The 288,358-nt window shown below is 35.1% G+C and overlaps 1 long non-coding RNA gene across 2 annotated transcripts; it reads right to left on the reverse strand.

Moving 5' to 3' along the window:
* Positions 1-26,074: 26,074 nt before the first annotated feature.
* LOC123394363 lies at positions 26,075-189,869 on the reverse strand. Of its 2 annotated transcripts, none has more exons than XR_006609050.1 (5): positions 187,350-189,869; positions 133,651-133,696; positions 81,572-81,632; positions 29,086-32,910; positions 26,075-27,926 (listed from the first exon to the last, which is right to left on the reverse strand). It is a non-coding gene; the product is annotated as an uncharacterized LOC123394363 (long non-coding RNA). The 2 variants fall into 2 exon arrangements; XR_006609049.1 differs by having other exon boundaries at positions 26,075-26,440; positions 27,812-32,910.
* Positions 189,870-288,358: the final 98,489 nt, after the last annotated feature.

Raw genomic sequence — 288,358 nt, forward strand, 5'->3', positions numbered from 1 at the left:
ATCAAAATAGCTGTGTGGAGCAGATGTATAGTAGAGAAAAAGCTAACAGAATCCAAACATGGACTTGTAATATGTAAATGAATGGTCAAATAGCGATCTTTAAGAATTTAGTGTTTTTAGTTAGAAATCATAATCCATTTAATAGTGTTATTCCAGATGATAGTTATAAGTAGCTCTATGTGAATAAGGTAGGACGAGTGACTGTAGGAAAATATGGGGTCGCACTTTCATATCTGTAGCACTGGCATTACCTGATCATGAAAATTAAATACTGTTGGCATACAGATATTTATGAGGAAACTCAAATGCCTTGGGTTGCGATAAGAACATGAAGAAAGGAGCTAGAATTTTCACTCACTTTGGGCAATGGTGTGTTATAGTTATGGTTTGTTTTATTTATAAAGGCCAAAAGAACACAACACATGTAAAGGCATAAGAAAGAAAGAACAGGATTTTATTTTATCAGACTGTATGTGAATGAATGATACTAAAAATATAAGGCACATGAAAACAAAGGGAACATCACTTTCTCCCTGATTAACCCAAATGGCCAACTTATTATTGAAATAAGAGGCAACATGCATCACTGGTAAAGGGTTGAACTCGTACGTTACAAAGAATCATATCCTGGCTTTAATAATTACTGGTACTCTGACCTTGAGCCACTAATTTAATCTCTCTTAGCCTGTTCCTTCAAGTGTAAAATAGAGATGATTATAGTAGCTACCTGTGTTGTTATATTAACAATACTGCATTATATACTTCTAAGTTGCTAAGAAACCAGATTAAATGTTCTCACCACCAAAAAGAAATGATCATTATGGAACATGACGGTGGTGGTAACTAATGCTATTGTGGTAATCATACTGCCGTATACAAATGCATCAAATCAACATGTTGTGTTGTAAACTTACACAATATTGTATGTCAATTATATCACAAAATATTTCTGATAAATTAATATGGTTCTCAGCACAAAGGAAAAACTCAATAAACAGTAGCAAATTTCATGGTACTTAGTATTATTTTAATCTACTCGATATTACTCTGATTAGTTTGGACCCCAGAGTTGTAATTTTATAGAAAAGTCTTATCACATAACTGTGTGGAGTTAAACAATGTGCATTTCTAGGATTTGGAATGCTAAGGTATAATACAGGTCTAATGACACCTGCCTTTGAGGGTAGATGGTAAATTTGGAGAAAATATGTGTATATGTCCATGAAACTCAGGACATAGCCTGACACCACCCAAAAATGGAGGTATTTTTTTTTTTTAGGATCTATAGATGGACACTTGCATTTAGTTGTTATTGCAATTCCACTTAGAATTCATTTTCATCCCCATTTCTTAGGAAATGTAATGAAGGATGAAATGTAAATTGTCTGTTCAAGACCACAGAAATAACAAGAGCTTCGACTCACTTTAGGTCAAAGTGAGCATAAGTAAGTGTTCTTTCTGCTACAGTCACCTCCTTTTGTAGGTAAGAAGATAAATGTGGATCTCTGACAGAATATGTTTGTGTGTGTCTTTGAATGTATGAAACAGTCATGTTCTCCTGATAACTGGTATAGAGTTTGGGTTTTTAAAGAGAGTAGTTAGATGAAAATCGTCTATGTGAGGCCATGGTTTTCTCTGACTTTCCTAACAATGTCATGGAGCTTATGTATTAAGGATCTTACATAATTGGTATCCCAAAGTAAAATTATCTACAGAAGTAGAAAAAATTACTTCTACCCCAATGTGACCTACTAACTGGGGATCAGTCTTCAAAAAGCCAATAGTCCAAAGGAAGCAGTTAAGTGACATGATTTCCATAATAATAAAATGATTACCTAGACTGAAAATTTTAACTAAAACTGCCAAAGAACATTTTTTCTCTCTCTATATATATATATATACACCTTAATATTTTTACTATTGAATTCAATCACCTCTTTAGAACAATTTTTGTTTCACAATAATTTGGGTCCACATATAAAAGCTATTCATAGAACTTACAGATAGAAACCTAGTCTTCTGAATCAAAGAAACATGAATAACATTGATTTGAAAAATTAAGGAAAAAGAAATTAAGTCAAATAGTACTTTAAGGAAATCCTGTGTAAATGCTTATATTGAATGAAATTCATCACTGATGAATGGATAAATAAGTTGTGGTAAACACACACACACACACACACAGGAATATTACTCAGCCCTAAAAAATGAAATTTTGCTATTTGCAAAGTAATAGGAGGAGCTATTTATGGAGTATTATGCTAAGCAAAATCAGTCAGAGAAAGACAAATATATATTATTTCACTGATATGTGGAATTTAAGAAAAAGAAACAATCGATCATAGGGGAGAAAAAAGAGAGGTGAACCAAGAAACAGATTCTTAATTATAGAGAACAAACCGATGGTTACCAGCCAGGAGAGGGGTTGGGGGGTGGGTGAGATAGGTGATGGGGATTAAGGAGGGCACTTGTTTTGATGAGCACAAAGTGATGTATGGAAGTGATGAGTCACTATATTGTCCATGTGAAACAAATATTACACTGTGTGGCAACTAACAGGAATTTAAATAAAAACTAAAAAAAAGAACAAAAGATTTAAAAAAATCATCCATTCACTCATGCTTTCAACAATGGTACACTAGCTGCCTCCTTTTTGCGAGGTCTATGCTAGTACTGAGGACATGGGACTCAATCAGCTAGACAAGGCCACCGCCCATACAGTAGTGAAGAAAGATACAAAACAATCATATAATTGCAATTCTAATGAGGATGTTGACTACAGTGGGAGCCTATATAAGGATTTCAGTCTGCTCTTGGAGAGGGGTCAGAAAGATCTCATTAGGAAATAACTTCACCTGTGCAAACTTGATCCTCACACCAACCCAAAAAGACCAGCCAAACTATCATCACCCCATTCACAGAATTTAAAAAAAAAAAAAAAAAAAGGAAGGGGAAAAAAGGCATTCAATATCCTAACAAACCAGACGGTTGGTAAGGGGTAGATCCAAGATCCAAACCCAGGCCGTCTGGTTTTAGACTCTGCTTTTCACCCCGTGCTATGGACGTTCATGTGCCTTTGTGAGGGGCAGCAAACACACTCCAGAAAGAAAGGTGTGAGAGAAGAACCTGAGGTGGGCCAGAACCAGTGCTCTACGTAAGAGCCACTGTTCAACAGAAATATGAGCCAAATATGTAATTTTAAATTTTCTAGTAGCCATGTTACAAAAAGTAAAAAGAAACAGGTGGTTACAATACTCGGGAAAGGTGATTTGGCATTTTCTCATGAAACTAAACACGCAGATACCATATGAACTGGCAGTTGTACTCAAGCATTTATTCCCGATAAATGAAAATGTATATCCACACGAAAATCTGTACCGGAATGTTTATGGCAGTTGAATTCATAATTGCAAAAACTATAAGCAACCCAGGTGTCCTTCAGTGGGTGAGTAAACAGAGTGTGCTACATCCTGCTCATGGAACGCTCTTTGGTTAAAAAAAAAAGGGACTACTGATGCAGGGAACGACTTGGGTCAATCTCGAGGGGATTGTGCTATGCAAACAAAGCCAATTCCCAAAGAATACACCCTGTATGATTCCATCTACATCACCTTTTGACATGACAAAATTATATAAATGGAGAACAGACTGATGGTTGCTAAAAGCTGGGGCCAGGGGAGGGATGGAGCACAGATATGCTGTGGACGTGGTTATAGAAATGCAACATAAGCGATCTTTGTGGTGAAGGAACGGCTCTGAATCCTGACATGGTGTTACTTACATATGTGATTAAACAGAACAAAGCACACGTAGACCCAGACACGTGTACGATTAAAACTAGGGAAAGCGGAGTAGGATTTATCATTGTCAATATCCTGGTAGTCACACTGTAAGGATGGAGATTACCACTGGGCAAAACCTTAGGGAAAGGAAACCTTGGGTTTCTCTCTATTATGTCTTACAGTCACATGGGAATCTAGAATTACTTCAAGATAAAAAATGTTAATTAAAAGAAAGAGATTAAGTTTATTCTGTTCTACTTAATCAATACATCTGAAATACTTCCATTTCAACATATTAAACAATATAAAAATTATGGACATATTTCACTTTATTTCATACTGTCCAGTGAGATCAGCCACATTTCAAGCTCCTGTTAGTCAGTGACTAGTGGCTACTACACGGGTAGCACAAGTAGTGTGAATACAAAGATAAGAAGTGAAGACAGGCGTTTAAGAGGTAGGCATGGGTCAAGCTCTACAAATGGCAGAGTCATTGCAGTGGCCTATGGAACCTGGTAATGTAGTAACCTCCTGTCTTCTTTCTTCTTCATTCTTCTCAGGGACACCAGAGTCCATGTTCTTCCTAGAAAATGAGAAGCATGCTCCAACCTCAGAAACCTTGCTCTTGCTGTTTTCTCTGCCTAGAATCCTCATTTCAGAATATCTCTCTGACTTATTCCCACACCAAGAGTTGTCTCTGCTCAGATGTCTCTCAGAAGGTGTTTTCTGACCAACTTACATAAAAGAGCCAATTCTACCATTCTCCAACACTCTCTATCCACCCATTATACTACTTTAATTTTCTTGATAGTACTTACACTCCTGGACCTTCCATATATTTACCTGTTTATTGTCAGTTTCCCACAGAGCCTGGAACAGTGCCTGGTGCACAGAATACATCCAGTGAGTATTTGCTGAATGAATTGTTTGATGAACAAATTAATTATGTTTAACTCTTTCACTAGTCTCAAATGAACTGCCTGCCTCAAATAAAATCTACATTTTTCTGGGATTCAAAATATGACATAATAAATATCAGAAATTGAGTTAAATCTCCTGGATTTTTATTTATTTTGTTTATTATTTTTATTTTTTAATTTTCTGAATTCTTAAAATATAATTCACAGAAATAATTTCTTTATATTCCAATAAAATCAACTATATATATATTTAATTTTATTTATTTATTACATATTTTAGAGAGAGAAAGGGGGAGGGAGTAACCACAGTTAGGGGAGGGACAAAAAAAGAGACAGAGAATCTCAAGCAAATTCCACTCTGAGCTTGGAGCTCAGTGAGATGTTCAGTCTCATGATCCTGAGATCATGACCTGAGCTGAAATCAAGAGTTGGATGTTTAATCAACTAAGCCACCCAGGCACCCCAATCAACAAGATATTTCTAATATATAAATTAAGCTTTTGGCTAAAAGTTGTTGTTGTTTTTTTTTTTTTTAACACTGCCTCTTATTTTTAGAGAACCTGTTTCTGATATAAGACCATTTAATTTATATTTTTTTCTACAGTCATGATAAATTTCTGTACATCTCATTGTAAAATTTTTTCACCAAGTAAATACATTTAGAAATTCTGAAAAATGGTATTCATTATTCCTAAAGGTGTTATTAAAGTCCTCCTAGTACATTGGTCCTTTCTTGACATACTGCCTTCTGATGGAAGCATTCTCCAATAACCCCAATCAGAATTTCTTTCGCTCCTGCACTTCCATCATTGCATCTAATATCTATCTTAACCCAATGCCGATTCCAGTCTACTTCTATCAAAAATATTAATGAAAATATTCTCACTCCAGGAAGGCAGAAATTGTCTTTTTCTAAGTTATTAATATAATGATTTACACGTCTCAGTTGGACTGAGATAAATATTTGATGAATCGAATGAATTCTGTTTTGTTTTAATAATGTATGCTTTTATCTAGTCTAGAAGACTTGATAGGCAAGTGTTGCATAAGATAACCTCTCAAGCACAAATTCATATCATCCAGTATTTTTCCCAGAAAAGAACTAATATTTATTAAGCTCCTAAGATACATTAAAGATTTCACATATGATCTCATTTAGTCCCCATAATATATGTACTATTATTATCTCCATCTATGAAGAAATGAAAGCTCAGAAAAAAATATGTAGCTTTCAAGTGAGGAAATCAACCCTCACATTTGCTAATTCACTAGAAAGACCCACAGAACTAACTGAAACCAACTATACTTACAGTTGCTGCAGGGAAAGGATGCCAAACATCAGCCAAAAAAAGAGACATAGTGCAGAGTTTGGGAGGGATCCAAATATGAAACCTTCATTGTTCTCAGGACCTGTTTCTCTGCTGTATTGGTCTGTGACAATATGCATGTAGTAGTGCCAACAGGGGAGCTTACATGAGCTTCAGCATCCAGAGTATGTATGGGGGCTTTATTACATAAGCAGGATTGATTGATTTACCAGGTTTTCCAGAGGGTCCCATGAAAAACAGAGACTCCTATCACTAGGGAAATTTCCGAGGGTTTATAGGAACCTCCCAGGCACTAAGTACAAGGGCCAGACCTCTCTTGGGTGAGGCCAAATTCCTCACTATGCAGTATCATTTACTATTTTCTTGGATAAAATTCTCCAGTTCCTTAATCTGACATGAAATATAGTTCTAGAAGCTCAGCATATCTCAGTGGCGTTTCTGTAGGTTAAGCCCTGATTTATCAATATTCTCTTCTGAGGCTCAGAAACTCTGGGTAACTTTGGTAACAAAATAAATAACTGTGTCACTTGTTCTAGAAGCTATCTCTACATTGAAGCATTACTACTGTAAAGTATGAACTAATACTTTGGATTTGGGGTTATAGACAGAATCCTGACATCCAACAGCCAATAAACCTTGAAAAGGGGCAAAGGCAGCAGGAAGAATAGAATAGGAAGAAGTGGGTCATAGACTCCCACATTTCATTTTGTAGACTTATGTAACTTCCTGGAAAAACCTTTCCAACTCCTGATATGATATTAAAATAGATCCAGGGAACCTTAGAAATTGAAGAGAACTCATTAAAGTAACATAGTTATTATTGAAGCCTAAGTTAGATATTCTCAAACAGTTTTATGATAGCATATGGGTCTAATATTAGTGATGCATTATTGGATCACTGGAGTATTTTATACATGATACCATAGCTTTGAATTAAAAGCACCCACACAAACAGAAAGCTAACTATAACTTATTTATCCTCAATAAATATATAGTGGAAAGATATATCTTCTTCATATCTGACAAGAGAAATGATATTAGAGTTCTGTCATAATGAGATAACTATAAATTAAAAGTCCCTAACTTTCCATTTTTTTTTAAATAAGAGGAATAAAAAAGGCAACTGGAAAACATTCCTGAAAGCCCATAAACAATAACATTCTTTTATTTCCATTCCTAAGAATGCACGTGCACTTATGTTTTAAAAACAAAAAACAGTTGAGAGGTGCCTGGGTGACTCAGTCAGTTAGGGGTCTGCCTTTGGCTCATGTCATGATCCCAGCATCCTGGGGGCAAACCCTATTCTAGGCTTTCCTGCTCAGCAAGGAGTCTGCTTCTCCCTTTCCCTCTGCCTCTCCCCCAACTCGTGTGCTCTCACTCTCTCTCAAATAAACAAAAAAAATCTTTATAAAAAAATAAAAGTTGAGATTTCATACCAGGTCTTCATATTTTTATCTCAATAGTTCCAGGATGTACCATCTTCTTGAAGTAGGCTGAAATACTTCACATGCTCCACCAGAAGATAATTCTGATGCTTGGAATTACCCCTAAAATTTAGTCCACATTAGTCGTCTCTGAAGTTCTTAGAAAGCTAAGAGTCACCACAACAGTCTGGTTCTAATACAATCCTACTCATTCTTTTCTAAGAATGACTAAAGATTTTTTAGATTAGAGAAGTTCTACATACATGCTTTATAGTTGTTTAAGGATACTTCTACTAGAATTTATCCTAAAATTTCTCCATAATTTAATCCAATTTCAGATATATAAGTGGAATAATCCATAGTTTGATGATCAGTAGGGTAATGGTGCTCAAACTCGTTCAGTTGGTAGAATAACTGAAAATTAAGGCACTCTATTCGAAATATCACAAAATAATGTTGTATTAGGGCACCTGCATGTAAGTATCTACCTTCAGCTCAGGTCATGAGACCGAGCCACACATCAGGCTCCCTACTCAGTGTGGAGTCTGCTTCTCCCTCCTTCTGCCTCTCCCTCACTTGTGCACACTCTCTGTCAAATAAATAAATAAAACCTTAAAAAAGTAATGGTGTATTAAATTATGATATGAGTTTGTAATAGTTTATTCCTAGATGATGCAACCATAATGTATACTTGCAAAATCACAAATATCCTCCCACTTAGCCACAAGAAAGACAAACTTTCTATATGCTTCCTGATAGTATGTACACAATATCATTTATGAATAAATCGTGCTACATAAAAACAAAAACAAACAAACAAAAATAACTTGAATGAAAGATTTCAGTCTACCTCTCAGTTTACAGAAATTACCAGTAGAGAAGAACATGGTCAGCGACACTACAGGGAGGCAATCAGCAAAACCCAGAATGAGAAAGACACTGAAGGACAATTGATTCCATTTTACAACAAATACATTGCAAAGAACTAAAAGAAGAGGAAACTTAGAGATTGAGAGGGACTTTAGAAAGATATCAAGCAGGGACACCTGCGTGGCTCAGTTGGTTAAGGATCTGACTTTTGATTTTGGCTCAGGTCATGATCTCAAGGTGGTGAGAAAGAGAACCACATTGGACTCCATGCTCAGCAGGAAGGCTGCTTAAGATTTCTTCCTCTCCCTCTACGTTCCCCCTCCCCCTGCTCTCATGTGTTCCGTCTCTCTCTTTCTCTCTAAATAACCAAAATCTTAAAAAAGAAAGAAATGTGTTAACCAAACACTATGTGTGACTCATGTTTGAATCCTCATTCAAACAAATTAAGTGTAAAAAAAAAAAAGAGAGAGAGATAATCAGGAAAATGTATAGACTTATGGAATATTTGGTGATATTAGGGAACTACTATAAATGTTTGTGGGTATAATTGTGTCATCATAGTTTAAAAAATAGTGCTCTATTTTTAGAGATATATACTGAGCTATTTATCAATGCATGCATATTATATATGGGCTTGTTTCTAAGTAATCCAGAAAGTTAGGAATGAGTGAATGGTAGGTATAGATGAAACCAGTTTGGTCATAAATTAAAGTTGAATAGTTGGGAATATATCTGAAGGAAATGAAATCACTATCTTAAAGGTATATCTACACAAGTATGCACATTACAACATCATTTAAAATAGCCAAGAAATGGAAATAACCCAAGTATCTCTTGACTAATGAAAATGTCATATATACATACATATATATATTCAGCCATAAAAAAGAGGGAAATCCTTTCATTTAGAACAACATGGATGAACCTTGACATCATTATGCTAAGTGAAATAAAGCAGAGAAAGATAAATACTATATGATCTTACAGATGGAGTCTAAAACAACCAAACTCACAAAAATAGATTGTAGGTGAGTGGCTGCTAGGGGCTGAATAGTGGGGATTAATGAATGATGGTGGTCAAAGAGTATAAAATACCAGTTATAAAATGAATAAGTCTTGGGGATTTAACATACAGCATGGAGACTGTAATTAACGATACTGTATCATATACACAAAAGTTGCTGAAAGAGTAGATCTTAACTCTTCTGACCAGCAAAAATAAATAAATAAATAAAAAGTAACTACATAAATATCTAACATGATGGATATGTGTTGACTAGCCTTATTGTGGCAAACATTTTGCAATATATTACATAATGTTATATGTCAAATATATATCAACATAGCTGGAGTAAGAAGATATCAATTCTACCCTTGCCCCTCAAAAAAAAAGTTGAATAGTTAAACCTCTATGTATAATGGGCATGTAGAAGTTCATTATGCTATTCTAATTTGTGTATATTTAGAATTTTCCATAATAGAAAATTTTCAAAAAAGAAAGCTGATTATCTATAATGTTTCCATTAATACTTATATAAGTGGGAAACCAAAAGAAAATACTGCAAAAAAATGGAAGCACTCATTAGAACAGAAAATTCAGCTCATTTAGTAATTTTGGGGGTTGGGAGGAATTCTGAACAGGGTTTGGTATGAGGTATTTCATTGTTAAAATGAATCTTCTAGAACAGAGGGCACTGAAGAAGCAGTGCAGGAAAACCACAACAAAACCAATATATTTGAATTATGTGCTAATAGAAGCAAAGAGAGAAAGATGAAGATCAGCTAGAAGGTTGAAAGGAATGCTCTCCTTACCTTATTTCACAGACCAAACTCTAAATCATACCTTTTACAGAAGTATTAAAAACTTTATAGATTGAAGAGAATGAGTAGAGACTAGAGACTAGCGGGTAAATAATTCAAAAAGCACTTTTATAGTATTCAAAACAGCATCTATTAGTCTTTTCTCTGAAATTTTGAGTGTTTAGACCTAGGCTGTGTGTTAATCACTTTAAGGGTCCATATATATTTTTTCACCGCTTTCAGATTGATGTCTGTTTTGGTGTCTGGTTATCCAAATCATTTGTCAATATTTTGTCTGCTATTTCACTTGTTTTCTCCAACTGGGACTGAACGCTGTTGTTCATGGTCAAATAATGTAAGACATCCACGTTCCTAAGTCAGTCTGAGTGTTTGCATCAAAACTTGAGTGAAACCATTACCCTTTTGTTGGCCCATCCCTGGTCTTGAACTAATTGGAGTGTATTTGTTTGGATTATCATCAAATTGAATCCACCATTCAATCGATAATTGAACTATGCTCCTAAGATGCATTCTGCTTAAAATTGAAGGAAAATAACACAACTTGACCCTTGTGAAGTGTTATGAAGAGCTGGAGTCAAGTGGAGACTTCTTTTATTCTGGTTGGAGTATTTTGTTGCTATCTTAACCTTATGCTGGGCAGAGTCATGAATAGCTACATAAAAATTCCTTTATCTTTGTTGTTTCAATGTCAAGAGGTCTTATTAACACAAAGGCATTAAAACTGGATTGAGTCTGTAGCTAAACATTTAATTTTAATGCTTAAACTAACCTAAACTAAGAAAACAATAGCTGTCATTTACTGAGTAGGTATTTTAATCAAACATCAGGCAAAGGGCTTTACATACAATGTTAAATTGATAGAATTTTTCATTATTTATTGATTGGCATTCCAAGAGATCATCCACCCGGTTGTTTCCATCAAACTCACCACTCTTTGCTCCAGACTTTGCAATGGCAGTGAGGAAAATTATTGCAGCTTTTATCTTTAAATTTTTTAAAAAGATTTCATTTATTTCTTTGACAGACAGAGGTCACAAGTAAGCAGAGAGGCAGGCAGAGAGAGAGGGGGAAGCAGACTTTCTGCTGAGCAGAGAGCCAGATGCAGGGCTTGATCCCAGGACCCTGAGACCATGACCTGAGCCAAAGGCAAAGGCTTAACTCACTGAGCCACCCAGGCACACCATTATTGCAGCTTTTTAAATATGCATCCTGCTGTGGGCTGGAGCCAGCTCATACTGATTCGGGTGACTATTCTGTACATCTTTCCCCAACTCCACATTAAGTGACATCATATGGTAGTTTAAATGGCCATGGTAGGAGCATTTGCACTACAGAAATGAGACAATGTCATTATTTTCCCCCAGCGGGCCAGTTGTTAGACATTTACTAATACACCACTGTATGTATTCTTCTTTCATCTTCACGTAAATGGAAATGTCATTGGGAGGATCTAAGAGTCCAGTTACTGTTACTGCAGTAACAGTTAAAGTTAGGACTAACTTTGAACAAATAAGGGGAGAAGGGAAGAAAACAAGCATCAACAGAGTTCCACAACCAGGCATCCCCCAATTTGTTTGATTTCTTGAAAAGACCACATAAGAGATCCATGATCCTTTGTGTATTCTTTCAGTAACTTCGTTGGGGGGAGGACTGGGGGAACACTCTCCACATGGGGGTCCTAACTAGAGCCCGTGGACTAAATGTAGCAGACTTCCTGTTTTCCTGAGTTTTACTGGAGCGCAGACACAGCCACTTGTTTCTGTGTTGTCTATGGCTGCCTTTGCACCTTAACAGAAGTGCCGAGTAGTTACCACATGGCCTGTAAGGCCTGTAAAGCCAAAAATATTTACTATCTGGCCCTTATAGAAGAAGTCTTCCAGGATGACTGGGGTTGTGATATGTTTGGCAAATGGAAGATATCTTAGTTGGAATTTAATTCTTGTAAGGATGAGGTAGAAAAAAGCTATTTCTTGGTTTTCCTTGTTTTATCTTCATCTAATGAAGGCAGCCACAGGAATGTAAGATATGTCCCTAAATTTTATTGTATCTACTCATTCAATTTCATCATGTAGGGGAAAGTTTCATTTATGATGTCAGGAACACTCATTATTGTTCTCATGATGATTGGGATACCCAGACCTTCTACCTGGATCTCTTTATTCAATTATTTATTCATTCAACAACTATTTATTAAAGTTTCTAGGATCCAGCCTACTAGGTTCTAGGTACTAGAGGTATACTCATGAATAATCAAATTTCCTGTCCATATGGAGCTTATATTTTAGTAGGAAAGGCATATAATGGTTTGCATACTGTCTAATATCATAACAAGATGTGATAATCATTATGAAGAAAATTGAAATCAGAAAAGTTGCTGGGGAACGAATGAGGTGCTTTTTAAAATGTTTAGGGGGAAGAAAGCATCTCTCAGGAGATGAGAAGATGAACAGGGAGACCAGAATAAAGTGGAGGGGTCAGCTGTGTATTTTTGGCAGAGGGAACAACAGAGGCTAAGGCTCTCCAGTGGGTGTGTGATTGGCTGTGAGAAAAAGAAAGAGAATGAAAAGAGGGGTTGATGATGTCAGAAAGGTAGGCAGGGGCAAGGCCATATAGACCTTGTGACACAGTAAAAGTTTTGTATTATATTTAATTATATGGAAAACCATTGGGAAGCTGTGAGGAGGGTGCTGACTTCAGGTGGTTTGCCTTGTAGGTTATCATCCTCGCTCTCATGCAGAGTAGAGATGACAGTGGGCAACAAGAGGGAAGAAGACAGTTTACAAGGCTATTGCAATAATGCAGGCAAGAGATGACCTACATGTGTAGGGTCTAGGGGGTCCCGGGAACCACAAGGAGGTAGTTAAAATGATTTTGGATTGAAAATGTTTGTAGACTTCTTAAGTCTTCTTTATAACGGAGTGTTAGTTTAGTTCTCACTACACAAAATAGAGGCTAGGTGAGAATTCACGCATTTATTCAACAAACACATTGACCATTAATAAGGGAATGATAGGTGCTATGCACCTGAGATCAGAGGTCAAAAGAAGTTCAGTTGAATGGACATTCATTGGCAACAGCTGGGCTCCTCATCTGTCAACTCTCTCATTTAGTTCCTACAAGTGAACCCGTCGGACTCTGACCCCGACACCCCCCACAATGGATTCACAGGATACTCTAGGCCCATGGCTGCTTGGACTCATGAGGCTCCCCCAATTCAAGATACTCTTTTCATCTAGAGTTTGAGAATGGAAGAAATTGGTTTAAACAGAATGTAGTTTACGCAGTGCACACGCACATGTACACAGACATACATACACGTCCCAGTTCCGATGGACAACAGTTGAATCTTCTAAGTCTTGCCTTTTATAAATTTTACTTATCTCTACTGACACATTTATGTCATTCTTCAGACAATTAATGGAATTTCTTTAATTAATGTTTTAATTTCGGTGGCCTCGCCTGTCCGTAGCTCCTTCCTTCCCCTTTCACTGTTAAGCTTTTAGGTAAAATGCACCAAAAGTTTTGAACAGCTTTTCTTGAAGGTCTTTCCTATTTGTTTGACATACAGAGGCGTATGTTCTCGTATTAGCCCTACAGCTCTCCATGTTGCAATGGGTACTGTGAATTCAGTATCTGTTGTGAAAGTTACGCTTCTTTCTTTGTCCTAGAAGAAGGGCAGATCTTTGCTGGTTTCCCAAAGCGGCAAGACTCAAGCCCTGAGTGAACATTTGGGCACTTTAGTAGAGTGGTGGCGTTTCTCTCTGTAACACAGACCTGCCTGTGACTCCAAAGGAACCTTGCAGTGTCAGCTAAAATTTAGGGTTTACAAAAAGGAGGAGGGACGTGAATCAATTGGCAGACAGTTCTTGAAGCCGCGAATCAGTGTACCAAGCTAATATTCCGGAGAATACTGTTTTTGAAATCTAAAAACTGTGGAATCCAAATTGCAATGCAAGGCACTCTGATGGGACTGAAAAATTATTTTAAAAGCAAGGAAATGGTAATGGCTATGGGAAGTTTTATGTAATTGAGGTTATATATAAGTGCATAAGTATATATGTCATATTGCTGATATATTTTTAATTCTGAAAATGCCCTAAGTGTACAACCTTGGCCATATTTTCTTTAGTATTATCATGAAGAAAAATAAAATGGAGACATGGTAATCCTCCCCCAGGTGTCACTGAGCTGCTCTGGACTTTCTCCACCTCACAAGCCAGGCTTCGGAGAATGCCTCAGGAGCCCGGGAAGGGTTAAAGTTTTGTCTGTGACACTGAAATTGAGGCCAGCTGTAGGTCATATTCACGTCCCAGTCACAGGAAAATGAACCTGTGAGACAGAACCTAATTATCTGCTAAACCAAAAGCCAGTCTCAGTTCAATAACTTACGACAGAGCTAGCAGCCAGATATAGTGTTACCATGGCAACGCTGGAAAAAGCTCCACTGCGGTTGAGAATAAGGAGGAAAAGAAGGAGACTGTAACCCTAAAAGTGCTGTAGCTGTTTGATCTCAGACAAGTGGTCTGTCTGGAAAACCGGGTTATTCTATACATGTCTACCATTGTCTATTCGCTTTAATATCTGCTACAATTACTGAAAAGGAAAACGCAATCACAGTGTCCTCTGGGCTTAAAAATAACCCATCAGCAAATGGCTAACTGAGAATTAATTTTAAAGAGAAATACATAAGCTTCCTCTTTCTATTCCTCTGTGCCATCCCTAAGTATAGAGAAAGCAGGACACAAAGGGTGGGGATTCTTGAATACCTCATCATTGTAATGAATGAGTTCTGTGTCCACAAAATGCACTGTCATCCTATTTTCTTCTTCCCAAATGCTGAGATAGTTTTGACAGAAAACTTTGGGGAATTAAGCAATAATAGTTGCTTTTTGAAGGGGTGGCAGTAGAATTGGAGAGTAAGGGAGAACTAATTTTTCCTTGTGAACTCCACCTAAACTTCCAAGTGAAATGATTTCCTAGAATATCGAGTTAGAAAAAATCAAACATTAGAGGGAGATAAGCCCTGGCAGGTTGGTCATTTTTCTTCTTGCCAGTTCGTCTTTGCAGTTTCTGGAACAGCACTGGATTTCTGAATTTAAGAGATGATATAGCTTCTAAACATAAAAACTTCAGAAGCCCAGTTATCATGAATACTGTGCAAACAACATCTCCCTAAAAATATTTGCAGAAGAAGAAGCAATAGCTTATCATACAGTCATACCTGGAGGAGAAATTCAGAAGTGCCTTTTTTTCCTTCACTCCTTTCAATCTTTCCCAATGGAGACAAATCATGTTAAAGCTTGTCAGTTACAATTATTGGATTTCACCATATTTGACAATTTTGATATGCCATTAATGATGTAATAAGACACATCTAGCACATTATCACTTGGGCTTGCTATCCAGTTGTAATGCCAACTTTGAATCACATGTATGTATAAATATACAGATACAGCAGTGTTTCTTTATGTATAACTCATAAACATATTGGATTTGGAATATGGACAGGAAGGAATATGGAGATGAATAATATCCTCTTCATATGCATGAATAACTTTGCAGTAATGCAAATGAAAAAACACAAAATGGAAAGTAGGTTTCTTCCAGCAGAAATAAGACTGAGAAATTAGCCTGAAATTTGCCAATATATTAGAGTCACTTATAATGTCAGTGAATTTTCTTTGGGATGGCACTTCTTTTAAAAACATTTTACCCTACGCTATTCCGTTTTCACTATATAATTACACAAGTCCACAATTTCAGATTTATTAAAACTACCATGATGTGTGAAAAGGAACTTTAGGATTTAAAGAAGATAAAAAGGTTGGGGGGGGGCAGAAAATCAACATCAAAGGGCAAAATGAATTTTCTGATTAATTTCCAGGTAGAAGTAACCTAACCTCTGCTCCTGACCCTAACTTAATTCCCTTTCAAGTAAATGGAAACCAGAAAGTATATACCCCTTTCTAAGACAGATGTTTCTGAGATCTGATTATTAAAAGGGTTTATTAGTTGCAAAGATGCCAACAATACAGTCCAATACACTGTTTGGATCCTATTACTCCTAATATAAATAAGTTTTTCTTTTAATCTTTCTACTTAGATGAATTAATTACTTAGAAAAGAAAATGAAGCAATTTTATCAAAAAAGCATCTGAAAGAGCTATTGATTTAAATGCTTTTACATTTTAGCCTTATCACACATGATTAGCTTGCAGATATGAGCTTAATAATGATGCAAAGCACCAGATTTCACTGGATTCTCTGTTCCACTTGAATTCCCAGAAAAGATACTGGAAGCACTAACAAAGAAATAATACTATTTTCCTCACGATGGTCTTTTGGATAGTCTTTTTAAACTATTCCATTGCACATTTTCCTTAAAAGCATCAATCTTTTTTATATCTTTGTGAATAAGTGTCTTGTGTTTTTATTTCTAAGTGTAATCCTAAAATTCATCCATAAGTAAGAATTGTGTGAAGCATACACTCCATCCAGTATAAAGGCATTGATATGTTCAATTAACATTAAACAAATACAATAAAATAAATTGTAGCTGAAAGTAAGTTTACAAATTAAAACTGAGTTTATAGATGATTAAAATAATCTGCTTGCCATATGGAAAATACTCTGCGTTTGTTGATTGAGTGAATAAAATAAATAAACTAGACTATCTTCTAAGGACTAAAATAGAAGGAGAAAATGCAAAGTCTTTAAAGAAACTAGAAAAAAAAAAAAACACACACAACAGACTAACTCATATGCTACCCTTGGATAAAGAACTGTGAATGAAAAAGAGTCCAATTCTTAGATGTTCTAAATTCATTCGCTAGGAAGGAAAAAGAAAAGACAAACCAGAAATACAATAATCAGTATTGGTTCTACCATTTTCAAATGGACTAGAACATTCTGGAATACGTAAGAATTGAGTATAAAATAAAGGTGACATTTCACATCTCTGATTTCTACTTTCTCCCCATTAAGGCTACCTACTGTTTTCTAGTAATCACTAACTTCTTCCAATATGTTTCCTTGGGTGCTGGTCTTACGCCCTTGCAAAATTCATGAAATCCTTCCCTCAGGAGTAAAACCATATAATGCTGCTCTGAAAAAGTCCAGCCTGAGGATTAAACCTCTCCACATTGGTCTAGCTGGTGTTTTGGATCCTCTGAAATTCCACAACATCTTCCTCCTCTTCTCAGCTATCTCCTTGATGGCCCTCGCAAAAAAGGGAGCTTTTCCAGATTTCGTCCACCACTCTTAGAAGATGGTGATGGCTAGAGGTTTAGAGGGGAACCGGGCAGGTTCAGACTTCCTCTAGTTCCCCGCTGATGTCATTCCTACCAGCATGTACAAAGATACCTCCCTAGAATTCCAAGTGGGCAGTGACCATAAACCCTCTGGTCTTTATGTCTTTAGATTTACCTAGTGGGAATCTATTACCCACTTCCTTCCTATAGAACCTCCAACACCAGGAGCCAAATACGTGATGTTCTTCATCTACACCCATTTCTGTCCTTTTCTCTTGTACTCTAGGCTGGCTCCTCACTGCCCACAGCCTAGAAAGTTTCATGAGGTCCTAGGTGATGGGAAACTACCTCTAGCTCATACCCTGAACCCTTTTCTCCTTTATCGTTAGCTTTTAAAAGTTCTATGATCCAGGTTCTAGCATCAGAATAATATTTATGGCCATGTTTTTTGGGTAATTAAAAATGAAGCCATTTCCCTCTCAAGAACTTAGTTCTTCCAAAAGTAGAGCAATTTGTTTTGAACTTACTGTATTTGCTGAGAAAGTTTTTTGAAAACATAATCTATTAGGCGCTTTAGATCTTCTGTTGACTATGTTTCTTTTCTTTTTTTTAAGATTTTATTTATTTATTTGACTGACAGAGATCACACGTAGGCAGAGAGACAGGCAGAGAGAGACGGGGAAGCAGGCTTTGTGCTGAAAAGAGAGCCTGATGCTAGGCTCGATTCCAGGACCCTGAGATCATGACCTGAGCCAAAGGCAGAGGCTTAACCCACTGAGCCACCCAGGTTCCCTTGACTGTGTTCCTTGATTGTGTCATATGCCCTCCATGGATAGAGAATATAAAGCAAAAAGCATGATCTGGGGAAGAAATCTCCCTGGTTGAAATTTTCTAGATACCATTCCCACATACAATTAATAATGGGTCCATCAATTCTATCTTCTACAAATTCCTTTGATCCCTTCTTATCTCTCCATTTCCACTGCCACCATTTTTGTTCAGGACATTATCGCCTATCCCAATTAATATCCTAAGGGTATCATTATATATAAATACATAAATGTGTATTTATCATCAGAATACTACTTATATTAGAGAAAAAAGGATGGAAGAAAACCCAATTTATACTTTCAAATGGATTAGTTAAATAAATTATACTGAAGTAATAACATAATTAGCGTATGCTAAAATGACAATATGTGGGAAAGTATTCATTTGGTGTTTAATAATTAAAAAGTAAGTTAGAAATTATTATGAAAATATTGAGTGTATATATGTGTATATGAGAGAGAGACAAAGAGAGGGAAGGTATGAGTATATACTACATGATGAGATTAATATGTTTTTTGCTTTTTTGTCTAGAATTTCAAATTTTATAATATGAACACTTGTTATCACTGTGCAGGTAGAATTTAATTTATTTTGTAAGCAAAGTAGCTGCATTTAAAATAATATGAAAATATTTTGTATTGGCTCTAGACGGATTGAGCCTACTAGGCTTAATAAATTTGAACTAACAAGTTTAACTCCATTCACAACCAGTAACACTATTTTCCCAGTTGCACATAGAAGAATTCATTATTTTCAGGAAATGAATCACTTGAGGAGGACAGAAATTTGAAATAAGATATTTTTTCATAAAATAATGTTATAAAGAAATTTCTACCTTTTTCTAATCAAAATATATTATTTAGGCTGAAGGCTGAGCTATTCTGATTTTATTTCATTAATTACTGAAAGTTGCAAGATTGCTTATGTTCACTATGACAGAGATTGCTAGTCTTCCTGCAATATCTGTTCTCATTTTCCTCCAGTTTTTAGCTGGGTGAATGACTGCCCAGAATAAAGTCTACCTTTCTATGCAAGCACTCTCCAAAACCTTTAGTACCTGGTGCCTAAGCTCTAAGGGTATAGTGGACCATGTGTATTAAAAAAAAATCCAGAAATTATCTTTAAAAGAAAGTATAGTGCCCTTTTCTCTTCTTTTTCCTACTGACTAAAAGTAAACAACTTGGTGGAGGTCCAGTGGTCATCCTGAGACTACCTGGGAAATGGAAGTCACTTAAAAAGAGCACCAAAATAGAAGCAGCATAGGTTCTTGACTTCAAAGTGCTGAACTAGGTTTCTAGGAGAATGACTCTTGAAGATAGGTAATCACCTCCAAATTTTCCATGATTTGTTTTACATCTACCTCTGGATGTCACAATCACACTACAAATCCAACATGTCTGATATCAAAGCTCTATTAACTGAAATGGGAACCAAGGAGGGGTCTGATGCTGGTTCACAAAAGGATTATCATGATTCTCATTCTTCTAGTGTCAAAAGGTATAGAAATTTAGTGTCATCTTCTACTCCTTTCTTCCTTGCCACAATCTGTATCCCCATGCAATCTACTCAGTCATTAAATCCTTGTATAGTCAAAAGATTTCTCACATTTACCTCCTACTTTTCACACTAACTAAGGGTAGTGGTTCTTCATTTTGGGATGGTTTAGTCTCCATAGGAAATCTTATAAACACTACTCAATCATTTCCTCCAGAAAAATGTATATCCACTTGAAAAATCTTCATGCAATCTCATGGGAAAATAAAACCTTAAAAGGCCAGGGATCTGTGGACCCCAGGTTAGGAACCTCTGATTTTGATATTTTTGTTTTGTTTTGTTTCTTCTTGTGTCTAATGATCCCTAACATCTTCTCATTTCAACATTCTCTATCCAACTCTGTCTCAGTTGGAGTGTTAGTCAATCATCCAGGATATTTTACAGAATGCATCTGCATAGACTCTATTCCAAACTTAATGAATTGGAATTTATAGGATAGCAAGAGCAGTGTATCTTCATAAGTAGTTCTGATATGTCCTTTGGGCTGAGGTCTTAAGTGACACTGACCTCAGATTAATCTTGTGTCTTTCATCCTTGCTTCTCTCCCCCAAATTGTTAAAGGATTCCCTGTGCCTACCACAATTACCAGAAGACCTCCCCGTGAGCACTGTGGGGCCTCCTTCAGAATCCATCAAAATCCTTGAGAACACGGGGCAAGCCAAAAAATCCTCCTTCCGACCATTCGTAAAATGTCAGGATCAAGGGAAGCAAGGCAGCAAACATCCCTCCTAGAAACAAGTTAACAAAACAACGACCTACTGACAGAATGGGAGAAGATATTTGCCAAGACATATGAGTGGGAAGAAATTAAAAACTACTCCTGGTTTGTGAGAATAAACAAATCCTAGCCAACCTTTTAATAGTCATTTTGTAAAAATAAACCCAATATTAAAAAAAAAAAACTGAATGTCAAAGATAGCCTATCATTTCTGTTCCTCCTCTTTTGTACATACTGCATATTCCTCCTGAAATTTGGCCCCTCCATTATTTCTTCTAGAAACTCTTCCTATCTGCCACAGAGCAGCTAAATACAGCCTCTACTAGGGATTTTTTTCTTGATTCTTAATAACTAAAGTAAATATTTCCCCCAAACATTTCAAATCCCAAAGCATTGTGTTTTCGTATTCTTTCAGGATCCATCACATTATGACTTGATAACTTTTTTTTTTTAGTTTTCCTTATTTTCTCATAATAACATAATATCCTGTGAAGAAAGAATTCAAACTTCATTTTGTGTTTCCCACATACCTGGGAGAGATTCTTATTCTGTATAGATAATGAAAGAAAGTATGGATGAGTGGAAAGATGGATAAAAAGATTGAAGGGTTAGAAGTCTCCTGTTTATAATAACCTATAACTCTACTTGTCTGTGGGGCATTGCCAAATAATGAATTTAGCAATCAAAGAGTATTCCTGCTTAGAGGTAAGATTTGTGGTGCACCTGGGTGGCTCAGTGGGTTAAAGCCTCTGCCTCGGCTCAGGTCATGATCCCAGAGTCCGGGGATCAAGCCCCGCATCGGGGTCTCTGCTCGGCAGGGAGCCTGCTTCCTCCTCTCTCTCTGCCTGTCTCTCTGCCTACTTGTGATCTCTGTCTGTCAAAAAAATAAATAAAATCTTAAAAAAAAAAAGAAGTAAGATTTGGGATGAAGTCAAAGATTAATGATGAAGATGATAAAGAGAAATCATTACCAGGCATTCTGGTAATCTCTCTGTACCGGACAAGACCCAGAGAGGCGATGTCCAAATTTTCTATTAATAATTGTGTTTAGCAGATCTAAGGTTTCACTGAGTTTAGATCACTCTTGTGGAGGGAGCAAGCAAAAGCATAAGGAAGCATAAGTTTCTTTCCCTATATGGTTTTAAAGACACTGGAATGTTCTTCTAAAGGTGGGAGACTTCACACAGTCGGTTAATTTTTTTAAATCATTCCCTTCCAATCTCCTAAAATATCTAAAAATAACTTCTTTTCATACTAGTCGAGTGTGGAGTTATCTCTGTGTCACCTGGATTGAATGCTCAAAATCCCTGAGGCAGGGCTGAATGCTTTATCCACCTAACACAGTTAAAAGCATGTTGTTACTCCTTATTGACTCTAAAATATGTAAGCCTAGTGTTTCTGTGCAATAATGTAAAAGTACAAATACTGGGCTTTGAAATCTGCTTGATTGAAGTTCAAAAATCACTGCATAAGTGACATTATATATTGTGAAATAATCAAAGGTTAATCTGTATATGCGTGTACACAGCTTGTATTTTTAAATCATAGAACATTCTATAAGATTTTGCAAAACGAAATAGTGTCTATTGTTACTGCTGATACTGCCATTTTTTTAAAACTACCAGTATAGCATGGTTAAAATAAACTCTGGCTTATTGGTGACTTTTTTTTTTCTTATATAAAATTTTTAAAAGCAACTTTTCCATTTTGAGATTGAAAAAGGAAATAAGGCTGGGCCTTTATAGCTAAAAGGAGCAATAGTATGACTGAAATAATCCTCTGGTGATCATGAAAGTCCCAAATAAGTCTACAGAAGACATAAGAAAAGGCTTGGAGTAGGAACCCAAGATTTGTGCAATGAAATTGATTTCCATTCAAATCAGGTCTTTTACTCTTCTTGAAAATGTCAAGGTGTCAGCCCTGGCCATTACAAGACTGTGATTTATAGTTGCGACAAAGCGATAGTACCAGCTGACTGTCTGGAGCCCCACTGCAGAGTCTGGAAAGGCCGCCGATGACAGCCTTCGCTTTTCTTAACCAATCAGCAAGCCTTAATGAAAACCCAGGTCTTTCCCCTCCATCTTGATAAGAAAATGCTACAATACAATCTGGAAAATTTACGTGGTGGGAAATAAGCATCGTAGGAGGAAGTAGGTATGGTACTTCCAGAGAATAAATAACCAACATTATTTATGGTAATCTATATTTCAGACATTTAGAAACACATATTCATAACAGGAGCGTAAACAGATGTTCCCAATATGACAACTTATTTTAATATACTGGAAACCACAGCATAATTTTGTAATTTGATTAATTAAGAAGAAGAATTGTGAGTGTTAAAATCAATTTCCAAACTCTCTAAATTATATTTATAGCATAGCTCATCTGCATCACACAAAAAAAATTCCAAAATGTTTTGCATTAGAAACATTATTCATAGCAAATTAATCTTTTTCTCATTGAGAAAGATCCCTAAATAGCACTTCTTGATACTAAAATGTTTAAAACTGTCCAGGTCATATCATGATAAACAACCAAGCTGAGATGAGCTAGCATTTAACATCCTAATCATATAAAACCATATAATGGCTACAATTGTATACCGACATAATGATATATATAATTATATATACATATATAATACATATATATAATCATGTAGTAGACACAGTTATATACAGTATAATTATATATCTCTATATAAATACAACCAAATAAGTTGTCCTATCTGTATATAATTACAACCATTATATAATTTTATATGATTAGGATGTCAGCAACATAAAACTCCCTAATATCAGTGTTGGAAGTGGAAGGGATATAAAATTCTCTGTAACAGAACAGCATAAACATATGGTGGCCAAGGATAAACATTGGACTACAGAATATAATCACTATGGCTTCTTTACCAAACTCCCCTTTCTAATGACCCTACATAATTTTTAAAATGTCAAATTCCCCAATGAGTCCAAATACTGACTTTCCTGATGTATACCATGTATTAAATGATCAAGGAAAATGTTAGTAAAATCTAATTAATCTCCAGGATACTCAAGGTCGCAATGTGTTGGTGCAGATGTTGTATAGTTACAATCCTGTACAGAGCACATTTGGACTAAATAAGCTACTACTACCTGTATGTTCATAGGCTCCACTAAATTTACCAAGACCAATATACATTAAAGAAGCCTATATCATATCACTGTGCTAAGCAATTTAGAAATCTGTAGTGGTTGTTGGGAGCCCTGCTATATTTTGCCTGTTGGAACTTCCTTCAACTTCTGCCCTAGACATTAACCTTGCTATGTTAGTCTTACTCTGCCTCCCTACACAGCCTGTCTAAGCTGAGTAACTCTCATCTGGACAGAAAAGTGGCTCCAAGACAGAACCCATCAGAGACTTTCTGAGAAATAAGGTTGATGTTGGGGTAGAGAGAACATTTCATTTTTTCTTTCTGGAACCCCCGGCTCTAGGAAGGATGCGTGATGCGGTAGCCATCTTTGCTACCACAGAGAGAAAATGTGAGAACAAAGTCAACTGCCTGAGAGTGAGGTTAATACCACACTGGAGAAAGAAAGAGAGAGAGAGAGATGGAGTGGGAGAGGGCGTGGAGGGGAGGACCTGGGTAGAACAGGAGTAGAGGAGCTTCCTAATTTGAGCTCGGTTGTTTTTGTTGTTGTTCTTGTTTTTTTACATTCAGCTTTATGTATTTTTAAAAAAATTTTTAATTTTTTTATGAACATATAATTTATTTTTAGCCCCAGGGGTACAGGTCTGTGAATCGCCAGGTTTACACACTTCACAGTTGAGCTCCCTTTTGAGCCTTAGCTACTGAAAGAGTCTGATTAATGCCGTGATTTATGCTAAGGCTAGTCTTCCTACCCTTTGACTCAAAAAGTCCCTTGTGGAATGGAATAGTACCCAACAGCTTAATCACAAACTAATTTTTTTTTTTTACCCAAAATTCACTTTAAAAGTATTTTCCTTTACATCTTTATTTGATAAATCAGGTGTTAATGAGGAAAGTGAAAAGAAGAGAGTTTCAGTTCCATAAGAGAACTAGTGGTTGCACCAGTGCTAGAATTCTTGTCTTCTAGCTTCTACTCCACTATTCAAATTTAATGGTGGCATTTATGATGCAGATATCAAAAGCTCCAAGTTTATTTTGCATATTCTGTTAACTCCCAGAGAACAGCCCAAATAGAATGCATTGGCCCTTTGACTAAGTAATGTAATTGCTACTTCAAGAAACTGCATGATCAGGGGTGCCTGGGTGGCTCAGAGGGTTAAAGCTTCTGTCTTCGGTTCAGGTCATGATCCCAGGGTCCTGGGATTGAGCCCCACATCAGGCTCTCTGCTCAGTGGGGAGCCTGCCCCCCCTCCTGCCTGCCTCTCTGCCTACTTGAGATCTCTGTCAAATAAATAAATAAAATCTTTTAAAAAATTAAAAGAAAAAAGAAACTGCAAGATCAATATTATTAACTTACTTCTTTTTTTTTTAAAGAAATTAAATGATGGCTTTTTTAGAGGGATTGAAATCATATATAAATACTACATTTTAGTCCAATTATTCTGGAAATACCATGTTTATAAACGTGATTATTAACATTTTCATAGTCTATGGTTTTAGATCACCAGACCTTTGCCTAATATAGGAAATCATAAAACCAACAAGTAGACACTGCAAAATTCTAACAACAATCCATATCTTGCCCAAAGCAACTCAAAGTAGATAGGTAGGTTGCTTTATCTGCAACTAGAAAATAGGACAAACCACATAGAAGACTCATCCATAAAATAAAAAAAGAATAAAACTGCCAAATTACAAGATTCATAAAATGCTAAGTTACACAAAAAGGACAAAAAGTGTTAGATGAGTGAGAGCTATCTTTTGTAGATCATAAGCTATTTGACAGCAGAATTTCTCTTTGTCTTTCCTCTAGTGGGCACTCAGGAAACATCTGATAAAGACACTGATAGCACACAATTTTTGAGTGTTCCTGGATCTGAAATAATTTCCCAATGGTGTCTGCCTCTCACCCTTGGGGACAATGTACACCCAATAAATTTTGGTGATGAAAACAATAGTGTGTTTAGCTAAAGCAAATACTGAGACCCAACTAAGAAGAAACAAACTAATATTCTTTGAATGTTTTCTTGGTGCTAGAAACTAGGCTAAGAAGTCTACTTGGATTATTTCATTGATCAATCATTAAGTCTACTTAAATCCTTGATATTAAAACATCATTAAAAAAATTTAAAAAAAATCAAAGAGAGTCATTAAAACTTCAATGGAAATCAGTTTGGCTGTTTGGTAAATTATGACTCAGGCTATATCTCAATGCATCGATGGCAACAATTACTTTTTATCATTAATATCTCAAATCCGTAACTAATATTCATACATCTGACATTTCACATTTTTTTTTTTTAATAGACGATTTTGTTTATTTACTTCACAGAGATCACACATAGGCAGAGAGGCAGGCAGACAGAGAGAGGGGGAAGCAGCTCCTTGCTGAGCAGAGAGCCTAATGCAGGGCTGGATCCCAGGACCCTGAGACCATGACCCAAGCCACAGGCAGAGGCTTAACCCACTGAGCCACCCAGGTACCCTGACATTACACTTTAAAGCCAATCACATTTTACTAAATAATTAAGTCTTAACTGGCCACAGTGGTCCCATGTGTTGATGTAACCTTAATACACTGAGGTTTTTGTTTTTTTTTAAGCTAGATAATACATTTACAAATAAATGGATACATTAATGAATCAACAACTTATTTTAAGTTGACAAATTATATTTATGAACTGGTTTTCATTCTCAAGCAGGATCTTTCCACAGCAGTAACAAAGATGCATCACTAGTGAGTCAAAGTTTCTGTCCTCTTTACAACTTATAATCCATGAGACAAAGAATGACAATCTTTTTCCAGAACCTATATTAATTCTAAAGGAAGATGTTAGGAAAGAAGTTGCTAGAAATTTCATCCCTGAGTGGGCCATACTGGCCTTTATATGGATTTTATAAGCAGTTCTTTCGCTCAACACTAGGAGTAATAAGTTATAAATTCTTACAGATGTAAGTAATAAGTAATAAGTTATAAATTCTTACTCCTTATAGATGCATGTCTTATAGATAAATAAAGGGTAAAGAGCATTCTCTAGAGTCAATAACAGATACGGTAGGGATCATTATTTTATCTTTCAAATTTGGCATCATACAGAGCTATTATTTATCAGCAATTTGCTCTTTCAGGATTATTTTATTACATTTATTTATAATATTATAAATCATAGAAATGGATGGGAGGAAATGAGCTAGAAAGAACATGTAAGTTGTGTTATCGTTCTCCCAAAGTAGCCAGCGCATTCCCTGTTGTGATACGTCTAATTGTCGAAAAATACATTATCTCTTTGTTTCATGTATATATGTAAGTGATTTAGACAGTGCACTAGGTGGCCCTCACTAGAGCACATTCTATGGAAAGAAAACACATTTTCTTTAAACATAAGATACAACTCCTTTGAGATCCATTAATCAATTTTCCTTCTAATTGAAAAAGTCACCACAGAAATTAGAATACGAATTTCATTATTCTAGAAAGAACCTTAAAAGTTGACATGTCTTTGAACAATTGTATCAGAAATCCTTTTTTAAGTACATTTTCATTTTCTGGCATGGCTTGAATTGAATTCTAAACTTTCTGCTGCTTGTCCTCTAAGCCCCTCTGGTGAATTTAAATAGGCTTCCCTATATATTTAGTACATTCAAGAATTCTTTGTCGCAGTGCCTACTCTGCTTTATTATTAGAAGGCTGTCTCGGAAGTCCAGCAGCCAGTTTGTTTTCTGCCATTAATAAAGAGTCTACTTTTTTTCTCACTTCTTTGAAGAAGTTGAAAAGACTCCATGTTGGGTGGGGGGTGGGGGCAGGAAGAGAGACAGAAGTGAAGTGAACCAACTGTGGTGTAATCCCCCAACAAAAAATGTTGTCTAATGTAGAAACCTCCCCAAGGTTTACAAATGCACAGGCTGGGCTTCTAGTGTGGTATATAAGAGAGTGATAACCTAGCCACAGCCCGGTTTCCCTCTCCCCACTAAGAATATGAAGTCTACTATGAGAAAGATGTTACACTTTTTAAATCCTACAGAACCAAATCCTTCCACTGGCTAGTGTTTCACCACCACCCAAATGTCTTACTGAAGATGTCCGGAAACTGGAAAAATAATCACAAAGCAAATCTATAATCTCTCACAATTCCCTTGTATGTCTAGGAAAATAAATAGAAGGGTTTCAAGAAAGACCTACCAATTTGGATGTACAAAAGATTGAGGTTGACTCATGGCCTAGGGAAAGCTAATTCAAAGGCAAGGAAAGATGATTCCACAGAATAGTCCCTTGGTGCTCACAAATCGTCAGACACCTACCAACAGAGAGGGAGAAACTTCTTAGAAAAAAAGGAATGGTTAAATCCACCTACACAAAAGACACCAAAATGCCTTACAAGGCTAGGACGAAACCTGGAAGTTATTATTTTTATGCGGTTGACCTAACAGAGAGATACAGACCATGATTATTAACACGCTTGTTTAGGAATTAACTTTTAAGGTAACAAACTTAAAATCACATTACTTACATGAACAATGAAAGATTTAGTTCACCATATGATAATTTTTCACTTCTAATTTCCCTGTACAACATGCATGAAATTAGTTGATTATATAAAACTATTTAAATCTTAAATTCACTTAATATCATTACCTTTCAAGTTCCTCTTACTTTTAAACCTTCACAAGTAAAACATTACATATGAGTTAATGTTGTTGGCTAGTTAATGTATTTCATGTGCTAAAACTACATTGAACATAGAGAGAGTTGGGGAAAAAAGGAATGAAAGTTGAAGCTTGAAGCTAGCTCATTGAAAAAATGCTGTGGATGATTTTATGAAGATGTCTTCATTTTTACACTGATTTTACTGATGTTTTTTAAAAACTGAAGATACATATACATATATATGCATATATAATATATGTGTATATATGCTTCTGTGTATTTGGTTACTGATTATCGGAAAACTAAGTATGCAGATGACAAATAATAATAACATCTAAATTTCTGCGTACTAAATGTACTTTTGCAGAGCTACACTAAAAAGTCTTATTTTTGAAATGTTTACAAATGCCCAGGATTTTTAAAAACTTCTCTGTATGAGAAACTTCGTTTTCCTTTTCCAAATACAGTCACTAAGAGATCAGTGGAATTTGAGTACCGAGTTAAAGGTCTAGTAAGAAATTAAACAAAAGAATCCAAGTAATCAAAACGATGCCTGTATTTGCTCCTACTGAAATGTAGGCTGCACTGTGTGTGTAAATGGCAAGAAAATTTGGGCGTTAGCTAACCCTTTATGTACTGTTTTCTCCAAACTCATCCAAACATGACAGCTTGTAAAACCATTTACATATTTATCAGGTGAGTTCGACCAAGCCTAGGCACGTCCATTCGAAGAAGAACATAAAGTAGTATACACCTTTTCTCATTTTATTAGTAATTAACTTGTACTATAATTCCCCTGTGATACTTACATCTCTTCTAGGTATTATTAATATAGCCTAATGCTTAAGAATATCTGTATATAGCTCTCCTTCAGCTTCACTGGAACACTAAAGTGTTACAGACTTTTATACTAAGAAAATATTGATCCCATGAACCCTGAAATGAAAAATAATCATATTTAGATATGGCAAAATTCCAGAAGTGGCTTCCTTGATGGGTCCTAAAAGATTTTAAAGACAAACAAACAAACAAACAAAAACACCATTTTGGAAAACTGATGTGTTCCTTACAAAGATTAAAAGTTAAATGCACGAATATCACAATATTCACAGAGCAGTACAAAAGAGAGAGAAACAACTAATACTTCATTGGTCTTTGATCGATTTTAGCTGGTAAGTTTAAAGTGAGTGAGGATTGTAAAAAAAAAAAAAAAAAAAAGGAACTTGAAGTTCATAGTAAATTAACAAGCAAAGGAGAAAGAACCGAGCGGGAGTTAGTGTGTTTATGTAAAACAGTGATTTGCTATTTCCAAATTAAAATGTGAAAATAAGCTGGTGTCAGAGAGGAGGTGATTCCTCATTTCCACCGCATTGAGCAAGCTCACATCGGCAGCAGACAGCTCTTAATATATGCGTCTGGCTCAGGCTGGTCTCCCAACCAGGAAGCCATCGAATTGTTAATATCACTGCTTTTTTTGTATGCAACACACATCATTTTCTCGCTCTTTGTCATAGACCTCTCCTTTTATTTTAAGCTTAGTATGATCTGATTTTCCAAATCATATTTTATAGCTCCAAATAATATTATTCTGTGACAGCTTAGACAGAAATGCAGAAAAAAGTGGCATCCATCTATCCATATACAGCATAAAGTAGTTTATATAAACAAAGTCACCCACTTAAATCTCTACTCACCTTTAAGGAGTAAGAGAAAAGCTTTATCAATGATAGTCTTAGAAAAGATAGTTAATATGCAGGAAGGTTACACAGGGAGGGTTCAAAGAATGCACGATGATTAGTAAAAAATAAACATCACTGCATTCTAAATTCAGCTTTGGTACCTTTCCTCTACGAAAAAGAAGTTAACATATAGTCTAATTCATAGATATAATAACACAAAAAATACTGCATTTGAAATAGATTATATCTGATATCACTATAAACAATAAACAACCATCCCTTACATGATTTTAGAACGAAATTTATGAAACATCATTTACATATTATTTATGATTATGATAAATCAGGTGTCTGTAGCTATATACCTGTGTGTGATATTGTTTTATATACGAGATAGTTTCTGATCTGTTGGATAAACATTGCTATTAAATATAATCAAGTTTCTTGCACTTGTAGATACACACACATATAGAGTTCTTTGTATTGAGAAACTTGGGCTTTTAGAAGTGTTTAAAGATAATGAAAATGTGGTTCAAAGAAGTAAAAGATAAACACTATCAAAAGTCTACTGTTTATATTACCTCCTTTCAGCTGGAGTTTTAAGACGAATGTTCATACACACACATACATGCACTTAAAATTTCAGAGATTCTCCATAAATAAAATAGGTGATATAAGGAATCTGAATAGGCACAATGTGGATACATGCTTTAACATATTTTACGTGGCTTGTATAGAGGAAGAACATGTTTACGATATGGCAGTATCAAATTTTTTAGGAAATATAACTCATGGGTGATTTGTAGCGTATGATAGTTCAAACATGAGTAATTGTAACAAATCCAATGAAAAGGTGAACAAAGACTCCATACAGTGTTCTAAAGTACATTCATAAATTTATTTTAACAATGCAGAAGGTACATAGAATTTATAGCACCCATGTAAAGCATTAGAGTTAAAAGAATGAAATCATTTTGGTTCTTCTATTATGAGCAGTCTCTCATCTCCATTGTGTATCTTGGTATCTGCAATATTATTGTAAAATTTGTAAATAGATTTAATATATTGATTCTACTTATAAGAAATCAATATTTGATGTGGCAATGTCTAACAGTGTTCAAATATGACACATTACTTATAGTTGGAGTAGTTTATAAAACTAAAATTCTCATCAAACTCAAACTATGCAGCTCAGGGTCCGTTGACAGATGAACCAGAGCAGTCTGACTTTAGAGGTGGTGTTTACTGATTTATCTCCCATAGGTCCATGATACATACAAAGTAAAATATAAAGACTAAAAGGCACCATATTTTTGCTAATTATTGATAACTCTTATGACAAGAGAATGTCTTGTTATAATAGGACATACAGAGTATTTTGTCTGGTTAAAAGACTAAGGAAAACTCTGGCAATAAATACCAAGTATAAAGTAACATTCTTCTTAAATCAGTAGTAAAATCTAATAGGGTCAGTAAAGAAGATTGTAAATGATTTATTTCTAGGCCTCGAGCACGATTATAGCTACACATTACATATTCTGAGCCACAGTTACATGGAGACATATAGGACTTATTTAAGAAGCTAATGTATATATATCTATGCAAATGACCAAAGTTATAAATATAAGCCACTCTCTTCAGTATTAACTGAAGAGGTATATTCTCTTAGACTAGCCACCTTAAAATACATCCAAAGAAGCATTTTAAAAACACCTGTCTTTTAACTTTGCTTCTTACACAGTTATCTTACACTGTTTTTATAGGGTTGTTTTAATATCATACAAATGCTATTCAGTGCAACTCAGTAATCACTTTTGAGTACAGTTTCTGAAAATAGTATTTTTGGGGGTGGGTCATGATGAAGACATTGCTGATTTATAAAGAAGAGCATTGTTCTTTTCTCCTAGGCAGAATCTATGTATGTTCTTTTGTTCTGGTGGTAACTGCAGACAATCAATAAGGTCCAAAGCTGCTGGTTCCCCTCCGCCTAGGTCCCAAGAGCCTGACTTGTGATGTTCCTAAAATACCTCACAAGTTAGGGTCTCAGGGACTAGGAAAAGTCTGGTTTGATGCGGTAGAATTCTTCTTCCAGTAATAAGGCTAGCTTAGAAATCACAGTTGGGTTCAGTTAAACTTTTTCCTCTAAATACTAATTAAAATACATATGTAGAAATAGATATGATATATACAAGTTAGGATTAGCTGAATATTCACAACGACCACTTATAGACTAATTCCAGACCTTAAAATAATGAAGAAAATGAGAAACAATGCAGACAATGAACAGTTAAGAGTCATTCCATCAGCTCCAAAGAAAGAGACTAAAAATGGGTTAAAATCGGTTTCCAGCAGATTTGTACAGCAACACCATAGCCTCTATTACATTAAAGAAGGATTATATGCCAGTTAATGGGACCCTAATTGAAATTTTGCTTCCCATTACACTTCTATACAGTACAACTGTTAAGGTGGGCCAAGGACACATAACACTTTAAATCTGATTTCAATATATACTGCTGCAGTTAAGAATAAAACAAAAACTTTTTTGCATGTCATAATTTAATACCTCCAAAGCTTGATTTTTCTCTCTGAATCTCCAAACTATTCAGACACCAAATATTTCCATGCATACTCTGTAGCTATTTGAGCAATGCCACTCAATAAACATGTAACTTAAAATGCTGGCAACATGAGAAAAAAAAAAAAAAAAGACTCTATTTCTTAAATAATTGCATTATAAAGCTCAATACTTTTGACAATACACAATCCCAATCCTGTATATTCACTGAATTTCCTCCGCTCTTTTAGCCTTGTTTGTGGTTCAAGAACAGAATTGGTACTTTAGGAATGATCCAAGGTTTAGTAGCATAGAACGCAGGGTATAACAATCGGACCAGCCATAACATAACAGTCCTGGCCACAGAAGTAGATTCTGGTTCTTCTGAAGTGGTTGATCTTAAAAGGGAAAAGAGGAGGAAAAAAAAATGGAAAGAATTAGAATGTTTTCCTGCAGAACAGGTGAATCATCCATTTCCAAGTAAGCTGCAAGGAAAGCTATGCTGAACAAAATATTTGCTAACTGGCCCCCCTCCTCCACCCTAGTACCACACCCCTTTCCAACCACCACCCCCCACCCCCTGTCCAGATCTTTACTTTGCCTTGTAAGACTTTAAATATTCTGCTCCATGATGTAATGCATCATTATATAAGATCTCTTTCTGTTTATCATTTGATTTTCCATACTGAATCCGTTATGGCTTAAAATAGTAAATAGTTAAAAAAAAATAAAATAAAAAAGCAGCACTCACAAAAAGCAAAAAAGAAAACAGTCCTTAGATATAAGTCCATGCTTTTCCTTAAAACTGAATATGGCTTTACAATTTTTGACCATAGCATTCAACCAATTATTAGAATGAAAAATCTCACCCCTCCATAAATATGACATTAACATAATTATACCACCCCCATCACGGAGACCCATCCTCCTTAGGGAATACATCTGATGCTCCAAAGATGGAAATCAGTCAGATTTTAGTTGCTCTCCAACGTACCTTTGCTTCTCACTGACTGACTGGCTTTTACCCTCCACGCACTCACACGCCACCCCCTCCCCTCGGCTAGACACGGATGCCCGAGCGAGCACGCGCGCGCACAGGCACACAGACACCCAGCGAGTGGCGAGGCACAGCATCTGATGCTGACTCAGAGCGCTTCTGTGTGCAGGGGGTGGCCGCGGCTGGTATTTTCACTGCGTTCATCATTAACATTAACTCACAGTCTAGCATCCACCCTCTCCCAGACCTGCGGGACTGCAGCATTTGCATGACGCTGTCACTCTAGCCTTTGCAGGTCAGATGATGGGGGTGGGGGGGGGGGTGAAAGGAAAGAAAGAAAAGGACTGGAAAAAAAAAAAAGCCCCAAGACTCTTGTAAGAAATGCATTCGTTTCTTCCAGGGTCTCCTGATTTTTCTACCTTTCTACTTCCTCTGTGGCTAGGTCTCAGTTGTTTGACATTTTTCCGGAAGAAAATGTCTTGTGTTTCAATGAGCCAGTAGTCAGTTGGCCCTCCCCTCCCCTCACACTCCGATCCCCACCCCTTTCTCCCCCTAATCAATAAGACGGATCTCCAAATGCAGCTGTGGAAACAGGCTCTGACACAGTCGCACCCCGGATCCACTACCTCAGAGAGCAGGCAGCCAGGCTCACATGTGTGAGAGAGAGGGGGACACAAAATGCCAGCAATTTTTTAACAGTCCCAGACTTCATTCTACGCCTTCTTTTTTTTGCACCCCCCCACCGGCTAAAGAAAGAGCAAAAGGAGTGTTTCCACTTCTATATGGAGATCCAAACATCCCAAGGGACACACGAGTGAGACCAATCTGTATAGATCCATCATTTCTATTTAATGAGCAAAACTACAATTTTAATAAAATAATTGCTTAATATTTTTATTAGCTGTGCTCTCAGTTCACAGGAATTATAAGGTCTGCCAGGATCTGAATCATCAACATGATTTAAACTGTGTTGAAATCCTAATTTGCTGGAAGGAAATCAACCAACAGGATATTAATATAGTTTTTATTTTTATTTTTTGATTGAAGAACTTATAAAAATAAGAGCAAATAGCGGCGTGTTGGTGAATAGGTAAAGGCTTTTGAGATTAAGACATGCTTGCGGGCGATAACTATTAAGGACTGAATATAGGCTCACATAAAATATGGATTTGTGTACATATATGAAAACAATCTACTATGTGCCTTGTTACAAAAGGAGCTAAAATGTTGGGCTGAACACAGTCGTGTTTGTACTACAGTATTTCACAACAGAAAAGACAGCATATAGGTGGTTAGCCACTTCATTTGTTCTTCAATTGTTCTTTTTAATAACTGAATGTGGTAAGCTGCCTACCTTTCCTTTCTACGTGAGCGATATTTCTGAACTGCTTGCCAGCCAGATCTAGCCATCGGTGACTCTGCAGCATGCAGGAAATACATACAAAGGAAAGAAAAGTACGACAATTCTCAAGCCCACTGTAATGCTGTCTGGTGCTGTAGAAATTTCAGTTTACTCACACAGACAGATCCCAGCATGCATTGCAGCGCCGCAGCCCCCACCAAGGCAGCAGTTTGGCCACAGATGAGCGGCAACAAACGTGAAGGACAACCATTTGCAGAGGTTCCAAAGAAAACATCACCCAACCCTTACAGAGAAAGACACATCTGCAGGAGGAGAGGTATCTCTCAAAATCAGCTCCTACAGGCTCCTGATTTAAAAGAAAAAAGCACAGAAGAAAAGGAAACCTTAAGCACAAAAACAAACAAACAAAAAAACTCCCCCACAAATAATAAAAGAAGTGGGCACCCAAAGAAAACATGGAGTTAAGTACACACTGTCTCACGTGAGAGAAAGGCAGGAAAGAGAAGCTTGAGAGAGGGAGAAAGAAGAGGAAATGGAGAAATGGGAAGAGGGAGGAGGAATGAAAGAGGGGGAGAAAGAAACAGGAAGTAAAAGAGCACAGAACGCCTGGGCCATGAAGCAACAACTAACACGAAATTAGACTTCAGAAACTCGAGACTCCGGAATCGTGCTCAAGCTTAGAACTTAATGAAAAACGACAACAGAAATGAACACATGTCCAGCATAGCTTAAGATTCTTATTTTCGGGTAACAGATGCCTGCTGACTTCTTCCTTCCTGTTCTACGTGTAGAGAACTGGTCATCTCTCAAAGTCTCTTTGCTCTTTGCTCAAACCATCTTTTTTTTTTTTTTTTTTTTTTTTTTTTTTTTTTTTTTTTTGTTTTTTTGTTTTCTTAAGCTCTCTAGCATCTGTCTCCTTTATGCTATTTCTTTTCTAGACAGTGCCCACAATACTCTGGATAAATTAATGTCATGACCTTGCTATGGCTATCAGACATAAAATGTCGACTATTTTAATAATTGAACATGCGCTTACAGCAAACTGCCTATTGATATCTTAGCTCTGTGCACTATCTGCACAAGCACCTCACTCTTGGCTCTGCGAATCAGAAACAACAGATGCAAATACAACTTTCCCCCACCCCGGCCGAATCCACGACATCTCTTTTTCTTACATTCCGAGACAGACACACACATCACTCAACTTTACAGGAGGCATAAAAATATTAACGAAGGAGGTTAAAAAATCAAGGGGGAATAAATGTTTGGAGACAAATAATGATTATAACTGAGTGGCCATGCATTTAAAATATTTATATCCGAACAGGAGTTAGGCAGTTTCGAGTGTCCAGGCTTCTGTCAAGACCACCATTAGGACCAATGGGAATGCAGACTTGATTAAATCAATATTTATTTGAAAGAAGATGTTGTAATCAATCAGTTCAATTGCCGCTGTCATAGATATGGGTTTAAGGTCTCTTCTGATTCTAATTTCTAATCATCAATACTAAGATATCCCTGAGTGAGGCTTTGACTATGGCTGAAGTGTTTATAAAGGAAAAATTTCACCCTGCTTTATATTTCATTTAAGCAACACTAATGCAAGTATGGTCTTGCTAGAGCAATTATTTTTATATGTTATTTTCTATGTTTCCTTTCTTAAAAATATAACCAAGATAGATATGACTGTATATCAAATGACATATTAAACTAGAGGAAGCAATAACTATTCTGCAATACTTTAATACAACCTGTCCTCCACCTTACTGCTAAGGCAGTGAGGGATCTTTTATTTCTTATAAAGGTCATTTGAAATCAGTGTAATTATGGGAATCATATTTAAAAACACTGGTGGGGTCTGGGGTAAGAGAAAGGACAAGAAAAAGATTTACAGTTCAAACTTGCATTCAAAATTCATGGCTATGTAGGAAAAAAATATGTGTGTGTGTGTGTGTGTGTGTGTATAATTTTACTAGCTGCATAGTATTTTCTTTGTTTTACTTAACCTACACTCTCTAAGAAGGTACATGTAGGTATTAAAGATAAGTAAAAGTAAAAATTTATTTCCTCGGTTGCCTTAGCCATATTTCAGTGTATAACAGCACACATGGCTGGTGGTTACCGTTTTGGACAATGCAGCTATAGAACATTTCCACCCTTGAAGAAAGTTTTATTGGACATTGCTGACTTAAACTGTCCTTGTGAAAAGTTTGTAGCATAACTGATCATTGGGTCCTGATGCTTTCATTCCAGTCTATTCTGGAAGAATCAATTTATATTGATTTTTTTGAACATCAAAAAGAAGACAACTTCTTCTAACTGAAGAGCATCAAGTGCTTTAGTTTACTAATAGTTTTGACATATGCAAGATTACTTAAAGGGAGGGGTTATAAAGAAAATAACTTTAAGGTAGTTGGTAACAAAACCATCAGAAGACATACGCAAAAAGAAACACTCCTGCAGTACCTGGGTGGCTCAGTGGGTTAAGCCTCTGCCTTCAGCTCAGATCATAATCTCAGGGTCCTAGGATCGAGCCCCACATGGAGCCCCGCATTGGGCTCTCTGCTCAGCAGGAAGCCTGCTTTCCTCTCTGTCTCTGCCTGCCTCTCTGCCAGCTTGTGATCTCTCTCTGTGTCAAATAAATAAATAAAACCTTAAAAAAAATAGTTCCAAAAAGAAACACTCCTGCTAAAGTCTCTGAATAAATCTGACAGATGCTTATTCGTCTAAGTTTTCCAGAAATGAGAGCCATGTTCTTTCTCGTGTCCAACAACATATATTACATCTTTCATTTTCAATATTTCAAAATATTTTCATTTTCAATAAAGAAGGGATGTAATAGGGGCTCCTGGGTGTCTCACTGAGTTAAGCATCTGATTTGGGCTCCGGTCATGATCTCAGGGTCCTGAGATGGAGCTCAGCAGGGAGTCTGCTTGTCTCTCTCCCTCTCCCCCTGTCCCTCTTGTAACACATGCTCTGTCTCTCTTTCAAATAAATGAATAAAATCTTTTAAAAAAGGGGGGGGATATAATAGTAGTGAGAAGCAAAAATCCAGGGAAAAAAGCAATCTTTAAAAATCCTACCCATATAAGGAAAGAGTAGCAGTTAAAGAGCATCAACAACTACGGTCAGACATTTTTTAAAAAGAAAATAGTAATTAAAGGGTAAGGGAGATAAGAATCAGGTGCCAACAAACAAGGTTGATCTGGTTGGGAATTTTCTTTTGAATAAAACATTGGCAAAAAAAAAAAAAAAAAAGCAAAACAGGCGTGCGCGTGTGTGTGTGTACCTTAAGGTAATTTTGAGTTACTAATGAGATTCTGGAACCAATTATCTTAAACAAAATAAAAATAAAGTATAATACAGATTTGAGTTACTATTCTAGAAATTTTATGGTGAAGGAGACAGTTTTTAACCAGGGAAAAACCTGACCTACATTTTCCTCTCAAAGTTTAGTATTTGGACTAGAGGGTGATTCAGTGTTTAGCTCAGACACTTTTTGACTGGGATGCAAAAGGCTTATTTGTCAACCTGGATTTTTTTTTTTTTTTTAATCTCTCTCTTGATCAGTACAGAGCATCGCAACTGGGATGGAAAAATAATCACATAGGTTTCTCTTCCTTTCAGGGATTATCCTTTAGACCCTGGTACATGAAATCGAATGTTCATTCCTCTCTCAAGAAAATGCATATGATAGTAACTCTCAATGGGAATCTCTCTTCCTATCTTTTTTTTTTTTTCCCTCTTCCCCTCCCTGCCTCTGCTTTCCCCAAGTGTGCAACCCCTTGTCCGTCCAGCCTGTCATCAATATCCACCAAGGGACCCCATTCAACGCCACACCAGTGAGATGAGCCATGAGGAGAGCTTGTCTGAGGCAGGGTAATTAGAGCAAGAACATGAACTTGAGGGAGGTCTTGAGGGGAAAGTGATAGTAACAGCCACACATCGGAACAAACAGGTCTTGAGGATGCTGGTGGAATATTCCAGGAAATCAAGAAAAAAAGAAAAGGAAAAAAAAAAAGAAAAAGGCAGGGTATGATAATGAGAGGCAATTTAGAGACCATGAAAAATTATGCCATATCAAATTATATGTAAATCTGGAAGAGTATTTTCTGATAGTTAGCAGGATTATGCACACCAATAATAAGAGGGCATTTCTGCTTGTTGATGTGCAAGTGAATGAGAAAATAATCATTCTTGACTTTTTAAGATGGGACATAAATAGAAAGGATTTAAATGATATCAACTGACTTCAGAATTATTGAATATTTAGAGCTTGAATATTATGACAAAGGGGCAATAATAATGTCTATTTTAGCTACTATGATTCTAGAAAAATACCATTTTTTTTTTACGTTCTGTATACAACACTTCTAAATGAAGTTGGAAGTGGGAAAGAAGCTAATCTATGAGTCAAAAAACTGGGTTTAGTGCCAATTCAGTAAATAATAGTTTACGGGCTTGGATAAGTCACTAAACTCTCAGAACTGTGGTTCCTGTCCCTTTAAAATTGGGAGGGATGACTAGGTTAATCATTAAGGCCTAATTCAGCTCTAAAGAATTATGCAATGGAAGAGGAGTAAAATTAGAAACACATGTTGGTCATTACTACTTACTAGTTAGATATTTGTATACATGATTGTCTCATTTGGTCATCATAGTACTGTTAGTAACATCTATCTCCAGAAAGATCAATGATAGCCTTTCCTATGTCCCAGTGATGTCTCATGTAATAACTAAATCTCAAAACTTTCATTTCATATTATTTTCAGAATACGGTAATATTAAAATTTCTATTAGATATTTTATGTGGTTTACCCTATTTACATTTAAATTTTCACTAACATGAAATAATATATAAAATATTTTTCATTTTAGAACTAAGGACATAGGAACTTTTTAAGATTTAGAAAAATGTATATATACTGTTATGGTACATGCACTAAGGGGAGGAAGTCATTGTTTCCTTAGATAACTCACTTGTGAAAATTAGCCTATATGGGTAAAAAAAATTTAGAATTGGTTGAATAGACCTATTTCAGCTTTAATAATGCATTCAAAATGTCAAGCTAAAATATGTCAGGTTATAAAACCTCCTTAAGTAGCTCTTTGAAATTTTAAATGAAAAAAATCAGAAAATCAGGTGAATCATAGGTTTGAAAATTTCTGTCAACTACCAAAAACTTTTAAAACATCTTTTTTTTGCCTTTTAAAAATACTCATTTTGAATGCTGCTTAATTTGGGTGGAATAAAGTTATTAATGGATAGTTATTATTCTGATTGCTCATAATCATTCCTATTCTAGATTTTTTAGTTTCCTTCAATATGAAAAATATGCTAATTTCATAGGGGTTTATCCCTCATAAAGAAAAAAAGTATTTTATATTTTTATATATTAATATTTTTATATTTTATCCACTGATCATGATAGGTAAGAAGGGAGCACAAATGATTAAGTAAGTTATCTTAAAAGTATTCTCTCTATAGATACTTACATTTCCTTCTTGATTTTTTTCTATTAAAAATGCTTAGTTTTGAAACCTCACATCATTCAATCATATGTGTCCAAGGCTGAATTTTCACTTTGTTATCTCTATGCTCAGTGATAGAAACTGTTTCCTGATTAATATTTTTTTAGATGTATAAACACTGGGAGACAGATGTAACTCTTCAAAACATATTTTCATTAGAAAAGAATGCATATAACGTAACAGTATATACATATTTTTCTAAATCTTAAAAAATTGCTACCTCTCTTAGTTCTAAAATGAAAATATTTTATATATTATCTCAAAACATATCCTGCCACTATACTGTACTCTCCACCATTATTACATAGGTTTCCCATCCGATTTCATGGATGAAGAAGATTCCATCACATGGGAGTACAGGGGAATGCTTTAAGCATAAAAATCTCATTTAAATATATCTGAACACTAAAGGTTCAAGTGTATCCTGCACTCTCATGCTTTGTTCCCATCCTTTCCAATCAATTGTATTGATTTGTTAAGGGTTAGAGGGTATACTTTCATTGATCAAGGAAACAGCCTGACACAGCTAACTTTCTGAGAAGTCAAGGCAGATCAATCCCACCTTTGCTTCCTTTAGGATACATTTATGGTTATTCATTCTGCATCCCTTAAATTTCATAGTACATATCTTAGTTTAAGAAAGGAAATGGATAAAGAATCACTCATTTTCTCAGAAAAAAAAAAAATGATACATATCTGGATCTTCCTCACCCTGAATGCTTTTGAACTTGATGGATATTATATCACCTGATCAAGAGATTGGATTGGCCTCCTTTTCTAGTTCACTCGAGAATCCTGTCCCTTTTCAGGATTTTACAAAGTCTTGCGGGGGGGAGGGGAGCTTAAAAAATGTTGAATCCATTTAGAAAATGAGTGTCTGTTTGAGAAAATAAAAATGAAAACACATCATTGTAGCCTTCTTTTCCAGGGCCGCCTACCCATTCATTTGTTTAATGCCTTGGTGGAAAGGGCCCAACTGCTCCCCATCCACAGGTCCTGATAGCTTCATCACTTCAAGAAACTCAAGGATCCCAATTACCTTGGAAAATAATTCTTTAAAAACCTTCACACAGTGTTATATTAGTATATTAATTCTCTTATGAGGGTATTTTGTAAGGCCCTGTACTTGAAACCTCCAGGAGTTACTAGTATTTTGATTTTCATTGTCTTGAAAAGTTACATGCTGTTTAACACCCTTCTTACCCTGTAAATTTTACTTTGGTAACAAAGTAAATATTCATAAAAATTCAAACACCTCATAACTCAAATGGCCCAGGGGCCCATCAGGGGTTTTTTTTTTTTTCCTTATATTATTATTTTTTAATTTTTTTTTTGCACTCATGCTTGATTATATTTCTTTATTTAACAATTTAATTAATTTATTTTCTCTTACATGCCACAAGCCATAACTCATTTGAGAAGGTTCAAGTTTATGTTCAGACACTCTGCCATTATAAAGCTTTGAATTTAGGAGAAACATATTTCCATTCCTGTGCCTGACAAAGACATGTTTTAAAGTACACATTAAACAAAAGAGAACAGCTTTTCCATTACTAAATGCAGTGCTCAGAAAGACAGAAAACTTACTGGTACTCTTAAATGCTAAACCTTTAAAACATTTGCTGGATGACAGCATTATAGAAAAAAAATAGTTTCCTTAGCAAAGAATTAAAGCTGAATATGCAACATTTCTTAGGAGCATTGAATAAGTCTATTTGTCCAGCTTACTTTGCAAAGACTGCGTAGAAAACAGCACCATAAACACTTTCAGTCCCCACACAAGGGCTAAACAAAGAGTCCTCTTTCTAGCCATCTAATCCGGTAATTTATTTTTTCAACCATCACATAAATCGAAACACAGCTGTAACCAATGACTTGCAGATCCAGTTCCCAGCCAGCTGGAATCAGTTCTGCTGAAACAGCAAGATTTTTACATTGTTCACTTCTGTACATCTGGAGAAATCATTGAGGTTCAAAGGTGACCAGAAAAGCTCTTTAAATAAATTCAACCAACAGTGAAGATTTGCCTAAGGATCTATAAACTCCGCATTCACTTTTGCAAAATGTTCATTTCATGAAATTAATTCTTATAAAGGCTATTTGCAACCTCCTCTGTATAGACTTTATGAGTTGCTAATTGAATTAAGCACTTAAATGCCTGTTTCTTTCAAACAACTTGCTTAGGGTTCTTCCCAACTTTTCATAGGAGTTGTAGCTATTTAAAGATGGTTACATTAAAACATTATGTTACAAGCAGAAAGGGACTATAAGGACCTGTAACAAAAGCAGATACGAGAAATGTACCCACTCATATCTCAAGTTTAATCTTGTTGAACTAATATAATCCTCTATTTAGATAAAATAAAGGAGAAACACTATCCGAAAGAAGGCAGAGCTGGAACACCTCCATCAAGCCAGGAGGCAAATCCCTAAGGAGCCAGAGTCCTGGAGAGACAAACCCTGATTAGGAATGTTCCACATGCAGTATTACAGGGAGGTGATTCTGGCATTGGAAAAGAATCCTTCCCACCCCCAATAAGAAACAAAACCCAAGATCAACAGCTTTTTTTGCTTTACCCTAGAAGCATATACGTGCACACAGAGCAGAAGTTAAGAATCCACCCCCCCCAACCACCACCACAACAAAAACTGACACAGGCCATCCTCGAAGTAGAAAGCTTTCTGCAAAAGTTGGATCAACTTAGAGCAAACAAACCCAGAAGAAGCAATGTAGCTTGGCATTTAAATCACACACCATAGGGGCACCTGGGTGGCTCAGTGGGTTAAAGCCTCTGCCTTTGGCTCAGGTCATGTCTCAGGGTCCTGGGATCAAGCCCCACATCGGGCTCTCTGCTCAGCAGGGAGCCTGCTTCCCCCTCTCTCTCTGCCTACTTGTGATCTCTCTCTGTCAAATAAATAAATAAAATCTTAAATAAATAAATAAATAAATAAATCACACATCATATATCAGTTGAAAGACATCATCTTCTTTACTAAAGCCATCACAGAGATATTCATCTACGGAAGAATGAATGTATGTGTCTGGCCAACTTCTCAATACAGTTTTTATTGTGTCAAAAAAACCATTCACAAACTAATCCCATGTGTTTTATTTTTTCCTCCTTTGGTTAAGTCAATACACAAGTAAACAAATTATCTTCAATAGTTAGCCATCTTACTCAAATATGTGGCTATTTCAATCAGGACTTCCTTATGAATTATACCTCTTGTTTAAAAAAAAAAAAGTGAAAAAACAAGTGGAAATAAAATATACTTTTAGTGTTTACTGAACGACAGGCAGGGATCAATTCCCCGTTAGATATTAAATTCAAATGCAAGTGTGTAAATTCATTCACTTGGTGAACAAACATGTGGCTGATTTTTATGTCAGTCACTGGGTACAAAGGCTGTAGAAAAATACTCTGGAGCAGAGAGAAATCTAATTTAATAAATAATAAAATATTGAGTGTCATGAGAATGAAGTTTAAGAATTTCAGGATCCAAAAATAAGAGACACATAAAAAAAAATAAAAAAAATAAAAAAATAAAGAATTTCAGGATCCTAGAAAATTGAATCTAACCAAAAGCCAGGAGGTCTGCCCTCTTGTCCGCTACTGGTATCAACTGGCTGGGGAATTTAGAGGAAGGCAGCCCAGTGGATCCCCTGTGTGTGAAAGAGGAATCTAATATCCTTCCCAGCTCCATTGTCTACATTCTTTGAAATCCCAATATATGTCTGCTTCTCCTGTTGTTCTTCTTGAAAGGTAAAATCCCAGATTTTCTTTTTGAATGTCATCACTTTGGGAATGAACACCATTTTAAAAAACAGCAGACAATCTGTCTTTTTTTAAAGAAATGAACCAACTGACCCAGAGATAACCAGAATCCACTATATCCTGTTCTTGATGAGTCGAGGGAAAGTTAACTTTCTGGGAAAAATTCTTGAACAGACGTGGCTTAAATTTTATGAATATGTCATTAAATATTAAGCAACCAGTTAAACCTCTCATTGTCTTAAAACAGGACTAAAATTGGGCAGCTCCCACACTCTGCTCTCTACTGCAGTATTAAAGGTGCTTTATGAAGAAAGTCACAGGACTGGAGCTTCCTGTGCTATTCATAAACATTTTAGTTCTTTGGATTCACATGTGTCCCAGAATCCTGTGATCCCTAATGTCTAAATATTCATTTAAATGTGTAATATTTCTAAAACATTTGTAACATATGACATATATACCACATATCTACACATATATACTAGTAAACATTATGTTTATAAAAATAAAAATATCCCCAAATCTTCATAATCCATGATAGAAAATTACCTGTACCAGCAGCATAAAAAATTGTTATGTTCCACAGACACTTGTTAAGACCAAGACAAAGAAAATAGACTTCCCATAATAATTTCAGCTGGAAGGAAAACAGGAGGGTAGGTTCTTATTAGAAAGTAATTTGACTTCAGTATTTCCTAACTGATAATATGTTGTAATATCCACAGCTTAGAAGTCAATTTAATAAATAATGAATTGCTCAGTCATGAGGATTACCTTTAAGAATTTCAGAGTAATAGAAATATGCTTAAGAAAGGATTTGGAATACATATTTAATATGGGATCCATGTAACATAGGCTAGGAAAACCTCAGAAAAATGGCCTGTGTCATTATGAGTCGTTAGAATCTAAAAATGCTGTCAGTCCTCACTTGTCTTCAAGAAACTAAGAATGGGTTTCTCATTAAATTTTGAGCTGGTAGACTAAAGGTCTAAAATAGGCAAATGTTCTATGTCCATTTGTGAACTTTGCTCTTATCGTGCTAAGAGATTATTTTGTCCATTAATATTAGCCTGACTTTTTTTAAGTCCTGGTAAGACATTGTATTTCATCAATATTCCAAATCCTTTGGTAGGCATGTTACATATCATCTTGTGTGATAATAATAGTTTCAATTTCTTTGCGTTAGCTCTGCAGAGATAAATTTTAAAAGTATGTATTTAAATATAATTACCATTAAACTAGCTTAAAGAATTATAGTTGTTATTTAACAAAGGCCTTTAAATCCTACTAATTGATTTTTTTAACCATCAAGGTAACTTTTATTTATATGAGTCATTTGCTTAGATGTATACTTCATTAGTAATGGTACTCAAATATCACTCTCTATGGGAAAATGGTAGAATTTTACATATTTAAAGTGGTTTGAAATGTGGCAAGGTTGAAAGTACTAAAAATCCATATTCAGGGAGGGGTGAGAAATCCTGTTTTGTTACATAAAGATGGGCATGAGGAGAATGCAGGGAGGTGGGGCTGGAGAGGCACCATGTGGTGAAACAGAGAAAGAACTCATTAAACAAGATGGTTCTTCACATATATTCTAGAACCTTCTTGAATTAAATAATACTTCCAAGTTAGATGATTATCAATGAAATAATTTGTCTCTTTTCTATTTGAAGAAAAATGTGTAATATTTAAACAATTTCTTCTCTATGTCTGATAAAAGAGAACCAGATCTTACACTGACTTGCAAAATCCTGACGGATTTATCTTTAAAATTTTAGCTCACCACTGCATATAATCAGGAATAAAGATTTTCGAAAGTCTACTCTGGCCTTGGAATTTTAAATGTTGATGGTTTTTCTCTGTTAAACTCTGGCAGGTCCAGTCACATCTCTACCCAGGATTGGATCTTGGTAAACTCGTTCCATTGGAAATAACAAGAGAAAGTAATCAGGAATTAAAGATCATAAGATTATGATCAAACTTTGATACCTTGACTGAATTATCAAATATACTGAGTCCTTGTCACAAAGTTGGATATCATGAACCATTTTAGAATGTTTTTACACAAGGGCTTAGTCAAAATCTAGAGGTCAGGAAGGAAGAGACCATTAATTCCTATATAAATTCTTTGGGAAAGATAAAGACTGTAGGTATATATAATATATACATATAAACATACTTTTAAAAATAAAATACATATATATTTACATACACATGTATGTGTATACTTATGTATATATATAATTTTATATGTGTGTGTATACACACACACACACACACACATATATATATATGTATATATATAATTTTGTAGTTTAATCCCTTCACTCAGAGATTTAGTTCCTGTAAAAGTGGCTTATAGATTTGTGGAGATATGAAGAAGTAAAAAATCTACAAGGGGAGTTTTTATCTTTGGAGGATTGATTGATCTGTCAATGGGTGGTTACACAACAGGCTGCTAAAAAAAATTTATTTATTTATTTATTTAGAGAGCATGTGCAAGTTGTAGGGGAGGAATAGAGGGATAGGGAGAAAGAGATTCTCAAACTAACTCCATGCTCAGCGCAGAGCCCGATTCATGCTCCGTCTCAGGACCCCAAGATCGTGACCTGAGCCAAAATTAAGAGTTGGACACTTAACTGACTGAGCTACCCAGGTGCCCCTAAAAAAACTCTTTTAATTAAGTTAAAACTAGGAACTCTTTCAAAATCTGCTGATATTCATGATAGGGTGAGATTTCATTTTTTTCCCTTCTTTCCCCTGATTTTACCACCCTTGTATTAATCAATTTTAAGGAATAAAAATTTTTTCCTTTCCAGAAAAAGAACTGTAAAACATTAGATTTGAAATCTTGAGTTTATTTTCTTTCAAGAGGATCTGTAAATCTTGCAAATACACCATGCTAATAAATGCATTTAGTTGTCATTTCTTTAAGTAGTAAACATTTCCCAAAATATCGTAGGCACTGTAATAAGCAAGCCAGGGATAGAGCTCAGGATTTACATAAAGGCTATATCCATGAGCAAGCCTAGACAGAAAGAACACTATGCCTATAAGCCTTATATCTGTGCCATAAATGAAAATGAGTTAGGGAGAAGAGTAATTTGGGGTCAAGTATCTCAAATTTTTTGTCTTTTTTAGAACCAATCTCATATAAATGAAAAGTTGATATGTAAAAAATTGGAAAAATAACATTCAGTTGGACCCTTCGAATAGTACATACCTGTCAAGAGGAGTTACATGTGGTTCTTTCTAAGCTTTCACTCACTCTTGAATTTTTTTTTTAATTTTTTTTAAAGATTTTATTTATTTATTTGACAGAGAGAGATCACAAGTAGGCAGAGAGGCAAGCAGAGAGAGAAAGAGAGGGAAGCAGGCTCTCTGCTGAGCAGAGAGCTCGATACAGGACTCGATCTCAGGACCCTGAGATCATGACCTGAGCTGAAGGCAGCGGCTTACCCCACTGAGCCACCCAGGTGCCCCTCACTCTTGAATTTAACCTGACATATATTTTGTGAGCGTCCACTATCCCTGAGTGACTAAGTTGCTAATAGCATTAATAAAATAAGGGGAGAAAGGGCACCTGTCCGCAAATACCTTAATATGAAGGGGAAGTGTCAGACACAAACAAAATGGTAAGGTATGGACTCTTGAATCATGCTATTTTATACAAAGTGACATGAAAACAAAGGGGAGAGAGACAATAAATACTGAGAGCTGCTGAGAAGACACCAACCAGGATACTCCACTTGAGTGGAGTCTTGAAGGAGAAGGACTGCCAGAAGAGGTAAAGTTAGAGAAAAAAAAAAAAAAAAAAGAAAATGATATCTAGTCTGTGAAAGAGGAAAGCCTCAAAGGTGGGGATTCATGCAGTGTTTGGGAAATGGCCAGGCAAGGGTGACAGAACATGGGCTTCTGCAAGGAATGGTATTAGGGAAAATGGCGAAGTAGGTGGACAGGGTCACAGTTAGAGTGCATCTTTAGTGTTATGGTGAGGATTACTTAGGCAAAAATAAACAACTAAAATCATCTTGAGGAGGTTTTTTTGTTTTTGTTTTCAGTTAGTACAATGACTCCACAACAAGAATACCAATAATTCCCATGTATTCCAACACTAAATCCCTAGCTAGCCCTGTGCTGATATACGTCATGCTGTTTTATCATACAAGTGACTCCATGAAATAAGTGGTATTCCTTATTGGCAATCTCTTGACTGAGCTTTAAAGAAAGATAAGCAGTGTGCTCAATGTCGTATCACCAGTAAATGGCTAGAATTTGATCCTGGCCTAAAGTCTGTCATACCGCCTCTCAAAATTAAAATTGGTCCATCTGAGAAAATACTTTTGAATCTGGTTCTCACTACCCAAGAATACGGGCAGTCCATCTTGCTAGGAAGATCCTACAAAGAACTTCTAAGATGCTACAGAGAATCCAGGAACCCCTTTGAATATTCTGAACATTTTGGAAGTGACAAGGATTCAAACATGGGTCCATCCAGTCCCAAAGCTCGTATTCTTTCCTTCATAGCATGCTTCTCTTTGTCTAATTGATAATTAAGCAGCTGTATAAAATTTCATCTTGGGAATGTACCATAATTTGCTTAACTGCTTCCCGACTGTTGAAAATCTCCAGGGGTTCCAATTTGGGTGTATTGTAAATAGTGCTGAAATCAATGCTTTTCTCCACATCTTGTGTTCTCTATCCAAATCTCCTCCTTTGTGTAATATTGCAGAAGTGGGAAGGTTATGATTTAAAACAGCGGAGGAACTTTGGCATAACTGAGTAACAGGTGGCCTAGAGAGGTGTTCCATTTTTATTTGAAACTTACAATATCTCAAACAGAACCACAACATCTAATATGATTTCTTTAAAGCCTTTGCTTATAAATTTCATTCATGCAATTTTTTATTGGTTCATTACTCAATCACTTTGTTGTTCATCTATTTCTAATCTGACCACACATTATATGACTGAAAGATCAGGTAAAGATAAGAACTTTTCTTTATCTGGTAGACTTTAAGAGTAGCCACTGAATATTTCAATGTTCAAAGAACATACCAACAAAATATTCTATTTTCTCTCATGTGACAAAATCTCAAGTGACACAATAAAAGAACATTGAGCAATACACCATTATGTCTATTCCAAGGAATAAGATCGGTCAGTAGAACATCAAAGTTTATACCAAATTTCTCACGAGGATTTTATCAAAACAAGAAATCTACCAGAATTTGGAAGGTTTTAATGGCATTCTATTTCATTCACATTTCAAATATTTTTTAACCTTTTGAAAATAAGCACTTGAAATCACAGAGAAGTAAACATAAGTGTATCAAAGGACAAGTGTTTTTTGAGAGGTCTTAATTAATTTTGAAAGCACGCAGCACTTCTAATTTGAGAATTAAATACATAAAAGAAAGGCAGATAAAACTGCGCTAAAACTTAGAAACTCTGAGTTCTAATTTTGTCTCTGCCATGTTCATTGTGCAATGACAGACAAGCTAGTTAGCACTGCAAGGTTCTGGTTTCACCATTTGAAAAAGCATTAAGCTACCACAGTGGATTGGAATGTCAATTTTGCAACTCTCAGCCCAATGAAAACAAAAAGTGCCATATAAATGCAAAATAACATTTCCATGTAACAGATTGATACGGGGTTATTTTAGCTGCTGCATTAAAATCAAGTTTGGCTAAATGAAGAAAGAAAAAAAAAATCCCAATTCATCTGTTTCTTAAACCAGACTTTATCCACCTGGATGTGATAAGAGTTACTGGGTTTTGAAAATGTGAAGCAGAGCAGAGAGTCAAGGAAAAAGCCTGAACTTTTTCCTTTGATTGAGGTACATCTGGTGTAGTAAGGTAAAAAGAAACAGAGCCAACTAGTGGAATTTTCAGGATCTGAGGGCACTGTTATTCTGAGATGAAAAATCAAATAAAATTTCCAAACTGTAACAATGCCATCCCAATTCACATATCCCCTCCCCAAAACTTTTACACTTACAAACCAAAGAAAGATATGAAAGATATTCTAGACTCCTTTAAAAAACGATGAACCTATGGGGTGCCTGGGTGGCTCAGTGGGTTAAACCTCTGCCTTCGGCTCAGGTCATAATCTCAGGGTCCTGGGATCAAGTCCCACATCGGGCTCTCTGCTCAGCAGGGAGCCTGCTTCCCTTCCTCTCTCTCTGCCTGCCTCTCTGCCTACTTGTGATCTCTCTCTCTCTGTCAAATAAATAAGTAAATAAATCTTAAAAAAAAAAAAAAAGATGACCCTATGATAATTTTCAAAATAACAACTTGCGGGGGTGCCTGGATGGCTCAGTCAGTTAAGCATTTGCCTTCCGCTCAGGTCATGATCCCAGGGTCCTGCTCCCTGAGTTCCCTGCTCAGCAGGGAGTCTGCTTCTTCCTCTCCCTGTGCCCCTCTCCCCCACTCATGTTCTCTCACGCTTGCTCTGCTCTCTCAAAAAAATAAATAAAAAATCTTTTATTTTTAAATTTTATATTTTAAAGATTTTATTTATTTATTTGACAGAAAGAAAGAGAGAGAGAGAGAGCATGCGCAGACAGGGGAGCTGCAGAAGGAAAGGGAGAAGCAGGCTCTCTGCTGAGCAGGGAGCCTGCTGTGGGACTCAATCCCAGGATTCTGGGCTCGTGACCTGAGCCCAAGGCAGACACTTAACCCACTGAGCCATCCAGGTGCCCAATAAAAAATTGTTAAAAAAATAAGTAAATAAAATGACAACTTGCACACAGATCCTAAAAAACACATCTACTGATTGTGGGAAGGAAGAAGTGGTGAGTGAACAAATCAGGGACACATGATATATAGGAATCCTTTCACTGGTTTCTTCTATGCACCCTGCTGTTTCTGTCTAGGGTAGGAGGGGGTCTGTTGGGTGGATTCTCAAATAACCCCAACCAGCTTTAAAGGACACTGACTTGAGACTGCGATAATTTATCCAAACCTCAGACATCCAACTTTAAAATTATAAAGAGAGTCGTACATGCCCATGGAGCTTGGATAATTTGTATAGTTTCCTCTTGCCTTTATTCATTATTAGAAAAAAAAATCAATAAAATAGAGTGGGGAAATAGAAGGTATATTTTCACTCTGACTACTCATCTCTTGTTTGGGTAGGAAAGGTTTTTACCAGTAGTCTAGACAACATCTCCACACAGATCGCTGTTGACTAAAAGAATATCTGTGTATCTATATATCACATTGTTTAGAAGTTTAAGTATTTCACTAAAGGTTACTTCTTAAAGAGAAGGAAAACATGTTGGGTAGGGCATGAATTGGAAGCATACAGTACAACAACAAAAGAACAGCAGCAATAGAACAAAGTCGGGCTTGTTTAACAAAAAATGCTTATTCACTTATTCAATTCTTATAGTCAAAACTCTTTTCACAAAGAGGATATGTTGAACAAATTACAGAAGTAGAATTTCTAAACAAAGAGGCAACATTTGACTTCCCCAGCTTTCAGCACAGCTACCTAAACTATGCCTCAATTTCTTTAGGTGCCAGGGATTTCAGAATTTTGTGTACCTACACACGCTTGGAATTTTCTGTTCCTTGCTTCAGAACGGTTTGCCCTATCTTGAAAAACACTGAGTTGAGAATTTAAAGAAGCCTTGTCAACTTTCCTTGAGATTAAGTACAAAATGTGTTAGATACTATTTTTGAAAAATAGGAAGACAGGAAAGAAAAATCACAGAATAGCCTGTTCTTGAAGAGAAATAACAATGGCACATAATAATAATAACAATAATAATAATAACAGATGAAATTACTAAGGACTTTGAAATTTAATAACACGTGAGGTTCAAACATGTTTCTCTCACATCCTCAGTCTCCCATTTTACCGGCTTTTATCCTTTTCCACTTGGGATTTATCAGACAACCTCCCCATCACCCGCTACTCATCCACTGAGCAGATGCGTTGACACAATGTGAAAACCATGCCTTCTGGTGCACATTTGATCACTAAAATGCAACCACAGGACAACAGAAATCCTACTACACTTGACCAGGTGAGCATCCTTCCATTTCTACCTATATTCAGGATGCTTTTTGCTGCCTTTCATGTATTTTCCATCAGATTTTAAATAACTATAAAATGGTTCATTCACCAGGCCTAGTGAATTTTGTGATTGCCTCTTTTTTCTTCGAGGTTGTTATGATAACTTCAGAAGACACTCTACTAATTTTACTCAATTGTCTCCATTTAAAGTTTAGATGTAGTTTAGCATGTTTTGTTAACAAATGTCAATCCTATTCATTGACCTTGACCTTGTTTTCAAACAATAATATACCGCCCACTTCTCCCTCTTCTTACATGCAAAACTTACTACATGAATTCTTATTTTACATTCTTACATGGGACTGGAGCAAAGAAAATCTTTTAAGTCTTCCCCGAAGTGCAACAGTAACACAGCTCTAAGGGAATATAACTTGAATAAGAAAGAGTATCCAGGGAATTAAATGTCATAAATGTAATAACAACTTGGAGCTTTAGGTTACTCTAACCACGTTGCTGGTAATGAAAGAAAAATTTTATACCTTGAGGCCTGGTGATCAGAGAACTTTGTTTAGTTCTAGGTTAAGAGTCTACGCCAAGGGGATCATTACCTATTAGCCTTACCTGATAGTAAAACTAATTTATTTTTAGAAAAATTATTAAGAAAGCACATACTGCTTTTAAAGTTTTCATTGAAGAATGGATCTAACTCATGTATGATTAAAGTAAAATGTACAAACATATTACATGTAAAGAATACAACAAGGCTTGTATCACAAGGCCTCTCTCCTTTGGTCAAAATAATATATGGAAAAGAAAATGCTGGCAACAATGAAAGAGGTAATATATACATCAAGAGGAATTCCAGCTGCCCATATTTCAAAAAGAATAACCTTCGCTATGTTGGAACAACCTGTGAACTCAACAAGGGTCTAAGACCAACCACCTGATATAGACTTGTTGACCAGACTACTGCCAAGTCCATCATTATTTTTCCTGTGTGAGCCTGGACTGACTTTTGCTTCTACCACCTAACAGGCAGCTCAGCGGGGGTGGGATAATGTTTAACTGAAATAAATCGTGTAGGCAGCACTGGACACGGCTTAAAAACTTCAAAGAACTATTTAACTGTTTGAACATCAGCATTCTAAGCAGGCGTATGAAACTGAATTTAACATAAAGAAAAATATAATTCAAGATAAGACTCTTAATCTCACAAAACAAACTGAGGGTTGCCGGGGGGAGGGGGTTTGGGAGAAGGGGGTGGGATTATGGACATTGGGGAGGGTATGTGATTTGGTGAGTGCTGTGAAGTGTGTAAACCTGGTGATTCACAGACCTGTACCCCTGGGGATAAAAATATATGTTTATAAAAAATAAAAAATTAAAAAAAAATAAAAATAAAAAAAAAATAAAAAACTAAAAAAAAAAAAAAAAAATATCAGAAAAGAAGACTTCATGAAATAGATTCACTAATAAAATATACCAAAAATAACCCCTTCCATGAAAGCCTGGTTATCTGGTGTTTGGGGTTTGTATACTGCTAATGTGCTGTGAATTTTGGCTGCCCTAAGAACTATGAATATTCCTGAAAAAAATGGGGGCCACATTTAAGCCATCCCTTGGGTAAGCATCTTTTTTCTTCAGAATATGTGTAAATATACAATAAATATAAAGAATAGAACCATTATAATTACTTAAGCATAAACCTTTTAGAAGAATTACATGTAATAATTAATATGTATATTTAAGTTAAGTAGAACTAATCGGAAGGAACATGTATTTGTTTTTTCTCATGAAGATGAGTAGTACAGACAAAGTGATGCAAGAGTAAATCTTTCAGTAGCAAAAGGAACAAGTGGGTAACACACAATCTTCATTTTGAATATCCATCATTCCCCTGCAAATAGATAATGGGGATCAAAATGCCAATTCAAAAACCTCACAATAAAAAAAAAAAAACTTTTTCCTCCCCCAAAACTATGACTAAAAACATCCTGACAGGGAACTTTTCACAAATGAGTATCCTAATTATGGAATTCAAAATCAGGACTGTATTTTCCAATACAAAGCCTTTGTTACAACGCTCTTTTCTGTGAAGCCTTCTCCAACACCTGTTTCTAGGACATAGCTCAGTTCATCAAGAAAGGCCTTCCATCTTAGATTCACTGGGTTTCAGTTTAACTTATTAGACAGATTCAAGGCAGAAAATGTGCCTATAATCAGACCTTCACCCCTAGATCCACCAGAAGGAGAATCTACACAGGCAACAGTTTTTGAGGCATTAAAAGTAGCAGCCTCAGGATGGTAAACACAGACTACGAACATTCACACTACATATTGTAAAGCGTTAATTGAAGAATGTTTATTTGGCACAGGAGCCTTTCCTTTTTTTTGTACATTCCATAAGATGCTGGTGTCATGTTTACATGGCTATGCCACCTTCCAGCACTGCATTCTTCAAAACAGTTGCTAAATGCTTATAATTACCTTTCTTTCAATACCCGATTCATACCCTTAATTTGATCTATGATTTGGAATCCTCCAGGCAGACAACGTATTATCAAGTAGATTACATGTCTTTTATGATGTTGTAAGACAGGAGTCGTATAGAAACTGGTACCACTGTGGAAGGTTGTTATGGGGCACAGGGGTGAGTCCACAGTTTAGAGGAAGTAAGTAGGGTACCTTCGACATTTTCTCATGTGGGATACTCACTTCTTCTTCGTTTTCAAGAAATACAAAGCTTGAAGTCATTCTTTCCTCTGACTGAACAAGATAATTAACAGAGAGATTGATCTCAGCCAAATATGGAATCAAAAAATGTACATAAACACAGAGGGGAGGCTTTCTTTATAGGAAAAATATTAGTGAGCATGTTGAAGATATAATAATTACTCAATGTAAAGCAGACCTTCTGGTATAGATGGGTGATGTGGTGGTGTTAATAGGCAGTGAGAAAATAAGAACACCAAAAATGTTAAGGTTTGATGAAATGGTCTCAGAGTAAACCCTAAGGACTCTCAAAGACCAGGCAAACATGAAAAATGCAGGAGTCTTAATTTCAAGAATTCAAAGTAAAGCTTTATTTTTGAGTTTAGATCAAATTTGATTTAAACTTAGTATACATTAAACTAATGTATGAAAGTCACTAGGTTAAAAAAAAAAAGCCCTTGTAATTGGCTGCTTTACCATAGGAATCTACAATTTTTCATTTCTTTCAATATCAAAGGTAGTTCTTACAAAGAAATCTGTTACTAAGGGAAGGAGGAAGGCACGGTGGGCCCACTTGAGGCTGGTCCACTTAAGGTTGTAAAAATCTGAATTCTCTCTTTAAAGCTTTTTTTAACAAAAAGAAAGATCAGAAGAAGCTCCTGGGTGACTTATGTCAGTGATACCTCCTACTCTTGATTTCAGCCCATGTCATGATCTCAGAATCCTGGGATCCAGCTTGACACTAGGCTCTGTGCTCAGCCCAGAGTTTGCTTGGGATTTTGTCTCTCCCTCTGCCCCTCCCCCTGCTTGTGATCTCTCCAGCTCTCTAAAATAAATAAATAAATCTTAAAAGAAAAAAAAGAAAAACAACAAGCCTGCATTTTGGGACATATGATATTATAGTGTTATAAAGTTATAGACTTAAAAGTATCTAACAGGAGCAAAAGCTCAGAATCATCACAAAAATCCTAAACACCTGTTCATCTGTATCTTTGTAAGAATTTCCAAATAAAAAAATTTACTGATAAGGATGAAAAAATAACTGTGGGATCCATACTCAAATTAAGGGCAACCACTTCTATTTGATGGAAGTTACCAATATTTTTTTTTAATTTATTTTATTTTATTTTTTTTTATTTTTATAATACACATCTCATGAATTTAGATTACCAAACATTTAGCCAGAGACATCAGAGTCTGAACATGCAGAATGCAGTCCACCACTCGATGTAACTTTTTTCTGACCAATTATATTTAATATATTGTGCATTTTTGTCAGTAGGCATAGCTTTAAGATAAAGTAGCTACTACTTAAAATTTTATATTTACTTTTAAATTTTCAATTTTGAGCATACACAATAACTGTTTTGAATTTGAAATTATGGTGTTTAGAACATTCAAAGTATGGTTATCATTCTACTTACTCTCCAACTTACCTCTTCTATCTACACTATTTTTCAACAAGGCTTCATGTTACACACACATAGACACACACACACGCACGAGGGATTTGAGGGCAGACTATCAAGCGAAGATGGGAAAACGAGATTGTAGGAATGAAGTGTAGTAAGGACAAAGTCCTACCTAGAGTGTCATATATGAGACATTAGACTAATAGTTCACACTGGTTTCAACTCCAAAATGTTATTAGGAATTTTACAGATAGATTCTCTCCTGATTCTTGATGCCTCTCAACTAACCAACAGGAAGTAGATAAATTCTCATTGGAGGACTTGAACTATAACTTATATTTTCGGTAGATAATTAGTAAAGGTAAGACATTGAAGAACTGATTTATTCTATGTGAGGATGATAAAAGCACATATGCCAAGAGTTTGAAATATATACACAAAAATTTGGAAAGATGTAGCTGGAGTGTTAGGAAAATACCAGGCAGGTAGACCCTTAGGACATAGTTTGTCTACTTGGCAGAAAGGCATGAAGAAATACAGCTGTTTTAGGAAAAGCTTATTTTTAGCTTTTAGTCCCATAAAAAGAACCTATCATATTAACTATTCTTCATATGAAGGAAGAACTGGAAAGTATTACCTTAAAAATCAGAGTCAACTAGAATTAGTATAAAATTTGCTTTCCATAGCCAATAGCATGACAAGCAGTGATAAATGTCATTTATTTTAGAATACTTTATAATGTTTACATAAAAGTGAGACTGAAATATGTCCAGGATTTGTTCAGAGGCAAACACATACTCCATCCTCCCCCGTGTATAATTTAGAAAAGAGAGGAATTTTTTTTTGAAAAGAGAGGAATTAATCAAAAGCAGATTATAACCTCAAGTTAATATATGGTCATAATGAAAATTAAATGTTAAATTAGGTTTCCCCCAAGAAACTATAAACTAGACTATAAAGATTTTTCTTAAAAAAAGATCCAAGGGGCGCCTGGATGGCTCAGTGGGTTAAGCCTCTGCCTTCGGCTCGGGTCATGGTCCCAGGGTCCTGGGATTGAGCTCCGCATCGGGCTCTCTGCTGAGCAGGGAGCCTGCTTCCCCCTCTCTCTCTGCCTGCCTCTATGCCTACTTGTGATCTCTGTCTGTTAAATAAATTAAAAAAAAAATTAAAAAAAAAAGATCCAAGCATGATGTCTCTCTGGTAAAAAAGTGATAAAATGTATTTTATGACAAGTGTTACTATATAAGGACAAGGTAAAAAAAAGGTATGATTTACAGTGAAGTCATACTAAATACAGATAATTACTAGACCTCACTAAAGTTATCTTGCTTTATTACAGTAGAAATTTTAGTTGTGTGCAACTCATTTTTTAATTTTAGAATCTTGCTAAAGTTTTATGAGTTTATTAAGAAAAGAATAGATGGTATTGATAGAAAGCAAAGGAATTGGGAGTAAGTCACATAGATGCATATGAAGTTCCAGGGTCTCTTGAGGGTTATCTGAAAGTCATCTGCACAGCAGTAAACACTAGTGAAGTAGCACAACAAATGTGTTGTGCTGAATTACTTCTTCTGGTTATCAAGGATGTAACGAGTTTCCTGATATTCTTACTTTGCATATAGTAGCGTGTTTCTGAACACTGGTAAGAGCAGGAATTTTTGACTACGGGAAGTCATTCGTAGGACTCAACCACAGGTGACATGGTCCTAAGACAGTTCAACAACCCCCTCTTCCATTCCTTCACTGGGAAAATGAGCGCATCACTTGAGGGTGGTCAGATGGGGATTTAACCAAAGAATTATAAAGAGGAAAAAGAAATATCTAGCAAATTCTGTGTGGGCTACTGTGTTTATCCCTGTAGACCTTGTCACTTCTTTCACCAGAAACTTTTGGGTCCACACTTTCCCCCTCCACTTTCCCCCTTCTCACAATGGAATTGTGACTTTTGTAATTGTTAATTACAAGGGAGCAGGTTACCAATATGGACAATTCCAGAAAAGCGTCTCTCTTCTTTCCCCTGTATTAATTTTTGCACAAGGCAGTTTGAGGTGGATAACCACTGGGCTGAGCAAAGTCACCAGCGGGGGAGGTGCTCTTGGAATGTGTAGAATGTGCATTCTTTTGATGCTTGGGAGGGGTGGCTGCTCTCTTCTTGGCTTCTACCCATTTTCACTGGTTTGGCTGATTCAGTAGGAAATTGCTTTCAGTAGGTATTACTTTCAAACACTCAGTGGGTTCCCTAACTCTTAATGACTGACAACTGATAGTCTCAGGGTTCTGGAATCAGGCTTTAAAGCAGAGCTAAAGATTATCCACATATAGTTTGGGTCTTCTCAATTTTTGTTGCATTTATTCTATTTCAAAATTAAAGAATGAAGTTGAGAGAGTTATCTGGTCTTGGTTGAAGTCTTCTCTGCGATGAACAAGGCCGTGTACTTAGCACTGGAAACAGATTAATAAGGCAAGACCCCTTTCAAGGAACTGATATGTTCACAGCTTGTCCTTCATGAGCTTTTCATTTTGGGGGGCTTGGTGATTAATAAATATTGCATATAGACTCAAGCTATAATTGGCATTTTCCTGTAGTTTTCATCTATTCAGTAAAATATTTTAATTGCCATTATAAAATACCACTCTTTCCCATGGCTACTTCCTCTTTTCAGAAGAATAATTTAAAAACCCTGAAAACTGAAGTAAATCTTTTTATCCAGTCAACTGGTTTTGCTTTAAGAGAGTTTTAAAAACAGCAGATGAACTTCCGATCAACTCATGCGCACAGCTGTTTTCTAGAACATTCTCATGAGTCCCTGACTCACCCTAAGCCATCTTCATGCCATATTGCACTCCTACCCTCGTCCTTCCACTCATCCATTCCTCTTAATGTGCTCAGGATAATTCTCTTCAGAATTATCTTAGGTTTCCAACTTGTGTAAATGATAATGACGACAATTTGGCCTAAGCAAGTCATCTGAAAATGACAGATTAGGCTCTATGCAGACTGCTGTTTGATACTCAAATTAATTTATAATATGAGAAATAATGAAAACTAGTTGGTCTAGCAATACTATTGCAACACTTAAAATTTCATGAGTTTGCATAAGCCTTTGCCTACCTTTGAATCAGAGTGGTTGTATACTACACGTTCAGACGTAAAAGACTATTAAAAGAATATCAAAAATTACGGGGCACCTGGGTGGCTCAGTGGGTTAAAGCCTCTGCCTTCGGCTCAGGTCATGATCCCAGGGTCCTGGGATCTAGCCGAGCCTGGGGCTCTCTGCTCAGCAGGGAGCCTGTTTCTCCCTCTCCCCTCTCTCTGCCTGCCTCTCTGCCTACTTGTGATCTCTGTCAAATAAATAAATGCAATCTTTAAAAAATATATATTAAAAATTAAAATAGTGCCAATGAATATGCACAATTTTTATTCCTTCTTTGGAAATCCCATGGCACAAGAATCCATTGTTCTGTCAAGGCCCTTATCACAGTGTATTATAATTACTGTTTATCGTCTATTTTTCTGACTAGGCAGGGAGCTTCAGGAGGTCTTAACCTATTTATCTTTGGATCTCCAGCTCTGACATAATGTCTGGCATGTAGAGGAAGCTCAGCACAAATCTGTTGAATGAAAGAATAAGTGAGGAAAGACAATGCACTGGATTTCCCTACTCTGCCCATTTACGGTGCCTGACCTCCTCTAGTTCTTCGTCTGCTGGAGTCTCAGCTTCCTCATCTGTCATATGGGTGAAATCAGGGGATGTAAAGAGTTTCCCAAGATACCCGGTATATGTAAGCTATAAAGAATTATACAGGGCTTGGTTAACTTTTTTTTTTTTCAAGATTTTATTTATTTATGTGAGAGAGAATTGAGGGTGAGAGTGTACATGAGTGGAGGAGGGGCAGAGGGAAAAGTAGACTCCCCACTGAGCAGGGAGCCAGATGTAGGGCTCAATCCTAGGACACTACCCTGGGAGCCAAATGCAGACCCTTAACCAACTGAGCCACCCAGGCACCCCAGGGCTTGCTTCACTTTAGTGTATTTTAGTTCCATCAGAACTGATCAACTTACTGTGTATGAAACTCTGAGCCAGGTACTGGGACACCTGGCTCTTTTCCTGGGGGAGTGGAGAGTCTAGTAGGACATAATGCCACATGAATGAGCAACTGCTGGGCAAATTACATGACACTAGGTAGCATATTGGAGGTCTCTACCACAGACTCCGGAGTCTGGGAAGGATTCTTGGAGAATGTGGTATTTAAGACTACGTAGGCCAGGTAAATATTTCAGACAATAGAGGAGAATGTATAGAGACCTGGAAGGAAGAGAGAGTATGATGTCACATGCATAATTAATCCTCAGATACCAATGTTTAAAACGGACTGCAACAACATCAATAAAGGAAGACATTTAAAAAATAATTTGATGGATCCTGAAATCCAACACAGTCGGTAGAAATAAGATAGAAAGGATTTTGATGTTTTGACAAGTTGAGAACCTTAGGTATCCTTCTCTAGAAATTTTTGCAAGGAGGGCTTTTTTTTTTTTTAATTTTTTTTTAAATAAACATATAATATATTTTTAACCCCAGGGGTACAGGTTTGTGAATCACCAGGTTTACACACTTCACAGCACTCACCAAAGCACATACCCTCCCCAATGTCCATAACCCCACCCTCTCTTCTCCCAACCCCCCTCCCCTCCAGCAACCCTCAGTTTGTTTTGTGAGATTAAGAGTCACTTATGGTTTGTCTCCCTCGCAAGGAGGGCTTCTTAAACTCCTCGTGTCCTAGTGTTCTTCCAAAGATCATGTGACAATGCTTTCATAGTCTTTTACGGCCCATCTGTTTTCAAATTATACAGAAAAACATCTAAGTTAAATTACATTTTTTCTTCCATCACATAGGAAGTTTTCTCTTTGGAACTACATTTCAAAAGTCTCTTAACTCATATAACCTTATTTATCACTTTGGTGATTTAGCAAATGTTTCTGTGGAAAAAAAAAAAAAATCAGAATCCCATCTCCATGAGGGAAAAAAAACATCTTGTTAATAATGTTCCTGAATAATTGCATATGACTAAATTAGTTGAAAAAATCTGAAAGCTTTTCATCATTGGGTGGTTTCACTTCTCATTAATTACTGGTATTATTTGGCTTCCTTAAGGTAAAAAGAATACTCTTCACAGAAATATTTATATTGACAGAATTAGCAATTTAATGAATGTTTGTCATATTATATTGCTACTTATGATTAATTATCACATATCAGATGTCATATTAACATTTATATTTTGTATGTTTCATGCCAATATAATAGTGTGAAATCTATTTTACACTAACAAGTAAAGATTAACCCATGTATTAAGGTCAGTCATCTTAAAACTGACTAAAGAAGGAGTGAAAAGAATGCCAGCAAATCAAAAAATCTAGGTTTGATTCTTTATGTAGCCATAAACTAGTTCTGTGGCTTCCAGTGGGTCACTTAACTTCTATTTTATTTAATAATTGTTTTCTTATCCTTCTCATTTATGTTTTAAACAATGTGGAGACAACATTTGAGAGGTCTTTGCATAGAGACTAGTTATTAAATAGATACTTAAAGTTTATTTTAAAAGTATGGCTAAATCCTAGAAATTCCAGTTAAAACAAAACAACACAGAAAGCCTTCTAACACATTATCACCATCTATTTCAGTACATGAATTCTAGACTCACAGCCATATCCTTGTGTACTATTTTAAGTACAAATGTAAATGATACATTTTACTGAATCATTGTTTATATTATAATTAATCCTCAGATATCAATGTTTGAAATGGAAGGTAGCAATATCAATAAAGGAAGATATTTAAAAAATAATTTGATGAATCCAGATAGCCAACATAGTCAGTAAAAATAAGACAGAAGGAATGATGATGCGATGACAAGATGAGAACCTTAGATATCTCCCTAGAAGTTTTGACTATAAATATGTTTAAAAGAACAATTTTATGGGCTGAGGGAAAGAAATATGCTACAGAATGATTCCCATAGTATTCACCCCATACATGAAATAATTCACTTTGATCAGTTTGACCTTCCTGAAATTACACATACTACTCTCCCTGAAAAGAGCACATAGTAGAAAAATCTGGTGCCTTCATCATTGCTGAAAGAATTGAATGCTAATTACCTTGGAGGATAAACGTGGCTTCAAATTATATATTTATTATATGAGTTCTTAATTTTTCCATATCCAAATTTCCTAATGATAAGAAACAGCCTATTTTAATCAAATTGGCTTCCATGATGCTCCTTAAGTGCAAGAGACACCCATATGGGCCTGGACATAATGATGCCATGAGATGACAACCGAAGTTTTAGGCCACTGTTGTCAGGACAGTCTTCTAAAAATAAGTAGCCATTTAAATGCTACCATATCTTGTTTTGCAAAATCTATCCTCACACAGCAAATCATCGTTTTTGGTGCAAAAGTTAGTCATAAAATTCTCCATTAGTGGTTGGTAATGGACCATAATATTACATGTTTGTAAAAAGTGCATTTGGAAAATGAAATGCTGGAAGTAATGGCCATGTAAGGAATATTAATATTTATATGAGATAACTTCGTAGGAAGAGATTTCCTTTTTACTGTCAACTGCCCTCACAGACTATTTTCCATTTTCTGGAGGAGAAAGCTTTGAAATTCTATCATTTGTCAAGCTGTATTAGTCTTCTGCTTTATTGTGTCTTAGCTGCTTTAATAGAAAAATGGGAGTGATTATAATTGTTAGCTTTCCGATGGATGTGATAAAATAAATCAGAAAGGAGTTCTTGGAATGTTAAATATATTACAGGCAAACAATATTAACCTGTGTCTAAATCAAACTGAATGCTTACAGCAGATTTCCACCCTTCATTATTAACACACAAACCCTAAAGGGATGAATTTCAGGCAAGGTCTCAAGAGAAGATCTGGCACGTGTAACCGCACCTTCAACTTCAACATGAGGTTATTTACTTTCCCAATGTGGTGCCAGTCACGCGAGAGATGGGTGCCATTTCCACCACGGTCAAAAACGACAAAGATGTTTCCATTGAAAATGAAGTGAACTAAAAATCACCTAATTGTACACAAAGAAATTCATCCCAAACCGTTTTTGCTTTTGTTTTAAAAGCAGTTTGTCTACGTAAAGAAAAATGTGATCATACTTTTGAAGACCAGCTCGGATCTGATAAATGATGCTTTTAGACTTCACGGAGTCATGAATAATAATAATAACAATAATAATGACCAAGAGTAGCGTTGATTGAGCACTCACTACGAGCCAAGCCCCATTCCACTATCTCGGTTACTTCATTTGCCCTTTTCCACAACATTGCGGTTGGCATCGCTTTACAACATAAAGCATCTGAGAGGCACAGAGAAGTTAAAGAACCTGTTTAGGGCCATACATCTCACGAGTGTCTCCAGCTCTGACAAATGGATACTGGAGCACACTCTGTCTCTGTTTGTTGATCCCCCTCTCCCTGAGAAGGGAAATGAAAGACTCATTGAAGGTTATTGCTCAGTTCAAGTGCTAATTACCAGACGCTGCCTCGCATTCCTAAACCACAGTCTGAAGCGGCCAGCTGTTTATTTTCAGGAACTGAAGGGGCCTTGAACATGACCATTCAATGGGTGGATAGCCCGTGGCTGTTCTTGGAACTTTGCTAGAACTTACACAGAAGAATACGAGGTTTCTCCCACTCGTGTGGAATAAGTATAGAATATGGTCTTAAGGTGCACCAAACCCAGCTGTGAGAAGCAAAATTACGCAATGTAAACTCTAAGATTGGAAAAAGGAAATCTTCATTCTTAACCTTAGTTTCCTCATCTATAAGATAATGGACCCTTATAACTTCCCTACTTCCCCTTCGGTTATTACAGAATAGAAACAAGGTTAACAAACAGGAAAGTTGGGTGCAGACAGCCATGAACAACGCAAAATAGTTATTATTATGAAGTAAATTTGAAACTATCAGTTATTAGACAAACGAAAGGACCAGTGGGTTTGATGTCAAGGGTAGAAGAGCCACATGTCGGGGAACTTGGCCAGGAAAAAACCAAACCGTTTCAGCTTCAATTCTCTCTGGGCCTACCTCTCAAGAGTAGACCTCATTACAACTCCAAAGCAAGTTACATGACTGCATTGTGGAACCAGAGAGCTCCTGACTCTTACAAGGATCAAAACTTTGATCAGGATGATCAAAAACTTTCAAGAAAGACTTTCAGTACGTGAGTCTATAGAAAAAGATGAAGTTTGAATGAGAGTAAGTAGAAAAGAGCACAAAAGCACTAACCTAGAATTCAGAACTCTTCCCAGAAGTAGTTCCATGACTTTTAGTTATTCCAGAAATATCCATCCTGTAGGTCTTCCCTGAGCCAATCACTGTGGATAAGAACTAAACTGATCAGACAGACATCGCTTTTCAGCTTGGGAATTCACAGGCCACTGGGGAGGCATATACTATACAATTGATTGTAAAAATTATGTCATTAAGGGATTTGACTTCAGTTTTCTTAGTTTTTAAATGAGGATATTGGAGCAAATGATTGTCAAAGCCCCCTTCACTCTTACTACCTATGACTAATTGTTTTAAAAAGTGACAAACTCAACAGAAAATGAGAAATGCCAATGAAGACATGAGAGTAGAAATGCAAAATGGTGTGCAACTTAAATGTTATCAATGACATATCCATGTGAACAGAAGGGATAAGCAGATCTTGAAGAATAAATGCAATTTTACCACACATATAAGTAACTTAAGTGCTTTTAAACAGAAGGAACAAAATAAGCAAAGACTTCTGAGTTCATCTTTACCACATCACAATAGCTGCCACATATTGCCTTCTATGTGACAAGGAATTTATAACATAATTTAAATCGTGCTATTTTTTTTTTTAATCCTATAGGAGCCCTACTACCCTAGCTTTAGATAAAGCTAGTGAGGCTTAAAGAGACAGCCCCCACAACTACAAAACGAGACTGTACATTTTTCTCTGCTTATATATCTTACTGCCTTCTAGTCTACAATACTGTTCATGAGCGACTTTTGGGCATGAAGCCCCAGTGTGGATGGATACAGAATAGTAGTGTATAGGTATGACCTGGAAAGACATGTAGCCAGGACACTGGTGGGGTGCCGGGACATGGTTTATGCTGGTTCAGTGAAAACACACTGTTAAGTTCCTTAATGTACTGTAGAGAAATTCAAGTGTATACAAGGCAATAATGTTTTACAAAATATGCACTAGTCTTTGAGTAGGGACTTAGAGAGAAGGAAAGGAGCTTTGGGAAATGAAAGAAAGCCAGAGACCTCAGTGAGGGTCAATGTGAAATACTATGAAGCTGAGTAAAAGATCACACTCGAATTTGGGGGACAGTTTTCAAAAGAATCCAATTACCTTAAAATATCCCATAGTCTACTTTAAAATATCCACAAAAACCACATAATACCTCTATTAGTTTCAAATGTGTCATTAAACAGTCAGAAAATAATAACAATATTGGACAGTACGCTATTTACTCATGTGTTTATTAATTTGAAGAAACTTACTGAGTTACCACTATGTGCTAACGAATCAAACTCTGAAACGGAGAAATTACAGAATCGTATATGCCCATAACATTATTATATGGCTAAGAACTATGTCCAAGAATAGGAAGATTAAGCAAATTTGTCAGGGTCAAAAAACAGGTTGCAGAGAGAGCAGGGAATTAATGCAATTCTTAGCAACCAAAGCCCAGTCTCTTAATACATTTTATTAATAAATTCTAACAAGTTGTTTCTTAGTTTGGTGAAAATGGGGAAAGGAAACAAACATTTTCTGAAAGCCCCCAAAAAGCAGTTCAGTGAGATACTTTAAGTTATCATTAACTTTTCACAAAAACACCATTCTGTGGCCATATGATCCCGTAAGACAGAGGGAAAATCTTAAGTCTCTGAAAAGACTGATTTAATGAAGGTATCAGGGTTCCAGCCTTGACTCCTAAGTGACTATGTGACTTTGAAAACAATCTCCTGATCTTTACGTGCTCATGTCCTTCTGTATAAAATAAAGGAAATGGGGCCAAGTTGACAGAACAAATTGCCTCATTAAGTGAAAAGATTCATTGTGTGTGAACACGTGGACGAGCATATGTGTGCCTGGTGAGACTTGATGGGTGACACTGAAAGTCTCCAGGTCTGTGATTCTCAGCCCAAAGCTGCAAGAATAGGAAGGAACTTGGCGCTGATGAGCGTGGGGAGAAGACCCAGCTGGGAAACTTGGCTCCCGCGGGGGTCTGAGCAAAACTGGAAACTGTGGGGGCAGTTGGGATGCTTGGGAAGGAACAGGTCCGGCCGTGAGAAACGGTGAGGTGACACATGGGAACACAGTGAGGGAGTTGCTGTCACCGATTGCTAGGCGCCACGTAAAATTTTCACCGAGTCTAAGGTAAACACAGATCCAGTGTAGGTTTTGCATGAGAGATTTATCTGGTGATAACAACTGTGCTAGAAAAGCTAACAAAGATGAAAGGAACTGACATGACAGATCATGTACAAAGCAAGGGATGATTTTCATTAACTCACAAGTGAAACTGCTAGAACCAGGGTATTCATCTTTGGGGGAAACTTTCCCTCTAGAACTCTCCGAAAACCCTCAAACTTTTGTCATTATTAATGCGAAGAATCCTTAGAACATCAGAGAATGCCCCCGGTAATGTGACTTTGATATTTTAGCACATTTTTTTAGTCCACCGAGTTTTATGTTGATCTTATCAACTGGCTTCTACTTATTAACTGTCATTTGTTAAACTGCTTTGTTTAATCATGTGAGGTAATACAGCCTCGTACTTATCTTACTTGATCCTAACATTTAGGGGAATAAATTTATTTCCAACTTTCTATTACTCTAGTAGAATTGTTAAAATAATTTTGCATGCTTTTCCCTGTTATTTTGTATCATAAATCTTACTCTGGTTTCTTTATTAGCCTGCACTACTCCCTTATTTAATAAGAGTGCAGTATACATGAAGAAGTGGGATAAGACATTTTATTATAGGAAAATGCCACCACAAAAGAGTTGCCAAATAAAAATAGAACGTTTTGTCAGAAGACCAATGAAAATAATTAACTATCAGATGTAGGGATATTAAAAAAAAAATTATTCCTTGTGAACTTAAAATTAAAATTTAATTGAGCACCTCAAATTTTTGTTTGCTCTCTATCTCTAAAACCCATGCTTTATAATGAAGCTAAGCAAAGGAGGTCTACCTTCCTTAATCCCAAAAATCATACACCAAATCTGTGAAGATCTACTCTGAAGGCTACCGTACTTTCAAAGCTAGCACAAAATAATCAGTATTTGAAAATGGGCAAGTTCACTTTCTCAGCTCTCGAAATGTCTGACACCACCGTGAAAGGAATAATAGGTGCTTAGGGCCAAGCAGGTAAAGATGCTCTTTTCTGGAGGGTGTTTAGGTTCTCATCCAGGCCCCAGGCATGTGGTGTGGCCTTTCCATAGATTTGTCGGACAGGGTCAGAGCCCTGGTTAATGGGTATGAGGCCCTAGATGCATTATACCATTGAACTTTAAATGCTTATGCTGCTTCATCTCTGGAAGTTGCCCTGCTTTAAGAAACTATCTAATACCCTGACAAAGAACCGTGTCCAGCCTGCAGAAAAGAGGGAAAGAGAATCAAGTTCAAAACCTCACCAACTTTTGAACCCAGTTGAGATACCTCTATCTAGAAGATTTAAAAAAAAAAATTATTTATTTATTTGACAGAGAGAGAGAGATCACAAGCAGGCAGAGAGGCAGGCAGAGAGGGGGAGGCAGGCTCCCTGCTGAGCAGAGAGCCCAATGTGGGGCTTGATACAGGACCCTGAGATCATGACCTGAGCCGAAGACAGAGGTCTTAACCCACTGAGCCACCCAGGCACCCCTAGAAGACGGTTTTGGGGTACCATCTTCCCAGGTTGCCGGCTTCCTGAATAAAACAACTTTCCCTTCCCCACCAAAAAATTAAAAAATAAAAAAATAAACTCCTTCTATTCCTTAGAATGAAAATAAATTACAATAAAATTACTGAATATGCTTTCACCAGACTTGAGTGGCAGACTGAATTTAGTTTCTACAGATTAAAAAATAAAAATAACTTAAGCATGAAACAGAGACCCACCCAATTTTCTGTGAGAAACAAATGTAATGTCATCAATCTAATCCCTCAGGCATGGTGTGTACGCACTCACTCAGACTGAAATGAGTAGCTTTATAAGAAAGGAATGTGTTAGGAAGAAATTACAGGACTGACCTAGCTTCTAGCGGCATCACCTGACCAAGATGATGACCAAGATAGGCCAACAATGAGTATTTTAATTACACTGTAGCTAATACCTTCCAGTTTCACACGAAAGCTAAAGTCTGCATTTCTCTAACTGCTCTTACCGATCTAATTAATTCAATAATTCATTTATCTAGTAAATATAATGTTCTTGCTTTTGGCATTTGGCTAGATATTAAAAAAGTGATTTATGTGCAGTAGTGGAGACAGATATTACGCAGAGAATTAAGCAATAAAAATATAAGCAGGATCTACCTACACAAAAGGGAGAAGGGCAGAGAGAGGAGAGAGGGAGAAAGTCCCAGCAAGAGAGACAGAGGTACTAAAGAGAAATGCCACAAGAAGGGATTGTTACCCCCACTTTACAGATGGGAAAACCAATAAGAGTCTTAAGCATTCTCATTTCATTTTTATATACACAGTAGTGATACATTGCTTATGTTTACAAACCATGAAAATAACTAATTTCAGACATATGTAGAGGGACTATAATGCCAGAAGGAAAAGGTGAGACCCTGTCCACCATGACTTGGCAAGGAGAATATTTGAAATGTGACATATTCAGAAGAAACGCAGGCAGCAAAGCCACCATGATCAGGAATCCAGGGAGAGGTCTCAGAGAAAATGACACCTCCCAGTGTTTCCTCTGCCCATGTAAATTCCACAGCTCTGGACATGTGGACATTCAATAAGTGAACAGTACACTGGACCATTTCATATAGCAATGATGGTCATAATAATCATGTTCTTTCAACTCCTATTATCTGCTAGGTATCATGCTGGCTAAATGTTATATGCATATAATCTTTTCATCTTCACAAAAATTTTGCAATGCTGGTATCATAGTTTTTACCTTAAAGATGGAGATCAGAGAGCCCTGGTGAAAAGGTCAGTTTTTGTAGTAGTCGTTGACTCAAGACTTGCTATAAATTCAGGTGTGTCTCACTCCAGGGCTGGAGTTCAACTCCTTTATTACTGGGGAGGGGCAACAGTCCATCTGTGTTGCAGGTTTAATGCATAGTGAAAGACCAAGCTATTTCGGGCACAGGTGACCTTTCTGAGGCCTCTGAAATCTTACCAGATAATGGATGCCTTTGGAAATGGGTGCCTATACAGATGGAAAATCTGAATAACACTGAGAACTTTTTCAAACTACATCCACCTTCTATCCCATCTTTCCCACCATCCCCCCCAACGCCCCCCCCCCACACACTCTGCAGGTCCCGGAGTGATGAGTTTGAGAACCACTGTTCTAAGAGGTCTTAAAACTAAAGGTAGGGAATAATAAGAAGTGTCAAGCTAATATTTTTGGAGGAGGGTGAAGGAAAAATGAGGTCTTCCCTGAGTCCCTAGATTATGTAAGGAATGATAGATCCTTTCCAAATATTAATCAGTTAATCTCAAGTAGTCTGCATTGTTTATCATACTTCCATTTTTGAAATACTTTAAAAACAGAAGTAATCTTTTACGTAATAAAGAGATGTTGCTCAGTGTTTCTCTTAATCATTAAATGAACAATTTACCACACTGAGCTGACAAATTCCCATTAGAAGTAAATATATTTGCTGTTTTTATGGCAACCTTACAGTAATCAATGTTTTAAAAAATCAAACAGAAAAGAACCCACTGAACTTTTGTCATGTGAATCTCTAAACTAAAGGAACACTGGTCTAGGAAACTTCTGGAAGAAACCTAAAGGACTTGCCAGTTCAACAAGTGGGGCTGAAGTTTCATTCTAGATGGAGAGGAGCAAGTCTTACTCTCCAATTTTGAAATGTGGGTACCTACAGCTTGCAGATTGCCAAGCCCCTGTCATGGAAAGCATTACAACAAAGTAGCTGAAATCAGCTCCTTTGATATAAGACACATTTAAGTCCTAGGATTTACTATTTAATGTGGTTGTAGAAAATAACAGAAACCTCTGATGCATTCTCTCACTTTAAAATAAGGACTAAGACGATTACTGTAGAGTCCATCCTACCTGATATGTTTGGACCAGTGGTTGATGCATTAAACAAAAATACTGGTCAGAAAGGGAAACGCATTAAAACACATTAAAGCATATTAAAACATAAATGCCTTAATTTTTCTTAAAACATATAAAAGTTCAATTTTCTAATTTTCCCCATATTTTCATGTCCTTTTATTGAATATGGGACTGGTGACAGTCTTTTTGTGTTTCATAAGTTGTACCATAATGCATCACTTTAATGGACCTGGTCATTCATAAGCAAGAACATTTGCAAATGCACTGATATAATAAACTGAGAGATGGTTTAATCTATGTTTTTATGATTTTTTCCTATAATTTAGAGCAGAATGTTCACAGTTAATATGGCAGTGATTTTAGCCATCTAATTTTATTGAATCCCTCCAAGAAATTACACTATTCTCTCTCTTTTCTCAAATATATTCCCCAGGTTTAACCAATTAATTAAATTATACATATAATCTTGATTAAAATGCATATGATTACATATTATGCGATGTTCATTTAAAATTGTACATATTTAATTACACATGTGAACTATATGATTTGAAATACATATGCGGAGGGATGGATAGAAAGATTTACAATGTTTGTAAGAAAAAGTTTCAATTCTATGAGGTTACTACTTAATTAACTTCTGCATTAATTAAAAAATAAGGCCTTTTTAATGCTTAAAAAGCATTAAGCAGTAACCCAATGAAGTTATTCTTAACTTTTTCAGAAAATGATGGCCTACTATGATAAGCTGAGAAGAGCTGGGACTTCTTCCTCAGAAAACTAAGCACAACCAGATACCGTTAGAGTATAGACATTTTTTTCAAAGGGCCCAGAGACTCAGCAGGTTCCTCCTATGCCTGCTATGGATCCATGATTTTTGTTTCTGTTTCGCCACTGCGACAAGGAATGTTGTTTACTTTCCAATTAGGTTTATGTTGATTGAGCGCTCCAGAAAGACTTGCAGGTCGCTGTAGTTTCTAATGTTTTGGTTTCCTTCTATATAAATTTTTTAAGATCCCCTCAAATTAAATCTATACTCAAATAGGAGCAAAATAAGCAAACAAATAAGAAACAATAAAATAAAACAAAAATGAATTCCAAATCAATTTCAGCTTCCCAGCCATTCTTCCCTTAAATCTTAATTTGGCTACAGAGGAAGTACTCTTAATCATTTACCACTTCCTAGATTATCTGGCATTTTCCACAGATGCTCCAGCATGCTAAATGCAAGTGTGTTATTTTCCAGAGCTGCACTGTCCCATACACTAGCTACTAACACATGTAGTTATTTACATCTTAATTAACTAAAATTAACTAACCCTAAAATCCTTCAGGGGCACCTGGGTGGCTCAGTGGGTTAAGCCTCTGCCTTCAGCTCAGGTCATGATCTCAGGGTGCTGGGGTCAAGGCTCACATCAGGCTCTCCGCTCAGCAGGGAGCCTGCTTCCTCTGCCCCTCTCTGCCTGCCTCCCTACCTACTTGTGATCTCTCTCTCTCTCTGTGTCAATTAAATAAAATCTTAAAAAAAAAAAAAATTCTTCAGTCACACTAGCCACATTTCATATGCTCAATGGCTACATATGGCTAGTGGTTATCGTTTTGGACTTTGTAAAGAATATTTCCATCACCTCAGAAAGTTCTAGCACACTCAAATATTTCTACTTCCATCAAGTGATTTGTATGCTTGCAGGAAGTCCATTATGTTTGTTCCCAAATCAGTTTATGTCATTAGGTTAATATGCAATTGTACAATTTAGTTAAATATTAATATAAAGCAATTTAAATATGAGTATAAAAAGAATGAGAGGTGTCTTAAGCCTTAACATTTTGGAAAGACTTTATAAAATTCAGTCACTTCAAAAGTTGCTGAGAGTTGGGGGCACCTGGGTGGCTCAGTGGGTTAAAGCCTCTGCCTTCGGCTCAGGTCATAATTCCAGGGTCCTGGAATTGAGTTCCACATCAGGCTGTCTGCTCAGTAGGGAGCCTGCTTCCTCCTCTCTGTCTGCCTCTCTGCCTACTTGTGGGCAAATAGATACTGTCAAATAAATAAATAAAATCTTTAAAAAAAATGCTGAGAGTTGGACAAAAGTAAGACAACTTTAAAAGATTAGAAACAATCATAAAAAAAGTAGGATTCTGCTCTCAGATTTCTTTGTAATAGATTTGCACTCTAAGTAAGACATTTGTGAAACAACTGAAATTAAAAATCAGGGTGATGCATTTTGGGATTTAGAAAAAAAGAAAAATACTAAGATCTAATCAGCAATCCAAACTCAAAAGTAGTTCTTGGCTTACATAAAAATACTGGCAAATATATAATCAAGTTTTAAAATTTAAACAAAACGTGTTTGTATCCATATGTAAATTTTTAAGATCCAGTTCTTTAAAAAACCTGTGTAGTATCAACTGCTGATCTCAACTGTATTAAATAGGAAGGTTTCTACTATGTACAGCAACATTGCAAACATGAGTCTTTTCACTACTCTAAGCTCAGTGTTTTCATAATTGGTCATGTCATTTCTATTTGCCACATTTAAGTTCATTGGATTAAATTATATTGAAAAATTTATGGACAGGAACCTGATCTAATTCCAGATATATGCATAACTGCTCTTTTAATTATCACATAATAAAATATAATTAACAGCAATACTAGTTACTTTATTCTTGAGCTCTACCCAGTGGCCCAAGTCTAAGACATTATATAGAGATGAGAACCCTTGAACTTTTATTGCGTTCATTCTATTTAACCTTTTGATTTTCTCTGACTTCAAAATGCTATCTATCCATCTATTTATAGCATCAATTACTTGAGAAATAAGAAGTATGAGGATTTGTTTCGCACATTGAGATTCAAATACAAATGGAAACCTAAAACTACATAGTACTGTTGGACTACTACAGTAGTACTATTGGACTACTAAGTAGTACTTCTACTACTCTTTTCTTTTCTTAAGATTTGAGAGAGAGAGAGAATGCATAAGCAGGGGGAGAGGCAGACCCCAATGTAGGGGCTGGATCCCATGACCCCTGAGATCATGACCTCAGCCAAAATCAAGAGTCAGATGCTTAACCAACTAAGCCACGGGGTGCCCCAGTGCTACTACACTTCTTTTGTTAAAATAATGTCAAACTAACATTGCAATTAGTAGTTATTGCTTGATCAGTACATATTTTTCATTACTCGACTAAATTCAAGGGAATATTTAGACTGTCATGGATCATGTGTGTCTATCTGAATAACAGCATCAACATAGAAGTGTGTAAGAATCTATCTTTTTCACACACCTTAGAATTACTTAGAAGTATCATACTACCAATTATCCAGGTCAACTATAAGAAAAGATGCTATTAGGTTCATTAAAAGAGCAGATTTATTGTAATTTGCTTTGATATGTGATGCCTTCATATCAAAGATGGAAAACTGGTTGCCCTTGGGAGCCAAATTTAGGTTGACTGGTGAAGTCATTTAAAAATATCTTGAAAGTGAATACATCTTCTTTGGTCTACCACAGTCCCTACTACTTCCTCTTGTCTTCAGTCTGGCTCACTATATTGCTGAGACCCTGACACTATTTAAGTTCGAGGCCCCTGGGAACAGTATTTTACATAATGATATCTTGCATATCTTATGGGGGATAAGGGCAGTTGACCTCTGAAGTTGGACTTAGTTATGGTTACTATTTCATATTAACTTTTATTCTTCCAGGCAACATAATGCTAACAGGTTAACCAATTCACAGTTCTTTCCTTTTTACTTGAGAAAAAGCACTATCAGCGAAGCTATGGTCTTCTCCCCTGGAGAAGAGTTCTGAAGGAGGGGAAACACCATAGTGAATCTAGAATGTAGATAAATTTTTCTCTAGGCCTAGAAAAATAAGACTGCGATTCTAATTGAAAAGAAAAAATAAAATGAATATGGAGTTCATTTTAAATGGTACTAATTATATATCTATCATATTTGAGTCTGCAGATAAATTACTATTTTTTGTACTCTTTCAAAAATAAAACCTTACTATCCTATTTCAATTTATTAAAATTTGTTTTATGATGCTACCTAAAAATCTATGTATAGCAAACATAATATATATCTTCTTGCATAGATCATTGACTTGGATAGAAATCTAGGCCATATCCATTACTGGTAGACTGGCTCTGACAAACATCGTTAAGCATTCTGGGCCTTGGTTTGGTCATCTGGAAAATGGGCTATTGCTCTCTAAGGTCCTTACCATGTATAAATCTAGATTTTATGTTTAATTTCAATCAAGTACTATTTAAGTTCCTACTAGGTAAAAGTACATATGAATTACACAACTTACAAAGTAACTTCACTATGTACTATCTAAACATATAATAAGCAAAGGGATACATAAGGCTGAATATGATTGGGGTCAAGTAAGTATTCCAGCTATTCATAGTGAAGAGAAACAGAATTAGGATTTAAGAGGGATCTAATACAGGAGAGAAACATGTGTAGTTTATTTAAACATGCCATATAGAGCAGAGAGAAGTTAAAAATGAAGGTATGCACAACACAATGCCAACTTAAAAATCAAGAACTACCATCGAACTTGCCCAAAGTTAAAAGTGATATGCCTAATTTCTCTTAAATTCTAAATTCCTAAACTTTAGAAGCTTGAAGAAGTCCATCTAAATTTAGAATTGCCCCCACTGTATCACATAATGTTTTTGTTTCATTTTTTTGTTCATTCACCAAAGATTCATCTTGTATACAGGCCCTAGGGTAAGGGATTTGTGAATTTTGAAAAGACAGAAACTTCTGTGCATAAGGGGCTTAAACTTGTAAATAATCCAGAGTAGCTAGTTTCATAAGTCACCCTCAGATGGTATACCACAGGCTCAGTTAGACCTCATAGACAGTGTTAAAAAACAAACAAACAAACAAAAACCTCCTCAGCCCATAATGATATATTCTGAATCTCAGATAACACAGGAGTTTACTGCCAAAGCACAATTTATTCTAAGGTGTGCATAGGTTCTCACCATTGCTCGTAAATGATCTGAAGTTCTACTCAAGTTAAGAAAAAGGCACATACACTACAAGAGGTACAAAGGTAAGTCACTGACCCCTTGGGCACTTGGAGTTACTACTAATGGAAGTTAGAGAAAACTCTGCGGGAATGAAAGTTACAATGACTATGAGGATTCAAAATTGAGAAGGTCCTTAGACAAAGAGTAAAGAGTATAGGCTATGGGGATGAAGTGATATACATGAATCCCAAAGAACATGATATTAACAAGTAGCAGGTTTGTTTGGAAGGAGTAGTGGATGGTGGCAATAAGCAAGCAAGTAAGAGACAAATGCTCTTTTGGTGTGTCTGAACCTTCACCTAATGGTTTTTCATAGGCATTCCCTATAGGTCTTTTAGGGAGCTCCCATGAATACAGTCAAGATCAGTGACCTCCATAATTATCCCTGTATTTTGTGGAAGAGAAGGTAGGCGTGGGTATGAAGTAATGTTCAGGGTGGCAGAATACTGTATCACATCATTTGGGGAACCTTGGGGAATCACCTATGCTCGTGAGTCAGCATTTGATAACAGGGAATAAGAGAAACAAAATGATTATTTACAGAAAGTGACTCATTTATTCTAATAGCATAGTCCATGTATTGCTGGACTGTTTCCAAGAAGGCTCAGCCCAACTGCCAAATAACTTATCTGATTTCCTCATAGTTCATTGAACTAATATGAATAAGAACCTATATGAGAACATTAACATGAACCAGTATTATGAACTAAATTAGACTTCTCTAGTATGATCCAATCAATTGCTTTGCAGTTGGTTTTCCTTTCCCTTTCTCTCTCCCTCCCTGTTTCTGTGCTCCTAACGCCTTCCTGCCTCATTCCACAAAGCATTTAAAGGAAATCAGCTACTATGAACATAAAGATATATACGCAAGTCTCAAAACATCAAGAGAAATACTGGTAAAGCATAATTCACTGATATTTGTTTCCTCAATTTTCATACTTCTTTTGTTACCAAATGTGGAAACCTTGTTATACAGTAAAAATTGACACTTAAATTCTTACAGGAGTTCTGCAATCTGCACAGTTGCTCCCTCACTGAATGCTAACTCTCTAAATGTACATTATTTCCCCAAGGTTTATTTCTAGATATTGATACCAGCAGTGGTCCTGAATCTGGGTTTCTTTAAGATTATCCTATCAATTTGTGTATTTGTTATCTGCCATTTTTTTCATAAAATATAGTAAGTTAAATAAGTTCCATGCAGTATTCTCACCCTCCAGAGGGGTTTTTATTTTCTGCATTGATGCTAATTATATCCTTGCCTTTCAGAATCAGTATGACTTTGCATGACTAATGCTTTTGATCATAGCTACATCTTTGTGATTTTTCAGCTATTCTTCTAGAATATCAGCTCCCTTTAGATAGGGTAGATAAGAGACCATGATTTTATGCATTTGTGATAGCATTTTCATAAGCTTATCCCTAAACTGCACCTCATAGTTGATTTCTATGATATACTTAACTCTACTGTACCACATGGAAACAGGTATTTCTTGAAAATAGTATCCTACTTGGCCCATCAATAACACTGATTTGATCTCCAAATCTGTACACGAGAGTATTAGAATACACACACACACACACACAGAGGAAAGGGACTGCAGGCTCTCAAAAGCTAAACTACTAAAAAAGATGTAATTATTTATCACTCAGTTGTTAGTTCTTCCACCTGTATGTAGAACTGTTACCATTATAATTGTTTCTCTTTTCTAGGAGTATTTTCCTTCTGAACTCCTCATTTTCTCTGTCTCTTACTCTCTTGTCTCCTGACAAGACCAGTCTCCAACTACTCTTCATTATCTTTTGATCAGTCCTTGAAAAGATCTTTCTTTCTTAGAGACTACTAGTCTTTCACCTCTGCTTATGAATCGAATAATTTTGCTTGAAATCATTGGTATTTAGCTTTCTAAGCCCCTGTGTTCTTCCTATGGGTGATACAAAAGTTCCTTCTTCACCATTGCCGGTAAATTCTAGATTCTGAGATATTCTGGGTGCCAGAGTGTTCTATAGGAAGCTTATCACCGCACTGGCAGGATCTTATGGTTCTTAACATATTTATATCTAAAAATATTTTCTAATGTATTCAATGTTTCATACTCAGAGTTTAAAGTTCCAATATCTATAACTAATCCTGTGATGGAAAGACATTCTGTATAAACTAGCCACTGAAACTGATGGCAAGTTAACATTCTACAAAGAGACGTTGTTTGCTTTGTATAGACAGAAAATTATAGGTGCCTTCCCTTCAAACAAAAATGTGATCCAATCCTCAATTATACTTCATATATTTTTTACTAATTTTTTGACACATTTCTGGTTGAGTTGTTTCTGATACACGTGTGACTATACAAAAATAAAGGGCAGAAGAAAAGGGAGGCACACAAAATACCAAAAGTTGATTTATAAAGGTGATGTTGAAAGGAAAACCATTCATCTGGAAATCAAAGGATTTAAAAAATTCAAAAGAAATACACATAATCTAAATTGAGGGTTATAAACTATAATGAACTTATTAATAAAAATGAGTTTGCTTTATACTTTGTATTCTAGAGAAAAAGCAATCCTAAGTTTTAAACGGTTTGTCTAGAATGAATGGACACACTCAACACGTAAAAACAAAACAAAACAGGTATTACTGATGCAGAGCAGTGTGGGAATTAAATTTAGGAAAATTTTAGGACCAACAAACAATACTCAAATTTTTGACTACTGTTGTAATTCAGTCAAATATTCAATAGAAACTCATCACAAGGTGAGATTTTATATTCCATTCATTCATCCAATAAATCTTATGTGTAAAGCACTTTAGGGGATACAATGAAAGATAAGGCATGGACTTTGCCCTCAAGGGGCTTACAGTCTAGTATATACTGGACAAAAAATAAACAAGCACATAGATAACCATAACATAAGGGAGAAAGTGATGTGTCATAAGAAAGACTCAGATAATGTACTATGAAGTCATTGACACTAGAAGACTTTTTTTAAAATTCCAGTGTCTAAGTAGCCAACAAAAATTTTAAAAAGACCAATGACTAGTTTGTAAAATTGAGAGCCAAATTTTGTGAATCTATGACTAAAAAATTCAAATATCAATGTGGTTTAAGTCACTACTCACCCATTCTTAAAAATGTTTTCTCATGGAGTAACAACCTATTAGAAATACCAACTTGCCAGTATTTATAAGTAGATGTAAATGGAATAATCTGGTATTTAGGGATAAAAGGCTCATTTTAATATAAGAAAGGCTCAAACTGATTATCCAAAATACTCATGACACATTACCTTCTTGCACAGAAATTGGCTCAATCAGATAAAAGTGGTGAAGTATTCCTCGATGGCTCAAGTGTGCTCCAAGGAAAGCTAGAAGGTTGTACAGTTAACTCCCAGGGTGTAACTCTAAACCATACAACCTACTACCTCAACCCGGATGCACACAGCTTCCAATGTTGCTTCAAACTCCTTATCATATCTTCAGTCAGCTCCTCCAAATATGGCGGCCATATACCTATGGGCTTGGCAAGGATGTAGATATAATATTCTAACATTTCACCAATAGACTTAATATGTGTCTACTAGGATTATCCTAACCTCTTGGGTTTCCAGCATACAAAATGTCCCCTGACATCTCTCCTGACATATAGTTCTACTAGCAATTAATAATATTAAAAGCCAATAAGCATTCAACTTCATTTAAGAGAAATCAGCTCAATAGTAATATATAAATCCAGTTATAGCTTTTACTTTTTCTTATTGAAGCTGATGAGGTGTACTAACCACTACAATGTGAACTTAAGTTTCTGAATCGTTTCTATTCAGCTCTTATTTCAAACCTTCTTATAAAAAATTCAAGTTTCTTAAGTAACTTACTATACTTGGATTCCAACTTTGAATGGCTATGCTATAAACCCTTCCTAGAGGTCAACAATTGGAGGTTGCCTCTAAAGACCAAAGACGGTTAATGTACACTTGAGAAATAAAGGAAAATATAAAATACTTAAAAAGTAATCGACTAAAGTTTAACAGGAGTTTGGCTGAGATATTATTTAACAGCATTTGGCTATAGCATTGTGTTAGATTACCACACTGACACAGACCCATAGAAGCGAGCTTGCGCAGTCCATTTCACCACAAGATCGGATCTACGGGTTTATGCCAATGGGCAACATCTCACTTGGGCTCTCTATTAATGCAGAATTTGTTGTAAATATCTGACAAAATCAGATGAAAATATTAATATTGATCCTTCACCATTAATATTTTTAATGCTAAAATAATCTTAGTATGCATATTCCCAGTTAAAGGCCTTCATGAATATTCTGCACTAAATACAGGTTTATATACATGAGAATTTAAAGAATCGTATACTGAAATATTTTACACAGATTACTTTTGTTTTAATGGGGAATATTTTGGATTTGGACTATTCTAATTAATAATGAGTTTTAAAAGAAAAAAAAAGGATCCATACATGCATGTATGAATTATGTAATTGTGAAGCATGAATGTAGTATTACCAGCCTATAATTAAGACCAAATTAACTATTAAGCTAATTGTGTAAGGCTCAGACTGTGCTTGTTTTAACTCTTTTATAAAACCTCAGTTAGTGATTTTAAGGAATGGGTAACATTGTAACTTTCTCATAAAACAAGGGAGATCTTGTTGACTAGGCAGAGAACACAGGAAGTCACTAAAAAGTCTTAAAAGTATACATATGTGTCTATAGTTGGAATAATACTGAAATTAACAATATTTGGATAAATATCAGAAAACTAAAATTAATGACATATTAACAACATTATTACTATTAACAGTGTTACTACTACTAAAATTTATACTTCAGATCTACTGTATGGAAGAAGATCTAGCTTGCCTCTTAAACACAATAAATTTATTTTTTAAAAAGATATTCTTAAAACATAACATATAGCTACTTACAACTCTTACCTGGTCAACGGGTTGGGCAAAAATAAATTGTTATTAAAAAAAATATTTAAACCACCACACAATAAGCAAACACACAAAGAATAAACATAAAGCCAGCCACATACATGTTTTTTAAGATTCTTAAGCTCAACAGAAACAAAACTGTAAGTTGTACAATCATTAATCGTTTCATTCATATCCAGTATATTTAGCATTTCTAAACTATATCTTCATTGTGAAAAATAGTAATACTACATAAAAATTGCTTCGTGTTTTTGCATGTTTTGAAATAAAATAAAATGTGTTTTATAGACATTATATAGATAATGTGGTCTATGTAAGTTTTTACCATTATTTATTTTCTAATTATTCCCATACTTGCTAAAAACTATAGTAAAAAATCAACAGTCATAATTGCATTCAATTATAGTAAAAATATCTTAACATGTATTCATAAACTTAGATGAGAAATAAAAAGCAACATTTGTTTTGGTTTTATCATAACTATAAGAATGTATATTTTGGTTTCATTCTCTTATTAGGTCATATTTTTTAAAAAGCACAACTTTATTGCCTCCCTCCAGATTTCACTACCTTTTTTATGGTATTACAAATGAAAAAATATATTTTTTCTTTTTCTAAATTACTTTCTAGTCAATCGTTACATTAATGGATATATAGATATATGAATGGATATACAGACACATAATTCCAAGGGACTCAGACTGCACATTGATCATAAACTCAGACAAAAATTTGTCACAAAGGTAGGTAATAGTACAAATTCTCAAGCCATCAATGAAAATCCCAACAGATAGATCCATAAAGACTATGAAACGAATTCTTAGAACTAAACACAGTCAACACTGTTTTTTTTTCTTTAAAAATATTAAAACAGCAAATTGCTCTTTTGTTTTTTATTTTTACCTGAGATGATTTTCTCTTATGATCACCTTCTTCACTTCTCATATCCATTTTAAGTTTTTCCCTAAAACAACCACAAAAGGAGAAATATCAGACAATTGCTTGTCTAGGAGGATCATCTGGCTGGATGGTGGGAATGAAGGTAGATGATCGAGAAGAAAACACAATATCAAAATGGGCAAAACCTTTTAAAGTATTTTTTTAAAGGCTTGGAAGACTCCTAGAGCCCCACCCAAGGCTACTCATATGACATATAATGTGGTTTCATAGTTTGCTTTTACGCGTTCATTTTGGTTGGTGTTGTTTTCACAGTCACAGTTTTGAAAGTGAAAGGAGGCATAGCTGTTAAAGAAGCGACTAGGTTTTGCACAATGAACTAGTGAAAGCTGAAAAGAGATTTGGATTTGGCATGGAGCTTAATAAGATAATTAAGAGTGTAGAGATTAATGGCTCCTAAAAATAACATTTAAAATAATGTTTTTCAACTAAAGGATCTTGAAACATGAAAACAGGTTTATAAATGTTAATTAAGCCTGTGAAAGTTGACGTTCCATTAGCTGAGGCAGCATAAAAGAACAAGAGCTATTTCTTAAATAATTAGTGAACAATAACCGATAAACTTAATAAAACGTTTTATTTGAATGTTATCATATATAGGGTAATTGTAATTTCCCATAATTCTTCATAGAGTGACAAAAAAAGGAGGTAGAAATCATCAGTTCTATAATATTTTCTCTCTGTTTCCCCTACATACTTCCAATATGATAAAATATGATTTTAAAAGCACAACAGTTTGCTCAAAGTTTATTCTTTTCATGGAGAATATTATAGCATCAATTCTTAATATGCAAATTATAGCCTTCATTTATACATGCTGTATTTTTAAGAAGTACTTTCTCTTTTTAACAATTTTTAAATATGTTTAGAAAGAGTTTTAATTGAAATTAAAATAGGTGGAATACATCTGCTAATCCTTTCCCATTGAACCAGGCAAAACTGGTTTTGTTATAAAATGCTTAAATTACTTAGCAATTTATTCCTACAAATAGACAAAATAATTAGAATGCAATGCATTTATCTGCTGAGCCAATCATTGCTTTAAACTTAAAACAAGTTTGTATGTACTTTTTCCACTGAAATACTTAATGGATATTTCCAACGCTCTCTGCAACTGCCCTAAGACAAATGCTTCTTTTAAAATATATTTTAAAAGAGAGTATTATTGTGGAACAAGCTTCTTTTCTACTTAGCAACTGAGAACATGATCTTTTCATCCTTACTTCGGTTATACTAAAATCCTGGTAAATAATTTAAATACAACTTCCCCAAACTAATTTTATTTCTCACCAGTTTACTGTATCTCCTAATATGATCCTTTTTTAGAAGTCCAAAAAGTTTCTTCTTTCACATTTCAAATTATGAGTCACAGCAAATAAAAGATTTAATTTCTTTAAACAACTAGGATTAAATGTTCACTTTTCTTAGATAGCAAAAACTAATACTGTACACGAAAAGCACAGATAACATATTAATGTCTCTCCAGACTTCGACATATAACCCAAATAAAACATGTACCATCTTTTCCATAGACATTTTTCTATTTTTACGTAAGTTTCTATTCTAGTCAGGATTAGAGCAAGAGAGCAAAAGGAAGAAGTTAATAAGAGTAAAGTGGGTGATGAGCTAAATAAGAGTACATTGAAAGTTCAAGGATCCCCTTTTATCTAAGAGTAGGCTTAAAAAGAAACAACAAAAAAAGTTATACCTGATATGAAAGGTGCGATTTCACCAAGTGCAATACATTGCTAATTATGCCATAGTTTTGAAATAATAAAAATAAGGAAGGCTCATTTGGTTATGTTGCCTTACAAAGCTGCTTTACAAAGCCCGATGTCTCTGTAGGTATACAAGCCAATGTTTGCTTTTTTTTGGTTTGTTTTGGTTTGGATTTTTGTTTGTTTGTTTTTGTTTTTGTTTTTGAGCAGGAGCGTCTCATTTTTTTTCAGCACTCTTGCATGGAGTAGGACAAACTCAGATTTTTTTTTTTTTTCTCTTCGGGGCTCCTGTTATTTCTTGGAAAAAAGGATCAGGGTGCTTGTCTTCTTTTTCTTCGTTCTCGGTATTCCAGGCACAAAGCACTGCGCAGAAGCTGCACCAATCCTTGCTGTCCCTGGCAGCGGAATGGTAGAAGGTAGGAGAGACCAGGAATCCTTCCAGGCTGAGCTGACTTTAGAAATGAGGATTGCACACGTTTGTCTCCTGAACCAAAAGGGTGAGAAGGCAGGGTGCCAGTTTGCTACACGGCTGCAATGATCTCATGCTCAGTGCTGCGGCCGTCCTGTTTGCCCTGTTCAAATGCCTGTTCATTATAAACCAAAAAAAAAAAAAAAAAAAAAAAAAAAAAAAAAGTACTTGGATTCTTCAGCAAGCAGAAAGGGTATTAACATTAAAAAAAAAAAAAAATCAGCAGTAAGAAAAGCCAAAAAACAAAAAGCACATACAATTTTAGGATTCACTTGTTATGCCTCAATATTCTGTTTATATTTTTCTTTTTTCTTTTTTTTCCTATTTAGAGATAAGCAGCAGAATTTATCAGGCGTGAAAGGGACAGCCTCCTGGTGGCCTGCCAAAAACCCAGAATAAAGGCAAAGTTGTGCTTCAAAGCTCAGTCGCTTGCTGAGTCTGGCTAAAGTCAAGTATTAAGATCCACCATTTTCTGAGCCATGCTAGAAAAGAAGAAAAAAGTCAGGACGGTTGCTGCTTTCCAAGTCTCCGTTGGCACCATCACAAAATCTCAGTCGTAAGGTCACATGATTCTCTGCCAAATGTAGAGTGCATTCCCATCAACCATTCTGCTGATACTGCGAAGGCAGCTATTGTCTCGTTTAGACCCAAAGTTCAGCCCACTCTTCATTGAATTAGCTGAAAAACGCATCACCTTTGGGGGCTGGGAGTCATGGAAACGTCTACCTGGCAAGCTGCCCACTTTTTCTGCCCATCAACCAGAGATGGAATTGTGCTGCCTAATGCAATGATGACTTGGAATGTGAAGACTCGTCCAAAGTGAATCTGATTCTTGCAACGCCTGTTTCAGTTTGCACAGAAAACTCTGGCTTCTTTTATTTAAGGTGGGGGGGGGGAATCTTTCCTACTAACTGTAGCAAATAGAGGTCTGAACATGCCTACTCTGCAACTTGATTTCACAACACACCCAAATGGTTCTCAAATGAAAAGACCGAAGCCCTGCAAGTTTTCTGAGTTAAACGCATCCCTTCCTCCGTCTCCTTTTTTCTAACTAGTAAATGCAACAAGCTCAGGACATTTGTTGTAGTCTCTCACATTAAGGTTTAAAATCTGTGAGATTCTTCTCGCTTTCTCTTACTTTCTGATTTTATCTGGCACTGATTTTGTACTGCCTGGCCACAAAATCCACCCGCAACAGTAGGGATGCATTATAGCCACCCCCTTCGAAGTGGTCCCCGGAGAGAGGCAGTTGTCTCCTCGACCACACAAAATCTTGCAACTGGGTTCTGTGGTAATCCTCATCAGTACCTAGCACAGCTGCTGTGTAAGTTTGCTGAGAGTGACTCATGTAAGAAGTGCTCTTTCTGTTCCTTCACTAGCTACAGTTTGTCGGTTTGGCACGAAAGATGCCTTGGAAAGATGTAGGGTATGTTATCAACACCTCTTAGGCAATAAAATGAAATGGTCCCCCCGCCCCAGTGAATTTCCATTCCAGCAGGCGACGAAAGTGTCGGTGGACGAACATTTCCAGACTTCCTAACCAAACTATAGTGAATTCAATCTTTCACCATTACTTTAAGCAGACTCTAAAGCCAAACGGGAAAGCGAGTATTATGATGAGTATTTAAACCAAACATACTCAGGGGTACTAAGAAGAATCATGTTCTATTACCTGCATTTAAAAACGGTTCAAGGATGGGAGATTTGTATCTCAAGTATCGTTACTTGCAAAAAATTTAAAATTATATTCAGGACTTCACAAAATGATGGACTAACATTACCCGCCGCCATGTATGCATGCCCACACATTGCACATCACAGGACAAAGATTTTAAAAGATCATCAAACCATGATTAGCTTAAAAACTCATCATCCCCCACCCCCCAACACACACACATAAAGATTCCAGGATCTAGGAAACAGACTGTAAAAACAGTCTGTGGTCTTTTTGTGTCATGTTCTTTAGGTCACTTTCTTTAGAAGTGACAGGAGCGAATGTGCACGGGTGCACACACATACACACACGGGAACCATTCTGGTGTCCTCTTCATTTGTAATTCAAAATTCAAACAGTGCTACACCATAAAGCAAAAACTGACACGTGTGCTGAAATTAAAATTGCTTTATTCTAGATTGAGGAATTCCGGGCAAATTTTGCTAATGCCCTAAGCACATGCTTAGGGTGCCCAGTGGGAATCAAGCACAGGCGGCAGACACATGTGTCCCATGCTCCAGCACAGCAAGAATAAAGGAGATAAGCTCTCATAGAATGAAAAATTTAAATTTTCAGTTCTCATCCCCTTATTCAGCAGATATTTATTAAGAACTCATATGTGCGTTGGCCTTGTGACAGGCACAGGGGAACAGCAATGAATCACGTGAACATGCCCCCATGCAGAAGTCATTCAATGAGAATTTTCTAGTGAAAAAAGCTTACTTCTAAATGTAAGAGTTGCCATAAAACACTAAAGGAGCATTTATTGTTGCTAAAGTAGTCAAGAAACAAACTAGAAGAAATTGGAAGGTAGAAATGAAATGGATATTGAAAAGTACATTACGGATAGACATGGGTTCTTTGTCTCAAATTTTCTTCTTAATGGAAAATTTATTAGTTACTTTTTCTTAATTCTATTTAAGTTTCCTATAGAAAACAGGGCAAAAATTGTATGCTATCCTGCCAAATAAAGAATAAATAAAGAAAAAAGAAAAAAAAAGGAAATGGGAGGATTCACTTCCAGGAAAATGTGGTAGACAGTTTTTCCTAATCTTCCTGCTAGGTGCAACTAAAAACTCTGGACATAGTACATAAAACAAATATCAGGAGATTCTGAACAATAGAGAGTAGAGGAAAGAACAGCCAGGGACTTCAGAACCCAAGGAACAACACTGAGGTGAGTTCCCTGGATTTTATTTTTACCTCATCTATCCAAAACTTGGAGTGGAAGAAACCAGCAACCCAGAGACACCAATTGGTGCAGACCAGAGAAGCCTCAAGAAAAACCTGTTCTTTGATGCCAAAAGACCAAGAAAGGAGCAGCCTAGAAAGACAGAAAGCACTGGGGCAATACTACTTTGCTCTAGTCAGATACCACAAAAACAGCCACCCCCATACCTGCAAAGGTCCATTGAAAAGTCTCCTGAAGACACTTGGTAGCCTAGAACAAAGCATCCCAACTTCCTCTCCCCAACCATAGAATGGGGTAAGGAAGTCTGAGTAGGAAACTGGAACTTTAGTCCCTGTCAAGGGATAACAAGTTCCCTACCCTAACCCAATGTAATGGCAGTGGAGCTTACATAGGGATCCTGGACTTCAACCTGAACCCTACAATACTGAGGTGACTTTCTCCTTCCTTACTATGGTTGCATTAGACAGAGGAAGCCTAATGGAGGTCCAGGACATCAGAAACTGTCCAACCCTACAATTTCCCAATCTGTAAGGTGACAGCAGAGGCCATGACAAGGTCAGTAACAAACCACTGATATCCCTCCTAGCTAGGAAAGTATCAGTGGAGGCCCCCTGGGGAATAGGAACTCTCACCCCCACCCAGCAGGAAAACAGAGCCTTCCCACTCAGGTGTCAGTGCTATACCTGGCAATGACAAGGTGTACCCCCTTTCTCTGCTGGAGTAGTGTCAGAGGAAGCTAGCTAAAATAGAAGGTTTAAATAATATCCAGAGTCTCATAATACACAAAATGTCCAGGTTTCAATGGAAAATCATTTGTCATAAAAAGAAGCAGAAACACCTCAAACTGAATATAAAGAGACATCAATACTTGTGAACACCAAGATAAGAGAAATTTTAGAATTATCTTACAAAGATTTTAAAGCAGCTATCGTGAAAATGCTTTGATGAGAAATTATGAACATTGTGGAAACAAACAAAAAACCTTATCAAAGAAATAAAAGCTCTCTAGAATAAGCAGATAGAAATTTGAGAACTGACAAGTATGATAACTATGATAAATAAAAAAATGAAAGAGGCAAAGGAAAGAGCCAGTTCAGAAGGAGAGAGAACAATAAAAATGATCCAGTCTGAACCACATAGAGAAAATACACTTAAAAAAAAAAAAAAGTAAAGAGAGACTCAGGCCACTGTGGAACTATAATAAAAGATAAAAGATTTGTGCCATTGGAGTCCCAGAAAGAGAAAGGAGAGAGGACAAGTCATAAAACATGCTAAAAAAATAATGGCCCTAAACTCCCCAAATTTAGTAAAAGGCATGTAGATTTAAGAGGCTGAGCAAACCACAAGCAAGAGGAAACAAAGGCATTCATAACCAAAACATATCTTGGTCAAACTTCTGAAAACTAAAGACAAAGAAAAAATCTTCAAAGCAGTAAGGGAAAAAATATAATCTTCCTTCAGAGGAAAAACAATTTTGGTAAGTAAATTTCTCATCAGAAACAGGGAGGTCAGAAGTAAGGAGTACAACATTTTTTTTTTTTTTAAAGATTTTATTTATTTATTTGTCAGAGAGAGAGCGAGCACAGGCAGACAAAGTGGAAGGCAGAGTCAGAGGGAGAAGCAGGTTCCCTGCGGAGCAAGGAGCCCGATGTGGGACTCGATCCCAGGACGCTGGGATCATGACCTGAGCCGAAGGCAGCTGCTTAACCAACTGAGCCACGCAGGCGTCCCAGGAGTACAACATTTTTAATGGGTGAGAGAAAGAACTGTCAATCCAGAATCCTATGTCCATGGAAAATATCCTTTAGGGATGAGGTGGAAATCAAGACATTATCAGATGAAGGATGAATATTAGAACTCTTCAATAGTAGCCCCACCTTGAAAGAATAGTTAAGGAAGTTGTCTAAACAGAAAGGAGATAATAAAAGAAGAATCTTGGACCTTTAGAAAAGAATAAACAATTCAGTAACAAAAATATGAGTAAAAATAATAGACTTTCCTTCTCTGAGGTTTTCTAAATTATGTTTGATGGCAGATACAAAAATTTAACAATGTCTGATGTGGCTCTAAGTGTATGTAGAGGAAACACTTAAGCTCATTATAAATGGGTATGGATTAAAGGTAAAAAAAAGGGAGGTAAAGTTTCTGTACTTTACTTGAACAAGTAAAATGAAGACACCAGTATACTGTGATGTTATGTATATAAAATCTAATACATAAAGCAACCTCTAAAAAACTACACAAAGAAATACACTGAAAAATACTAGGAAGAGGAAATTCTAAAAATTCTAAAAAGTATTTAAATAACATACAAGGAGGCAGGTGATATGAAAAACAAAGAGAAAAAAACATAGACTCAACTGGCAGGCTTAAGCCATAACATATCAATAATTAAATTGAGGGATACCTGGATGGCTCAGTTGGTTAAGCCTCTGACTCTTGATTCAGCTCAGGTCATGATCTCAGGGTCATGAGATTGGGCCCACGTGGGGCTCTGAGCTGGGCTGGAGCCAGTTTAAGTTTCTCTCTCTCTCTGCCCCCACCTCCACTCTCTCTCTCTTAAAAAAATTTTTAATTGAATGTAATACGTCTGGATACACAAATTAAATGACAGAGATATGCTTAGTGGATTTTAAAAAAATGTGGCTTAATTATCTACTGTCCAAAAGGAATGCAATTCAAAGACAATGATATACACAGATTTAAAGTAAAAACATGGAAACAACATATGTTTTTACATATATGTACACATATATACACATGAATATGTTATATATATTTATATACACATATATGTATTACATGTAATTCATATACATTATATCTATGTCTTATGCAAACATTGATCAAATAAAACAGGAATAACATTAGTATCAAATAAAAGAACTTCAAAGCAAAAAATTTACCAGAGACAGAAATATACATTATTAAATGATAAGAAGGAATACCCAAGAAGAAAACATAACAACCCTGAGTGTGTATACACGAAAGAGCTACAAAATGTGTGGAATAAAAACTGGTAAAATAGAAAAAAAATAGACAAATCCATGGTTATAGTTGTAAACTTCAACATACCTACTACAACTGATAGAAAATTAGCAAGTATATAGAACTTAATATCATCAACAAACAGGATCTAATTGATATTTTTAGACCATACACCCAACAATAAAAGAACTTACATTCTGTTCCAATGCCCAAAAATATATTCCAAGATAGGTCATATCCTGGTCCGTAAAGCAATTATCAACAAAACTGAAATCCTACAGAGTGTGTTTTCTGACCAAAATGGAATCAAACCAGAAACCAATAATAGAAATACAAAAGAAAAATCTCTAAACATTTGGAAGCTAATTAACGCACTTATAAATAGCCATAGATCAAAGAGGAAATCAAAGAAAAATGCACTGAAGAGAATTAAAATTAAAATAGAACATAGCAAAATTTGTGGGACACATTCGCAGTACTCAGAGGGAAATTGATAGTACTAATTGAATATATCAGAAAAGAGAAAAGTCTCAAAACAAGAATCCATACTCCAATCTCAGGAATCAAGAAAAAGAAGTGTAAAATTAAGTAAAATAGGTAAATATTTTTATTTAAAAAAGGTAAAATAATAATAATAATAATAATATTATAAATAATAAAAAATACATAAAATAAAATAAAAATAATAAAATAATAATATAATAGTAAAATAATAATAACAAAATAATAATAATAGCACAAATAAATGAAACTGAAAAACAGTAAAACAGTAGAGAAAATCAATGTATCCATGAGTTTGTTCTTTGAAAAGATAGATAAACTTCTTGCCAAGCTTCCAACATGACTGACAAATAAAAAAGAGAAAAGACACAAATTGCGAATCAGGAGTGAAATAGGCATATCACTACAGACATCTAACGACAATAATGGAAAACTACAAGCCCTAAACACAGAACTTAGACAACTTAGATAGAGTGGACCAATTGTTCAATAATACAAATTACCTCAACTCACCGAATATGAATTAGATTATTTGCATAACCATGTATCTATTGAGGAAATTGAATTTGTAATTTAAAAAAACTCTCTTAAAAAGAAAACTCCAAGCCTAGATGGTTTTGTTGGATAATTCCAACAAATATTTAAAGAAGACTTAGCACACACATATTCTACACTTTTTTTTTTTTTTTTTTAGAAAATACTAGAGGGAACAATTTCCAATTTATTTATGAGACGAATATTATCCTGATAGTGAACACAAATATCAGAAAAAGAGAAACACATAGACCAATATCCCTCACAAACACTGATTTAAAATCTTTAATACTGTATCCCATAAATAGCATTCAGCAATATATAAAAAGAATTATATGCCATGATCAGTTGAAGGCTATTCCATGGATGCAAGTGGTTCAATATTCTGAAAATCAATCAATATAATCCACCATAAATAGGCTAAAGAAGAATTATCATATGATGATATTGATAGATGAAGAAAAATTCAGGACCCATTCATGATTGGAAACTCTGACAACTAGGAATAGAGGGAAACATCTCAATTTGACAAAGATCTTCTATTTTTAAAAAAGAAAATGTTATAGTAAGCATTCTACTTAATGGTAAAAAACTAAATGCTGTCCCCATAAGATCAGCAATAAGTCAAGGACATTCACTTTTACCATCTATTCAGTTTAATGCTTTGAGTTTTATTCTAGCTGGAGTAATAAGGTGAAAAGAAAAAGGAAATAAAACATAGAAACATAAATACAACATTAATTTAAAATAATTCAAAATGTAAACACTTAAGCATAGGTCTAAAAAATGTATGGAGCTTGTATGCTGAAAACTATAAAATGCTGATGAAAGAAACCTAAGAGATTTGGAAAGACATACCATGTTCATGGATTGCAAGTCTCAACATAGTAAAGATGTCAATTCTTCTCAAATGGATATAAGGGGAAATTTTTGGTAGCAATAGATAAAATTATTTCTAAACTTTATACTGAAATGCAAAGGAAGGAACTAGAATAGCTAAAACAATTTCAGAAAAAATATATTGGGAGGAATTGTCTAATTTCAAGATGTATTATGTAATAGTATATTATTTAATATACTGACACTGGGTTTAATATTATATATCTATAAAATAGTGTGTCATTAATAATAAATATAACAATAGATTACCATTTGATTGTAATCAAGACTTAGGTATTTCAGTGAAATAAGCATGTCAATCAATGAAACAGAACAGGGAAGCTAGAAATAGACCCACACAAATATGACCATTTGATTCTTGACAAAGATGCAAAACCAATTCAATGGAGGTAATGTAGTCTTTTCAACAAATGGTAATGGAGTGATTGATCATCCACAGGTACAAAAAGAAATTTTACTTATATCTATACAAAATTTATACATCCTATACAAAAATGAACTCAGAGTGGATTACAACCACTCTGAGATATTAGATATTTGCTAGATATCAGAAATGGGTAATGCAGTATTTTAAGTGGCAGAAATGCATTAGTACTATGTAAGTATATGATCCTTAATGTACTAATCTCGGCAATATATGTAATAAGGACTTTCAGTAACACTTATTTTAAGTGTCCTCTGAGAAATGCTAATTTACAATGAAACACCTATGGAAGTACATGTGACATCTACATGAATACCAAATGAATTCGTTTTGATCAATGCTATTACAATGAATATAAAATGAATATAATTATATTACAATGAATTATATTACAATGAATATAAAATATACTTTTATGTTTACATGTAAACATAAAAGTATAAAACTTTGAGGTAATAACCTCAAAGAGAATCTTTGGGATCTAGGGCTAGGTCAAATGTTCCTACAATTGACACAAAAATCACAATCCATAAAAACTGATAAATTGTCTTTGTCAAAATTAAAAACTTTTGCTCCATAAAAAAGTCCATTAAAAGGGTGAAAAGACAAGCTGCAGATTGGAAGAAAATATTTTCAAACCACATATCTGACAAAGGACAAGTATCTAAACAATATAAAGAACTCTCACAACTCGACAGTAAAAAAAAAAAAAAAAAAAAAAAAAAATCAAATAATCCAAATGGAAAATGGGCAAGTGATAAGAAGAGACATTTCATCCAAGAGGATATACATATGGCAAGTAAACACATTAAAAGACGCTGAACAGCATTAGCCATTAGAAAAATGTGGATTAAAACCATGTGATAGCACTACACCCCTATTAGAAGAACTAAAATGAAACAAAGCAAAATAGTGACAACCCCAAACATTGGTGAGGATATTGGATCACTCATGTTATCGATGATGAGAATGTAATATGGTACAGCAACTCTGGAAAACAATCTGTCATTTTCTTTTAAAAACTAAGCATACACCTGGGTGGTTCAGTTGGTTAAGTGTCTGACTCCTGATTTTGGCTCAGGTCTTGGTCTCAGGGAGATGAGACTGAGCCCTGTGTCAGGCTCCATGCTGGATGTTGAGCCTGCTTAAGATTCTTTTCCTCTCTCATCTTCTCCTCCTCACCTACTCTCTCCCCCAAACCTCCTCCCACCCCCCCAGAAAAAAGAAAAGAAAACAAAACAAAACATATGCTTACCATACAACCCAGCAATTTGGCTCTTGGGCATGTATCCCAAAGAAATGAAAATTTATATTCATGCAAAAACCTGTACATGAATATTTACAGAAATTCTTTTCCTAATAGCTCCAAACTGGAAACAGCCCAGATGTCCTTTAGCTGATGAGTAGTCACAAACAAACTATGGCACATCCATAGGATGTGATACTACTCAGCAAAAAAGAAGAACCAAGTGTTGATATGCTCAGCAACCTGGATGATTTCAAGAGAATTATGCTGAGTGACCCGAGATTACGCTGCAACTCCAAAGGTTACATTCCATATAACTAATTTCCAAATTCTTGAATAATAAAATTATAGAAATGAAAAACAGATTAGTGTGTAAGGGTTGTTAAGGCAGGGGTGGGAGTGCGATGGAAGGGGTGTGACAGTAGAAGGGCAGCATGAGGAATCCTCATGGTGATGGAAATATCTTGGATGTTGAGTGTATTCATGTCAGTATCTAAGTTGTGATACTGTACTACAGTTTTCAAGATGTTACCACTGGAGAAAACCCAATAAATAATACATGGTATCTTTCTGTTTAATGTCTTACAACATAAAATGTTAGTTATCTCAAAATAACAAAATAAACAGTTTATCTTTTATTTTTTCTTGTAAAGGAACAAATACACCAAGGCGTCTGCTCTTACTGACTGTGAGCACTGTTCTTGTGTGATTGTCAAGAAAACACTCCTGGAAAAATCAGAATGTACCAGCTGATTAGTGGTTTATTTAAACTTGAAATCCCAGAATGTCAGTCAATGCACACTGATTTGATCAGCTAGGAAAAATTAGCTTAGGGAAATGTTCTAAACCAAGGGTCAGCAGACTTTTCTGTAGAGGGCTAGATAAGAAAAGTTTTAGGTGTTGTATGTCATAAGCTCTTTATTGCAACTGCTTGACTCTGCTATTAGAGCATGAAAGGAGTCACCAACAATGCATGAAATGAAGGAAAATGGTAGGGTTCCAGTATACTTTATTTCTGGACAACAAAATTGTAATTCATCAATTTTTACATACAAATAAGTTTGCTTGATTTTCCACACATATATTAAATATAAAAAATCATTCTTAGCAAGTAGACTACAAAAACAGGTCCTGGATTTAGCCCAGGGGCTACAGTTTGCTGACCTCCCAGCCAAATTACTTTTTTGGACTCATCTATTGCATGAGTCAGTTTCATTTCTTTTTTCTCTACTTGAATGTCTCCTACATTTCAGAAGCTGCTCCCATTTTTAGGAATTCCCCCATCACCGTCTTTCCATCTGTGTTTTCCTTGCTCACCATATCAAGGGATATAAACGCAAGTTTTATTGTTAAAATGTGGCACATGGGACAAAGTAGAAAATTGAATAAACATCAACTTTTGTTTAAATTTCTTCAAAATTTTGGTAAGAAATAATGCTGCCTTTTACTGTGCCTGTTTAGTGATCCATGCTCTGAGAATCTTTAAAAGAGGAAATTGCATGAGCAAACTACTTGAAAGATTCTAACTTATTTGAACCAGAAGTTGGAAAGTTGGGGAAAAAAAAAAAAAGGACAGAAACAGGGTGGGTGCTGTGGCATGGATAGGACGTTTTTCAGAGGAAACTGTAAGAGTTCTCATCACAAGGACCAACCCCCAACCCCTACTCTTTCTTTTCTTTTTATTGCATCTCTATGAGAAGATAAATATTAGTGGAACGAATTGTGGCAACCATTTTATAATATATGTAAATCAAACTACCATGCTAGATGCCTTTGGCTTAAAGAGCTGAGGTATGCCAAGTGTTCCTCAATAAGAGTGGAGAAAAAGAAACTGGTATGCTGTGGTTGCAGGTGGCACTTGCACAGTGGTGATTGGGTAGTGGGGTGGTAAGAAGAGATGGCATTAAAAAGCAGAAAAGAAAAGGAGCTCATGACAATAAAAAAACATACTGAAATTGTTAAATTAGTTAAACAAGGAAGCCATTAAACTGAGGTGGCTTAATGTCTGAGTAGCCTTTATAAGCAATCCCAAACCTAAGCATGTAATGCTTCAACTTACCCAAGGATGCCCAATCACAAGCCAACAACTAGGCTTTTCCAAATATAGCAACTACTTAAGCAATAGCCAATCAAATAATTTCTTGCTTTATTTCAGTGTCTTCTCTATAAAGGTCTTTCCCTTAGTTCCTATTGGCGGAGTACTTTTGAGAGTTTCTAACCACTTTTGGTTTGGTCCTTCCTGATGTGAAACGATTTTTGCCCAAATAAATGATTAAAATTTTTTCATATGCCTCAGTTTATGTTTTCACAAAATAAAGCTTAAGTCTGAAGAAAATAAAACCACATCAAACACAAAGTGAAATTTAAAAGCAAAACCTAGATGGGAGTAAGGATAATATACAATAACTTGTATATTCTTGTAGTCAAAATACTTCATTGAGGCCATGGGGGTGAAGGGGTAGGCTTCTAATAGAATTATTATTTTCATAAAAAATAAGATTTTTTCCACAAATTGTTCTTAGAGACACTATAGAATGTAGTCATTAAATCATATAAATGGAGTCCTCAAATAATATTGCCTAGAATTTCTTTAGAGAATTAGAATGAATAAACAAAGAACAAAGCCTTTTTTGGAATTAAATAACTTCAAATAATTACTAAAGAAATTTAAATTGATTATTATTTTTACCCTTACAATAACTAAAAACCAAGGCACATTAAGAACTCAAGGCCATTCATTATCTTTTTTTATCAAATGGAAGCTGATGAAAACATTTCAATTGGAATGAGAGGTTTCAAATAAATATCATTATTAATTAATTAATAATTAATAAATATAATTATTATTATTATTAATTTAATAGATATAATTATAATATAAATATAATAAAGTAAGGTGAGGTTTTACCATACTGATATGAGTTAATATGTATACTTAAAAATCATGTTAAAACCCTTTAATGGGGGTGCCTGAGTGGCTCAGTGGGTTAAAGCCTCTGCCTTCAGCTCAGGTCATGGTCTCAGGGTCCTGGGATCGAGCCCTGCATTGGGCTTTCTGCTCAGCGAGAAGCCTACTTCTCCCCTCTCTCTCTCTCTGCCCACCTCTCTGCCTACTTGTGATCTCTGTCTGTCAAATAAATAAATAAAATCTTAAAAAAAAAAACCCTTAATAGATAGATATGAATAGAGAGGTATTAGTATTTATTGAGCATTCTCAAATTATAAGATGGTGCTAAGCAATTTGTGTGGTTCAGTTGATAACTCTAACATTAGCTTCTCTAATCCAACATTTATGAGCATGAAGAAGATAACACATGTCTAGTTATCTTTGCTGGTATAACGCTACCCATCACGCACTGGGGAGAAGAATGCAGTTTTTAAGTGTGTAGTTAACGCTGGTATTTTAAGCGATTTAGGGTTTTAACCATTACTTTTGTAGTAACTCTGGAATTATATATTTCAATTTTTATTTTTCCAAAATAGAGAATTTGAGTAACATTCAATTTTCATATTGCATACTACCTAAGTAATTTTAAATGCCTTTTCTGCTGCTTTTGGATATCTGGCCTCTTCGGACCTAGAAATTTGGCCCACAAGTAATTAACAGATTCTTTTAGGCTCTACACTCATCTTGGAGTCTGCTTAGGATTCTCTCTCTCCCTCTCCCTCTCCCACTAGAGCTTGCTCTCTCTCTCTCACCTAAATATATATACATATATATATGTATATATATATATATATATATATTTTTTTTTTTTAAAGAAGAAGAGCATTTATCTTAAGTATGTATGATACTTTACTTCCGGACTTACATATAAGTGAGGCTTACATACGAAGCAGTCTTGTAAGTCTAGCATCTTTCTTGAACACTTAATAGCTATGCCTTATATATCAACTAATTTTAGCTTTCATGGGAAGGAAGAGCTATAAGAACTTCTGCTTAGCAAAATGGGAGTTTTTATTAGAGTTAAGCAACAAAGACATAAAGCCAAGGCATTCGTTTCTACTTAATGGGGGGCACCATGAGGGTTTCCTTGACTTGATATTAAATATTCATATAACTTCACCAACTGCATCTCCAGAAGTAAGGGGTTAAGCTTTTGGAAACAAGCAGAGCGTAAGCCAATGGTGTCCAGTTAAGACCAAGTCCTAGATCTAAGGCAATACTGGCAGTACAGTAGGGAAGGGCATGACTTCATTATTCCCTTTTGGCCACTGGATTATTTGACAGGACTGTTTCTCTGCAGTCAGGTGAGTATGCCCAGCATAATATAAGGATGCTTGGTGAATCAAAAACAGAGTAATTATTAATTAATGCTATTCCCAGGAGGGTAGAGGTACTTCATTCTACAATATACAAAAGTGTCTCCACCTCAGTTTTCTGTTCACCACATCTCTCTAGACCGTTTTCCAATGTTTGTTCTCAATTACAGATAACACATTCTACTTTAGAAGTTACATATAACCTGATTTTACCCTCACACATGCACTGTGTATTACTGATACTTTAAGATAATTTTTATTTCAGATAAAATTGCCCTCCACCTTCCCACTAACTTGTAGTTGTGCTGGTGTAGTGCCATTCTACAGGTCTGGATATCTTCTGTATGTGTGATGACAGATTCTCCTTAAAAGGGGTGTGGCTGAACCAAGAGTGGGCAGAATTAGCAAAACATGGGTTATTCATATGCTGACATCTGTAGTCAATTGTGTCAAATTCACTCCAGATCCATAATGGGAATTCTCCAGATTATTCCCATATTGGTGGTCTGACTACAATCAGTCTTTACATCTCTCCAGGAGAACCGAATGAAAATTCCATGGGATGCTTACATTTGAAACTATGTCAGGGGCTCCAGAAGGAACTTACTGTTCATATTTTGCAAGCAATCTTTTTTCTATTATGACGTTAATATGAGTGACAACATTGTTTTTTGTTGTTGTTTGTTTATCAACAACCTTCATTTTGTGAGTAAAACAAAGATAATTTCATTCATATTACCTTCATGAATAAAGAGCTTTTTTATTTCCCAAAATGCTATGTGTAACTAAAAAAAAAATAGAGTGGAAGTGATTTGTACATGAATTGAACACAGTTTAATCGGTTCTTTTTTCTATTGTTCCCTACTTCTTTGGCTATAAGAAAGATCTTAGAGAACTATGGATTTTATATAACATTAGAGAAGGGAATATTCCACATATTATTTTCAGAATTGAAACTTTATTCCATTAACAAAACACAAATATATATATATATATAAATATATATATATAATTGCATATTTTGACTTACCAAACAGAACATATTGTTACAATTTTTGTTTTATAGGTAGATTTAGTTTTCTAGGTGTCATTAATATGAATTAGTTATTGAACTTCAGTTAAACATAGTGTCCCAGTTCTATACTGGAGCAACAATAGTTTTTCACAAAGAAGAGGGTGCCTCAAGAGAATGGAAAGACAAGCCACTTACTGGGAGAAAATATTTGCAAATAACCTATCTGACAGGGGTGTGTGTGTGTAGGTTATCCAATATACACAAAGAACTTTAAAATTCAACAATAAGAAAACAACCAACCTAATTAAACAATGGGCGAAAGACCTTAAGAGAAACCTTATCAAAGAAGATGTAGAGATGGTGTATATAAGCATATGAAAAGATGTTCTGCATCATAAGTTACCAGAGAAAAGCAAATTAAAACAACACAGACAAAACTTACACTTACTAGAAGGGCCAAAATTTGAAACACTGACACCACCAAGTGCTGTCAAGGATGTGGAGCAATAGGAATGCTCATTCACTGCTGGGGGGAATGCAAAATGGTAGATCCACTTTGGAAGACATGTTTTTTTCTTATAACTAAACATGCTCTTGTGCTCATTGGTATTCACTCAAAGGAGTTAAAAACATACGTCCACACAAAACCCTACACACATATATTTACAGCAGCAGGTTAGAAGGAAGGACGTGATGATGAGCACACAGCATGGTGAAGCTACTCTATATAATATAATGACAATAGATGCCATTATATATGTGTCCAAACCCAGAGAAAGTACAACAGCAAGAGTGAATCCTGATTTAAACTTCATGGACTTTGGGGGATAATGATGTATCAATTTGTTCATCAACTGTAACAAATGCACAGGTCTGCTGGGGGATGTTGGTAATGAGGGACGCCGTGCATGTGTTGGTGGGCAGGTGGTTTTTTGCAAATCTCCATATCTTCCTCTCCATGTTGCTCTGAACAGAAAACTGCTCTTTAAAAAATCTATTAAAAAAAAAAAAAAAGAATGTGCTTCCTTAACTTGCCATAGCATCAAGTGTCTATGTGGCCTATTGTGTGCATAGCATAAGGTCAACACAAGTTTTCTAACAAAGACTTTGGTTATTTGTCTATAAGCTATGTGGTTTTTATATATTTATATTGTATTACATATTGTATCAAACATATTTCATAATTTGGGTTTCAACAACTTCATTTACTTTTCTTTCTTTGTCAGGTTGTCAGGATGTAAACTTTTTCCTGTCTGTCAGGGTCTATGCCAACTCCTTATTTACTGGATTTATTCTGCTGTGGCTCAGAAAAAAATAACCAGAACGTTATAACAGTGTCAAGGTTGCCGTCATTCCTTTAATAGTTAATAAATAATGAGTATTGCATATGTGTAAGGCGCTATGCAAGAAATAGGCCCATATCTTCAGAAAGCTTAAATCTTGCAGAAATGATAAAACATGCCAAAAAGTTCTTATTTTTAAAGATTTATTTATTTATTTATTTGAGAAATCGAGGGAGAGAGTGGCGGGGGGAGAGGAAGAGAAAGAATTCTGAAGCAGATGCCCTGCTTAATCCCAGCATCCTGAGATCATGACATGAGTGGAATTCAAGAGTCAGATGCTCAACTGACTGAGCCCCCCAGGTGTCTTACAAAAAGTTCTTTAACATAAGGACGGAAGTTTACCTTCAAGCAAGTTATGACAGTTAAGACATGAGTACCTTTAAAAGTGGGATGTGATTGAGAATAAGTGTAAAGAGAATGTTGGTGGGGAAGGGGTCAAAACAAAACTTAGACGAGCTTTATGTGGATGTACACACTGATGGTAAAGTTAAAATCTGTAAAGTAAGAAGAATTCTGTTACATATTTCAAAATTCACTCTGTGCTTTCAGTATTACAAAAAATCGTGCACTTGATGGGATGTGTGCTGCAAACTTTGTCTGACAGTGTGATGTTATCTAGAAGGCACCAAAAGAAGTAAGTGTCTGGTGTAGTATCTGCTCTAGTCAATCACATACCAAACTTCAGACCAAAGATAGAAAAGAAAAAGATAAAGTTCAGATGTGATGCATGTACATGAATAAAATGATCATTGAATATTTTGATTAAATAGTTCAAGTGTGACACAAGGTAGACCTGCAACCCTTAACTGTTTTCAAAATAATTTTGAAGTTGATTTCTAAAAAACTCCATGCATTGTTTGTCCAAATGTATGTTTTCTTATTATTTAAAAACAGAAAATGATATGAAAAGAGAAGAATATGTATGTATGTGTAGTGTTATTTACTTCCAGCTAAATGATTAAAAGTATTCCTTATGACGCTTTCAGTTTTAAAGAAAAGGAACATCTTATGATTTGTTTTTTCATTTTAACATAGGAAGAGAAGAAACTAGATCGGCAAAACTTAAAAGTAGTATTTACATATGTTAAATACATACTTTGGTTAAATAATCTAACAACTTAAAATAGAATCTATTTTAGAAAGAAGCGCACAGTGCTGTCAGATTTGGGGTCAGATTTGACTAATTTCACTTGCTTTATTCACTTCACAAACTATGCATCAATGCTCACTATACTTAACTGCACATATTTGATTTTGATAATGGTAGTTCCTGAAAGATAAATTTCCACGGTGCAGAGAACAGATCTACTTAACTATTCAGCCTGAGCTTCTGAAATGTTAACATGTGCACGTGTATGTACAAAAGTTTCCTACATATGTTGATCAAGCATGGTCAATATGTTTTATTTCAAAAGGTTTATTGCTTAGAATACTACAAAACTCTTTTCCCCATATACATAATAAGCATCTAAGAATACATTTATACAGTCCTATCACATTTATACAGTCCTATCACTATTTAAAAACTGATTTCATACTTGACCCTTCCTACTCCCTTCACTATCATTTTCCCAAATCATAGTAAAATTCCTTTCTTCAATAGGGGTAGTGAACTGTGGAAGTATTTTTCTTTCTTCAGTTGTAGGTATTCATGCTTGCTAGTAATAGGGAACTAAATAACAACTTAGGTCAAGGAAGTGCTTTTTATTTTTATTTTTTTAAAGGCTTTTTAAGATTTCTTTGAGAGAGAGAGAGAGACAGACAGCATGAGCCGGAGGGGCAGAAGGAGAAAGAGAGAAAAAAACTCAAGCAGACTCCACGCTTATTGTGGAGCCTGACGTGAAGCTCACTCTCACAGCCCTGAGATCACGACATGAGCGGGAATCAAGAATTGGAAGCTCAACTGACTGTAACTCCCAGGCACCCCAAGAAAGTGCTTTTTAAAGACTGGGGACTTGCTACAGAAGGAAGTCTCACCACCATAAGGACACCCATATGTCCCTCTCATTTACTTAGATAGGTTTCAACAGAGGCAGAAAAACTGTGTGGAAGGATCCTATAGAAGAGACTGCCCTGCTGATACAGGGTTGACCAGATATTCTGATGCCCTTTTTGCATCGTGACCCTGGGTAAGTCATTTAATCAGTGCATGCTGACTTTTCTCTCCTTCACAACAGGAATAAAAATAATTACCCTATTCGGTTAATGAAAGAACGAATTAATTAAACTAAAAGGGTTAGAATAAGCCTAGTACATAGTAAATATTATATAGTTAGCTACTATATTATTTTTTAAGCCTCAGAACTTTATGCCTAACTGAAAAAAAAAATCTAGCAGTATTTCCCAGCAACATTTCTTATGAACATCAATGGTACAACCATGATTGTACATTTATATGAAGCTATATTTTACATCTACCATTTGATAATTATCACATCTTTAAAAGTTAAGCAGAGCAGGTGTTATTATCCTCATCTACAAATCAGTGAACTGAAGGTCAGAGCAATTAACATACCTGCTTAAAGTAATATATCTGGAATAGAAAACCCAGCAACCCGGAGCATCTGATTCTTAGTGAAGGGCTAATTTTCTTTCTTTGGGCATGCTGTTTTTTTTTTTTTTTTTTTTTTTTAATAAATCTTTTAGGTCGCTGTATTTTTCCCTTTCTGTTTCACTCTCTCTCTCTCTCTCTCTGTCTCTCCTTCTCTTTCCTCCCCTCCTACCCTTACCACCTATGGGGTAATGGCACTAGGTGTAGGCACAGACACAGACTATTGTTTCTTCTGCACAATTGTGTTAAATATTTCTTAGTATTGTTTAGACAACTAGATATTGGGGTGTTTTTGCCTTTTTTTTTTGGGAGAAGGAAGGATAAAATTCACTGAAAATCAGTAAAAAGGGGCACCTGGTTGGCTTAGTCCGTTAAGTGTTGGATTCTTGGTTTTAGCTCGGGTTGTGATCTCAGACTCCTGAGACTGAACCCCACGTGGGACTCTGCACTCAGTGGTGGGGGAGTCTGTTTGAGATTCTTTCCATCTGTGTCCCACCCCCCTACTCGTGTTTTCTCTCTCTCTCTCTCAAATAAATAAATAATTTTTTTCTAAAAAGTAAGAGTAAATAATTTTGAGTTTGGTGAATTCTGATTCTCTGGACTGTTTTCCTTCTGCAGAGAAGAGTGTGAGGAATGTGAGGAATGCTCAGAGTTCTGTTTTGAGATAACTGCTGAAAAAGCATTCATTTAAGAATCCAAGTTGAAGTCTACTGTCATCTGGTTTTATCAACATAATAAATAAACATATTAAAAGGTGCACTTGGTGATTATTTTCATTAAAAAAGGCCTACTTCTGTAAAAAGCATTTTTCTTACAGATTTTCCTACATAATCTTGAATCTTTGCAATTAAATTTTATTCCTTTTAAATATAGTTAAAACATTTTTGTTAACAACTTTTCCAAAGATCGAATTATAAGAATAATAGGAACACATGTATTATTAAAGAGATTGAACTAATTTTAATGTCTGTGAATCTTAGATTTTACAAAACTCCATGTATCATTCTTAAATGGAAGCTCGAGATTGAAACCTAAATCTAACCAATATTTATATATAAATTCAGGTTAAACTTTCTTGTAAACCACAATAACAGGTAGAATTCTTAGAGATTTTCAAACAAAACATCCATTTTATCATAATTAAATAATATTTTATTTAAAGTATGTTGTCTGATAATTCATTTTAAAAGATATTCATTAATATATAATACAGGTCCACTTAAGGCAAGTCAGAAATCCAGAAACTCCATAAGAAAACATATAATTATCTTATTAGACTATAATGCATATATTTAAAGAGTAATTACAATTTAGAATAGTGATGGAGAATCATCAATCTGGGATTATTACCAAATTTTTTCTTTACTAAGGGAATAACGTATTTTCTGTTTTAATCTATATTAAATGAGGGTAGTTGAAAAAGTCTTGAGTTTAGACAGAAAGTGTAGGTTTGCACTTGATAGTTATCATAAAGATTCAAATTTGGGCAATATGTCATGTGTATTAAAAATAAAGTTAGTATAACAAGCAAAGGAGTTAGTTTGAATCATAAAGTTTGGCATCATTACTTTAGTCTGTTGTTTTAATGACTGAAAATTCAGTTATATTCAGTGATATGATGCAGATGAATTAGATAAGAAAAGTTGCTAAGACACATTGGTTACTACAAGTTTCCTCGAGATAGGGAAGAGAACAGAAGAGAAAAAAGTTCTAGGAAGGATCAAGAGTAATATTTAATTGCTTGTTTTCACAAGGAGAGGTTCCAATGGGTTCTAAAATACATAAAATGTACTGGTATAATCTTATCATCCTTTGCCTCCCTGAAGAAGAGTACACAAACAGGTTCAACCAACCCAAATCCTACCTCTGTTTTTACTTGGTTTAGAAACCCATCCAAGGGCTTTTAATCCTACAATGACAAATATTTTTATTTATTTAAATTTGAAGGAGATTTACTTCAAAATGTTTGAGAAGTAGAGGAGGGATGAGCTTCTCCTATTGGAATGTACATTCCATGAGGGCAGGAAGATTTGTCTGTTTTGTTGACTATTCTATCCCAGGTGCTTTGAGGAGTGTTGGCACAAAAGAGATGCTTGAAAGATTTGTCAAACCAATGAATACTGAGTTATTCTCACTTATATAGCCAAGTTTAGTTTCCAAGGTGGTTTTTCTCCTTAGGAAAAAACAAAAAAATCGCTGCTTTATATCAAGGTTTAAGTTGAATGTCTTTATTGACCAAAGTAATATTCTAAAAAAAATTAACAAATGTGGAATCAGCTTTACAAAAATGTGTGTGTGTGTGTGTGTGTGTAGTTACTCATGTTTAAAGTAACAGTTGCAGTAATACAAACATATTCCTAGCATCTTTCTCCATAGATTACAACAGAGAATAAACGCAAAACAGTTTTTATTATTTCTACAACATGAAAAAATGATCTTTTCCATATGGTATGCTTTCCCTTTTTTTAAGAGACATAATTGGAGAATAAATTCTCTCTTTGTCAATAATAGACTAGACAGTATAAAATTTTACTGCAAAAATTTTAGCTAATACTCATTTCGATGAGTATTTCTGAATCTTAAAATTACCAAACACCAACATATCAGATAAAGGACTAGTGTCCAAAATCTATAAAGAACTTAGCAAACTCAACACCCAAAGAACAAATAGTCCAATTAAGAAATGGGCAGAGGACATGAACAGACATTTCTGCAAAGAAGACATCCAGGTGGCCAACAGACACATGAAAAAGTGCTCCATATCACTCGGCATCAGGGAAATACAAATCAAAACCACAATGAGATGTCACTTCACACCAGTCAGAATGGCTAAAATCAACAAGTCAGGAAATGACAGATGCTGGCGAGGATGCGGAGAAAGGGGAACCCTCCTACACTGTTGGTGGGAATGCAAGTTGGTGCAACCACTCTGGAAAACAGCATGGAGGTTCCTCAAAATGTTGAAAATAGAACTGCCCTATGACCCAGAAATTGCACTACTGGGTATTTACCCTAAAGATACAAACATAGTGATCCAAAGGGGCACGTGCACCCCAATGTTTATAGCAGCAATGTCCACAATAGCCAAACTATGGAAAGAACCCAGATGTCCATCAACAGATGAATGGATAAAGCAGATGTGGTATATATACACAATGGAATACTATGCAGCCATCAAAAGAAATGAAATCTTGCCATTTGTGACAACATGGATGGAACTAGAGCGTATCGTGCTTAGCAAAATAAGTCAAGCAGAGAAAGACAACACTCATATGATCTCCCTGATATGAGGAAGTGGTGATGCAACATGGGCGCTTAAGTGGGTAGGAGAAGAATAAATGAAACAAGATGGGATTGGGAGGGAGACAAACCATAAGTGACTCTTAATCTCACAAAACAAACTGAGGGTTGCTGGGGTGAGGGGGGTTGGGAGAAGGGGGTGGGGTTATGGACATTGGGGAGGGTATGTGCTTTGGTGAGTGCTGTGAAGTGTGTAAATCTGGCGATTCACAGACCTGTACCCCTGGGGATAAAAATATATGTTTATAAAAAATAAAAAATTTAAAAAAAAAAGAAAAAAAAATGACATTAATGTAAAATACAGATGGCTTGAAAGTAAAGGATGAAAAAAGATACACACACACACACAAAAAAAAAAAACCAAACACCAGCTACAAAGGCATTCCTTATTAAAAGTATGGGAAACACTTTGATAAAGCCAAACACTCAATGGCTGAAATGCATCATTGTATTGCAAATCCTCAAGAGTGAACATGGCACACAGTGAAAAGATACATTTTCATGGGGATATTTCATTAGATTAAATTTACATTGTGATAGCAAATCAGTAAAATGAATTATTTCACCAAAATATTTACCTTGCATATGACTTTTCCATCATGGTATGCAGATATTTCCTATTCAAGCATTTCTTTATGACCATGTTTATGGTCACAATGATGTGACCCATCCACTCTCAGAAATTTGGGAGACCAGAGGAAGCACCAACCCACTACAAGCTACACTCTCTAAAATTTCAAGAGTATTTGTGTACTACAATGTACATAGTACATTGTACTTTCTGGCATTTTCCCCCTTGTTCATCTTACACTGGCCATTTATTCAATTGAAAAGATTTTGTGTAGGTGAGGTTGGGGGTGGCAGGAATTCTTTTTCATTGCCGATGTTCTCTTCATATAGAACAATCCAGCCTCTCTCCTGTTAGTCAGTCTTCCCAGTGACCCAATCTGATTGACAGGTCTGCAAGAAAAAACTATCCATGCATAAAGCAACCCTCCTTGCTGCCTTGTTTTCTTGCGGGATGACCGTCCTACAAAAAGAGCTATCAGGCAACAAAATGGAGCCTGTCCCACAGGGGAGACCTGGTTTTTCTAGTCTGAATAGCTGAGTAAGTTCTGATTCACCTACAGAGATAAGCTACATTCTCTAATGTAGTCTTTACCCACAATAAATATGATATTTTCACCTTCGGTCTGCCTCTTCTTTCCCATTCTTTGTCTTACTTCATGGTTGGTTCAGAACTCAAGGGACGCCAGCCTATGGGTTTTTTTTTTTTTTTTTATTAGATCTTTTAAATTAAGACACTTAGCTGTTGAAGAAAAAAAAAATCAACATGTGGAATTTTGCTTCACTTGCAATTTGAAGTACATCCAATTGGCAGTTATGAATTAGTCTCTTTTCCATATGTTCTCTTTACATAATTCTTAGTATTGCTTATTCCTTAATGTGTCCTTAGGCCACAGAAAATTTCCTGTGAATTCTTTGTAGCAATACTGAGTACATAATTGATGCTTCATGAATATTACTGCTAAATCATTAGGAAGCAGATAACGGTGTGTAGTTGGGGATTTTTCCAGGCATGTTGTTGGATGTCCAATGTCCTTATGGTCAGTAGCATGCAACCATGGGGTAGTTGGCCTGAGTCTGAACGGTAGTCTGTAGCTCAGGAAGAGAGAAAAACTTACCAGCCCACATGGGGAGCAAACCTAGGCTTTCGCCTCATTAGCTCCGTGATTCAACCAACTGAGTTAATCAACCACAGATGCACAATAATTATCAACCACTGATTCTGCTTCTTGAGGACTATGGGTTGACAAATTGTATCAAAATATATGTAGGATAAACTCGGATGTGTTGTATGAAATATATTTGCAAAAGTAAAACATATTTGCAAAAGTCTTTTCCTTTTCTTAAAAAATCTTAACTGTGGTAACTGTATCCAATAGGAAACTGACCCAGAATAAAAAAATAAATACCAATGCCTCCCTTCCCTTCATTCCCCCATTCTACACACACACACACACACACACACACACACACAAATGTTCACAAATGTCCAGTGGCACTTAGAAGCTCTCCTGTAGATAGCCAGTATATGGCCATATCAACAAAATGGTTTTGGCATTTCTCTTGATCTCTACTACCCATTTCTCCTCTTTATGAAGTGGTTCCCTAATCTTTTGTAAAGATCTTCCCCTCCTTGTTTTACGTACTTATTCCCCATCTTTTATTTCTCTTCTTTGCTTTCTCTCTTCCTACAATATTTGACTAATGGGAAAAATTCTTTTATGAAGGACTATACAATTTCTTGGGGCAAAAAAAGCAGCACACCTAAATAAGTCTAGCAAAACATTTTTCCAACTAAAAATGATTACTGATAGTGTCCTAAGAATACACGTTCTGTCATTAACAAATAAATTTTATTATTAATTGTATTATTAATCTATCTTAACAAATAAACAAATGAAAAACTGTAACTGCCTGCTTCATGATGATTAAGTTAGTTGCAATGTCCACACTGCATGTTAAGTGGTTAATCACGGGCAAAAATGCCATGTACCCCCAGAAGTTCCTTTTTCCTATGTTGTTCTCTGCTGGTAAGAAAAATGAAATATTTGTGCATTTTAGAGCTTAAGAAACACATAAGATTCTTTTTTCTGGCATTCTCCAAATGAAAACTGAATTATAATACAAGAAGTCCCAACTTGCCTAATTTAACTATAGTTTTTCACACTGACTTTTTTTATTTATATGAACTTTTCTCATGGAAACATATTATTTATCTAAGCAATTTTTAGATAAACTTCACGCTCATGTATTTCAGAGTACGAATTTTAAGTCCCTGGTTTGAATCTACCCCAACTTAACTTGTATTAATTCAGGATAGTTATGATTTTTAAAAATAGATCTACTTTAAGGCTTTATCTAAAATAGCTACTTCATTTTTTTCCCCTTTAATATGGTGCAATCTGGTGCAATCAATTCTTGGTCTTTGCATTTTAATTTAATATCTTAAATAGCTTTATACTTGTCTACTCAATAGTGTTCATTTCCTGAAGTAGTCATTAAAAATATCAAAACACTTATTAAATATTGTCATACTTTTTTTTCATCACTTGCTATTTTTGGTATCATCATAAGCTTGCAATGCCTTTCTGCTCCATGATCCTGGCACAACTTCCCTTTTGCCATCTTTATGACACTATCAAAACTATTTACAACTTCTCTTTGTCATAAACAAGGAAGTCCTGTCTTTTCCACATTGATATTTTAATTATCATTGTATCTCACTATAGCTGCAAAAAAGTAAGATGAATGAGCCCCAAACAGTGAACTACAGTAATTTAAATCTGTTTTTCCCTTTAAGTTTTTTAGGCATTTTAGGGCCAAGGATAATTAGGCTTTCCATCAGGATCCTATCAAAGCTCTAATGCAGACAAGTACAGCTTAGAAAGCAAAAATGTTATCCTCTCCCTTTAAAAATAAAGGTTCGCATTTTCCCGAACAAATTCTTGGAGATTTTCAAACATGGTCACCAACGTCCAAAACAGAAGTTGCAACTACAGGGTTCAAAGAGCTCTAAAAAATACTGTATCAGGGGCGCCTGGGTGGCTCAGTGGGTTAAAGCCTCTGCCTTCGGCTCAGGTCTTGATCCCAGGGTCCTGGGATTGAGCCCCACATCGGGCTCTCTGCTCAGCAGGGAGCCTCCTTCCTCCTCTCTCTCTGCCTGCTTCTCTGCCTACTTGTGATCTCCGTCTGTCAAATAAATAAATAAAATCTTTTAAAAAAATACTGACTTACGGAGCCTGCTTCCTCCTCTCTCTCTGCCTGCTTGTGATCTCCGTCTGTCAAATAAATAAATAAAATCTTAAATTTTAAATCAAAATTAAAATTAAAATTTTATTTTATTAATAAAATTCACACCATGTTTTACTTACATCTCTATAATTCTTCCATGACTGACAAAATAGAAATAATATGTAGCGATATACATAGGTCATGAGTTATGCTCACGCTTTTAAATTAATTTTAAATTAAATTAAATTAAAATTTAAATTTAAATTAATTTGCTACAATTTAAACTGTAAATATCTGTTCTGTAAATAACATCCTTTTAAGGAGGTATAAATGGCAAAAATAGATGAATAGATACATAGAAACTTGGTATTAAAGTCTACAAATATCCAAGGGAAAAAGCATATTTAAAAATGATCTTTTGTGGGGCACCTGGGTGGCTCAGTGGGTTAAGCCTCTGCCTTTGGCTCAGGTCTTGATCTCAGCATCCTGGGATCAAGCCACACATCAGGCTCTCTGCTCAGCCAGGAGCCTGCTTCCCCCTCTCTCTCTGCCTGCCTCTCTGCCTACTTGTGGATCTCTCTCTCTGTCCAATAAATAAATATAATCTTCAAAAATAAATGATCTTTTGAGAAATCCAAATAGCTTATTTGGATCACTTAATTGTTAATTTATTAACATGAGAAAATTAATTGTTGAAGCAGCAAGACAAATGGAACTTCCTAGGCCATTGCTGACACAATATATACACATGAAACATCCATAGGTCAAAACCATCTTCTATTGACCTCCTTCTTCAGGTTAGAGCCTATATGAGAAAAACTAGTGTGCATGGTCAAGGCTCTTCGGTCCACTTGTAAAATCAAAACAGCAGCAGCAATGACAATGGCAAAACACTATTTGTAGTGTTTATCCTCTAATTACAAAATGGACCTTATTCTTCCAATGGGCAAGAAAGAAAATGTCCCATTTTGTGGAAAGAAAACTCATGTTTGTTTTGCTGAACTCCATCTTTTAAGTGACCTCTAAAGTGGCATTCTAATTGACAAGTGCAGTAAAAGTTACTAATTTAAAATGGGAAATATATTCCTTTGTCACTCGTTAGAGTCCTATAAGCCTCAAATTCATGTCTTCATCAAATACGCTCTTAGTTTAATTTGGAGCATGCATTCTGGTGATTTATGGAATTAGTGAAAAGGACTTCTTAGCTCAAAAAGAAATTCTGTTAGTTTAACTTTTTACCATCTTTCTGTCAGCCAGCTTACCTTCCAGGATAGACTGGTTCATCTGCTTAGTAGATGGCATTTATGATACCACAAGCATTGGTCCCCATTAGATACCTGCTAGCTTTTATTCCGTGGAAAGTCTTCTGTCCTGAGCCATCAAACGGGTCACTAACCCTTGCCAACAATCTCAAGAGTACTGGCTGTTATTCAAACATACTGGCTCTATACAGCATATGCCTGTACAGCAAATTCTACTGCCACTCTTGGAAAATAATTCAAAGTGCGTGCTCTCAGTGGATTTGCAATACTGTGTAGTACTATCTTTGCATAGACAGGACGATGTGGATTTTTAATAATGCCTTTAACTGAGAGAGATAAGGAAGGCATTAATGAAGCCATATTTTGCTCACAAAACTAAACCAGCCACCTTCAAACCAAACATAGGAGGGTAGTTACAAGATCAAAAGAGAGATCTAGAGTAATTTGAATGCCTCAGGTGTCCTCTTTGTCTCACACAGTTCTCACTGCCACCACCTGAAGCTAAAAGCTTATCACTCATTCCACACCTGCATTACTGTAACTTCTGACTCTGGGTTGCCTCTTGCCTTTCTTTCCACCCTTCAACTCCTACCCATATATTGCGCACTCTTTCCAGACTCATCCATTTTAAACACTACTCTCATATTATGACCCTGCTTAAATATCAACTGTGGAATGCCCTGTCAAACCACACCCAAACAAAGGCTTTTCTATCTAGAAGTAAACACGATACATAAACTGTGTCCATCATCCTAATCTAAATTTATTTACTGTGATTCTACCAACAAATACTTCCAAATACCTCTCATTAAAAGGCCTCTCCTAATGTCCCCTTAAAGACTGCATCAACTAGAAAGTGCATTCTCTTGTTTGTAAGATTACCCTCACACGAAATGCCTTCTGCTGTTAACCTGTTTCACTAACAGAGCTCAACATGGTCTTCAGCCTTATAATCCTGGCATTTCCAAGGGGTACTCTCTTATTATTGCCACATTTGAGGACCCATCTCCTCTCAACTTCTGTATCCTGAATAATGGTTCCTGGTAAAATGGCTTTGTATTATTCAAAATTCTTTTCTGTGTTTTAGACATATTGGCATAATTATATCAAACACATTTGAGAATGGTTACTATGTTAATTACTTTGGTATCTTTTACTATAACAAAAACCATACTAAAAAATTGGGAGCACTTAAAAATTATTGATCAATTATAGTTTCCACAATAATAAAAAATTAGAGCACTGTATTCTTTTTTTTTATTTTATTTTTTCAGTGTTCTAAGATTCACTGTTTATGCACCACACCCAGTGCTCCATGCAATACGTGCACTCCATAATACCCACCACCAGGCTCACCCAACCTCCAACTCCCTCCCCTCCAAAACCCTCAGTTTGTTTCTCAGAGTCCACAGTCTCTCATGGTTTGTCTCCCCCTCCGATTTCCCCCAATTCACTTTTCCTTTCCTTCTCCTAATGTCCTCCGTATTATTCCTTATGTTCTACAAGTAAGTGAAACCATATGATAATTGACTCTCTCAGCTTGACTTATTTCACTCAGCATAATCTCCTCCAGTCCCATCCATGTTGATACAATAGTTGTGTATTAATCCTTTCTGACCGAGCCATAATATTCCATTGTATATATGGACCATATCTTCTTTATTCATTCATTTGTTGAAGGGCATCTTGGTTCTTTCCAGTTTGGCAACTGTGGCCATTGCTGCTACAAACATTGGGATACAGATGGCCCTTCTTTTCACTACATCTGTATCTTTAGGGTAAATACCCAATAGTGCAATTGCAGAGTCATAGAGTATAGAGTACTATATTCTTGCCCACTTCTGAATTCATAAAGGATTTTCTCTTGCTTTTCCAGTAATGGAAGTGGTTTTTAAGATATAATAACATTTCTTTTTGCTACAAAAGTTAAAATGTGTAACATGGCACTGACATTAAAAGATAAAACTCTTGTATATAAAACATGAATTTCCATACATATATGTAGTACAGTATTTCAACACCATGAGAAGACATGTAAATAAATTTCTGTGTACTTAGTTTCTGCTCAAAAATGTAGAAACTAGCTCCCAAATGCTACATACCATTTTCCATTTACTCAAAAATCTGTACAACTATATTAACAGTATAAAGAAGCTTGGCAAAAAATATTCCTTTAATAATTCTTTATTAAAGTATTATTTTTGGATTTCCAAAGGAATTTCATTTTCTTTCTGATTCTTTTCCTTCTTCTAAACTAAATAAGCTAGCAATTAAAGTTTTTTAAGCTCTGTGATCAGCAACAATGACACACCTCAGGGGTGATCAATTTTTGTTAAACTGCACTAATGAGTATTGGATAGATTTAACCATTTTGAAAGCTTTTAGTCCTTTCATAAAAAATTCAGTTTATTATTTTGTCTATGCATTCCTTTAAATGCTACTTATAATTCTAAAAGTAAGCTCCCACTGTAATACTTGTAGAATTTTTTTAAAAAGATTTTATTTGACAGAAGAGACACAGTGGGAGAGAGAACACAAGCAGGAGCAGGTGGGAGAGTAAGAAGCAGGCTTCCATCCCAGCAGGGAGCTCTCTAGAAGTGAGGCTTGATCCTAGGACCCCAGGATCATGACCTGAGCTGAAGGCAGACACTTAACAATTGAGACATCCAAGTGCCCCTACTTCTGGAATTTGTACAGACTTATAAAGAGGTGACTTTTTAAAGTCAAAAGCTATGGCAATTATTTTTTTCTTAATTTTTTTTTCTTATTATGTTCATTTAGCCAACATATAGTACACCGTTAATTTTTGGTATAGTGTTCAATGATTCATTAGTTGTATATAACACCCAGTGCTCATCATATCACATGCCCTTCTTAATACCCATCACACAGTTACCCAATCCCCCCACCCCCTCCTTTCTGTAAACTTCAGTTTGTTTCCTGGAGTCCACAGTCTCTCATGGTTTGTCTCCCTCTCTGATTTCTTCCCCTTCAGTTTTTGCTCCCTTCCTCATTGGCTCCCACAAAGATACAGATGTAATGAAAAGAAGGGGAACATGCACCCCAATGTTCATAGCAGCAATGTCCACAATAGCCCAACTGTGGAAGGAGTTGAGATGTCTTTCAACAGATGAATGGATAAAGAAGTGGTACATATGTACAATGGAATATTACTCAGCCATCAGAAAGGATGAATACCTACCATTTGCATCAGCATGGATGGGACTGGAGGTGAGTAAGCTACAGCAATTTTATTTTGTAGTTACTACTTTAAAATGCAGGGATCACTGGTCAATATCCCAACCAACCCAGACAGCAACAGTGGGGCCAGTAAACGCTGTCCTAGATGGGATTTCTAATTTCTCTGAACCTCATTATTTCCTGGTAGTCACACAGCTCTATTCTGTCCTTTCTTGCTTAATGATCCAATCTGTCTACTCTAATAATTTTGCATATATATTATCTTGAAGAGTGGGACATAATGAATATTGCTATTATATTGACAATATTAATATTGATAATATTTTGATTTAATACTGAAATAGATGGTTTATTAATATCACAAATATTAATATGATAGATGCCTAGTGTTCTGGAAAGAACTGCAGCTTAAGAGATTGTTAAATTACATAGATGGGGACTAAAAAATGTGACAGTTTATATGAAATACAATGGAAAGGTCAAAGTCATGGGATGGTCTGGAGAAACTAGTATGTATTTGGTTTTTGCTTTGTTTTTTGCTGCATGTAACATATATGTGCAAATTAAGGAGGAGAGCTTTGATAACCCATTTATTTCCATGTATGCATTCATTTTAGCATTGCAGGACTATTCCCTGAAATATGTTATTTGCTTACTTCAAATTCAAATAAAGCAGTTTCAACAAAAACAACAATTCACAAAATATGTGTTGCCTGCTTCTTTGTAGAATACAGTTACTGTTTGTCTTTTATACCACTTAACTGCATAGGAAAGATGTAGAAAACAGAAATAAATCAAGAAAACTCCATAATCTAAAATACATATTTTTTTTGCTTCTTCAAATTGCTTTATCATTAAGTTTAAAATTATATTTCTATTTTCTGCTCTTAATTTTCTAAAATAGCTGCCATTTCTATGTCAACATTAGAAGAAGTTATACCAATACTTCTTTGTTTCCTATGCCTTGAGAAAAACAATCTCAACTAATGAGGCAATACCTCACAGTCCTCTTTCTTAACCCATGTCCGGCTCAGCGGCCTTTTAATGAAAACCTAAGTTGAGTAAGATGAAGGCAGCCATTTCTCTGGAATTGATACACCCAAATTATCCCTTTAATGAGCTGAATATACTGGTGCCTGAAACTCAAATCGTTGACTTAGCACAGTAATGAGTCTGTTTTTTCCCCCAACAACATTGCACATCATTATATTCATGAATTTCATTTCATGAACTCCATTTCATACTCTCCTAACATTAAGAAGAGCTACATTTCTTTTTGTCTTAAGAACTCAGGTACCATTTCCAAGTGTCAAAGCAGAGAGGATAGTGGCATCGGCCAGAAGACACTGTCCTTTGAGATGAGTAAGCGCTAGCCTCTTTGCCCCTGTATCTGCATGAATGCCCTGTTCAGCTTGAGAACTTTTATAAGTTTGATGTGCTCTAGTTAGTTGGCATCCTCTATCTCCCTATAAGAAAGGCATTTCTATGATTAAAGCATGTGTCAGATGCCAAAACTACTAACCCAGAAGTGAAAATTAAAAAAAAATTGGTGGGTTATGTTTTCATTTGTTTTTGCTATAGGATATATTAAAAAAAAAAATGGCCAGTTTCACTGAAGGTTTGATGAAGTGTGGTCCCAAGGACTGTGGTTTGGTGCTGGCTAGCCAGAGGACTCCCCAAGACACTCAGGCTCTCAGAGGTCTCTATACTCCATGACTCTGGAGATCATTTCCTACATAATGTCTCTTCTCTTAATAAAGCAAAAGTAATCCATAGTCATATGAGATGAAAGCAATGGAAACATACAATATAAAGATGGAAACGATTACTTTCGTGAGAAATAGGAAAGGATTCCAATAAGCAACATCTGTCAAAGGTAAAGTTATAGATTAACAACACTCCCGATTAGTACTGACAATTACAAGAGATGGAATTTATATGGTGAACATTTACTCAAAGTTCATCTACTAGAGCTTCATAAATTAGGAAAAGAGTGAAAGTGGGAGGAAGGTACAGAGAGACTTGCTTATTTCAAGCAAAGTTCCAGACTACTATGTGGTCTAATTATTAGATGCAAGTGTGAGATTTTAGAGGAGGGTGAAGGAAAAGGGTGATGGGAAAAACAGATCACACAGAAAAGAGGAAAATTAAGAGAAAACAGAGATCAAAGAAAATAATAAAAGCAAGAGATAGGCTGATTAAAAAGGGAAATGCTATTATACGAAAACCAAAAAAGCTAGCAACACATAGCACTTAGGCATGGCAAATTTCATTTTGTTTCAAATGGGAGCAAAAGCAAAAAACTGAGTTTTGAACTGTTGAAAAGCCAGCTTATGAAGCTTAGGATTTAATTTCAAACTCAGCTTTTCCCCATTTTTCTAGCATGGAGGTTTTCTTTTTTCCTTTTAAAAAAGAGACTTTGATCTTTTGCCTTAGCAAATCTGGTCAATATGTAAAGAATCAAAATTGTGAGTGTTGATGCCTCTATTTTGTTAAATCAAGTATTAAACATTGCACTATTTGTGTGGTCTGAAGACTATTGGAACGGTACTTTGTTTGAGGTGTTTAAAGATTCTGGAAAGAGACTCCCTAACCAGAAAGGCAAAGTAAACTTTTTTTTTTCAGAAGGACATTTTATCTATTTTGATGAACTAGCAGAAAAATATAAATATATAAATATAATATAAAATATATGAATATATAATCAATCCTCTATATCAGAATTAATCAGTAATTGTATCTGATAAGTCAAAGTCATTAATAAATGTGGATCCTGGTAACCCAGTGTACAATGTAAGGATCTGTACTATTTTTCCCTCTAAATTCAACTAAACCAATAGCTACACTTTCTTTTAGTCCACTATCATTAACTAATAAACACTTAAAAAATTTCAAACTCTACGTAGGTTAGAGAAATAGCATGTCTATTTCAGAGAGTTACTTTAAAAAAAAAAAAAAAAACCCTAAGCAATTTAAACATTACTGATTGATTTCCTATATATGGTTTTTATAATTGGACCTACCACTGATTATTAAAAGGACTACCACAGTTTACTGATCACTAGCTGTAAATACTATGCTAAATAAGATATAAATATACATATAAATGCAAATGTAAATATAAATACATACCCAAATGAGACAGGTGATATTAACAGATGGAATAAAAAACTCTTGATTTATTTGCTAGTTTTTGAAGTTACAGCTTTAAATGCAAGCCAATAGAATTGATTATCAAATCAGTTGGTCTATTTTTCTAACAATAATTGACTTATAAACTGAGTGCATATCTTGATTATTATGTTCTTAATTTTTTCTTTGGGAAGAAACATGTGTCTGGCTGAATGGAAGTCAGATTATCAAAAATGAGTCACATGTATCCCAAGAAAGTTACAAAAATAAATAGAGTTTAATAACTACCATTTGGTGACAGTTACACAAAGTTACTTTACATAATTTTTAAATTAAACTCAAATGTACACTCATACTAATATAGAACATAGTCACCATACGCAAATTATTTTAAATTACCTTACCTGCTTCAAATATATATTATTTATATATCTTAAGGCTCTTTTTAAAAGACTCAGCAACCAGAGCACCTGGGTGGCTCAGTTGTTAAGCATCTGCCTTTGGTTCAGGTCATGATCCCAGGGTCCTGGGATTTAGCCCTGCACTGGGATCCTTCTGCTTCTCCCTCTCCCACTCCCTTGCTTGTGTTCCTTTCTTACTGTGTCTCTCTGTCAAATAAATTAAAAAAAAAAAAAAAAAAAAAGGACTAAAGACTCAGCAACCAAATGAGATAAACATTACTGAGAAGTTCTGGATAGGTAGACCTGAGGTTATTATTTTTGTTAGATTTTGTTTTTGTTTTGACCTGAGGTTATCTTGAAATGCAAGATTTACAAAGCGCCCACTGTTTCATAATTAAATCTTACAGCAGTAGGATGTGTTCTCAACGTCTATTGAAATGCCTGTATTAGACTTTTCAGGCAAAACTGAATTCTGAGAGGGGCGCCTGGGTGGCTCAGTGGGTTAAGTGTCTGCCTTCAGTTTGGGTCATGATTCTGGGGTCCTGGGATCGAGCCCCGCATCAGGCTCTCTGCTCAGCAGGGAGCCTGCTTCCCCCCACCCCACCCCGCCTACTTGTGATCTCTCTCTCTCTGTCAAATAAGTAAATAAAATCTTTTTTTAAAAAAAACCTGAATTCTGAGAACAAGAAACAGAATGAAATGCAAGATGAAAGACAAGATTCTCAGATAAATGTTAGTACATACTTATCAAATGTTAAACCACAGGTAAGATTTTAGTTGGCAGAAACAGGGAAAGGTTTTATGGGGAAAAGGAATGAAATAAATCAGTGTGACACAATTACAGGTTGTATGAAGCAGATTTAAGAAATTTCGTGATGAAAGAAGTTGAGACTGGACGATAAAGGTGATTGTCATGTGGACCACAAATGTGGAGTTTATTTTGTGGATGACTGGGACTCATTGATATTCCCCACACAGCGTGCTCAGTATGTGCTATGGGTATGGGTAGCATGTTGGTAGCAATAGATTAAAGGCAGTTAAGTGGGAAGACTGGAAACTAGAAGACTCCTAAGGAATGGTGTTAAACATTTAAAAACTTCATCCACTAATTAGTATAAATGAAAAAATCTAGTTTAGAATGACAAATTGCGAATTTTTATGATTATCTAATTAGCAAACATTAAACATGGTAAGACTTTCCAATATTGGCAAGACAGAGGTGAATTTGGAAGTCTTGCAAATGTCTCATGGTAATGTAATTTGGTACAATCTTTCTGGAAAGAAATTTGGCACAATGTATCAAAAGTCCTACATTGCAGGATTATAGTAATTCCATTTCTAGAAATATATCTAGAGGAAAAATTGAAATGCAGATAAGTGTTCCCATAAAATAGGAGTCAGATACATATGTGAAATAAGATACTGAGTTGCTATAAAACTGTTACATACAAAGAAATTTTATTTTATGAGAAAGTACTTACCAAATTCATACTAAAACAGTGATAAAAAGCAGGTAAAATGTGTTTAAATATTAACTAAAAATACATATATTTCATAAAAACTAAATAATATCTGAAGGAAATAGCATAAAAATGAGAATAACTCTTCTTTTCTGGATGAGGGAATTGTTGATTTATTCATACAGTAAGCAGTTGCCGAGCATCTAGAACATCCCCGTCATCGTATAGTATGGTTCTGGGAATACAAAAATAATTCAGCTTATAAAACATTAGGGAGAGTCAGATACCAAAGAAGTGCAGTGAGTCCTTCTGCTTGAGGTCTAGTCATAGAGTGGGGTTTGCCTAAGAGAGTGTAGATGTGCTCGACCAGGAAATACCCTGGGACAAGAGTAGGAGCCCGCAGAGTGAGGAGAGCAGACAGAGGGTAGGAAGAAGACTGACAAAAAGAGGCTACATTGGACAAGGTGGTGAGGCCAATTTTTGTAAGTTGCAGAGGGAAGGATAACAGGGGAGAAAATGAAAGATATCTTTTAGTTAAAATAGTGGAAATCTCACAAGCGTAAGGAGAAGCTAGCTAGCCAGAAATCTGGGAAAGACTGAGTTAGATCAAGCTAAGTGGAATGAAAGTGTCAAAAAAGAAAGATGTGTATATAAGTTGATATATGAGAAAATAAACACCTCAAAAATGCTTCTTTCAAAAAAGTCAAGATCGGATTCATGTAGCTGTAGGATGAAAGGTCTAGTTTCTACAGAGAAAACAGTTTTTTCCTTAATGCAATTTATTATCAAAAGTGTTCTTAGAAATTTTCATCTCCTTTCATGATACATGAATTTTGTATTTTAAACCAAAAATGACAAAAATTTTATATTCTAATGGATTATTGATGCTAAAAATACAAACTTTTTTTTTTTACTCATGAAATTCTAAACTGGAAAAATATCTTAGTAGTTAAACTTAAGAAGCGATTTATTTTTGGATACTAAATTAAAGATAAATTCCATAAAATTGGACACAAGCTTCTTGCTAAAAGTAGATTGGAGCAATATTGAAATAAGCAAACACTTACTTTAATTATATATTGCATCAAGAAACTCATGAAAATACCAGTCTTGGATGACATAACTCAACATTCATTCAAATAACCATACAGTCCCACTTCTGCCTCACCCCACTACACTCACTCACTCCACTTTATCCTCACTTCTACCCTGTCCTCTTGCAACCCTCAAAGTCATACTCCTGCAAACAACCTATGATAACTTTAGAACCTAGGAGGGAGGTGTTTTTGTTTTGCTTTTAATCTCCACCTTTAGAAAGTTAAAAAAAAAAAATTCTCTCTGAAAGCTCTCCAAATTTTCTTGATCTTTATTGACCATACACAGGACAGAGCTATACGTGACTATGTGGTCAAGGAAAATTCTACCAAAAGAAAGAAGAAGGATGGGCAGGAAAGAGAAAGAGACGTGAGGATTTAGGTTGATAGAGGATCAAACTATCTAATGTATTCATGAGTAATGATTGATCTTCAAATTATCTCAAATAATAATACACAGTTCTTTGTTTGCAATGCAAATTTCTAAAAAATCGTTTTTTTATGCCTGCAATGACTATTATAAAAGATATTATCTGTATATGACTTGAACATGGCTCAATATATACACTTTTAAATGACAATTATGATAACATAATGAAAATCATGATATAAATTATCTGACAACAGAAATTAGAAAATTCCATTATCAAATTAAGTCCCTTTATCTCTAGTCTTGATAAAAGTTTATTGATTCACTTGAATCATATCTTGATGATGATGAAATACAGTAAAATCTGAGTAATAACGAATCCTCCCGAACTCCAAGACTATGGAATTGATTCAGTTATACGGCATTCCTCCTTACAGCATCTTGCTAATATTGATCCCACAGAAATCGCATTAATATGTATAGGTCTAATTAACAGTTAAATATTGTTTGACTGAAATGTTTGCCTAAAATATATTTTATAGGATTTAATAGCCACCTAAAACCCATTTAATCCTCAATGAAAAAAAAATGCCTTCTCAAACCATGTTTCTTTCTTTGGTTACTTAAACTTTCTATAACTCTGTTTTACAGTGTTAGAAAATGAAATCATTTTTCTTGGTTATGCTAATTCATATGAACGTGACATTAGACAAAATAGGAGCTGAGTTATACATTATTAAGATAAAATATTTAATTTATTTCACTCTCATTTATTTTTATGTTACTGGCATTCTTTCTGATGAGCTAATGCAGGAAAATATTGCCATGGTTAAGTGAGTTAGATCACATAAAACTTCACACTTGGAGAAGCTTGTTCTTAAAGTGAATTGGGCACCATAAAATAAAATTAAAAAAAATCTGATATGAAAAGTAGAATCCTGAATGCTGAGTAAACTTTGGTCATGTTTTTGTGCTCATATTTGAACAAGGCAAGCTTGAAAATTTATGAATCAAAATATAAAGCAGACAGTTGAAAAATAGAATTTGTAGAACTGGAACAAATACCAAGATATGGTTGTTCCTCCTTTTGTTTTGGAAATACTTTTCCTAGGCTTTAGATCCTTGTCTTTCAAAATATGAGGCATCTATTAAATAAGTCATCCCACACTAATATTCAAAGACATTAAGCTTATCGGTGAGACTTCTGTCTTCTCTAGTTCTACATTTATACTTTCATGTAATTCACTAGCTCACCATGGCTTCAAGTTCTTTTCACTTCCTGCCTTAAATATATGGCAGAGCTACTCTATTTACATCGATGAATTAACTTGCACTTATATCTTTATACTAATTATACTCAAATCACGATCTTTATTCTAGGTTTTCCTCTTAAGGGCCAGATTTATATATTCAATAGTCTACTTATACAACTAACTGAATGTACTCGAAACACGTCAACCTCTCAATATGTTCATAATTGACCTCATCTTTCCCCCAACCTGCTTTTTTTTTTTTTAAAGATTTTATTTATTTATTTGATAGACAGAGATGACAAGTAGGCAGAGAGGCAGGCAGAGAGACAGGAAGAGAGACAGGAGGAAGCAGGCTCTCCATGGAGCAGAGAGCCCGATGCGGGGCTCAATCCCAGGACCCTGGGATCATGACCTGAGCCGAAGGCAGAGGCTTTAACCCACTGAGCCACCCAGGTGCCCCCCAACCTGCTTTTTGTACTCAGTTAATGGCATCTTCATTTCCCAATCTTTCTCTCAAATCCTGAGAGTTCTCTAGGAGGTCCAGGTTATGTTAACCTTCCACACATGAATGCTGAAATCTTGTCAATTTGATAGCAAAAACATTTCCTGAATAACTTACACAACTATACCTTCTCTCATTTTTCTCTTTTTTGATCACTCTTCTTTCTTGACCCTTTTTACTTGATCGATTTACTTAGCTTTCATGGCTGCCAAACTTCCAGATACCTTACTAAAATGTAAATCCATGCCCATTCTTAAATGTATCCATTTGTTCTCCGTGGTCTAGCCCACACTGGCTTGTCCTGCTTCTCCCCAACCTACCTTCTGCATTCCTAAAACCATATCATTATTCCTTAAGCATGTTATCCTGGTCATTGTTAATTGTTTATGGTACCTGAACTCCCTTTTCCATCTTTTCAGTCTTTCTAACTGTTCCAATTTCCTTCAATATCCCTCTTCTGGGAAGCCATACTTGAGGTTTTTTGTTCCAGTTATGGCTCAAAGCCTATCCTCTGCACTCTTAGGTCTGTGGTCCATCCCTCTGAGGACAGATGATCTCACTTTTGCCTGTGAGTCTAGAACACAGTATACGATATGCTCAGTACTTGTTGATAAAATCCACAAATGAAAAAACACTTAAATAGATGAAAATAAAGGATGGGAAACCACCTGTGTGCTTTATAAAGTTTGGACTGTTAAATACTTCTGAATTTTAAAACACTCTATTCTTTCTCTCATTGTTTTTCCTCTGCTATCTCCATCTCCTCTCTCTTTGCTTAAATATTTGGAAAACTGGGTATAGGCTCCATCATCAAGAGGTGGTATTAACATTGCCCACTTTTGGGGTCAGAGTTGCTTATTTGTGTTTTGCCAAAAATGGGAATTCTAGGTTTCAGGTGGCCCAGAGAGAAGATGAGTTCGGAAAGGAAAGGGAGAACAAGAAGGTCTTCTGGAGAGGGGAGTGCCACTGGAACCTGTGCTCAGGACGCGATGGAATCAGATGTGGGAGGGGTTCTTATCATCCAGGATTGGAATCATGGGCTGTTACTGTCTTTTGATACCCATTCAACACACACGAGCATGCACACAAGTACACGCATATAACACAAGTATACTTTTGCACTTCATTATGCCTGAATGGCCCATTTCTGTGCTTTACAAACTAGAAATATCCTACTCATTCTACAGGTTCCAGGTCAAAATCCATTATATTCTAGCTCATATTTATCCCACTCTATTCTGATGAGAACTACAAAAACTGTTATAAATGACTATATATATATATAGTCATTTATATATATATTTATATATATGTTTATATTTATATATATATGTATTTATATATATTTATATACATTTATATATAGTCATTTATAACATTTATATATAAAGATATATATAGATATATAGTCATTTATAACATTTTTATATATAGTCATTTATAGATATATATTTATATTTTATATTTTATATATTTATATTATATATAATAATATATATTATATATTTATATATTTATATATAGTCATTTATAACATTTATATATATATAGTCATTTATAACAGTTTTTGTAGTTCTCATCAGAATAGAGTCATATATATATATATTTAAGGGGGAGAAAGAGAGAGAGCAAAAGTGAATGGGAGTAAAAGAGTGCCATGAGTTGGGGGAGGGGCAAAGGGAGAGCATTTCAAGCAGACTCCCCTCTGAGTGTGGAGTCTGAGACAGGGCTTCATCTTAGGACGCTGAGATCATGAACTGAGCCAAAATCAAGAGTCAGAAGCTTAGCCAACTGAGCCACCCAAGTGCTCCAAATGACTACGTTTTTAATGTCTAACCCATTGTGAATAAAAGATTATGGTAAATACAATGTAAAGTAACTATTAGATAAATGAAATAAGATAAGTGGATAAAATATATCCAATATTTCGCTTTAGAATTACTAGATTAAGCAGGAGTAGAATTACTTTGTCAAAATGCCAGAAAGGTTTCTAAAATGTTTATTCCCAATTTCTCTACTTATTTCATCATAATCCAGAAACAGCATGTAAACTGGAAACAGTCCACAGACCATGCTTTGAAAAACACTGCTCTAGGGAAACTAATATTAATTTACATAGTAACCAGTATATGCATACTCACTAAGAACAGAGGAAGACACCAGAGCGTGGCAGGGTGTGTTTTGTTTGTTTATTTGTTTTCTTATTTTGGACATGTTTAACATTTTTCTCTTTAAGTTTTGAAATATTTACTATTAGCATTACCCAAGTGATTCAGAGTCAGTTTCCCAGTAAAAGTTTTCATACAATTCATTCCTCACTAGCATTTATTAAACATAGGCTACATACCAGACACTGTTCAAGATGCTAAGATCCAAATTTATGTAAGCTATGGTCTCTGCATCAGACAAATAAAAAATAAAGGTCATTCTAGAAAACAATTAGAATGTAATCTTCAAAAATATCAGGGCCATGAAAGTTAAGGGAAGTCTGTAGAACTTTTCTACATTTATGGAGATGAATAAAACATGATTACTGAATGAGGCACATCATTCAGAAACAAATTCTTACATTCTAAAGGATAGTAGTTGAAATTTATTTGAACAACCAATAAATCTTGAATGGAATCTGAGGATTCAATGGCAGTGATATATCATTGTTAATTTCCTGATGTATTAATCAGCTCAGGCTTCCATAACAAAATATTATAGGCTGGGTGGCTTAAGCAATGGGAATTTACTCTTCACAGTTCTGGAGGGTGGGAAGTCTAAGATTAAAGTGCCAGGTAATTCCTATCTTTGGTGAGAACTCTTCCTTGCTTATGCCCTCACATGGCAGAAAAAGGGAAAGCAAGCAAGGCCTTTGGTGTCTCTTCTTACAAGGGCACTAATCCTATCATGAGGGTCCCACTTCATGATCTCCTCTAAACCTACTTAGCTCCCAAAGGCTTCTTCTTTAAATATCATTACAAAGGGAATTAGGGCTTCAACATTTGAATCTGGTGGTGGGGGTGGGGATAACTGAGTCCTTAGCATATGAGATTGATGACTTTTATGTGGTTAGGTGAAAAATGTCTTTGTTTATGAGCAGACACAGCCCAAAGTAATTTAGGGTAATGGGACAGTAGGTTGGACATTTACTTTCAGATGGTTTTCCGTGCTGTACTTACAAATTTCCTATAAGTTCATGATTGTTTCCAAAAAAAGTTTTAAAGATATCATTTCTGATCTCAAGATTCTTAATTCTATTTGGGAAGAGAGATAGGTAAGCACTGTAATTAGATACCACTAACTGCAGGTAAAATGTGTGGTAATATAAGAAAGTATTGAATTAGCAGAGAGAAGGGTGAGTTTGTCTGGAAGGAAAGCAGAGAGACTTCAAAAACAAAGTAAATCTTAAATAGGTCAGATTGGAAAACAAACCAGGGTCCATTGGATCCATGTTTACTTTGTAATAATTATGTGACAGGATTTGCACATTTGATATATATTTTTGCCATGAGTTTGACTTCCTTTTGATTTACCATCTCTTTTCATCATTTGCTTTTTAAGATTCATAAAAGATAAATGTTTATAAAAAATTTGAAATAAAGGAAAGATAGTAATAGATTAGCAATAGAATGTAAATTGGGATCAGATAAAAGTGTCCAAAAAATGATGTTTCATAGCCATAATCCTTTAACATATCATAATATATTTTAAAACCTTCTGAGCTTCCTTGGTTCACTCTTGCTCCCCCTTTCCTGGTCTTTCTGGCCTCTGAAATGCAGAGATAGATTGGAAAATACTTATCTGGTAGGTCTCCATATTGGTACTATGACTATGTCCCTCCTTAAAATATTATATTAAATTTCTAATAGACAAGGGAGAACAGGGTTGGAGTGTTCTTTAATTTCTCTATTTCTTATAGAGGTCTATGGCTCATTTATTCATTGGTCAATTATTTACACTTTATTTAAGCAAAGGTAACAAATTGCCTACCTAAGGCACATCTTGACTCCTTGTATGATTTCCTTTTTATTTTTTCCAATTAAAAATTTTTGATCTAACACTCAAAAACCATAAGATTTTACATAAAAATTCCAGGGTTCAACTCTTTATACCTTTAGAAGTTATGGCCCCAAAATGAACAATTGACTAGAAAATTTGACTAGAATGAGTAGAAATAGCCCTTGTATGTTGAGCTTATGATCATCTCTTCCCCCGTTCATAACAATCCTTATTTTCTGATACTTGTTTGTTATATTCACTTTTGTTGTATGTGTGAGTCCTGAAAGTTCTTGCATATTCAACCCCGGCCAAACAGATAACAATGACTGGGAGACCTTTGACAGCAAAGAGAACAAAATTATGCATTTGAAATACTAAGTTTCAAGCTCCAGATTTAAAAAGGTCAGCAATGAGCTCAAAAGAAATTTTTTGTAGAAAAGACTGACCATGATCCTTTCCTCCTTCCTGACTTGCCCAGTAAAAAAAGGAGAATGTGAAATCAAAGTTGGGGCTATTCAGATGAGGAGAAAAACTATTGTGCACTTGGCATTACAGTCAGTTTCAAAAGAGACTTTTATACGCACTAATTCTTAATTTTTCTGTAATGGAAATTGTTCTTGGTAAGTCTGTTCAGATATTTGCGATTCATATTACCATTGAGTTCAAACTAATATGGAATCAGAGATTCCTTCAAAAATAGTCCCAATTATAAATAACTCTATTTTTCCTGGTTGAGACCAAGTTAAAGATTCATTTAAATGGCATGAGTAGCAACTTGCATTATACAAAGTACTGAAAACAATACTCCCTTTCTTCTATCAGACTTCACATAAAGAATTCTTCTACATATTATTTGGATTTCACAAATAACCATCCATATTAGTCATCCAGAGTCAACTTTATTACTATCTTAATGATAATAAAGTTTTACATATGTATAATGTTTTAAACCTAACAAGCTGTTTTTAAGCTCATAGGAGGTAATGTATAAGTTCACAATGCAAATTTTTTTCATATATTCATAAATATATTTCTTAAATATTTGGCTTATAGGTATGCTTTTGAGCATGAATACCACAGGAAAAAACCATTAAAATTTGATTTAAAATAATTTTCGTTATATCTCAAAAGCCATGTGTTTATATTATTTCATCTCATCCACCATAAGGACTAATGATTATTAATTACAGAAATAATAAAAAGGCAGATAAGTCACACCTTATAAAATTTGGTAACATTAAACATTTCTGCCTGATTCCTCCCCTTTCTCACACTTCAATACAATTTAACTGAAAGACCATTTATGCAGCAACTACTGGGTTCAAAGACAAATAATACACAGTCATTACCTTCTATGAGTTAACAGCTTAGTAGGGGAAAAAGATACATGCAAGATGAATTTTTATAAATGACATAATGTGACGGTTTCTCTTTCTTGCCAGTTTTATGGAGATGTGAAATAAGGGGTAAGAATGAGGACGAAGGGAGGAGTCTCTTTGAATGCATAGGAAGGAGGTGTCATTTGGGTGAGCCTTGAAAACACAAATGGAATTTTAGTTTTATACACCTATGACACAGTTGCATGAACTGCTATTATTAGCTTTCCTTTCCCCTGAACTTTTATGTCCACTTACCTAATAATATTTTTATGCTTCTTTACCGTAATACTTTTTCTTCACTCATTAATTTCCTAATTCAGTGTACAAATGGGAATTATTCTTTTGTATGCCTGCCAAAAGTGTTATTTAGAGTGACTTTCCCACATTCTATTTTAAAGCTCTACTTAAAAAAGAAAATTAAATAAGATATCTAGGAACGAACCATGGACCTAACTAGAGCTGTGAAAGACCCTTCCTCTGAAAACTATAAAACACTGGTGAACGGATTGGAAGAACAAATATTAAGTTATGTATACCATCCACAGCAATCTACACATGTAATGCAATCCCTATCAAAATATCAACAGCATTTTTCACAGAGCTAGAACAAATGATCCTAAAATTTTTATGGAAACACAAAAGACTCCCAGTAGTCAAAGCAATCTTGAAAATGAAAAGCAAAGCTGGAGGCATTACAATACTGGACTTCAAGTCACATTACAAAGCTATTACAATCAAAATAGTACAGTACTGGCACAAAAAATAGAAATATAGATCATTAGAAAGGAAAGAAAACCCAGAAAAGAACCCATGACTACATGGTCAATTATCTTTGAAAAAACAAGAAAGAATATCCAATGGGGAAAAAGACAGTCTCTCTAACAAATGGTGTTGGGAAAACTGCATAGCAACATGCAAAAGAATGAAACTGGACCACTTTCTTATACCATGCACAAAAATAAATTCAACATGGCTTTAAGATCCAAATGCGAGACCTGAAATCATAAAAATCTTAGAAGAAAGCACAGGCAGTAACTGTTCTGGTATCAGCCATAGCAACATTTTTCTAGTTATGTCTCCAGAGGAAGGGAAACAAAAGCAAAAATAAACTACTGGGATTATTGTAAAGTAAAAAGCTTCAGCACAGTGAAGGAAAAAAAGATCAATAAAACTGAAAGACAGCATATGGAATGGGAGAAGATATTTGCAAATGACATACCTGATAAAACATTAGCACCCAAAATATAGAAGACTTCTAAAACTCAACACCTCAAGAATGAATAATCCATTTTAAAAATGGGCAGAAGATGGGGCCCCTGGGTGGCTCAGTGGGTTAAGCCGCTGCCTTTGGCTCAGGTCATGATCTCAGGGTCCTGGGATCGAGTCCCACATTGGGCTCTCTGCTCAGCAGGGAGCCTGCTTCCTCCTCTCTCTCTCTGCCTGCCTTTCTGCCTACTTGTAATCTCTCTCTGTCAAACAAATAAATAAAATCTTTAAAAAAAAAAAATGGGCAGAAGACAGGAGAGCCGGGGTGGCTCAGCCAATTAAGCATCAGTCTTTGGCTCTGGTCATGATCCCAGGGTCCTGGGATCGAATTCTGCATCAGGCCCCATGCTCAGGAGGTAGCCTGCTTCTTCCTCTGCCTCTGCCTGCCACTCCCCCTGCTTGTGTACTCTCTCTCTCTCCCTCTCTCTCTTTCTCTCTCTGACAAATACACAAATGAAATTTTAAAAATAAATAAATAAAAATTAAAAATGGACAGAAGACATGAATAGACATTTTCCCAAAGAAGACATTTTCCCAATGGCTAATGGGTGCATAAAAAGATGCTCATCATCACTTACCATCAGGGAAATACAAATCTAAACTACAAGGAGATCACCTCACACCTGTCAGAATGGCTAAAACCAACAACACAAGAAACAACAGGTGTTGGCAAGAATGTGGAGAGAAAGGAATCCTCTTACATTGTTGGTGGCAAGGCAAACTGGTATAGCCACTGTGGAAAACAGTATGGAGACTCCTCAAAGAGTTAGAACTACCCTACGATCCAGGAATTGTACTAGTGGGTATTTACCCAAAGAATACAAAAACAGTAATTCAAAGGGATACATGCACCCCTACATTTATAGCAGCATTATTTATAATAGCTAAGATATAGAAACAGCCCAAGTGTCCATTGATAGATGAATGGATAAAGAAGACGTAGTACATACAATGGAATATTATTCAGCCATAAAAAGAATGAAATCTTGCCATTTAGAAAGATGGATCAAGCTCTAGAGTATAAAGCTAAGTGAAATAAGTCAGTCAGAAAAAGACAAATGCCATATGATTTCCCACATATATGGAATCTAAGAAACAAAACAAATGAGAAAGGGAAAAAGAGAGAGACTGAGAGAGAGACAGACCAAGAAACAGAATATTAAATATAAAGAACAAACTGATGGTTACTAGAAGGGAGGAGATTAAGGAAAGCACTTTGCAGAGTACCAGGTGATTAAAATAAAAACTTAAAAAAAAAGGTTAGAGGGTCTATTAAATAAATCGTGATACATCAGAAAAAGTGTTAACACGGGGCCATTAAGAAGGATGAAATGGATGACTTAAAAGCATGTCTACCACGAAAATGTTAAAAACGGAATCATGTATTCCATTGTGTATATATACCACATATTCTTGATCCATTCATCTGTTGATGGACATCTAGGTTCTTTCCATAGAAGATGTGGTATATATACACAATGGAATACTATGCAGCCATCAAAAGAAATGAAATCTTGCCATTTGCGACAACATGGATGGAACTAGAGCGTATCATGCTTAGCGAAATAAGTCAAGCAGAGAAAGACAACTATCATATGATCTCCCTGATATGAGGAAGTGGTGATGCAACATGGGGGCTTAAGTGGGTACAAGAAGAATAAATGAAAGAAGATGGGATTGGGAGGGAGACAAACCATAAGTGACTCTTAATCTCACAAAACAAACTGAGGGTTGCTGGGGGGAGGGGTTTTGGGAGAAGGGGGTGGGATTATGGACATTGGGGAGGGTATTGCTTTGGTGAGTGCTGTGAAGTGTGTAAACCTGGTGATTCACAGACCTGTACCCCTGGGGATAAAAATATATGTTTATAAAAAATAAAAAATTAAAAAAAAAAAACGGAATCATGTATATAGTATGAAAGTGAGATAGGGAAGCTGAAGGGGATCCATTGTAGAAAGTCTCCATCTCTGCTGTTTTTCTGCAAGGCGCCATTTACTCACATTCCATATTTCGCCTTTGAATAAGCCAAAAAACCTCTGTTCCCACTTCAAGGGGAAGGCAAGAAGGGTAATCATTCTCTGAGTTTTGTCTTAGGCCCCAAATACCCAACAACACCTAGGAAGAGCCAGATCCCAAACACATTCCAGGATATTAGCTTCAAACAAACCTTAGCTGATGCTGGCATCAATACCTCTACCTTCAGTAATTTATGGAATAACACCTATTGTTCCCCCTGACACTTCCTCTGATTAGACCAGCCCTGAATTCTTGGAGGAACATACACCCTACACCCTTTTCCAATATAAACCCCTAATCCCAAGCAATGATAAAGCTTATCCTACTTTCCTTTCTGAATCTTCTAGACAGTCCATCTGCTATTCTTTTCCTCTACATTGTTCAATAAACTCTGTTTCTACTTTCTCTGGCTCATATTTGATTTCTATCCTGTGTTCAGCCAAGGAGACTCTTAACTGGTCCCGTGGGATGATTCTTTGGGTCCTCAGACCCAGCCTGACTTCAAAAGCATTATGCACTCATGGTAATATTGATGTTTATATATAGAGAGAAGAATGTTACCCACATAAAAAAAGAATTTGGCGGGGCGCCTGGGTGGCTCAGTGGGTTAAAGCCTCTGCCTTCAGCTCAGGTCATGATCCCAGGGTCATGGAATCGAGCCCCGCATCAGGCTCTCTACTCGGCAGGGAGCCTGCTTCCTCCTCTCTCTCTGCCTATTTGTGATCTCTATCTGTCAAATAAATAAATAAAATCTTTAAAAAAAAAAAAGAATTTGGTGGATGCAATGTCCCACCAAAACATTTAGCACTAACCTACTTTGAGGGAAATAGTGCTTTCTATTTAGTGTCACTCTTAATTGTCTGATTTTAAATAATTCAAACAAAAATATTTACATTGAAAGAAGTACAAAGTATACACTATCCTTTTTCCCATTTTGTAAATAGAAAAAAAGCTGGCACTTTTTAACTCAGTAGTTTAATTCGATAACTCTTCAATAATTTCATGAATGAGCAATTTAATTCAGGATAAACTAGAGAAAATGTTAAAATGATAAATTCCATAAAGATGTAAATTCAAATTATTGAACAATCAATTCCAGTGAAGAATGATAATTCTAAAAATTATTTTTATGTTAAGGCAGAATTCTAATTTTATTAGAATTAAAGCAGAAATAGTTTTTCATCAATAACCAGCAAGGCTCACTATTTTCTGTCAATATATCAAAACACTGGCAATAATTGCCTAAAGATGAAAGCCATAAATGTAACAAATTCATGAATCTGCTTTATAACTTTTCAATGCTTTAGTAACTGGAAATCATTTTTTTTCTTTGAATGTACAGTAGGCAACATATGAAAATTAAATAGAATCATAAAACCTCGACCACTTACAGAAAATGATACAATGCTCCATCACAAAGGCAACTACAGATTAGAACATAATTTAACCACTGGAAAAATAAAGAATTTCTTTAGCTATGACAATGGCAGTATATCGCATTTGGTTTCACCCAGAACTACACAAGACATTCTTTTCCATCAGTGAGGCCTGCCACTCTTCACTCAACCACACTCAACCAAAAATAACATGCTCTTTCTACGTGGAAAATGAGCAGACACACATTTTATATTCCTTATTCTACTGCATTCTCATTTCAGTTCAATAAGTGGACAGGAAAGATATTATTACATGTATTTACAGGTAAAGAAACTTAGTATCCTAGAGGCGCCATGCTTTGCCAGCCACAGATCAGATGAGCAGTGAGCAAACAATGGTGTACAAACACACACAGCAAGCATAAGAGATCATTAACCAAGGTATAAATAAATGCAACCTGCCTTGCCATTTTTAGGAGAACTTTCTGACTCCTGGCCCACTGCTGGTTTTTATGTTATCGTTGTTTTGGTTTTTGTCTTACGTCTTTAATCTGTACTGTTCTGTCTCTTTTAGACATTGAGCAATTTGTCCTGAATTTAGAAAAGAGGTACTAGAATGAGGGAGTGGGAGGTTGACCTACATCTGAACAATTTGCATATGATTCACCACAATTAAACAATTTGGTTTGAAATAGCTACAATTAAGCTATTATCAGAGAAGTATTTACTAGAGGAGAAATTCTAAATTTATCTTCACGTAGGTCCTAGCCAAGAAAGGGGCCACGTTTTCTGGCACTCTTTTTAAGTAAAGCGAGTAATGAAGTAAATTCTTCCAAATTAATATTTATATTACTAAATCACTGATGGCTAATTATGCTTATGCTTACTTTGGTTGTTTCTTTAAAAATCACAGGTTTAAAATACTCCCCAAAATGTGAAATTAGGGTAGATAAGACAATTTCAGTTGCTAACAATATTTTATATGTATTAATACACATAAATATACATATTAAAAACTGCCTTCTTGATATATGGAAATTGCATATGGTATGTCTAACCACCCTAAAATTATGGAGAGGGTATTATAAAAATGTAAAAGAAAGAGTTAATTCCATCTACTGTAAACATAAAATATGATAATATACAACAAACTGTAGTAGTATATAATAGTATGGAAGAAAAATTCAAACTGATTAAATACTATGTGTTGTATGATAACAATTTTGGTGAATAAGCAGATGTAATAAACTTTTCAGTTATTTAGAATAAGCAACCTCAATTCTAGCTATGTCTGAATTGATGAATACATTATTGCAACAAAGCTAAAACAAACACAACGTATTTTATAACCAGAAAGGTTCTTTTCCTACCTTTATAGGTGACTGAATAGGTCTCTTATTAATCTTCAAGGATGCCCTAAAAAAGAAATGGGAAATTGATGAGATAGAAAGTTTTGACGTTATTACCAACACTGAGTGTCAGTAGATTCTTTGCTGGGGGGCAGTCTATTTACTGTGGCAAGGCATTGGTTGTTCTTTCCACAATATACATGAGTAGCAGTGCTGAAGGTGACATAGGACACACAAACATCAGAATAAAAACATTATGTGTGGACTGACCATTTTTGCTGTCTGTAGAGTAGGGTTGTAGTGGGACTTGTTCACAATTATTAACCTCTTTAGTAATTTTACTACTGACAATTGGTAAAGGTGACAAGGAAAAACTAAAATTACACCATGTTGCTAAAGACAACAACTATATAACAAAAAAAACTACAAAGACTTCCAGATTTAATAATATCTTTTTTATGTCATTAAAAGTATAGGTACTGGGACACTTGGTTGGCTCAATCAGTTGAGCATCCAACTCTTGATTTTGGTGCAGGTCATAACCTCAGGATCATGGGTTGGAGCACCCCTCACATCCCCTTGCCCCCGTTCAAAGGGCTCTGTACCTAGCAAGGGGTCTCTGCTTGTGATTCTTTCTTTTCTCCCCCTGCTTGTGCTCCCCTTTCCCCCCCCCCATAGGAAAAAAATATATATATAATTCCATTTTTGTGGATATGATCACAACACTTCAGCCTGGAGTAAAATCAAGTCTTACATTTTAGAGATTTCAGAGAGATATTACCTGGCATAGGAAATTGCTGTAAGGGAATTCTGGTGCCCTTCATTAAAACAGAATTGGTCTTAGAACTAGAGGGCAATTTAAAAATCAAAATACAACTGACAGAATGGGAGAAGATATTTGCAAATGACATATCAGATAAAGGGCAAGATTCCAAAATCTATGAAGAACTTATCAAACTCAACACCCAAAGAACAAATAATCCAATCAAGAAATGGGCAGAAGACATGAACAGACATTTCACCAAAGAGAATATCCAAATGACCAACAAACACATAAAAATGCTCGACATCACTTGGCATCAGTCAAATCAAATCAAAACCATGATGCGATACCACCTCACACCAGTCAGAATGGCTAAAATTAACAACTCAGGAAACAACAGATGTTGGTGAAGATCTGGAGAAAAGGGAGCCCTCCCACACTCTTGGTGGAAATGCAAGCTGGTTTAGCCATTCTGGAAAACAGTATGGAGGTTCCTCAACAAGTTGAAAATAGAGCTACACTATGACCTAGCAGTTGCACTACTAGGTATTTACCCCAACGATACAAATGTAGTGATCTGAAGGGGCACGTGCACCCAATGTTTAAAGCAGCAATGTCCACAATAGCCAAACTATGGAAAGAACCCACATGTCCATTGACAGATGAATGGATAAAGAAAATGTGGCACGCACACACACACACACACACACACATTTTTTGTATATTGTCTTCTGAAAGACTTTTTTGTAAAGTACTGATCTGTACTAAAATAAGTAGTAATGAAATCATTCTCTTTTGCTTCCCGGCTAGACTTCTTTTTTTTAAATATACAATCACATGTGGTTCTTAATTAATAAAATGCAATTTTGGTAACAACAACAAGGGCTTTTAAGTGTTTTCAAAAGACAATGGCCCAGATTGTTTTGGTGTTCACAGAAACCTCTTTATTTTCAGAAGGTGCAATAACAGAATCAACATTACACGGGCATAGAATCTACTTGTGTTCTTAGGACCTAGAATTTTAAGAGACTGGGGACTGAGCAAGCAGGAATGAATTAGTGGTGGGGATGTTTTCTTGTACTGTAATTGCAGAAACAGCTTGTGTGTGCCACAATGGAAGCTCATAGTATCTCAGTAGGATACCTCTCCCCTTGCTGGACATACTCAGTGATTAATTCATGTTCCTTTTGCAAAATGTCAAAAAGCAAGTGTCATAACTTTGGAAGGTACACCAGCTATAAGAAAAAATTTTTGATAAGACATGTTTCCAAAATGAGAGATTGAAATTACAGAGTTTGCAGTAGATCAGCTAAAGTAGCTAGTTACTCTAAGAAGACAAAGCATTGTTTAGTAATAAGATGTATTTACTGGATTTTATTATGCCAAGTTTTTGATATGGCTTTAATCATGAAGAAGGAATGCAGAGACATTTTTTTTATGTGCCAAAGTTTGAGCAACTAAATCCAACCATATTTAAGACAAATAAAATCACAGAATGAATTACCAAGAAATAAGTTCTTTGAAATTTCAGTCATCAGTCAATTATAGAGTGGTTCTACATTTTTCTACAAGAAGCCATATGACTATATTTCAGCACTCTTATTTTATAGATCTATAAACACACACACACACACACACACACACACACACGTACACACCATAGTGGGTGGGCACAATTATGTTGTATATAAGCAAATATGGTTAAATACTGAAATATACACTTCTACACATTATGTATTTTATGTTCTCAGATAAGCTTAACTAGGGACTAGAGTTTTGGCTTTTTAATATCTCTAAAATCAGGTAATTATGATAAATAAACATGTCTACAAGTTTCAAAGTGACATACATGGTACAAATGACTGCCAATTTAAGGCAAATTACCATAATGTAGAAGGCGAGATTTTGTAGACATTTGGAGAAGGACAAAGAAGTAAATGTCAAGCTACTATTTTTAATATAAAATTAATTAGAAACTCTTCTTGCTCTCTATTCTTCTCTTCCACTGAAGAGACTATTTCTTATTAAGATGCTAACAAAAACACTAAAAACATCTCCTGTTTTAGAAAAATGTAGTTTAATCAACCAAGAAAATTTAAAATATTGTATAAATGTAGTTAAATTTTCATTGCTAAAGGCTTTCATTCTTCCATCAAAATAGGAGGTCACAGCAAGGGTATATTCTGCAAAGAGACCAAGTTACTCAATGCATTTGAACAAGTAGAGCAAAATTAGACCTTGACATTTCTACAGAAGTTTATAGGAGATACCAACTTTATAAAGTCTCCACTATACACCTCTAACATAAAATAAGAATGATTTTTATAATGAACATTAGCACATTATATTTAACATTTATTAAAATAAAATTTAAAAATATAGTTAAAAGCTTTGAGAGAGAGAGAGAAAGGGTATGCATGTGCCAGTGGGTGGGTGGGAGCAGAGGGAGAGAGAGAATCTCAAGCAGACTCCCTGCTGGGCATGGAGCTTAGAACCCTGAGATCACGACCTGAGCTGCAATCAAGTGTTGGGTGCTTAACCAACTGAGCCACCCAGGTTCCCTAGCTTTTTGATGGTCTAGATAAGTCTTCTTATTTTGTAGACCTATAAATGAATTAAGGTATTTACTATAATATAGTATTTATGAGTGAAGTATGTTTTATTATCATAGCATATGTTTTATTATGATTTCATTAAGCTTAGTACAGCCATTCAAGGAAGAGTGACATTGTCACATTTTAGCTCTGAGGTTCCTTTATTGTTATTCTACAGGACTCACATTAACTATATTTAATGTATATTCTACTAGTATATTTTTACTTGAAAACCTATATTCTTCTATTTAGTCAATGAAGAAAAATAAATCCAAATTAGAATATAAAACTGAATTCTTTAATATTAAATTTTTTACATTAATTATTATCCAAGCTTAGGTATTTGTTCATGGGAGATCAATGTATTGTTTGCCTTTTACACACTCTATCTTCTCTTCTATACCCACAATCTGAACGATCTAGTTCTACACTTTGAATCTAAGTTCAGGGTAGGGTGAGAGTTATGTCAGTCTCTCAGTTTTGGTCAGTTTAATAATTACACCAGGAAGTTGTGGTTTTGTTAACAGCACACAGATTATTCTCACAAAGGGGTATCTAAGACCCAAAGCTATTATAGTAGTATAACTGTCTTCACTTCCGAACAATCATAAGATGATTTAAATCATTATAAGCCACTCCTGACCTTTAAAAGCCAAACTTCCTTGCATGGTGCTACATAGCATGATTTGAGAATAGTTCCAATGGTAACTTCATGTCCAAGGAATTTGATAAGGCCTTTTTCCCCACAAAGGCTCAATTGGAGAAAACAATATGACTGGTTTTCTGCCAGAAGACCTGCTATAGAGATTGATCTCTAGTGATTTTTTCTTTTTCTTTTTTTTTTTTTTTGTCAAGTGACAGTTGGAACATGCCCATTAGATTGTTCTAGAAGTGTTCTTAAGCAACTTGCAGAGGCCCAGATGAGGTCTTGTCATTTGATCTGAGAAAAGCAGCGACGGCATCCCAATGACAGATTGTCAGATTGTCATGTTTGATACCTTTCTAGAATAAAAATCTCCATGCAAGTAAAATGTGCTATACTTTAAAATCTCACAGATCTAGGAAGTGAAATTTTTAGCTATGTTTATAATATACATGACAAAGTAAGTTTCATGTCATTTATTAAAAACACATATGCCAATACCCTCTTTAAATGTACTTTGTCTTAGAATAAATGAAATTTGCAGTATTTTATTCCTAAAAATATCTCAACATTTGTTGTAGAAAATACAAAAGAACTGATACTTTTCATTAAGGGAAGGTTACTAAAACTCTTGTTCTTACAGTCTGTTTACCACAAAAAGTAATTTATAAATAAATACATACCATGAAAAATGGTGGTAGGTGCTATGAAGGTGCTATGAAAGTAAAGAAATAAAGCAGGAAGGCAGGAAATGAGGAGTTGGTGTTAAGATTTTAGATGAGGTGGGAAGATTAAGAAACACAGGAAGGAAAAGAACACAAAAGGTCACACCAATTCTTGGAGGCTATCATCAGTCACCTTGGTTCTGCCTGGATGTTTGAGACTGAGATTCTTCTTCTTCTTTTTTTTTTTTTTTAAGGATTTTATTTATTTATTTGACAGAGAGATCACAAGTAGGCAGAGAGGCAGGCAGAGAGAGAGAGGAGGAAGCAGGCTTCCCGCTAAGCAGAGAGCCCGATGTGGGACTCGATCCCAGGACCCGGAGATCATGACCTGAGCCGAAGGCAGCAGCTTAACCCACTGAGCCACCCAGGCGCCCCTGCGACTGAGATTCTAATTCATGTCACATGTGATCTTTCTGAAAAATGGGAATAACAACCTACACTTCGCAAATTTTTGTAACGCACAATTGACTACAAAAATATAGATAAATATCTGAAAAGAAAACACAGTGGTTTAAGAGAATGCACCAGAATGGAACTTGGTGAATTTCCTATAAGACACCATCCTAGGCCACTTCCATGTAGGAATGAAAAAAATTAGTATTTCCCTTTTATACATAAGAAACAGATACTTAACTTCCTAACGTCAGAAAGCCCGTAGGGACATAGACAGGGTTTTGATCTGGGTCTCTGTCACTCTGAAGCCCAGTTCCTGCAGCTCCACCTAAATGACCCTCTGAAGGCCAAAATACAAGGTTCCTTCTGCCCTCATGTCACTTCTCTCCATTTTTAATATCTTGTGTAATAACTGCAATACTTGCTGTTTCTTCCATATCTTAAAAGTCTTCAAAGCATGTTCCTTAATTAGTTATTGTCACTCTTGGGGCACCTGGGTGGCTCAGTGGGTTAAAGCCTCTGCTTTCAGTTCAGGTCATGATCTCAGGGTCCTGGAATTGAGCCCCACATTGGGCTCTCTTCTCAGTGGGGAAGTGCTTCCTCCCCACTCTCTCTGCCTGGCTCTCTGCCTACTTGTGATCTCTGTCTGTCAAATAAATAAATAGATAATCTTTAAAATATTACTTATTGTCCCTCTTATAAAAGTTCTTAAGTAGGTATTGTTCAATAAAGTGAAGGAAAAGATGGTTATATGATCATTATGTAACTTTGTCTAATTGTTAGTGAGGAAGGTGGCACTAAAGCTTAAGTTAGGATACTATGAATCATTTGTTTTTCTACTGTATGGTACTACTTTAAATGTGAACTAGAGAAGTAAGACAAAAGCTCTCCAAATCAGAAATGCAATTCTCTTTTTCCTCTGGGGATGATAAAAATAAAAGCATTAGAGATCAAATCCCCCATTTCTGGTATTAGCATCCTCATAATTTATCTTTCATCAACTTGTTCTACTCATCATTTAGGTCCCTGGCCCCAAACATATTAATTCAATCAATTGTGCTTTGGGGACATATGAGTTGATACTCAATCAGACTTGACAAATTCCACCAATGTTTTGCACTTGCATAAAAATATGTATGATTCAGTTTATTGTTTATATTATCCATGATTTATTTTAAAAGCCAATGCCAGTATTAGCTATACATTTTTTCTCTCTCAGAATTCATCTATAGGTATTACAGTCTAGACACAATAATTTGTTTTCATAGTATGATGACAGAGCTTCAGATGCTCCAAAGATTAAGATTAAGAGCCTACCATGAGCCAGGAGGATAATTGCTCTTGTTTTATGATGAATAGAAGGCGGTTTATTGTATGTGGTATCAACTTGAGTTACTTAAATTAAATCTAAGTTCCTCTGAAATTTATTTCTAGGTCAATAAATCACATTAGACACTGAGGGAAGTTGGTAGCTCCATTTTCTAAAACTAAAGAGAATGGGTCAATAACTACATTTGACTAAACCCATATTGTCTATCTGACAAACAATGAACCTCATTAGTGTAAGAGGTAGATCAATTAAGTTTTGTGGAAGATGATAAAACACCAGGGGAATAATATCAAATCAATGAAAAAGTTCCAAGTCAGAAAAAAATATTCAAAAGATGATTCTAAACCAATCTGTCTTTTGAATTGCTTGGCATTCCTTTATATACTCATATACTCTCATCAAGAGTTTATCTTTACCACTCTCCCAGGTCCTCAACAGTAGCAAATCACTTAGAATATGTTTCCTGGACAGAAGATACACAGTACCTCCAAAATCTTCTGTTTACTTACCACTGATATTTGAATTTTAAATCCCCTTTTTGGCAAATGTATAAACTTCCAATTCTCAAATGACACTCCAAAGAGGTATTTTTATTTTGCTTTGCTTTGTTTCATTAATAACATGTCCTCATCCTCCCCTTGTTCTTCTGACTTTTGTCTAGGACTTCTTGACTTTGAAGTATTAGAAGCCTCAAAGTTGGAGAAAAATCATAAATATTGCATGGATACAAAAGGAAACTGGACAATGGCATATAAGAAGCTACTCACTTACACAAAAACCCATTTATCTCCCCAGTCAATGAACTGGTGAGTTACCAAAATTTTCAAAGCCATTAGAATCAAGGTGAATGCCCAATCTTCACCAAAGCTATATGCAGGTTGCTAAAGGTACAGCACAAACAATGATAGATCTCAAAATCTATAGTCAGTGAGCTTTCATTTGTAGATGACTGCAAAAATTTCTCCAACCTCTAGATTTCAATTTCTCCATGCATAAAGATCTGTCACTCCCATGTCTCCCAGTACCTAGCATAGAGTCTGGCAAACGACAGATGCTAGCTTAAAATTTCTTAAATATAAATTCTTAAATTCTTCAAAATGCAGACTCAATCCTATACTCCTACTCATGCTTAAAACCCTTCAATGCCTTCCCATTGCGGTTAGAATAAAGACTAAAACCCTTCACAGAGTCTACAAGCACCTTCTGGTTTAGCACCTTCCCACTTCCCCAGGCTTGTCTCACATGAAACTCCTACCTTACTGTTGGTGCTAACCTAGATTTTTCTAAGACTTTGTAGACACCAGCCTTTTTCCCACTGACTAAAGACGTATGCTTTATATAATTATTTTTAAAATGCTTCAAAATGCAAATGTACAGAAGGATCAAAACTTATAAAACAGGCTGCAGGGGTGCCTGGGTGGCTCAGTTGTTAAGCGTCTGCCTTCGGCTCAGGTCACGATCCCGAGGTCCTGGGATCGAGCCCTGCATCTGGCTAGAAGACTGCTTCTCCCTTTCCCATTCCCCCTGTTTGTGACCCCTCTCTTGCAGTCTCTCTATCAAGTAAATAAATAAAATCTTTAAAAGAAAATAAAGCAGGCTGTAAATATCCAGCCCAGATTAAACAGACATTACCATTTTGCTATGCTTGCTTCTGTTATCCTTTTTCCCTATTTCTTAAAAAAATAAAATAGAACATAGTCCACTACCTCATTTCACTCAAGTGTCTTCCCAGAACAGGACATCTCTTGCCACCAAGCCGGAAATGACATCCCTTCCTAACATTTACATCTTGTTTTGCCTTATTTTTCAGAGCAGTGATGACCACCTAAGATGTAATATACTTTTTGCTAAAATGTTTATTATATGACTCCCTTTCTAGAATGTGACCCTCACGCTAAAGAAATACCTTACTGTTGCCCAGTTCAACCCAACACATCCCCTTTCCCTTCTCCCCCACATACCCGGAACTGTCTTAGGTTGGCACGTGTGTTTGCTACTGGTGGTTTTACCCTTCCTAAGAGTATGTGTCTCCATAATAAAGATACTGCGCAGGTCCCTTCTCTTTCTTTTTGGCTGGTTAACATCTGTCCATCTTCTAAATTTTAACGGTTGTGCTCCCTCTTCAGACAAGCCCTCCTCCACTAGCTTACTTATTCCTTTGTACGCCTTCTTTTCAGCAATTGTGACAATTAACATTTTCCTTTTGCTTGGGTACATATTGAAAAATCGAACTCTCTTTGCCACTAGACTATAAGCTCAGTGGAGGTGGGGTCAATTCTGTGTTTAGCAGTCCTGGCATGTTGTAAGTATGCAGGAGGCACTAGGGAATAAATGAATTGAGCTGCAACATGATTCAGAGGATGTGGTTCCTTACCTACTACGGCCAGAAGTCAGTCATTTCCTTGGCCCGACTTTCCTTCTGCATTTTCCTACAAATGAAATTGTTGGCCTAACATGAACAAGGATAACAGGGTACCATTTCTCTTTGTGATGCAGACATTTTTTCCCCCACAATATTTTATTATGCTTCTGGAGAGCCTGCCATTTGTCTCTGTGAATTGGTCAGTGCATGTACTGTTTCATATTTTAAGATAAACAACTTTATTGCAACACATTCCAAATCTAGAAGTCACCAAATTATATTTAGGCACCAAAGAGAGAGCTACTTTGTGGTATTTACTGATGTTTCAGTGAATCAAGTAGAAATATTTCAAATTGTTGTTTCATGATTCTCAAAAACATTCCATGTAAAATATGAGATCCAGTTCACCTAAGTTCTTGCTCAAAAACTCATGTAGTATTGGATCAAATTACAGCATTTGTATTTTGAAACTGAGCCCTTTTTCCTCTGGTATTTTTTCCCCCTCACATTCTTTGCAAACAATGTATATAAACACACACACATACACACACGCACGCACACTCCTTAAGAATTACGACTCAAGACAATATAGAAATATCTGTATTAGCATATAATCGTTTCTGTTAGTTTTATAGAAACCAAAGTAAAAGTTCAAGAAAACTTAAAAAAAAATTCTTTTTTGATTGAGTACTCTAAATATGTATTTATATAAATAAAAAAGTATTATATATATTTACATAAAAATAATTAAATATGTTATATATATATATATAAAAAGAATATATATATATGTGTGTGTATATATGGCTTTTAATAGCAAATTTCTCAAGGCCTCATAGAACTCTTATATCTACTTTCACATCTGCAAAGTTATTTCTTCAGTTTATGACTAAGAAGAACAGAAAAGTAGTATGAATTATATTATAAAAATATCTTGAAACACTTTTATTAGATATTCTGCAACCATATAAAAGCAAAGCATGTCTCTGGGGAAGTCATACTTATGGTGCACAAGCAATCAATTCAATATGTATTCTTTTCAACATGGGCAATGACAAGTAAATATAAATATATGTATATTTATTTTTATATATATTTATTTTATATGTAAATATATATTTTTATTTATCTAATTATTTTATATATAAATATACATTTATTTTATTTATATATATTTATATTATTTATATATATGACTCTGAGGTATGATGGATATTAATAATTCCTGATATCTTCCCCCCACCCTCAAATTTCATATTTAGGAACAATTAACAAAAAAACAAGTTTGCTTTCTCTGAAGTCATCAATGCAGTCATTATTTAAAAACTACATTTTTTTTCAGAAAATGTATTTAGTGTTTCTATTATTTACACAGATGTCTAAAACTCAAATTCCTACAGCAAGTTGGCAACATAGATTAACTACATGAACTGGGGTGAACTGTATTTGGCTGCAGAGTTTGTGTTAGGAATTTGTGATCTTTTGCTTTAAAGAAAAATGAAAACCTCTCCTACATACACCCATTTTCCCCCCATATGCAGCAATACTCTTAAATTAATTAATTCATTTTACATAGTGCTTGCTTATATGCAAGTTATTTAAGTTGTTCCCCCAAATTCCAATGAATAGTAAACATGTGTTCCTGTTTCAAGCTGCCTATGGTCTATTGTGTTAGATAAACCTGTAACTGGAAAAATGGTAAATGAGTGTAGTCACAGCAGTGATAGAAATTGAGAGGGATATGCACAGGATATTGTAGGAACATGGATTAGGGACATCATTTTTCACTGGAGTCAGAAAGAGGGTGAGATCAAACCGATTTTATAAGGAAAAATTCCTTAAGTATAAGGTAAGAATTCCTGCAAGAGGAATTGGCAAAAATTTAGAAGTATGAAGAGAAAGCCTCCAGGTAAAGAGATCAGCATATACAAAATCCCAGAGAGAAGAAACAGCATGCTGTAAGAATGAAACTTCTATCACTGAAGTATTACATAGGATATGAGTCAGGGAGTGGCTAGAGATGAAACTGGAGAATGTGACAAAGGCCACATCATGGATGACCTTCTGCTGTACTAAGGAGCTTATCATAATCACTATGACAAATGAATTTACTCTTATTGCCAAATCTTACATGATGTGACTGGGTAGCTTAGTTTCTGTTTTGAGAAGGATTGAGAGGAAATATTAGGACTTATTAGAATAGAATATCTTAGTTGATTACTAAATTTTCCATGGGTTTAAGAATGGGAAGTCATGACACTGATGCTGTGCAGTTGGTGATACATGGTTGATGTTGTCTTTCAATGTATTGAATGTCTTTCAATATTAAGATTTCTCTTTAATTGTAGGTTTCTCAGGAAAAACTTAGAATGGAGAGACTAATTAAGGGGGTTCTGTGGTTTTTCTACACAGAACTCTGTGTAGATGAGAGTTCAGAAGAGAGATGATGAGAGTTTGAAACCAGGACAGTAGGAATACACAAGGAGGAGGAAAGTTTCAAGAACTATCTAGGAAGCCATATTGGAAGGAGTCAAATGTGGCTGATGATGTTGAAGCAGGAAAACTCCAATTTCAGCTTGGAAAACTGGTTCATTCTGATGCCACCACCTAGGATAGAAGGTAAAAGGGTAAAAATAATTTTGAAGAGAAAAGTGCTGAAATGTGACTTTGAGATTTGAGATACAAGGTAGAGCCATCCAGAAAGTACTGAATATGTGGCTCAGGTAAGAGTTGTTCTATTGGAGATAAAAATTGATGGAACTATCAGCATACTAGTAAGAGTTGAGATTATGGGAATCAATTTGCTCACCTAGAAACAGTGTTCAGATTTTGGGGAGAAGAATCCAAGAATGATACGGGGCACCTGGGTGGCTCAGTTGGTTAAGTCTGCCTTTGGCTCAGGTCATGATCCCAGGGTCCGGGATCGAGCCCCATGTCCGGCTCTCTGCTCAGTGAGGAGCAGGCTACTACCTCTCCCTTTGCCTGTCTCTCCCCTGCTTGTGGCTCTCTATCTTTCAAATAAATAAAGTCTTAAAAAAAAATCCAAGAATGATAAATAATAGTGTTTGTTTGAGAAAGGAGGCTTTGAAGGAGACAGAGAGGAGAAATGGTGAGATTAGGGAAAAAAAGAGTGAGAGTCACAGAAGTCAGCAGAATCTCAAACAGGGTGGTTGACCAAGTCAAATGTGTCAGAGAAATCTAATAAAGTAAAGACTACATACGACCCTTGCATTTGGCAATTAAGAGCTATTAGGTGATCACAGGATAACAGAGTAGTTTCAATAGTTTTATAAGGGCACAAATTATATTTAAAAATTACCTGATAAAGTTTTTATGTTTGTTGAATAAATAAAAGCAAGGTTATGATTTGTTCTTTGTACATATAAAGTACAAATAGAATACTAACTTGAAAAGAGACCATTCTATACTATTCTAAATATACAGAAAGATGAATCACATTCTAATTAAAATATGTGTAAGTTTCAAGATGCTTAGAGTTTAATGGGTTAGACCTAGCTATAAAGTTGTTCTATCAAGGATAACTATAATTATTTGCATTTATTTATTACTTACTTATTTATACCTGTTGTTATTCACTTCATTATCATTGTCTTTTGTACATATTTATCTAAATTACTATTATTTCTTAAAGAAGCATACAGGATATATTATTTTAAAACACTTAAAAAGCATCTTTTAAAATAAATTAATAGTTGGAGATATTTTACACTATAAGAAATCTTATTATAAATGTTATAAATTTATTATAAATATCATATATATATAACATGTTATATATAATATATATTATTATATACTATTATAAATATTATTTATAAGAAATAAATAAAATGTATATATTTATTTGAGAGAGAGAGAGAAAGACAGAAGGGGCAGAGGGAGAGAAGCAGACTCCCTGCTGGGTGGGGAGCCTGAGGCCAGGCTTCATCTCAGGACCATGAGATCATGACTTGAGTCAGAATCAAGAGTACACACTTAACTAACTAAGCCAAACAGGCATCCCTGAAATGCTATTTAAACATAGGCAAAAAAACCCTGAGGGCTTTGATTTCGTATAAGGTGTAAATCATAGGTAAAAAATGGGGGAGAAAGGCAGGGCAAGTTAGGTTAGTCTACATTCGAAGCTCATAGGGTTGCAGGTGACTGTTCTAAATAATGGAGTCCCTTTCCATGGTGTCCCACAGTGAACTCTCCAAATATTAGGGACCGTCATAGTATGACCGTGAGAAGAAAATCCTAGACCAGCGATTTCTAATCTAGAAAGCAGTCTGGGCTTACCCAAGAGTCTTCAAAACATGCATGTCAAGGGCCCACTCTAGACCCACTGAAGCAAGAACATCCAGGAATGGGTCCAAAGCATGTGCATTCTGAAAAGGCCCCTGAGATGATGCTGACTGATGTTCATATGTAGAAAAAAAAATCACTGTCCTACATGGGAGGGAGGCCAGATAAAGGCCTTTATTTACAGTTTAGTCTGCTTCAACCAAATGTCATGGTGAACATAGAATTATTCATAAAGTTCCTTCATCAACCAGAAGGATAAAACTTTTCACCTGTACCAGAAAAGCTACAAGGTGGGCAAAAGACTGATAGGGGTTTTCCATTTCTCTATTAGGAAATAGAAAGAGATCCTAGGAGTGTCTCTGTTAGACTTCAGCTGCTTTTTCTAAAATTTCAGTTTGTGACCCTCCAGGTTTTCCCATTAAACCAGGGGTAAAGGGGAGATCCAACTCGTTTTGGACCCTTATCTGAGTGTACAAATACGGCCACCTACTACTGTGTTCTTAAGAGCAATGGCTGGCAAAATATCTGTGTGTGTGTGTGTGTGTGTGTGTGTGCGCGCGCGTGCGCACAGTGGAGCATATTCCCCTTCCTGATGAAGGAAAGCTGCAGTTTTGACAGTCACAGACAGAGGAAACTGCTTACAATATAATTATTAAAGGGAGGGAGGGAAGGAAGCAGGGGAAGAGAAAGAGGGACAATTTCTAATCCATTGGTGTTTTCACTGATCTATAACTGGTTTTAAGATTTTCACAAATGTAGTCACTCGTGGTGTTATTTTTACCATGTTTAATTCACAAACTGTGTAATTCTTCGCCCGCTGGTGAGGGAGAATGGAAAATATAATGCGGGCATCATTGAGAAAGGATAAAAGGAGAACTCAGAGAACTGGTAAAGGGGAGACATCGCCTAATCTAGGAAGACAGACCACAACGCCTGAGAAAGTAATGCTCCATGTTTTGCTTGGATGTAAATGGCAGAGACAGACAGTTGCATTGCTTTTTTGAAATAGCATCCTTTTTCTGCTCCAGCTTCCCACCCACATCCTCGAGAACTAGTGCTCTAAGGAATCCAACTCCTCCCAGAATGATCTGTTCTTACACACAAATTTTATCTAAGTCATTTAATGATTCTTCCCTAGTGCTTCTGATCTAGACCACAACTCTGAGAACTTGGAAAACAAAAATCAAGCAAAGACAAAAATGATAGTCTGAGTAAAATTTAGATTTCTTGGACCAGAAAAAGAAAAGGGTTGGATTTACTTAAACATGTATAACGTGTTCCCCAATGGGAACAGAATAAAAAGAAACTATGAAATTTTTGAAGGAAAAATTTAGGTCTTACAGATACAGTGATTGAGACTTGCAAATTGCCTTTAAATATCTACAAGCCCATTCTCATTGGTTTTTCTGAATGGAACCATTCTCTTGCTCATTTTGATTCCAGACTACGAGCCTCCTTTCAGTTCTTTCAATAACTCACTTCCTCTGAGCCCAGACCTTTGAATATGTTATTCTCTTACTCACAAACCAGTCACTCACAAACAATTCATTTACCCTGCATATATTTTTCTGAGCACCTATTATGTGACAGGCACACTTCTAGGCATTGAAGATATGTCAGTGAAACAAGAGAGGTACCCCTACCATCATGGACTTATTTACCACAACTAGTGGAAGAATTCTTTCAGGATTTCTCAACCTCGGCTCTGTGGACATTTTTATCTAGATAATTCTTGTCATGAGCTCCTATCCTGTGCAATGCAGGTTTTGTGTTTTTTTTTTTTTTTTTTTTAAGATTTTATTTATTTATTTGACAGAGAAAGATCACAAGTAGGCAGAGAGAGAGAGAGGGAAACAGGCTCCCAGCTGAGTGGAAAGCCCGAAGTGGGACTTGATCTCAGGACCCCGAGATCATGACCTGAGCCGAAGGCAATGGCTTAACCCACTGAGCCACCCAGGTGCCCCACAATGTAGGTTTTTGAACAGTATCTCTAACCTCTACCCATAAGATGCCCGCAACACTCCTCCAGTTGTGGCAACTCAGAATGTCTCCAGACGGAGCAAAATCGTCCCCTGTTGAGAAGCACTGGGTAACTTACTAGCAACTGTTACATGGTGATTTTTATACTTATTGTAGTAATTATTAGAAGACTGTCTCCTCCCACAAGATATACCTGCTCCCAAAGAACACATAAAATATGTTTCTCTTCTCCTCTTAATATTCCCCTAGTATACAGTAGACACTAAATAAATACATTTTAAGGGATGGAAAGGTTAAATCAATTGGTAAACAGCTTCCTTCTCTCAAACCTGTTAGATGTTTTTATGTACGCCATTAGCTCTTCCTGCTTACCTTTCCATATAATTATTATCCTGGATTGTAACTGTCCAGTGTTTGGTCTGTCTCATCCCTCTCTCATCCACCAGACTGAACAATCCCTTAAGGGCAAAGAAGGTGTCAGGTCCATCTTCATGGTCTCACCTCCTAGCACAGTACTTGACAGATAAACACCTAATGAATGGATTGATAAGCAACAACACTAATAATCACGAAGCATTCAGCAGGGGGTAGGCATCAAGCAAGCTGATTTGTGCTACACATACTCCATTTCATTTTTACAAGAAATTTGGGAGGAAATTATGTAATCTCCACTTTCACAGAGCTGAGGCTCTAAACTTAGATATTAAGAAACATGCCCCAGGCATCACAAGGTACAGTTAGAATCTGAACTTTTTGAGGTCTGATGCATAAACCCAAAGCTTTACTCTGACTGCATTGGTGGAAGTTTCTTGGCCATGTCTATGAGAACCAGTAAGTGAGTGAGTCAGGAAACGGCACATGGAAAGCAGCTTGTTCTTATTATTTTCTTTCTTCAGATCAGATTGGAATAGCATTTCAGATTACTATCTGGACCCAAGAAGTCTCAGAAGAAACAAGTCAACGTGTGAATGAAATGGTTTCCTGTTATCTGAGTTTTTTGGGTGTGCAAAATTTTACCTGAAAACTAAATATACAGTTAATTACCACTGACCATAGAACCCCAATTTGATCACAATTAAATTTTTGTAAGTCAAATTTCTGTTTCTTTAGCTAATAATATTTCTGTCATGGGTCACTGTATTATAGAATAAACAGTAAGTTTTAAATATAAATGTAGTTTTTAAATTTTAAAACATTTGTTCTTCAAGCACTTTGACAGACTTAAATTTTAAGAAATGACATGGTTTTGAAATCTAGTGCTTAATAAACCATTAAAAAGCTCACACATTACATTTTAATAATAAATTTGTTATTTTCTTATTATCTTTTCCACAATTCCATTTTTTCTAGTGACTTATTTTAAAATTATTTTTAATAAGCCTTCACATCTCTTCCAGCCACAGATTAAAATGATACATGTATATAATGGACATGATTTTTATCAATTTTATAAGAAAACTAAAGACTAAAGTAAGAAAATAATTTCTGTGTACAGAAAATTTATTGAAAGGTAGAACTGAAAAAAATACTCTTGGTTTTTTGAATAGTACAGCAAAATATCATGACACAAAGCAGGTAATACAATAACAATGACAATGTCTCAAGTATGGGCTTCACTAATTTTAGAGTATACTTATTTTAGAACATACTCAAGGATACCTACAGTATCCTTACAGTTCTGAAAGGCAGGTTTGGTAACAATTATTATTTTACATGTTATTGCTGAAAAATCTGAGATTTATATGATGTGAAACACATTTCCAAGTTCATTGGGAGGGTAAATGGACCAACTTGAAGCAATTCACATCTCTGAGTGTTGGTTCCCACCTAATGTTTAATTACACTTGCTGCTTATTCAAATGGATGATTACATAGACAGTACCTAAGAAAAATGGGAAGAATCAAGGGCCAATCATTTTATATCCTAATCAAGTTCCAGTCTGAAGATGCTGTACTTTCTTGGTATTTATTCATTTTCCCTGTTCTTAAAACATAAGCATTCAGTTCTCTGACTGGTTTTGAAATTATCAAATAACGTTTGTTTTTAATTTTTACACAGTGCAATTTACCAATTTTATTTCACAAAAACCGATGACCCAAATTAAAAGTAACTCAAGCTTCCCACCAGAAGTGCCTCTGCAAACTTAAAGTTCTCCTAACTTAAGATCAGATCTATAAGTACCTGTTATCTTCTGAAGGGAGATTTTTTTTTCTGTTGTGATAGTTAAATTTATTGCAATCTATCCATTGCTCCAGTTTCATCTTCTTTTTATTAAGTGATTATCTGCACAAATTGTTTCAATTACTTTCAGCGCCTGGAGCAGTGGTTTTCAACTTGCAGCCGCTCAGAACGCACCCGAGGGCAAATTCATCTTCAGAGTTCTCTCCCATTAAAGCAAGTGATGCTCACATTGCCTGCCCGGTTACAAAGCCAGGACTTATGTAAATTCCTGTTCTCTGAACTTTCAAAGGACTTTGCACACCTTATCACTCATTCAGCATTTACGTAGGTAAGACCTTACATTTATTAACTTTTTGAAAATTTAATATTATTTCTCCACACACATATAAACCACCAAGGTTAGAAACCTCGTTATACTTCCTTTTGTCTTAACAACACTCAGCATTAATGAATATGGCTGGTGCTTAGTAAATATTTGTTAAGATTAGCTAATTTGACCATAAACCGATCTAACCAAAATGAGCTTAAACTCTCCCCACGGAAGATCAGAATCAGAATTAAAATGATCAAAGCATCACATTGTTGGCGATAAGTGAGGTTGAGTTTCATTCAAATGATTAAAACAAACCTAATAAATTCAGCTCAATTCCAAATAGACTAGAATCCAAATAAGCGTTTACCAAAACATACGATTTTAGGCCATACGAGAAAGTCTAAGATGCAAAATAAAAGAGCCTGGGATTCATAACATTCAGTTGCCCCTGACTGTACTTGGCAGCAACAATGGCAGGATGGAATTCCATCCAGGGCAATTCTATTCAAGGAAGAGCTCCCCACTCGTATCCCTTGAGTAGCCTTTGCAAAAATTATGAGAAAACGATGTTTGATTTTCTTCTCGCCCTAAATTCAAACAAAATACTTCTTTCTCTTTGTTCTTTTTTCATGTTTGGGAAAAAATAATAGGGGGGGGGGAATGTTGACAGGAACAAAAAAAAGATTTGAAATCAGAAAAAAATAAGTACTGTATCATTCTTTTAAGTTCTCATGGTCCCTCAACTTGTTTACAAGCATGAATGTGTGTGTACACAGACACCATATATTCCTTTCATATATATATACATTTGTATCACTGCTACATGTTTAATGAACATTGCCAAAATCTGGCTTTCGATTCTATCTGAGTTATATGTAGGTTAGAAAGGTGGAAAATATGTGAATCTACTCAAAAGTATGTGAATAACACAAAAAATGCCTTTTTATTGATGAGTTAATATCTAATATTTCATCTTTACATCTTCTTCAATAGTTGAAATACAGCAACAGCTACAGTAAGAATGCATAATTCCTAAAACTTATATTTTATATTTACTACACGCTTAATACATGTTGATTAAATTATTATAAAAATTAGTTTGATTCAAACACTAATGGGAGGCAAAATGTGGAAAAATATGGCAACAAAAATGAGAGTTTGAGCTCAGATTAGCCATTCAAATGCAAATAAGTAGTTTATATATAGACATAGACATCTAGATATAGATATGTAAATACCTAGATATACTTTGTGTTCTGAGAATGATTACTTACACACAGGTTATATAACTGCTATACATTGAATCAGTTATTTCTAGGTTGTTGTTTTTTTTTTTTTTAAGATTTTATTTATTTATTTGACAGACAGAGATCACAAGTAGGCAGAGAGGCAGGCAGAGTGAGGGAAGCAGGCTCCCCACTGAGCCGAGAGCCTGATGGATGGATATGGGGCTTGATCCCAGGACCCTGAGATCATGACCTCAGCCGAAGGCAGAGGTTCAACCCACTGAGCCACCCAGGAGCTGCCTAGGTTTTTGTTTGTTTATTTTGTTTTGTTTTTAATATTCTGAAAAAAATGAAAGCACTGCAAAACAGACTCCTTAGAAGAGTCTCCATTGGTTATTTGGCTCAAGCCCTTACTTTAAAAATGAAGAAACTCAGATCCAAAACAGCTTAACTGACTTTCATTTGAAACCTGAAATACAAATCCATTCGTGGATTCCATTTCTAATAAGTGAGGAGTCTGGTTGGCAATTCTTTAAATAGTGGTGTTATTTACAGCATCCATTTCACTGAAAGAGATGTCCTTCAACTGCCTGGCAACTTGCTTGCCAGAGTCATAAGGTTTCACCAATGCTAACTCCTGTCTGTAGTTTTTGCTTTGTTCCTGTGCCCATTCTTCAAAGGCTTGCTCAAATGCTACTCCTTCTTAATGATGTCTTCTTTGGTCATCCCAGCTGGAAGTGATCTTTCCTTCCTCTGATCCGCTAGAGCAATTATCACATTCTGTCTTGTAATTCAACATGGCTTAGGAGGAGTGAATCGATGGACTCTGAAGTTAAGCAGATAGGGGTTCGAATTTTGGTTTTGCTGCTCACAAGCAAATAAAAGGTAGGCATGTCAGCTTTTCTGAGCTATAATTATGCATAATTATAACTACTTTCTTTGTTTTTGCCCTGCCTACAATATGTAACAAAACATACTAAACTGCTAGAGAAATTTTAAATCGATACATCACATACACTTATGAACTATTTCCTATGTATCTTCAACAGACCACATCCTGAGACTAGGCTTTTTCAAAATATGAAAGTCACATGGTCATTTATGTAACTGTATTTCCTATCTCCCCCACTAGAAGATTCACATCTTCCAAACAGGGACTATAGACATTATCACATTTCTTGTTCCATAGTGCTACTGCATGTACTCGACAAAATACTAAAAGAATGAATGAATGAATGAAACAATGAATGGGAAATCAAATTAATTATTACTCTTATTGGAAACTTGATCAGCAAGTTGTCAGAAATCATACCAACTGTTTACCTGATAAGCATTCATTCTACATAAGAATGAACTATTTTTGTTGCTAATGTTAAACTATCTAAAATGAAACATAGACTTGCTCTATAGACGTAATGAGTTTAGCTCTTTTCACCACGAGATGTACATTTGATTCACTAATAATTTCATGTGGAAGTTGTTAAATGAAAGTAAGCTTTTATTAAAATTTCTACATAGACTGGATGTTTGAATTCATAAATATAAATATCCCTGCAAAATTGTCCAATCGATGGGAGAAAAGATAATTTCTACTATTAAATACATTTATGATTTATTTTTCTCATACCAGCATATCCTAACTCTTCTGCATCTAAAGCCATCTAATATCTATGGATAACTTACACATGTCTGCCGCAGCATGACACGATGCTTTGCATATTTAAATGCTTCCACACTCAAACCCTACAACCATAAAGGATTCTAGTCGACATAGGCAGATTCATCTTTATGATGGGTTTTTATCCTCTAAAAGGGTTAATGCTCAAAGAATCCTTTGTTTTGTGATAAGTATAATGTGAGGACCCTCAAAACCCTGATTTATCACTGCTCCTTTTTTTTTCCCCCTCTTTCTCTCCTGGTGTTATTTTTTAAGTGTTCGCGATCCACATTGGATAAAAAAAAAAAGACATTTGAGGTCGAGAGCTGTGGAGCTTCAGGGTGGGAGGCGGGGTGGCTATTTTGAATCTTGTGACAGTGAGGTTTCGTTCACTGAGGAGCTCTCTGTGGGTTTCTGGCATTGTAAGTGTTTTGTCTGCTTACAAGCGAGCAGCTGATGGATGGGGAAAATGTTCATTGATTTGTAGTGCCTGCACTGCAGCCAACCAGCACTAGAATGAGGTGGCACCATCATGAATCTCTCAACTATGCATATTTATATGCAGCTGCTGTACTTCTAAACCTCCAGTGAATACAAAGTACTTGTGTGGCCACCAGTTCACACAATGGCGTCCTGCCGCATGCTCTGATTTAACTACTGTATGGAAGAATAGACTTGGGGGGCTCGGTGGGCTAGAGAAAGGAGAGGTAAGCATGGAGGAATTGCACAGTTCCTTTTTCTCAGATAGTCAAGAGAATGAAATGAATGTGGGAACAAGGAGGGAACATTCTAATCAATGCTTTACGTGCTTGAATCTCAAGTTCTAAAATTGATTAATGGAAACGAAATCCTTTTAAAGATGGTGTTTTCAGGGAGCAAAGCTTTGGGACTACATGATAATGATGCGGTTAAAATATGCTGGCACCATTGAAATCATCATAGCGCTGAGCTGTGTGTATGAGAAAGTCCCTCCCCTGGGTAAACCACAGCTTCAGTATAGAGACATAAAGGAGATGCTATACTTGATTGGGGGTTGGGGGGGATGTGGCCAGGATGGGAGAGGGAAGGAGAAATAAAGAATCTTTAATAGCACTGGAAAGAAAATTTAAGTGAGAAAAAAATATGAAGTTATTTTAAAAAATATACAGATGAAAGAGAATTCATTTTAGAATGGAAAACGGAGTAGGAGGGGTGGTTTGGAAATATCAAAGCTATAGGGCAAGGTTTGAGAGCTGAAAGCTTCGAAGAAACGAAGGGATATACTGGGAGCTGGGAAATGAAATTCAAGGGATACAAGAAACAAAGAGAAAAGAATAGTCAAAACAAGAATCCTCTCGAACAGCACACAAATATTTCCTTGAGATATATAGATATAGAGTCTACACGGTTTTATAAAAATACAGTTTTACTGGTTGTAACATTCATTACAAAAAAATCTGTAAGGTGGAAGATTTTAGGCTTGATCAGTAAATTTCATTTTCCCAGCATTTAAGGAGAAGGAATTAAAGAGACAAGAAAGGAATTGGGGAAAATTGAAATCACATAAAACTAACAGCTACTATGAAATTTTTCTCGTTCATAAAGTTCTGGAGGCCAAATTCAGGTAAAAGCTATTGACAACAATAGTCCCACAGTGCATCTGACAGAAGTTCATTTTATTATAAGATTAGGGCTCAGCTCCAATATAAGCTGTATCAAAGCAACAGCAAATGAAAAGTCAAATTCAATATCTGGGTACAGTGTGATTCCATTATCAAAAATAAGCTTTATGCTTTTCCATGTAGAGCTAAAGCACTAATTCAGCCCAAATTGCAGCTGCTCTTTTGACCCGAACATAAAATGGCCTTTTTCTGAATAATTCTCTCTGAGTTTTCCAGGCAGGGTGTCAAACCTTATCTCCCATGGGTCTAGAGAAGACGGATTGAATCTTGAAAGTTATAATTCCAGACCATATTCAATGTTGGTATTATATTCTAGTCATTTGGCCTTCATTAAGCATTTTCATATTTTTAAAACAATACACAAATCCTCAAAATTGATTAGGAGTTTCTCTCTTCTGGCACAGAAACACCCTTATAAGATAGTAATATTAGACACTGGGCTAGCAATGTACTCCACCCAGTGGTGTGTCAGAGTAAAAATGCTTTTATAAAAGCTAACTCTGACCTAATTTCTTTCTATTTTTCAGCCCCCAGAGTGGTAAAATGTTAGATAAACATGTGAGATGTAACGTGAACTTTACTTCTCATAATGACAAAATAGGAAAAGCACATCACCATTTTTGGAAAAATCATGTCTTCCAATTTTCCAATTACAAATAAGTAAAATCTTTATTACAGCTCTCATTAAGGATTACAAATAACCTAATCACCTACACATATATATGTGCACAAATACACACACACAAGTGTTGATAAAAGTGACAGTCTCTGAGGTCACTAAGTTACTGTCATTTAAACTGATGCATGATAAACACCATTTTCCTGATAGAGAAACCAAACTTGAAGGCTAAGCAAATAAACAAACAAATAAAAAGACAAGCCAAACTGCTGATGACTACTAGAATGCTTGAGAATGGGCTCCTCCCTTTAGCTACACTACCTGGTTGACTGGTCTAACCAGAACATCTTGCCCAATCCTGTTGAAAAAGCACAAGTTCTGTTTGTTTATGCGCTTGTTGCAGTTGGCAGAGAATAGAGGAAATACAATGGAATCTTTCTTTTGTGGTTTATCTTTATGACGATCAAAGACCATTAGACATCAAAGATACCATGACTTGGATAAACAGTGTTCTGAGATTAGGTCTCCCCCAATCCCCCCCGCCCCCAGGAAAATACATTTTAAAAATTCTGGTTATCAGTTGCTTCTTATAAAAATTGAGCAAAAATAAAAACTGAATGAGTTTGGACATCTAATGCTGGATTGGAGTTTTCCCATTTTTAAACATGGGAGGCATATAAAAACCCATGTTTCCATTTAACAGACAAAGAGAATGTAGTTTGAACAAAAATTGTGATGATATTAATGAGACAAATATATGGTAGAAAGCAATTTTGGACGATATCAAATGGTAACTCATTATTCTTTTTCTGATCTGACATTGAACAGATATTGATATTAGGCTAGTGACAATATTTTTGAACCAAATTTTTTTTAATCTTAAAAAATGTACTGTTAAAACCAACTTATTTCCACTCGAGGAAGAAGAGAATTAGTAATTAGTAGTTCCTAATTCTGTTTGTATTACAAACTTCTGGAGAATCTGATGAAACCAAGGAACCCCTTTCCTAGCAAAATGTTCATATCCATAGACCCACAATGATTCACATATAATTCTAGGATTTTAAGAATCCCTGCCACCTACTCATGTACTTATATAAAGACCATGACCTTCATGTAATGAAGTTCTGGATAATCATTTATTAATTTGTGTAACTCAGCCAATAGACTAAATGACTTATCTCTGTCCATAAGTCTCAAGCAAGGTGTTTAGCCCAGAGTTGGTACTCAAGAAGTTTGGGACTTATAAAATTGTTTTAAATGAAAGTTTTGAGCTAGGGACTTTAAATAAAACTGTAATGTGTTCTGAAAAACTTGAGTTAGCATGAAAAGTAGAAACCAGGAACCTCATTAACACATACTTAGTTCATTGAATATTCTGACTTTCCTGTGGTGTGATTTGACAAAAAGAGAATATTGGACAAAAACATTCATGTATATGGAAATGCAGAGTAGGTGGTATTTTTACTGAATTTTATGTTGTTTTTATATAATGTGAATGTCTCATAAGTTCCCACTAGGAAAAAATACTGTACTCCATATACTCCCCATCACCACTTCATGGAATACAAAAGTTTTTCTTATGAAACACTTTAAATAAAATGCAATGCAGAATGCTTACAGTCACTGTTCCTCAACTAATTGACTCATGTGTTACATATGACATCATCTGTAACATTACATTTATAGACATACCACTGTAAGTCTTGTCAACTATACAGTCCTGTTCAATGCAATTAAGTAGAAACACCAGATACAATCTAAGTCCATTACAAAGTGGCTCATATTTACACTGGACCCAGTTACATCCAAGGTCAAATGAAGTGACCAATAGAGCATAACATCCCCACTGTTACTCAGAGTGCCCAAAGAGTAAAGTTAGTATTACTCTCATTTGTTACATTATATCACGATTGCATTGCAAGGCAGTTTTTCCAAGATTAAGCTTAGCCAAGGAGAGAAGACATTTGTAGAAATGAGTACAAATTATGGACTAATTTAACATTGGAGGAGTTACCTAATTTTTCTGAGAGGCGTCTACTTACACAAAATGTTTAACATCATAGCAACTGTGATTTGTAAATGCCAGAATCAAGGTAAAGTGAATAGTGACATACCTGGTATGCTGAATATATGGTAGCTATTACATTATTATTCCTAGCATTAGTACACTCACTGAACTAATTAAGTATGATCACAGCAGAACTTAAACTCACTCCAATTTTCCTGTGCCCTTCCAGTAGAAAACAAAACAAAACCCTGAAACTATCTCCCTAATCTACACTACTTACTATAAATTTGGAACATCTATTCACCAAATGAATGTTTCAAAAATAATTCTTACATGGCCAAATTTAGTTCCAAAGTTGCTTAAGATCTTATATAGTACCTTCCTGCCTCCAATGTTTGTTTCTAGAAGGATACCAGGCATACAAGTTACCATGGCCCGGCCTTTGCACCAAGTACAATGCTCAAAACAATCTGTCCTTTAAATATTGTTAAAAATGTATATAGTATTATATAACTGCAGTGTCTATTTCCTTTGAATTAGGATCTAATAACAATGATCTCGCCTCAAATCAATATTTATGCAAATAATGGTTCACTGGTTAAAACTACTGAGAAATATACCAGGGCATTTTTGACACATTCAAAACTCTGAAATACATTCCTTTTTTGTTTGCATATATCTCTGTCACTGTTGCATATGTCACTGTTGAACAGGCATCTGTTGAATAGCAAAACATCTGTACTTCAATTTGATACTTAAATATTTATGGAGATGCATGATTACCTCTTAAGTGAAATAATTTTATTGATTCTCCTTTAGTTTTATTTATAGTAAGGTACTGTAATAAAATAGTGGTTGGACATTTCATTTTATTTCAAAAGATGGAAAGATCTTATAGTGGTTCCTTTGTTTAATATTGACATCTGTTTTGCATGAATTTCTTTGGATTTTTTTTTTTAATCTTCTGATTTGGAGTAGAAACTGACAAAGTTTGCTTTATCTTCAATGAATTAAGGTGTCGCCATTCAATAAAAACAATTTTGCCCATAATTCTTCTAGAAAGTTCATTTGGAAGATATAAGCATATTATCAGAGGATAGATTTAAGAGATAGAAACATTATCAAAGCTATAAAATGACTCACTGATACACTCCAACCGTGCCCTGCTCCAGGGCAATAATAATTTGGTCATTTTTCAAATTAGTCTAATTCTTCTGACTTGCTTTGCCTCCAATGGCAGAAGGTGAGAAACTCCAAAATCAGAACAAAGGAGGCTCTATGTGTTTATAAACATCATGAAGGGAAATCAAAGGTTATATTTGTATCTAAATTGAAAATCAGTTTTGTAGAGAAATCTTGGCCTGCAAAATGAAGACAGATTTGAATATCTTTTCCAGCCTCTAGTCATCTCAAAGATTCACAATGATAGCCTGAGGCAGAACATTCCCTAACTCTCTGTCTCTATTTCACCACTGAAAAAATAAGACCAACACTTTCAGCCTTCCACCTTAGCTACACCAGAATAATTTTGCAAAAATGAATGTCAATGTGCAATGTGCAAACACACAGTATCAATCTTAAAGGATACACGAATAACCTCTGAATTACTACACTGCATCTAGTTTGCAATCGAAGAAGATTATAAATAATTCACCTACCAGCTCAACAGAGAAACTACCAGCCAAATGCAATACACACAGTAATATTACCTATTCTTTTCCTTTGTAATTTGTGGGGATGGGAAACTTTTCATTTGTCAGTTTGGATGAGACTTTGGCCTAACAATTTTGTCACCTAGGCTGGGTAGAAACTGAGCCTGAGGCTTTAACAAAACAACTGAAAACTCAGAACAAAGATTTTTCCAGGGTACTTGATAGAATGAGCACTGGGTGTTCTATGCAATTGAAGAATCACTGAACTCTACCTCTGAAACTAATAATACATTATATGTTAATTAATTGAATTTAAATTTAAAAAAAAAAAGAAACCAAAAAGAAGGAGGAGGAGGAGGAGGAAGAGGAAGAAGAGAAGGGAGAAGGGAGGAGAAGATGAGTTTTCTGCATATTGCCTCACCTGACATGAAGTGATGTTAGTTGTTTTGAAGTTTAGGAAAACTCCAAACAATTAGAGCTTGACTTGTAATTAGTATTTCTGTAGCCTGAATGGCTCAATGATTATAGTTCTGTCATCCAATTTTCCAAACAATCTCTTTTCATGTTTCTTCTTTGCATTTTTCCTATCACTGTCTTTACTAAGTGCCCAGATACTTACAGTATATAAAGTTTTTTTTTATTATCATGAACAAATTTGTTAAACAATCACATCCTTTAGCTTGATTTATAGCTGTCAGTGTAGATGCTAATAGAAGAGAAGAGTGATAGATTTCAAGAAATTTTGATATTTTTCCTCTGATTTTTTTATTGCCTATTTTCTAAGTATGTTTTGAATGGTTGACTATTTATCATGACCATCAAGTCAAAATACCAAAGGTCAAGAAGTGGGACATTATCCAGCAAAGCACTATAATAGATTCGAGCAAATCTGAACTTCAAAGTGATTAGGTGAGGAATTAAACATTGATTAATAGGAACACTTGTGAAAGTAGAGGACTACATCAGTGGTTTCCCTGTGTAGTTCCAGATTTTCTACTTGTGGGTTCTTACGCCACATCCAGATATACCGAACCAAAATTTCAGTGCTAAGTCCTAGGCATCTGCATGGCAAGCTCTTAATATGACCCACAACCAGAATTGGAAACCACTGAGCTAACTTACAAAAAAAAAAAACACACAAAAAAACAAAAACAAAAAAAACCAAACACCTATTTTTGAGACAAAGTGCTTCATAATAATATACACAGACAATTATCCTATTACTCCCCAGTACAGAATTGGTATAGAATTCATTTTGAGGTAGAATAGATCTGTTTTGAATTCTATCAAGGAGATTTATGTACTAAAGAATAAATAGGACTTTACATTTTTTTTTACAAAACAATAAGGTAACTCCAATGAATCCTACCCTTTTATTAAATCAGAAAGATTTATGAGTCATCCATGGAGTCAGATAGCTGAAAAGAGCATAATGAAATAATAACACTGCATTTATGAAGCAAAATCCATTAAACATGTGAGAAGAGAAAATAAAAATGTTACTCTTAAAACTAGCCAGAATAAGTGAACAAAAAGAAGGAAGAAGATAGAGGATCTAGCCAACATAACCAAGAGAGTATATATAATGACTATACATTGAAATCTACTTCTAAGATAGAGAATACATTTTTTTCTCAGGTACCTATAGAATGTTCACCAAAATTTTTCACATATTAAATTGCAAGGAAAATATCCGTAATTTCCATAAAGTAAAATATTATTAATAATATTCCATAATTGTAAGGCAATAAAGTAAGAAATTATATATATTTAAAAAACAAGAAAGACCTTTCGACTTGGATATTTAAAAAATGTTTTTATTAAATAACTTCAGTTAAAGAGGAATTTATAAATTAAAATGATATAATTAAAAATGAAGTATCATAATAATGTAAATGATAAAAGAAGAAAACTGTTAGAGAATAAGATAAAAGAAGACAGTAGGTCTCATTAAAATCATATTATTATTTTTTAATAACAAAAGAAAAAAAGCACTGGCTAACCTGATCAAGAAAAAGCAGTGAGAAAGTATAGTAAGAAAAGGATGCAAAATAAAAAAATAACAAGAGAAAAACCACTGAAATCAAAGAAGTTAAAACACACACACTTGCGCATGCACACACACACAACCACAACTGCTTTGCAGAACTCTAAACAAATTTGAAAAACTAGATATTGCCAAATTGACTCTATTTGAATTATAAATCTTAAACAGGCCAGCTTCCATAGAAGAAAACCCTAGCAAGTTATCTAGGAATTTCTCCACAAAAAGCACCAGGCCCTGATGGTTTCACAGGGAATATCCATCTATCTATCTATCTATCTATCTATCTAGATAAAATATAGATATATAGATATATATTTACATTTAATATATATTTATAAATATATTCAATGTTTATACATAATATATAAATTATACACATATATTTGTCTACTTTCTATGACCACATAATATAAACTCTCTAGAAATTATTCCAGTACATTGAAAAGGAATAAAAATTTCATATTTCCTTTTATAAAATGAGTGAAAAAATATCATTAATGAAATAAGGACACTACAAAAGAACAAAAAAAAATAGCACTCATAATTCAAGAACATAAATAAAATATTAACAAATAGGATCCAATGCCATATTAAGAAAATAATGCACTATGACCAAATAGGCTTTATTCCAGGGATATGTAATAATTTCAATATATAGAAATTTATTTCTATCACATATTATATCATATTAAGGCAGAAAAATCATGATTGTCTCCATAGATGCTGAAAAAGCCTTTGAAAAAATTAAATGCCCTTTCATTATTAAGTAAAGAACAAGAAATTAGGAACTGAGGGATATTTTACATATATATCTCGAAAAGCCAACATCTTCTTTCATGAGGATAGTAGAAGCATCTCTAGTAAAACTGGGAACAAAGTAAGCAGGCCCACTATTTATGCTGCTACTCAACAATGTACTAAAGATATTATCCAATGCAATTAGATGACAGAAATCAACTAGTGGCGCAAGAATGAAGAGGAAGCAAAACTACATTGGTAGATAATCTGATAGCATACCAAGAAAACCTCAGAGAATCAATGATAAAGCTACCTCAAAGAATCCAGTAAATATAGTTTAACATTAACACACAAAAATGCCCTAAGATACCAAAAGTAAAAACCCATTTACAAGAACAATGAAGGAGATTAACTACTTAGGACTTGATTAAATGAGAAATGTAAAATATTTACATTTTTTTTAAAGATTTTATTTATTTATTTGACAGGCAGAGATCACAAGTAGACAGAGAGGCAGGCTGAAAGAGAGGAAGGGAAGCAGGCTCCCTGTTGAGATCCCAGGACCCTGGGATCATGACCTGAGCCGAAGGCAGAGACTTTAACCCACTGAGCCACCCAGACGCCCTGAAACACTTAAATTTTTAAAAAATTCTTTTTAAAGATATAAAAACAGACTTGGACAAATGGAAAGACATATCCTGATTCAGACAACTCAACATTATAAAGATGTAGCTCTCCCTAACTTAAATTATAACCTCAATGAAATCCTAAAAAAACATGCACAAGCTATTTTATGGAGTTAGATAAGTGGACACTAAAATTCATTTTAAAAGCAAACCTAAATCAATAGCCAGGAAAACTAATCGAAACTGGCCATACTAACAATTAAAATATGCTAAGAAGCCTCTATAATTGAAACATGTAGTGGCACTTAGGTACTTAAACAGATACATAATCCAGAAAAATGAAATGCAACAGTCCACAATTTGGTACATGTTAAAAGTGGTATTTCAAATCACTGGAGTATAAACTTCCAATAAATGGTCCTGGAACAACTAAGTAGCCGTTTGGAAATAGTCAAAATTGGATTCACATTTCATTGTATACATAAAATAAAAGCTAAATAAATTAGGGACCTAAATTTAAAAGTGAAACTACTAGAGGAAAACATGAATGAGTACCTGTTTTAGATGTAGATTAGGAAGAGGTTTTCTAAATATGAATCAAAATCCAGAAGCAGTAAAAGGAAGGATTCTAAAGGTTCTCATCACAAGGAAAAAAAAATTTTTGTAACTATGGATGTTAATTAAACTTACTGTGGTAAACATTTCACAATATATGTATCTTAAGTCATTGTATCATTTTAAACTTACAAAGTGCTATACACCAGTTATATTCCGGTAAAACTAGAAGAAAAAAAGATTGATAAATATGAACAAATAAAAAAAGTCTAAAAATATGCAGAGAAAATCTGCAAAGTCAAAAGATAACTAAAAAAAAAAAAGAAAATATGATAGAAACCACAGACAAAGGACCAATATCCACAATATATCAAGAACTCCTAAATACTAAGGAACAAACACCAAAAACATAAAAGGTAAAAACATTTGAATCAACAATTTTCACACAAAATTTTTAAAAAAATCCCTAAATACATGAAAATATTTGAAATTAGTCATAATCATTGAAGTGCAAATTAAAACACCTAAGCCATCATTTCTTAGATGAGCAAATGGTACTCAAATTTTGCTCTCAGATGAGCAAAAATTGGTGACATCACATTCTGTTCATGAGGATGTAGGAAAACAGGTACTCCCATTTATTCCTCGTAAGAGTGAAAATTGGCCCAACCCTTGGGAGATAAAATGGGCAATACTAAACAAAACTACATATGGAATTACCTCCTGATTCAGCAATCCAATTTCTAGGACTCTACCCTGATGACAGCTCCAACAATGGAAAATAAGAACACATAATGTTATTCATTGCAGCCTTGTTTTTAACTGCAAAAATTGGAAACAACCTAATGCTCAAGCACAAGAAAGTCATTGAAAATATTATGTTAGAGTGATACAGCAGAGTACTATGCAGTCCTATAAAAGAACAAGGATGCTCTCTGTGAACTGAGTTTGGCCTACAGTAATTTTCACATTCTACCACCCAAATTAATGAAAAATAAAACTTTTAAAAATTAATGAAAAATTAAAATAATCCAGGATAGAAGGTGAACATGACTAACAAACCTAGTTAAGTCATAAATGAATAACATAACCATATTGAATAAGATGGAGAACAAAATAATGAAACAAAAAAATTTTGTGAAAAACCACTGTGAAATACTATGAGGTGAAAAGAATGGTACTCAATTATTTCACTGTGAGTAATCAGTTTCTCACTGGGTTAAGGTTTGTCAACTTTGTAGCTACTTGATGTGTGTACCAGTACTGAACATGTAAGTAAATGTATTTCAGATAGCATGAGCCAAATTTTTCACTGTTGGAGAAAAATGTTACAAACAAAGGAAAGCTGGAATGTACTCTGTTATATTAGGTTAAAATCAGAGATTTCAGTGTAAATTCATAATTGTTCATACATTTATACAGACACAGAAATAAATATGGATGAATATCCTCACACAGATTAGTGTACTTACATACATTCCCCAGCAATAAAGCCCCATTAGCAACAAGCATAACTAGCACCCAGATCCTGAGTTCTAAATACCATTCTCCAATCAAAGGAACAAGAACTCCTTGAACTTGTAGCTTATTTCCAGGATGAGCAGAAAAAACAAGGCAATCTAGATTATCTTGTATTATCAAAAAAATAAGAAAGCATCCAAAAAAGAAATGCGCATGTCAAAAAGAATTGAAGCCAGCCTGAAAAAAATTCCCAATAGTCAAAGCTGGAAGAATTTGAGCAAAATATGTAATGATATCCTTGAATTATAATCCCAAAATAAATAAATACCCTTATGTCCCCACTAATATAAATATGTAACTGAATAAGCAAGCAAAGGGGATAAGAGATATATCTTGTTCAAAAGAATTCCAATTAATAAACATGGGAGGACTGAGGGACATACAAAATCTTATTAGGCAAACACAATAGTAATAATTTTTACCAGCAAGATATACCAATAAATATTAAAATCAGTGGGCAAAAGATTGAAGAAAAACAGGGTATCTGCTTAATCTAAAAGTATCTTTTCCAAGGTACATATTAATTTGAAAGGAAAGACAATAAACTTATATTGGAAAAACCTGAACCATGGCACCTTCTTCAAAAGATGAAGGTTAAAACCATCAATAAAAAAGATATGTGATTATCATCTATTCCTGACATGATGCATATCACTGAGGACATATCACTTATTCTTGCCCTAAATGTACAACCTTATGAGAAAACATCAGACAAACTCAGATTGAAGGACAGTCTATAAAATAACTGACCAGTCCTCCTGGAAGTGTTGAACTCATAAAAGAAAAGTTAAGACTGAGAAACTATAAAATAGAGAACCAACAATAAAAGGTAATGTGGAATCTTGAATTTGATTCTAATTTCCTAGGTTTGATAGTTTATATTAAGTTGTGGAGGTTATTAACATTAGGGGAAACTGAGTGAAGGGTATATATGTGTATTCTCTGTCATTTTTGCAACGTTTCTGTAAGTCTAAAATTATTTGAAAATAAAAAATATTTTTAAAGATCATACCCTTTTAAAAGTGGGGATTTTACTTTTACCTTGATGTTGTGATCTGGGCTCTAGCCCTAGCATTGATACTAAGAGATGTGATTTGAGTATGTCACTTAACGTCTCTGGGCTTCATCCATTCATTCATTTATTTAATGTACATTTATAATGTAATGATTATTCTACTTTAAATTGTACTATCTAGGAAAAACTGACAAACTATGGAAAACATTATTTACAACCTCAATTTCTCTTAATACAATATTCATACTACTCTAGATATTTTATTCAAGTTTTTCAAATTCATACTTTTCAAGCAAATCTTGTTTCCTTCCTAAGTTTCCTGCCCTACTGTTTCTTTTTTTTTTTTTTTTTCCTTTATCATTTACTTTTAGGGCAAGAACAAGGCCCAGAGAACATAAACTACTGCTTAAGATCATATATCATCTCATTATATATTATTCCAAAAGTCTGGTTTAATTCTTAGATCAATTAGCCTTTCATCAAATGTAACTAGGAAAGGCATGATAGGAGCGGGGGGAGGAGGGCATACAGAAATGAGTCAGCTATAGTCCAGGCTCAGAGTTTAGTCTGAGAGCACACATATACATAAATGAATGTTTGTAAGGCAATGTGAAAGCATTGTGATAGAGATATATCCCATCCAAGAAAAGAACCATCAACTGCCAGGGGGAGTGAGAGAAGAATTTTCAAGAGATGTCAGGGTGTTGGGAGACCAGCAGACATTTTTCATGTAGAAAAGAAGGAAAGGATTTTTCATGATGTAGACAGTATATGCAAATTTATAATTTTAAGAAAAATTGGTGAGTTTCACACTAATTGAATCATATGCTAAGGAGTGTGGCAAGGACCTAACCACTAAGCTGAAGTGGAAGCAATGGACGAACATACCAGCTTTGCTCTAATTCTTGTCCTCCATACCTTGGCTCTCTTGCTTGCCCCCTTGTTGTTTTTCCACTATACCTCAAGTCACCCAAACACCAAACACCAACCAACAAACAAATGAAAACCAAAACCAAAAATAAAACAAGACTTATCCCATGAACTTTACCTTAACTCTATAGGCAACAAGGACCGAAAAACTCATTCTTGCTCTAAGTGTCAAAGTGTATTCTACAAACATTGATGAGGAAAACACCTTTTACACATAGAAGATTCTGGATAGACAGAAATAAGGAATAATCTTTACCTCGGAGATACTTAAACAGGGGGGACAGCATAGTCAAAAAAATTTTTTTATAAAAAAATCACATCTTCAGAAATGACTTTTCCCTATGTAAATCCCCAACCAATCCACTTCCCTTTCTGCAACACATTAATGTAGATCTATGAGATGATTTGTCATTTAGGGCAAAGCATTGGGCAGCTAAGTGGGTATCTTGAGGCAGCTCTCTGAAGTCATTTACCAAACTTAAGTAAAGAAAGTAATCAGAATTCATTAGAAAGTAGGAAACCTGGCTGAATATTGGGCAATTTTCCCATTGCCACCTGTGGGACAAAGAATAGACTGTTTGGCCAATTCCCAGTCCTTCCAAGTATGCATTTTTATCATTCTTTTGCTCAATTAATACTTCGTGTGAAAGCAGATTTAGGATTTTTTTTTTTTAAAGAAGCTATAGATTGGTGCATATGCTTAACTTCCACAATAAAATATATGTAACCACTAAACTACATCTACTTTTAACCCCGCTCGAGATCTGATACTTAATTAAACTAATATTTGCTTTGGTATATGAAGTTGTGACATTTAAAAATAGACATCCTAGGGGTGCCTGGGTGGCTCAGTGGGTTAAAGCCTCTGCCTTCAACTCAGGTCATGATCTCAGAGTCCTGGGATGGAGCCCCACATCGGGCTCTCTATTCGGCAGGGAGCCTGCTTTCTCTCTCTCCGCCTGCCTCTCTGCCTACTTGTGATCTCTGTCTGTCAATAAATAAATAAAATTTTAAAAAATAAAAATAAAAATAGGCATCCTAAAGAGTTCTTGTTTTTGAATGAAATGGATAAACTATCATCAAAGCAGGTAAGAAAAATATCACCTCTAGGTTCAAGTGACAATGCTTAAAATACTAAAATCTCCATTTTCAGGTGACATTTTACCAAGATAAAATTGATCATATCATTAAATACACAGCTTTTAGGTCTAACATAGAACTTTCAAATTATCCTGTTTTCACATATCACTTCAACTGCATTTGAACAGAAGAAGCTTTCAACAGTCAAAGGTAGATAAAACAATTTGTAGGTTCTCAAAAAAATTCACATGCAACCAACATGTAGGAGGAAATGGCATCATTTTGACAATGATATAGAAATTTGGCATTAATCAAACTAGTTCTTACTGAAATTATTATTATGATTTTTGTTTGAAGGAAGTATAATTTCTGAGGAAAAATATTTTTCCCCTAATAGCCTAAAAACTATATTGAGCATTTTAATATACAAACATGATATCCAGGATGGTAAGGCAGCAAGAAAGTTAAGATAGTGATTTTTATAGGTGTTTAATACTGTGGACATTCCTTTCTCTGTTTTCTTCATTTTACATTTTCATTTTAAATTCATTATCATCAATATTTCATCAAGGGTATCTGCAAAAGTACTTTCAAAGCAAATTCAATTTATTTGTTAAAATTTCTTTAAAAAGATTCTTTAAAAAGATTTAAATAGTGAGTTCAAATAATAAATATCACATTACATGGTAGTTATTGATACTAAGACAATTTTGAAATGAGAATTTCTTCACAGAGTAGATGATTTCTAGAAAATAGTTATTGAAACAAAAATTTTATCCCCTTATTTAGTCTCTTCTTCAAAAGATAAATATACTTTCAAAACCATGACATATATTTGTATGTTTTGGTAAGTAAATGAAATTAGTTTGTCATTCTTTGCCGTCTTTAAGTACACATTTCTAAGCTTATAGAGGTTGACTCTGAAGAGGGTTTCCAAAATTTTAAAAGCTATGTTTTTAGTTAAGGGATGAGTGACCATGGAGGCCCAATTCGTGGTTTATACACAGAGCTCTGATTGGAGATTGAATATTGTTTTCTTTATGGAATGTTGTTTTCTTTTGAATTTCTATTTTGAATTTTGAATTTCTATTGAATGATGTTTTCTGTTAATTATGGTAATCATATTTTAAAAAATTAAAATTAAAATTTTTAATTTAAAATAAAAAATTTTAAAAAATAAAAAATATTTGATTGTGGTAATCATATTTTAAAAGACAGAATTTTTTCAAAATCTAGATAAAGATAAATATTCACTAAGGTCAGTTAGGAAACATTAAATTCTATATAATGGGTCTGCCCTGCAGAAGGTCAACTCTCTCCTCTCTCAAATTTATTCCTCACCTATTTCTCTATATCTCCTGAGATCTTCCAGAATCTTTCTGCAAACTTTCTGTGGAGCCATCTTAGGTGCCTCATGTATTTACTATAACTTACAAAACAACACCACGCAATATTTCCTCACAGAAAGTTTCTTTCCAGGATCAATTTAGTATTCATAATCTGCTAATGGCATTCTATTTGCAAGTTGTTTGGGAACAAACAAACTTCAGGCAAAGGGGCCTGATAAGGTTCCTAGAAAAGTAAAGACGCAATCTTAATTTTTGAAAGAAACTTCAAACAAAAGGGAAAGAGTACATAATATAATTGAAGGAATAAAAATTTGGAGATCAGTTGGAAAATTGCGGCACTATTCCAGCTCTGATGTGCAGGATGGACTAGCACAGTGGAAGTCTGTCTGGGAAATGACCTTATATCTGTGTGACCAGAAACTGAATTTCCTTAGGAGTAATAGTTCGATATTGTTATGAGAAGGAAATGGAGGGATGATTTCGATCCCTTATTATAAACTTTGGATGGAGAACATACAGCTGCTTTCAGGAATCACTAGATGAGCTGATGGATATTTTTCTTTCTTTTCTTTCTTTTTTTTTTTTTTAAATCAGGCAACACCCAGACCATATGCAAGTCCTTCTGTCCTGTTTGTTTTGCTGCATTCAAGATTCTGGACATCCTTTGTTGTAATTCAACCTTCTAGTTTCTGAAACCTGGTTGCATTAATCTAAACTACCACCACCAAATCATTCTTTTCCCAAAGTATCCACTCTTTTTTTTTTTTTTAATTTTTACGTTCAGTCAATTTGTTTCTGATTTGTGTCTTTAGCTAGAACTTAAAGGCAAAAACAAAGGTATCACACCAGCAGTGACGATATTTTTGTCAAAATTTGAGAGAACAGAAGCATGGGGCTTGAGTCTCTGTGATACAAGAGGTCGCACTATGGAAAAATTTAGATTAGATCAGCATAGATTAGATACTGTGCTCCCCCCTAAGCACTACTCATCTGGAAAAGGTCTATTCCACTATTAAAACTGACCTTTTGGACTATGTATAAAGAGACTGGATTACAGGCAGTAAGATTTTCCACACTGGAAACATTAAATTTTTAAAACATTAAACAGATGAAAACATATAGTATAAAAATATTTTTAAACAGGGCAAGATACACTGACACTAACATATCTTAATGAAAAATTGTTTAACTTGACTTGGAACTCTACTTCATGTCTAAACAGCTGAATTAAGCTCAAGGGTTGTTCCAAATGTAAATATTCAGCCCTAGACATAAAAGACAATAATTAAGCTAAATACTGATTTCCTTTCCAAACTTCAAAAATTATACCAGGTTTCATCTGGTGTTCCTTTCCCTTAATTTGCTAAACAATAGAATTAGCATCAGAAGGAGAAAGAAGATAGTTGTGAACAGCATCCAGCCTTTTGACAGTAATCAAAATAACCAGTTTCTTCAGAAAAGACCAAGAGAAAGTGACAATTGATTCCATAAAGAAATAGAGGAGTTGAGAATGTATATTTCATCATCTCTCAACTGGAAAGCTGGAAATATATGAAACTTGGATTTTAAATTAATTGCTTTTTCTTATGTGTACTTATACTATGAGAAGTGAAATGGATCCTTTGAAGTTTTACCCTGGTTTAATTAATGTGCTTATGGTTCCTTGAAGAAATATTTCAAAAGAAAACATAAATGGAAGATAAGGCTGGCATACCCTCCAGTTAATGTTGATTAAAAAAATGAAGCAGGAAACCATTACTGTTTTCCAATATTGTTAGAAACTTGCCACTCTGTTCTGTTTTGACCTCCATGATGACAAGGCATTAGGTACTTTGATGTCTCTTTCAATGACATTGTATTACCAAAGAGTAACATCTCAAAAGAACATGCCTCCTCTCCCATTTTACTCATATCCACTCCCACATGCACATTAACTCCTAAACATCTTCATTTGATTGGAAGTGAGGATATTATTTTTTATTAAACAAAAACTATTAAACCAGTTCTGTAATTCTCACCAATTTTCAGGTAAGAAGAGTAAAGTGAAGAAGGCGCTTTTTATAACTAGCAAATGGCAGAGGTGGGATTTGAACCTAAGAAATCTGACTCTGGTATCCATACTTTAAATACTCTACTGTTTCAGAAGCCCGTATAGACCCCAAGGGGAGGGGGTAGTCTCAGTAGCTGCTAATATTATTTTCTAAAAAGACTGTTTTCCCCAATTTTTTTCAATTTCTTTCTTTTGGGGAGAGGAGAGAAGGAGTCATGGGTTTTATATCTGTGTTAGTAATATATACAGTGAAATGCTTCAATCATCATACACTTGACTTCTTCCATACCCCTAAATCTTCCTTGACTTATGATAGTTATATCCCAGTAATATCCTAAGTTGAAAATGCATTTAATACACTTAAGCCACCAAACATCAAGGCTTAGCCTAGCCCATCTTATTCGTACTCAGAATACTCATGTTAGCCTAAAGTTGGGCAAAATCATTTAACAAAACCATATTTTGTTTTAACTATGCCACAAATGGGATGGCACAGTCTTTACATCTCAGTTATTGACTGATTGTTTTGAAGATTTTTTGTTTTGTTTTGTTTTTCACTTTTTAAAGTTTTTATTTTAATTGCAACATAGCACAGAGTGTTAAATTAGGTTCAGGTACACAGTACAGTGAGCGGTTCAACAATTCTGTACATTACTCAGTGCTCATAGTGGTAAGGGTGCTCTTTAATCCCATCACCTATTTCCCCCCTTCTGCCTCACCCAGCTCCGCTCTGGTGACCATCAGTTGCTCTGTATAGTTAAGAGTTTGCTTCTTGGTTTGTATCTCTATCTCTTTTTTTGAGAGAGAAATAGAGTGAGAAGGGGGAGAAGTAGAAGTGGGGAGGGACAGGTAGACTCCATGCCAATCAAGAAAACTTACTACCACGTTCAATTCCAGGACTTTGAGATCATGACCTGAGCCAAAAACCAAAAGTTGGACACTTAACTGACCGGTCCAACCAGGCATCCCTATTAATTGACTTTTAAATTGTATTATAATCTAATTTTTTAAATCGTTGGTGACAGTCTTCCTTCTTTTGTGGAAACAGATACAGCTACAAGGATTCTAAGTTCCTACACAAATAGATCCTCAGAAATTGTCAATTGCATTGGTTGATATTACAAAATGAGAATCAGTGATTTTTCAGAATATTTAAGCTTCAACCAGATGTTATTCCTTTGCAAAGTAACTGAATCATCAAAAGATAAGAACTCCACGTGCAGCTTTTAGAATCTTCTAGTCTTTAAGGAAATGAGCAGTGTTGAGAAGGGGAAACTCAGTTTGAGATACAAATATTCATTTTATTAGGATCACTCACTTACAGGTTCAACATGTATTTATTAAGCATTTATTATACGTCAGTTCTGCTACAGGTAGAGAAATGATGCCAGATCAGGGAAGGTTTCACACAGAACACCATTTAATGCTTTGTTGAATTCAATTACCTTTTTCAGCAGGATCATGTGGCAACTAAATATTCATTTTTCATAGAAAGTTGCTGAAAGAAATTTTTGCTGGCTTTTATTTATTTTTTTTCTTTTAAGTACAGCAAGTGATAAAAACAAAACATAAAAAGAAACCTACTAGCTCAGTTAACCTACCTTTGCCTTTTTTTTCTATTTTTCACAGTCTAGCTCATTACTGTTTAATATTCCCAACCAAGTTTATAATCTTCATGGAAATGGAAATACACACAAAGGTGTTCTAAATAAGAGTATGGACATGTGTATTCATTGCAGGAAGGTTGTAAGCTGATAACTACTCTGATTACAGATTGATTTTTACTAATCCAGGGAAAAGGTAGGTATTAACATAGTCTACGGATATCACATGTCCTTTGTTCATCTTCTCTTTGCCTGAATCACTTGCTCAGTAACAAGCACCCATCAGAGATTGGAGGAACATAGGGTAAAAGGCCTATCAATTAATTTGCAATGTTTCCTTTTAAAAGACTATTTGATTTTATTTTGTAATCAAAACAAGTAATGTAACAGGATGGGATAATCTATATCTCTTTAATCCTTTCTAGCTTGAATTTCATCTACTTTTTAACACAACTCCAATGACAAATTAGTCATGCATCAGAATGGAATATTCTTTCCTATCAGTAGGCATCAGGGCCTACAGAAAATATAGAATAGATAATTCTCAGAGGGCAAGAGAATAATCTTCCACATATGGTAATTTTCTTACTGGGTTTCTATATCACTGTGGCCCATATTGGCCAGAATTGCCTTTTAGTTTCCTGGAGGCTAGTATTTCTTATAAACAAGGAAAAATTTAAAGAAATATCATATATCACCCAATCCTCCCTTCAAAAGAAAACTTATTGATAAATTATTTTCATAACTATGATTATAGCAAAACAGCTACTATAGACAGTAAATTCTGTACATCAGAAACATGTTATAATTGGTTAGAAATTTTTTCCTTCATCATTTCACAAAAAGTCTAAACAAAATAAAAACATATTTAGCTCATTTAGCTCTTTCTGTTGTGCATCATAATTAAAGATAAATTCCTGTTCCCTTAACAAAAAAAATGATAATACTGGGAAAAAATGTTTACATATTAATATGTTGCTTCTTGTCCTATATCAAACTAACAAATGAAAAAGTGTTTTCAAAATGTATCAGTTTCAAAATAAATTACTATTAATAAAAAGTCATATTTATTATTGTTTTCTCCAGATCTTTGTATACCCACCAAAAATAACCTGAGACTTGGACTATCCCAGATAGAAATTCCAAAGCATAAAATAATTTCCAGGAATTAATTTTATCTTAGTAAATATATATATGTAGGTAGGTGTAGGTATAAGTACATATATATACACACACACACATATATATATACACATATATATATTTATATTGTATTAATATGTAACACTACACTAATAAATGCATGTATTATATTCTACTACTTTTTACCTGTATCTCTGCAAGTCATGCTAGTCTTGCCTAACTAGTGAATTGTAATACTTATTTCTGATGACCATATTATAGCAGCTATAATTGTAAGAAAACAGAAATAAGGATTGATGAACTAAGTACTATATAATCTTCAAGATAAAATGGCTTTAATATCACAGCAAGAAAACCAGGTATGTGTTAACTGACGAGTGAAAAAAAACTCAGAACTTCTCGTGAGAAGTTCAGTGCATTCTTCACGAGGAAATGGCCATGAAGTTAACATATTTAGACAAAGATACCTAAGTGGAGACACTTTAAAAATATCCTGAAGTAATTCTGTAGTTGTTTCCTTCCTGATCTCTACCTGTATCTGATGAACTCAATGTAAATAAACATTTACTTTTTCCAAAATCAGCTTCTTCCTCTAAGGTAATTCCTTCTGTGTTCTCAAATCCAAGCTGTGAACCTGACCTTCTCTGTAGTGAGATCAGAATAACTCCATCCATTTTCACGGGTCAGTAAAGGCCAATTGCTACAAGGTGGCATCCTGAGTTAAAAGGAACAATACTTTGAAGTCACCCAAAGATATATAGCATGGTAGTCTGACAAGCTAGTATTTTTTTAAATGTCCACATTAGTTTGCTTACTTGGCTACCTACGAACATTTTATACATTAAAAAAAAAAAAAAATCACATTTAAAACCTCAGATAAAATTATGGGGGAAAAAAAAAAGCCTTGGAGAAAGTTGGTTTTCTCTTCCTATTAGATGCAAATACATCTAATTAAGCAGAAGCCCAGCAGTGGAATTTTGTAGTGTCCATTACACATTTGAATTGTGAACAGGCCATTTATGAATTCATCTGAGAGGGAAGCTTACTGCCAGCTGGTGTCAGAAATGGAATCATTATCAGGCATTGTATAGTTGTCAAAAATAATAACAAGCACCATTGACCTTGGCCAAATTTGAACTAGTTATTTAAAAACAAAAATACTAGAAAGTGACATTACTGTTTTTAGGGGCTATAATGTCTTTAAAATATAACCCTCAGGAAGCCTGTAAAACAAATTGTTTGTGATTTATTGTTAGTGAATTTCTGGATTATAAGGGAATTTTGTAGTTTAGTAAATTCAAATAAAATCAGTTCTTTAAAAAAAAAAAAAGACTTTGGAAAACTGTAGTAACCTACTTGCTCACCCTGGACCTCTCATAGAGGGTTCCATTATATACAGAAATGTCATTTCTTATAATAAAGACAAAAGATTTAGAGTAGAAAAACAATCCTGTACAGGTCATAGATCAGTCTTTACTAGCTAGAGGATACTATTATTTCACTATTTAGGAGGGGGAGTATGAGATCTTCACCTTTTCACAGTTAACGTGTGTATCATGTGATAGGGCTTTACAAACTACATTTTAATATACTACTTCAATGTTATTTATTTTTTTATTTTTTAAAGATTTTATTTTTGTATTTGATAGACAGAGATCACAAGTAGGCAGAGAGGCAGGCAGAGAGAGAGGAGGAAGCAGGCTCCCCACTGAGCAGAGAGCCCGATGCCGGGCTCGATCCCAGGACACTGGGATCATGACCTGAGCCGAAGGCAGAGGCTTTAACCCACTGAGCCACCCAGGCGCCCCTGTTATTTATTTTATTTAAAGCAGTTGCTTATTAGTAAGTTTAAATAATACCCAGATGACAACCCCAGACTGTCTAACAGTATAACCAATGTAATGTAATAAATATATTAATTAGAACTTGGGGATGCACTCAATAAAAACTTATAACTCAATAGGTGAATTGGATAATAACATCTAAATAACTAAGTCTTATTTTTTTCTATAATAAAAACCTTTTAAATTTTTATTAGTAATGTTTTTATTTTCCTAGTCGAGTAGATCATCTTAAATTTGAATACAGAGTCATAGGAACTGTGGACCTATCAGAAATAACATAGAAAATGGCAAGAAAAATCTCTCTAAAAATATCTTTATCCCTTATTGTCAAAATATTAGATCTTATTTTGCTTGTATATGAAATTATGAGGTTAAATATGTTCAGAATTGTTTCAAGTTATTCTTTGGCAAAGATAATTTATCTTGTTGTACACCAGAACATTTCAGCTTCTATGAAAACTTAAGAAAAAAAAAACTGATAATTTAGTTTTTAAAAATGTATATTTGGGCAACCTATAATTATAGTTACATATGTGTAATAAATAATAAAAACACAGGAATAGAAGTCAAAAGTTTAAAGATTTTAGAGATTTTTTTTAGTATCTACTTAGAATGAAACATACTAAATCTCATTTTCAGAAAATATTTCCATGAATAACTGAGTAATATTGAGTCCTTGCTTCCTATGGTTCAAACCTACATGAGTCTGTTATCACGTAAAACAAGTACTGCTTTTAATGGTTCATTTAAAATGCTTCTATTTTCATATTTCATCTGTTAGTGAGAAAAACTGACTACTACCTTTTTGGTACCAGATGTACATTTTAAAAATTATGTTTAAAATAAAAAACAAAAACAAAACAACTGGAAACCGCCTAAAAGTATGGAATGGAGAAATAAATTGTGCCATATTCACATAAATGTATTAAACCACAATAAAAATGAACAACCTACTGATACATGCAAATGGGAAATCACATGGACAAAATGTTGAGTAACATAAGTCAGAGAAAAATGCACACGTGGTGTATGATTCTATTTATATAAAATTAAAAAAAACCTGGCAAATCTAATCTATGGTAAGAGATATCAACAGGGCATGAGATATTCTTCTGGAGTGTTGGAAATGTCTATATCCTGATCTGTGAAAGGACTACATGTATATATGCATATGAGTTCATATATATAAACCGTTCACCCAGCTGTAGGCATAAGAATTGTATGTGTTGTATATCTCCATTAAAAAAAACTTTTAGGGGCACCTGGGTGGGTCAGTGGGTTAAAACCTCTGCCTTCAGCTCAGATCATGATCCCAGGGTCCTGGGATAGAGCCCCACATTGGGCTCTCTGTTCAGCGGGGAGCCTGCTTCCCACCACCCCTCTCTGCCTGCCTCTCTGCTTACTTGTGATCTCTGTCCGTCAAATAAATAAATAAATCTTAAAAAATAAAAATAAAAAAAAAAAACTTTTAATCTCGTAAAGAAAGAAAAATCCAAAGGACTATCTTCAACAGAGTCTTTTCAGAAAAGATGCTAAGTGAACGTTTCGACAAAACTCATTAAAGGATTAGAGTGCCCTAGTATATATATCATAGACAAAACTATAAACTAAAAACTTTTAATAATATAGCTTTACAGAAACAATAACTCATGGGGAAGTTTATATTCAATTATATTACTTTTTATTAGCCTTCTCTATACTTAATAACGAAGCTAAATCCTCCTTCATGGTTTCCATGCCACTGAAGTGGTTTTTGTTTTTTTTTTTAATAAGAAAAACACAATATTTGCAAGCTGGATATAAATGACTTTACAGGCTCAGACATCATTATGTAGAGGAAGGAATACAAAACTAGAAGGAAGAGCTGTATTCAAAGCCAACCCTCTGGGAGTTAGTGTTACTACCATGAGCAAAAATGGCCATTTTTTCCCCAAGACCATGTCCTCCTGCAAAAAAAACAAGGGAGTTAAATATCATTCAATGATCACAGGTTTGAAAGCCAAGGAATCAAATATCTGAGTGTTGGAATAGAGATTTTGAACCTAATTTTTGAGGGTTCATCAAGATATTTTCAACCACAATAACAGCATTACATGAAACTTAATTGAAATAAAACGAACAATTTGATAAAAGTATATCACATGCCCGTATGTATCCCCATTTCTCTTAAGTTTTAGTCGTATCAACAGAGGTTAGAAATCTACTGTTTAAAACAGTTACCAACAATTGGTCTATATTTCAAGTTTTTTTCTGCGCAGCGTATGACATAGACAAATTATGAGTTCTGAAGAAACACGGTTGGTTGTCCAGTAGGAAACACCTACTCCGGAGCAGTGAAGTACTTTGGGAAGGAGTCTGAGTCTTTGCTTCCGTAGGATGCCTTAATAGTGCACTGCTTGGGAGCAGTCGATGGTTACCAGGGGCCAGCGGGAAGAACCACAGTGCCTCTTTAAGTCTCGCCCCTCTTTGTTTTAATAACATGCATGTTAACAAAGCAAGCTAGTGGAATTTCTTGACTGAGATATTTCCGCCTCCTGTGTTATTCCACAGGTCTTAATATTTTAAGCCATGGATGTGCCAAAAAGCCTCACAGTAGAAACACAGTTGTTGCCCATTCATATCATCAAGTTTTCTTTTCTTCCCTGGAGAAAAGCTGCTGATGACTAAATGCGGTTCAGTGGTCACTGGCTATTGCTTAACTTAGAACAATATTAAAAATACTTCATATATTAAAAGTACTGGGGCGTGTGGGTGGCTCAGTCAGTTAAGTGTCTGCCTTTGGCTCAGGTCATGATCTCGGGGTCCTGGGACCGAGCCCCGTGTCAGGTGTCAGGCTCTCTGTTCAATGAGGAGTCTGTTCCTCCCTCTCCTTCTGTGAGCCCATGCTTGCACGCTCTCTCTCTCCAATAAATAAGTTAAATCTTTAAAAAGTACATTAGAAGGGACGCCTGGGTGGCTCAGTTGGTTAAGCAGCTGCCTTCGGCTCGGGTCATGATCCCAGCGTCCTGGGATCGAGTCCCACATCGGGCTCCTTGCTCGGCAGGGAGCCTGCTTCTCCCTCTGCCTCTGCCTGCCTCTTTGTCTGCCTGTGCTTGCTCGCTCTCTCTCCCTCTGTCTCTGGCAAATAAATAAATAAAATCTTAAAAAAAAAAAAATTTCGTTAAAAAAAAAAAGTACTCCCTGTATAAAACAAAAAATAAAAAACAAAAAACGGTGTCTCCCACTACTCTCCACCAAATGGCTAATTTTAATTTTTTGTTTAAAAAAGAACATTTAAGTCAAAAGGTTACAGTTAATGTTCCTAAAACTCTCAAGGTCAAGAACATTAAATATGTAGTACAGTGGGTAACAGCATGGTGTAGAATCTAGAAGCACTGCTAACACAGGTTCAAATTCAGACATCAACACTTAGTAGCCCTGAAGCTGGGAGAATTCTTTAAGTACTCGGAGTCTCCCATCTGTACAATAGGAATAATATTCCTCTAATGGTGGGGAGAATATCCGCACCTTTGAAGGTGAAAGGATTAAGTGAGATGAGGTATTATGGGGAACCACACAGCATCTGAATTGCCTCAATGACTGGGTATGTATAATATTTTCAGCAGCAGGGCTCAGTCACTTGAAAAAATGTTGTAGACAGGATAAAGGATTCCATCAGCAGACTAGTAACAAATGAGTCAGTTTTCTAATTACCTCCAAGGTCAAATTTTTGAAATTCTTTTAGTAATACTCTTAGGAAAGCAAACTATTGTTGAAATAGTAATGGGTTGATTATAATAAATCTCTGAGCTTACACAGGGTAAAAGCTCTTTTGTTCCCTGGTCCAGGGTAATCCCTTACCTTCCACTTCCCCTTCCTCCTGCAACCATCAACATGCCTTCCCAAAGAGTTTTAGAAAAACTTGGCTATCCCTAGCTCCAAAGAAAAGAAGTCTATTGGGAGACCAGGAAAACATGGTGAATAACAGGTCTCTACCTGATGGAATAACATTAACAACAGTAGGTTTATCACTATTGAGTATGTAAGCAGCTCCAAGTAAAATGCACCCATTAAAAGAAGTTGATTTCCCAGAAATGTAGGTTGATAGTCATTGCTTATAACACAATACACAAAAGCAGTTTACCAGTATTCCCCATTTTTACCAATGTACTTATATCTTACCCTTGATATTTTCCTTATCGTTAAGCAAAGAAAATATAAGATTTCTTACACACACACACACACACACATTTGCACACCATCTCTTGAACACGCATACACACATACAAGCACTTCTTCCAGCTATAGCAGAATAATTTTACACATCATCAGGGATAATATAATACAAATAGTATAAAGACAGAGTACATACAGTGGGTCTACACACTGAATAATCAATTTTCACAAACCTGCTGTAAGTTTTGGTCTGCTTATAATTTCCAGTCCTTCAGTGGTTCTGCCACCTAAATAGAAATTGTCCCAGGTATTCGTAAGTATTAATTTCCTCCATCTAGTAAACCTAGAAATGATTCTTCCAATCCAATTTAAAAACCATTAAAATGTCTGACTTTTAAACCCATTATAATTTAGCTCATTTCTGTGAAATTTAGTTCGAAGAAAGCAGCTGTGCATTTGCACATCTGTAAATTACTTTTAATTGCACTTTTCTCAAGTGAGAAAGGAGAAGCTTACCCTACAATCCAATTTGTATATCTGACCACACAAATGCTAGTAAACACCTGTGCTTTATGTATAATTTTATTTTGGACAACATAATCTCATCTCACTATTAATCCAGACTTATATGTGATTTAGCTACACCACATTTGATCTTGAGAAGACTTTAAGATGGAAAGTGGAGAGTGTATGATATTTGATCACCTTGTTATTTCCTCATCTAAGAGGAGAGAACAAACTTCAGAGGTAGACATGGCTAGTTCTGAAAGCAAAAAATGTGCAATTACTATTACATTCATTCTTAATGACTTGGATATTAAAAATTAAAGCAAATTCCAGATACGAGGTAGCTGGATAACTTACATTTTATCTAAAACCTATTCATTTAATAAATCAGCCCTTTGTCTTAAATCAGGCATTCTGAACTACTGATTAGCAAAGTCAATTACTGCCTTCTAATAACAAATAGCAGTTTCCAAATGAAACTTGTTGGCACAAAAATATGTCAATAGAAAAATGTTATCATTCCATAAATATTCTGAACTGATTATTGCTGTGTTTCATCTGCCAAAATCACAAATCATTCTGTTTCTACATTTCTTGTTGCTTCATTTCCTGACAATTGAAGATGTATTAGAAATAGCTAAATCATACTTGAGTAGGAATTTTCTATGCAAGAACCTTTTTGAACATCCAACCTGACTGTATTTATAACTGACTGTTAACCAACCCCCTCCCCCCCCAAAAAAAGAATCTCTAGAGAGTATCTATGAATGGTGGACTCTAGGAATGGAGAGAAAAGAACATGTGATCAAGTTAGAATCCACCAGAATAAGCAATGGCAACATACATATAATTTTCAAAAATTGCTTCACTCACGGAAAATGCATATCTAAATCATCATGCCTCATAAAAAATGTAATAGAGAAATTTTTAAAGAAATGCTTTTCAACAGTAATTTGCAGATGACATCTTAAATAGAATTAAAGTTTATCCCTCAAGTTTAATTTCAGGACCATGGCTTCTATCATTTAATTATTTTGGACTCACAATATATATTGATATATACTCCTTTGAGCACAAAACAATTTATAAACTCACACATCAAATATGCACGTCATACAGTTTTGAGTAACTCAACCTTTCACACGCAACTGTCTGCATTCTTCAGGAAAGTGCCCAGGTTTAGGGAAGAATGAAAAACTAATTATGCTTGCTAAGGCTGACTTCGCTCGGTTATTACACTGATTTGGTCATCTGATTGAGCTGACCTCCTCAAACGGTGATTTAAAAAAAAAAAAAAAAATCACCACCCACGGAACACAGCCTCTGCTAAAGAAACCCCAACCACACACCTTCCCCTGAACAATAAGAACAAATGAGTTCTGCTGCAACCCCTGTCTCTCAAAAATGTCTGAGAAGGGTGACGTGTAGCTCTGAAAGAAGACTAGGGGATTTAAAATGGGACATGACCACATGGACCTTAGAGCATACAGACGGGGCCATTACTATCCCTCTGCTGCCTCTTTCTCAGCTGTTTCTAGGTGAAGAGTCAACGAAGTTTGCTCTTGGGGCCCACGGTTTCCAGTTTGTTGTTTATGTGTGAATAAAAGTTGTGATTAGTTGCTATAAAAAATACATCATGTCATTAATCTCAATCTTATTTTATATTTTAGTTTTTTAACTGAGGTCCACAGAAAGCCCGGTGTATTCCTCTCATTTCGATAAACATTAAAAAATATAATCACTCCTTTCAAAATCTCCGCAAATAGTGACGTAGTTGTTAATCACACAGGAGGGAATATTTTTTTTTTTTAATATTTCAAGCATTCCCTCCCCCCACACAAAGTTGACCTCTTCTGTTACTGCAAGAAATAGAAAGTTAAGGCACTACTAGTCTCGTGGAATTTTTAAAGAGAACTATTATGCAGCATTTCAATAACAGCGAAGAGGAGGCAATTATACAATTAGTCAATATTAATACTTTTTGAAGCAAATGATGGAATTCCAGGCTTCCTATCAATCAGTAATTATGTAAAGTCAATAACAATCAAGTATTTAGAATCACCACCCAAACATGTAAATGACCACTAACTTAAGCTGACTATTCAGTGCTTTAAGTGATCCTGATCATCAGAACTGATGTGATTGTCTACTATGCTAGGTCAAACACAGACTAAGTTTCACAAGAAAATCAAACTTTTTGGTCATTGAGAGCAATACAGAATAAGAATAAACTTAGAGCTTCCTACTACACATTCTAGCCTAATGCTCACCAGACAGATAGCTCAGGAGATAGGCAGATATTAAGATTGACAAACCTGAACACATAAGCAAGAGAAAATTCAGTTTTTTCTGAAAAAATTTTGAGCACAAAAAAAGAAGATCCCTTTGCTGATCTTGACTTTGAGAGAATAGACAGACAGGCATAAATCATCATTGTTCAAATATATAAATGTCAAGTTGCTGGTAAAATAAGCCCTATCATGTTTAAAAACTGTATCACATAGCAATATTTACTTTATGATAATTTAAAAATTAAACCAATATTAAGTGAAAAAATTTAACAAGTGTAAATCAACCATTCTTTTATATGAAAAGGACTTCAACTTTAAACGTTTAAATCAACTATTAACTATTAACAACATTTAAATCAAAGCACAACCATTACTTGGTTACCTAATTCATAGTTACATGTTGGGCATTTGGAAATATGATAGTTAAAATACTTAATTCTAGGGAGAAAGTCTTACGAATACTTTACAAATTATAATTAATTTTTTAATGTTCAAGATGTATTGCATTAACGAAATGACAAAATATTCTTATCGGCTGTTTACATGAAAAGTATCTCCTTTTATTTTGCATATACTTTCTCCAAAACTACAAAGACTGGTGTCTCACGTGCTTCATGTATTTACTTTTGTTATTGCAAATCCAAGATCATCTCACATATACTAATCTTTTATGGCAGAGGTCAGTGAAGTTGTGCCAAAATTCAATAATGATGTTCTATCTAGTATAGGAATACATTTATCTCATTGCTGGAATTTAGACCATGTAGAACAAAGCATTTCATTTAAAGGATGAAACACTCATCAAGAATGCCCTCTTGCAAACACTTTTCACATTTTAAAAATTGTGGGTAAAATACTGCTGTTGTAAAGCCTTCTTTTCAATACAAAATTAAAGTTAACACTTAACCCAATATCTCTTTTACTTAACGGGACAAGAAGCATTTTATGTGCCTGTTGCATAATTGAAACAAACAAAAACTCTGTCACACTTAAAACAGTAAAGGCCCGTAATCTAAATTGACAAATACAAATGAATTCCACTTTTTCTGAAGAGTGAAGAAGTTTCTACTTGTAACGCGGAATAGGTTTTAATATTCCCAAAAGGATGGAAAAAAGTGACAAGTGAAACAAATCATTCAAGCTGTTCTTCACAGATTAAACAAAAATATTACATTATTTTTATTTTTTAAAGTAATTTGGATTCTGAATATTGTTTTTAAAATTTCAGTTCACAGAAGAAAATATAACCAGTATTTTGCATTTATGATCCCAAGTAAAATTAGCTAATAATTCTGCCAAAAAGCCTACACCATTAAAATACTCAATAACAATTCATAGCTATAGCAAAAGAAAGTAAATTCCTTAGCCTTTTTCATAAAGTGTATGATAAATTCTTCTCAGTACTCACTTTTTCTACTTCAACTCAAAAATATTTTTCGGTTAATTATGTACAATTAAGTTTTTTCTGAACTCACAAACTAACATATCTTTGTACTTCAACTTTTATTCTGTATTTTATGGCATTTACTTTACCATCACCTCTAATTAACCGAGAGAGAGAAAAAAAGGAAAAGAACCTAAATTTTTCAGTAGAAAAATTATTGGTATATTTTAGAGGACTACCTGCTATTTTCAAATTAGTAAAATTGATTTAAAATAATAGAAAATGCAAACAGAAAAATAATGTTATGTGTATGAGAGCTAAGATTACAATAAAAATAGAATTCAAAAGTAATATTTAAGCCAGAATTATGCTGAATAAGACAAGCAGTCTTATTGTTCTTGCACCTGTTTGATGATGATAACACGTGTTTGTTTTTACCTAAATTTTGAAATGTTATGTGTTGTTTCCTTTTTAAAAATATCAGAGGTTGCACTAAATGATAATTCCACTGTGAACTCACATAGAAGTATAGAACTTATACAGGTATATTTCTATAAATAGCAGATATGTATTACCTTTTCCCAATTTATATCATCTATATATTTTAATGTTGACTGATATGATTTCAAACACTCCTTGCCTCAAAGCAACTGGTAGTAAGGTATATACAGGATCTTAATTCAACCCACAACAATACAAGACATTTTTTTATATAAACACAAATTATATATAAACCTAAATAGATCTGAAGTAAATCAAGATGCACTTCCTAATGCTTTAAAATTTACTTACAGTTAATTTTCACTTTTTTCTATGACCCAAATTTGCAACATTTTACACTGTGTAATAATAAGGGGACGGCAAATATAGTGACAAATATATAAAATACATACCCATTAAGACAGCTTTAAATCATATTTCTTTAAAGGGGGCATAAATCTACTTCTCATTAATATTTTAAAGAGAAATATGATTATTTTAAAGTAAAAAAAGATGTTTCACTCTAGATTACTTTATACTAACTTACTAAATAATATTTAGGACAGTGATAACAGGATTTCTTAAAAAGAAACAAAGCAACAGAAATCCTTCCGAATTTTCTACTTTTAAATACTCTGCAATGTATCTATTTTAATGTTTAAAGGTATTGCTGAAAATGGCTACATAAAATCTGAAGTTGTTAATATCTGATTACTGTAGTATTTCATCGCAACTTAAGAATTTAACTCTTAAAATACTGGAGTATAAAACAACGTATCGGCTTCCATGATCAAATCCAGTACAGTAAAATCAAAACCAACAACTCCAAAAATTGGGTGTAAGGTGGTTTTCAGCTTCAGAATTTCTTTTATGAAAAATCATTTTTAGTGCCAAAAAACAATTGAATACAATTATCTAAAGTTATCCAGTCATGTATACATACCAAACATGTCTTTACAACTTCTGCTAAAAACACTATCAAGGTGTTAATAAATTTTTAAAATTATAAGAAATGTTAACATTTTTTAGAATCCTAAACACCATAGCATTTAAAATAGAATACCCAGTTAAAAGATGTGAAGCTTAATTGTGCGTACAACGAAACTTCTAGAAAACTTCCTTACTGTTCACTGAGTATTACTTACAGAGATTAACAGTTTTAAGAATTCATCTGTTATTTATCCTGAAATGTTTTGAATAACCCTTCCGTACTGTATACATCTCAATGAAATGACCACCCCTACCCTGATCTGCTGAGAAAAACAACAACAAAAAAAAAATCGGTAAATTTTCTTTCAGGTTGTTCTTGTCCTAACCTATTTTAGGTGGCCACAGCAGGAATTCATAATGATAAAAAGAAACAATATCAGGAAATTTTTTTACGTGCTTGTTTCATATTTACTGTATAAAGTCATTTTCACATGCCTACACAACTGGTTGTGGCAGCTTTCAGACATGATTTTCAATCAAAAAAAAAAAAAAAGAAAGAAAGAAAGAAAGAAAAAAAAAATTGCTCCAGGTTCTTTACAGAAAGCTTGCCGCTGGGAAGTTGATTTTGGCCAAGTGCCAAAATCATGTGCAAAGGGGCCTCATTAGGGATTCATGGCAGCCTTCAACGCTAACAAAAAATGTGACCCAACAGGCTAAATCAGCGACTAAAATTAAAAAGTAAGAGACAAAGACAACTTACTTAATATTCCTTCCAAAGCAACATTAAACTTTTTTTGGTAATTAAACCCTTGTTAGTCTAATGCAGTGTTCCTCTGTCCTCAAATGATTGTACAATTACTCTTTAAAACTTGTCAATTTCCCTTCTAAATACACTTTCTTTCTGTGACAGTTTACAAAGATTTTGCTATATAGTAAAACTCTATATCCACTATAATCAGTTCAATAGCAGACAACAAAATCGTAAAAACGCAGAGCCCAGTATTCCATGACGATTTAAACAAACAAACAGAAAATAAGCAGACAATAGGCAGTACCTTTTAAACTTCTACCAAAGTGAATGTGCGCCGTCCAAAGTCACGTCGGTGGTGAGGAATCCTCCTCACTGCCCAACTTTTCCCCCCAAAAGTAGATTTGATATGTAGCCTTACCTAGATGTCTTCTGGCTTTTCTGCAGATCAAAAAGTTTCCTGCCTAAGCACACAGATATTCTTTCACAAACCATAAAGGCCCTTTTATGAATCCAGCACTGTAACAGGCTGCTTTCCACACCACGTTGAGAGCCCAGTGCGTCAGCTCTCAAGATAAAATACATTGCTAATACACAATTAGTGGGAGAGGTTGTCTATTGGAGAATTTATCTTAACGAAAGAAGGAAAAGGGTTTTTTTTCCTTTTTTTTTTCCTTTTTCTTTTCTTTTCTTTCTTTTTTTTTCTTTTTCTTTTTTTTTTTTCTTTTTTTTTTTTTTGGAAAAAGCAAAGAGGGTGCGGTCAGATGTTAGCGTTTGCCTGAGAAAAGGGCCCTACACTGCACTAGTACCTAAATACTAGCAGAAGCTGCCTGGGAAGAGAGCCAATGGAAGGACTTTGTTTGACCCAGCTGCCAATCTCCCCTGAAACCGTGCGCCAGACTAAACACTCACACTATTTTAACTCAAATCAGGCTACAGCAGCTGTTTGCTTTCCGGCTCTGAGCTCTGCACCCACCATGGCCTCTGCAGTTCACCCCGCGCGTTCTGCTAGCTGCCTGGCTGAAATCTGTTCCGGGTTGGGATTTGTCACTGGAGAGCGAATTTTAACCCTATTCCTCGTGGTAACTATGGGCTGTGTTGTTCAGCATTGGGCTCTGGTGATTTGGGATAATTTTATGATCTTTTAAAAGAAGAGGCTATTTCTTTCATACCATAGAGGAGAATTGAGATTTGAAGGATTCATCCATTTCTTTGAAATTCTAACTTAAACTCTTCTGATGCATTCAAATTAACACTAAAATCGCCCTTGTCTGTAACAATAAAAAGGTCCCTACCAGTCATCTCTAAGAACAAAGATGGTACCTATTCACACCCTAATCCGAACTTCTTCAGGCCTGGCAAGAAATCACGTTGACATCACAGGACTGGAGACGGGATGGACACGTCATACTAAGAGTTAGTACTGACTGCTTTGTGCTCTGGAAAGTTCCTCCAGAAGCAACACCGAGGCACACAAGTTGTTTGTTTTCCTTACATGAAAAAGTACCAAGTGGCCCAATTCACCTTTCTTAAATTTCTAAGCTCATCTAGCTATTAGGCCGCGCGTAAAAATTATATCCTGCATTGTGAAACATTAAAATTTGTCCCCTGGTAGTCAAAAGTGGAAAGGAAAGAGAAGTTAGCCAGGGAAGTAGAATTTAAGTAGTCATCAAAGTTATCTGAGATAACAGGAAGAAGATATGATACCAAAGACCTATTGCACACGAGACAGAAGCCAAGCATGGTATATGTGGAGAAAATAAATCAGTAAGCCATTCAATGTGTGCAAGAGAGAGAAGTCAAGAGGAGTCTGATAATATGGGCATCACCAAGTTATCCTTACTTGTAACCAAATTCCTAACTAGGGACCATAGTGGTAGGAGAAGATGACATCTTTTCATTTAGGGATTTTAGTTTTGCTGTTGCTTTGGGGTGGAAAGATGTCTCTTCATTTAGGGCAAATAGCCAGTAAGACTTCTTTTATTTTTAACTTACATAATGTAATTTGGTTCACTGCGTAGTCAGAAGATGAGCAAAAAAGAAATGTTTTTCAAATACTGTGAAAGTATGTAGAGAAATGTGTTCAAAAAGTTGTTTCTTCTGTTTACTTTGTTTCTATTCTTGCCCCCAAATGACATGTCTGTTTTCTTATCTTAGAAACTAGAGCTCTAAATTTAAAAAAATTGTAATTTTACAATAAAATGTTATTTTCTCTGATGGGAAGTGATGAATATGGCTATGAGGAGGTTGAACTGTTAAGTTTTATGGGTGCACATAAACTGAAAGACCCAATTCATTAAGAATGCATGTCAAGATAATATTGTATAACAGGTGGATTACTACCCTTACTCTGACAATAATATATGTATAAACCCAAAAGATTCCCACTGGATCTTGCTTTCCACAGAGCAGAGTATAGTTTGGTGCTCAGAATTCTTACAGAATCAGATAAAAGACTGGAAATGGTTTCTTTTGCATCTTTTTCATTCAAGTCAAGAAAATAGTCAACACGTTTCTCTGAATAGTCTATTACAATCTACCAAGTATGTATCGACTTCTTCCTGCTCTGGAAGTTTCCTCCAGAAACAACGCTGAGCACAGCTATAAAATGGGGATGTGTAGTAGCTTTTGTTTATCTCAGTAATTGCTTCTCTTATACTTCATTCTGCATTTGGGTCTTCTCCTTAGATGCCTGTGCACAAAGAGTTGAGTTCACATTATGAGTGTTACAGGCTGAATTGTGTTCTCCTTCCCACATTTCATATGTTGAGGTCCTCACTGCCAGGACCTCAGAATGTGACTGTATTTGGAGATTGTCGGAGGTAGGCCCCTGGCCAGGGCGGCCTCCGCCATTAAAAGATGGCGCCTGGCTAGTTGCCAGGTTAGGATTGCCTCCTGAGACTAAGCAGAATGCCCAAAGAGGAAGTAAACAGCATTGGTTGCTAGCGAAGTTGTTCGTTTAGGTGCACAGCCTGATTCGCTCCCTCCTGTACCCTGCTCGCTGATTGGTCATGTAAGCTTATATAAGTGTGTAGACTTGCAGAAATAAAGAGAGAGAAGATGCATCCGAACCGGGGTTCTTGTCATCCTTGCGGGGCGAGGGCGATAGGAGATAGGAACTTGAAAGAGATAATTTTGTTAAATGAGGTCATTAGGGTGGGCCCTGATCCAATATGACTAGTAAGAAGAGATTAGGACACTGATACACACAGAGGGAAGATCGTGTGAAGACACAGGAAGAAATCTATCCACAGCCAAGGAGAGGGGTTCAGAGGAAACCAAACCTATAGGCTCTTGATCTCGGACTTGTAGCTGTCAGGATGGGTTTGTGAAAAAATAAAAAGACATCTGGTTTGTGGTATTTGTTATGGCAGCCAGAGGAAACTAATACAATGTCTAAGTAAAAAGGAAAGAAAGATTATCTTATTGTTGGAATAAAATTTGTATTTATACTTAGGTGTTTGATTTCATCCAAGAGATGAAGTGTATATTATTCCTATCTTCCAGGAAAGATAAAAATTATATGTATGCTGAAGTTTTAGATAAAAACATACATGATGTTAAGAATGAAGGAAAATAAAACACAATTACCTGTTATGTGGTACTTCTCATTCTGTATTTTGAACAGGAATGTTGTGCTTAAGTCATTGTCTGGTACATAGTAAAACAGTATGTGCACAATTAATATGCACAGACCTTACAAAGAATTGTGGAATTCTTTGTGATTCCATAATTAAATGCTAGGTGCCTACCCTTTCCTTTAGGACAATAAAAATGGTGTATAAACTTTTGATTTTTGTGGACAATTTTGAGCCAGGAGCAATTATAATCCAGTACTGACAGTATATAAAAAATTTATATCAAGAGTTGGAAACATAAAAGGTTAGTCTTTGTAAAGGAAGTGTTCAAATAACTTTTTTTTAAAAAAAGATTTTATTTATTTATTTGACAGGCAGAGATCACAAGTAAGCAGAGAGACAGGCAGAGAGGTGGGGGCAGGAAGCAGGCTCCCTGTTGAGTCGAGAGCCTGATGCAGGGCTCGATCCCAGGACACTGAGATCATGACCTGAGCCAAAGGCAGAGACCTGAGCCACACAGGCGGCCCTCAAATAACTTTTATAAAGGGAAGAGACCCCAAAAGAAGAAGAAAGAGAAATGTAGATGACTTGCGAGAAAGCCTGGAGAAAGGTAAATGAAATGAGACTGAAGGTAATAAAAAATAAAACAAGTCAATGGTCTATCAGAACATCCCCAAGGGAAACCATATTTGCCCAGATAATTAAGGGATGGACACTCCCCTTACATGAAGTTGGAAGCAACGAGATTACAATGAGAAATGGATTGGTGTGGGAATGCTTTTGCCTTTGTGGTAGACAGAATTTTCAGATGTCCCCCAGGATTCCCACTCCTTGCTGTACACTTATATCATGCTTCCACAGAGGCTGGGCAGAGTCTGTGACTATAATGTGAATATGATGAGATGGTTGCTCTGGGTTAGGTTACCAATCTCTACACAAGTCAGTGAGATCTCCACGTAAAGTTTGTAGAGGGAGAAAGAAGAAGCCAATAGTAAGCTAACACACTTGACCAAGAAAGGGAAGGTAAAGGTGATTGGAATTACCACTGTGATGAGGTACTGTTTTATCTCTTCACAATTACCACTAACTGACACGTGGATGAGACCATTCATTCATCTTTTGACTCATCCTCTCAAAAATTCTACTTAATGCCTACTTTGGGTGGGGCACTGGTGCTAAGTGTTGTGTACGATAAAAACCAGTCCAGATGTCATGTTTTAGATGGTCTAATAAGCAAACCAAAAGGCAAACAACCAATTTTAAAGAGAATGGCACTGTGTTTGTTGAGCACATCAGAATGCTGGAGTGGTAATGTCCAGTGGTTTTGTGAATGTGATAGAATGTTACAAAAATATTGATAATTATCACATATTCAAGTATGTAAAATAAAGGAGTAACTGTGAAAGACAATATCATGAAAAATGATATATTTTTGGTCCCCCTAGAGTATCATGATGTCATTGCCTAAAAGTGCCTCTATATGTTACTGCCTATATGAAATTATGACTGTTAGTTTCTCTTATCTTTTTTGGTAAACATTTTCTTTATTATTTCCCATGCTAGTTGAGACCAGAAGGACCATGTACCTTTTTTAAATATTAACATTTAAAAATAAAATCCAAGATATAATTATTGTCCACAAAAGTCCATTATTATTCCAAAGTAAATTCCAAACTATACTATAATGGCTTTCTTTTTAAGCAAGATATACTACTATTAATAATACAGTACTTTGAACACCTGTTTCCTAATGAGATTACTCATAAAATGCCAAGAAACAATTTCAAATAAATGTTAAATGTAAATTGAATGTGATCATAGAAAGCTCAATTTGTTATAAGGATAATCATTTTAAATGACCATGTAAATATTTTCCATGAAGACCCCTAGCAAATATTTAAAACATAATATAATACAACATACAATTAATTCTTAAAATAGAATGTTAGGGGGAAAATATCCTTCTTACCTAGGGTAGCAAATGGAGGTGCACACAGACACATAGTACAGACACAAACGAACGGATGTGGTACAGTTAACAAATGTGGAAAGCTGATAACCCATTCTTATTAATCTGATTAAAATTTCAAAATGACTTCACATTTCCACTGTAAGTTTTTTTTTTTTACATCATTTGCTTCTTCATTACATCCTCTGGATATATAAATCTGGTTTTGGAAGGCAGCTATGCTCACCACTATACCACCAACGCTAAATCTGGTTTTGAATGAATCTCTGTAGGCATGTCTTTATTTTATCAAGTATATTTTATAGTTTCAGGAGATTTAAGAGCAATGTAAATATATACAAGAAGACATAGATAACATGACTAGCCTTATATCTAGAATAAATTAAATTAATAAATAATCTTTTCCCGACGAATGCACCAGACCCAAATAATTTTACAAGTGATTTCTACCAAACACTTAAGGAAGAAATGATATCGGTTCTCCACAATTTCTTCCAAAAGATAAAATTAGAGGAATGCTACGTAGCTCATTCAACAAGGCCAACATTACTATAATGCCAAAACTAAATTAAAAGCAAAAAATACAGAACTGTATTTCTTACGAACATAGAAACAAAAAGCCTCCATAAAATATTAACAGGCCAAATTTGGCAATGTACGGAAAGAATGACACTTAGTCAAAACCAAGTAGTAGTTATTCCATGCATGCAAGGTTGGTTTAACATTTGTAGGATCAATCAGTGTAATTCACCACATCAAAAGACAAAGTAAGGAATATCATATGACCATATTAATTGACACAGAAGACACAGCATTTGACAAAATCCAACACTTACATGGTAAAAATCCTTACTGAACTAGGAATAGAGGAGAACTCCCCCTCTCTGATGAAGAACACTTATAAAGTCTACAGAGAACATACTAGATGCTTTCTCCCTAAGACAAGGCAAAGGTATTCTCTGTCATCACTCTTCTGCAACATTATATAAGAAGTCATAGCTAGTGCCATAAGACAAGAAATGGAGGGCACCTGGGTGGCTCAGTGGGTTAAAGCTTCTGCTTTGGGCTCAAGTCATGATCCCAGGGTCCTGGAATCAAGTCCCACATCTGTCTCTCTGCCTCAGCAGGGAGCCTGCTTCCTCCTCTCTCTCTCTGCCTGTCTCTCTGCCTACTTGTGATCTCTGTCAGTCAGATAAATAAAATCTTAAAAAAAAGACAAGAAATGGAAATAAAAGTATAAACATTGGATAAGAATAAATAAAATTGTCTTTATTCATAGACATTAGGATTGTCTATATAGAAACATCCCAAAGAATTGAAAAAAAAAAAAAACCCTCAAGCAGCTATACCAAGTTTTCAGAATACAAGGTTAATAAGCAAAAGCTAATTGCCAGTCAGAAGATGTCTAAGTTCTGAGGATTTAATGCACAGCATTGTGCTTATAGTTGAGTACTGTACTATACACGTAAAAATTGCTAAGACAGTAGATCTCAAATTGCTAAGACAGTAGATCTCCACAAAAAAGAAATAATTATGTGGGGGCGCCTGATTGGCTCAGTGGGTTAAAGCCTCTGCCTTCAGCTCAGGTCATGATGTCAGGGTCCTAGAATCGAGCCTCGCATCAGGCTCTCTGCTCAGCAGGAAGTCTGCTTCCTCCTCTCTCTCTCTGCCTGCCTCTCTGCCTACCTGTGATCTCTGTCAAATAAATAAAAATCTTAAAAAAAAATGAAAGAATTATGTGATATGATGGAGGTATTAGCTAACACTACCATGATAATCATATTGTAATATACAAGTGTATCAAATCAATATCTTGTTCACCTTAAATTTATAATGTTATGTATCAGTTATATCTCAATAAAGCTGGTTAAGAGTACATTAATTTCTTAAAATCCGGCTGTTTTCCTCTTCACCAGCAACATAAAATTAAAATTTGAAAATTAAAAATACCACTTATAATAATATCCAAAATTAAATTCTTTGGTATAAATATACCAAAATATATACAATACATATGTATGGAAAGCTACAAACTGTTAATGGAAAAAAATAGATGATATAACTACATGTATTTTTTGCTCTGTTAGGTAGGAGAGCCCAGGATACAGGGGGTCCAGTATAAATGGACACATCTAGCACCCAGATCTTGGTTTCTAAGACCATTCTCTAATAACAAACAAACCTAGCATTCCAATGGAGAAATGCCTGATTCCAGGACTTGGCAGGAAATATCCAAAATGGGCCCGGAACATCTTACAGTGCCCACAAATAGGTAAGTGCCAAAAAATAAAAAGATAAATAGTGATGAAGACATATCAAAGGGGCACCTGAAAGAGGTCCCAATGATTAAAATCTGAATAACTTGGATTATAACCCAAAGCACAAAGTGAATATTCATGAGGTACATACTGATATAAACTAATGATTTTATCTATAAATAACTTGGAAAGAGTAGACAGATATCTCATGCAGAAAGATTCCAAATAATTAATTAATCTTTATTTCTTTCTTCTTTTCTTTTCTTTCTTACTTTTTTTTTTTCTTTCTTAAGAGATTATTTATTTTACAGAGGGAAAGAGAGAGAGCACAAACAGGAAGAGCAGGAGAGGGAGAACTGATGCAGAACTCGAACCCAGGACCCTGAGATCATGACTTGAGCTGAAGGCAGATGTTTAACTGACTGAGCCACCCAGGTGCCCCTCTGGCTACCGTTCTTAAGGAGACACAGCATAACTGCCTACTCTTTAACTGTAAGTTGAACATAATGACTTCCTTCCAAAGAGCACAATATTGAAAAAGAGAGAAAAAAAGATAAATTTATAGTTGAGAAAACTGACACTTCCACAAGCCCACTGATCAAGATAACATTTGCAATAATAAGTTATTTTGATAGTGCTCAATTTTGATATTTGGTGATGGGTATTGCAATTTACCTTTGTGGTCTTCCTACCAAAAAAGCACTACACCCGTAAAAGCATTAAAAAAAAATCACCCTAATTTCAACTGAGAGATGTTTTATGAAATAATTGGCCAGTAAACCTCAAAATTGTCAAGGTTATTAGAATAAGGGGTCCATGAAACTGTCCTAACCAAGAACAGCCCAAAGAGAAATGACTATTAATATAATGTGGTACCCTGGATGGCATTCTGAAACAACCATCAAAAAAGAAGGCATTAGGGAAAACCTAAGGAAACCTAAATAAAGTGTGGACTTTAGTTGTAATAATGTACCCAATTGTATTTGACTGATTACGACAAATATATCAAACTAATGTCATGAGAAACTGGGTGTGTGGTATACCAGAAATCTTTGTACCATCTTTGTAATAATTCTATAGATACAAAATTATTCTAAAATTAAAAGTTTCTTAAAATGTACACTAGAAAATTATTTTAAATTAAAATAATAATTAAACATTTCAGGGATATGTTATGCAATATTTTCTGAAGTGTGGAAGTAATGCCCAGAAAGCAATAAGAAATATTTATTAAATAAGAAATATTTATTAAAGGAAAAAAATGACTCCTTCATTTCCATGATACTCTTTCCCCTCATTTTTTTTCCTTCTCATATATCTGATTTTGTTTTCAATCCATTAAATGTAGGTGTTACTTAAAAACAAAAACAAAAACAAACAAACAAAATGTATGTGTTACTCAAGATTCCTTCCTTCGATTTTTTTTTTCTTTTCTTACTCTACTAGGAAATCCAACGGACCTTTACAATTAGGTTGATAACTTCTAAATCTTCAGTACAGACACCTCTATAGTGCTCCAGATTCCATTTTCTTTTCTTTCTTTTTTTTTTTTTTAAAGACTTATTTGTTTTAGAGAGAGAGCATGTACACATGAGCAGGAGGAGAGGCAAAAGGACAGAATCTTCAAACAGATTCCCCACTGAGAGTGGAGCGCCATGAGTGGTGGATCCCACAACCCATGAGATCATGACCTGAGCCGAAACCAAGAGTCGGATGCTTAACCAACTGAGCCTCCCAGGGACTCCCTCCAGATTCCATTTTTATAAATGCCCATAGGCACTTCATCTCCATTCCTAAAATCAGATTTATTCTTCTGCTTCTAACATGCTTCTCCTCTAAGAGCCAACCATTCTTGCAGGCCAGGTAACTGGAGTCAGAAGAGCGCTCACAAGATCTCAAGATCTCAAGAGCTTCCAAAGAAAATACTGGGCCGAGCGGGAAAACATGGAATACAAAACTATGATCAAGAGGAAGTGCTCAACAAAAAATAAATAAATAAAAGACTTTAGTGGGTAGATAAAAAATATTTATTTTTTTTTTAGGAAAGAAAAAGAAGGGGGAGGAGAAGGAGGAGAGAAAGAGGAAGGGGAAGAAGAAAGAAGAGGGGGAGGAGGAGGAGAAATCCTGAAAGGTGAATTGATCAACTGAACCAATTAAAATGGGAAGATCATTCATGGATAATTAATGGTCCTTAAGTAGCACAACAAATAAAAAGTTACAGGTAGCAAAGACAGAAGAGAATTTTCTCAAGACTAATGCCAAATTAAATCACTGTTTTCAGAGCACCTGGGTGGTTCAGTCTGTTGAGTGACAGACTCCTGATTTTGGTTCAGGTCAGGCTGCCATGGGCAGTGGGACTAGCACTGTGTCACGCTCCCCTATTAATGGGGAATCTGCTTGGGAATCTCTCCCTCTGCCCCTCCTCCCACTCCCACTTGTTCTCCCTCTCTCCCTCTCTCCCTCTTTAAAATAAATAAGTAAATAAGTCTATAAGTCTTATAAATCAATCAATCACTGTTTGGTTGGCAAAACTGATGGAGGAAGATCCAGACCTAGGATACTGTAGCAAGAAAAAAAATTTTTTTAGTTATAAATTTGAAGGACAATTCTTCCACTACCAACATAGAAAAAGAATGTGTGTGTGTGTGTGTGTGTGTGTGTGTGTGTGTGTTTGTATGTGGTTATCTGCATAGAAATAAAATTGGGTCATTCACATTATTTCTCTACAATATGAAAAATTAACAGTATCTATATAATATTAGGGTACATTCATTTTTGAATAAAAGGATTCAAATGATAGAGATCAGAGATGAACTACACTTGCCTTAAGCCATTAGAATTAGGTAAAAACCAGACATAAGCCAATCAATGCACTGCATTCTTTCAAACACAGATACTGTTTCAGAGTGTCTGGACCACCTAACCATAGTTGATATTTTCTCTCATTTAAAAAGGAGCCATGAGTATCTGGGAGTTACTTTTTAGTAACTCTGATTGAACCAAGCTTTGGGGATAAAACTGATATCACAGAATACAGAGAGGAGAGAGAAGATAACTAGCACCTTGATATTATTAGTTAAAACTCAGATTTAATCCTACCTTACTTGTGACTGCTTTTGGTTATGTAAATCATAAAGTATCTTTATTGTGTAAACCAGTTTGCGTTTATTTTTCTTTTACATGAGATGGGAGGTATTATAGCTGATAAACTAGACAAATTTTGTTTTATTTGTAAAGGCAATATAAAGACATTTCAAATGTTTAAAAACTAAGATTATATTATTTTTGAGAAAATCATGTAAAACATGCTACTTACAAAAGCTGAATCAAAATTAAGTTCCTTGATAGATGAATGGATACAGAAATATATACACTTAATGGAATATTATTCAACCTTAAAAAAGAAGGAAATCCTGCTATTTGTAACAATGTATATGAATTTGGAAGACATTATGCTAAGTGAAATAAACCAGTCACAGAAAGAAAAATATTATGTGCTCTCACTTATATCTGTAATCTAAAGATGTCAAACTTAGTTTATTTCCTGTGACAAGAGAGTTGTCAGAGGGAAGGAAAATGAAGCGATGGGGTTACTAGGTCATGGACATTAAGGAGGGCATGTGATGTAAAAAACACTAGATATTATATAAGACTGATGAATCACTGACCTCTATCTCTGAAACTAATAAAACATTATGTGTTAATTAATTGAGTTTAAATAAAAATATTTTTAAAATTAAAAAAATAAAATGCTAAAAAATAATAAATAAATAAATAAATAAAACCAAAAATGTTAAACTTAGAAAAACAGAGGGAAGAATGATGGTTGTCAGGTGTTGATGGGGAGATGTTGGCCAAAGGGTGAAAACTTTCAGTTACAATGTGAATAAGTTTTAGAGAGCTAAGGTACAGCATAGTAACAATAAATATTAATGCACTGTATACCTGAAATTTGCTAGGAGAGTAGATCTTAAGTGGTCTAGCCATACACACAGAAAGATAACCGTATGAGGTAATGGATATGTTAATTAGCTTGACTGAGGATTGTAATCATTAGAAAGGTATACTTATATCAAATACCACATACTGTACACCTTAAGTATATACAATTTTAAATTTGCCATATCTCAATAAAGATGGACAAAAATAAAAATAAATTTAAAAAAAGACTCCGTATAGAGCCTTTCCATTCAAGCTGGATGCCAGATTCTACATTTGGATTTGGAAATCTTCCCAATGATACTGGAATTCTTTTCCTCCTTCCCCCATACTTAGAAATAGATTTATTATGCTACATTCTTTATAACACAATGTTGGATGACCACCTAAAGCAGTAATGATACCTTCTACCCTAACTCCTGCCATAACAACTATTAGGGTACTAGTTCCTGTACCCCTGTGTTCCTCCCACTTGCACTGTAACAATGGCTAAATTATTTATTAATCTGTGATCTTGTGCCACCATTACTAGAAACAAGATTCTTTTACTTAATCTCCTTCTCCATAGGGAAAAATGTATAAAGCACTATCATGACGAGTCATGACTATCATGACGTGACTATCAATGACGAGTCACTATCATGACTAATGGAAAGTTTGCAGATGCAGATATTTTCTGAGAAAACTCCAATTTATACCCTTTAATGGCAAGTGCCTATGAATGTGCCTCTTATACCAGAAGCTAGTCGAAAGGCATGGAAGAAAGTTTTCAGCAGAAGCATGGCTTGCTGATACCTTCAATTTTGGACTTCTACCCTCCAGAATTGTAAGAGAATAAATTTCTGTTGTTTAAAGCCACCCAGACTGTGATACTTTCCTATGGAAGCCTTAACACATTCACATACGTGTCTTTATCTTGAAATGTAATCACACTGGCTTTTATTATGAGTTCTCTACTTTCTTTCTAAGTTACCCACTCTCAGCTCACAGAACTTGAACTTTTTTTTTTTTAACTTGAACTTCTTAAATGTGTACAGTTATTATAATTTTTTTTAAGAATCTAAAACAAAGTAATCAAAATAATAAAAACTGGATTTGATATCTTTTAACACATCGTACATATTCTAATAATAAGGTTTCTTGTGTTAAAGCTTGAGGACAGAGATAACATTCATTGCAATGGAACGCAGGTCTCTGGGGGGAAAAGGCATTGATGGCAAACAGACCTGCACTCCCATCCGGCCAGCCCCCAGCCTTTTCACCACAGCAGTCGCAAGCATAAACCATATTATAGTTCATATTTAGAGCCTTTAGAAGAATTCCGAAACGTTCCATTGTGGGTACGAAAAGCCCGTGATAGTCCTGATGGATCTAGTCCATACTCCACAAAGCCCACGTGAGACATAATGTATGGAATGCTGATGAGGTTTTAGAGTTCAAATCTCAAGTCAGCCCCAGAACATGATTCCTATGAGTCCTTTTGGAGCAAAGGTCTAAAATATAATACATTTTATTTTGTAAATGTAACGAGTGGGACATAAAACAGAGCAGATACGCAGGTACAAGCCCATAACCTTCAGTCGTCCTCGCAGAGAATGTGGTACCTCTAATCTTACAAACAATATCACTGTAATTAAATGTAATAAGAGCAGATATCAAGAATGTGCTCTGCCACTAGGGACTTTAGCCAAAGTGCAAAGTATGTTATTTGTCTTGGGAAACTTCTCACCTCTCTGTAAACTCTCTTAATCAGCCCTCAGGCCTCCCGTGCCCTCCTGCTGCCCTCTGGCTGTCCCAGGCTCCCTTTGCCCAGGACATGCCATCGTCCCCTCCTCCTGGAGCGGCAGCCTCGTGCCTTGGAATCAAGCTTTCTATCAGTTCCACTTTTCTTTTTTTTTTTTTTTTTTTTTTTTTAGATTTTTTTTAAGATTTTATTTATTTATTTGACAGAGAGAAATCACAAGTAGATGGAGAAGCAGGCAGTGAGAGAGAGAGAGGGAAGCAGGCTCCCTGCTGAGCAGAGAGCCTGATGCGGGACTTGATCTCAGGACCCTGAGATCATGACCTGAGCCGAAGGCAGCGGCTTAACCCACTGAGCCACCCAGGCGCCCCTCAGTTCCACTTTTCAATCGAAACTCCAGCTTGTCCTCCTGCTGGCTGATTCTGGCAGGCTCTAAGCAGAATCCTAATCAGATAATCTGACTTAATTGATTCAAAGTAAGTTGTGAATGGCTAATAGCCTAAATTTCTGAGAAGCCAAGTTTTTGACAGTCTAATCTGTGAATACACAAAGGAGATGTACGGAACTGGAAACTTTCTGAGTGTCTTTGTTTATACTTAAATTTCCTTCTTCGCCTGCCTGCCTGCCTCTTCCTTCCGGCCTTCCTTTCCTATCCAACAATCCCTTTCTCTTTCCTACCTCTCATTCCTTCCATTCTTTCTTTCTGTCCTCCCTCCTTTCCTCTGCCCCTCCCCCCCCATTTCCCCACATCCCCGCCACCTTTACTGGGTCAGCAATATGGCACTTGGTTTTTGCATGTTAATTTATCCATCAAGTGGCTTCCAGAAAGGAATGAAACCAAGGCAATCACTGTCTTTCCCGAGGAAAATGCAACTTCCTCATTCACCAGTGTTGGCAGTACTTGTACTCAGTATTTGCCTCTGCTGGTAACTGTTTAAGTCTGTAATAAGAAAAAAAAAATTATTCAACGAAGACTCTGGATTTTATTTTCCACTGCTATAATGATCTGTCACCTATTTAAACTGTGAATAGTTGGGGCACCCGGGGTGGCTCAGATGGCTAAGCATCTTTCTTTGGCTCAGTTCATGATCTCCGGGTGCTGGGATCCAGTCCTGGGTCAGGATTCCTGCTCAGCAGGAAGTCTGCTTCTCCATCTCCCTCTGCCTCTCGCCCTGCTTGTGCTCTCTCTCTCTCTCTCAAATAAATAAAATATTTAAAAATAATTTTAAAAATGTGAATAGTGCCTTTGGAAGTATCACAATGAGCCCTTCTATTATTATTATTATTATTTTACTATTATTATTATTATTAAAATACTTAACCCATCACAGCTACTATTGATCAGAATGTCTTTTCCAGAAATATTAGGCATCTTTTATCAGTAGCTATTGATAGTTGCATCAGGCCATCAGTGTAAAGCATATATATATATGTTTATTATTATTAATTTTTCTTTAAAACATTCATTAATAAAGAATACCATGGCTTATATTATGATATAAACAATCAAAATAGTTTATATTTATTTCATGCTTTTCTTTACCAGGTGCTAGTCTAAATACTTTGCATACAGCAACTCCTTTAATCCTCAAAACTTTCAATGAATATGGCAAACTAAGGCTTGATATATTTAAGAACTCTCTCCAGATCACACAGTAGGTAAACTGTATCTAAAAATCACTGCATGAGTCTGGGTGGCTCAGCTGGTTGAGCATCAGACTCTTGGTTTCAGCTCAGGTCATGATCTCAGGGTCACAGGATCGAGCCCCAAGTTGGGCTCCACAGTCAGCGAGGGGTCTGCTTGAGTTTCTCTCCCTCCATCTGCCCTTCCCCACCCAGCTCATGTACGTGCACTCTCTTTCTCTCTCATGCTAAACAAAAAAGTCTTTTTAAAAAATCACTGCACGAGTACTTAAAAGAACAAGCACCATCTACTCCTCCAGAACACACACACACATACACACACATGTTCTTCTTTTTAAAAAAGTAAATTATAGATGAGTATTGATACTATTTCAAACTTAGTCCCCAATGGAAGGTGAGGGACCGGTAAGGGGGTGTTGGACTGGAGTTGAAAGTTTGCATCACAAGGAAAGGAAAACAATTTCGAGGGTATCTTGTATTATTAACCTGGAGGAAGGCTGGTGAAGGAGAGCAGGAAGAATTACTGTTACCTCCAGATCAGTTCCTCTAAGGGGTGGTCCAGAGTGGTGGAAAAGCCATTCAAGCCAGGCTTTAGCAAGTTTATAAAGGACATCTGCGGTGGCAAAATGGTAATAGAATAGATAAAGACTCAGGAGAAATGATGCCTCCAGGAGTCTAACAAGTTGGTGAACGAGAAAACGAGTCACCCTGATTGCTATGAAATTGGAAGAGAAAAATATAACATCAATTCTTAGCAGATTAAAGCTTTATGTTATCTAATAATGTAGCTCCAACCCAGTATTATTTCATTTGTTTCTATTGAATAAATTGTTTGGGACTTTCCAAAATATGTTGCTAAGCAGAATACTATTAGCAGGCCAGACAAATGAGACATTTGAATAATTGTTCAATAAATATCATAGCTGAATGTTTTAAATTATAAAAGTAAAACCTTGTTGAGGTTGAAGAAATCTAGTGATATAGATGTATATAAAGAAGAAAATAAAGAGGACATTCTTTCGCTTCTCTATCATTCATTCCTCTGTTATCTCTAACTAGTAACCTGGGAGTTTTCAAGACATTTCACTGTATGAATAAATACATACGCATTTGTCTTTATGTAAAACAAATGGACTAAAATTATAGTTCTTTCTCTACATGTACATGTAGCTATAATGTAAGATTGATAGTTTTTTTCTTCTGTCAGAAAAGTGATCTCATCATACATATGCTATAATTTATCTCATTTACCCCCAAAATATATCATGGAAAAGTTTTCAAGCCAGAACATATAGTCCTAGCATAGTCTTTCTTAAAATTTACTCAATATTCCATAGTACGGTGTCTTATAAGTCATCTAACTACTCCATAATGTTTGGGCTTTTTTCTCAAGCTAGATTTTCACACATTAATATGTATTACCTTATGTATTTAGAAACCTAAGTCCCAACTCATTACCACTTCTGTTTAATTTTCCTAGAAATTCAAGCTTATAAACTAGTGCGTTTCATCATATATATATATATAATGCTGCATATTTTTCTCTATTATCTGGAATAAATGAGATACAGAGGATTTGGGAAAAGCACTTTTTCATTACTTCTCATACATTTCATACTACTTGGAGGAGGGGAAAGAAAGTAGATGTAAAGCCAAATGGTTGAGTTTATAATACCCTGTAGACCATAGTTAAGTATGTAAAAATTTAATAAACTCAAAATTCCAGCTACTCTGGCCAAATGTTTATGTTCAAGAAATATTAACTGACCATCTTAAAAATAAATCCTAAATATTGGGATAGGTGGTTAGGCAAAGCATTCCCCCAACGATTCTAAGGAAAACTCACTGAAGGAGTCTGTGTACATGGGCTCTTTCATGCAGCATCAGCTATATTTTCTTCTCCTTTTTGCTGATCCCCCCTTGGCATTAAAGAGACCCCTGTGTACAAAGGAATTTTGCAGCTGGGCAGAAGAGACAAGCATCTGGATGAGAAACAACATTACAACTCAGAGCAACTTTTGGCTTTCCACATTGATCTTATTAAATTTCAACTTTTTCTTCTGGAAAAAAGATTCGCTAAGAGAAGAAAAAAATATCACAAGAATACTTCTGTGCAATGACTAAAGCCAATAGGTTTCAGGTATCTTCTAGGTGGGGAGCCCATTCACCATCAAATGGGGACATGTGCTGGCATGGGAAGTCTTCTTGAGCTCATCAAAAGCCAAGATAACCTCCCCTCTCCCACCACCAAAAAAATTACCAAACTATCTGGGCTACTCCATTTTATCTGGCATATTTAATGAAAAGAATAATATTAATTATCAACTGGCACAGACACAGACTGAGAATCTTTGTTAATAGAGTTTAGTGAGAACAAAATATTTTGCTGGAATACCAAAGAATCAATATTTTCATTAGTGTAAGTGGAAGTGGGAGGCAATGTCCACATTTTCAAGGAAAGGGATATTATGCAGGAGGCAGAACAAATAATTTCCCAAGTCTCAAGCTAAGATGAAGAAAAATTATGACTGGGTCAGAGCTGGTTTTTCTATTTATAACTACAGGCAAAAACAAACAAATAAAGCAAAGAAACAAAAACAAAAGTCTGGAGGAAATAGAGATCAACATTCATGTAATAGATGCCAGTATTAGCAGAATATTTAAAGAATAATAGATGAAAAATATAATAGATGGCTTTTAAAAATATAGATTTAGCCATAGGGTGGTAAAAATTTATGTAAGAGTTTGTAAAGTAACTATAAAACAAATCTGAATATAGAGCTTTATATATTTTTTCTTTATAAAAATAATTAATCAAATTTGGTTCAGAGTTTAGAGATTGAGGAATGGGAACATACCAATAAAACTTTTGGAGTCTTTATTCCACTAAAAGCATTTATAATTAAAAGAAGTCATGAGGTTACAAATTTTATAGCCAGTATCACCTGGAATAATAATATATATGTATATTATATATATAATATACATAACATACATATATATGTATATATTTCTTTAAAATGTTTATTTTTATCATCTCTGTTCTAAATTAGTAGAACCATGTTAGATAAAAAAATTCTTGTGTGTCATAAAGACCTTTGGAAAATTAATAAAACCCACTGGCTGCCTCCAAAGGGTGGGAAAAAAGATATACATACACTACATTGCATATAATTTCAGAGGGATTACTGATTATTTTATATAAAGCTTATTCTTTGATCCCAACTTAAGGAGTTCTAGTCTAAAAGCATGGCACTAACAAAATAAAGTTGGACCTCGAAATGGGTTTTCAAATTTGACTAGTGGAAAAATCTAGTTTGTGCCATCAGGTCACCCTAGACCAGCACTTTCTTGGGCACTGGATGGGGTATGATGACAGTGGGGCTAGGCAGAGACCAAAGCCAGCAGCATGCCTACACTAGAGCTCCAGAAATGACTCCGGAACTCTCTTCTCTTATCCTTCCTATGCGCTTTCAACCCTCTATCACTCATTCTCTGGGAGACTCTAGAGACATTCTTCTGAATGGAATAAGAAGAAAAAAGAAGGCTTATGCAATATGTTTCTAATATCCACTAGAGAAAACACAGAAAGAAAAGAAAACAACTAAGGCACAAGTGATTCTTATAAACTAAGTCAAAATAACTTGCTTTTATAAACTAATAAAAAGCCCTTTAAGTATTAAGATTTATTTATGTAACTGTTGCATGTTTATGTTGAATAGTTTGAATAACCTAAAACAATTACTGAATTTTAAGAAATTGTAGTCTCTGCCTGCTATTTTATAAACCAGGGCTATGGTCTTAAATGTCACCTTAAAAAATTCCATGGTATAAAGAACGCAAATATGTGTGTCCTAGGCATACAAGCAATCTTGAATTCTCCCTGATTAAAAATCAAAGTTAAAATCAGGTGTCTGGGTGGTTCAGTCGGGTAAGCGTCTGCCTTCTGCTCAGGTCATGATCCCAGGGGCCTGGGATAGAGTTCCACATCAAGGTTCCTGATCAGCTAGGAGTCTGCTTCTCTTTCTACCTCTTCCCCCTGCTCATGCTTTCTCTCTCTCTCACTCTCAATCTCTTCCAAATAAATAAATAAATAAAATCTTAAAAAAAAAAATCAAGTGTCTTTTATACAAGTTTATCAAAAGAAGTTTATAGGAGTGGACAAAATTCAACTCAAAATGTCATTATTTCATAATGGCTTGCAGCAGTGACTAACAGAAGTCTATATTTTATTTATTTATTTATTTATCTACATTTTAATTGAAGGATAGTATAACTTAATTAACATATAGTATTATACTAGTTTCAGGTATACAACAGTGATTTGATGATTATATACATTACGGAATACCGTGATAAATGTGGTTACTATTCGTTACCATACTCTTATTACGATATCATTGACTATATATCTTATACTGTACCTTTCAGCCCCAAGTTTACCTTTTTTATACCTGGAAGTTTGTGCCTCTTCCCTTCATCTATTTTGCCTTCCCCACCCCCACCCTCAACCTCTCTGGCAGCCACTAGTTTGTCTCTATGAATCTGTTTCTCTTTCTGTTATTTGTTTCATTTTCTTAAACGCCACATATAAGTGAAATCATATGATATTAGTCTTTCTCCATTTGACTTATTTCACTTAGCATAATAGCTTCCAAGTTCACCCATGTTGTGAATTGTAAGAATTCATTGTTTTTTTAATGGCCGAGTCATAATCCATTGTGCATGTATACCACATCTTCTTTATCCATTCATCCTATCAATAGACATTTAGGTTGCTTCCATATCTTTACCACTATAAATAACACTTCAATAAATACAGGGGTGCATGTATCTTTTTGAATCACTATTTTCATTTTCTTCAGGTAAATATCCAGAAGTAGAATTAACTGGATCCGCATGTTATTTCTATTTTTAGTTTTCTGAGGACACTTCACAGCAAATCATATATCTGATAAGGGGTTAATATCCAAAATATATAAAGAACTTACTCCAAGTAAACAAATAATCTGATTAAAAATAAATGGAGGACCTGAATAGACATTTTTTTAAAGAAGATACACAGATGACCAATGGATACATGAAGAGATGTTCAGCATCACTAACCATCAGGAAAATGCAAGTCAAACCCACAACAAAGTATCTCACACAAGTCAAAACAGCTTGTATCAAAAAAGACAAGAAACAGTGTTGGCAAGGATGTGGGGGGAAGGACACCTTTATGCACAGTTGTGGGAATGTAAGTGGGCACAGCCAGTCTGGAAAACAGTACAGAGATTCATCAAAAAACTTAAAAAAGAAAGTATGTATTTTGTATGTGTGCAGCTTACAAATGGTAACTACACAATGGTGCATTAGAAAATGGGCTGCTCTGGTCTATTTGCAAGTCACTTACCATTTTGCGTATTTCCTTCTCTTCTATGTTTAAATCTTGACATGGAGAATTTTCTTTATCTCAGAAGCAGCAACAAGCTCCTGAAAGGTATTTTTATATTATAAAAGATTGGACTTATGCATAAACATATGTATTTCCCTCAGAAAATGGTCAATTTTTAAAAACTACTTTCTTTTTTTTAAGATTTTATTTATTTATTTGACAGACAGAGGTCACAAGTAGGCAGAGAGACAGGCAGAGAGAGAGAGGGAGAAGCAGGCTCCTCGCTGAACAGAGAACCCGATGCGGGGCTCAATCCCAGGATCCTGGGATCATGACCTGAGCCGAAGGCAGAGGCTTTAAACCACGGAGCCACGCAGGCGCCCCTAAAAACTACTTTTTATATTTATTAAGTGATTTGGATCCAGAAACAATCAGGAAATTTGTAGCTTATGTCTAAGAGCACTTGATTTTTATTGAATGCTGTCAAGACATCAAAATGTGAGGATTCACCTTTCAAAAGTGCTAAATTTGCATTTATTCTTTTGTCCCTAGGCTAACAGCTGGGTGATGTTGTTTTTTTTAAAGCACCCATTTGAGGTGCTAAGAGGTCCTAATTAGATGAATTAAACAAACACAACAGTAAGTTTCAGAAATGAAGTGTCGGAACAGATACCTTTTTGATCTGCAGATCACTAAGGGAGCAAGAGTAAATTGCAAATAATGTGATTCTGTTTTCTGCCTCAGCATATTGGGTTTGATGAAAAGTTTTACCTTCGTAACTGCCCGAGATATCGCCCTGAGTAACTGAGAGGGAGTCGATGATGTCTTAGAGACTGTCAGCTGCTTTCATTCTTATTTTTCCTGCCCATATTATGAAGAAAGGGAAAAAGGGAGAGATGGAGGAAGGGAAGAGAAAAGGAAGGAGGAAGGAAAGAGAATGGCTTCTGTGTTACAGTGTAGCATTATTATCCTTGAGAGGAGCATGCTGTTTGCAAGGCCACTAAGCAAAATAAAACAGAACAAATAAACATAGCAACAATAGCAGCAAACCAGGGGTGGTTCATTTTAAGTCAATTCAACAAATCAGTATGTAAGTAGGCACTGGGCTGGTTTATGAGGGCCACCAGCGTCACTTGAGGGATTTACAATCCAAAGAGAAAAGCAATACAGACATGTCTACAACTAGTGATAAAACATGAAATAATGAAATAAATTATAAACATGAGAGTCTTTTAATTATTTTTGAGTTGCTCAGGGTAGGCATCACCGAGGTACAATTTCAACTGTATTGAAATGGAAAAAAAAAGCATGTAAAACATGGGAAGAGAGAAGGAGAACGAACCAGATCAAGAGAGTAGCGTGGGTTAGGAAGCAGAGGATGAAGGATGATGGGAGAATCTAATAAGGGATTTCACCCCCCCAACCCCCCCCCCCCGTCCAAGTCCAGGGGAGGGAGTAGGAGAAAGAAGAAGTTCAAGGGGGAGTTAATGATTTTAGCTTGACGGCTAACTGAGTTTGAAGTATCTATGGGAAATTCAGATCTAAATCTCAGAATGGGTATCTAAATCTGAGGTAAAGACTGAGTCACCGCACAAAGATGTGAACTGAAGCTCTGGGGGCCTTGAGTTAGCCCAGAGCGCATGCCTTGGTGTGGATGGAGGACAGTCTCATGGAATGCCTATATTTAAGCACAAGTAAGAGAAGATGCAAATAAGAAAAAAACAAAAACAAACAAACAAACAAACAAACAAAAACCTTCTGGGAAGCAGCAAGAGAACCGAGAGAGAGTAACCTCTGCTATTGTAAAAAGGTAAGTATTTCATAAAAGAAGAGAGTGACCAACATAGTCAGATGATGCATAAAGCAGCAAATTCAACTTTTAGAAAGTCATGTGCACTCTTGGATGGCACAGGCTCAATGGAGTGGTGGGGAGAGAAACTAGACGGCAGACTGACTTGGGTAAATTGGTCCATCAAGGCAGGAAATGGTCAAAATGAGCGGAGTTAGTAAAAAAAAAAATAAAAAGCATGACAGGGCAGTTTTCCAAAGGAAAAGGCATACTTGAAAATGAGTGAGCAGGAAGACAGATACATTAAAAACAATAATAACAACAACAAAACTTTAACAATATCAATTGAAGAACCACATTTTAAATGTGGTTTCTGTGTGATATGTATTATGTGATATGTGATATGTGATATGTCAGCCCCAAGATTTTCCAGCCAGGTCAAAGAATAGATCACTTTGAACAATTAAATTTCAGTGTCTCAAGCTGTCTGATACTACCTATCTACTGATTACTAAGAGGAAAAAAAATGTAATGTGTGTGATTAAAAAATGTGCTTCATATTTAAAAAATATTTTTGATAAAAGATGAATAGTCCTATCAACAGAGACATACAGAGCTCTGGAATAAAATATCATTATAAATCTTTCAAAGGCCTAACACAAGTCAAAACATCTACAAAGAAGAAAAATAAGACTTTCTGTCTTATTGTGACTCCACTGAGCACTTGGATTCAGCTCCTTAATTTACAAAATGGATGAAACTTACATCAATTCCCCCCACATGGAAAAGCAATGACAATGGGCCTCCGATAAAAAAACCACAGTTCTGGGCCAGCAGGTTTCCTTATCATCTTATCAAAGGCAGAAAGAATCATCCTGGTGCCATAAACAAATTGGCTACTTGTCCCTTCAGTGCTCACCACGAGGTTCCTCCCGCAGAAAACAGTCATCCTATCTCCATCTGTGTTGATCAAAGTTGTATTGAGCAGGTTGTCAACCAAACCAGGAACCTTGGACAAGAGACTCTGGCTGAGAGCACATGGCAGTGTCCTCCTTATGATGAAGATCTATGGGACCAGACCAGCACCCCATTTGTCTAGGGCACAGCACAGCCAACTCCTCTGGCAACAGCCACCCTTCAAGCAAATTATGGCTCCCATGCATGTTCCCAAGTCTTCGCCATATGTTCCATCGTGGAAAAGTGACGCAAACACATAGTAACTGAACATCTATCTCATCAAACGCTAGGCCCTAAAATACTCTTGCTTCTTCCTGCTACCAGTAAGTTCTTCATTTTCTTTTTCCTCCTCATCTAATTATAGAAAGGTAAACTGTCTGTGACCTTCAAACTGGGGGCGGGGGGAGGTGGGGGAAATATACTAAAAATACCTGGGTCTGAGAGAAAGAAATTCCTTGTCTACATGTGAACTAGTCTGTGTATTTTTCAGTATGTAAACTAATAAATAGAAACTCAGAATGGGATTTTCAATGTGGTTTCTATGTGAGTTTCCTAATCTGAAGAAGATGATAAAGGCCAATTTTGAAGTTGCCATGCCATTTAGTTTTGAGTATGTACTCTGTGAAAGACACTATTTATCATAAGCAAAACAGGGTCTCTGATTACAGGAGTGCCTCATCAGTGTTGGTAGACTATTACACACGTTTCCCAACAGCAGTAATTGGAGAGTGTGTTAAAACAAAGAGGCAAGCTCCGTCCTGTTAAGACAGAAGGAAAGGAGGGAACATTTGGATTACTTTGCAGAGGCCTGGACAATTAGCTGTCCACCTTGGAGAAAATAAGGAGAGGTTCTAGGGAGACAGGATCATTTGAAGGCAGCAGATGATTCTAATGTGTAGTGACTGAGACATAAAGGGGAAAAAAAGCATTTGGGGAAGAGAAAAGGCCTAAGCAAAGTCATAAAATACAAAATTACAGGGTTGCGGTGCTTTGGGTGGTTTAGCTGGTTAAGCATCTGCCTGCCTTTGGCTCAGGTCATAATCCTAGGCTCCTGGGATCGAGTCCCACATTGGACTCCCTGCTCTGAGGGGAGGCTGCTTGTCTTTCTCCTGCTCCCCCCTGCTGTGTGCTCTCTCTCTCTCTTTTTCAAATAAATTTTTAAAAAATCTTAAAGAAAATTACAGTGTCATTTTGATTATCTAATTCAAATAAGAAGGGGAAGAGTCCTGCAGTGGAATTTCATTGAGTGATAAAGAGTGAACATGATAGTTGGGGCCTTAATGAGCCCTGGGGGCTCCCAGAAAATTACATTTTGCAAGTAAATGCTGACCCCTATCATGTTTAGGACCAGTACCATTAAATACTGCTCAATACCTTTCTGTCCCTAAATTCAACATATTTTCATAGTAACCAAAGTATGAAATACACCATTTAGTTGTCCACTCCAAAGTGGTACTAACAAATTCCAAAGATGCTGGATCTTAAAGTATGTTCCAGGTGCCCTGTTTTATAAGTAGACACTTACAAAACACTGACCACTTCTAAAGGTCAGTAATTCAGATTGCCTACAGGGAGCATGACCCAACATCAAGTTGTCCACTGGGGTTTTACAAACCTGAAAACTTCTTTGTTGATTGGATAGGGATTTAATTCTAGCAGCAACTGCTATGGTACTTTAAAAGCAACTCTCCTCTATAAAACATTAGTCCCAGAACATGTTAATTGGTGTGATGTAAAAAAATGTTCCCTCAGTAAGTAAGTTTGGTAAACACTGGGTTAAGGAAGATTAATCAGGTATCTTTGCTACAGGAATTATCAGAACATTGATCATGCTAATGAGAAACACAGCACTTAATGAAGAGGAAGATAACACAAATTGTTACACAAACCCAACAGAAATCTAGTGATACAAGTGTTCCAGAGAACACATATTTGAAAATTGCACCAGATGGCATCATTGTTTCCCCTCATTTTAAGTCTATCACACATAGATGGAATGACTTCGCATGCCAATGTATAGTTATCAGATTGTTTCACAGAGATGTTTATATTTTGTGAATGTAATAGGGATTGAGGTTAAAGCTGTTTAACTATCTGTCACTGTATTTCCTTTTTTTGACTCCCTGTGGAGCTGGGAGCCTGATGCAGGACTTGATCCCGGGACTCCGGGATCATGACCAGAACCAAAGGACTGAGCCACACAGGCCCCCTGTCATTATATTTCTTAATCATACTATGTTAGCTAAGACTTTTTGGCACTTTCATCAGGCTAGTTACATAGTCATAATTATTTTTGCTTCACAGTCCCCTCAATTAAATATTAAGATCATCCTTTCTCATGTATACAACAGAACTGCCAAACGTAAGGCAGGCATTTTATACCCTTCACAAAAGGCATGGGTATTTTTTTTTTAAAGATTTTATTTATTTATTTGATAGACAGAAAACACAAGTAGGCAGAGAGGCAGGCAGAGAGGGAGGGGGAGGTCAAGCAGAGAGCCCGATGTGGGGCTTGATCACAGGACTCTGGGATCATGATCTGACCCGAAGGCAGAGGCTTTAACCCGCTGAGCCACCCAGGCGCCCCTAGGGTATGTTTTAATACAACTTTTCCTTTTAGGGGTTTATCAGTAATTAAAAACAACAACAACAACAACAACAAAAATCCTCAACAGCCTATGCTAACAGATCTCTATAATCAGGTCCTCCCACACAAATAATAATTTACTTAACTGGGAGAGGCCCATCTATTTAGAAAGTGAAATGTTTTCAGAATATCCGAGACCTAGAGGTAAATGATGGATTTCCTTGTTCTTGTTCCTAATAAGTGACATTTGATCATCTCACTCCAACTCTTTCCAGGTTGCTTTTACATATTTTCTCTCATCATTTTAGTTAATCTTTGCTTTTACGATACGAAGCAAACTCACAAGGAAGAAATATTATTGTCATAGTCTCTAGAAAACGCTCTTAGTATAAGTTTGATGGTTGGAATGCAACAGCATTTAATTCAAAATAGTAGAATTTTTAGATATGAGACCATATAATTTAGAATACAAAAATAAGAGGTTGTGCTAAGCAAAGTTAGGCCTTCTTTCTTCTCCAGGCAATGAGTGTTTGCTTCTTACTCCCTACTCTCCGCTTTGAAAGGTGAATGCAAAACTTTTGTGGGCAGCTACTTGCAGTAAAGCAAAAGCCTTCTGTTCCTCTTTCCTGGAATGTTCCCCCATTCAAATGACTAGCCCTTCACATTTTCCAGATTTCTACTCGAGTTGTCTCCTCAGTGAGGCCCTCACTGGCCAACCTAGCTACAATTTTTATCCTCCCCCTAACATTTCTTATTTTGTTTTTTACTTTTTTTTGTTTTTTCTTTTTTCTTTTGTACCCAGTGTTTTTTTTTTTTTTTTAGCTTTTTTATTTCTTTATTTTTTTTTTTTTAAGAGTTTATTTATTTATTTGACAGACAGAGATTGCAAATAGGTAGAGAGGCAGAGGGAGGAAGAAGGCTTCCTGCTGAGCAGAGAACCTGATGCGGGGCTCCATCCCAGAACCCTGAGATCATGACTTGAGCTGAAGGCAGAGACTTTAACCCACTGAGCCACCCAGGTGCCCCTTTAAATTTTTATTTAACATACAGTGTAATATTCATTTCAGATACACAATATTTGATTCAACACTTCCATACATGACCCAGTGCTCGTCGTGACAGGTGCATTCCTAAATCCCCATCATCTGTTTCACCCATTCCCCCTGCCCGCCCCTTCTGGTAACCATCAGTTTGTTCTTATAGTTAATAGTCTGTTTCTTGGTTTCTCTCTCTCTCTCCCCTCCCTGTGCTCAACTGTTTGTTTCTTAAATTCCACATATGCATGAAATCATGTTTTATTTGTCTTTCTCTGACTTATTTCACTTAGCATAACATACTCTAGCACCATCCACATTGTTGCAAATGGCGAGAGGTCATTTTTTTTTTATGGCTGAGTAATATTTCATTATATATGTACGTGTGTGTGTCTGTGTATACACCATTTCTTCTTTATCCATTCATCAATCAATGGACACTTGAGCAGTTTCCATAGTTTAGCTAGTGTAGATAAGGCTGTTATAAATTTTTGGGTGCATATATCCCTCTGAGTTAGTGTTTTTGTATTCTTTGTGTAAATATCTAGTTGTGCAATTGCTGGATTGTAGGATAGCTTGATTTTAAAATTTTTTAGGAAACTCTATACTATTTTCCACAGAGGCTACACCAGTTGGCATTGGAGGGTTCCCCTTTCTCCACATCCTCACCAACACCAGTTGTTTCTTGTGTTGTTGATTTTAGCCATTCTGACAGGTGTGAGGTGATTTCTCATTGCAGTTTTGATTTGTATTTCCCTGATAAAGAGTGATGTTGAGTATCTTGTCATGGGTCTCTAGGCCATCTGTATGTCTTCTGCCCATTTTTAAATTGGATTATTTATTTTGGGGGTGTTGAGTTTTATAAGTTCTTTATATATTTTGGGTATTAACCCTTTTAACAGATATGTCATTTGCAAATATCTTCTCCAATTTCATACATTGCCTTTTAGTTTTGTTGATTGTTTCCTTTGCTGTGAACAAGCTTTTTATTTGATAAAGTCCCAGTAGTTTATTTTTGTTTTTGTTTCCCTTGCCTCTGGAGACATAACCAAAAAGAAGTTGCTATGGCTGATGTCAAAGAGGTTATTGACTATGCTCTCATTTAGGATTTTAATGGTTTTAAGTCTCACATTTAGATCTTTAATCCATTTCTAATTTAGTTTTGTATATGGTGTAAGAAAGTGGTCCAGTTTCATTCTTTTGCATGTAGCTGTCCTGTTTTCCCAACACCATTTGTTGAAGAGATTGTATTTTTTCCATTGGGTATTCTTTCCTGCTTTGTCAAAGATTAATTGACCATATAATTGTGGATTCATTTCTGGGTTTTCTATTCTTTCTATAGATCTATGTGTCTATTTTAGTGCCTGTACCATACTGTTTTGATTGCTACAGTTTTGTAATATAACTTGAAGAATTATGATGCCTCGACCTTTGCTTTTCTTTTTCAAGGTTGCTTTGACTATTCAGGGTCTTTTGTGGTTCCATACAAATGTTAGGATCCTTTGTTCTAGTTCTGTGAAAAATGCTAATGGTATTTTGATATGGATTGCCTTGAATGTGTAGATTGCTTTGGGTTATATACATATTTTAACAAATTCTGTTTTCCTGATCCAAGAGCATGAAATGTCTTTCCATTTCTTTGTGTTATGTTAAATTTCTTTCATCAGTGTTTTATAGTTTTCAGAGTAAGAGTCTTCACCTTTTTGGTTAGGTTATTCTTAGGTTTTTTTTTTTTTTTTTTTTTGGTGCAATTATAAATGGTATTGATTCCTTAACTTCTCTTTCTGCTGCTTCATTAGATTTCTATCTGTTGATTTTGTATCTTGTGACTTTACTGAATTTGTATCATTTCTAGCAATTTTTTGGTGGAGTCTTTCAGGTTTTGTATATAGTGTATCATGTTATCTGCCAATAGTGGAAGTTTTACTTCTTCCTTAAAAGTTAGGATTCTTTTACTTCTTTTTGTTGTCTAATTGTTGTGGCTAGACTTTCCCTAACATTTCTATGCCCCCCCCTGCTTTTATTTTTTTTCTTTTTATTATTTTTTATTACTTAATGTGAAGTTATACTTTAATTGCTTGTATTGTTTATTACTAACTTAGATCACTAAGATATAGACTCCACTCCACAATGGCAGGGAATTTTATTTTTTTCTTTAATTCTTTATTGCCAGCACCCAGTGTAGTACCTGGCATATAATAGGTGCTCAATAAATTGAATGAATGAATCTCCACAATCATATAAAATCTCCTCTGTGCACACAGATAATTCTGCTAATTAGTGAACTTTGTTAAATAACTATCTTCTCAAAGCCCTTTAATAGTTCAGTGACATTGAATAAAAGCTGACAAAACAGATGATGAAACTCTGGACAATCAATAAAGTCTTATAATGTGATGATCACGTAAAAACAACTAAAAAAACCCTTAAAACCAATAGTTTAAAAAAAGATGGGTACTGGATGGAATTAACAGTCTATATCTTTACTTTTCTTAATTTTATAAAATGGACTCACTATGGGGCACCTGGGTGACTCAGCTGGTTGAGTGTCCAACTCTTGGTTTCAGCTCAGGTCATGATTTCAGGGGCGTAAGACAGAGTCCCACATTGGGTCCCATGCTCAGTGGGGAGTCTGCTCCAGATTCTCTCTCTCTCCCTCTGCCCCTTCCCCAGCTCACACATGCTTGCTCTCTCACTCTTCTGCAAATAAATAAATAAATCTTAAAAAAAAAAAAGAGAGAGAGAGAGAGAGAAAAGAGCAGATTCATTTTTGCCCTAACCTTACTTCTTTATAAGCCTCTATGAACACACTCAAAACTTGTCATGTTTATAAGCCTCTATGAACACACTCAAAACAATAATCATGCTATTGTTTATCTAGATTATATATTAACTTGCTATCATTTTATAACTCTTGTCTTCCCAATTTCGTTGTAAACCCCAGAAGGCAAGATCATGTTTTAAACAATAGTGATCCCACAGCATCTAACTCAGTAAGAAACATATGGTCAACCCTTATTACATATATGTGTACTGACTGGTTGGTTGATTCACGTATGGAATTGTATGTGGTTATCTGCAGATATAAGAATAGGTCTCTGCCATCTGAAGGTCAGTTGGCTCTTTAGGATGACACTAAGGTAATGAGCAAAAGAGATGAACATAGTAAGCACTAATCTACATTTGTAAGTCATTTAGTGTATCATGAATAACTCTAATTTAAAAGTTGTAAGAAGAGTTGCATTTATACAAGAGATGCATATCTATGAGATGAAATGTACTCTCCCTTGAAGTAATTTTCAAAGGCATCTAAATTTTTTATATATCAAATATTGGAAACTGTGAAAAGTGATAGTCAACATTATTAGTATTTGTTCAGTACTGCAATTTATTTAAGGACTTCAAAGTCCAACATTTTGGTTATTTTTTATTATAATTAGGCCTGTAAAAATATATTCTAAGCTAAATTTCTGACTGCCATATCAGAATTCAGATATTTTTACTTAATAAGCTTTTAAAGAAAGATGACCAGTAATACCCTGTCTCAATCCATACTTGTTCAATATGTGGAACTGCAACTTACAGATTAAAGATTATGCTTGTTCAAGGGATTTTCATGACAGTGCCAAATGTGTGTATTTTCATTTATATATATATTTTTTCTATTTATTGAGTGCCTTCCATTTTCAGGCTTGGACTTTCAGAAGGCCAATGAGTCAGCACTTGGGAAGTCTGTGGTATAGTTTAAACATGATTATATTAGAATCCTAAGGGCATTTTGATTTTTTATTGGGAATAAACATTCCTGCAGTAATTTAAGTACATGAAATATGATGCATTTTTTTCCACTAAGTGATAAATAACCATTACCAGAGACACACCCTTTTTCTTATAAGAGAATTTGTGGTGAAGTTGAATGCTCAAATGGCGAGAACATAGTTTTTTGAAATAATGATATTTAATATGGTTGTGTGTAGATTGGCATTATAATGATCATAAAATGGCTGCCTCTTTTCCCTTTCATACCAAAACAGTCTCTACCAATTAAGTTCAAAATTTGAAGGGATTAAGCTTCCAAAAACCATCTACCCAGAAAAAAGCTTTTGAGAAAAATCTGAATATTATTCAGGGCTACAATATTGTGACAGTCAAAGAGAGGAATCAAACTAAAATGGTAAGGATATCTATCAGTAGTGAGGGTTTCATACCAAAGTATAAAAGAGCAACTAGAATAAAGGCTATTTTAAAGCCATGACTAATTTAAGAATTAGAGTTATGACAATTTAAAATATGTGAACCATCTTGAATGTTATTCAAGCAATAAGTGCCAAGTATTTAGACATTTTAAGATTTTCAGATGCTCAGCATTTTTATTGGTGTGTTTTAAGTGTTCTCTTTTTAATCAGGAATGCATTTTTAAAGCTACTAGAATGAGTGGAGCTATATTAAGTTTTATGGCATTTAAAAAATGTAATGCCCATATATACAATTTTTAATGCAATTCTAATTTTATATTTTAATAGCTCATATTAAGGTCAACTTTGAACATAAAAAATTTCAAGTCAAACAGCAAAAACGTTAGCGTATCTAAAAAAGACTTATTGAGAAACCAAGCAAGGGGCAAAAAAAGCCATAATAATTTCGCATAAGTAAAATTCCTTGGGATTCTTCTTGAAAAGTCAACAACTAAAACCTAAAACGATGGGAAAGTAAGAAGGAAGAAAGGGAAAAAAGAAAAGTAAGAAGATAAAGAAAGAATTAAAATACATGCCTCCACATATCACTAATCCATATTATTAAAAGTTTATCCCAATCAAAAAATTTAGAAGAGGCTTGATATATACATAAACTGTGACCTGGTAAGGTACTTTATAAAATCCTCATGGAGAACTGATCACATAGAAGCAACTTGTGTCATAAATAGGAGACAGTAGTTGAGGGGATGAAAGCGAAGTTAAAAGGGATAATGTCAAATTTGAGATCGTCTGTTCATATTCCAGAGAGAACAATAAACCTGTCCCAGATAAATCTGTTATATAATTCTAGGTAGAACACAATTTAGAGAAACTTGTTTTGATACTAAAAGTCCCTGGTTTTTGTCCTAATCAGAAAGGTAGCATTTGTAAGATTATATTTTAAAACAACTCGATCAAAGCAACTCTTAGCTACTACCAAACACTCGGAACACAGAGGAGATAGTTCTCTTTGGTGTGTGGGATCCATCTATTTCGGCAGAGAAGGAAAGCAGTTTTTTTTAAAAAAGTAAATTCTCTACCATTTGACATTTCTGTTTTATTATGGAAGGGGTGTCCTCTACTTAAAAATATGTACTTGCATTTCTTCATTTAATATTAAAATTAATTAAATTAAAATTAATATAGTTCCAATAACTGGAAAACCTGTGGTGAAACATTATTCCCAAGACAAATAGATTTGGTAAATATAAATTATAAATTTATCTTTAAAGATACTTTTCGGTATGAGTACACATTACTATTAGTAACTTTTCCCTAACCAGATGCTTTAAATTCTATGTCGCCAAGGTCTTGATTTGGGCCGGGATGAATAAAAAGAACCTTCCCATTCACCACCGTTATATTATTCAGAGGTATTATCCTCAAAACATATTAAATTTTAATTTGCAATTATAAAACAAAGATTATTTCAATGTGAGAGAATTCTTGATAATTAGGGACAATGGGTATTTGGGAAAGAGGTCAGCATTTGCAAACAATAACATTGAGGATTTTCTCATGTTGAAACAACATCAAAGCAACCAGCCTTTTGTTATGCTGGGTGCCAAAGGTTCATGAGCTTAAGTTAAAACGTCCTCTTGAGATCACCTGGAATTTATTTCTTTAGCATCTCTTGTTTAAGACAAGGCAGCAATCAGGCACAAAGGACCACAAGTCCTCTACTTTATAAAGACCTCATGCTGTAGTAATTGTTCTTGCTTAAGAGAAGGGTCCTTAGTTACAGCAATGAGCATGATTTTGAAACAAAAAAGCCTATCCACAAAGGGTAGCTATGTCCTCTGGACTGACACAGTGTTTAGTAATTAGATGCTAATTGAAATACTTTTTCATCAATTAACAATTAACTGATTCTTCAAATCAGTTTTAAGATGAAAATTTTGTTTAAAATAATAGTTTTAATTCATCAAATTTCTTGTCACATTATTTAGTAAAATATACTTATTATAATACAGTAGATACCATCTCAGTTATGTATTATGTTCTTAGAAAACAAGAATATGAATCAAGTTTTCGTATAGACATAGAAAACAGTGCCTTGAATTTTTTTTTTTCCTTAGCAGTTCCTGACTAAATGTTTCATCGATACCCTACATGGGAGAATTCATAGTAGACACCAGGACCACATAGTAGTTATGTAGCTTTAAATTAATTGCAGTTAAAGAATTTTCATATATACTTAAATTAACTGTTTAGAAAACTTTAAATAACTTAGTCTATGAAGGCAATTTCCTCAATTAATTTTTTTCTGTTTGTACAAAAACTCATTTGTGATGTTTTTGTACCATGGTTCAGAATGTTCAAAGTAAAAACAAAACAAAACAAAACAAAATTCTCTTACAGATGCTGATGGAACAAATCGTATTCCTAGGTATAGGTATACCACATATTCTATCAAAACTTTAATTCATCAATACTTCAATACATGTCTTTATGGTCTTCATCAAACAATATTACCAAAAGCTGTTTTCCTTAATAGAGTACAGAGTGGGGGAATTACAGTACATGATTCTCTAGCATCAGAAGCTTGATAAATGTAATCACCCTAAAAACAAAGAGACACCACAAATGTGGCCTTCAGTTTGGTGCTCGGCAGTCATCCTGGTGTTGGGAACAGAGGTGGGCTCTTGCCGCCATTTTCCCAGGGACTTGGAGCACGGTTAGAGGGCCTGCCTGCCTGGCCTTCCTTGGGCTGAGAGTGAGCCGAACCAAAACTCCCACTTAAGGCCCAGAAGAAGGTGGTATTCAGAATTTGGGTCACTCATTTAGACCAAAACACAACAAAACAAAACAAGAAAACCAGTGTTAACCAAGTCTGAAAGTAGCATGGTGTTGGGATAATCTAGAAACCTTTTAAAGATTTTATTTATTTACTTGAGAGATAGAGAGCAAGAGACAGCTAGAGAGAGAGAACTAACAGGGGAGAAGCAGGCTCCTTGTTGAGCAGGGAGCTCAACATGGAGCTCGATCCCAGGACCCTGGGATCACAACCTGAGCCAAAGGGAGATGCTTAACCAACTGAGTCACCCAGGTGCCCCAACTTTGGATTTTTTGAAGTAAACTCTTAATGTTTCATCCTGTTAATATCTTGAAAATTTGTTAAATGTTGAAAGCCTTATTTCTATTTTCAGGTCTTTTCAATAAATTGACTTGTGTGTACAGATAGATAGATAGATAGATAGATACACACACACAATATAAAGACAGAAAACATATACAGAACTATCAAAATCTCTGACAAAGTGTTCTGTGAAAATAAATTATTATTAAATACGCTATTACGTTCTGCTTGTAGTGGGTAGACAGCAGAAATGGGAGAGAAGCCAAAAAGAAACAATATAAAAGTCATAGCTAAGGGGGAAAATGATGTACCAAGAAAAGTATTTAAAATTAGTAGCAGTCAGGAGTTGGAGGCAGGAGCACAGACGGCAGCTCTGAGCTAGCTGCATTCGTGAGGAAAGAATCTGGTGAAGAGACACATCTAATGGTAGAGCCTATAGGAAGGAATGTCTTTTTCAGGGTGCTGCCCCACCTCCTCTTCTCACACATAGGAAGATTAAATATAACTCCTTTCTGGAAAAAAATCCAACAGCTTTCCCAAGAGAGTTAATGGCTCCGGTTCAACATTTTTAAGAATTTGGGTCATGTGTCTGGATTGTAATTATTTATTTCTCTTTCTCCCAAAACAGAATGTGAGCTTTCTCAGGGTCAGGATAGTATTTTAGTCAATTTGGTATTTCTCAAGCCTAATAGCAAGTCTTAGAGTATCCATTTGTATCTTTCCCATTTTTTTTTATTTTTTATTTTTTTCTCAGAAAAACATACATTTATTGTCTGTCCTTCCGTATTTTTTTAGCATTATATTCTTTTTTTCAGATTTATTCCTACTATATAAAGCTGCATATGAATTATATAGAATAAACATGTTCAAGGGTCCTTTACTCCTGAGCAATCCTTACTAGCTGAAAGAACCCAGGATTTACCTCTCAATTTCATTCCATTATTTCTAGATGAGCTGATTGGCTTCTTGTTATAAGGTCTTTCCACAACTGGAATTCACCTACTCATGCATTTAGAAATAGTTATCATAGCCTCTATTGGCTCTCTGCCTTCTAAACCTTCCAGTTTCTAGTTTTGAGGTGATGCAAAATCAGTGTGGCAGAGTCATTGTTAAACCTTCAAATCACCAGAGTAAAGTCATAATAATGCCATTCTCTCAGTAACTGGGATGACACTGAACTAAGTGGGCAGGCTATAATGGGTCACTCTGTCATTGAATGGAACATGTTACCAAAGGGGAGGGCTTTTGGAAAGGGAAGCTAAAAAGAGCTGTTCATCTAACAAAATGGAAGATGAATATATACTTGTGTCTCTGTATGTACAGTGTGTGTGTGTGTTCACACACACGTACCTGTATAAATTTTTGTGATGTGTATACACACATATATACATCCATCATGCATATTTCCATAATAATCAAAAAGAATGCTAACTAGTTACCATTATGTTAACTGGTGGTTTTCTTTCTAAAGTAAAGGAAGACAGTGCTAGAGGAAAGAAGGAACTTGAGAGGGTGTATTACCCGTGGTGTCTAGTGTTGGGTCAGGACTGGAAAGGACACAAGTCAGTCTAGGGCAGGCTTAAAATAAGGAAAATGGGATAAGACAAGGGAATGTTTTCTCTAAAACGTTAACACCATAAAAAAGTCAAATGGTTGGTCAGGGCTTGGTCTAGTGGAAGAACCTTTTTTTTTTTTAAGTTCTGTATTCTTGACTTACAGATTGAGGGTAGGGTGAAGGGAAAGTGGTGGAGGCTGTGGAGGTCCCTGACTGTTGATGCTGGACCGCTTCCTTCTTTTGGACACTGTGGCTTTCTCAGAGGTGGTGAAGGAGGAAACCCATAAAGAGCAGGAATGGAACGCAGTTGGGTCCTGCAAACCCTCGGCGCCTCAGATGTGGCACTGGCAGGCCGTCATCTGTGGGCCCCGTGGTTATGGCGTTCAAGTGTCAATCTTCATCTGATAGCAGGCTCAGAAAGCTCATCTGGTAAGGCCGTGACATGGTGGTGGGGACATTCAAATGGCAACATCTTGAGGTTTCACCCGGGTGCATTAAATAAAGAGGGAAAAGCTCTTTGTCTCTTCTGTGTACCAAATTTTGCAGACTTAAAATAACCAGTCTTTTCATCCTCAGAGCTAATGACTTAAGGCAGTTATAAACAAAGTAGCTGTTTGAAATTCAGAGTTTAGTCTGAATGGCTAGGGGGCAACCTTATTTAGCAGCACAAATTATGTCTAAATATGGAAAAAGACAGGTGGTCAGGATAGAAAATTACACTGAAAGATCTTTTTCCTTGGGCTGACAGAGCTGCTCTTTGCAAGTGAGAGGGAACTGGTCCCTTATCAAGAAAAGACTGTCTGAGGAGATGACGGGGATGGTGGAATGTTCTTTAGAACCAGGGAAAGGGTCAAGTCTTCACTTCGTTAAAGTTCTATTTTGAGATTTTTGTTATTTTATACTTTGCAGATGTTCCAGTAAAATGAAAAATTTCAAGGTGAATATGAACCTTGATGCTAGATTTGTGACAGTTGGTTACTCAGTAGAGGCAGCCCTAATAACTTTGTCTAGCTATTATTTCTTATCAGAGAAACACCGGACAAGTCATCTAAACTCCCTAGGTTCTTCTTGCCTCACGTATAAAACGTGGATGATGATGCCAGCCACTGATAGCTGTTAGAAGACTTTGATAAGAACATGCAAAGGTAAAGATAAAATATTATTTAGGGGAGAATCTTATTCTGATTAAAGCATTTGGAATGCCTAGTAAATAATGACTTTAACTACAAAACTGTTATAGGTACTTGGAAAAGAAAAGGGGAAGATAAAAATTTTGATGCTACCATTAAGCAGAGGCAACATACAGCCTAAGGTGTATATGATTTAGTAATGTCCGATGTAGTGTATACTATAGGTCATAAAACTCTCAAGAAAGTGAAGGTGACATAGTCTATACAATATGGGCTTCAAGCCTCACGTCTATTTTAGAGATTTAAAAAACACCAGTTTTCAGATATCAATGTATATCTGACATTATGTTGTCATGGAAAGTTCTTAGGATATGATTGGTTTATTTGGCTGGAATGTAGGCTCAATACAACCGACAAAGAAGTGGGCTAGGGGGTGGTGGGACTAGTGAGGACGCATGTTGAAATCAGACGCTGGGGTTTATGGAAAGTGTTCACTCTCTTAGTTACAATTAAGGTAGAAACTACAGACAAAACTGAGGACAGAAGAACAAGGCCAGAGTTCAGAGGAAATTCTACTCCCAGGGAAGGTCCAGAAAGCAAATTGCCATCCAAGACAAAGCTGGCCCATAAAAGACCGGTAAACCCCATTTAAGAATTGGGATGCCTTAAACCATACTTAGCTGCAAAAATTATTAGCTAGCTGGAAAAGTCCTTTGGTCCTCATCAAATAACGTAAGATATTTTTCAGATACATCTAACCCATTATCTAGTGTCCAGCTTATTGATCAGAGTATTGGCTCTCTCGGTGTCCATATTGAATTAATAGAGCAACGGCCTCCAAACAGCAGCTCAGAAGGGCCCCCCCCCAAGTACCATTTTCCCCAGCAGATTCTCCTCTCCACTGCCTACAACCAAAAGAGCACACAGCCTGTGACACATTTTGACATTTCTACCGCAACTGTGTCCATTCATTTAGTACTTCCTTCACACAATGTTTGTGAAACCTCTACTGTGTGTCACACACACACAGGAAATGAGGGACACAGATCCCAACTTCATGTTCATGACCAGTCACCCATCTTACGAAGATAAGACTGTGAAAATGTTAAACTGCCAAGGTTTATAAATGCCCACCCGCCAGACTCTTTGAGCTCAACAGGAAGGGCAAGGCCATTTACTACCACTAGTTGCTCGAGGAGACAGCCTGCCCATGAGGACATAAGGCAGGCTTCTGGAGGTTTTCTGAGATGTGCCCAAGGTCATACAACTTTGCCTGGGAAGCTGGTCAGACCAGATTCCAGGTGAGGCACTACTGCCTACCTCTTTTCCACGACACCTATAGTTTTCAAATGTTTATTTCTTTTTGCCTGATTAGTAAGACTCTTCACTTACATTATATATTACTGGAAATTCCAGTATAAAATGGATAAAAGCAAAAGTTTTCCATTAGAATCAGGCCTGGAGGCTGCTGGCTGTTCCTGTCCTCACCCCTTCAGTGGTCACCATGTTACTCAGTGACAGAATCCTCAGGTTCTTCAGGACAAGGTTCTGCCCTATAAACATCCAACTGGATAAAAGATGTAAAACACTCAGAAAACTTTAAATATGTGTTTGGTTCTTGCTCTGGCTGAAAGTTTGCCCTCTTCCTCCCTTTCCCATTCATATGTTGAAGCCCTAGTTTCCAAATGGCAGGTGGAGGTGGAGCCTTGGGGAGGTAATTTGGTTTTCATAATGTCATTAAGGTGGAATCTCTGAGCACTTGGGATGTAGTTAGCGTCCTCTTTCCCCACTGTGAGGCTGTAGCAAGAGGGCATTCATTTCATGCTATTAAAACTTGCATAATCATTTTTTTCTCCAAAACAAATTTTATAAAGGGATTTTAAATATTTTCAAAAGCATTCCATCCTTAGCAGACGGATCATCACGTGTCTACAACCACCGTATTAATATAGCCAAAGACTTAGAAGCCCCAAATTAAATTTGAAACCATAACTGTATACTCTTGAGGGGGGGAAATACACAAATATAAACCCAAAGCAAAGGACCAAATAACAAATTGATACAACAGAGTTAACTGGGAAAACAAAAAGTTGGTTTTTTTTTTTAATCTTTAATTAAACTGGTAGTCCAAAGGGAAGATTTCAGATTATTAGTGGTCCTCATTTGTTTTAAACTTAAAGAGATTTTTTTGATGTCTCTAATCCATTTAGCTCTTTTGTGTGAGAATTTAAATTGAGTGTTAGAATAAATGTTGCACATAAAATTTATATTGGACACTGCTCATTAGAGAACATGTGGACATTCATTTTCAAGAAATTTCTTTATACTTAATAAATATATCCCAAAGCCCCTTGTTCCTGTAATAGAGTTCTTCATGCATCCTATTTTTTTTTTCCCTTAAAAGAAATGGAAGAATGCCCTATTTTGAGTTCTTTGTTATTTTATATTCCACAGGTGTTCCAATTAAATTTTTTAAATTGCAAATATAAACAATGATGACAATTTTGTAATATTTATTACATAGTGTTGTGGCCACTAACAACTTCCCATAGTCAGTACTGGTTATCAGAACTATTTATTATTCCTCACAAAGATTTCTAAAAAAGCAAAGTTCCTTTAGTTTGATATATTCGCCTGTATCAATCTTAGTATTTCTCTATCTCCACTGTGAATAACGTGCTCATTAGGTTTATTGTATATAGAACACCTAGTATATGGTAAAACTTAAATTCACCTAGTAAAGAAGTTTTGAAACTGCTGCTTTATGTTTTACTGAAATTTTAGATGGGAAATGGCACTCTTTAAAAAAATATTTGAATGCTGGATTAAATTTGGGGAGTTCCTTATTTTATGTTACAGGTCTTAACTCTAAATCAATTATCTATAATCTCAGGCATGTCACTACCTCATTGGATCTGAGTTTACGTGAAATAAAAAGATTGGACCAGACTGCCTATGAGACTATCCTTCTATTACTCTGTCAGGGAGGGCAAGATGTAGGACATGGTCCTTAAACTGGGCTCCAATGAACCAGAAGGATTTTGATATGTCAAGGATTATTTTTCTAATTTTCATCATGTTGATTTCTAGATGATCTCTACTTTTCAAATATCATTTGTTAGAAATAAAAGTATCATTCAAATATCATTTGTTAGAAAATAATTCCAGGATGCCTGGGTGGCTCAGTTAAGCATCTGCCTTCAACTCAGGTCATGATCCCAGAGTCCTGGGATCGAGTCCTGCATCAGGCTCCCTGCTCAGTGAGGAGCCTGCTTCTCCCTCTCCCTCTGCCCCTAACATCTCCACCTGTGTTCTTGCACAATCTGCTCTCTCTCAAATACATAAATAAATAAATATTTCTTTAAAAAAATACAAATTCCAAATCACACTGCCACACAGAGTAGCACATTGCGATTCCTCGCGACCACTTCAATGTTTCTATCACAACTAGCTTTAAAAAAATAATAAATTAAATATAAACCTTCTGCAGAAGAAAACCTCATCTACTCACTCACTATATTCTGAACCTACAATATCCTTAACAGCATCACTGACTATCCTGTCATTCTAGAAATCTAATAGGAATGTACCCCCCCTTTCAAATTCCACCTGCTCTTCAAGGGCTAATTCAGACACTTTTTCCCTGTCCAGTTTTCTTAAATGCATATGCCGATCTTCTACTTACTATCTCCTGGCTTCTCTTGCCTTTGCGGTACAATTCCATCTCTACAACATGCATACAGGGTTCTTTGGGATATAGCTCCTGCCTCTAAACTCATTTATGAATACATTTTAACAGATAATTAATAATAATAAATAATGTACTGAGCAGGGGGCTAAAATGATAAATCAGAAAGGAAAGGTCTCTAACATTGTAGAACTTGTATTCTTTTTTTTTTTTTAAGATTTATTTTTAAGTAATCTCTACATCCAATGTAGGTCTTGAACCCACAACCCTGAGATTGAGTCCCATGCTCTGCTGACTGAGCTAGCCAGGCGTCGCATGGATCTTGCGTCTTAATGGGAAAGACAGAGGATAATGAACAAATATGTTGAGCCGATAAGTTCAGATCATGACATGAAGAGAATAAAGCAGGAGCACAGAACAGAGTTGAAGAGGATGGGTGGATCAAGAAAAATGTCTCTTAAGAAAAGGATGTTTCAACAGAGCCTGAAGAGTTTGGCCAAATTTGGATCCAAAGGAATAGTAATACAAAGAGGAACAGCAAATGTCAACGGCAGGAATGAGCTAGGTAAGATATATGGTTCCAGACAAACTCCGAGGGATAGGGCCAAGTCAAGCAGGGTCTTCCTGGCAAGGCTATGTGGAATTTGGAGTTTCTTCTTAGTGTATTAGGAAGCTACAGAAAGGTTTTAAGCAGGAGAAATCATGGTCGGACATATTTTTACATGATTATTTTGGCTGCTGTGAGAAGAATGGATTTTAATGTTATTTTAAAATAGAAGCTGGGAGAGGAAACCATTGCAGTAGTAACTTCATCTCCAGCCACTCCCACGTATCTTCTCTTTTCCCTGGGTGTAATTTTACAGAATGTTTTTTCCACTGACTACCATGGAGGAGCTGGAAATGGTATTGTGTTTTATGGTTAAAGATGATATTTTAAACAGTGAAGTTTTAGTGATGCATGAGTCAAAAGATCAATGTTTTTTAAAATATAGGAATATCAGTTGTGTTAAGTGTTTCATTCATTAGTTTGTTTCAACCATTCATCTGCAAAATATTGGTTGTAAGTTAGTCTGTGTCAGGCACAGTACTAATTTCTGGGATCAGAGAGGTGGCAAAAATTATAGTTAAGTAATATGAATAGTAACTAAAATATATAGGACATTTACTATGTGTTAAACTCTTCCTTGATCTAGACGTACATCAATTTACTGTTCCTCACCACAGCCCTGTGAAATATATTATTATTTGCCATTTTATAACTGAGGCAACAAGAACATGGAAGTTAGAAATGTCCCCATGGTCACTCAGTACTACATGGAAATATAGGGTTCGGAACTTAGGGAGTCGAGCTCCAGGGTCCACACTCTTATCATCCAGAGTCCACACTTCATAATGCCTCTTCGAAAAGTAAAACAGATATAGTTCTTATTTTCATGCAACCTACTATCTGGTCAGGAGATAAATGTTAAATAAGATTATAAGGAGGGGCACCTGGGTGGCTCAGTGGGTTAAAGCCTCTGACTTCCGCTCAGGTCATGGTCTCAGGGTCCTGGGATCAAGCCCTACATCGGGCTCTCTGCTCAGCAGGGAGCCTGCTTCCTCCTCTCTTTCTCTGCCTGCCTCTCTGCCTGCTTGTGATCTCTCTCTCTGTGTCAAAGAAATAAACAAAATATTAAAAAAAAAAGATTATAAGGAAACATGTAATAGCTAAAGGTCATAGGTTTTGCAAGAGTAAATATTTTGATAATTTGAAATACTGACATTCCTTTAATAATTTCACTGAATTAAGAAAGAAAAGTGGGGCGCCTGGGTGGCTCAGTGGGTTAAAGCCTCTGCCTTCGGCTCAGGTCATGATCCCAGGGTCCTGGGATCGAGCCCCGCATCGGGCTCTCTGCTCCGCAGGGAGCCTGCTTCCTCCCCTCTCTCTCTGCCTGCCTCTCTGCCTGCTTGTGATCTCTGTCTGTCAAATAAATAAATAAAATCTTTAAAAAAAAAAAAGAAAGAAAGAAAAGATATTAGGACATATAAGCAACAGATTCAGCATTTGAGAAATTGGCCAGTTAAAGGGAGAATATCATATATAGGAGTAAGAACTTGAAAAAAAAATGCTTTTTACAAATGAAAGGCTCTGGAAAATTTGGGGGTAGAGCAAAAGTGTCATTCAGAAAGTAAGAATAAACAGTTTAAAAATAGAAAGGGATACTATATACAGAAGTCCTTCCAGTAGGATGATCTAATTTCAGCTAAAGGAATAGGAGAGAAAATTTTGTCAACTGTGTTTGAAGCAAAGAAGAGGAAGGGTGACCAGAAACAAAATGAAGTAAAAATTAAAGAAAGACAGAGTAAGTCACATTATATGGCCATATTAATAGAAACATCTAGTTTGTGACATGATAATACCACAAATATCATTAAATGGTATTGAATCTCTGCATAGCTACAGCATCATATGCTCCTTGCTGAATCAATATTAGAAGATAATATCAGAACTATATTGCTTATTATTTTCAAAGAAATATTCATACTTGCCTTAAGTATTTTGTATATGGATTATAGAACACACCATCACACTTTCAACTATTCTTATTTTGTTTCTTGATGGTCTTTATAAAACACGACTTCAAAACCCCTTCAGCAATTCTCAATTAGTCAATCTAGTTGAGAGGTCTGATAATTTCATTCAACATCAGACTTAAGTAAGATGACCATGGTATTTTAGACAGGATTATTCTGGTATGGAAGTACACTTGCTAGTCACGTCAGACTTGGGGTAACCTAATATTGTCCCATGTGACTAACACATAGCCACATACATAGGCCACTTACATCTAAATATACGTAACTCAGAACCAATTGTGAAGTTAAGAATGAATGCACAAATACAGAAGTAATCAGAAGGTTGAGAGAGAGAATGCTACCAGAACTCTTGCACGAACCACTTAATTGGTGAGATGTGCACCAATGTGTCTGAATGCTTATTGCTCCGCTGGGGTTGGGTGTCACGCGTCATTGTCAAGAACAGGTGTTGGCATCATTTACAGCTCATTCATCATCAGGCTGCAGCAGTGTTAACATATGCTGCTTTACTGCTAATCGTGTTTGCTTTTACAATCAACGTTGATCTGCCCTCCATCATGCCAGAGAGATAAATGTTAGCTGAGGAGAAACAAACCTGGAGCATCGTATTATTTACTTACCCAGGTTCATGCTCTCTCCCTCTCCTGGCCTGACACCCATAGAATCTCTTGAAGATTTCAAATTCAAGATTTTGAGACAACTTGAAAGTAGAGAGAAAGCATCTTTTTTTTTTTTTTAAGATTTTGTTTACTTATTTGACAGAGAGATCACAAGTAGGCAGAGAAGTAGGCAGAGAGAGGGGGAAGCAGGCTCCCTGCTGAGCAGAGAGCCAGACACGGGGCTCGATCCCAGGACCCTGAGATCATGACCAGAGCCAAAGGCAGAGGCTTAACCCACTGAGTCACCCGGGTGCCCTGAGAAAGCATCTTTTTGAGAATTATACCTGACATGAACTTATTGGAGAACTCCTGGTTAAACCCTTAAATTCTGATATTGATTGTACATCACTGATTTAACTATAGATCACTGGATCAATGGCATTCTATTTAACAGAGGCTATTTAGAGATTAGGATTTAAAGACAATTAAATTTGAATTATAGACAGCTGGTCTTGCTATTCGATTATTAAAGTATAAGATCAAAATAAAATGTTTAGGGTTTTAACAAAACCAGGAAGCATAAAATCAGATCTATAGAGCGATATGTTACACATATCTGTTGATTAGGTTCTGTCTGGTTTAGTGAAAAGACTCAAATACAGCCTTTCCCCATCCGGTGTAGCTATGGTTTTCATTAAACTTCCCACTCGACTTCAGCTTAACAAACTAGAATCTGTTAATTAAGTAGTTCGTTCAAGATCTCTAATTTGCAATTTACATACCAACTGCTAGTTCTTAAATAGATTTCCTAAAATGTTTAGAGAAAGTTTCTTTGGAAATATTTATCTTACTTTTTTTCTTATGTCTATAAAAGTTTTGCTAGGTAAATTTCAATGCAAGCTCATCGCAAATATGTTAATTTCTAAATTGAGAGTAAAAAATTTAGACTGTAAAATCAGGTAATTTTAGCAGCTAGATAATTTGTTACTGTTGTTTTAAGGGTTTTGTTTTTGTTTTTGTTTTGGTGTGTATGTGTGTGCTATGACTAGGGCTGGGTTATGGCTCTATCTCCTGTCTCATTTAGTTTTTTGCCAAGTCTTTCTCATTGTGTTATTTTTTCCTTCTGGTTCTGGCTTGGATTCTGCTTTCTGTGGCTTTTGCATTTGACTTCAGGTCTTTGATCATAGCCAATTTAGTATCTTTACTCTTTTTGTCTTTCCTGTGCACTGGTATAATTTGTTTTTGAGATAGAGAATTGTTTATTTGATGAACTTCTAGTATCTTACACTTTCCCTTTTCTGGTAACTTTTTCTCAATGATTTCCTTCTTTGAGGTCTAATCTTATTACAGTCTTTTTTCTTAAATGTGGTTATTTTTATTTTATTTACTTTATTTTCTAAGACCTTGAATCTTATAGTTATGTCCACAAGATTTTGTGGATATTAATGATCTTTTTCATTTTCATTCAGATGGTATGTAAATCAGTTAAGCAGAACATTTGCTTAGATTATTCAACCCCTTATTATAAAGAGTCATATTTTACTATGAGGTTGAACTGGCAGGCAGCTTGGAGTAGCGATTAAGGACACAGACTCTGGAGTCAGATTAATCAGGTTCAAGTTCTGGCTCTTCCGTTAGTCGTACCAAAAGACAAACTGAGACAAATTAAACATTTTAAGTTTATTTGGGTAAAAATTGATTCAGTTGGACCAGGCACTGCCAAACAGGAAGACATTAGGAGTACTCCCCAGTCATTAGCTAGGGAAAGATTTTTATAGAAGAGATGAAGAAGCAAAAAAAGGAAATTATTTGATTGGCTGTAGTTCAAGAATTTGCCTTAGTTGGGAGAGCGTAGCTGTGATTGCCATCCTTGGTTTTGATTTCTTAACCTGGAGGCATTTCAGAATTAAGTTTTGGTTTGCTTTCACCAATTACTAAGGCTTTAAAGCCACCTCAGTCTCTGAGCCTCCTTGTTTAATTTAGACCAGTCATGTCTTCTTTAGCATATTACTTAATCTCCCTGTTTCTTAGATTTCCTCAGCTGCAGATGGAGATGATGCTATCATCTAACACAAAGTTGTTGTGAAGATACAGTTAAAATATGTAAAACACTGAAAATAGTGCCTGAAACATTTTAAGCTTATTTTTCAAAGTACTTAGATTTGAGTTTTCTGACTTAGCAATATTATTGAACTATGATTATTATTTCAAAGATGGAATACTTATCTTTATATAACGTGTGTGTGCGTGTGTGTGTGTGTGCGCGCGCAGTGCAATGCTACTCACAGGTCTTAGAGGCTACCATATAGGAATCCAAAATTGTCTCTTAAGTTCCAGAAGTGTTCTCTGTCCATAACCCAACACTCAACATCCTTTATCCTGTGTATCCTTTATTTAAAGTCCCAGGGACCTGACTTTTGCTCAGTGAGCCTCCGTGTTTTCTGGAAAGATTATTTATGATAACAGAGATGAGAAGTATAGAATAGTGGGGAGTAGACACTGTATGTCATTTCTCTGACCCCTATTAGTCCTTCATAGGACTCAGTATCCAGAAAAGAATATTTCCAAATCACTAGCAGTGTGGACGGGAAGAGTGAATGATGATATATTGATAAACACGTGTTCACTCACACTTCCCACACATTCAGATAACAAAAGATTCAGGCTGACTAAGGTATATGTAACTCTTAGCCTGTTTTTCTATGAAATTTCAAATTTTAGAACATATGAACACATATTATTATTCTTTATATACATGTTAATATACTGCTGTAATTGATAGCCACCTGTATCTCTGCAGCACAATCATACTGAAATTAAACCTGAATAATGCACTGTCTATACCTCATACTGTTTCTAATTACCATTGTGGGAGAAAAGTTAGGTTTAAATGAAATGAAAAAATAAGCCATGTCACTAGGTTGAGAGTAAGGCATTCTCTCCCACAGTTCTTTAAATATAATTCCTCACCTTTAATACAAATCACATTATATGATAATAACATTGGCTCCTTCACCTTGCATATACTATGAAAATAGTAATTAATAACAAAAATAATTTTATTACTATTTTCGCTTTGCATTATTTTGCAAATACATTTAGCATTATAGAATTGTAGTTTCCCAGAAAGCATGGAACCATGACCAGTCAGTCCCCATAATCTAGAATGATACATATTCAGTAAGTATTTACTGATCAGGTGAAGAAGAGAATAAAAGCATACAAGTTTGCAGAAAGATCTCAATTGTTGCTAACTTCTTATTAAGGACCAGGTATTGCCATATTAATGTCTACTATTGTGCTGCATATTTTACTTTTGTATTTGCTTTTCTTGTTGTAGTCAACTTTGCTTTTATGAACCTCATTTCATATTTTCTCATTATTTCATGATTCGCAGAGCTTGTGTCTATGAGGTGTGGATGTGACTTGTAAGAAGAAATCTAGTATTAAAATGCTCATTGGGGAGCCTGCTTCCCTCCTCTCTCTCTGCCTGCCTCTCTGCCTACTTGTGATCTTTGTCTGTAAAATAAATAAATAAATAAATAAATCTTAAAAAAAAAGAGATAAAATGCTCATTGTACATTTAAGATTTGTGAACTTAATGGATCTGAGTCAATGGAAGTTTTACTCTGTAAATCATTCGGAAGCCTGCCCATGCCTCTCATCTGAAATATGCTTGATATTACTGCTTTCCTAGCTCGTATCTGAGTCTTCATATTTCATAGTAGGTTAGAGAAAGAGGTCTGAGTAGTATGAGAGTGACATAACATCTTGGTAAAAAGTAAGATTTGACAGAAACAGAGTCACTTGTCAGGTCAGTGTTTTCCATCCAATAAAGCTGACATTGCTGACAATAGCCTTTAGGCATTGTATCATTGTGCTAAAAATAGCTATAAATTTTTTCTCGTTTTTATTTTCCTCCTTTTTTTTAAAGAATACAAAACAGTTTATAAAATAAAATATGGTTTATTTTTGCTTTACCCGACATCATTTTTTCCTCTTTTAGATGTTTTATAGTTAGAATTTGTATTACCTACTTCTGCATGCTTCCCTCTTGGCTCAAAGTCACAGCTTTATGGAAACAGCTAATCCCTTCGATATATGTAATAAGAAATAGAGATAGAAATATTGACTCCCTTTAAAATCCATGCCATCTTTGATATTATACTGCAAATTTCTATGAATCGTGGTAGCACAGTTTTTCCAAAGATGGAGGAAAGAGAGGGTTGTGACTTTGTGTGCATTATATATTCATATTTTAGTTATCAAAGACTATAGTGAGTGATGTCACATCTCACCAAGGCAAAATGAACATGATTAAAAAGGAGAGATTTGGCTTTAAAAAAATGGGATTACATTTTCTGAGAATTTTGCTAGTCTTACTGTCTTTCACAAATATGTATTCTATACAGATAACACTTATAAAATCTTAAAATTTTTACTAACTGACAAATATCAGAAACCATGCCTTCCAAATATGATCTAAACACCAATATATTATGGAAAACAAAGCAAAGCAATGTGTGTAGAATTATTTAATATGGTACTGTATATATGCAATGCTATAGACAGTTATGATTTGGAGACATAAAGTCAACAAGCATCACAGAAAACTTAAGTAAAAGGAAAAAGTAAGACTGATTTAGAAGGATTAAGCAAGATCTCAAAGATAAGGGGGATAAGAGATATCCGGGAAACAAAACAAAACAAAACAGGTTAAATAAAAAAAAGCACACGAAAATAGAGAATGTAAAAAGGTAAATAGAACAAGATTACTTTCTTTTTACAATCATCTTTGAAATCTCTTAGGGGATCTATGTTCTCATCTTATTTTATCTCTTCTCCAAAGGCAAAAAATTACCTTTGACCACCTAATTATCAACTTATTAAATAGCAGAAAAAGGAATATTGTGTCTTTAAAAAAATCTTTTATGTATATAGTATTTTTGAAATTGAAAGACCTACAAATATCTTGGAGGGATTTTTCCCTGCAAATATTCAAATAAATTAGATTGTTAGTAATTAAATTGCTTGCACAATTTATCTCCTCGTTTATTTTCAGCATGGGAAAAATATTCATGGATGAACATTTTCTTTAAATACTTTCTTCCACTCTGTCTTAATAAAAGGCAATTTATTGAAGTAAACCTTAGTGGTCAGAAAAATGCTAATTTGGTTGCAGTTAGTGGGACATTGTTAGACTCCAGGGAATGTATATATCATGTTGTGTGGATGAGGAAATAGAGGTCCATGGGACAAGCTTTGGTGCATACTACAAATACACTCCAAGAAAAAGAAGAAGGAAAGATTTAGAAGGTAAGAGAAGAAGAAGAGGAGAGAAGGAAAAGGAGGAAACAAAACCAAAACTGTTTTTCAAATACCCATTTTTGTCAGGTCCCATTTTCCCCTTACATGTTTGGAATAGCTGGAAGTCTATAGAATCAATTACTTACTACTTTCTTCGGTAGCCTCTTAAATATTAACGGTTATTACATACAGAGATTCTATTTTGCATGGCAAGTAAACAATTTTAAAAATGACTTTCCATAAAATATATGTTAAAAGTTCAAAATTTCTTGGAACACACATTAAAAACACAGAGATTTAGAATCATTAGTGTTAAAAAATTTTGGTACAAATTTTGCTACAAAATTATCTCTTCATTTTCCCAAATACTAACAGACATATTAAATATTAAAATAGAAATAATAAATTAAATCTTGGAAATTCCCACTCTCATTTAGGAAACAGCTCAAAATTCATCTTTCTCGTCTACTCCTTGATTCTACTATTCTTATGGTTTAAAAATTATTTATGGTGAATTGCAGACTTATTTTGTCCCTCTTCTATTATTATGTTACAATATCTGATGTCTCTGAAACTGTAAAACCACAATTTCTTTGATGCTGCTGTTAATCTCTTTTCCTAAAGCTTTTGTTTAGATAGGATGGAAGAGCCAAACTGAAATTAATCTCAAGAAAAAAATTAAAAGCAAAAACCAGGGTAGAGCCAAAAATAACGTAAGCGGGTCCTCCTGCACTCAATCTTCCTTAAGTGTTCTGCCAGTGCACTCTCAATGTGTATATTCAATTACTATCAAGGGACTGTAAATTATGTGACACATTTTGAGTGGTCTAATGTCCACTAGGGAAATGAGATAGATGCTGCAATGATTTCCATTTGCTCACTGACTTTGAACTCAAACTACCAATGGATCTCACTTGACTGAATTTTCTGCTTGAAAGATTTGAATGTATATGTCATAAATTAAAAAAAAAAGATACTATCTGTAAGTATATAAAATCTTTTCATATAGCTTTTTGGTTCGGTGAATCAGAGTTTTGCTCTATCCCTGGTACCTTAGTTATGACCAGTTAATGGCTTTACAACTCTCGTATTTCTCTGTAAAAGCTTACAAAGGCTTCTCCAGCCCTCTCTCTGCACAAGGAGTACATTCAGGGCTTTGGGGAATTGTACTGTGGAAAGCCTTGAAGTGGAGGGAGGTAAAGAGAAGCTGCCAATCAGGTCCAAGGGTTTTGTTCATTCCAAAGATAATGTAAAAGGCAACCATCAGCCTTGTTGATGAGACTTCTGATTTGTCTCTTAGAAGACTATTAGGACCCAGCTGTTTGATTGCCTCTTCCATCCAGAGACTACAGGGAACACTTCTGCAGCTACCAGTTGGTACAAAACATTACTTTAGTTCTAAATTTGACAATCCGTGAGTCACATGTCCACACTTTCGGGACATACAAGCTCTGAGTCTCAAGATTTAGCACAGACTTTGAGTTTTATATTTTATGTGTCTGTTCAATGCCTGCTTTGAGCTCAATTGAGAGCTTTTGTGGGAGACATTCTAATTTCTTTGTTTTATATGCCAATAATTTTTTAAACAAAATAACCATTTCCCAAAATGATTATAAAAGAACTGAAATGAAGCTGAATGATTATGAGGTTTAACACTATCATTTTATAATTGAGGGCATTCAGAGTTGTGAATTGATTCACTCAAAGTTGCGTGATGCTACTTTGTTTCTACGCCAGATTTACCCTGATAAATGACTACTTTCTACCTTCCTATCCACTAACCAACTCATCAGAAGCATTAAGAGTTGTCAAGAATATCTCAAGAGTATATTAGTCTATTTTTTTTTTTTTTTTTTTGGTGGGGGAAAGAATGTTACTAAATTATTCCTACCTGAAATTCAAGGTATAATTTGAATGAATTGGATTTTTTTCTCAAAGTAGTCATAAAACAAGCTGCCAGGAAGCTCAAGATTAAGAACCCGACATAAATTTGATCATCCTGGAAAAGAATTTTTTACGCTTTCATTGAAGACGCAGGAATGGTTGATTTTACAAGTTGTGTTAGGAAAGTTTTTAATTTGTAATATAGTGATATTTTATATTCAACACACAGCATGACAATCACTATTATCAGTGATAAAACCCTCTTTTAATCTATATAGCATATAAATAAGGAGGGCAGACCCTCCCAGAATCAATCTTCCTAAATCTTGTAAATAGGTTAAGACTCCTCCAGTTCAGAGAGTAATACGACTATGGCAAAATTGTGCTACTATTTAATATGCTCGTGTATTTTAATTCATCTGAAACAGGTCTTTTATTTTTCTGATACTGTATGACATATACAACTCCTACATTTTATTTTTGTTTCCAAATGATGGTTATCTAATTCCTTTTATAGCAGAGGAGAAACAAAACTATTATATAGACAGGAAAAACTAATTTTGGGCAATGTAAAATTCTCATTTAAGGGGCGCCTGGGTGGCTCAGTGGGTTAAGCCTCTACCTTCGGCTCAGGTCATGATCCCAGGGGCCTGGGATCGAGTCCTGCATAGGGCTCTCTGCTCAGCAGGGAGCCTGCTTCTCCTCATCTCTCTCTCTGTCTGTCTCTCTGCCTATTTGTGATCTCTCTCTCTGTCAAATAAATAAATAAAATCTTTTAAAATTCTCATTTAAGAACACAGAGTTAAACTTTTTTTTTTTGGGGGGGGGGATGTGAACATATTTACTTTAGGCATCTAAACTTTTTTATTTTTAGCCTCCATTAAAATGATAGCTGTATACATTACAATTCTTGGATTAAAGGTAAGTCTCATACTATAACTACCTTTCTCTATAAAACTTAGCATAATAATGATATATCATGAACTCTTGTAACTATAGAATTAAGAATGTGAAATAAAAGTTATAGGGGCACTTGGGTGGCTATGTCAGTTAAGTATCTGACTCTTGATCTCAGTTCAGGTCTGGATATTGGGGTTGTGAGTAGTGTGGAACCCACTCAAAAAAGCAAAACAAAACAAAACAAAAGTTATAAAATAATTTTAAAGTGGTATGCTCATTGCTTACATGTCAATTATTTCACATTTATATCTTAGTCATTTCATATCGAAGAAATGTTTTATATAATTTTTCTTTTGAAATTGAACATTGAAAAAAATTTAAAAGACCTGGAAAATATTGAGTGCCTTTTAAACCAGAAATTTCACATATCCAAAATTTCACTTATAAATTAATACCAAATTTGATCCATAAAACATACTTCTGGGTTCTAAAAACATAATCTTTCTAAATACATTATTTTAAAATTTGGGTCTCTTTCTTACTTTAGACTAGGTTTAGACCAGAAAGTAGAGTTAACTAGAAAAAAAAAAGATACTCAAAAGTAGCCATTCTAATTAATGAATTCAATTTCATGGAATGTACAAATATGTGTGGTAAAATGAATCTTTCAAACACGAACATTTCACGAAATTATGGCAGAGAAGATCATTGAAAATGATCAAATATATTTAGCACTTTGATGTAAAATATATCACAATAACAGGCCCTGTAATATTAAACACATCATTAAAGGATAGAACTCTGGGTCCCTTCCAATGTTCTAATTGGCACTGTTCCTGTCTTCTTCATTTATTTCAGCCACCTGACAGTTCTCAGCCACAACCCTAAGTTCAAGTGTCTGGGATTTAGAATCAATCTAGATTTGAAAATCTTACTATTTCCTTTAGTTTATGATGTTAATTAGGTTCTTAATTTTCCAAATTCTAGTTCTCTACATAAAGAGGTGTCAAGATATGATGATTTAAGAAAATCTGAAAGAAAATACTGTGTTTTAAGCTTATTTCCAGTTCCCTCACCAGGGATTAAGGGGGTAGGGTGGGCGGGGAACACCACTTTCCTCGAGTTACTCATTCATGCAAACATTATGACTATTACTTCAAACAAATAAAGATATCATGAATTCTCATCTCTCTGTCAGGGTTTGAGCCTCTGCTTATATTCCCTGAGGTAACAGAAGGACAAAGGACTAGTCCCTCAACAAACTTAATAGGAAACAAGGAGAAAAGGATGATTCAGAGCCTTTCCTTTATTCAAGAAAAACTCTGATTCTTTAAATTCTCACTAAATTCTCAAGAGGTTGTCTTAAGGCTCTTTCAGATCCACATCCTAATATTATTCAGTGTCAACTGGATGGAAAAATAACACACTCTTAATCACAATGTATCTTTACGTTCTTGTATCCTTCCCTTTTCCAACACTCATTGACTATCGGTGCATACTGCCACATACATCCTCAAGACTGGGAACTCAAGGGACAGTTTCTTGCTTCCTTAAAATCAAGGTCCTACAAAAAATTGTGTACACCTTAGTGAGTCTGCCATTTGCACACCTCGGAGATGACTCCATTGCTGGGGATGGTCTTTACATGAGAAAGCAACAAGGGAACACTGATTTCATTGTAGACAATGACTGCTTTACAAGATTATTAGGGTGTGATCTGTCTACGATTTATCTGGAACTATTATCTAAGTCAAGGTACTCTTTTATTTATTTATAAGTAAAATTTTTAAATTACTAATTAGAGTGTAGTCTTCCCTTTGACTTTTATTACATCTCGAATCTTCCACCAAATCAACCAATGAGTATCACATTCCTCCGCAATGAAAAGGGTATTGTCATCACCTCCAAATGATATGAATAAACATTAATCATATGGTCTCAAGATTTAATGTTTTATTCATATTTCACAAATGAAACAGCACAGTAAAATCCCCATGAAATGAAATTTCATGGGAGGGACCTGGTGCCCAAGCTAGAAATCTAATGTTTGAAATTGACGAGCACCAATGTGTTTTTGAAATAACATTTATAAAACTACACAAGAGGAAGATGTTTTTACAGAAGAACTTTCAAGCTTTACAAGAATTCTTTCCTTCCTCCTATACGCAGACTTCTATTGAATGCATATGGAGTGTCAGGCATGAAGCTGGCATACATTCACTTATAGATACAATAAATAAAATGGTACTAAGCATTTTAAAATTCCTTGACAAGGCTATAGGCCAAGTGACAGCCAAGCACAGTTCAAAACATCAAGCTCAATGTTTTGGGGAAAATATTATTAAAACACATGAAGAAATAGACATCTGTGAAATATTTTAAGACATTGCAGTCTGTAGCAGCAAGTTATATTAAAATATATATTTATAAGCAAAATTCCTCTGATGTCCTTGAGATGCACATGTAAAAACACATTCCCAATGGATTCCATATGCTGCTCGACACTAATTACATACGTAGTTATATTTACACAAAACTAAATAAGAAGTCTCATTAGCATTAGATTAAATTTATGGAGCCAATCTTAGTCTTTCCTTTTTTCAGCTATGTAAGACACTGACATTCTTCAACGATAGTACATTCATTCACAACATAAAAGAACCCTTAAAAGAAAATACTACTACTGTCTATCTCAAAACTAAAAATGGTCCCAAAGTCAGTTGATTGTGAAAGGCATATATCAACTCTTAAACCAAGTGGCAGTTTTCAACCAAAGAGATTCTAAAAAAGATAGTTTGATAAAAACATACATTTTGAGTTTTAATCTAATGTGAATGAAATTTAAATTTAGGTTGAACTTTACTCTAGAATTAGATAAGAACTTCAAGTGAATGGCCACGTGTCGTAGGTCACTAGAAAGGCTGGGTTTATTTGGAGTTATAGATGATATCTATCACCTTTTAAACACACACCTGTAAACTTGGTCTTTAAGTAACTACTTCAATAAAACCTTCCATAATTGGTTATTTTATGAATTCTGTATCTTCTCAATAATAATTTTAAATTTAATGATGGGTATGCTTACCAATGTAAAATTCTTATGTAATATAAAGTTAACAGTTAAGCTTTTAAAATGTAAGTAAAATTCATCCTCTAACACAATCTTGAGTTGTGTAAATGCTAAATAAAGCCACTGACAACTTCTTTTCTTACATACAGCTGTAGTTGTTTTAATACTATTTTTATTTATTCTTATAGAAACAGATACTGTATATAATTTTTTGCTTTATCTCCAAATTTTGCTTATCATTTCTCAGCGTCTCTACTACTAACTACCCGGGCCAATGTGCTATCATCTTACATTCATTCAGAGTAAAAGGCCATATCCTTAAAATAGCCAAGACCTTAAAAAAGACATTACCCTATTACCTCTCTCATCATTTTCCCTGTTAGTCTTCCTTTTGCTTCTTTCTCTTCTTCAGCCATAACTACTTTCTGGTATATTTGTATGCCTACCAGGATCCCTCATTCAATCACAGGACACAGGTATTATAGAATGTACACCACAGTCAAACTAATTCATTCTTAAAATAACCATCACTATCGTCTAGAAAAATGGGTGGGTTCTACCATGCTTGATTAACAGTTAGAAATCCCTGGCCTGTAGTCAAACCAACTCTTAAATGGAAATGCTAATAATAACCAATTCTGGAACCTGAATTTCTGGATCCTAGCCTTATTTCCAAATACAACCAGCCAATAATAGAACGTATAATGTGCTAAACTAACAGATTGTTTCCTCTTTTATTAAATGATGTCATCAAAATTCATCTGATCCTTAAAAACAAATGTGATATTCGTCACGTTGTTAAAATATTTTTACTTAAGCTTATTTACATAAGTATTCTCCTTAGAGACACAACAGAATCTTGTTTTTAAAAAGTAATAGAGATAATCTGGAGAATTCTAGAATTAAGTGAAGCTAATCCTTTACGTAGACTCTGGAAGCACACTTTAACCATTTAGCTGAATGTGAGCCATATAAGCTCTGATCAAGAAGAAAGGACCTCTAGTCACTTATCTTAATTCAAGGATGTCATTATACTGACAATAGAGATTTGTACTTGTATAGTGCCTACATAATAACTAAGATCTGTTTATATGACAGAAGAAATAAATATAAATGGAAAAATAAAATGTTAATATATCATATCACTAGTACTACGGTAACAATTCAAGTATCCCTCACTATATATACTTAATGCTTTCCAGAAGCTAAGATAGAACTCAACCTATAAAACAGTAATTTCCCTTTCAGGCATTACAAATCTATGTTAAAGTAAAAATTTAGACATTATATGCCTGTGTTTATTAAAGTACTGTTTGTAATAGTGCAAACTGGAAATAAACAGTATGTTTAACAATTGAAGAAGGATAAAAATAAATGGTGATAGACCAGTAAGAATTCACTTATATAATCATTAAAATAAAAATTTAAACAATGTTCAAAGATATTCATATAGTTGTGTGAGGGTCAAAAGGGTAATATGCGCCTCACTTTTTTCCCATTAGGTATATAAATATTTACTTGTAAAGGGACTAGAATGATTGAAATAAAAAATTAATATTTTTTTACCTCGGTGATAAAATGATGAGTGCTTCCAATTTTCCTTGTTTTTAAATTCTTTACAATAACTATATTTCATTTTATAATAATTCAACACCCTGCATTTGGGTTATTTTTGTCAGATACATAGGAAAAAAATCATTGGCATTGCAATATATTCTGAAGAAAGGAAGCTTTCATAAGAATATTATCCAAGACATTGTAAATTTTCTTCTTTTGATTTTCATTTCTTTCTTCTTCAAAAAAATTCATATATAAATTTTGAAATAGATCTGATTGGTTACTAAAAAACTTTATCTCAAATAAAACTTGTTAGATTTGACAGACTGTTAATAATTCATTTCTTGGTCATTGAAAGCCAACTGTCATTTGAGATGGGTTACAACATTTCTAGGCAATGAAGTTGAAAGGGTAAAGAGTGCTCTGTACATGGAGCTAGGAAAATCTTGCCGTGTGAAGTATCTATATACCATCACCAGATACAGACACAATAGTGAAGCCAAGTGAGCACAGAGTGTGTTTTATACATATGTAATTTGCAGCTGTGTTTAGTCATCAACTTTGATTATCCAAGGAAACCACAAAGTTTCAGAGGAAATGCATATTTTCTATATTTACATTTAAAGTGTGATTAGCCATACAAGAACCAGAGGAACTGCAGACCAGAAGGGATTACTAGTGATCAGCAAGAAGGATCATTATGCTGAAACTTTACAAGAAAATAGAATTGAGTTTGATGTTCAATATATACAGGCCATACTATTAACACTCCTACTTCAGGAAATGAATGGACTATTCTACATTATTAAAACTTCTTTTTGGCCTGTATCTCCACAGACTGATCTTGATAGCAGCTGCATATATGACAAGAAAACAAAAATAGCAATGAATACTATTGGATAATTACTTATTTGGAAACATTATTCCTGGAAAGCCTTATATCACGAATTGGTAATTAATATTAAAAATGAAAATAAATAGGGACGCCTGGGTGGCTCAGTTGGTTAAGCAGCTGCCTTCGGCTCAGGTCATGATCCCAGCGTCCCGGGATCGAGTCCCACATCGGGCTCCTTGCTCCACAGGGAGCCTGCTTCTCCCTCTGACTCTGCCTGCCACTCTGCCTGCCTGTGCTCGCTCTCGCTCGCTCTCTCTCTGACAAATAAAAAAATAAAATCTTTAAAAAAATAAAAAATAAAAAATAAATGAAAATAAATAGAAGCAAATCCTAGAACTTCTCAGCTATAATAAAAGGGGATGGCCAATAAAAGAAGTAATTTTAACCAAACCCAAATTGTATATTCATTTTATGGCCATATGCAATGTATATATATCCTTCCAGAGGGAAGATGACGTTTCTATTTTATACCAGGTAATGTAGTGATAAGGAAATTAATCAGTGCATTTAAATATGTGAAAGATGTATTTTATAATAGCATTTTATCATATAGCAGTCATGTAGCAATTATATTACAAGATATAAATGTACCAAACCAACATGTTGTACACCTCAAAATCACACAATGTTATATGCCAATTATATATCAATAAAAATAAATATAAAAGTTGGGGCGCCTGGGTGGCTCAGTGGGTTAAGCCGCTGCCTTCGGCTCAGGTCATGATCTCAGGGTCCTGGGATCGAGTCCCGCATCGGGCTCTCTGCTCGGTGGGGAGCCTGCTTCCTCCTCTCTCTGTCTGCCTCTCTGCCTACTTGTGATCTCTCTCTGTCAAATAAATAAATAAAATCTTTAAAAATAAATAAATAAATATAAAAGTCTTATTAACTTTTATGTATTCACTACATGTTGGTTTAGTAAGATGCTACTATTTGCATAATATTGAGGAGATTTTTAGTCAGAAGCTCCTGTGGAATCAAGATAAGAAGAACTAACATACTAATCAATATTAACACTATTTGGATTACAACCTGAAAGAATTCAGGTTATAACACTTGGAGACATAAACAAGAACAAAGAGTTTAGATGCCCAAGTCAAGAAATGATGCTTCACACTAAGTGCAATGGAGCCATTGAACAGTTTTCAGCATGATCACAATTCCACTGGAGAAAGATCACTGTGTGTTGAAAGATGGAGAACAGATCAGAGAAGGCAAGGCTGAAAACAAGAAAATCAGTAAAATGTTTCAGTAATTCAGTGGAAATATGGTAGCCGAATTTAGGAGAGGGAAAGTAATGATATAAATAAGTAGATAGAATTAAGAACTGTTTAGGACTTAGATGTGATTGATTGATGAAGTAGGGAATAGAGAGTTGAGAAGGCGGTCACAGGTGGCCTATAGGCTGCAAACCTGGGCAACTGCTGGCTTAGAAATGACAGGAGGCAGAGCAAGTTTGAGGATAGGTGAGCGTTCAAGTCTGAATACAGACAATAACTTCAGAACTTATATAATGTAGGGAAAGGAGGCATTCTTAGCAAGCATAGAGCAGAAGTACTGTTAAAGTGTGAAACCAGTTGCATAGTGAGCAGGAACTTGAAGTAGGTGTCAACTTAAGATAATTACATTGTTAAATATACAGTTCCTTTTCTTGGAATATGTGTAGTTTTAATTTCTCCAAATCAACTCTTTAATTCAACAGTTCTATAATTAAATCTTGCCAGAAATTTTTACAGATCAGTGGTTTGCAAAGTATCATCCAGAAACCAGAGGTGCTAGAGGGCAAATATTATATTCAAATTTCAAGCTTTGAAAATTATACATTTGAATGACTTTAAAATAGTTTAACAATATGAATGCTTACTCAAACGTGATACAGGGGTGCTATCTTGATGACAGATCAACAGCAAAGCCACTAATACAATTAAGTTTATAAGCTCATTTGTGCAATTATCAGAGGGAAGCTTTTGTTTTCATCTTAATATAACACATGAATGTCTGGTAAATGTGCCATTAATTACATTGCTGCGTATCTGCACTGATCTATTTCTGAATTCAGACTATTACCAGCTTGTCTGTTGATAGAGAATTCTGCAAGCAAATATATTTCCCTGTAATCAGATTATAGGCAAGGCTAAGAGGCCTCTGCCCAAGGATGCTTGGGAGGCACAGTGTGTTAAGTGTCTGATTCTTGGTTTTAGCTTAGGTCATGATCTCAGTATCATGAGATCTAACCCCACAAGGAGCTCCACACTCAGTGGGGAGTCTGCTTGAGATTCTTTCTCTCCCTCTGCCCCTCTCCACCCTCTCTCAAAGTAATTAATTAATTAATTAATTAATCTTAAAGAAAAAAAAAAGGCCTCTGCCTGGTGCTAGCCAGCATGACAGTATGATAACCATCTAAAGTAAAAAGAGGACCTGATGAAAACCTAAGAGCGCATATTTATTGTTTAATGTAAGTTTTAATATTTTTTTCTGATTTTAAAAATGTCAAATATAATGCATTGTTTCATATCTTTGCTTTTGTTTTTTTTTCCTGCTCAGCACATTTTCCCATTAAATGGCTTCTGGACAAAGCAATCCCCCCCACACACAGATGAACATAGGACCCAGGCATCTCCATTTCTCCCAGCAATACAGGTAGGAAGAAAAAAATGGGGGAGGGGCACAAATGTTAAGCATATTTTCCCTGTGATTGACATGGCCAAAGCCCTCCTACCACAGAAGATAATAAGGCACCCCTTCAGGTGAAGCAGAAATGAGAAATGGATGGAAACATAGACTGGCAAAGAACTGAGTAGGTCCATTTCATCTGAGATTCAGGTCTTCCTTTGAATCAGTGAGTTATTTACTAGAGCAACATTTCCAACACAATGTTCCAATAATTCACTTCTGTTTTTGTTTAAACTACTTTAAGCTAGACAACTCCCAGTAAAGCCAAGAGAATTCTGTCTAGTACATTAAATAACTGCAATTTGGAATTTGAGGGTGAATTGGTATTAGTCAACAACAATCAACAGATATTTACTGGAATCTAATGAAAGCATATCCAGTATAGTTACAGCATTTTTCAGGTGCCAACTCATTTACTCATCACAACAACCCTATAAGAAAGTACCTCTATTATCTTCATTTAAATGATTAAGGAAATTGAGACAGAGAGATTTTTTTTAATTGCTCAGAGCATACACTAGTAAAAAGAAGACTCTCAATTTGAACTCAGACCTTCTGTCTCCAATATCCCAACTCTTCACCTTGACTGTTTACTACCTTTCTGCCTTAATCTTTATGAAACTTAATTTTTTTTTCATCTATAAAATGTTACTGTTTCCTATGTGAAGATTGTTCTAGGAATCAAGAGATAATGCTTACAAAAGCATATTGGGAACTGCCTAGCACTAGAGAAATGTCAGTTCATATTATAAAATTATAAACTACATTAAAGTTTTATCAGCTATGAATCTTGTAATTGAGTTACTACAAAATTTAATCAACGTGTTTCAGCCAATATGATCTCAAAAAACTAGATACAAGAGTCAATTCATGTCAGGAAGCAGCTTTTAATCTAAACTAAGATAAATAATTCTGGTGTATAAAATCTGTCTTTTTTCAATAATGATGATGATGACTAAGATAAAATTAACTTACATTTCAATATCACTTTAAACTTTCAAAATTATTAAAAAAAAACTTTCAAAATTATTTTATATTTTTTACTTTGTTAGCATATTTCGATGCCTTAGAAAATGGATTACATTTCTTTTTTTCCTTGTTAATGTTAATCCATTGCTACGGGGCAAGTTTTAATAATAAGTCCTCTGGATGACAAAGCTTTATGTAGTTCACCATGGAGCTCTCAAAAATGGTAAATAGGGAATATTTATTCAGATCCGTTTTTGAATGTCTTTCTTTTACTGCTCTTGACAACTGACTAACATCTTAGAATTTCCCAATATTACATGCAAATGAAATTAAAACAAAATATTCACTATAAATATCGACTTACACATTGGCACCCAATTCTTTATTGCTAATATGAAATAAAATTCCCCAATTCCTAATGGTTCATATAAAATAAAATTTCTCTAATGTATGTTCATTCATGCATTTACTCATTTCTTCTAAGTTTAGCACTTTCAGGTGATCTTTATGTATTTAGGTGTTTTAATTCATGTTTATTTTTATTTATATTGGTGTATACTTTACAACTGGGCAATGCTAATGGAAGAAGGTCTTCAATATTGCTAAATGTTATGATCTAGTTTGCCAACTCTAAATCTTATATTCATAATTAATATTTGTAACTATCCAAATATCACACAATTCTATATAGCCTTACATGATTTAAAGAAGATTTGGGGTTGAAGAAAAATTTTTTGGCCTGAATCATATAATGGATAATTTACTTTACTAATGTAATGTCTTTATGGAATTTGTAAAAACATTCTAATGAGGTCACTACCAAGAAGTACATTCCATTTATGTAAATCTTAGAGGAAATCCAGAGAAGGGAATCAGAAAACTGGAGAATGTGAGCAAAGAATATATTAGGATGTATACACCCAGGCAACAACAATACCAAAGCTAGAAATTAAATGTATATGTTCTGGATTTACACAGTGATAAATTTGATCTCCATAGATACCCTTAGCAATTCTAAAGTAGTTTACCTAAGCCAATTTCTTATTGCCAATATTATTTCTCAGAAATAACCTCTTTAAACATTTACATAAGTCACAGAGGTTTGTTTTACGAGAACACATAATCAGGCAATATAAAATGTTACATAAAATGTAAAAAAAAAATAATTGTTTTTTAGTAGTGTGTTAATAAGCCACAGCAGAGCAATTCTTTTATCATATCTTAAAATTAAACAGATACAACTATAGCTGATGATTTATATTTCCCTTATTTGACTTTTTATACATATGCAATATTATTTTTAAGCTCATTTGTATTCACGTGAATCGGATTGCAATTTAAAGTCTGGAAGGTTTGATTTCATTAAACGTTTTTGCCTCAGTCAAAAAGTCTGTATACACATGAATGTTTTAAAACTGGTATCCATTTCTTTTAAGACCTTCAATGCTACATTCTTAACTATAATGGCAAGGAAGATATACAATGGGGTCTAACATATAATTTTGTGAAAGGGTTTATTGATTAATCTGAACTTAGTAGGAACCAGAGTCCAGAATAAAACAAGTTTATTTTCTTATTTTTACTACTGTGTTTAATTCATACTATTCTGAATCTACATCCATTCTTCCTTGAAAAAAATCTTGGGAATATTTTGTGGATAATTTGCATTACAATTTGCAGTTGAGTCTAGTACTTTCATCTCTTCTAGCTGGGCTTGACTCAGGCTCAAAATATGCACTGGTAGAGAAAGAGTAAGAGTACTTAGTCACTTCCTTCCACAATTCATACCTCGAGTTCCTTTTCCCCAGTTACTATACAGGCTCAAGAATACAGAAGAGAAATGGAGAGCTTAGGGTGTGGAGAGGATCTTTCTTACTTAGGTCAGCTGTAACTTACCATGGTGACATTTCTCATGGGATGCTTTTGTGAGCCCTTATGGTCATGACTGTTCCTTTCAAAACGAAACACCCCAGGTTACTATCTCTAGTGTCCAATCTGGAGGTTCAGAATATTGGCACATTTACCAATGTGGGCACATTTACCATGGTTTTCAGATATGAGACCTCATTCAAAATTCTAGATCACCAGGAAAAGTCACACTTGACATCCTGTTATATATACTATTATATAAGTTTCTATTTGAATAAACTGTATTTGGGATGCTCCCAAAAACATCACTTTTAAAGAAAACATTTAGAGATTTCATTCTAGCTGAAAGAGAATTCGAGTCAAGATGGCCCACAATTCATACTTGGATATATTTCTACCACTTCAAATTCATAGTAAGGTAAGGAAAGTATAGGAAGAAAAAAAATCCAGCAGACAAAGATAGGCTCAAATGGGATGAAATCTCAATGAACAAAAGCCAGAAGAGGAACACACATCAGCAAGTTGTGGTTAAAAGTTTGAGTCCATAGTTTGAAAGTGATCAGAGTGATGCTATAGTCAGCTCCTGATGGCAGAAAAAATGTCCACATGATTGGAGGACCAAAGACAGCCATGCCCTCTGTTTGAAATCAGGGAATAAGGTAAATAAAGCTCACTTATTGAATGAAAGGTTGAACAAGAACATGGAACAACAACAAAACAAGGCAATCAGAGCTGAAGCTGTCAGGGAGTTAGCTTTACAGACAGATAGGGCTGAAGTTAAAGGGAATACAGAAAGTTTTTCAATCAGAAATTAAACCAAACTGTCAATGGTTATATGGCTAAGAAAAGATAATGGGTTTCCAACCTCAATGCAGAAATGGGATATGGGAGGCAACTGCAAACATGCTGACAGGAAGCTGACGAGAGAGAATGGGAGACATGGGGAGGAAAATCCCATAACTTGGTTCTGACTCAGAACGAGTTTACAAAACTAAATACCTAAACTAAATACCTAGACAAATATAAAATAGAAAAAACAACACCCTCAAAATTGGTATTTTAATTCATTCACTTGTGATTTAATCGATCTTACACAACAACCTAACAAAGACTAATAATAAGTATGCGCGGTAATAATGTCCACTTAAAAAGAACGTATCTTAAAGATATATACAAAAATAGACTTACATGAAAAATAATTAAAACCATAGTAATTAAATTCTACAACCAATAAAATGGAAACCTCAATAGATAGGAAATATTCTAGGTTAAAGAAAGAAATAGTGAACTGGATAATACCCAACAAGTCACCCAGTTTTACAGGTAGATTTTACTAACTCTTCCAAAGAACACATGTCCTGTAATGTTCACAAAATGCTTCATAGAAAAAAAAATAGAAAGCTACCCACTTCTCCTTATAAAGTTAATATAATTTTGATAATAAGATTAATAAGAATAGTACAATTAAAAATTGTAGTCTTATCTTGTAAGCATAGGTGAAGCATCTTAAAATATCAATGATCAAAATAAAAACATAAATTAATATGGTTTTGAAATATAATCAATGTATTAAAAAGTAAATTACCCTATAAATATATTATATAAATATAATATATAAATTACCTTATAAATAAATAATACTTCTGTATCAGATAGTCCAATCTTATAATTTATAAATGAGCAGATTGCAGGAGTTAAACTTATCCAATTACCACAAGAGAGGGGTGATTAGATATTCATTTATTGAAAAACAAACAAAAACCCAAAAAATGTTAAACTGTGAATCATAAGACATGCCCTTAAATTTCTTTTCTTGCAACCCCCCCAAATGCTCTCCTTGTCCTTTTTGTCAGCTTAAATTTCTCTATGGAACTTATAGCCGTACAATGTACTATATATTTTACTTCATGTACATCTGCCTTTTTCTAGTACAATGTAAACTTCAGGGTGGCAGAATCTTTGTTCTGTTCATTGTTGTGTATTTAACATCCAGAAGTTTCTCTAGGATCTATTAGTTCTCTCTTCCTGAGCCAGTTGTCACTCATACTTATATTCAATAAGATAGTGAAACTCCCAAGAGTGATTTGAGGGTCCCTGCTTCTTGTCAATCTTTTTTGTTACCTTTATGAGACAAAGTGAAGGTATAAAAATTAAATAAGACTCTAGAAACATTAGAACAAAGTAGCTTTTAAATCTATGAAATAAAACAGTAAGTGGGGGATTGAATCTTCAACATCTTATTTTATTTTCTCAAGAAATGTAATTTTATTATGTTTTCTAAAAATATTAGTGTGCAAAGATTAAAAATTCTTTTAAAAGTCTCCTTCACCACCAGTAATTTAAGAAGTACTACAATAGAGAACTTACCAGATTGCCTTATCTTTCTTCTCTTGACTTCCCAACTAGACTTAGTTCTTTAGCAAAAGTAGTATCTTTTGTTTTCTGTAGTATGTAATACATATTTGTGAAAGCATGAATGGGGTTGATTTCCAGTTTCTTTTATTTCCACATTATTAATATAAAGTATAATATATCCATCTCATGGACTTTTAGCTAAAAAATATAGATGTGAAACACTTCAGTGTGGTTTGGATTCTATTGCACTTCATTGTATGACCAAGAGGAAGCTGGTGTCACTATTAGGATTAGGAGCAATTGTATTTTACAGGGAAATATGATTAATGGACTTTATAATTTCATTGAAATAATATACTACTTTAAAAGTAGAGATTGAGAGGGTTGTGAAGAATCTGGTAAAGTTATCATATAAAGCATGACTTAAGTAAATACTGGAGTCCACACATGAAAATGTAAGGCACAGTAACATAACTGTTTTTAGATATGAAGAAGGTTTTGTTTAACTATAGGAACGGATTTTAGGTCATCATACAAATTAAATTTCAAAAGTTATAAGGGTTGCCTTGTGAAGTAGAGAGTTCTTAGTATTAGTAATACCAAACATAATCTGGAAGCCCGTCTGCCTTTTGGTAAAAGATCAGACTAGAAGTTAGTTAAGGTATTTCAAGTCTAAGCTGTTAGGATTCGATGAATGAGATAGGAACTGACTGAATGCCCATGGATGAGTTGGATGACAGCTAAAATTTGGTATCTGTTTACATTAAAAATCAACATGGTGCCAACAATTTGAAATAAGGTGGAGATAAGAGAAGGCAGCTGAAATTTATTAAGATTCTACACTACCACTCATTGTGATAGTTTTCTAGAATCTTCATTTTTAGTAGTACAACAATGTAGCCTTTCTATTTTCTACTTGATGAAACTAAGGCTCAGAGAAGTCGAATTACTTGGGTGTCTACAGCAGGTAAATGGAAAGGTTAAAACTGAATCTGTCTATCCACAGCGAATTTGAATGCTAAATTGAAGTTCTTTTCACAAAACCAAGCTGTCCCCATACTCAAGATTTCTCTAGATCCATAAAAATTATATTTTTCCCCCAAATGATTTAAACTAAAGGTCATAAAAATACTATGACCAAAACCATCCAATATTTAATGGTATTAGTAGCCACTGTAAAAATTCCAAACCAGATTACTATAGCAACATTCAGGAAAATGTTTAAAATTTATAAAAGTGTCTTGTCTTATAAAGAAAATCCAACAATATCTTTACATGTACCTCATGTGTTCTAAATTAAGGATTAAGTGTTTTTTTTTTTTTTTTTAAAGATTTTATTTACTTATTTGACAGGCAGAGATCACAAGTAGGCAGAGAGGCAGGCAGAGAGAGGAGAGGAAGCAGGCTCCCCGCGGAGCAGAGAGCCCGATGCGGGGCTCGATCCTGGAACACTGAGATCATGACCTGAGTCGAAGGCAGAGGCTTTAACCCACTGAGCCACCCAGGCGCCCCAAGGATTAAGTTTTTAACATCAAGCACCTCGAACTGAATTTGTCTGATATGGAAGTCACAAAAAGAGAACACAAGTGGAGGCAACACAATGCAGGGGGAGCCTGGGTTTGGACAAACTCTTGAATTAATCATGTGATAGCCAAAGGAAGATGTGGGATAGAAGAAAAATTTCAACTGTGCAGCAAAGCTACTGCATTTTCTTATGGAAATGTGTAACTAAGCAAATTGACAAAAAGGGCCAAGACAGTGACAGAGCGTGAATGATCTCAAGCCCAAGATCATATAAGAGAGGAATTCATTTTACAATACAATTTAAAATATAAAATTTCAAACTACTCACATAGATAATCCATTTCTAACCTGGGAAAACTAAAATCTAAGCTTGAACTTCAAGCTCCTGAATGCAACCACCACTGGACTCTGCATACCAACTTGAGTTTATTGGACGTGTATGAAGTGACCTCCAAATGATGCCTTCAGGAAATTCATGTCAATAATGAAGCTTCGTTCTAAGCATTATTTATAAAGAAATAACTGAAAAATCAGCAAGCCATTTATGGAATAAGAAAATTAATAATTTCTTAAGAGAAGAGGAACCTCAATGATATTCTAGCTTTCTCTGGGGCTCTAGAATTAGATACATCCTCCTGAATGGTAGCTTGTTTTCTTTCTATTACAGAAAATCCATACTGCAACTATGAAATTATCTATTTGTTTTTTTCTTAGTCCTTAGCTAAGTCATACAAATAAACATTAATGAATTTATTCCTATGCTTTAGCTGAAAATACAATTAATTTTATTAAAATATTTGTTATGATTTTCTGTAACTTTTTAAAGAAAAAACCAATAACAAATAGAGTGATTTTACCATGATTATTACCTTCTATAAGGTACAATTTAGTTCTATTTACCATAAAGTGCTCCCCAAGCAGAATTTACCGTATATTTAATGTCAGTATAAATATTAAAGGCAAACTCAATTTCCCAGCTTTTTCTGCACGAGACTGAAAGTCAAAATTTCTGGGGAAAGATAAATGGCCTGGTGTCTTTGATAAACAGAAACAGGAAAAAATAAGGCATTTATGGCATACCATATTTGGAAATACTTGACTAAGGAAAACCAAAAACCATATGGTACACACACACACACACACAAAAGCCCTTCTCTTGTCTCTGAAATGATGCAAATTAAAAATGATGTCCATGTGTATGCAAAAACTGCCTTACTACCATGTATTTTCAGATTCCTAAAAGTGCATGCAAAAACATTTTTTGGCCTTCATATTAAACAAAAAATACACCAGTAAAATTATGGAGTCCATCAAGTAACTTGTCAAGGAATAATATTTTGCTATCATTTCATGTATTTGTAAAACTAAGCACCAGTTTTCTGCAGATGGCATGCCTTTGATGCAACACTAATAGCAAACATCATAGTGGTTACAGTGAGAAACCTCTCATGGTATTAATCAAAATAATTTTTAAAATGTCATTTTTGACAAGCTGAATTGATTCCTTTTCAATAAACATCAATATTTATTAAATAGGAATGAAGCATATTTATCTTATAGAAGTTCCCGTTAATATCTACATGAAACGTTTTCTTCTATTTTCAAATGGAGTCAAAATAGTAATTATATAATCCAAATTTGGAATTGCTTACTTAATAATTCATAAAGAAATTTTTATGTTCCTTTAGTCAATTTATTGCGGAGATATTAATTAGCTTTTAAATATAATTTCTATATCACACTGATAGACTGATTAAGTTATTGGTAGGTGATCATCTTGTCAGGAAGGCTTTGTTCATAGTTAAAATTTTATGTAAAAAATGTGAGATAAAGATATTTTTTGATCATAGAGGACAAGAATCATTAGTAAAACAGGACATGAAGAAAAAATGTGTTTTCCCTGATTATTGTTTTTTATTGCTATTTATTTGGGTTGAAAAGCTCTTCTAGTCTTGTGACTTCCAGACTTTTAAAAAAATCACAGAAATCTTAAGACATATACTATCTAAAGCCACACTGTCCAATAGAACTTTCTGGGCTGGCGGAAATATTCTACAGTTTTTTAACATCTAATAAGACAGTCAAAAGCCCCATGTGTCTTTTGAACATTTGAGATGTGGGGAATACAACTGAGAAACTGAATTTTACACTTTCTTTAAATTTAGTCAATTTAAATGTGAATAGTCACAAGAGCCTAGTATTATAGAGTGTGAGTTATAAAGCCCTCTGTCCATGTCCTTTTGGTTCCAGATTTCTAGTATTTCCAAGAAACTGGTCAGGAAGAGTGAATCTAGTAGCTCTAGAACAATACTTTTCTATCTTAGAAACCTGATGAAACTGACCCTCCCATTACAATTCCAGATGACACTGATAGAGCTCAAGATCCTGACAGAAAAGTACATTACAGACTGGGATACATCAAAATAAAATGGAACTTGGTAAGTTTGAGTTGCTCTAAAAATAGTACTCTCCCCACCCTACTCCCACCTAACCCCCCCCTCACCACCCCCAACACAAGCCCCACAAAACCAAAAGCCAAAACATTGCCAGACTCATCAACATCTCTAAGGCTTGTACCTCATGAACAATTTCAAGATCAACAGACCGGAACTGCCTTTCCTCCCTATCCACCTGGTTGGGAGGTTCCGCTCTAAGCTCACAGAAATTCTTGGACTTGCTTTTCCGTGCTAACTGGCTATCAGTGTCTCCAGCTGGACTCTCAACTTTACCTCCAAATCCTTTTTGTAATTTCTTTTCCCCATGCTCAATAAGAAGATGACCTCTGACTTTGGCCTTCTTTTTAAAAATTTTTTTGCTTTTAAAATATCTGTCTGCCCATTTTATCTACTCTCACAGCCTTCATTGCTAAGTTTACATAGGTATATCTCCCTAATGTCCACTCCTACTCTTTCCTAAGTTCCAGTCCAGGATTTCTAGCTAACAGTTACATATTTCACCCTGAAAGCCTTGGCACCACTTCCAATTCAAGACATTTCAAATTGAACCTTTCTTCCTTCAAAAAACAATAATAGCAACCAAACCAAACCAAACCAAACAAAACAAAACAAAAAAAGAAAAAAAGAAAAAAAAAAAAAAACAAAAGAAACAGACCAAACATACAAAAAACAAAAAAACAAAAAAAAAACCCACCATCTTTTCACAGTCTCTACCCTATTTTGCTAATGATTCTAGTTATCCATGATCAAAATCCTTGTCTTTGACTATTTGTTTCATGCTCACAGTTTGAAGAATCAAAGTGGTTAAATTCAGACCTCAGATTCACCAGAGAGGGAAGCTGGATTTAACCCATTGTCTTACCTTTTACGGCTTGCATAAACTGGGATATATTATCCCAATTGTCTAAACGTTTACCACAAACAATGAAACTAAGAATAATTGACATTTGTAGAGTTAGTTCAAAGTACCTTATGTCTATTAATACATTAAGCCTTCACAACTCCATGGGGTAGATCTTATCATTATTTCTTTCCTATAGATGTGAAAACTGAAACACAGAGAGTTAAATAAGTTTCCAAAAGCCACAAAAGTACGTGGCTGGGATGCTCTCCCAGACATTGTGGCTCCAAGACTGTAACCACCATACACACTGTCTTCCTGATAATAATAGCTTATCTCATAGTATTGCTGTGAGGATAAAATTGAATGGAGTCTACAAAATACTTGTCAATATCAGTTGCTATTATCACTGTAAATTTCTAGATCGCCAAAGTCAGAAGTAACCTTTCCACTTTATGAATTCCTACAGCACTTACCCTTGGATCACATGGCTTATATACTGCCTTGCACTACATCACTTCACAATTATGTCTTCTTACACCATATAGATTATAAAAGTGCTTGAAGCTCGAGATAGCATATAAAATTATCACATGCTCAGTAACTATGAAAAGAATTAATGGATGTGAAGGACTTTTACAATTTGTTATTATAACCAGTATCTATTCCACAGTCTCTTAGATCCTAGACCTTGGTTGTCCTCCAGTTTATAGACGGATGGACTGCTCACTTCGGGAATTTGTGAGACCTTTGCCTGAGCCCATCCTCCCTCTATTGAAGTACTTCCCAGTTCCTGTTCACTCGCTTCTGAAGCAGGCTTATTCCTGTATTCTACGTGCTGTATGTACCTCAGCGTGGTCTCAGCTCAGTCTCAGCTCCCCAGCACGCCCAATCTCGCCTTACTGGCTCCAGAATGTGCTCAAGGACCTAGAGCTTAAACACAGATGTTAGGCTCAGAGGTTACACTCCCAATCACCTAGACTACAAAGAACATGTGTGGATTGACCAGGAAAACACTCACTTGGAATGTACTTTCCAATCCTTGCCAAATAGTCTGTGAAAATCAATAGGGAGGGGAGACATTCTTAAGTGTTAATTATGCTGCTTATTAGTACATAATATTCAAAATTCTCAAAAACTATAGACATAAAAAGATATCTCCGGTATAGGTTAAAAATGCTAGTTATGAAAGAATGCATACGACATGGGCCAACCGATATATACAAAGCTGTATATGCACAGAGAAAAATGTATGAAATTTTGTATACCAAAATGAGCATGATTGACAGAAATTATGAATCATTTCTCTATTTCTTGTCCAGCTGCATCTTCTATTTTTTTACCATAAACATTTACCATTCATACAACAAATACAACATTTAACAATCTATCAAGCAACAACATTTTCATTAACTCTTGCTATTGTTTCCATTGCCATAAAATTAGCAAACTATCTAGCAGCATTTTACATCAGTAATCTGAAGCAACAAATTTTGCTATACTTTTTTTCTTTTCTTTCCCTTTAGGATCTTACCTAACATCCATTTTCCAGGCAGTTTTTAATTGTTTTTTTCTTCCTGGTATCAGCTACACGGATCACTGATAATTTATAAGCTACTTTAAATGTATTCTACATTTCAAGGACATTTTTCCTGAATCTTTAACTATACATCTTTCTTAGCCAATTTTGCTGGTCCCTTGAGTTGTTGCTTAAAACAAGATTTGCTGTCCACATGCAAGTTTTTCATACCATCTATTCAGAAGACAGAGTACTCTCAAAGCTGGATAAGTCATTTGGGTTTTACATAGGTCCTTTTAAAGAACAAATTTGCCATTTCCTTTGGAGGAATAATAAAGTTTACGTGTCATGTAGCAATTAATAAATCAATATGACATGCCTTCCATATGTCCATACCAAAAAACATGTCTAACCCTATAAAGAAGTATGAAAACAAAATACATAAATTTTTAGACAATAAATGTGGTCTTTAAACCACTGCTTACCAGCATACTGTATTAACACAGCAATCCAGTTATACAATGTTCCTACCTAAAACCAAACAGGTCTGTCTTCTAAAGTGAAGTAATACTGATGACCAGAGTTTCAGCCCAGAGCACTGATCATCCACAAATAATTTTGGATGAGCTGTGAGAGTAAAAATCTGCCTGCACCTCCATAAAGCAAAACCTCAGTGAATAGAACCAAAAAAAAAAAAAAAAATCCAGAATAAGCAAGCAGGCAATGAGTATACCGCACAGACAGCTTTGTGTGAGGAAAAATATATGCATACGAAAAACATTTTAAATGAGATATTCAAAACTGTGTAAATACCGTTATGTCTCTTGTGGCGGCATTGTAAGAGGTTTGCAATTCAACTCTTGCTATCAGCTTCAGAACTGACTCTTTCTGATTTAGGGCTAAAAATGATTCTATCTAAATATTTGCAGAAGTTTCGAGTTTCTGCCCCTTAGGATTGCCGTAATGGAAGCTGCTCCAGAGAAGTATGACATTCCATTGATTGGAGCACCTGTGTCCAATAGGTTCTACCTAAAGAAACTTCTGTACAATACGCAGCAGGGAATGAGGAAGAGGTTAGACTTGGAATTAGAAGTCCTGATGTTCAGTCCTCGCTGTGTGACTTAGTAACCTTATGACTTTGCCAGTCACAGCTATGCTTTATTTTGGGAATGTGTTTTTTTTTTTAAAGATGTGTTTATTTATTTGAGAGATAAAAAGCGAGCAAGCAAGCATGGTGGGGAGGGGCAGAGAGAGAGAGAGAGAGAATCTTAAGCAGGCCCCACACCCAGTGTGGACCTGGACCCAGGGCTTGATCTTACCACCTTGAGATAATGACCTGAGCCAATATTGAGAGCCAGAATGTTAACCAGCTGAGCCACCCAGGTGCCCTTATTTGGGAATTTTTTAAATAATGTTTTGGAGGGGTTGATACGATGGTCAAGTGAAGATACATACAAAATCGTGCAGGAGGCTGAAAAGGCCATAAGGAAATATTTGGTGATATTGTTATTAACTCTCTCTCTCTGATAACAGGTATGGAGTGTGAAGGGCGGGAGAGAAACTTCTGGCTTTTATATTTGTGTTTAATCTCTTATAGCATTTATGTATCTTGGCCCTGAAGCTCATTTTTGTGACTCTGTATTTCATATATTTTTAGAACAGAGTTGAGTTGAATTTTTTACTTGCATCAAATTTATATCTCTGTTTCTTAAAAGCTCAAACAGAAACAATTACAATAGCAGAGAAAAATGATAAACACTCATCATTCAGAACTTACTATGTGTCTGGGATGATGGTGGGAACTTTTAATTCCCCTGTAATTCCTCACAATAACCAGATTTATAAACAGGAAACTGAGATATACTGAGGGCTAATTAATGTTGCCCAAGGGGATTCAGGTAAGTGTTTTCCTGCCTTACTTTCTACATTCTTTGGGTGTGATCGTATTCACTCTTACTCTTTATCATATCATACTGATGTTGAACTTTGCAGGTAAAAGCACCAAATCACTTTTTGTTTTGTTTTGTTTTTTCTTTATATATCTTAACGTGTGGCAAACACAAATTCAAACTCAAATTGAGAAGTCCAGGTATGAGAATAGATAATTTTTTTGATGAATTGCATGGTTTCCAAAATACACTTTATGCTGTATTATATCTGGGGGTTCATCATTTTTATAATTTTTAATGTTCTCAAATATACATAACATCATACAATTTATCATTTTAGCCATTTTAAGTGTACAGGTTTGTGACATTAAGCACATTTACACTGTTGTGCACCCATCACTACAATACCCAGAACGCTTTCATCATTCCAAACTGAAAATCTGTACCCATTGAATAATAACTCCTCATCTCCCCCCTCCCTGAGCCCAGGGTAACCACTGTTCTATTTTCTGTCTTTATTATTTGACTATTCCAGTTACCTCATACAACATCTATTCTTGAATGTCTGGTTTATTTCACTCGGCATAATGTCTTCAAGGATCATCCCTGCTCTAGCATGTATCAACATTTCATTCCTGTCATTCCTGTCTAAGGCTGAATAATATTCTAGCATTTGTATATACCACATTTTGCTTTTCCATTCATTCATTCAGCACCATACATCTGAGGGGCGTTCACCACAAAAATGGCTCTCACAAAGACTGCTGCAATCAGCTTAGGTAAGTAACTAACTACCTGTTCCAGCTCCTGTTTTCAGTTCTTACTCATGCATCCAGAATGTTAGCCTTCTTTTGACACAAAAGATCACATTATTATATCTTTGGGGACTAGAATTCAGTAATTCCTTGATTCTTTTATATAATATCAGCTTGAATTTCATCAGCCAATAAATACAGTTTAACAATTTAACTGCTTTCTGAATAACTACATTTTTTAACTGCTGAATAACTACATTTTTCTTGTGATTTAGAACATTTCTTATGATTTAGAACATTAAACTTTAAACTACATGGTAAGAAAAATTACTTTTCTTATAAAACTAGTTTAAAACTCATCTTTTATATACATGAGATGGTTGGAAAAATTTCAAATTCTTGAATTTTAGAGAAAGAATTTTCATAGTTAAAATGTGTTATTTCTTGCTTAATAGCATGTATAAATACTCATTAACATTAATTTAAGCTAATCATATCTGACCCTGACTCTAATCCATAATTTTAAAATATCAATTTTTATAATTCTTTATATACTTCTCTGCAGTTTACCAATAATACTTTATAAAAGCAAAAATAAGTATACTTCAGACAAAGCTTAAAACCTTAGGGTCAAAATTAAGAGATTCTTATTCATATAAGGAAAGGTAGTAACTTTACTCAAAAGAAAACAGAAATGATTTCATCCAAGTGGATTAAAGTTATCCTTTCATCCAATTATAATGCTAAAATTTTATTTATTGGAGCAAAACTATAAAAACATGAATCATTTCACATATTTTTATAATTCAGCATACAACTAAGGAATGTAGCATAGCTTATAAAATCATGTAAAAACATAGCATAAGAAAGACAGGACAGAAAATTCAACTACAGAAAACATGATTTGCTTTAATAACTTAGACAATAATCTTTATTTTTATGGCCTCTTTTCCCCACAACAGGCTTGTAACAGTATTAAATCTATCTAGAATCGATGCCTTTTTATGTCCTCACTCTTCATATGTGCTGCTGTGTGATATGGATTTGGTGCTGAATAAAAAATACATTTCCCAGATAAATAAACTATGGCACACCCAGACAGTGGAATATTACTCAACACTAAAGAAGAAATGTGCTATTAAGCCATAAAAAGACATGGAGGAAACTTAAATGTATATGACTCTGAAAGAAGCCAATCTGAAAAGGCTATATATATACTGTATGACTCCAGCTGAATGACATTTGGGAAGAGGCACAACTCTGGCAATAGCAGTAAGACCAGGGGTCTGAAAAGGCAAAGCACAGAGAATTTTTAGGGCAATGAAACTATTCCGTATGATACTCTAATGGTGCATTCATGTAATTATACATTTGTCCACATTCACAGAACATGGGGTGCCTGGGTGGCTCAGTCATTTAAGTCTCTGCCTTCGGTTCAGGTCATGATCCTGGGGCCCTGGGATCGAGCCCCACATCGGGCTCTCTGCTCAGCGGGAAGCCTGCTTCTCCCTCTCCCTCTCGCCTGCTTGTGTTCCTTCTCTTGCTTGGTCTCTCTCTGTTCAAATAAATGAATAAAATCTTAAAAAAAAAAAAAAAAGCAAATTTACAGAACCTAGTCAAGTGTAAGCCCTAACGTAGACTGTGGATTTGGGTTTAAAATGATGTGTCAGTGCAGGTTCCTCAGCTGTAACAAATGTACCTCTCTGGTGGGACTATGAGGCGTCTGTGGGGCGGGGGAGGGTGGGGGGGTGGGTGGAGGGGGGGATAGGAGGCATGTGGGAAATCTCCATACCTTCCTTTCAGTTTTTTTCTGCAACTAAAACTGCACTAAAAAATAAATTCATTCTGCTTCCATTCCAGACTTGGTTCCAGGTAATAGAAAAAGGTGAAAGTAAATAATCCCAATATTTCTTTAATGAGGGTATTTCTTTCTATTCCCCACACCTAAAGAGATTTCTTTACAGAGTAATCCACAAATTTCTTATTTGTTTTATCCTTCCATGAAACCCCAAGGTAACACCCTTCACAGATTTATATTAAGCTTTTTAATGGAAGTTTCAAAATTCTCTCCTCTTTGAACAAAATTTTCTACAGTGTGATTATAGTCATATGTGCATAAATTTACTCGGTGACACTTACTGGTCATACTAACGTGTATTGGCCACTACCTCTGAACATTATGCTGCATAATTTAAACATTTAGCTTTACCTAAAATTTTAGAAGTTTGCTCTTAACCTATAGAAAGGGAATTTCCTATGGCTCATTATGAGATTTTTTTTTTTAGCTCATTTATTCCTCGTGAAAACCATTGAATGCTGGCACGACTGCTATTTTATTTTACAGATTATGAAATTGAGGCTTAGAGACATGAACTGTGTATCTTGCCCGGGGGTTACATACACAGTAAGCAACAAAGCTAAGAAATGAGTGTAGCAATCTGACTCAGGAGGTCATTGGAAGAAATCCTTTGCTGCGCTATAGCAAGATGGTATATAGTGAAGTATATTTTGTGGGCGTTTTTCTTCATTTCTGAACTCCTTCCCTAGGATCATCTACTCAGAGGACATCACCACGCAAATGAGAACCTCATCACAAACAGCAACCCAAAGGTCACCTGCGAGCTTTTAGAAGTGCCAAATCTCGGGCATCCTAATACTGAGTCTTCACCTGCATTGTAATGAGATTTCCAGGTGACTCCTATGTCCCTTGAAGTTTGAGAAGAACTGACCTAAGGGATCTTAATTTTTTAAGACAACGAGAGGAAGCAAAACCCTTAATTCTACAGTCCAATAGGTATAAATAAATAAATAAATAAAGTGTACAAGTAATACAAATGTTCTGTTACCCCACTATGTCCAGTGGAAAATAACATTTTTATATGTAATTTGGTTCTACACGAAATGAATCTTACAAACATGTGCATCCCCTCTACCTTTTTTTCTCCCCACAAATCTCTCTAACTTATTCAGGGACTAGATGATATCTCTTATATTCCAATATCCACAAGAGCGTGTCTTTGTTTGATGTTTCACTTCCTGTAACACACGCAAAAGGTGGCCTTCCCTTTACTCCTAGAGCAGGAGGGCTTTGGATAGAATCCTTGACATGGTGACACGGAATATTTTCTCCCACTAGATGGCAGTAACAGCAATTTAATAATGCATTTTATGAAGCAATTGCCAGCTTGCCACATACAGACAATGACTCTTTGTGAGGCTTTCATGAATTGCTGGTTTTAATATAGGGAGCAAGGACTTAGTGACAAATTAGAGAACACTTTTCTCTATTGATGTCTATGTTTAAATTTCATTTTGCTTGCTTTCCAAAATTAAAAGCAGTCTTGTTTGCCCATCTCTTACCCTCAGCTATAAGAATCAGCTATTAAGAATAATTTTCACTTGTAAGAGTTTGAAAAAAACACAAGTGGTTGCTAAAAATAAGATACTTTGTTAACGTAACTGTCAATAAATTATTTCATTATTCCAGTTTGTGAAGAGATTTTTTCAATGTCTTCTCTATCAAAGACCGTGCATGTATGATTTCTAAGGGCAGAAATTTAAGATTTTCATGAGAAATCACATAAAATGATATTTTATTAACTTTCTCTAATATATTTTTAGAGATCACCACATATAAATACTATATACTTTAGAAGTTAAGCATTAGCAGCGAGGAGAAACTAGGTTTATAGTAAACAAATATCCGGATTTTATAAATGCAATTCTATTGACACTCTATTGAGTGTTTAAATATGACTTCTTGCATGCAGAATGTTTTCACATAAATATTTAAATATTTCTTAGAGAAAGGAAGAAGAGTATTAATCAAATATAAGTTCCTTTGGGGATATAATTAAGCAACTTCATTGTAATCTTGATGCTTCCAGGGAGTAGAAAAACAATACACTTTACTATTGATCAGGCTTGTCTTGTAATGATCTATGTTAAAACTGTAAAAGCCTTAGCCCAGTGCTTCTCATACTAACTATGGTGAAGAGCCAGACTATATATATATTTTTTTCCCAAATAATGATGAACTGATACTTCCAAATTCACAATAACAATAAATAACTAGAAAAATTAAATTTAAAAAACTAACAACCCCATTTTATAGAGTCAACAGATACAAAATAACTCTTCTAGCATTTTATAAAAATTGATAAATGCTTACTCTTAATTTTTATACTTCGGTTTTCTAATTGGTATCATAGCATTCTCAGAAGGATCTGGCCAGCCAAGCACACTCCATGTAATCCTGCTCTAGACTGCCTCCTCGCAAGTGAGCTCCATCTACTGGGAGTTTAGTAAGATTTTTAAGTAACCAAATGTAGTAAAAACCAAGACTAGTCGGAATTTACCATTGAAAATTTATAGGGAGGGGGCCCATTTGAAGACCAATCTGGGTGTCTTGTTTCGTTCGACAAAGGTAGACTATTTTGTTTTTCTTTTCATATTTGGTTCCTTGGTTCTGGCGGCATACTACAGTAATTTTGCATTGAGGTACTAGGTCATAGGAAGAATACTTCTATGTCACCACTGGATTTACGTGCAGCCCGAGATGGGGGTCTCACAATCTGATAATCCCTGACACAGGTAGATTCTTTCCTCCCTGGGGTTCACTTGAGCTGTCACCTAACCCAACCCCTCTCCAACCCCCGACTCTTGTCCTTTTTTCCCTCCCATATTCTCTTCCAGGGCCAGATCTAGACATTAAACAACACCAAGTTCTACGATGAGCAAGAAAAGCAGAACCCTTGTTTCTGCCTGCACGATGTGACAGCTTCTAGAAGTCGGCTGAACTGTGTCCACTCCTTTGGTAGCAGGCTGAAAGGCCAACAGCTCTCTATGGCAACATCTTTCAGAAGGCACTTTTGTGCAAGGCTGATGGCAAATGGGCTTGAATGCATGTTTTTATTTGTGAGGTTTCAGTTCTGTCGAGACATTGTCATATTAGCTTTCTAAAGACTGGTAATTTAATTTTAAGATCATTCCACAAAGATTTATGAAAGCATATCTATATCAATATTGATACATACAGTTTGGAGGTGCTTGGTGTATGTGAAATTAACTTTCGTGACGTAGGTTTTACATTTAAAATCCAAAATGAGTTTGGTGTCAGCTTTTATTAATCCATATATGTCAGCTAAGACTAGACTGAATTTCAGCATTAGAAGAGTTCAAAGTTGTCCTTAGATATGTAAATTCATTTATCATTAAATTGGAAATGTTTACTAAAAGACAAGCAGTCATGAGGTGAGAGTCTTCCAAAATGTTACTAATACCTTTTATGATTTTAAACACTTTATTCTTCTACTTTAGTATACAAAATATGGGATATGTTGAAATTATCCAGTTCGTTTACACACAAGACTGATGAAATTTCCAAGGTATATAAATTGGGTTGTCCAACCTAGATCTGAAAACTGGGACATTTTGTGTATACTATTTCTTCATTCACTTAATAGTCTGCTTTTGTTTATTTTGTTACTACATTAAACATGTATGTTATAAATATCAATCAGTATTTGAAACTCAACTTAAAATTAGCACTATTTGTCATTCTGTCATGCTACAAAGAAAACAACAGTCCCTCCCCGCTCAAAAAAACACAAAATACACACACACTCTACAAATAAAAAAACCCACTGATTTGTGTACCAAATAAGCCCTGTGGTATAGAGCAGTCCTCAGGAAACTAAAGAAGGAGTAAGTTGAAAAACAACTTACAATAGAACAGTTTTCAATAATATGCCCCTCTCTCTGTACCAGGGCATGGATTTCAGAGAGCGCGGTTACTGTGATGCATGGTTGTGTAGACATATGTACCATTCTTAGCAACGGAGACTGAAGCACTGAAAAAAATTCATACAAAATAATAATACACAGAAAAGTCATATCTAAGGATTAGCTAGAGCTTTAAAAAGTCAACCTAAAATGAATATTTATTTATTTATTTATTTGAGGATCAGATTTTCATAGGAATGGGGAAAGCTTGATTAGACCTCAATTTTAAAAATGTAAATAGAGGGGCACCTAGGTGGCTCAGTGGGTTAAACCTCTCCCTTCAGCTCAGGTCATGATCTCAGCATCCTGGGATGAGCCCTGCATAAGGCTCTCTGCTAGGCAGGGAGCCTGCTTCCCTGCCTCTCTGCCTACTTGTGATCTCTCTCTCTGTCAAATAAATAAATAAAATATTTTTAAAAACGTAAATAGAAATGTAAACGTAGGTTTATTTTAGCTGTTAGTTTTCTTTAAATTAGGTTATAACTTATGCCACAACTTGAGAATGAATAAAGCAGCGGATGTTACACATATTTTTCTTAAATGATTCTATGTAGTATTGCACACCCCCAAATCCTTAATGGTTGATTTTAGCAAGGGAAGAGGGTCATATTTGTAAAAGCATTTGAGGGGACCATCATTCTTCCTAAGGGCATCACTTTTCTTTACGTCTTTTGATAATGTTAATGATGATGATGCTAATAATGACAAAGAGGATGAAGATATTAGTATTGACAGGAAATTCACTATGTGCCTGTATTGTTTGAAAGGTCCTACACACAGACTATTCTGTTGTGAAGATTAAATAGATTATAAATCAAACATCATATATTCAAATCATTCTACTGAAAAGCACTTACAGGAGGGGCATCTGGGTGGCTTAGTCAGTTGAGTGTCTGCCTCTGTCTCAGGTCATGATCCCAAGATTATGATTCCAGGATCCTGGGATCAAGCCACATGTGAGGCTCCCCATACAGCGGGGAGCCTACTTCTCCCTTTCCTTCCTGCTCATGCTCTCTCTCGCTATCTCTATTGCCATCTCTGTCTCTCTCGCTTTCTTAAATAAATAAAATCTTGTAACAAAGGTAAATAAGGGCACCTATTGGATACAAGTCCAGTCTTCTGAAGTACTACTGTGAGTATTTTAAGTACTGTAAGTATTGTAAGTGCTGTAAGTACTGTATATATTGTAAGTATTGTATTGTACTGTAAGTATTGTTAAGTATTCAACTGATCTCCCACTTTTCTCTCAGGCTATTCTTTACACAACAAAGTGAACTCTTAAAACTCAAAATCAGTTGGTATCTTGGATCAATAGCCTGTGATGGATGCCTTCCCATTTGACTTAGAAAAAAAAGTCTAATATTTTGAACATGGCCAAGAAGAGCTTATATGACCTCGCCCCACCCTATTGGCCACTTCAGTATTACCAAATATGCCAGGTACCCTCTCCTTGGAAACTCAACTCGGGTTCTTCACCTTGCCAGGATATGCCTTCCTAGATATTAGTGCATAGCAAGTCACTTCTCAGATGATACTAACTCAGAAAAGCCTTTCCCAAACTAAGATAGATGATACTCTTCCCCTAATTTACCACTTGATTTTATTTTACTCCACACTATTCATCACTATCAAAAATAGTATGACATTATTTATTTATTTGGTTGTCGGTTAATGTCCACCTTTCCTCTCCCCCATCACCACCACAAGAATGTAAAAGCCTCACTTGTCAGGACTTGTATTCACTATGTACATAGTGAACACAGCAAATGTTTAATAGATAGTGGTAGATATTGAGTAATTCTTGAATTGAATCATTGAATCTTTCCTGTCAATTTTCTCTTCACGCATTAAGTAGGCTAAAACTGCCTGATCCCCAATGTTAACTCCCAATGTAGGCTCAATGCTAAAAATACATACTCTCACACAGAGACTTCAAACTAGTGAACTTGAAAACCTTTTTAAAAACAATGGGCAGAAGATATGAACAGACACTACTCCAAAGAAGACATACAAATGGCTAAAAGACACATGAAAAAATGTTCATCATCATTAGCCATCAGGGAGATTCAAATCAAAACTACATTGAGATACCACCTTACACCAGTTAGAATGGCCAAAAGGAACAAGATAGTAAACAACAAGTTTTGGAGAAAATGTAGAGAAAAGGGAACCTGCTTACACTGTTGGTGGGCATGTAAGATGGTACAACCACTTTGGAAAACAGTGTGGAGATTCCTTAAGAAATTAAAAATAGAGCTTCCCTATGGCCCTGTGATTGCACAACTGGGTATTTACCCCCAAGATACAGAAGTAGTGAAAAGAAGAGCCACCTGTACCCCAATGTTCATAACAAGAATGGCCACAGTTGCCAAACTGTGGAAAGAACCAACATGCCCTTCAACGGACGAATGGATAAAGAAGGTATGGTCCATATATACAATGGAGTATTACGCCTCCATCAAAAAGGATGAATACTCAACTTTTATATTAACATGTATGGCACTGGAAGAGATTATGAGATTATGCTGAGTGAAATAAGTCAAGCAGAGAAAGTCAATTGTATGTTTTCACTTACTTGCAGAGCATGAGAAATAACATGGAGGACATTGGGAGATGGAGAGGAGAAGTGAGATGTGGGAATCAGAGGGGGAGACAAACTATGAGAGATTGTGGACTCTGAGAAACAAACAGAGGATTTTGGAGGGAAGGGGGATGAGGGTTGGGTGAGGTCAGTGGTGGGTATTAAGGAGGGCATGTATTGCATGGAGCACTGGGTGTGGTGCATGAACAATGAATTTTGGAATACTGAAAAAAATAAAATTAAATTAAATATTAAAAAAAATAGAAGACATTTGCAGAACATAAAGGTGGGAAAGATTAGTGACCAGATTATATAATGAGGTTTAAAACTAATTATTTTAAAAATCCATTTTTAAAAAAATGGTGAAAGATGCAATTTAGACAGATGGAAATCTGTATGCTTAGTAAAGATAGAAAAGAAGTACTCAAGCTGAATAGAAATAGGAAAATTAAGGCCATGATGAGGTTCATTCTCAGGCACAACAGATTGGAAATTTTTTAAAAGTTCGGTAATACTGAGTATCAGTGATGATGTGGGCCAAAGAGAATTTTCATAATTGTTTCATTAAAAGTGGAAGCTGGTACAAAAAACAAAAAATAAGAAAATAAAAGCATGATCTAGCTTTGTCATACTGTTGTGTTAAAGTATACATTTCATAAAATAAAAAGATTGTACAGTCAAAAGTCAGATGCACCTATCAGTATGGAAGATATATCAGTATAATATATAGAATATATAAATATATAATAGATATATCAGTATATGTAATATATTTAAATAATGAATATTACATTATAACATTTTATATAATATATATGTATAGCTTTCTGATGACCAATACCATTGTAAACAAATTGCTTAATATTGTCATTAATGAATGTTATTTACCCTCAAATATGATTGTACTATGTTTATTTTCCTCAAATTATGTTCATTTGTAAAAGTCTATGGCTTAATTTATGTTTGCTCTTTTCATGCTGCCTAATCTTAAAAGAGAATCCTGAATACTTTCACCACTAAAGATAGTAAAACAGCAAATCCATCCTCTAATTCATTCCTTTCTACTGAAACACAATTTTATAATGTGATTCTTTTTTCATCAAACGCAGTGTCGGAAGAATGCAACCATTACCTTGTAGCAAAGCAGCATGTGTTCTACTGTAAGGATCAGATATTGTTGGGGATGGATGATCATACACCACAGATAGAGGAGTACAAGAACTCATGTTTACTGAATTATTATCCACTTCATAAATCTTGATATCTGTTCTAACATAGGACTCAGAGTCCTTTTCATGACTATCAGAGCTGGAATGAAAATATGCTTGAGATGTGCCATTCATGGCAATGTGGGTACTTTCTAATTTATGGCTGTAATAGACAAAGGACAGTGAACAACCAGATTTTTATTTTCTTTAATTAAAAGTTAGCGTGGCAAAGTATGGCATACTGTGCATATTAACCTGAAGGGATAGCTATAAAAAACAAACTGAAGAGTTATGCTCTTGGTATTTTGTTTATAAAAACAAACATCAAAAGCAAAAATACCTCTTTCTGACAAAAGAGATGTAAAAATATGCATCTGTGCTTTCTGAGGTGGGAGAAACTCATGTGAGTGAGGTAGAGCGGTGCCTGGTGTACCTGGACATGGTCTACCTCAGGGAAGGGGATGGACACCAGGAGTCTGTTGTGAGTTTTACAACATATTGCTTTTATAAATGACATATCAATATAATTATATATATTTAAATGTTTGTATATACTTATATAATTTACTTATATGTGCTTACATAATTTATTTAAATATATTACATATTATTATATACTCATATGGTATATTATTACATAGTTCTAAAACCTGTAATGATATATTACTATCTAACCACTTGATCTCTATGTATGTATGTATTTGTGGGTTGCACACACACACATACGTATTTTTAAATTCACCAGTTGTTTTGAATTTGACATTGTTTTTCTGTGTTTTATGACCGAGGCTTTGTTAAGTGCATTTTTGGGTAGAAATCTTATAAACAGAAAAGTCTATTTTCATGCCAGAAGAGGAAGTAAATCTGCTACATTAAAACAATACTTTATTAAAGTGTTGGTTAATAATTTAGCCAGAGCAGATATTTTAAATTATTCTAATGAAAAATGACCAAAGGTAAAATATTCTTCCAGTCTGCTGTGTAGGATGTATGTCCATTTCAGAAGAAAACATGTGGATGATCAAAATAGTTTATTATAAATATGAAATGTAGTAAGATTCATGGTTTGAAAGAGCAATGGCAATATTTAAATATGAAATGTTAGTGTATGATGTTGGATCATCTAACTCTAGTAAGGAAAGAAGGCTTCTTATCATACCTATCTCATTTGCTGTAATAAGCAGATGTTCTGACTGACAAAAGTTTAAATCCAACATAAACATTAATTATTTGCAGCACAGCAGAAGACATTATTGTTGCTCTAAAAACAGTTAAGTTCATAAGCCTTTGCTCCAAAAGGAAAGATTGTTTCAGAGGGGAAAAAAGGATATTGAATTAGAAGGGAAATACTTTGTTGACTTTTCTCAAAAATAGGACTGGACTACAGCCTGCCAAATCCAAAAATTATTGACTAGCAGAGTTTAGTTAAAAATATTTTGGCTTCATATAAAAATATATTTTGAGGTCTAGGGGTTTTTGCTCACATTCTATGGCTGACACTACTGTACAAAATTAGAAGGGAAAAATTGCCAAATACGCTGTCATACATTTTAGTACAACATTAAAATGATAAGTCTTTCAAATGATTAAGACTTACTGTTTTGTCTGCGTCATCTCTTTACAGGGCCATTGTAATCCTCGATAGCCTGAAAGGAAAAGAAATGAATCAAGACGTGGTCATCATTAAAAATTTCCATACTTTGCTAAGAGTAGAACTTTAATGTTCTTACAAAAGAAAAAGATAAGTAGTGAGGTAATAGATGTATTAATTAACTCTGGGGAGAATCCTTCTATACTCGGTATGTATGTCGAATCACCACAATGTACACTAAATCTCTCACAATTTCATACGTAGTTATACTTCAATAAAGCTGAAATATAAAGAAAGTCCTGAACTAACACACATCCAAAATGTTCATTTTACATTTATTCAAAGAGAGATCTTAAAATAAAGCATCCTCATTAAGATGAGATGTCTAAAGAATTTACATATTTCACTATAAATTCTGTCAGCTGGAACCACTTTTCCTATAATAAAAATAGTCATTCTCTTGGGACCCCTAAAAAGTATTGCACCATAATAGGATCATTAATATCAATAAATTACTTTGCTTGGAATAATCAATCCAACTCACTGTATGTGTGCTTTCTAAGTTTGGAAATATATGACTTCCAAAAATAAAAATTCACAGGAATCAAAATTAATAAAAATATTAAAACAGGTCCAGCCAAACTTAAGTTTACATATATTAACTATGAAGGCAAATTGTCCTCCTATTGTTATTGTTATTTTTTATAAAATATCATAAATTAACATTAGAGACAAAAGGTTGTCACATGGGTAAACACATGAAATACCTCCAATTAATTTTTAAACATGTGTAAGTTTATAAACATAATTTTTTGAATCATAGGGATTATTAGTGGAATGTTTTTTTAAGTTTTATTTTAAAGTGTTAATATTAAAATACATTATCATAAATTTTATCTACTATCTCTAATTTTAATACTAAAGATACTACTCCAGGTTTTTAAGAAATATTTTTAAATCAGTCTTTTTATATGCTTTACATACAATGAATTTCCTTACCAATCTTATTTGCTGTCAAAAGCATTCAGAAATTAATTTATATATAAAAGTAACTAAGAGAATTTGAAATGAGGTGAGGATTTGAAGAAACATATTGACTGATGAGGTTTTACAAATTATACTCCAACTCTGTGAGAGAGAATCTACAAATATTAACAAAATGATTGATGGGCTGGTCCAGTTTTTCAAACAGCAGAATATTCATGTAGGCTGTAGAAAGAATGTTTTCCTTCATTGGCCTAGTTCATTCACAGTTGGCAAAATGTTTGGAAACTAAACCATTGAGGAAGGCTAGTATCCTTTCCAGACCATGAAAATGCAGAAAGAGGACAACAGAATCTAAGTTTCTAACCCAAATTTTCAAGATTTTCATTTTAAGCTGACATAGTCTCTCCCTTTCCCTCCCTCTCTTTCTCTGTGTTTTTTTTTTTTTAATTTTTTTGGCTTTAAAAAAAACCCTACAAAGTATATAAACAGTTCAACAATATTTTTGTTTGTTTGTTTAAGAAGTACAGCTAGTTATTTATCTATTTAATACTAAAGTGAGTACAGAAATATGGAGAACTTTATGAAGTCCAATGTAAACTATTAAAAATCAAGTACTATTATATTTACATTTGTGAAGTAAAATAATGTATAGCCCGTTTTATGGTTTTTATACTCCTTGTAGAACATAAAGGTAAGTAGACAAAGATCTAAAATTAATTCTGTTAGTGCCTAAAATTTAGTTTAAAATACTCCAGTAGGTACAGTATGAAGTACAATAGTTTACCTGTAACTTACAAACTAGAAAAAACATTAAGATTTGAAGAATTCTAGCCAAGGACTTACTCTCTAGGTTATTTAGGATTTCAAGTTTCTTAATCAATAGTTTGAACTCCAGGGGCAACAATGACGAATGTTTTGAATTTGCAGATATTGCTCTGTGAAATTATACACGGGATAGGGTGGTTGATAATTTACAAAGAATGTGACACTTTTCGTTGGTGAGACAAGTGGGTTCCAAGATATGTGATTGGCTAGAAATACAGGGCAATCGTCTCTTCACTCCAGGAACACATGTACAAATCCTAGTAGAAGGCCAAGAGACTAACATCTTTGACACCTGAGATTTGGAATTCTTTAATTTGTCACCCACTCCCCAATTAAGATGGCACCTCCTTTGCCTCGTGCTACAAGATGGCTCGTTGCTCCTGTCACTGAAATACTGTTGTGTTTGCTCAGCAGTGTCCCTTTTTTACATGTAGCATACTGAAAAGGACAGAGAACAGAGACTACCCCAGATTATTAGAATGGGCCGTTTGGTGGATTTTATAACTTATTGTTAGTAACAGTTTGTATGTTCACAGAAATTGGTCTGTACCTTATCTGGGTTTTTTTTGTTTGTTTGTTTGTTTGTTTGTTTAACAAACTACCTGGTAGGAAAGTTGTAAGAGAAAAGACATATAGTGTCTACCTATCTTTTATTGTCAAGATGAAAATATGGACAGAAATCCCTGAAAACTGTTGAAAAAAAAAAACAAAAACAAATTATCTTCAGTCAGATCACAGTATTCATCTATAGACTGGAAGATAACTCAGGTCCAGTTTTGCTACAGAAAATAGGTTGTGCTACAATAATAACCAATCTCCATTCTAGTGGCTCAAAATTACAAAGGTGTATTTGTCACTCATGCTAAATGTGTATTACAGATTGGCAGAGAAGCTCTGCTAATCATAGTAACTCAGGTAAATAGAAAAACAGGGTAGCCTCCATCTCAATTACAGAGAAAGACACAGGAAAGGGGAAGGAACACTGGCAATTAAATGTTCTGACCCCAAGTATAATACTTAGTAGTCTCAACTCATTTACTGGCTCACTTAAATCACAAGAAGACTAAGAAATGCATTACAATTCTATCATGTGCCCAGAACAGGGGAGAATCAGAAATACTTAGCAAACTTTGTAATTATCAGGGCAATTCGGTGTCTAAAATTGAAACTGAGTTTTTCTGTTTGAATATATCCTAAAGCTGCAGTATAACCTAAAAAAGAAAAGATGATTAAATTTGACTTTGCTATTGAGTTCCTTAATTAAAGACCAAAATCTTTCTGACTGAAATAAATTCTGTTCTAATAAAAGTAATCTAGAATATGAGTGGGCAGGTTTAACTATGTACATGATATAAACAGTGATTAAAATTTTTTTGCAACGGGAGATTCTTAAAAAGGATAAAAAGACTATACATTGTACTTACACACTATAGCAGGAGTGGCCAAATCTTTATGTGCATGCTGGTAACAAGGAGTATTTGCTATAATGCGGATATTATTGAACCTTGGGCCAATATTATTATTTAATAGAACTAGTATTTAAGTTCAGGATTCTACATTTTAAAATACACCCATTTAATTCTGATGCAGACAGTTCTGGGTCCTGGAACCAGATTTTGAGAAGTGATGGTTAGAGCTAACTGGTTCCAAGAAGCAAAAAGCATAAGCATGGAATTGAATTGGGGGAAGAGTGAGTAGGGCTTTAATCAATTCATGGCATATGAATTTACTTAGTTGCCTAAATTATATTATAAAACAATGGAAGAAGAGAACATCTGACTCAGCAGTCTCAAGATGAAATAGTCATGCGTTGTTATTTCTTCTCTGACTTGCATGAGTCTTTTGAATAACGAATATGTGATTAATCTCCATGTAAATTATGAAGCACAGGAGCATACCATTTTCTTTACAGACAATTCCCAAATTGATATTTCTAGTCCAGACTCCTCTCCTGAGTGCCAAACTCAAATACCCAACTTTTGACATGAAATGTCCATTTGGACAGACCTAAGAGACATCTCAATCTTCACATCTACAAAACCAGATTCTTGACACTTGCCTCCCAAACGGCTCCACCCAAAGCCATTTCCAACTCAATCAGTGACAACTGTTCTTTCAGTTACTCAAGTCAAGAACCAGGAAGCCAAAAAAAAAAAAAAAAAAAAAAAAAAAAAAAAAGAACCAGGAAGCCATCTTTGATGCATCATTTTCTCAACCATTGTTGGTGCATCATTTTCTCAACCATTTTTCAATCAGTCAGCAAAGCCCCTCAGTGATGTCTTCGGAGATGCCTTCCAGAATCGGACAACTTCTTGTTGTCTCCCGCACTACCACCCTTGTTTAATCGAAGCCACCACCACCTCTCACCTGAACTGTTGTAATAACCTCCTAGTGTTCTCCTCTAAGATGTGCTGATAAATGTTTATTGATAACTTCATTTATAAGTAATATATACTGATGATGCTATGAAAGAAAGAAAAGGAAGGAGAAAAAGAAAACAAAGAAGGGAAAGAAGAAGAGGAGGGTTGAAGGAAGGAAGGAACAAAGGAGAGTAAGCAAAGACAAAATGAAGAAGGGGCAGTGAGAGAGAGAGAAGAAATCTGTGATTGACGGTTTTTGCAAACTTGCATGGTATAAAGGCTCCCCCCATGACTCACTGAATGTGACATGACTATGTGTCCTACAAGAGATGAGCACAGTGACTTTTGGGGAGCCAGAGGGAATACGTTCTAGAGTGTCACAGGTTCTCCCTTTCGCACTTCCCAGTGGACCTTCTTCACCTTAAGGCTGCAAGAGTGACCTGAGCCTGAGGACATCTCTCCTCAGCCCAAAGCCTTCCAGAGACTTGCTGCTTCATTCAGAGTAAAGTCTCAGATCTTAACACAGACTCACTCTGAAGCCTTCACTAGATAGGACCCAGGGACCCTGTGCTCTGTGGTCCCAGCATCTCCTTGTCTTGCCTGGCCCATTGTCCTCCAGGCCCAGGGGCTCTTCCCCACTTGACCTTAAAAATACCAAGCATGCCCCCACTTTAGGGCTTGTGCACTTTCAGTTCTCTCTGCTCAAAATACTTTTTCCTGAGATATGTCCTGCCCTTACTTCCTTCTGGTCTTCGAATAAACAGCACCTAATCAGGGGCCCCGGCCCTGAATATCTGACATAAAATGGCACAAGCATCTTCCCTCTTTAGTCTCTCCGCTTGCTTTATTCTTTATAGCACCTTTTACCACCTGATGTTTATACATCTAGATAGATATTATTATCAATATTTATTACTGCCTGTTTCCTTAAGGGCTCACATATCAGTTCAGTTCCTGTTTTCCTATCTCCAGTTCCAATGGCACTGTCTGTCCCATAAGGAACTAATAAAATTGTATTGACTAAAGAGACATAAGCAAATAAATGAAGAAGGTCATTTTAGTCTTGAAAAGTGCCATAAGGCAAATAAAGGAGGATGCCGAGGGATCCCATGGGGGGCGCAGTAGCCAGTGGGTGGCAGCAATCTCAAGACCGGATATTTAAGCTAAAGTTAGAATGACAGTACAATTAGTCCAGCCCCAGGTGCCCCAAAAGGGAGTTCTTATCATTGGAAAGAACTTTATACTTTCAAGGTTTATGATTTTCAGATTTATTTTCTACTTTATGTCTCACAATGACTGGAAAATAGGCAGAGTTTATTATTATTATTATCATCCCATCATTAAGAAAAAGTGCCTAAGACTCACAGAGATGAATGCCTTCTCTAAGGTCAACAGACTAGCAAGTCACTGAACAAGGATTACCTAGCAGCCAGGTGTCCTCACAGGGACCATTATACTGTACCCAAGATGCTATGCCACCTTGATTAAAAAAAAAAAAAAAAAAAAGTTTAAATTCCAATTGACTTGAATTAAAGATTGACTTTGAATGCATGGCAGAAAGGCCAAGAGTAACATCAACCTTCAACGATTCCTCGTGTGCCCTCGACTGAGGACAGACTCCTGAAGCTGGTATCCAAGGCCATCATTTGTGACTCCAGTGGGAATTTCCACCTTTTCCTCACACATACTTTAAGATAAATTTTAAAACCTTCTTGCTCTTGCCAGATCACTTGCCCAAGTCACTCACCATGAATGAGAGAGAGGAAAACACATGACTTATTCCACCTACAACTTCCATCCTTTCCTCTGAGAGGAGGATGGAGATGTCCTCTCTTTCTGTCCAGTTTAGCCTTCTTTAAGAAGTTTCCGCAAAGCCCTCAAATCAGCTGTTGTTTTTTTTTTTTTCCACTTTTCAAGCATTACACCAGTAATAGCCTGCCTTGTACTACAGTTACTGGAAAAATTATGAAATACCCCATCCCTTAAATAGAATAAAACTGAGGTGACAAAAGGGACTGCCCTTTCTGTCACTTCTTCAGTTTTATATTCCTTTTGCGGGAAATCTGCCGTATGTTGGGGAACCAGTGAATATTTGTAGAACTGGATAGAACCGATTTAAAAATGTAGCCTTCAAATTAATGATTTCAACACTCTTGAAGGCAGAAGGAAAGATATGAGAGGTACAGAGCACAGGGTGAAATCAATAGAAGAAATTATATGAGAGAATGAGGAAAAGTAGAAGTGAGTAAAAGAAGTGAATCATATTTTCAAAAACTGGCACAATGCATGGGGCACAGAAGCTTACTCAATAAATACTTGCTGAATGAATGAATGAATGAATGAATAAAAAGAGGGTAAATGAGAACAAAAAAAACTATTGAAAGATAACCTTAAAATCGGGTCCATCATTTCAAGCTAAATGGGCAAACACCGACGGAAATTAGGGCATCAAATACAATATTGAAAGGATAAGAGGAAATATCTGTATTACCTCCTCTCATGCCCTTTTGTTAGACAGCATTTTTCTTTTTTTTTAATATTTTATTTATTTATTTGACAGACAGAGATCACAAGTAGGCAGAGAGGCAGGCAGAGAGAAAGGAAGGAAAGCGGGCTCTCGGCTGAGCAGAGAGCCCGATGCGGGGCTCAATCCTAGGATCCTGGGATCATGACCTGAGCCGAAGGCAGAGGCTTTAACCCACTGAGCCACCCAGGCGCCCCTAGAAAGCATTTTTATAATTAATTTAATTTGAAACACAGAAAAGGTCTACGGCCATACCACCCTGAACGCGCCCGATCTCGTCAGAAACACAGAAAAGTTCCATGAAGAGGCAGGAGAAATATGATTCCACCCATTTTATAGATAAAGGACAAGGTTGAAAGGTCTCTAGCTCACGATCAGAACTGAGGACAAAGTCAAAACCTGAACCCCTTAGTTATCTAACTCTTTGACATTCTGTGCTCCACAGACCAGTAGCATTTGTCACCCCTGAGGTCTCATCAGAAATACAAAATCTCAGACTCCACCCGAGATGCCTGAGTCAGAATCAGAATATTAACATCTCTAGATAATATCTTAAATATCCAACTTAACTGTTTACCTGATACAAAACTGGAAAATCTGTCTGCTTTCATAGACAGACGGGTAGATAGAGCGTGGTATATGAATTATACCATGACATGATACCATATATGATATCACATATATGCCATAGATAAGATTTATAGGTATATATGTACACAGATGTATTGCTATACATATATATACACACATATATATAGTCATAGAAGAAACATCACATGGATATATTACTTTAATAATATTGAATATTATTATAAATATATTATGACAAATATTCAATATGATTAAATGATAATATGATGTATGTAAGATATATGATAATAAATATAAATTAGAAAGAAACATAGTTTGGGTCCATGGATACAGCTCTAAAAGAAAGGAAATATTTAAAGGAATGAGCCTCTTTTTAATGAAAGCATAATTGAACAGCTTGCTGGACATATTAAGGATTCAATCATGTCTTTGAGGAAAAAAAAGAATGCAAAAGGGAACACAAATATAGCAATATATTTGTAACATAGCAAGTACAATAGTTGGCATCCATCTATAAAAACAAAATACTGAAAGGAGCTAACATCAGAAAGTTTTTACACACACACACACACACACGCGCACACACACTCATATACACACACACACACACATAAAATAGTTGAGTAGAATGGATTTGATGTTAACCAAAATAACAAGACTGTGGCATGCAAATCAAGGGATAATTCTTTTGGTGATCTTTTGTTAGTAATAACAAACAACAATTTTTGGAAAGCAAGGCAATAATGGAGTCTAAACATGGCTTATTATAAACACATGTACACCTCCTGCTTTAGATAAAAGGAAGAGCTGCAGTAGGAAGTTCATTTCCCCTTTCAGAAGGGTTAGGGATTGTTTTTACTCTGCATTTTTTTTTTTTTAAGGTTGAGAGAAAACATTTCTTAAAAAGTGGTTGAAAGTTCAGAGCAAAGGTTTATATTCAGTACTAGAGCTTTTAGTGTGAAGATTTCTGCATATATTTTTCAATTTGTCCATTGCCATCTATTTTATTATTATTTTACCTTGGTAAAAATGTAAACAGAACTGATGGGTAGACAAAATGAGTGGGTGAGGTGGACAAAAAGGCAGGAAACAAAGCTGTTCCTGAGAGAGGATAGTTGAGCTAGGTCCAGAAAGATGAATGAACTTTTCCAGAAAGAAAATAAAAAAGAAATTCTGTGTTATCAAAAGGCAAGATAGATTCTTTAAAAAAAAAAACAAAACAAAACATGTTAAAGGTATATTTTCATCTCTAAAATAAAAAGAAAAACAATAGTACTTATAAATGTATAAATATAGTAGGGCTTATAAATTATCTATCAAAAATCAAAAGTATTTTCACTAAAGACCTTACATCAAATAGTCATTTAAAAACCCTTCATGTGTAAGTCTCTTGCATTAATGTTACTTTCAAATTGTGAAGTACTATTTGAAAGAAAGAGAAGTTCCAAATTATGTGGCATAGAGAAGAGAATTTTCCAAGGCTAAAATTTTGTATTATGCTCAAGATGGCTGATATAATAAGAAAGCAAAACCTTCAACAAATTTTGATTGGCTTCAGAGTTCTCAGAAACATAATATTAGTATATTCAAATAATTGACCATCTGACATTATCATTAGATAATGTCAATGCAATACAATGATATGTAATACAAATGTATAAATTACTTCAAAATACCTCAACTTCGGTTTTTTTCTTTTATTTCTTTTCAGTTTCCAGAATTCGTTGTTTATGCACCACACCCAGTGCTCCATGCAATACGTGCCCTCCATAATACCCACCACCAGGCTCACCTAACTCCCCACCCTCCTCCCCTCCAAAACCCACAGTTTGTTTCTCAGAATACACAATTGCTCACCTCGGTTTTATAAAAATTCACTGATAATGAAATGAGTCAACGTTAGACACCCATTTAAAAGATGCCCAGAAATTTTCAGAACCCTGTTGTCACTCACTTAAAAATTAACTATATATGCCAGAGTATATAAACACTTTGTTAGAAAAGAGATAAAGGAATAGAGATATTTATTTAGGTAAATTAGAAAAGTCAGGAAGATAAATTATTTGAATTCCTGATATAAAAGCTAAATATTTAAGGAAAATTTACAGTGTCTAATATTTTCCACAATTGTCCCTCTCTTTCTTATCTGCATAATTTTATATAATATACTAATTTTATATAATTAATTTAAATAGTTTTGTATTTTAGACAGATTTAATAGAAAACTTATAAACTTATTGACTTGTTAGTGGTTATAATTTACCTACAAAGATGGATTCAGAGAGGAAATTAGGCAATAGTGTGCCTGTGGATATTTAACAACAGCTTCTAAAAAGAAGATTAAGAAGGCCTTGATTTTGCAGTATTGGCCAATTTCTATGGTGCAAATACTTCAGCTATATCCAATTTCAAGCTAAGAGAAGGGTATCTCTTTAAAATGGAATTTAGAAAGGAATTGTTACAATGAATTCCTCCAAGATGGTTTTAGCTAAGCTAGCTTCAGCACATCATTGAAATTAGGTCATATTAAATTAATAAATATTACATGGGGAAGTTGAATAAATATATACATACATACAACTTAATAAGTATTCATGAAAAAATTAAATAGCTTTGGAAAATATGCCCCTCTTAGGGATACACTATACACATTATTTTTTTTTATTGCCCGAGATGTATTGTATATGAGCAATCCATTTAACATTTTTTAATGTATTATCTCTCACACATATTTGCTTCCAGGATTTTTTCCCCCCAAAAACACCTAAGTAACATCTTTTAGAATAATAGTGTTTTTTAGAATCTCATCTGGGAAATGTGGCTCTGGTTCTAGTCTCACTGGACTCATAGCAAGCATTCAATAATCACAGATTATTAACAAAAACTACTCATTTGTGTAGAAAGATCATAACAAAAAGGTGAAAAAAAAGATACTTGAGTAAGGAGATTCTGTCCTGTCTTTTATGGGGCTGGATACTTTTAGTTAATTGTTTCATTAGTGCAATTGCAGGTTTATTAATTTGTTAGAGAGCTATTTTATTGAGCATCTACTATATTCAAAACACTATCAGACACTAAACCACTGGAAAATTTCAGTCTTTTTATTTTAAATGCTCCATTAGGTAAGGCAAATTTAGTTTTTCTTTTTTTTTTCTTTTTTGACTTTGCAGTAAAGAAGGCAAAATATATTAATTGTTCTAAAATTTAATTCTAAAGAATATTTAAATCCAAAACATCTTGTCATATCAGTAGAGATTTTGTTGCAAACTCCATGTAGTATGGACACATTACTGAGCTATTAAATACTTCAGATATAATCTTTTTTAAGGAAAGAAGCTGTCACTTCGCCCCTAAATACTCAGTATGGAGTGTCCTATCTGCATATTAATGTGTTAAAATAGTAGTGTTTAAATAACTATCAATCTGATTCTATGACAATGTCTCCAAGTGTTTACATATATCCACATTTAGCAAGTTAGAGTAATTCATGTTCATACATGCATATTCATAAAACTGAGTATGTTTTGAAAAACAAAAGAGCAAGACTAATGGCTAAATGTTAACTGAAAAAAAAAAAAAAGCCAGCTATCTATTTTGCAACAGATTTCAAGCAAAGTCTCATTTTTAAAAAAATTACAATTTACGAGTTATCATGAAATATGTAAACCTTAGTACATTTGCTTTTGTTTTGCTTTCCTTTGGAGAATTGACAGGTGAAATTTTCCACTGAAGAAATAACTGGCACTTGACCTTTGCCAGCAAGTATGATCTGTTGTTATATCAAAGAAACTCTGATATCGAATTATCTTAGCAGTAAGTAAATTATTTAAAAAAAAGCTACAACATCCTTTAGATAATAGGTCTATTATTTATAACAGCATATGCATTACTATAGTAAAATAGTGACACTGCAGTAGTTCATTTTTTTACCCCACGTTCTTTTCTCACCATCCAAGCACAGAAATTAATGTATCTCAATACATCGAAAGAAACAAAACCGTATGCATATGCTTAGCCATGAACCTAGCTCACAACACAGCATCGGTATGGAGGAACACGTCAGAAAATTATGTCTGATTTCTCAATTGAGAGTATAAAATTCTGGCTATCATGGTCACCAACCCTAATTGCCTTTGTAAAGCTACAGGATAATTTTCCTCCAAGGTTAAGTATTTTTAAAATGAATATCTGCACACCAGCGGACCATACAGGGCTCATTTATAGTAATACACAAAGCTTCTGGAAAATAAATCTAATGAAAGTTGTTTTATGCCTTTTGCACTTTGAAGCTTTCCTTCTTTTTTTGTCCTCTAATTTTTACAATGTATTTGCAAACAAAAATTGCTCAAAGGATAGATTGCATGGAAGATCTATAGTTAACTGTACGTCATTGGAAGGTAACAAACATGAGTTCTTCTAGTATGTAGTTATGACACATTGTTACAGGGCTAGTTTATCTACGTTAATTATTCACAGACCTGCACTTTGTGTAGTTATTATAGTAGAACTAGCCTCAATAATGCCAAATATGCTATATTTTATATTTGTTAAATTTTTATTCAAGTAGCATCAGCTGCTAGAATGTCACATCACAAGATCCAACTTTACAACTAAATAGCCCGCAGAAAGAGGGGGAAAAAAAAACTTTTTTATTTGAATCTACAGACTTGTTGAAGTAGCATGCAACGAATAAAATATAATGCATGAATTAGAAACAGAACTATTATCGGAGGCCAATGATTTTGACATAGATTTGAATTTTGAGTATTACAAAAGGCAGAGGAAACCCCACACTTGCTTAGAACAGTAACACGACACCAAAGAACTTTCTCACCAAATGTTCTAGCCCTCCTCATGAGATCTAACCACAGAAATGAACATAAACATGGGAAAAGCCAGGGCAGGAAATCAAAGAGGATCCAGCCAGGGAGAGAGAGATTCACAAGAACATACATTCAATGTCATAGTCCGCCCCCCCCCCCAAAAAAAAAGGAAAAAGGAAAAAAGGAAATATTTCTAAATGATATCCATAATCAAGCTGTAGTGACAAGACTGTATGTGGTCCTGCCATGGCGGGTGGGTATTATCTTGACCCTTGACCTCTTCTCACACAAGAGCCGGAGAAATGAAACTCAGGTTTCTCATCGTTGTTCGTTTCACACAAATCTACTGCCTTTATTTAAACTGGTATAAAGGGGGAAAAAATTCTATTCCGAAATAGCCCAAGTCAGGTTCTTAATAGTCATGTGACTTTTTTTCCTGGCCAGCCATGTGCTCCGTATCATTTTACTCTGAAATAACTATGTGGATTTCAGCTCAACCTGTCTTCGCTTATAATGCACGGCATAGCCCGTGAGGGAGCCTGAGAACAGACTCCCTTGAAAAGCAAGGTTCTCATAGTTGGCCTGTAACCATGGAAGCAGATGCCGGTTTCTTCTTACCCCTGCTTACCTCTTTGCAGCCTCGAGCTGCTCCCTATTGTTAAAAGGGGTACGCCTTGATTTTTCTTCATCGTGACCGAACTTGCCTCTTCTTCAAAGGGCATGATGCTGCCGGTCATTGGTCTAGACTGTTTGCACGGTCCAGAGAACAGCCTTGATGTAACCCTTGCTCCGTCTGAGCCACACCACCAGCCGTGCATCTGTAGACTGTAGAGGACATTGGAGATCTGTATTTGAAAAGAAGTCTGTCTGATTTTGCCATTGTGCCTTTTCACTCATCGATCGAATGAATATCGAACCTTCTGTCGTTGCATGTGTGAAATAGATAGCTTAGCAAGCACTTTTGTGCCCAACCTGTGCAGTGGGCCAAAAGGTTTTCCTTTAGTATCAAGAATTTTTTCTTCAGACTTTATGAATTTCCTGTTAGCTTAAATTATTTATATGCTTTTATTTTATCTAACTCTTAAGAGGACTGTTTGAGTTAATTCGTCAGCAGTGACTCTCTTTTGCTATTAGAAGGAGTATATTCTTTTCTGTCAACTACGGGTATTTTTTTTTCTTTTTCTTTTGTAGCTTTTTCAGATCTTCTAGCTTAACTTATTTGTAACTACATGTGGTATCCATGTACCCTGTTAAGCCAAAAAGTTGAAAAAGCTTTTCAAGAAGATGATTAGATGATGTCTATCATTTAACAGATTTAATTCCAGAAAGGTGAACTTGAACTGCCTCAAGGTAATTTCAGTGATTTGTAAGAGTAAGTAAATCATATAATCACATTGATTTTAAGTTAAACAAAATGTCTGATAAACTCTGTGAATGGGAAAAATTTCCTTTTTCCCCTTTTAAAAAATTGTAAGAATGTTAGGTTGGAGTGTTGAAGTATATTTTAAGGCATATAAATTTACTAGTGTGATTTGGTATGTTAAATAAATACCATGTATTTATAAAATGTATCTTATGGCATGATTTAATTAGAAAGTATGCAATATGAAAAGACGTTGTTTACATTTCATTTTTAAGACAATTCAGTGCTATCCTCAGTAACTGATGTTAACAATAACCAATGGCAACTATAGCACCTGCTCATTCTTAAAATATATTCTTTTGCTTGAAAAAAATCAGAGCCACCTCAAAATGCCTCATAAGCTGATCTTCAGTCTACTGCTTAGCAAGCATTGTCTGTGTGTCATCAGTTTTGTTTGTTTTGTTTAAAAAAAAAAAAACCACTATCTCATACTTCAAGGCATACCTATTTTCTCTAATTGCCACAGGCAAAGGGGAGGTCCATGACAGAATAAAGAAGGTTATTGTGACAGATGAAACATAATTCACAATGAGTACTCTTTTCATCCAGCCTGAAGTAGAAGAGCATTACTTCCAAGCTGAATTTGGTGGCAGAATGTAGGAGCTGATTTTATTAACATATAAAGACAGGCCAAAGGCAGAAAACCTGTTCCTCTTCAGCTGGATGGTGGTTATTTTGTGTGTCTGTTTGGGGGTCTTATTTCGTTCACCTCAAATAGAAGAGATGCTGGACAGAAGACAGCCTGAAGAAGCCGAGGGAGTAGGTGGGGAGGAGGGTAGGAAATAAGAAACTTAAAGCAATAAAAGTTGGGGTTTTCTATACTAGATAATGAAAAATGATGGGTTAAATATATTTTTACATCCTTTGGCATGCACATGAAATAAAGTCATACTTTTTTTCAACAAATATTTGAGCTGCAAAAGTAGGTAAATTTTATTTCATAAACTTAACTTACATTTCTTTAGATAATGATATTTTTTTGTCTTTCCTATTCTTAATCTCGAATGGTTTGCTAGATTTCCAGATGCTGTCTAGTTTTATATGAGGGCTTACTATTAAACTTTAGTTAAGTAGGTATGTGTTTACTTGGATATTTTACTTGCTTTCAGTTGTTTGTTTTGTTTTAAATGACAGAGCTTTTACTTGATCTTTATAGGATTTTTGTATTCACATATAAATAATTTTTTTCTTTCTCTTTCTAATGAGGTCAGATTTTAACTTAACTCAAAGATGGGCAAAACTTGTACTTGATAAACATCTGTACATCATAAGAAAATTTCAGACTATACAATCCATTGCATTTCATTTGTTTTAAAATGAGTTTTATTTAGATTCACCATTTTGGTTTTGTTATTCCTGAAAAAAAAAATGCCTTTGCATTATTTTCAAATACTTCATAGGAGTTATAGTTGAAGTAGTGTTCTATTTGTAAAAGGAAAAGTAAGCGTTGTTCTCTCTGCTAGCACATCTACTGTTACAGAACTTACAACAAAGTGTTATTTTTCTGCTACGTTCCTGTCAGTCATGGTTTGTTATTCCAGAAAGTGAAAAAAGTCTAAATTCTAAATTGAGTTCTTTCTCAATATAATGGATACATTTCATATTTCAGATACTGTAATGAATAATTCAGATACAATGAATTTATGTAGGTATTTCCTGGAGGAAGGCATAAAAATCATAATCTACACTTTATCCTTCACACACACATACAAACACAGCACTATAATATGGTTCTTTTCTATATATTGAAGATGTGACTTAATAGGAACTAAAATAATTTTGTTTATTTAAGTTGCTTTGAAGCTAAAAATTTTATAAAGTATGCAATGAGATTCTTTCGTCTTAAATTTGTTAACAGTGTTAACAAATACTACTACATTAGACATTGGCTTCTATTGACCGATTTTTCATTTCTGTGTATGCTGTGATTGAATTGTTACTGCTCAAAAAAACAGTAATCTAGAAATAACAAATGAACTATTCTAAAACTTCAGAAAATATTAGAAATCATATAATTATTATCTGTTGATTGAAAAAGAAATCTTTCCCTACATCCCCTATCAAAAAAATGCTGAAATAAATCACATAGTAGGGAATACTTAAGAATGTACTTTCACGTGTTTTTGTTACTACAAATAAGAGATAATCTTTAAACAATAAAAGAATTTTAAAGTGAAAGTATAAGAATATGTATGCATTTATTATTGCCAGATCATCTACAGAGATTTTCCATTTGTAGTTTTTATATCCTTGCTAATATTTACTCTGTAGAAACATGCCAATGCACACACCTTTTGCATTTGGTAAAATTTTCCACTTCTGCTCTTATTTTGTAATTATTGCTTTATATCATTTATTTGAAATAATTTGTGTGATTTATTATTACAACATATGAATAAAATTAATGAGGACTAATGTGATAT

The sequence above is a fragment of the Mustela putorius genome, unplaced genomic scaffold (genome assembly GCF_011764305.1).
Source record: "Mustela putorius furo isolate JIRA1106 unplaced genomic scaffold, ASM1176430v1.1 tig00003834_pilon_pilon_pilon, whole genome shotgun sequence".
NCBI lineage: Eukaryota > Metazoa > Chordata > Mammalia > Carnivora > Mustelidae > Mustela > Mustela putorius.